Consider the following 288358-nt stretch of genomic DNA (forward strand, 5'->3'; position numbering starts at 1 on the left):
AATAGCTCTGAAAGCCTGTGTTTTTCTTTAGGCATTGGAGCCATTCTCTTTTGGGTCATCCTGGTGGTCTCTTATCTCCAATTATTCTTGTCAGCACTACATTAAGCAGCCTGTGTTGTTTCATCCAGTTCACATGTCCAAACCACTGAAGTCGTTTTTGTAGATCTGTTCTATTATGCTGCGTTCAAATTTTAGATCTTTTCTTGTTCATTAGTTTTATGTTCTCTCCAATTTGTTTTATTGATTTTCCTTATACATCTAATTTCAAATTACATTATTTTTTGCCTTTCTTTCTTATTTATTCTCCATGTCTCTGATCCATAAGTTGCTATGGGCATGATGACAGTTTCATAAAGTTTAATTTTTAGACTATTTCAGATTTTATTGCTCTTCCGATCCGATGTCCATCCGATGTTCAGTCTGTGATTAATTTGGTCAATATTACTTAGGTTTCCGATTATTAGAGAGCCAAGGTATACAAATTTTTGTATTCCTTCTATCTGTTGATTTTGGATGTTTGTGTCTTCTATGTTTTTTCCGATTTGCATTACTTTAGTTTTATATTAAATTCCATAATTGTTGCTTGCTTTATTGATGTTTGTTAATATTTCTTTTAGTTGTTCTTTGGTTTCTGTTAAAATCACAATATTATCTGCATATTTTATGTGGTTTATATTTTTTTCATTTATTATTGTGCCTCTTTTTTCTTCAAGTGATTTCATTAGTTCTTCTAGGTAGATATTAAATAGATCCTTGTATCACTCCTTTCTCTACTTTAAAATTCTCTGTTTTAAGGTTGTTGAATTTTACTATTGCTCTTGTATTTTTTGTAGAAATTGTTTACAAACATGATTATTTCTTGATCAAGTAGGATTTTTTGTAGCTGCTTCATTAAATTTTCTCTGTTTACAGAGTCAAATGCCTGCTTGAAATCGATGAAGCACAGATAAAGAGGTTTCTTCTGATTCCAGTATTTTTCTGGAATGATGTTTAGTGTGAATATTTGGTCTATTGTTGATCTGTCTTTTCTAAATCCTGCTTGTTCTTCCCCTATTGTTTCTTCATATATTTTAAGCGCCCTATTTTGTAAGCTCCATATAAATATTTCTGTTTACAATCCGCGACGGCCACATGGGGGTCGAAGAAGTTTACAAGATATAGAGAGAACACAAGAATATCATGGTATTTAGCACTAGTGTAAGCTAGAAACATGGTAGGCATAAACGGGTGTGCAGTAATACACCCATTTGAGTTTACCATAGCAATTAGTATTCGGTATTAAGTACACCTACCTAATAGCGAGTATGTCATGGACTCAACGAGGTGTCGAAAGCGTGCCACAGCGATGCTGGTCCATGTTGACTCAACTGATTCTCACAGTTTTTGCAAACTGGATGGTTGCGAATCATTACTACGAAAAGCTGGTCTTACCTCAATCAGATTAGTACCTGGTGACTGGGGACCACTGCAGAAGGTTGAATTCACTTTCATGTTCCTGAAAACAGTTCTGTACAATTCTGGCCTTGTAACATGGCGCATTATCCTGTTTAAAGAACCCATTCGCAGATGAATACATTGCAGCCACCAAGGGATGAGTCTCATTGGAATCCAGATAGCCTTTGTCATTCAAATGTTACTCCAATGGCATCAAAAGATTAATAAAAACACTCCCCATGTCATTACACAGCCACTGCCAGTCTGCATTATTCACGGATCCTTCCTTGACAAGATGGGGCCATGAACTCATGCGGTTTTCGACATATTCTGGTCCTCCTATCAGCGTGAAACAGCAGAAGCCAGATTCGTCAGACCAGAAAACGTTTTTGCAATCCTCCGCTGTACTCTGTACAACTATAACAACCCATCCGTTGCAAAGGTAAGGCGAGTTAGTATTAGCAGTGTCATACGATAGAAGGAATGACGAGTTGAGAAGTAGCAATTTTCAGTGTTAAACCCCAATTGCTACTTCCCAGCTCATCTGCCTAGCTTCTCTAAGTGATGTTGTAGTAGTGTAAAGTAAAGCGTAAAGAGTAAAGTATATTGATGTCAAACGGTACCAGGGGGTTTCCCCCATCTCCGCGTAGTTTTCATTGTGGGTGTAACAGTTCACACTGAAAGGTCAGAGATTTAAAAGTGTATGGAACTTGTAAGTGTAGTGTTATATATCGTTGTTCTTCTGGCCATTTAGTGCTGTACCCTTGCTGAGGCCCAACGTTGCCCAGACTTAGCCTCGTGGAGACAGATCAGGTACACCAGTAGTTTAAGTTAATTACTCTGACAGATCCTGCCACCTAATTTCCTGAGATTTCAGTGGCTAGGACCTTTAAAAAAAAAAAAAACGTGAGGAACAGCGCTAGAATTGTAGGGCCTAAAAATGATGTGTGTGGTTTGATTTTGATATAATTAAATTGAGATGTGTGGGGCGTTCGCTTGTGTATAGATAGAGTGGGGGAGAGGAGAGACTGAAGGCTGGGGGAAAGTCAGAGTATGGGGTCAAAAGAGAAGGCCCATGCTCCACCAGGAAGAAAGAGGGGGTGGGCGAGGAGGAGAGGAGACAGCAGAGCCGTCTTCCCCTCCCCTGCCCAGGAGAAGGGAGGATAGACCATGCAAGGGAGCACGGGTTGAGAATTGCCATATGGCGCCAGCAGCATAGGTGCATGAAGTCACAATCGGTAAAAGTGTCCAAGCCGATAGTTTTCATTCTTGAGACAGTCCAGTCCCATCCAGTTGGCATGTCCTGGCAGCATAGGTGCATACAGTCCCAGTAGATGGAGGCTGTGAAATTTGGGAAATATCCAGCCTGTGAAATTTTGTCATTTTTGAGGCTGTCTAGTCCCGTCCAGTTTGTTGGCATATCCTTTTGCCTCAGTCGTATTTCCTCGTCTCTATCGTGTAGGTTGTGGAGTCTAGGTGTTCTTCAGGTCTCAGTTGCCTGTGAACAGCAATTTGTGTTCTGCGCCGAGTGAACAACTCCTGCGCAAATTTTGTCAATGCCTTATATTCCTCACATGAGTCTAGCAGGCGTGATTCTAGATATAAATAAATAAATAAGATCTTTATTGTAAAGTGCATCGGTACACGCAGGTACCACGACCCTACAATACCCTTCACGGCATCATGCCAGGGGTTAACAAGCGGCAGAGATAACCTCGCCGGGATTATAAAGATTAAATTATAGGCAGATTTGTATATATATAAAAAAGTTCTTATAGCAGGTAATATTGACTTGGAAGAAAAACTACTACAAAATAACAAAACTGTGATAACAAAAGATATTTTCCTTGAGTCCGGTTTTCTGCGAGTTTCTTGCCCAGTCATAACAATCTGAGATCAGTTGGTAGTTGTGGAGACCACGTGCAGATCTAGGATGAGCCGTCTATACTTTTTATCATCAAGTCAGCATCCAGGGATTGGACTAGATGGAGCTTCTGATAAGGGAGGAATCGATCTTTAAAATGTAGCCTCGAAGGAAGAGCAAGACGCTTGGCAGTGGAGCGGAGAGCTGGTTGGGGAATCCGCCAGCACACGGTGTCCCAAAGGTTGGGTGCTGAGACCCTCCCGGCAATCATTTTTACGGTGAAGATGAGTCTTCTCTCGTGCATTAATGCTGAAAACCTGGTTAAATCCATCGCTTTGGCCATCGGTGTTGTGCGCTGCTGTGGTGAGAGATGACACTTCCAGGTTGCCCACTTCAGGAGCCAGTATCCAGGGGCTTTTAATGGTTTAATTGTGGTGTCTGCAGCTGAGCCCCACAATTCTACTCCAAACAGTACACCTCAGAAAATCATTATCCTGATATACATTTTCATCAGGTTTATATTCTGAATGTGTAGCAAGTGCCGCTTGACAACCCACCGTTTCTTGTTGAATTTAGCACCGAGTTCTTCTATATGATGATGGAATCATAATTTTCTGTCGAAGATCACACCCAGATCGCTTTGCTTTTGAACGCAGGGGATCAGAACTCCGTCAATCGCAGACAAAGTTCTGATCCCCTGAATTATGGTTGGTATGGGTTTAAGTGAGAATACCATGATGGCAGATTTCTCATGGTTCACTTGCAGGTCAAAATTCGTGAGGTACTGCTGTACTTGGGATAAGGTCTTGTTGATGGTTACTGTGGTGTTTTTTGCTTCATCGGTCGAATTTATTTTTGTGAAGATCTTTAAATCATCTGCATATGATATCATATCTGTTCTATTGTGTATTAGCAGGTAGATGATAGCTGTGAAAAGAATTCCAGACAGGACTCCTCCTTGTGGAACGCCTGCTTGTATTTTTCTAGTATACCTTTGTTTCCCTATGGACATTTGGATGGTTCTATTCTGAAGAAGAGATGCCAGAAACTTCAATACTTGGCCTGTGATGTGATAGTAATTTCGAAGGAGTTTGAGCAAGGCTGGGATGTGAACACTATCGAACGCAACTTGTAGATCAAGAAATGTGATTGCCATTTCTTCTTTCTATCTTGGGAAGTACACGATTATCTGATACATGATATCTTGGGAAGTACATGATTTTTGTCATAAATCTGCAGCGTAAGTCTTCATAATTGGTGCATTCGTACATTTTGTGTGTCCAGGTTTCTGGCTCCCCAGGAGTAGCGTAGGTCCTCTAAGATTCTGAAGGGGGCTAATTTAGCATTGACTGCTCCGTGACCTGTCAGCAAATGGGTCGTGAAGAGGCCGGGTTAGAACCAGTTTGGGGACTTGGGGGTATACCCTCTCAATGGAAGGCAGGAATTTCTTAGAAATTTCACCTTTGGTTGAAGCTGTCTATCGGTCTTGCCATACCTGCTGTAGGTGTCTCTGTAATCTGTTTTTTCTTCTTTGTGATTCGCTGCTACGTTAACTTTAAAGCCGAGGAAGGTGAAGGGTTGTCCTTTTACAATGTTGTAAGTGATACCACAGCGGATTGCCTCTAAGTCCAGGGGGAGGGCCCCTGTCAGTACTTGTAGAGCGGAAGTACTGGTGGTACAGCAGGCGCGAGTGATGGTCAGCAATATTGTCCGTTGGGCATCTTCTAGTGTCCGTCGATTTACAGCTGTTATGGCTTTTGGGAACCAGGCTGGAAAAGCGTAGGTTATTGCGGGTAGGAAGATTGTTTTATAATACGGTGACAGGGTGCGTTTCTTAAGCCCCCAATCCCGTCTTGTGATTCTGGCCACTAGCGCTGAGTATTTTTTAATCTTCGCTCTAATATATGTCAGATGATGTTTAAACAATAGGTTGCAGTCAAATGTAAGGCCAAGGTACTTTAGTTGGCTCACTAGCTTAATGGTCTTGTTTTCAACTTTTATTTTAGGTGGCCTGCGTAGGTCTAGTGTTCCTTTGAGCAAAATCGAGGACGTTTTAGTCAGTGAAATCTTCAGCATGTGAGTCTGGGTCCGCTGCTGAAGCGTTCTCATAGCCTGGTTTGCTTTATTCTCCAGCTGGTCCCTCGACCGACTGAAGTAGACACCGCCGCTTCAGTCGGTCGTAGAACCACCAGGTTCGGCGTCTTGCGTAAAGGCTGCCTCCTTGTCTGGGGGCCCTTTTGTTGGTAGTTGTACGGGTGGTTTTGTCATGTTACTCCTCAGCGTTTGGGCGTATGTGTGGGCACGCTGTGGCATTTCATTTGCCCCACAGTTAATATAGGTTTGCAATCTTGTGTTCACTCTCTCACTTTCCAGGTAGGTATCTACCAGGGTCGTCTCCAATTTGTTAAAAATTGTGACTATTTGGCCTCTTAGGCCAGTAGATATTCTATTTGGGTGCTCACTGAATAAATTCTCCAGGGCAGTTTTAAGGAAGAGAGATTTCTCATAAACATTGCCCTCTGGTAGAATGTGATCCAGAGGTTAGGTTGATCTTGCTGTTTTTCTTCGATTTGGTCCTTTTGAGATGCTGGAGTTTCTTGTGGTTTCTTCGTCTCTGTCTGGGAGCGCATTTCTCGCTCCGACTTGGGAATCATGGTCCTTCGGTTTTTCCGTTTTTCAGGTGGGCCCTGGATCGGATGTCCTCCGCGTCTTCCTGTTGGTCTATTATTTGAAGGTCGTCGTTTTGGTTTTGTTGCGGGGGGTCCTTAGGTTTTTCTGGTTTCCCCTCCATTTAGGTACATTTTTTCATTTCATTTCATTTCATTTGAGTGAGCTTCCATCTCGATTGCCACCCGGATTTTCATCCATATGCAACCGATTCTCATTTAATATATTAATCTCAACCTAAAATTGTTAAAACTAAATAAAGACCAAAATGGTCAACTCAAAATCAAATCAAAAATCTAAATTATTCGACCATTCAGCCTTTTGGTGGGGATGGGCAATCACACCACACACCACAAGTTGCCATCCCCACCACGAGGAGGTAGGTCTCTACTACCACCCGGGCATCGCCCGGCAGCAACCATAAGCCTGTTTTGCAAAATTCAAAAAAGAACAAAAAATTTCATAAATTTCAAATATATAACCTAAATTCACTTCAGTGAGAGTGAGCGTCCCAAAGTCCAACCTCGCTCTCAAATCCTCATATAAAGGACAATACAGCAAGATGTGCAGGCCAGTCTCAGTTTCTCCACACTCACAGAATTCCGTAAGGGTCAACCCCAAACGAAACAGCCTTGACCTCAGGCCATGCCCCGTAAGGACAGCAGCAGCTGCCAACCCAAACTGGAGCCAGGAACGTCTCTCCCTACTCACACTCACAGTAAGGACCGAGGGCATAAAGGTGTATAAATGACGACCTTTCTCAGAGTTTGTCCATTGGAATTGCCATATGGTACTCAACTCATCATTGATTCGCCCCGGCTCCACTGCTATACCCGGGGAGACAGCCAACTGCCCCACTGGGCACGACCTAACGCCAAAATTCGCCCTGGTAATCCCCCGCTTAAGGGCATATCGTAATGCAAACTGTGCCACAACCAACTCTGCAGGCATCTTTCCCGCAAGGACGCACAAAGCATCCGTGGACACATTCTGCATTTAGGTACAATTCGAATTATCGAGACAGTTCGGATAATCGAGATCGCAGTCATGATATCAGCTGGTACTTTCAAAATGATGGCTAATGGTACCTGCCAACAAGTCTGTAGCTGGAACTGGAGGCAAGCAGTGTGCCTTTAAAGTTTTGGGCTAACACCCACTGACACAGATTGGGGGGACAGAAAAAACACCAGAGGAACGGGGCTAATTTCTCTGGGGGTATTTCAGGGTGCTGAAAACTTTTCCGACACTTATATTTACGTTGGTCAAGTCCAAACCATGTAGAGTCTATGGTGAGGGGGAGAGAATCACCTGAAATTCATGATATATCACTATTTTTACGCAGTTTTCAAGACACAAAGTTGGAGTACTGATGGGGGCACCCTCCCCAGTCAAAATCAAGATACTAGCTTGGCCACCGCGTTATGTCGGCGCCTCTCTATATCCCTGCTGCCAGCCACATGGTGACCAGTGCAGTCTGGCAAACAAAGGAAATAGATCCTAACGCTAGTAATTTGATAAATTCCCAGTAGAATGTTCAAAAGTTCTTACCAGGGGAATCCACTAATGAGCATTTTTGAATGAAAACACAATTTAAGATTTAAACTAAGGTTAAACCACATATTTAAACAAGATTTTTACGGAGCTTTGCGACACACGTCTTCACTGTTCGGCAGCCATCTTGGATCCTGTTGTAGTAGTTTTTTTTATTTTTTATTTACATACATTTTTATTACATATATACAAATATACATGATACAAACACTTTCTATTTACAATCATCGCATTCTGCGTAAGAAACAATTTTAATTATACAGCTTCACTTGCAAGCAATAAAACGCAATAAAAGATATACTATGTATGCGTATTTACTTGTTTTGGGTGGCACCTAGACGTTTAGTCGAACTCCACCTTGGAAAATCCGTGTTGAAAAAGTAACTTTGTCTACACTCCACAGCGATCAACACCCAGTCAATCACTGCCCATTTCTAAGCATGGGGAGTTGTGCCTGGTTCTATTATCTTGTGCTGCTGCACCAATTTCTCGTCCAGTGGAAGGAATGCAATACCAAAGGACAAGAGCCCTCGGGCTGCCCAACCCGAGGGAAAAAATAATAATAATAAACAAATAGAAACTAAATGTTGTTCTTAAATTAGTAATAATATAGAATGTATATAATAGTATTAACTATACATAGAATTATTTTTTTTATTATTATTTTTTTCTAAGTTAACAGCTGCTTGACCTAGTAAGGTAGAAGTACTGTCCACTTCTAGAATTAGTAAACAAGGTGCATCTTCTTTTAAACACCTTGTCAGAAAAAGATTGGAATGCTGCGAAGTTCTTGGCATCTTGAATTAAAATGTTGAGGTTGTCAGTTCTAATGGGTTGACTGCTGTTAAATAGTTCTTGTCTGAAGCCGTTATAAGCCGGGAAATAAAGCAGAACATGCCTCCAATCTTCTACTGCCCCACAAAAACAGAAAAGGTCAGGTTCAATTCCAAATTTACACAATTTATCCCGCAGTGAATCATGTCCAGTAATTAAATATGACATTGTCATTGAAGGATAAAACCAACCTATAGCTTTCTTATTTACAGCATATGTTGCATCTTCAATGAACTCCCTGGTAGTGAGTCCTGTTTCACTGGATTGCCATCTATATTTCCACTTCTCAGTGAATTCTGTCTAAAGATTCATTTTCTCCTGCCGAATGTCTGTGACCGGATTACTTGCAATGTCGAGGATTTGAGTTGCCAAACCTTTCTTTAAGTTAGAAATCATGCCTCGGTATGCCACATAAAGGTAAATCGGAATACAACCTGAGATCACTTGTAATGCATTTGTTGATGTTGTTCTGCAGCATCTGTGTGTTACCAATATCATCTTTCTCTGCAATGATAAAAGTTTGGCTTTCAGTGTGACGTGAGTAACCCTAGGAAACCATATGGCAGCCGCATATACTACAATTGGCAAAAATATAGCCTTATAATATACTGCCAAAGTTTTGTGCTTTATACCCCATTCAGCTCTTGAGAGCTTAATCACATTGGCAGTAAACTTCTTAATCTTTTCAGCTACGTTCTTTACGTGGGGGATAAAAGAACATTTATCATCAATTAAGAGACCAAGATATTTATTTTGAGAAACAAGGAATTTGGGTATTGTTTATATGAAGTTTAGGAGGCCTGTTATAATCCAGTTTATTATTGAAGATCATCATTTTAGTTTTCGTCTCAGAAATTTTTAATTTGTTTATTCTAGACCATTCCGGCAAATCATCCAGGATTTCTTTCCCATGTGTTTCTAGCAAAAGTCTTGACATACTCCGATTCCTGATATTAATCTTCCCCGCTACCCTTTGTATCATCAGCAAACGTAGACATCACCCTTAGTATGCCCTCGCCAATATCATTAATACATATTGGAAACAGTTAAGGGACCCAGCACTGAACGCCGAGTTACTCCACTAATAACTATTCTATGAAGAGCAGTGGCTATTAATTAACATTCTCTGTCTCCTTCCATTCGACGACGGCGACAAAGGGATCATTGAGTTCTCGGAACTCAGCCATCCCTTTCTCCATAGCAGTAAAATTAAAATTTCTGTTTATACTGTGGCACGACAACCAAGTCAGTAGAGTTTACAATAAATCGTCAATACAAATATTTATCGTATGTAGTAGTCACGGGCTAGAACCCCGGTGCACTCAAGGAGCGCGTGCTATGCACTCTCGCTCCTGACCACTGGGCTACGTAACTTGCCCCTAATACCTCCACTTCCCCAGGTTGTACAACAATCTTTCATGTGGAATAGTGCTAAAAGCTTATCTAAGCATATGATGTCAAAATAATTTTTTGCATCCGATTGTTTTGTGATTACGTCATATTACCTAAATTAGATTGGTCAGCCAAGATTTCTCCTTAACAAACCGTGCTGTGATTGCCGTATAACTGCATTCACATCAAGATGATCCTGCATTATTGCCTTAACCATTGACTTCATTATTTTCCCTCAACAGGTCAGGCTTACCGGTTTGCAGTTACCTATTTAGATCTTTGATCCCCTTTTTGAATAGGAGAGATACATCTCTCCTATTCAGAAGTGCAGTTGAGCATTCTGAATGTCTCCTTGGTTAACCGCTATTTACTGGGTTATTATTTTGCCACGGACAAACCTTATTGGCCTCCGACAGCCTGTTTCCAACCCCAAGATCGCCGTCGGCGGGATGTTATTAGTTATTGGACGAATCTCAATACACTACATCCTAAACTCAAACACACGTGAAATCCTGACCATTCAAACTCATATCAAATCATTGTCTGCAGGGGTAGCACAGTGGTATCATCACTGTCTTTCCCCTTGGGAGGAAAAGGCCTGGGTTCGAATCCCGTCGATGACGCGAAAAACTTAAACGATTTTTTTCCCCCACTCCGTGGTCGGTCTCAAGCGCAGAGAACAAGGTTTTTCCCCCAGAAACAGGGGCTTTTTAAGTCCAGCAAAACAGGAAAAATCGACCAGAGAACACACGCAATTTACAGACACAAATACGGGTTTAAGTAATCATTTACGGGTAACCCTAATATAATAAAAGACCGACTAACTCCCTCAGGGAGTGAGGGAGTTAGTCGGTCTGAGGCGAAGGTGGCAAGCTCCCCTCCTGGAAACTCGGTGTTTTTCGTCTTCAAAACAAGCAAACCAATTTTTTTTTTTTTAGTCCTTAACGTATATGGAAGCCGAAATATATATAAATGACCATGTATCGGGATAAATGAGTAAAAACAACAGATAGTTATACAAAGGGTACTAGGAAAGTTTTGCAATACAGCTTTGTTTATTTAATTTTTTCAAAGTAATTTCCTCTACATTCAATACACCTCTCCATCCTCCGAAACCAATCTTTAAACCAGTTCTGCCAAGTTTCACTAGGGAGTAAAGCACACTCGTTGTCCCAAGCCTGTAGAAGGTCCTCATCACTGGAAAACCGCCTCCCTTTTAGCTTCATTTTCACATGCGGGAACAGTGCAAAGTCGCAGGGAGCAAGGTCTGGACTGTAGGGAGGGTGCTCGAGAAGTTTCAGTCCTGTCGTGGTGAAATATTCGGTGCAGGCTTTGGCGCGGTGAGCTGGAGCATTAGCGTGATGGAGGTACCAGGTGTCCATTCTTGACTTTGGCCGCAGGTTCTTCATAGATCCAATGACTTTAGGCAGGCATTGTTCATTATACCACTTAGCTGTGACTGTCTTCTGCATGTCAAAAACGACACGTTCCACAATTCCACTCGATTTGAAAAATACAGCTATCATTTTCTTCTTTACAGATCGGGATTTTCTGACAATTACGGGTGTGTCGTCATCATCAAAGACCCAAACTTTGTTTTGAGCCTTGGTCGGCAGATCGTAATAGTACAGCCAAGTCTCGTCACCTGTCACAATGTTGTTCACATACCGAGATTGGCCCTTATCAAACTTTTTTAACATCTCCCGGCACCAAGTCACACGTCGTGTCATCTGCTCTTCAGTCAGTTGATGCGGCACCCAGAGAGAACAAAGTTTCTTCACGTGCAAATGATCCTGCAGAATCGAACGAATTGCTGGTGCATTTAGGCCCAAAGTATCCTCTATCTGTTGGTAGGTCACTCGCCTGTTTTCGTCAAGCATTTTTCCCACAGCAGTAACGTTTTCCTCCGTAACTGACGTTCGTGGCCTTCCCGGCCTCTCAGAATCCTCCAGAGTGAAATTTCCCCTTTGGAATTCTCTATACCACCTGAATATCGTTGTACGATGTGGACAATCATCATCTAGTGCAAGAGTCATTTCTTCTAAGCACTGGTCTATGGTTAAACCACGCACGAAATTATACCGCAAAACTGTCCTTATCTCATTTCGTGACCACGATGCCATCGCAAGCACTTTACACTCTCACTACTAATGAATAACTGAGCCCATCGACTTGGCGCGGCGGCTACTATGCACGTATGAACATGTCTCAACATGCAGCAACAAGCAGCTTCCTGTGATTCATTGTTGCATCATATTGCAAAACTTTCCTAGTACCCTTTGTATATATATATATATATTTTGTGCTTTTATTATTTTAGTTAGTGTCTAATAGATTGTTTTTAATTTGTCACTTGCTACGTTAATGTCATTGCCATGTGGCAATTGGACTATTATACGTGTGCTTGATATATTTTAGTTTGATTGCTTAGTTTACTTAAATTTTTGGTATCTATTTTCTATAGGGTATTAAGGTGTATACTGAACAGGAGATTTAGTTAGCGTTTTTAGTCTAACCTATTCCTAGGGGTCTGTGGTGGTGTTCAAATTATATACTATCTAATGAAGTTAGTTATAATTATATTTATTTAACTTTAATTAATATTAATCAATACTAACTAACATTCCCTTACCTGGTCATCTATCCGCTACTTCATCTGGGGCTTTGAGCGGATCGATAGCCAGTTCTCCTATTCAGTATACACCTTAATACCCTATAGAAAATAGATACCAAAAATTTAAGTAAACTAAGCAATCAAACTAAAATATATATATATATATATAATAGATATATATATTTTTTTCCTAATCTACCTGTTCGAAATATTTTAAAAACTATTTTTAAATAATAAAATAAATTGATATTTTATTTCGAAGTCCGCAGTAAAGCCTGGAATCAAAAGAGGTCCGGGACGAAAAAGTTTTTTATTAACTTAAAATCAATACTAAATAAGACCTACTTTTAGTATTTTGACTTTGTTATTGCCTTACAATTGTTCGATATTTTGCCACCTTTAATTATTGAAGTTATACCGGGTGATTTCAGGAGAAATGTCACTTTCTCATAGGCGTTTAGTATCACTGTCTCATATGGTCTTACTAGTTAGGAACCGATTAAGAAGAATGGTAGGTACCGTAGGTATGTGTCCGCTCATTCTTATTTTATTATTTTTTAGCAAAAAAAAAAAAAAAAACCTTCACATTAATTTTTTTAAAATTCAGACATATTTATACATAAACTTTTTCATTGTTTTTATGTCTGAATCGATCCTGAAAGTACAGATAAATATTATAAAGTACCCTGTATACAGAAAATACGAAGCAAGAACGCAAATATGTAAAATCTTGTAAAAGGCAAAACCCTTTTTATACTGTATGGATAAACTTTTATTCATACGCACTTTAGGAGGAGGGTTCAGTTTCAATGAAACATAACACCAATTTAAAAATCTCTCATTAAATTTATCGAAATTAAAAACAAACTGCATGTAGGAGACACTCAGTTTCGTGGAGTGCACCGGGTGGTCGTAAAGTAACAATTTAAAAATGTGTAAATGTTTTGATGTAACATATACCTACAAGAAAGCATAATTAAGTTTTATTGTAGTCCTCAGTTTACGTGGCAAATATTTCTCAAATTGTCGTCCCCTTGAATCAATAACAGTCCCTTTGAGAAATGAAATTATTATACAGCGGAGGAAAATTGGTCTTGGGACAAATTGATTATTTCTGTATGGATCGCTGTGATTAGTTGTGTGACATCTTTGGGCTGTCTGCAGACGCAGCCGTTTAGATCAAAATCGGGATTCCAATGCAGACTGCAAAGCGGCCCTTCGTTTCATATATTATTACGATGCTTCCACCAAATGTTCCTTATTAATCCAAAAATTCTCCAGTGAATATGTGCTTCTTCCCATCGATCTCTATCTGTCACAAGTCCGGAAAGACACCAGTTTCCAACATATCCGCATCTCTCTCTGTTCATGAAATATAGTAACGAAGAGTCAGAGTCCATTAACACTAAAATAGGGCCAATGATGGAAGGAAATTTGACACCGTATTCTCCTTATTAACTATTTGTCAGTTATTATGGTGATTTTCTTCCGATAAACCAGATATACGTATTAAGCACCACGAAGATAAAACTGGGCTTGATTGAACCATAAAACGTAGCCTAACCATTTTTTGGTCGTATTCCGGTTGGATAACACACAGATTCCAACTGGAAAATACACAGGTAAGAAGTTTTCACATTGTGTATTGTCCAATTGGAATATGACCAAAATAATATGACCAAAGTCAAAATGGCAACAGCTCTCGAACTGCTTTTAAATAACAAGGATGTAGTTTCAGGATCCTGGTCACTGTTTTAAGTATAGACTTCTTTGTATTTCTAAACGTCTGGGACCTCACTTGCACAGCATTTTCGTAAGGATGAAGTTCAGAAAAATTATTTTACAGTTCAATCAATTTCAGCATTTAGTTCTACCTGTAGCCAAAGACGACCCCTTCGTTATTTTATCAGTAATACATCCAGTCTGTTCAACCTTTGATAATAGGGCCTTCAGGGATGAGATAGAAAAGAACCTTTGCTTCTCTTCTGATAACAGGGGAATATAAAATGAGCTACTCTAAAGAGAGCATTGCTTTAGTACGAATTAAGCTGCTTTACATCCTGTTTAATATATACGAATCATTTTCCAATACAGGTACAATTTAATTGGCTTAATATTGATCGAAGTGTTCGCTATTTGGATATTTTTCTTTTCCCACAAAGCTTCGCAATAAAATGGTTATTGCGTTAATCTTTAAATGCAATGAAAGTTTTATTTATATATACACCGATGAGCCAAACATTATGACCACCTACCTAATATGATGTTGGTCCTCCACGTGCTGTTTTGGGTGCACGTTGGTCCTCCACGTGCAGCCAAAACAGCTCGTACCCGGCGAGGCATGGACACTACAAGATTTCTAAATGTATCTTGTGGTATCTGCTACCAACATGTAACCAGCAGATCCTTTAACTCCTGTAAGGTCTGTGGTTGAGACGCCGCAGATCGGAGTTGCTGTTCCAACACAAACCACAGATGCTCGATGGGACTGAGGTCTGGGAAATTTGGAGGGGGGGGGCAATACCTGGACATCTTCCTTATGTTCCGCGAACCAGTCCCGAACAATCCGGGCGGTGTGGCATGGCGCATTATCCTGCAGAAAGACGGCACCGCAAGAGGGGAAGACCGTTGCCATGAAAGGATGTACCTGGTCAGCAATGATGTTTAGGTAAAGTGTAAAGTTTTTTCGCATCTAACGGCATCAAGCGTTTTTCCCATCTCCGTGTAGCATTCATCGTGGGTGTCACAGTTCACTGTGAAGGCTACAAATTTAAAAGTGTGTGGGCTATGTAAATCTGTAGTGTCATGTACCGTTGTTCTTCTGGGCATTTAGCTGTTGGGACCCCACAGTTGCCCACACTTGGCCTCGTGGAGGCAGACCAGGTACCCAATAGCTCTATATTTTGCTCTGGCAGGCCCAGCCTCCTAGTTTCCTGAGATTTCAGTGGCTAGTGTCTATGTAAAAAAAAAAAAAAAAATAGTGCAGGTGAGCGCTAGGATTGGAAAAGCCAAATGGATTATAAACGATGTAAATTGGAAGTAATTAAACTTTGGAACTTATGTGGGGCATAGGCTAGTCTATAGGTAGAGTAGGGGAGGGAGACCGAAGACTGGAGGGTGAAAGGTATAAATATGGGGACGATAGAGAAGGTGACCCCAATATGGTTAGTGAGGCTGGCCCAGGCTCCACCAGGAGGAAAGAGGGGGCGGCGGGGGAAAGAGAACCGTCTTCTCCCCCCGCCAGGGAACAGGAGTAAAGGGACCATGCAAGGGAGCGCGGAGCAGATCGCCCACGTGGTGCAGGGACAAACCGCCTCATGTCATCGTCAGTTGGTTAACATCTAGTCCTGGTAGGTGTCGAGGTCTGTGACGAGGTCAATGTCACGTTGGTTCGAGTCCATCAGTGTCAGGTCCGACACTGATGGACAGCCATCCATGACGGATGGCTGTCCATGTGCCATCCGTCATGCTCCAGTGGTTGATATCAAATCGTTCGTGATCTTGAGCACCTATTAGTGTCAGGTCCAAAAAAAATCAAATTATTATTTTAGGGTTGCCCGTAATTAAATACATTAACCCGTATTTGTGTCTGTAAATTGCGTATGTTCTATGGTCGATTTGCCTGTTTTGCTGGACGAAAAAACTCCAGTTACTGGGGAGAAAAACCTTGCTATCTACGCCTGAGACCGACTAACTCAGCCACGGAGTGAAAAAAGCCCATTAAAGTTCCTCGCGTCATCGACGGGATTCGAACCCAGGCCTTTTCCACCTGGTGTGGGGAGGACAGTGACGATTCCACTGTGCTACACCCGCAGACTAGTGTCAGGTCCAGGTGGATCAAGTCTGGTGGTATTTTCATACATTCATACAATGTCATGTCCATTCCAGTGAAGTTGTCACATTTATGGGGGTATGCCAGTGGCGTTCCACGACACTAAGTGTCCTCCGCCTCGTGAAGAACTCCTGGGCGAAGAAGGAGAATGCCAAATATTTCTCCCTTGGATCTAGCAGGTGGTGCTCCTGTCCTCTGGGTAAGTAGGTCAGTAGGTCAAGAACAAGAATAACACTGATTAACGGAGCTCAGTACCATGTGTTTTTTATACCCTGTCCTGATCCGCGCACGCGCCGTAGTTCACCTGTAGTTGCTTCGATTTTCATGCTGGTCATAATGTTTTGTCTCATCGGCGTGTATATATATATATAATTAAAAACTTAAATTTTAGTTTTCAATTATAATAGATTTCAGGATAACAGTACTTTCGAGGTACTGTTATCCTGTTATTTAGATTTTTCCGTTATCTGAAAAGTTTTATTTTTAATATATTTAATGCAGAAATAATGAGGCTAAATAAGAAATAGAGAGATCAAGAATTCAATTTTATTAACTGCACATAAAAAAAAAAAAAATGTTGATATTCTGCCATTAATACACGCCTTCTTAAGCCCCGTTCTATTTTCTTTATTACATCAAGTTTAGTCTGAGCATGTGATAGCGCAGTGGTATAATCACTATCCTCCCCATACCGGGGGAAAAAGGTACAGGTTCGAATCCCGTCAATGATGCGGGGAACCTTATTGGGCTTTTTTTTCACTCCGTGGCTGAGGTAGTCAATGTCAGGCGTAGATAGCAAGGTTTTTTTTCGTCCGGCAAATCAATAATCAAGCGATCTCTTATGACATAAGTACACGCTTTTCTTAAAATTTCGATATAGATTAGAACAACACTTTAAAAACTGAAACGTAGAATTTTATTTTTAAGTAACCGAAATAAAAATAAACAAAAATATTTGGATTAAAATTCTTTTGAAAACAGGAATAGAATTTTTTTCAGAATATTTTTCGGTTAAAACTACTTATGTACAAAGTGGTCATTGAATTCGATATAATTTGAAGTTTTTTTTTCTTCTGGAACTGCGAGTTTTTTGTGTTGTATATGCGAAAATCTTCCTGGAATGTTGCTTTAATTAGAAGTAGTTACTTGTGGTTTGGCGTAATTCCGAAAGTAAAAAATCCTACACTTTCCCATGTATTTTATAATAAATAAAAGAAATGAACACAAGGACAATATAAATTAGACTCTATAAAAATTAGACTCTATATAAATTAGACTCTACAGAAAACAGTTCTAAACAAAACCTAGAGAAAACTTCAAATAATAATGCTCAAAACACTAAATTGAGGATTTTTAAAATTTTTATTTTAAAAAGTGGTACTGTAGCAAATGTTCTAAATTTCTGTGATTTGCTAATTAACACAACAGAAGCTGGATCGGGAGTGTCACAAATTTATTAAAGAAAAATAACTTGACTTTCCGAATTCAAAACTTGAATATACATAAAATTCCCGTGGCTGATCTAAACGATTATCATCCGTTACCAGGGTCAGCAGCAATCAACCACAAATGGAAAATATTCTAGGTGTCGTCAATCACAAAGAGAAAATTTGTATACATTATCAATCCGGGTACGGATTCGATATAACTGCATTTTCCGAATGTGAACATACAGACCTGTAAATGCACCGATATTTAACGAAAACCAAACGATTCATTATGTGATCTGGCGCACTTGGCTAGCGTTAAGGCAAGCTGGAAAGCAAACCGGTCGATGACGTTAAGGGGGAAAAGAGAGGGAAGAAGTTAGTATACGGTATGCCACTTCTCCTAGAAACAGCTGGGAGATCACGTGATGCACGCGACTCTTTGACGTCATTTCCAGAACTGAAAGCGTAGCCACAGTCAGCTGCCGCCGGTTTTACCTGCTCCCCAGTACCAGTGGGACAAATGTCGGAGTACATGATGATGTTCGTGTTAGCGGAATGGTAGCTTTCTTAAGTTCTGTACACACGGAAGCTTGAACTTACACGTTCAGGAAACACGAAGTTGCAAACAGGTATGTAGCAACTGTAATTTTCGTAATAGCTATGTGTAGCCCCATTTTCAGTCTGCAGTTAGATGAAGACATGCAGTCTAAACAGTATTTATATCGAATTGTATTTAACAAATCACTGAATAAAACTTAATTCGCTGGAATCTGTTATAAAGGTGTACATTAAAATTTCTTCTCTGTGGATATTTTTTATGATATAAACAGATGGAAAGGAAGAATTTTAGAGGTCATCGATAATCGATCTAGAATTCAAATTAGGAAATTTAAGACACTGTTGTGTTTTTAGCTTCCTGACTAGCACACATTAGAATAACTTTTTTTTGTTTTCCCCAAAAATTTCATGAGTTTTTATAGTTTTTGTTAAGTACCCGGGAATGAAACATGGAATGTATATTTTATGCCAAAGTTATAAGAATAAATATTATAACTGTAATAAAAGAAGAACTTGGGAATTTTTAAATATATTAATTCCAAATGGGGAGGGGGGGAGCATTAAAAAAAACGTGAAATAATAATGAATTTGCCAAATCTCTCTCTCTCTCTCTATATCTCTCTCTGTGAAGTGCTTAATGATAAATAAATTTAATAATTAAATAATATATATATATATATAAAAATTTAAATTTTATCAAATGTCTCTCTACAAAAATTCAGAAAACAGTTTTGCTATCTACCTCGTCAATGTCTACTACCCTGTGAGATAGAGCATTAACGAAGTTATTAATATGGTGAGTTAGAGAACAACCTTACATTTAGATTTAGTTGTACAAATATTCTTATTTTTTCAGATTTACGTTAATTAAAATTCACGATCTCCTGCAACACACACACACGTACATATTCTGAAAATTCCTGTCAGAGCTGACTCATTTCAACACCTCATCATATAATCGAAATTAAACAATTTCAATGGATTAAATATTTTTGGTCCATATATGATTCTAATCCAAATTCCAATTTATATTACTAGTTTTCCTTGTGATAATGAAACATATATTCGATTCCAATAAATCGAAAAATATATTCGATTCCAATAAATTTCGATTAAATTACCCATCTTCGATATTTAATCGTTTTTAACCGGATTATCTGGATACCATCACAAGGAGCTACAATTTCAGATGGTTTCCGAAGGTTGACATGCGCTGTAACAGCAGCTATTTTTGTACGAAGCCTTCCAACGCGGGTCAGAATGACTCACATGCGCCAAATACCATATAATCGAGACAAAGTAACCAGGAAACCATTGCTTTACTAGGTGTACATTCGTGCGACAAAAAACTAAAATAACGTAGATCTTTCCTTGTTAAAATAATTTAGCTTAGTTTTAAGAACTATGTCTGAATAACATTTTGATTGGATAAGATTAGAAATTTTCAGAACACAGGAAAGTTACTACATCGTTAAAGTAGAATTATCTCAAAGAACTGAGTGTATTAGCTCCGTTATGAGTTAAAATTGTGATATACATTTATAACAAAAAAAGCTTGTTCTGACAATGAGATATAGAGATAGCCAGAAATAAAATAAAAGTCCACTGTAATAAAAACTATTAGCCATATCACTTTAATTAAATCTAGCTGCTCTTTGTCAAAATGAACTCCACTCATTACGCCACAGAAGGCTTCTCCATACATTTCCAATCGGAGGTAATTTATTTCTGTTCAGTATTTTAACTAAGATGCACACATCCTCTAATGGTGTAACTAGTGTTGACGCTAGTGTTTAATAAAATAATAAATTCAATTCTGCTTTGAATTTAGTCAGACTCAATGCTCCCACCACATTGGGAGGCAAGGAATGTTCAACAATCCACTGCCCATGGATGAAGTTCATGATACCCAATCTTCTGTTATCCCTGAGATTTTATATTTGTGTCCCTCAGTTCGTGTTCCGCCCTTAATATTAAATAGGCATCCAGATTGAGGATGTCCATTTAATATTAATTATGTTTTTAAACAGTAGATATTATTTACTCCTCTTCAGGGAGGTTTTACAGCTAACTGTCGTTACTAAAATTTTTATTAGAACTTTCAAAGTTCTAATAAAAATAGCGAAACCATGTATTTTGGCCTCATGCATGTGTATTTATCTTTCCAGACTTGTGAGCATTTACCATGGATACTAAGCTAAAACAAAGCCGTTACTGAATTCCTCTCCAAGGAGGTATGTTCCGTTATTGGCATTTATAACAGGCTAACTGATATGAATGGCGAAGAGACACCATACATCAAGGAGAAACAAGCAACAAGAACAAACATCGATCTGGGGCTTCTAGTCAGTAACAGACGACAATCTAAAACTGGTACAAAACACTAGTCTTGCAGAGAGAGAGATCAACCACTCTTAGAGGAAATTGATATAAATCTGGATATAATGCTGTGGAAAATGGTCATTAATGATTCAGGGTTTCCAAAAGTGTGAAATAAGCGGATTCACTACGGTTTACAGAGGATATGAAGCTGAAAGGATGTACCTTGAATAATTTTAACAAGAAAATAATAATTTTAATAAAAATAATAAAAATAATTTTAACAAGAAAAGGTGAAATAATAATATTATTATTTTCTCTCCTTTATGGGTTATTTTCCTCCCCAGAACAGGTACTGGTACCAAGTGCATGGGGTGGTTCGTTATGTCCAGTTACTATTATTATTGTTAGTCGAGGAACTCTCTCTTACTATCGTACAGGTGTTCAGGATCGCGGCTTTCTGGAGTTCCATGTAAGTGTTCTCTGGGAGGCCTACTGATGTTAGATTCTTATGGAGACTCTTTGGCACCATGCCGGTGGTTGACATTGTGAATGGGATGGTCATTACTTATTCCATATGCCAAATAACTTTGACTTCCTGACTTAGGTCTGAGTACATCCTGAACTCTTCCTCATATGTCGTCTGGAGGTTGCTGGTGTTGGGCACAGCTATGTCGATTAGGTAGGTAGCCATTTCCTGCTTGTCGATTAGGGTTATGTCTAGTCTGTTGTGTTGGATCCTCTTGTCTGTTATTATGACACGGTCCCAGTATAGTCTGTGAGTAGAGGTCTCTAGTATGGCCTGAGGCTCATACTAATAATACAGTAAACTGTTTTTAATCAGCTGGTATTTTTGCGCGAGCTTCTGATGCATTATCCTGTGACCTGGTCGTGTCTGTGAGTTTACTCCGTCTGGATGATTACTCTGCATTCTACGGTGATGTGCTAGATTGTTTCTGGGGCCAGGTGGCATCGATAAGATGCATCATCTGTTACTCCGGGATCCTTGGCTATGTATATCCTGTAGTTTCTGGTGTCTGCGTGGGTAGCACAGTGGTATCGTCACCGTTCTCCCCACACTGGATGGAAAGGGCCCAGGTTCGAATCCCGTCGATGACGCGAAGAACGTATGGGCTTTTTCACTCCATGGTTGAGTTAGTCAGTCTCGATAGTAGATAGTAAGGTTTTTTCCGCAGAAACTGGACTTTTCGTTCTAATTGGTGGGTCTGCAGTCCCACATATTTATACGTTTCTTCTTCTGTCATGGCTTCAATGTCTTTACCAGTCTTCAGCTGGTAGTTTTGTCTGACTCGATGTCCTTTATGTAATCCATGGGGCTTATATCTGTCTAGGCCAAACTGCATTCTAATGTCAGTGCCGAACTCTTCAGTGATCCGGAGTAGCTGTTGGAGTTGATTCGTTGATTCTCAGTTGCAACATAGAGTTTGATGTCATCCATGTTCCTGTCTTATTTTACGGTATATCCGTACTTGCTGTTATTGAGCCTGGTGGACAGTGGGTTTGGCCCTAGACAGAACCATAGTGGGCTCAGATACCACTATGTACCAGTTGTTGTGGATGTTATCTATTCATGGGGTTCGCCAGCTGTGGGATTTCTGATCGACTGTTATACTTCTTTCTTCCGAATCTGCCATTCTGTCATCTCTTCTTGGGTTTCTTCGCTTCCAGATCTATCTAAGTGGCACGGTCGTTATGGCTAACTTCGCTGCTCCACAGGTTACCCCAGAACTCCTCGGGCGCCTCCGTAGCCAGGTGGGCAGGAGCAGCAGTACGTAGCACACGCTTCTTGATTATACCGGGGTTCGAGCTCGTGACCACCAAATACGGAGGATGCGGAAAGGTCAGGGAATGACCACCGCATATCCCCGGAGCAACATGGCCTTAGTTGCTAATGCTCCTAAAAACCAAACAACAACAACAACAGAACTCCTCGAGTGGCTTCTGGTTGGCGGGGGGGGGGGGGTCCGTTGCCTTCTTTCTACTCTTGTCCGATTTTTCTGTAGAAGGCTATCTGGTCTTCATCAAATATCCTGTTGTCTGTTTTCCTCTGGGCGCTCTTCCTGTAACGAAGTCTCCTGCTGAGTGCCAGGAGTTTCTGCTTCAGGGTGTCAAGTTATTTTTTGATCCGCTGATGATAGGTCTCGTGTTTGCCGTGGATGCTGTCTTTCTTGAGGATGGCCTTCGCTTTTCTGATCAGCTTCTTACTTCTGTTACCCTGTTGGTGCAGGGTCAGTTGGCCTGCCTTCACTCTTATCTCTTCTAGCTTCTGCTGTAGCTTTCTTTCCCAGGATGGTGGTTCCATGTCTTTGCGTTTTGTGTTATATTGTTCTCTGGTTTCTCTTCCGTCCATCCTGGTGGCTGCGACAGCGGCACAGTAAATAGCTGTGCGGTTGGTGTCTAGTGTTACTTCGTTGTTGTTGAGATAAATCTGGTATTATTCTTTATTCGCCTATTGAGGTGGTTTGTGACTTGCCACAGGATTTTGTTGGCCCTTCTCTTCGGTACGGTATGGGTCTTTGTGGGGTCCATTCCTTCGAATTCTGCTAGGGCTTTCTCCCACCCTTCTTTTATTCTAGATATCGCGATCTTCTCTGTTTCCACTTCGGCTGCTCTGAGTTGTACTTGTTGTTCCTTCTCCAGTTCTGGTCCCGTTGTGTTCATATTCGTTGTTGTTTGTAGTTAGTCTCCACGTCCTGCTTGATTTTTTCCAAAATTCCATGAGCTATCAGGTTCTTCTTGAATATGGTTCGGCTGTGGTCTGATATTCACTATTCGGTGACCTGAACAGTCGAGAACCGTTCCAACCACTTTGTGTACAGTTTCGTTTTGTACATTATGATGTCTGTCTCTAGCTTCGTTACTTCAAAGTATGCTCGCATGATAAATATATTCATTTCGATGCGTTGGCTCCACTTCGTGCGTTGGCTGCTTCTTCCTTCTTGGGTGGTCACTAGCCTAGTTGCGCAAGAAGCAACTCCATACTACCTTATCAATAACTCCAACTTTTTCCAGTTTATATAGTAGCCTTCCAGGATATAATGTCCAAACTGTAACCTGCATCTAATTATTATATAGCAATTTACCACATTAGTCAGGCATGCCTTCCCCTTAACGAATCGATGCTGGGATCTATTCAAGATACCATTCTTGTCGAGATGGTCCTGAATCACATCCTCACAAATAGACTCCATGATCTTCCCTACCGAAGAAGTCAAAGTCATTGGCCTACAGCTACCGAACTCCTTTTCAGTATTATCTTTGTGGATTTGGGAGACATTAGCACTTCTCCGATTCAATGGATCTTCCTGAAGTTTAATGGTGCTCCTATTCTCAACGGTTTGACACACTCACATGCAGCCTTTTTAATTATAACTGAATATATACTATCTTCTCCTGGACTTGCCCTCCTTTAACCTCAGTACTGCTTTTCTCACAAACTCTTTTCTGAAATCGTTATATCATTTATTTGATAGTAATCTGACCTCTCAACATTGCCCACTGATTCGAGCTTTAAACTGTAAATATTATTGAGAAGTATCTGTCCAACTCATCTGCCATTTCTGATGGAATTTTTATGCCTTTCCGCTGCAACCAATTAAGATGCCGGTTAATTTGTTCTCTGCTAGTTTTTTTTTTTTTTTTTTTATTCACATATGAGAATAACTCCCTATCCTCATTCTTAACTCTCTTTGCTCGTAATCAGCTTTTGCCCATTTTATCCCATCAGCCATTTTATTACATATCCCTTTATAATATTCATACAATCTGAATAATGTGATTGTCTGATATTTCCAGTCCACGTATTCCGCTCTATAAGAGGTGCACTGCAATCGCCCATAATGAGAATCGTACTTATCTTCCCACTCAACTTCCTTAAAGAGGTTACTGTAATACTCTTTGGAGTCATAAAGTTTGTAAGGTCTTCATTATCATCTTCCCTTTACTACAACACATTTCTCATGACACTGACTTTGTTCTGACTCTAGAAAAATTATTGCCACCTCCAGGCAATGTTAGATCAGAAGCATCGCTCTTCCTACCCTTCTTCATACTTTCCTGTCTCTCCTGAACATACGATATTCACAAAATTGAAATTCTTCACCTGTATCTCTGAGGATATCACCAGTTTCATTGAGCTTAACTAGATTTGCTTTAGGTGACTTGATTAAAAAGCTCAAATTCACTTAATTTATGTGCAATACTCCTGGAATTATTCCGTAGACAACCTAAGTTTTGTACTTTATTGCCCCGATACACCCCATATACAGAGGCTGATAATTTAATTCGCAGAATGGCAGCGCCACCATACAACCACTCAAGTTTCGGTAAACTACCAGTAGATGGCAGAAGAGTATGTTCATGAATATGCTAATAAGTTCCAAGTTCCAATTAAAGTTGTCTAATAGTTGCAAGGTGGCTTTGAGTTATGTGCTCCAAGTGTGAATCGTTTTGCGAGCTGTATAATTAAATTGTGTTCAGTAAGATAAGTACTGTAACAACTGTTAAAGAAATTTCACAGGGTTACGGAGACAAATGTTTGTAAAAAAAACTTCATTTTTCAAGTGGCACAAGCACATAAAGAAGGTAGAGAATCTGTGGCCACATCGACTACTTTTAATGACTTTAAGAAATGGCTTCTCGGAATACTTCCATGAATGGTTTCATCGATGGAGCAGGTCTAGACCATTATGTCGAAAAATAGAAAACAGCAACAGACCTTAGCGATGAAGATTAAAATTAAGCTAGGTCCATTCCGAGAATTAAATACTCAACCTGTGTAGTTACTTAAAAGCGGGGATGTGTTGGAGGGATATGGGATAAACTCGCGCGAGCCCCCTCGTTAAATTTTTGGTGATTATCCGAACCCTTTGTTAAAAAGTTTGATAAAATTTAGCATATTTTAATTGAGGATGGCTCTCAACTGAAATTCTTCTCGAGTGACTCCCCTTCTTAACAAACTGACAACACACCCCTGCTAAAAGTGCTTTTACACGTGGTCTTAGATTGCTGATGGGACTTTATCTATTATAGATTCCCTTTCAGCATTTGCAGTAATTAATGGTAGCACACAGAGAAGGTGCAAGTGTAATTTTGTGTCATGCCACTGACTTGAGTTGATCGTGTTTCGACTTCCCAATCCCCTCTACCCGAAAACTAGCAGTTTTCATGAACACTCAAATACTCTTCAATGGCATTAGCAAAAGCCCTTGCACAGTTCCTTTTAAATAAATTCGGTATTTACAAAATAAATTTCGTTCTACAAAATAAGGACGACCATGCTCAGAAAAATCCTCCCCCCCCGCTTCATAAGCCTCGCAGAGTCCCTCACGCCAAGAGTCAATACACAAGGCTTTCATTGTTATTTGGTTTTTTAGGAGCATTATAAACTAAGGCCATATTGCTCCGGGGATATGCGGTGGTCATTCCCTGACCTTTCCGTATCCTCCGTATTTGGTGGTCACGGGCTCGAACCCCAGTCTAATCAAGAAGCGTGTGCTATACACTGCTGCTCCTGCCCACCTGGCTACGAAGGCGCCACTTTCATTGTGAAGTTCCTCCTGTAATGCCCGGATAGAACTTCAGACACAAGAACATTTTATCCTATCTTGCGACGCTTTTTCGACATGACCTTATATTACGTAATCAATTTCATCAGTGTCATCATAAATATACACTGAGTGATCACTGAATTATGACCATCCCTATGAAAACTGAATGCGACACATTGACCACATGAGGTACGAGAGTGCGGAGTCAGTCGACATACGTAGCATAGCTAAGGTGTCAGTGGTTCAGTAGGTAGGAAAATCCCGAGCGTGATGGATAAAAGGAAGGATTTACCGGACTGATAAAGAACAGATTGTGGGTGCTCGACGAGCTGGTGCCTTGATTTCCCAAACGCCAGAACTGGTGGGGTGTTCGAGAGCCGCCGTAGTTAAAGTGTACCAGGACTGACGTCAAAATGGTCAAACAACGACCCAACGGCAAAACTGCAAAGGAAAGCTTGATGTTAGAGGTGAGTGCCGGGTCCGATGACTCGTACAGGCGAACAGGCGCAGCACTGTTGAAGAGTTGACTACCCAATACAATATGGGCCAACCCGGAACAATATCTGGCATGACCATGCGTCGCACGTATGGGCTATACCAGCAGACGACCCCTACGGCATCCTCTCCTAACCAAGGTTCATCGGCGTAAAAGACTCGCCTGATGCAAAGAGCATGCAAATTGGACGTTAGAAGACTGGAAGAAGGTGTGCTGGTCGGATGAGTCACGTTATTTAGTCCACACCGTGGATGGTCGTGTATGGATTTAGAGTCAACAACATGAGGTTCTTGATCCATCATGCATGGTATCAAACGTGCAGGCCGGTGGAGGCAGTTGTATGGTGTGGGGCATGTTTCACTGGCAAGAACTTAGGACACCTGGTGCATGTGGAACAACGTATCAGTGGTCTCCGCTATCGTCAACTGCTTTATGACTGTGTACACCCGCTATGTTACACTTTTTTTCCGAATGGCGATGTTGTCTTCCAATATGACAATACGCCGAGCCACTGGGCACTTGTGCAGGAATGATTTGAGGAACACAGTTCTAACATCCAGCATATCGATTGCCCCCACATTTGACCTCTTCTTCTTCTCATACTCCCCCATATGCTCTCTTATCTTTTTATTTATTTTTTTTTTTACAGCCTCAACTTTTTTTTTATTATTTTTATTTTTATTTATTATTATTTTTTTATTTTATTTATTGTTTTTATTATTATTTTTTATTTATTTTATTATTATTATATATATTTTTTATGGCTTCTGTCAGGAAGCTCAGGCAACCCTGGCAGAGGCAGCCAGAGTATAATGGGCAGCCTGGCTTACCTCCCAGTGGTTGTGGCGGGCAACGTGGAGTCCCAGTAGGGGCCCCGCGGCCACGCAGCCAGACACAACAACAGAACAAAGCATAATACTACATTAACTAGACATTACACTTTTTTTTCCTGGCTGTGCAGTAATTCTGCATTTCATCACAGAGTACATATGGTGCAAATGTGGGAAACCACCGGTGGCGACTGAACCTAAATACTATGCCACTATATCGATTGGCCAAAACCCTGTCCCTGTATTATAAAGCCATCTTCACCACGATAATAACATATGCGTCTCCCATATGGAACAAGAAAGCAGGAACAGTAGTGAATAAAAGGATACTGGACACGATCCAACGCAACATATTATTAACAATAACAAGAGCATGTAACACGGTTAGTAAGAGTGCCCTACAGGTCCTTGCGGGACCCTACCCTTGGATTTAGAGGTAACCCGCTGCGGACTTATGTATCTACTAACCAAAGGAGCCCAAACCACCTACAACGGTCTTACCATTGACATCAGTCTGCGTGGGTAGCACAGTGGTATCGTCACCGTCCTCCCCACACTGGGTGGAAAAGGCCCGGGTTCGAATCCCGTCGATGACGCGAGGAGCTTTAGTGGGCTTTTTCACTCCGTGGCTGAGTTAGTCGGTCTCAGGCGTAGATAGCAAGGTTTTCCCCCTCAGAAACTGTGCTTTTTTTCGTCCAGCAAAACAGGCAAATCGACCAGAGAACACACGCAATTTACAGACACGAATACGGGTTAATGTAATCATTTACGGGTAACCCTAATATAGTAATTTTTTTTTTTTACCATTGGCATCACCAATAACAGGAAAAACGAGAAACAAAAAATAGTGGAACACCTCGTACAAATTTGGCAGAGAAGATGGACAGACGTAGAAAAAGAAGAGATAACAAAAAAATGTATTCCCAAAGTAACCAAGCTGTATCCCAAGGTTCCCGCATGGCTCTACCCGGGCCTAAACACTATTTTTCTACTCACCGGCCACGGCCTTTCAAGGCCAAATTAAAAGCCTTGGGCATAATCGAAGAATCACACTGTCTCTGCGGCGAACTAGAAACATGGCATCACATTATGCATCAGTGTGAAATATACGAAGACGTCAAATGATCACGAGAATTAAATACATCCCTAACACCCAGTGCTGCAACTATGTAGATTATAGACAAGAATTGGAAATGTCTGTGAGAGTTCTGGAGAGAAGTAGTTTGTGGGTCATGTTTATGGACAAGAGATTATTTGCCTATTTTAATAAGTATGTTGCCGAGGTATTTAAGAGGCGTTTAAGAATCCGGCTAGATAGTGGAGGCCCGCCTCCCCGGGCCTCCACTAACAAATGAAAGTTATATTATAGATTTGGTTTTTCTAATGAGAGGCTAAGTGGCCAATTTTTGTTTAATTGAAATTTTTGCGTTGAGTTGTTTTAAATTAATTAACAAATTTGAATTTTCACAAGACTAAAGTAACATTATGTCCACAACCATGGATAGGCTCCTCCCTTGGGAATGGTATAGGCTAATGGAGGTTAAATGGAAAATCTCTAACACCCAGGAACACCAGAAGAATTTGCGGCCTTTAGTCGCTTTGCCCAGGACGTCTTCTCCAGAAGAAAACTACAAATAGCCATCCACCAAGGCCAACAGGAGTAATGAAACCAAATATGGACACCAAGGATTACGAGAAACTAAGGACGGGGATATCAACCAATGATTGATGACCATTGGAAAATGCCACCCAAAGTTGAGAACGGAACGCCACCCGTTTAAGATAACAGAACCCACCTGATAGGGAAGTAAAAAAAAAAAAAAAAAAAAAGGCTACCACACAATCAAAGAAGGATGCTGAACCAAAGAAAGAGGAACACAAGAATGGGGCTTGCCCCCATGAGTAACAATGAAGAGAAACAGACGTGAAACAAAGGCCATATTGGAGACCTGAAGAGGGCACTCTAGCCCCTTTACCTATAATTCCTAACTCCCCGGAAGGAGGGGACGGCCACACGCCCCCCTTCTCGCCATTCCCTGTTTCCTCTCTGGTGGGGCATGGGCATGCCCCACTGAAACTGGGGCCGCCTTCTCTATTGGCTCTATACTTCTGCCTTCCCCCCAGTCTTCTGCCTCCTCTCCTCTAGCTTCACACTAGCGAAAGTCCCACACATCAAAACCGCCATACGCCCAGCATTCGGCCTAAAAAATTAAAGAGATAATACCCCCGCGTCAACGCAAATAATAAAAATCACTTTATTTTATTTTATTATTATTTTTTTTGGTCCTAGCTGCCGAAATCTCAGGAAACTAAGCGGCAGGACCTGCAGAGTAAACTAAGTCTACTGAGTTCCTGGCCTGCCTCCACGGGGCGTAAGTGGGGCAACGTTGGATCCCAACAGGGGTCCAGCGGCTAAATGGCCAGAAGAACAACGGTACACGACATTACACGATCCAGATGGGGGAGAACCCCTGGTGCCGCTTTACCCTAAAAACACTTACACTTACTATATCGATTGGCCTCCTTGGTTCTCCCCAGGACTTCAAATGACCTATCTCCTCACGGGCCATGGCCCTTTCCGCAGCAAGCTGAATCTGCTTGACATTTCTGACAACCCACTATGTGCCTGTGGTGCCCAGGAGACCTGGGACCACCTAATACATGACTGCCTGATATACGAGGATCTAAGATCTAGACTTATAACTCAGCTGCATTTTACCCCAAAGGGGCAGGAGCAATGCCTACTTGAGGATAGTGACACCTACACCTTGCTCTCAAGCTTCGCCCAAGATTTGTTCACAAGGAGGAAAACCCTGCCGCCGCCACCACCAGCACCTCCACAGGTCCAAAATGGACCCGACAATGATAACCCTGAAACTCAACCAGGCAACAAATGAACGAAGCAGCTGGGAACGTGGGCTGGAACTGCCAAGACCTTGGACCCTCATCTACACTTGAATCGCTGAAGAAAACCCAAACTGCCAAGGCTAAGCCACTGTATTCCATCTGTCCCAAGGATGGTATTACCGCAACTGCAAGACACTGGCCTGGACTCTGTCCGAATTCCTGAAGGCCCTCTTCCTGGATATGACTTAATCTGGAGCGAACATCAAGATATTTATGAATGGGGCAGTCACATGGCCCCCATTCTCCATGCTCCCTTCCATAGAGCTTTACATCCAACTCCCGGGGGGGGGGAGGTGGCTTTGCCTGCCTCCTCTCCACTCCCCTCTTTTGTTTCTAGTGAGGCATGGGCATGTCCCACTGATTACAAAGGGCCATTCTCCCTATTGACCCCTTATTTCTATTTCTGCCCCCCCCCCCGTCTTCAGTATCCCATCCCCCTTACTTTTATCTTTCACAGTCTCACACGTCAAAATTTATAAACATCAAACTTTAGCTCGACTTTTCAGGCACTAATATTATCCTTTCAGCTTACAAACCCAACTTACGTTCTTAAAATGAATTAATTAGACAAAACCGAACCGCGATATACTGTATACATTTTTATTTATATATATATAGTTCCTTGCCACCGAAATCTCTGGAAAGCAGGTGGAAGGAACTGCCAGAGAAACAAATGAATAAATGGATACACCTGGCGGGCCTCCCCGTGGCAGAGTATGGTAACGTCGGGTCCCAATAGGGGCCAACAAGCCAGAAGAACATTGGGCACAACATATTACACAACGCATGATCCACACACGTTAAATCTCTGGCTTTGATAGAATACTGTCCTCGATACAAAGAACATACGCGGAGATGGAGTAAATCCCTGGTGCCGTTAGACCCGAAAATACTCTATATCGATTGGCCTCCGAACTCTACTGATATCAATCCCATAGAGCATTTGTGGGACACTATGGAAAGGCATATCAGGCGTCTGGATACACCAATCACCTCCATCCTTGCATTGCTGACGGCATTACACACAGCTTGGTTGGCCATACCTCTCGAACGCTTCCGACACCTTGTTGAATCAATGCCACGTCGGATAGCTGCTGAACTGAGGGCAAAAGGAGGACCTACGAAGTATTAGGTAGGTCGTCATAATTCGGTGATCACTCAGTGTATTTCATCAGTTAGTTTAAACTTTAAATCATTTGTCTCCACATGTATTACCATGACAAGTACTATTACGAGCAGATAAACGGTTTATTACATAGTCAATTTCTGCACCCATATTCTTGTTCAATACCATCTGTCTTTCTTGCAGAATACGTTCCCTGTCTCTCTTGCAATTGAACCCTCAATCAAGTGGAGCCTCCGTAGCCAGGTGGGAAGGAGCAGTAGTGCGTATCACATGCTTCTTGATTAGACCGGGGTTCGAGCCCGTCACCACCATATGCGGAAGATGCGGAAAGGTCAGGGAATGACCACCTCGTATCCCGGAGCAATATGGCCTTAGTTGCTAATGCTCCTAAAAAAAAAAACCAACCAAACCAAACCATCAATCAAGGCTGAGAACCGAAGTATTCTATACCAGTTGATCTATTTCTGGAGCCGGATTCGGAAGTCCCTTCGTCCGACAAACATCAGACTCGCCAATGAGCCCCAGATTAAATTTACTTCAGGGCATCAACTCGCTTCCTCAATGACCTGCTTTGATATATATATGAATTATACTGTTTAGTATGCTAAGTAAAGTTCTACATTAAAATTCTGATTTGCAGCTTAAGTTATTTCCAGCCAAAATTATCTACTTTAAATTCTTAGCTAAACACGCGGAAATATAGTATTCGCCATATAGTGCAAGGAACCCACAGGCTTTTGCTGCACTGGCAAAAAAAAAAAAAAAAAAAAAAAACCAACCAAGTAAATAACAAAACACATTATGTGCTTCCCTCCTCACACAACGAAGTATCCAGTAGACCTTTGAATTTATTCAAACTACACTAATAAGCTAACCTACGTGAGATTACAATATTATTTTACAGTATTATTTATATTCAGTATACTCAATATATTAATTGAATTTAACTAAACAGTCCCCTCCCTCCTTCCCTCAAGCGGAAGAAACTACAAGGCCTGGCGATACTGTAAAGTTTCCCGACCGAATATTTAAAATTATACACACAGAAATGCTTACCTAGTACGCGCTCTGATGGGTAGCACAGTTGGTAGGATTGTTGACGCTCGTAGTCTAATGTGATAGTGGACCCAGACCAGCGCATTAGACTGACACGAGCGCCAACACTTTTTCAGACCCGATCTGCAGAGGTTCTGCACAACCACCGATGAACAAGGTGGAAATGGGCAAATGCCTAGGAGCCACCAGCGATACCACACATACAGACCCACACAGTTGGTAGGATCGCCGTCCTCCCCACACCAGGTGAAAAGACCCTAGTTCGAGTTCCGTCGATGACTTAAGAAATTCTTATGGGACTTTTTCACAACATGGCTGAGTTAGTCGGTCTCAGGCGAGGGTAGCATGGTTTTTTTTCCTGGAAACCTGGATTTTTCGCCCAGCAAACAGAAAATCGACCTCAGAACACACGCATTTACAGATAGTATACACGGAGCAATTAGCCTTAGTCGCATGCTCCTAAAACTCTATACCAACAACAACCTAGTACGCTCGGTTTTGCGCCAAAATCTCTGCTAAAACAGCTGTTACTTCAAGCAAGAATACTGTACTGTATATCTTTTGAAATGCTTGATTTAAGTAATAAACCCAGCTACAGGGACAGCGAGATAAGTGTAACATGAAATAAAATTTGTGACACTAATAAATAAAAGACCCCACAAAAATCTCAGCAAAAAATCGTTAGCTTCATTGGAGCTAAAAAGTATTACTGCTGATTCCAGTCCTCTCAGAGCCTGTTCCGATTAATACCCGCCAGTAAAATTCACGTAAGAAACAATTAAAAAAAAAATATATATATATCTAAACCTTCCTTTTTTATGTATTTTTCAATTTTAAATATATTTTCTGAGTTTTTTGTTTTTATTATAAAAATGAATGTGCAATTATTATCGAAACTTTCGTACATACGCTATATTTCGTAAACAGTTTCTGAAGTTTGCTGCCTCACTAGCTGTGTTTCATTAAATTTGGAGATAATATATCTTATTCTTTATCAACATCTGTGTATGTTTTTCCCTTCTTTTCTGGTATTACTGCAAAAATGTTCGTGCATCTTCATGTGTGTGCATCTTCTGTGTGCGTGTGTGTGCATCTTCAGCTTTTAAGATCAGCACCAATATTAAAAAATGTTTCTAATTTTTCTTAACAGGTGTTAACAGAATTGAGGGTAGAGAGGGAATGAAACTATTTTTCTGGTTTCATTTTTCCCTCTATACTAGTCTTATTCCCTCTATCGCGTTATTTACACTGAATCGTACTATCTAAATTCTAGAACAACATTTCCATACTTCTTGATTTAAACCTGCTGATTACATTGTTTCCAGCAGTAATCATTAAAAAGTTGCGTTTTTTCGTTTAAAGGAAAATATTCGGCTACATAAATCCATTTCCTTATCTAATATACATTTCTTGTTTTTCCTAAAAACTGGAATGAATGCCAATCCGGATCATGAATTTTGATGTTTTCATCGTCGGTATAACTCTTCACTAGTCCTAAGCCCTCGTTCTCCAAATACAGCGGCTGAAATAAGTTGAAACCAAAAATAATAATAATAAATAAATAAATAAAAAATAATTGATTTTTGGGCCTTAATAATTGTCAAAATCCATGGTTACATCTGAGGACTGAGAGCTGCTTCTGCTATTGTGTTTTAGGAACATTAGTGACTAAAGCTATATTGATACGTGTGTACCGTCTGTAACTTGCATGCGTTCTATGGTCGATTATGTGTTTGCTGGACGAAAAACTCGAGTTTCCATGGGGAAAAACCATACTACTCTTTCTTGAGACTGACTAACTCAGTCAGGTTGTGAAAAAGGCTCATAAAAATACCTCTCATCATTAACGGGACTCGAACCCAGGTCTTTTCCACCCCGGGGGGGGGGGGAGGACAGCGATTCTACCAACTGTGCTATCCACGAGGGTGAGGGCTAACAGAAAGCTTATCTTTCATAAAAAAACTTAGGTGACTTGTTTTCATTCGGCATAGAACTATATAAGTTAAAAAATAAATTTTCTGTTTATACTCCGGGGCGACCAGATATCTGTTTATACTCTAATCAGAGGAGTTCGTAAGATAGAGAGAATAGAAGAACATTATATTAACACGGTAGAATGGTCTTCTAAAGTAGAATGGTCTTCCGGGAGTATAAACAGAAAATTTATTTATTTGTTAACTTCTAAGGCAGCTGAGAGTGATGTTCAATGGCGTTCTAAACTATTTTGCCAATTTTTTTTAATAACCACTTTTTAATTTCTTCACACAGCCAACGCGAGTAATAGCCTTCATTTTTCCCATTTATACGACATTCATAATAACGATGCATCAGATGAGGTTCTTCCTTTTCATTTTGCAATATTTCCACGTGGTCACACTTTTCGACAATAGTAGAAATAAGTAAAAACGCTAATCTGCGATTTAAACAGAATTGTTACAAAAGTAAATGAACTGATAGTTACTGACAAATCTGGGACCTCGAACTATCCCTTAATTAACCGGAATCTGATAATCCGAATAACTGAGAAGCAAAACACCGGAATAGGTGAAAAGGACTCGCCAAATATTTTCTTTGACAACGCGGGGAGCAAATGACACAAAGTGGCTTGGACTGAAAGCGAACTTAACCATATAATAGGCTTCCCTGTCAACTTAAGCTAAAGTGAGCAGATCCTTAGCATTCCAATGCGGAACATCAATGGGGGAGTTAACCCCTAGAAACAATATACGTATATATTTTTAAAATATTCACATACAAAATATTAATTAAATACATTGATTTCTTTGAACTAAACCTATAAAATAAAATATCAAACTGTTTAAAAAAATATAGCCTATATATATATATATTTTTTTTTTTTTTTTTTTTCCACAGAAAGGCCGAAATTCAGTATACGGTACCCATCGTGTTACGCTACATAACGAACAGAGTTGTGTAAAGGATGTGAACTGAGAAAAATAATTGTAATTAGAAGGAAAAAAAAAAAAAAAACCACTTATTAGAGGGGTCATGTTTTTAATCGATTTTCATTTTGGTTTAGTGAAAAAAGGTTAGGTTTTTTCTGTGAAATAATAATAATAACCAAAGACCCTACATAACAGCCTAGCAGCAATAGGTTTCCCAGCGAATACCTACAAGAAACTCCAGAAAGTCGCAATCCTGAACACCTGTAGGATAGTCAGAGAGTTCCTCGACCAACGGTAACACCAGATATAACAACCACCCTGTGTACTTGGTAGCAATACCTGTCACGAGGTGGAAACCGCAATTTAAAAAAAAATAATAATAATATTATATACTTCTTTTAACAATAAAAACAAGGTAAATTAAATACATTTTTTCGCTGAGTGAATTTTTCTTAATAATTCTTCAATATTTGCTATTTCTTCGTAAAATTCTTCACAAGAATTAGCAAAATTGCACTTAACTTGTAGTATTAGTATTGCTTTCAGCGTTTCTACGGTCAGCTGTGTTTTTGTCGACGTCCACAGCTTATTTACTATCGGAAAAAACTCTTTCCGTTGTACCATTGGTTCCCGGCAAACATGATGTGAATAATTTATAATTGAATAATAATAATTGAGTAATTGAATAATGTTTTCCATTAAGTATGGAGGCTACATGTCCTTTCCGGGACATGTTTGCAACGCAGGGAAAACGACTGAAATTCGGGACTGTCCCGGATAATCCGGGACGTCTGGTCACTTCAATTAAGCAATATTAAACAGAACACGTTGAGCTTATAGCAGCTCATAATGTTCACAAGTAACACTATACATCACTATGTTGTTAATATATTCAAATGTATAAATAAACTCTAGACAACTCATTAATGTGATAACTTAATGCCCTAAAATCTGAAATGATGGCGATCACTTTGTTAAATCGCTCATAGCGGCTCCAGTTTCATAAACCGCATATGTCATACTATCCTTCTAGCTAACGGCTGTCTCGGGGTGTCATGCATATGTCAAAAAAAAAAAAAAAAAACAGAAAAATAATAACAATAAACTCAGACTTGTGCTTAATATGTAAGTATTATGCTTGGAATATTTCACAACGAAGCACTTAATATGCGTATTTGTATGTGTAATATAACACTTTATCATTCATGTGTTTCATAACGAAGCATGTAAATTACATGAATCAAGATGAACAAAGTTGAGCTAGTAAGGATTTATCCTGTAACTTCGATTAAATTTCTTCACAGGGTTATATCTGATATCATATAATTACCTTTTAATTATGCAGTCTGCACCTACACAAACATGTCAGTGTGTCAAATTGCACTCATTAATACCATGCCCTATTCCTTGTATCCTGTTACATAATTAAAAAGCATAAAAAATTAGTTGTATCAGACCTCTCCCAATAGATATAAATGCTGTGACGAAAATAGTTATTCATTCTCTCGCTCGCTGATGAAAGATAGTCTTGTTCCCATTACATACTATGGTCTGCGTGCTCTCTCCCTCGTACACTTGCGTATTGAGGGCAGCGTAGGGTATAGGTGTGGTCCTGTTGTTTCTGCGCCAGAATATGGAGCGTTCTCATTGGCTACAACAGCGGTCGACGTCATTCGCACACCATTTCTCCAAGGAATGCTAAAACAAATTGTAAAGCGGCGCATCACGTAATTCAAGTAGTAGTTATTATCTTATTACATATTATTACACATTTACGAACGTATCGCTCTCTCTGAAAAATAAAGCAGAATGCACAGAAAAGGTTCTAGGTTATTGTTATAAACAATTAGTATAAAGTATTGCCAAAAATCGCAGCTCATTAACACAACATTTATTTTTATTAGTTTTCGTTAAACTCACAAAAACGAACTAGAGTGTGTTGAATGTTTAGTTTCATTGGCGTCAGCTTTTAACGATGTCGCTAGTTATCCTTGTTAACAATAAGGTGGATTATAGGGCTCTAATCACAATATTTACATCTGATCAAATAGTTAAAGTATTAATCTCCCTGTCCTGGCACGAATGGTAATCTCCCGGTGTGTTCCTCTTCAGATCATTCCCACCACACCTTCATGACGGCGGCTCTCGAACAGCTGGCAATGCCTGCGTTTGTCGAGATGCTGGCCCCCACCTTCCTAGAGCCACAAACCATTCCCTTTCAAACTCTGTCAGGTCTTTTCCTTCCCACACTGCACAGGCTTCATACCGAAATGACAGGCTCTCACTATATATGTAATCTCCAACTGACCGACCCCCACAAATCAAAATCCAGGGTAAAAAAAAAAAAAAAAAAAAAAGGTAAAGTGCAGCCATTATCAACCCACTGCAGGATGAAAGCCTCCTCAACAATTCATGCTGAAAGAAATGGACCATAATCTGCCACGCTGGTCCAGTGCGGGTTGGCAGATCGACCATATTCAGCAGTCAGGGGCTTGAACCCCGGTCTATTCAAAGAGCGTGTGCCACTGCACTCCAGCTCCTGACCAGTCGGCTACGGAGGCCTCTTCCGTAGAACAGGGTAGAACAATAAAACTAGCAACACAACTAAAGTACCTGGGAAAATTGGTATTTGAGAGTGGAATCTATCCAGCTCAACTGAAAAAGGCCCTTGTTACCCCTCTTTACAAAAAAGGAGACCCATCCTCACCCAACAATTACAGACCAGTTTGTCAATTGAATACACTCTCAAAGATAATTGAATCCATTGTAATGAAGCAGCTATTTAACTTTATGAAACTTAATTTGTCAGATTACTCTCACAGATTTATCAAGGGTCGTTCCACCTGCACAGATATGATTTCGTTTGTTTCGAACATATCCCAGGCGCTTGAAGAAGGAAAACAAGTCGACTCCATCTTCCTTGATTTAAGCAAAGCCTTCGACAAGGTAGTCAGTCCATCAGAGACTAATCAACAAACTGCATCACTATGGTCTCAGAGGACAAGCACTAAACTGGATTGAAAACTATTTGGAAGGTAGAGAAATGTCCGTGACATTTAAAGGTAAAACCTCATATCCTTTCAGTCCTGAAATTGGTGTCCTACAGGGTTCATCCTTAGGCCCGCTATTATTTCTTATCTACATCAATGACCTGCCAAGCACCCTTGGAGACTACCAAATCAAAATCAACGTATTTGCAGACGACATAAAAATCTATAAAGCAATTCGCAGTACCAAACTGCATCATCCTAAACGAAGCTCTTCAACGAGTTATTCAGTGGCTGAAGGAGAACAAAATGGCAGTCAATGAAAACAAGTGTGAGCTGATGAGCTTTGCTAATGCACACAAGAAACACAAACTGAATTTTTCTTATTGTGTCAACAACAAGGCAATCAAAAAAGTTAGTGCAGCCAAAAATTTAGGTATCTTTATTAAAGAATCATTTTCCTTTGATATCCATGTCTCTAACATTGTGAAGGCGGCTAGCAAAAAACTAGGTTTCCTGAAAATAATTAACCGAGACTTCAATCAATTTGCACTTTTCATCTTTCTTTACAAAATCTATGTTAGGCCAGCCCTAGAATTTGCCTCACAGGTCTGGTCCCCACATGTTGCTTACCAAAAATTAAAAATTGAAAATATTCAAAAGTGGCCTTGAATACAATGAAAAATCCTACCAAGAGTGGTGTGTATTCTTTGGACTCGAAACGCTGGAAAAAAGAAGAGATAAAGCCGACTTACTTCTTCTTAACCAGCTGTTAAATGATACCCTGAATTGTCTTCATCTCGTCTCACAAATAAATTTCAACGCTCCGACAAGAGCGTTAAGAAACCATCCACTGCTGAAACCATCCAATGCGAGAACAAATTATGGATACTACAACTTCTACAACAGGACTGCAAGATCAACGAACAAAGAAAATATGGAGATATTTGACATCCCCGGACACTTCAAGAGGCAACTGAAATTGCAAACCTCATCCGGTACCTGACTTAAAATGGACTCTTCTTGCAAGTTCTAAGACTCTGATTGTGTAATGTGTGTGAAGAAATACCAGTGCTCTGCTTTACTCCTACCTGTTCACTTAAATAGGACGGATGAGTCCTACTTTTATTTATTTAGTTTTATTTTATCTGTACATTTACCTTTTTCTTTACTTTAGGAAATGTATACTCCAAGCTTCTGCTTTAAAGCTGTGTAATAATGCCTTGTAGCTGCACCCTCAGGCACGTTTGTTTGCTGTTTTGTAGCTGTTAACAATAATAACAATAATAATAGTATCTCGACAGGAGCCTATCATTCCAATCCCATTTAGCCTACATCAGACAGAAGATAAGCTGTTACTCTGCCCTAATTGCAAGGGTCACCCGTAAGGACTGGGTACTCAAGAAAAGAACTCTCAGCCTCTTCTACAAGGCGGTATTTCTACCTGTCATCACATACGGCGCTCCTGTATGGTACAGAAGAGCTAGTACTGTAGTCAGCCGAAGAAAACTTGAAACCATATACCGCTCAATCCTGCTCATCTCTCCAGCGTGCTGCATTGTCAGTATGCACGGTCTAAGTATGGATGGGAGCGTCTCCCTGGACCTGGACGTCGTCCAGTGCGCCATGCTCTACCACCTGGCAAAAGACAAATCTGTCACCTTCCTAAACTTCACCACCGATCTGACTAACAACCGCTCTGTGGAGAAGCGACGACTTGCTACCTTTCTTCAACAGACCTGGCAACAACGAAGGACAGCCACAGATAAAGCGGCCATAACCAAAAAATTCATTCCGGACATCCGGACAACCTACCTGATTCTCCACAGATCTCCTGTCCCGAAACAGGCAAACCAACCAGAGAACATGAAGTTTACACATACAATGCACACGGGTAGATGGATAGATGAGATAATTATTGAATTGCCTTAATATGAGAGGGATTTTTTTTAATCATAAGAGAAGTCATCATTAAAAAAACTAATATCTCACTGATTTGTATTTTATTTGCATTTTCTTCCACAAAAATAATTTATTAATAATAGTTTGTTCTTTTGCCGTAATTTCAACTGAAAACGCGAAAACAAATATGCAGCAACCCCCTTAGTAATTCGGATTAATGGGGGGGGTAGTCAGAACAACAGAAAACATAATTGTACTAATAATAATAAATCTTTATTTGTCTTACCAAATTTAAAATATAAGTGTACATTGGTAAGTAGCAAATTCCCTTCACGGCAGAAAATGCCAGGGGATTACCATAAAATGTGAATAAAAGAATGTCTAAAATATACAAGAAAGGTTAAATATACACGGAAAGATGAAATATAAACTGCATTACTCATCACTACATTTCTGCCTAGAGTCCTGGCAATTGCAATACAAAAGTTCATCTTAACATCAGATCCACTGAATCAACTTGTGCGAGATATACACTATTCAACTGCTACACACAGTTCTTGAAAGAAATTCACAAACTACTAGGCAACAGTAGCCTCAGCGAACCACACTGCGGTTTGTTTCCTATATTTCGGATCTTCTACGAGCCTTAGTAGGTCAATTCCGATACGTGTTAGGAACTGAACTGATTCTAACGCACTGGCGGGTATAAACCTGTCGGCCATCTTCAGTCTGTTGGTCTTCATTCTCAAGGATTTGGTGCCTCTTAATGCAGATAGCGGGATGTGCCACTCACAAAGCTGCCAGAAGCATGGTGATGATATCGTGCCAGTCATCATTTTAATTGTGGTTATTAATCGTTTCCAGGCAATGATGATGTTGTTTTTTGGTTTTTTAGGAGCATTAGCAACTAAGGCCATATTGCTCCGGGATATGCGGTGGTCATTCCTTGACCTTTTCGCATCCTCCGTATTTGGTGGTGACGGGCTCGAACCCCGGTCTAATCAAGGAGCGTGTGCTACGCACGGCTGCTCCTTCCCACCTGGCTACGGAGGCGCCTAGGCAATGATGTCTGGTAAACGTTGCAGTTTAAGCTGTTCAGAGAGCTGCGTGGTCCTTAACTGAGGGAAATGGTGCTTATGGTTTGCCCACTTCAGCAGCCAGAATTCACGCATATATTTTCCTAATGTGGGTAGGGGTGGCTGACGCCCACAATTCGGCGCCATACAAAATGGCCGAATACACTGTGGTTCTTAAATATCGTGCGGTTGTTGTAGTCTGTTTCACGTGCAAGAGGTGCTATTTTGTTGCCCAACGTAAGTAGTTCATTTTTTTTTACAATCAGGTCAATGTGAGACTTTAACGTAAGTTTAGTATCAAATGTTATTACCAGATCTCTATGCGTCTCAACAAGTGGGATAGGTTTGCCATTAAGTTTCGGGTGTACGAGAGTAGGCGATTTTTTGAGCGAGTCCACCATGATTACAGTCTTCTGCGGATTTATGGCCAAACCAAATTTATCTAAGTACACGAATAAGTTCAGAAGTTTATAATTAATCTGTTTACACAATGCACTATTGGTCATGGACGGTTGGATGGGTGTTAGGATCTCAATATCGTCTGCATACATCATCCCTACCCTTGCAGAACGGGATCATCATGGCGAATGTTTGCAAAGGCGGCATCGTTTAAGTTATATCTCATATTGTGAATACCATCACAACGAGTTGCCATGATGTTGCACTACTTTGATAAGTAACGCTTCACCAAAGGAGAAGACTGTAGTTACTTATTCTCAGCGGATACCACCACCCAGACGGCACCGTTTCAGGGCTATTTGGCCATTCTTCAGTGGGTGGGTTATGAAGTATTAAGTCTTCTCCTTTGGTGAAGCGTTACTTATTCGAAGTAGTGCAACATCATGGCAACTCGTTGTGAAGGTATTCACAATATGATATATAACTTAAACGATGTCGCCTTTGCAAAAATTTGCTAATTCAGAGTTTAGCTGTGTACTAATATGATGCATTTGCATTAACTTGTACCTAGTCCAATTCTTTTGCAGCCTGGGGCATATACGTGCAGAAGAACCCCCAAGATGCCAAGTATGCAATACTATCCAAACAGTTAAACATATACTAATAGAATGCCCAACATATGAAAATGATCGACACCGAATTTTTTCATCATTATATAAAGGAAACCAAAACATCACCCTTGAAGATCTTATAGGTGACAAAGAACACGTATCAGATATTTTTAGATTCATAGAAACAATCAACATATACCATCTGCTGTAAATAATAGTATAATACCGCAGAAACAGTTAACCTTTCACATTCGAACAAGATTTATATAAAGAGAACATTGTATAATCAATGAACTGGCGCACTATGATCTCCGTTGTCGATGCGCCAATAAACACCAAAACAACAACAACAACAACAAGCCTGGGGCATAAGCCCTTAATGCATCTTAACATTAATGTTTTTAAGTCATATTCTAAAACAGGCAAATTATTCATAATCTGGCAATGGATTATAAATATATGTTAATTAAGATGGTATTAGGATACAAATAGGACGTAAAAAAAAACAAAGAAAATTTCAAATATTTATTAGTTCTTAATAAAATATTTACTAAGACATCAGACATAAGTTTTAAGTAATCCCATTAGGTGATCATAGTCTTCAGTCAGCAAAAATCATGTATAGTAGTGCTATCAACAAGCCTTTCAATTTTACCATTCTTATTAGAAATTATTAGGGATACAAAAAATATATTATTTTACGCATATTACAACATCAATAATTGTCATATTAATTAATAATATGACATACTACACAACTTAGTAAGAATATAATTATCTTTTCATTTTTTGATCATATGCGATTCGTTCAACAGATGTCAGGGAGCTTGCAAAAAAAAAAAAAAAAAAAAGCACACACACACACACACGCGCACCGACAACTTTGCTGTGACGCAAAATGCGTCCTTTTCCCTTTGTCTAAATTTAGCAGCAGTGTTTACCTCCATTCCAGCCTGTTGCACTTGGAGGGAATGACTGACGCATAACATTCGTCTAGCCAGATATAACAAAAATATTTCGTCTTTCAAACGTCTCTCAGTAAAGTCGGCGGCAGTTACCTTACAAACTATCACATAATGAGGGGCAATGATTTTTAGGAAGAAATTTGGAATCATTAAATACGAGTATGTTGCTGGTGCTTTAGAATAGAAAACGTTGTTATGCCCGCAAGCTGATTCCAAAAGATGCTATGTTATTTTTATATATCAGTCATCATAAGCTAAAATGGCATATGGTTACATGCAATTAACCATGGGAAAAGTTTCTCAATATTGATATACTGTATTACTTTGATCAGTAGTTTATCTCAATCATCATCGCCTGCAGTCAGCAAGTATAAGTGGCTACGACTGCTGTTCTTCCCCATAATGTGTAAGATGTTTGAGTTTGCATCCTGTCTTAGCTGAACGAACATTTTTAGTCTTTTTCACATCGTAGCCAAAGTAATCCACTTGAACGAAAGTCACAACTTTTATACCGAAATTTTAGATATTTTTCAGTCGAAAAAGTTGGCTGGCTGGTTGATTTGGAATTAGCGTTGAAACAGCTAAGGTCATGAGGCATATGTTGTGTGTATTTCTGTGATTGATGGCTCATGGCCTTTTCCAATTCCATAAATTTTCTTAACTTAACAACTCAACTCCCTTTTAAATAATAATTCTCTGTTCATCTCAGTTAGTTAAAAGAAAATTTATAGTGTTAATTTCTTAAAGAGCCAGATATAATTAGATGGAATCGTAGTAAAGTAGATAACAGAAAATAAAATGAAAGCAGTTATGGTACAGTAAACATAGCATATTTAACACGCCACTATAATACAGTCTATTAAACTGTTAATAACTTTTTATAGTCAATGACTATCCTATAATTGTATTGCTAAAATTAACCGGACACCTGCATGTTTCAAAGAACTTTTTTTATACCGTCTTTTGTGACATTATAGCGGTTTCGTCACTTGTCATTCGTTTAGCAAGGTGTGAATTCGAATCCTGTCAGATATGGGGAAATTTGTAAAGATCTTTTCAATCGGAACTGCAGTTGACAGATCTCAGGCAGAGGGAATAGTGATGTCTCGTGAGTTATTCGAGGTTTTCATCTCATAACATGCAAATCGGCCACACACGCTTACACAAACACAAGCTTGTACACTGGCACAATGTGGCCTAAGATGATGATGCGCTGAAAAAACAAACGTTGCTAGAATATAATGCTGCATTTCTCCATTAGTCTGTTAAATACGCGTTGTTTAGGTCTCTAGAGAAATGTGCCATTCAACAGCATAATCTAGTAAGCTGTGTGCTATTTAATAGGCTATGCATGAAAATGAATGTACAGTAAACCCCCGCTATTCGCGGTATCTGTATTCGCGGTTTCGCGTATTCGCGATCGCCGATTTAATATAAAATGAAACCTAAAAAAATGTGAATTTTAAAACGCCGTGAATATTTTCCGCCATAAAAAACATGGGCGTGGCTAAAATTATCTTTCCCGGTCAAAACAGCGCTCAGTGGGTGGGGGTAGAGGGGTGAAAAAAATCGCGAGCGTGGATGTTTCTCGCTAATCCTTGTTCAGTATGTGTTAGTCATGGAAGGTTTCGTCGTTTGATTTTAATTTATATGTTTATAAATTGAATAAATTTATCAATTTATAAATTGATATGCTTACAAAAATGATAACTCTACCGTTTTGCAGTGTAAAACAGACTTTTTCGAGTGCGTTAACGGAAGAAAGTGACTTTATTGTGGTCAAGTTCTTTCTAACCCCTACAAAAATATGGCTACGAATAAAAAGAGAAATGTGAAAATATCAAAGAAGGTGATGACACTAGCGAATAAAATTGAGTTATTAGACGAAATTTCTAAAGGTGAAAGTGTCTCCTCAGTGGCAAAACATAAAATCAATGAGTCAACGGTACGATCAAACAAGAAATCGGAAGAAAAAATCCGCCGTAGTGTCCGTGAAACCGCGCTAATTGCTTCAAAAATTTGCTCTGTAACTCGTGATGTTAAATTTAAAAAAATGGAAAACCTTTAAATCTGTGGATAGAAGACCGAATTCAAAATAAAATTCCGTTAAGTTCACTCATCATTCGTGAAAAGGCAAAACTTCTTTATCAACACTTTAGCAAAACTGGTGATAGCACTGGCGGGATGTTTTTTTTTTTGCTAGCAAAGGCGCTGATTTGAAAGATTTGTTTGAAATTTCTAATAAATATTGCATTTAATATTAAATTGTTTCTTATTTTCATTTCGATGCCATATGCTTGCATTTCACTATGTACTGTCATGTACAGTCATATTATGAAGGTACATATAATACATACATAGACAAAATTTTAGACTAGTTTTTCTTATATATTTCATACTTTGGAACGGAACCCCTTTATTACTATGGGAGCCATAACCCAGTATTCGCGTTTTCGGTATTCGCGACATTTCTCAGGAACGTAACCCCCGCGAATAGCGAGGGTTTACTGTACTTCCTGAAACCTATAGACTATTTCTTTTATTATTCATCCATATGGTTGAGAAACGGCGACACAAAACTTAAATTCATAATGTTGACAACAGTATAAATCTCCCTGTGTGAAATAAACGTAGTACTACATTGTCAAGCATTAAATAGGAGCCGATCCATAAATAATGCCTCTTGTGTGACAAAATGTTTTGTAATTAAGGTTTGTGAAGTTTTATATATTGCTAATATATAAATAAAAATCCATATTAGGGCCACAGGAAAACTAAATCATCTGCCTATATGTATCATGTCTGTAAAGTGCATGTGTTCTCTGGTCGATCTGCCTGTTTTGCTGGACAAAAATCCCGAGTTTCCGAGGGGGAGAAGAGAACCGTGCTGTCCACGCCTGAGACAAACTAACTGAGCCACGGAGTGTAAAAAAAAAAGAAAAAAGTCCATAGAAGTTCAACGCGTCGTTGAAGGGAATCGAACCCTGGCATCTTCCACCCCGTGTGGGGAGGACGGTGATTACAACCACAGTACTACCACGCGCAGACCATATTGCTGGTATAGATATTAAAACAAACAAGATAAAATAAACGTTCCTGTCAATTACAGATCTGAAGTTATGAAAGGTCAAACTGATGTCCGTTTCTGCCAACGGACGGTGATAAATTCCTTTTCAGGTCAGGAGAAAACTCGGCTGCTCGGATTCATGAAAAATTGAGGAGCATATACCAATAACAAGACACTATTAATATAAGCAATATTTAGACAGCTAGCACGTTTTAAAGGGGGAACACTGAAACTTGTGCCTATCCAAGAAGCAGAAGACCAAAGTCTGTGTGCACTGCAGGAAACACTAAGATTTTGGATGACATGATTCAAAAAGACAGGATAATAATTACCTATGCAATGATGAAAGCACTAGCGTGTTCAAAGAGAAGTATATTAACCATTCTAGACACAATTAGATCATAGGAAAATACATCTAAAGTGGCAACTCAACCCATTTGAAATGAAATTAGTTTAAGTCATTACAGGGATTGCATGTCGCTCTGTTTTATTGTCAAGTCGCGCGAAACAATTTCATAAGTTACGCGGACAAGAAGTTGAGAAACGCTGACCTGTGTGAAACTTACAAAAAATAAAATAAAATTAAAATAAAATAAAATAATTTCCAGATTTCGATAACTGGAAGGTTCGACAAATCATTCTAAAAGAGCCATATATAAAATTTCATGAAAATTCATCTATTGAGAGTTGAATTATACATGTGGAGGGACAAAGAAATAATAATTGTCGTATTTGTACTAGTCCAATTTTTGTGAAATTTGGGATGGCTCAACAAGTCTGTTTACGAGAACTAATTATAAAATTTCATTAAAATTCATCCATGGCAGTCTCGTTATTACATGAAGACTGATGGATAAAGAAATAATAACTGTTGGATTTCTATATATTCGATTTTAATGCAAATCTGGATGACTCTACATTTTTTTCTAAACGAGCCAAATATAAAATTTATGAAAAACCATACATTAGAAGTCGATTTATTGCAAACGGATGAAAGGACATAGTGAAGACAATAGGCGCTTTACAATACTCATATGCTAACGTGTCTAAATGCTTGCAGGGTACCTTTTCAGCAGGTAATTATTAACAGTGTATCTGCGAGCAGAGCAATGAACAGAGTTAATAACTATTCTAAGAGAGAAATCCAACAGTAAGATAAACCATTAAAACAGGTTTAAACATTAAAATCATATGCACAACTTAACGCGTACAATAAGTTTAATTACCGGTATAAGAAATATATATATATATATATTTTTTTTTTATCGTATGATGTGAGCAATATACGAAGGAACCAGTTTTTTTCCTGCTTCCTTCGTGTATCGTGGCCGTGAGGGCCAACCGGAGAATACGGCACCACGTAATATCAAAGCCTGAGGAGGGATTCGAACCCGCGACCTTTGAGTTGCCAGCAGGCACTTTACCCACCCGGCTAAGAAATAATAATAGACATGAAAGAAGAGAAAAACACACACAAAAAAAAAATAATAATAATAAATGAATAAAATAAGTTTGAGAAACCTGTGCCAAGTGGCACTCCACAATCCCCAGATCTAAACCATCTTTGTGTTCCTTAGGAAGCTGACGCCCTTACCCCACAGAGTTCCCCAAGTTCTCCCTGCTCAGAATCTGAAAGCAGACTATTAAAATTTTGCAAAAGATAAGAAATACTGATGCAAAATGAGACTACTGTATCTACAAATTAACAGTGAACTCTCGCAGGAATCAGTTCAGATGAAAGAAATATGATTTCTAATGTAAATATTTCAATAATTATATCGCCCGTAATTTATAATTTTAATTTTCCATTAAACTGTATTTTATCTGCACAGCTGAGTGGACAGACGGAACAGCTGCGTTTCAATAATTTCTGTCTCCTTGTAACTTGATGCCCATTTCTGAAACTGATGGCACTGTCGCCGCGAAAATACCAGTTGCGGTTCTGAAAAGTGTTTAATATCAAACAATAAAGATTTTTAAAAATAATTTATTAAATATGCAGTATGAACTTTCCTTACAACTTATGGATTCGTTCAGAAGATAATTCTTTTGCGCAGTATTCTGTCTTGAAAAGAACTAGATTGCTGATCTTTTCGGAAAGCGGTGAAGTTCTTGAACGAATCTAACTTGGTAAATATAGAACTTGCTGGGTTTACCGTCCACGCCTTCTTCTTCTGACGTTTGGTTCATACTTCTCACACACAGAGGTCAACACTTCCTCTGTGCAATAACAAAAGAGGGAAAAAGCAAGGAGGCAGTATCTGGGCAGAAAAGAAACAACTGGTTATTCTGTGGGATACCGGAAGAGTTTCCTTAAAAGTGTGAAACCGATTCAATATGGAATCATCACTGGTATAGTGATGTGCGTAAGTGTATCAGCCAGTTGACGGCAGAGACGTCAGGTATTCCATTATCGGTATTGTCTAAATCGAAGTTCTGCTGTTTCATTTCCTTATCGTTTCTGATTTCAGGAATTTGAGTTTCTGGTTTCTTTGACTGGCATCAGAAAAAAAAAACCGATTTTGATCATGCTGGTCAAAAGGAAAGGACGATTCGTGTCGTGTCAATCTCAAAGGAGATGAGATTTTTGTCATTTAATGTGAAACCCATGCAGATTATTAACGAGAAGTGTCAATTTTTGTAATATCTTGAGTTCTATAATTTCCCTCACCTTCGGTTCCTCACAAAAAAATGTTAATCATAGGCCTCGAGGTAGCAGCGCGAAGTATTATAATACATGTAGCTGATGATTGTATCTACTAAGATTAAGAGTCTACTATTTAAATCACTAGGTAGGAATTCTCTGCAACAGTAAACAAGTCTTACATTTGTATTCTCCTCAAGGTCTAAAGGCGCATGCTTGAATAAAACAGACCTTGAAATGATAAACAGCTTAGCGCTTGAAAAGTTTTTTTTTTTTTTTCACTCTTCAATGGATTGCACTTTTTTTCCCTAACTTCCATTTACTCCTTGTAATTCGCCAGATGAATTTCCAACCAACTAAACCTTTTTCCATGACGATATCTAGACTTAACTTTTGGCTCGCTTTTTGCTTAGCTTCCATGTCAATCACGTCCCAGGTTACAGCGGCTCAGCTGCGTTTCTGCTTGGATACCTAACTGCACACGTGTTTACTGTACTTTGTCAGCAAAGACCTTGAACTGTGAATCGCAGGACTACAGTGCTACCTGCAAGCCATAAGGAGCAGCCACCTTGCAGTGCTTAGAATAAACAATTCCAAAATGAATACAGTACGTGATATACCCGGACAATACAGAAATTGTGCTGCAGAACTAAAGAACTACTCGAGAGCTTCAAATTATATGAACGCTAATTAAAATTAATTTGCTAGGAAGTTAATTTTAACACCAATGAATACATCACTCCTAGAACTTTAATATTATTTGGTCTTATATGATATTTCCAATGTAGTAGTTCTACTAAGTTCGTTAAGTTTATGCACGTCGTTATTCTTATGCAATCTAAGCAAATCCCGCCTGTTTGCAATGAAAAAACTTTTACACTAGGAATGGAACACGCCGGTTTTGAAATTTTAGGTTATGGTTTTAAGAATTATCAGGGATTTTTTTTTTATCGCGATATACTTAAACTTCATTTTAGAAAATCATCCAAAGATACTGGTGCAACTTAAGAATCCATGATAGTGGGAAACATTTTTAATAAAATTGCAGAATTCAAACTAAACATTAAACAATTTATTTAAAATAAAAATGAATCCATAAAAATCATTTGTATCTCATCGGTGTGTGCACGAATTTTAACATACATATTTTATTTTATATATCCATTTTTATTTTGAAAAGAGTTACATCTAACTCAGCGATTTTATTAATAATATATTAGCATGTAATACTGACATACATGCCATTAAACACGCCCTTAAGCTATTTAAAAAATCCGATGAAAGTTTTGAAAATGCGAAGAATAAATTTGCATTACAATCCCAATATGTACACATTTTTCTTGCTGATGTGGAAATTGAATAATCCCATGAGCATTTTCACAGGGGTGGTTATGAAAACTGGCTATTATGAAAACTGTTGCCAGTGAAAAAATTATCCCTACGGTTAAATTCCTGGTGCTGGTTCCAGGATTCTCCAGAACCTGGTTCAAATTGCATCCTTATAATTCAGGTGATCGGGAGGCTCTCTCTCTCCTTCCAATCGGCAAAACTAACTTAGCTACGGAACCCATTCCGCAGCTTAGTTAGTCCGTCTCAGTCGTAGATATCAAGGTTCAACTTCCAGGGAGTACTAATTGTGCAGTCGGATATGAAGTTCTCTGAGCAGTGCAGATCGGCTGCCAGAGTAGGTCATGGAGTTTTGTCAATGATATATAGGAATTTTGCTAGCAGAGACAAGAAGGTGATTATAAATGTTCAGGTGCATGCTTGAATAAGTTTGCGCTTGAACACCTTGAGTACTGCGTACAGGTCTGGAGGTCTCATTTTAGCAAGGATGTACAGTTGCTAGAACGAGTAAATGCAGTTCAGTCAGGTTAAGAACCTGACTGAACTGCATTTGATTAGTGAGAAGAACAAAGGGGTTCTCTTACCAGGATAAGCTTAAATTCTGTATTTGCAACATTTGGAGGTTAGGCACCTGCGAGGTGAGATCTGATTGAGGTGTAGAAGGCCTTGAATGGTTTGAGCAGGCTCAATGCTGATGGGATACTTCCACTTGCTGAGATTAAGAACCTGGGAGTGCATACATTCAAACTGAGGAAAGACAGTTGTAGAATAGATTGCGGAAGTTTGCCTTTAGCCAGCGGGTAGTTGATTGCTGGAACAGACTTCCATCTGCTGTTGTGGAAGTTGATAGCTTAAATAAATTCAAGGCTGAACTAGACAAACATTTGGACCGGATGGGTGAAATGATAAGGGTTTTTTTTTTTTTTTTTTGGCTGATGCTCTATAAGCTTGCTTTCTTGCATCATATGTCTCAACTATTGCGAATGCTAACTACCACCCCATCCCTTTTTCCAAGGCAGTTCTTTTCCTAAACAATTGCTTTGGAAAAGCCATGTGCAAAATGATTAACATAAGAAGACTCGGGTTTTTCATCCGAAAAAACAGGAAAAGCACCAGAAAATACATGAAATTTATGGACATATTACACATGGATAGATGAGTTAGTTCTCGGGTTTGTTATAAAGCCGCTAGAATTTTCTAACGGTTGTTTGAACGCCGTTAGGCTTTCATGTCAATCAACGAAATTCTAGAGAGAGGATGGAGCCTTGAGGGTGTCACCTTGCAACAAATAAGACTAAACTGAGTTGATGTACACTGTACGAGGTGAATGAATTAGAAGTTATAATCCTTGCAAACCCCAGAGAAAGTTCCATAATTTTGACTTGATATAAATTCTGTGGGGGGCACGTTTCCAATTTTTTACTCGTAAAATAGCTTGTTCACTGAACCAAGGTGCAAAGTGGGCTAGACAGTCTGAAATAAGAAATTTCATAAACAGATATAAATTTTCAATGGTAAATTCGGTCACATCTTCAAGGTATTACAACATGGACATTATTGTTGATTTTGTTTTAAATATAGTTTAATACCATTTTGATAAGAATTATTACAGATAAAGCGAATGACGGCATAGTCTAAAGCCAAGGATTCATCATTAAAATTGTTTGAACGAGCCAAGTCTGTCACAACAAGATCATAAGTTTGGTCAACGAACAGCAAATGCAGTTCAGTCAGGTTCTTAACCACACTGATGGTTTTAGTAAATTATGAAGAGATTCGAGCCACAACAATCTACTCCCTTTTCGCAGATTTTCCTTAATTGCTATTCACAAGGTTCATTACAGTATCCCGATCACGCTCTTCAATAGGGCCAGATTGTGCCAAGCTGGAGGACTATATCTCAATTTGTCATCATTACCTTTAGGTTCCCAAAAGCGCCTGAATAGAATTGTCCTCTGGCCAGATGTCTGATGGTGCAACTTGATCAAAAGAGGCTGCATCTACTATCACTCTAAAAGACCTATACGCATCATACCCTGTTTTCAGTTGCGATACCTTCGCTAGTAAGTTTATTATTTCTAAAATGACTGCTTCGACATCAGAAGGGGTCGTGACGTTGGCAAATCGAGGAGCAAACAAACTTTTCTCGTCTGTTTGTAACTTGTAGAAGTAGTACGATTCTGTGGGCATGACGTTGGCTAGATCACGGGTAAGTTGGTGTTATGGTGACAGAGCTGAGCGGTCTGATGAAAAGGGCTTGGATTGCTATCATTTATTCACTAGTTGACAGGAACACTACTCATCATCACATTAGAACGAGTTAAGAACTGTTTGTTTGGCAGCATTAACTAAACTGCACTAGCCGCGAATGCAGGCAGTGTTTTTAATTTTTTTTCTACTAATTTCGAAGTTCTCCATTTCTATCAATATTTAAACACAGTAATATACGCAGAAAAAGGCTTAAACACAACACTAAGTACAATCGCTATATATTTCAATAAATATCTAAACACTTTTATCACTTGTTGACTGATTGGTAAGTTACGGCAGCTCTCCCATTTATATCCCTCAGTGGATGGTTACATAATATTTCAGATTTTAGACGCAACCTTTCTAGTTCTTACCAGACAGGGTTGGCTTGTAGCCGAATAGAAGAGTGAATTCCGTGAAAGCTGGCCTTTTTATCTATAGATTAGATGCGCCTGCCTTTAACAAGATAAAAATGCAATCTCTCTCTCTCTCTCTCTCTCTCTCTCGCACACGCACACACACACACACATGGAAGGCCCGTATTTCAGGAAATACGTCTCTTTACGGCAAGGACAATGAAGGAACATCTAAGGATTGACTGCACTCCGTTAGTTTTCAGAAAAATGTCCAAAACATTTTCATGGACTAGCGGTTTGGAATGATCTAAGCAACCACCATTGCAACCTCAAATAAGTACTCACAGCTACACACACGAGCAAACCAAAATGCAGGACGGTCGTAATATCCCTAGATCACCGGACTTGACACCATTATACTTTTTGTTCTTTGTAGCTATGTGAATCCAGGTTGTATATTACACTTCTGAATCTGCAAGAGCTCGAGAAAGAGACAGACAAATCACTTAGAGCAGTGGTCTCAAACTCAAATTGCATGCGGGCCGAATGCACGATCTGAAAGCAGCTGACGGGCAGGAATTTTTTTTTTAACAAAATGAGAGTGAATATAAGCACCGTGTTTACAACAAATACATAATTGAAATGTATTCGCGGGCCGTGTAAAATTGCTTCGGGGGCCGGATGCGGCCCGAGGGCCGCCAGTTTGAGACCACTGACCTAGAGCACCATTGAGGCCATACCTTGCTGCATGCCATCCATCATGATCGTTTTACCATCCCCACACACTTGCATTGAAGTGTACACCTTTTAAGGCATACAGTTCTATATGTCTTAAAAGGTATAGGTATAGGTATATTTGGGTCTAACGGCTCCTGGGATTTCTCCCATCTCCGCATATGTACACTGTATCGGACAAGCCAGGGATTTAAAAGTATATGGGTCATGTGGTATGTAGCATGTTGTGCCCTTGTTCATCCAGCCTGTTAGCCGCCGGGCCCCTAATGGGACCCGACGTTACCATACCTCGCCACGGGGAGGCCGACTGGGTGTTACCTGTATAGTACTCTGGCGGGTTCTGCCACCTACTTTCCTGGGATTTCAGTGGCTAGAACCTAAAAAAAAAAAAAAAAAAAAAGTGCTGTTCGCGGTTAGTTATTAGCATTTGTTAGAATAATTTAGATGCTTGCGAGGGGCTATACGCTGAAATAATATTTTCTATATGCCTGAATGGATCGGGCAGGAAATTTTGATGTACTTAAATTTGGACGCGTATGGCTGAAAACGCTGTGAAAGTCAACAGTGAAGGGGGTGGGGAGACTGAAGACTGGAGGGAAGAAAAGGAAGTAAGGGGCCGATAGAGAGGATGGCCCCGCAATGTCAGTGGAGCAGGCCCGTGCTCCACCAGAGGGAAGAGATTTGGGGAAGGGAAGGAGTGGGGCAAAGCCCCCTCTCCCCACAGGAAGGGAAAGAAAGCACCGTTCAAGAGAGAAACAGTGTATGTTGAGTCATATGGCAACCTTGGATGTCCTTTAGTCCAGGTACTCAACAAGGCAAGATGGGGTTCTTCTGGTCTTCTGTGGTGTCTTTGAACAAGCTGAGTCAGAGTCTTAGTTGTGTTTCCATTGAGGGATGGCTGTTGTCTCGTGATTGATATTGTCCTATTCATGGATTTGTGAACTTTTGGAACACCTCCACTCAAGGGAAAGGGAGGGTCCGTTGTCTTGTGAACAGATTTTGCGCAAAAAGTGTGAATGCTTTGTAGGTCTCTTCCTCTTGTAGAACGATGTTCTCCTGGTTTCGAAGAAGCGAGTGAATCTTGGTGTATAGTTGACATCTGAGGTCCTCGTATTGGTCACACTCGTATACCAGGTGCTCCCAGGACTCCTCCTCCTGTCCACAGGAGCACCGCGGAGTAGCTGAGATTCCAAAGTCATATAGCCTCTTTCTAAATGAGCCATGTCCGGTCAATAGGTAGGTAGTTTTGAGTCCGGGCGAAAACCAGGCTGGGGAGAGTGGATAAACTTGTCCTACATCCGGTATAATCCTGTCTTAAAAGGTATGCATTATTTGCATGCTTGTCCTAAACAGCTACCGTCTATACTGTCTCTTCTTATTGCTGCAATAAATGCAACTAGAAGAGACGCCATCTACGTTGTTCTACTGGTATGTGACACAGTAACAGCATTAACATTTAGGCATGGCGCTGGAGATAATTCAAATTCGTTCTTCGATTAAGCCACAATTGTCATTCTTGCCTTTTGTTCTAGGGTTTCTTAGAATTAATTTCGCTCGTGCCTGCAATCGTGAATGGGTCTATCGTAGACTGAGATAGGATAATTCAGGGTTGCAGGCAAGAGCGAATGATCCTATTCCAGATTGAGATTCTTTACATTTAGCATATAGCAATTAAACTATGCAACATCAGTACATGCCTTCGTAGGTAGTACAGTTGGTAGGATTGCCATCCTCCCCACACCGGGTAGAAAAGACCTGAGTTCGAATCCCGTCGATGACGGGAGGAATTTTTATGGGTCTTTTTCACAACGTGACTGGGTTAGTCGGTCTCAGGCGAGGGTAGCATGGTTTTATATCTCCCGCAAACTCGGGTTTTTCGTCCAGCAAAACAGAAATTCGAGCTCGGAGCACACACCACACAATATAAACGCAGCAATCTGGCCTAAATAGCTGATACTCCTAAAAACCCAATAACAACAACATCAGTATATCATGTTTGTAAATTTAATGAATCCTTTGGTCTGTTTGACTGACACAGAAAACGATACCATCCTCCCTATGGCAGGTGGTGATTGCGGATTTCTACTAAACCATTCATACTCTGCAGATGATTTTGTTTTACAGTGATTGTCATAAGGCCCATTTGAAAAGCAATACAACGATTATTTGGAGAAGAAAACATAACTTTTCCAGTTGTGAAACATTGTGTGAATATAGGTGCATACATAGCATTTTTCTTGTTGCTACAGAATGCTATACACGAGGGGTCGACAACCGTTTTTGATCTAATTAAAAAAAAAAAAAGAATCAGAAGAGCCGCAACTCAGGTCAAGCTGGGATGAGGGGAGAGGGAGGGGAGTTTTTTTAAGAAATGGAATAGAGTGGGAAGGTGTTTTATTAAAAAAATATATTTTTGAAATATTACTTATTAATACTGAAAAAACATAACAAACATCCAATTAGGTACGAATTAATGTGACTTTTGCTGCTGAACTTCTTGAGAACGTCTCCAACATCAGCCGACTATGTCGTAATTTTCATCTTTAAACATGTTGAGAAATTCGCATTGTTCAGACGGCTTCTTGATTTATTTTTAATATACTGTAGTTCATGTTCGAAAATATTTGCTCGCAGAAATACGTTAAAGAGCCGCAATTACATGTATATTTACTCCCAGAAATACGTTAAAAAAGTTAAAGAGCCGCAATCACATGTACAAAGAGCCGCAGGTTGCCGACCCCTGTATACACCTTTGTTGACATCACATGACTAAACGAAAATGGATGTCCTAGAAACTAGACTTATGAATAGATGTTTACACACATGTTTTTGATTTCTGCATGCTAAGAGGCCTAAGAAATTCATAACTAGAGTTGTGTACGGTTTGACAATTCATATAAGAAGCATTAGTTTGTGGTGTAATCAGTTCAAACAATCTCTGAACGACAATGATTACAGTGTTATCGATGAAAGGTGCTTCTTGACCCGCCCAACACCGTCCCGACATTGTTCTCTTCAACTTTCACCTCTTCGGGCCTTTGGATAATAAATACATTTAAATAAAAATTCCAGGTAATCGAATCGTTAATGGTGATCCAATTAAACGGTGTTGGTTGAACGGGAATGTAATCCCGACACGGCGAGACAAGCATCTTATCGTGATAGGTAACCATGTCGAAAAATAGTGCACTAATGTGCCTTCATTTATCTAATGTTTCATTTGCGGGTTACCAAATAAAGTAGTTCTATATCTACGGTACATTAAGTCTGCATATTTGCTTATGTTTTCTGGTTGGTTTGCTTCTTTTCCGGAGGAGGGGGAAAAAAAGAGTTTCTGGGAATAATAGCAAAATATTGTAATATCTGAGACCGACCAATTCTGCTACGTTGTGAAAAAAACCTACAAACGTTTCTCGGTCCGCTGACAGAATTCGAACTCAGCCCTTTTCTACACGAGGAGGGGTTATAACCATTGCGCTACCAACGGAGGGCAGTGACCCATCATTAAATAATAATAAATATCCGTTCATTCTGTATATATATCCGAGGCGAGGAGAGTCTAAAATTTATTGCGACTACATATATAGTGTATAGTGTTTTTAGGGTCTAACGGCACCAGGGATTTCCCCCATCTCCGCGTAATATACATTGTGGTGTGATACAGAACACTGTAGAGGCCAGAGGTTTAAAAGTGTATGGATATTGTGGTGTGTAATGTTTTGTCCCGTCATCGACGGGACTCGAACTCAGGTCTTTCGCACACGGGCTGGAATGTCTTTCGCACATTCCAGATGCTGCTAAAGGTCGTGCAGTCTAACTTATCGAACAGTTCATGGAAAAGACCTGAGTTGGAGTCCCGTCGTAACGTGAGGAATTTTTATGGGCCTTTTTCACAACGTGGCTGAGTTAGTCGGTCTCAGGGTAGCGTAGCATTTTACCTTCCAAAAACTCGAATTTTTCGTCCAGCAAACAAGAAAATCGACCACAGAACACACGCAATTTACAGCTAGTATATACGAAGCAATATGGCCTTAGTCGCTGATGCTTCTAAAACACTACTGTTACTTCAATAACAACAGTTCACATATCATTTTTTTCACGCACAATTGCTCTCCTATACTTGTGACATCAAATGTGCTTAAGGTTTTTCTGTTCGAAGGAATTTTACTAACCTTTCTACGCGCGCGCGCGCGCGCACGCACACACACACACACACACACACACACACACACACACACACACACACACACACACACACACACACACACACACACACACACACACACACACTTCAACAATCTGCACTAATTCTTAATTCATCAAAACGTTTTTTAAATACTCTGTAATATAGCTTGCTTCAACTCTTAATTTTTGTTAGTGTTGGCTGTATAGGAAATCGCTGTATAGGAAAAAATATTGAGGTATGACAGTTAAAAATAGGGATATAGTTTGGGTGGGATGAGCTTCTTAAAATTTATACCAAATTGGCTAAAGCTATGAGAAAAAAACATATTGTGTCTCTAAGTTGCGTGTACTTCTACAGTCGGTTGGCTTGTTTAGCCTGAAGAAAATTCAGAGATTCTGAAAGAAAAAAAATAATGCAACACTTTTCTCGAGTTTGGCGAACTTCACTACGGAGTGGAAAAGCCGATAAAATCCTCCTTCTGTCCGGATGGAAAGTGTTTTTTAACTTCGACCGGCGACGGGAATTGAACAGAGGCCTTTTCTGCATGATACGTGAGAGTAGCGATGCCATCTCGTTCCAACAGTTCCATATCCTTTCTAAAATGAAGCCTCCAGACCTGTATGCAGTACCCACCCAAGATGTGGCCTGACCACTGCTTTATACAAATGGGACAATCACCTCCTTATCACTGCTGGAAAATTCCTATATAGCATTAACAAAACTCCACGAGCTATCCTGGCAGCCTGTCTACATTACAGAGAACTTCATATCTGATTGCACAATTCCCCCAGGTCTTTTTCATTTTCCATTAACCTGAGTGCAGTACTACACAGTTGGTACGTTTATTTGGGTTTATTGCTACCCACGTGCAGTACTTTGCATTTATCAATGTTAAACTTTAGTTGCCATTTCTCAGCCCATCTGCCTAACTTTTCTAGATCCTGTTGCAGTAGCATACTGTCATTAACCACCCTGCCAACCTTCGCACAATAGCATAGCACGGAGGGGCGGTCCGCCCCGGCGGCTCTTTTTTGGAGGAGGTACTTTTCACGTGAGACGCAATTTTATTTTTCGACGATTCTTTTATTTATGTTAACTTAGTAATTTTTATTACTTAATAATTAGTTTTTAACAACTATACTTACAACTAAAATAAATAAAATAGAAATATAACAAAACCGTTACATTTCCCTATCATACTATAATTCAAATTCTTAAAAATAAAACAATAAAACTCATGGCACGGCGATTGCTTTATTGCTTATACCGCGGCAGCTGAACCGTACAGTCAGTGCACATTTGAGCGGCACTGCAGCACAGTCAGTACAATTCTACTGCGAATTTTCCTCCCAACTGCTGTAAGTGTTGCTAGTTGTGAGAGGAGTTTTTCTAAATTAAAATTAATTAAGAATTACCTAAGATCTACAATGAGTACCTTGCGTTTAAGAAATCTTGCCATACTGTCTATAGAACAGCAACTGAGTGATGAAATAGACTTCGACAATGTCATCGACGATTTTGCTAACAGAAAAGCGAGAAAAATAACATTTTAGAACGTTGGAATTAAAGTTTTACTTCAAAAATAAACATAGTGTTTTAATTTATTTACCTATACGTCGTTTTGACTTTTTGTAGTATTTTTGATGTGTATTGAGATGGGCGGCAAAAGCTCTAGCTACAGTACTGCCTTCATATCACCTAAAAACTTTAACATTAAACCTGATATGTCTTCATCAATATTATTGATATATTATTTATTCGTTCATCCGACTTTATATGTAATAAGTCGCCTCTCAGTAGATGTATTTTCATTAAATTTTATATTTGGCTTACGTGGAATGATTTTTTGAGCCTTCCCATATTTTATTAAAATTGGATTAAAAGAAATCAGGTAATTGTTATTTATTATTATTTTTTTTTTTTTTCACGCATATCGCATAGGCGATCCATATACCGTATATAAGCACTGGATTTTTTTTTAATGAGGAATGAATTGGGAATGTAACAGATGTGCAGAAATGAAATGCTTTCGGTTCGTACATAAAACAATGAAATTTAATACCTGTTTAATCGATTTAGGGACAATTTACATTAGCCCCAGTATCAAATATTGCTACCATTGATGATGCTTTCGGCTGGATAATGAATAATGAGTAATTTACACGCCTCTGCTACTCATCTGCTCTGCAGCGATTTTAGCTTCCCCCGCATCAGAGCCCCCTCCTACAACAACTAATGAACAGCCTCCTCCCACTAAAGTTTAAAATAGTCAATGATGAGTCAACCAGAGGCACTAATAATCTCGACCTGATTCTATGTTCGGAAATTTGCAGAATCGACATTCCACCAGAAATCTCCTTCAAATCAGATCACTACTCAATTACATTACTTCTTTTACACTCCTATGCCTAATTTCAATTTTAGTAATACTTTGAAGGTCATAATTTCTCCGACTTTTCTTGATTCCAACAAGTGCTTCGAGGCAGCATAGTGTATTCCATGGCACGTGCTTGAAGGATGCGACTCAATCCTCGTAGTGCATAGAGGATAGTTGTATATATCCATCTCATCATGAGATGGATATATACCCTCTACGCATCGGCCAAAACGGTTCGACTAGGGCTTGGCGGAACCAAAGATTTATCGTACAATTTTGAAAAATAAGCAGACCTTCATAGGTAGTCGAAAATCTCTGGCACCACTAAAGATCGGACCCTGTATTCCAGAGCAAGGGCTATTTTCAACCTTCAAACTCGTACACATGACTTAGCCATAAAGAAATTCACAGATGCTACCTTGTCTAAGTGAAAAGCGTCATACCTTTCCAGACAAAGTGTAATTAATTGAAATTTTGACCCAGATAACTGGGTGAAAGTCAGATTGTCAGATTCCAACCCAATTCTGCTCTTGCAGCATTACCGCTCCAACACTCTATGGTTTGTTCCAATTGATGACCTATCGTTTCTATCATCAGACAGCAAATTATAAATGCTATAAACTCCCTCCACTGATCAAATACGGCAGGCTAAGGTAACATTCCTCATTTTCATAATTAAGTGCCTTAGCCCCCTATCTCCTTATTGCATTGCTTTCAGCCTACAACTTAGTCTTCTACACACAAGTATTCCCTGCACAACGGAATGAACACTCTGTGATCCCATTGCCTAAGTTCAAGTGCCAACAAGCCCAAAAGATTTAAGACTTATTTTAACTTCTTCCACCATCCCCAACCGCCTAGAAAAGGACTATTTCCAGCATTAAACCAACAGCTCATGCCACAGAAACCGAAAACAGTTACACCTCGCAGTCGCAAGTAGATCGACCATAACAAACTTCATGACGGCACAGACACCCATCCTTCAGGTCTTCGAAACTAAATCTGAATTAGCTATTGTGTACGCTGACATTGAAGCTGCTTTTGACAGCCTAAACATCACAGCCCTTCTTAGCCTTCTGCCATCCTTCTTATGGATTAATGGTGACTAGCTTTCTTCGCCGCATTATTGAGCATTAGAAGTGTCCACCTCACAATGAAGAAGTCCCACTATATCCGGAAGATCATTGCAGGAGTTCTCTAAGGCGGAGTCATTCCTGGCCTCATATTCTCAGCCATACTTATCCCTTTTATATGTCCCCTTGAAGGTGCTTTAATATATGCCGATGATATAAAGTTGCTTATCTTAATCCCACCTTCAGCAAATCCAATGGCAATAGCTTCTTGAATCACTGAAACCTTGCAGCTTTCAACTTACTTGCAGATTTTCGGATTAAATCTTAACCCTTCTAAATCTGCAATAATGATTTATTCGCTCAAACAGCGACCAACAGTAATTCAACCATCCGTTTGTAACACTCTCACCCCAGTTGTTACCAACCATAAGGACTTCGGCGTCTATTCTGATCCGAAGCTGAGATTTGATGCTTACACAGAATACCTCCTTAAGCGATTTATCACCCTAAGCTGGAGAGCGAAACAACATTACTCCATACGAGCGATACTCGCCCAAATCTTCCACTATCGGATATCTACAAACCACAGTTTATCCGGTTATTTTATATGCTGCTGAAATTTAGGCATCTGCTTGGTCCTCACTTCAAAAACCGATGTTCGCATTTGAATATTGGACCCTGAAATGCACCAGAAATAAGCATCGCTGACACTTTAAGAAAGTTAAAAATGTTCACAGGAGTGATAAATGTGCCAAACATCTGGGATTTTTGTCAGTGGCATACCCCTCTGCCATCCTTGAGATCTAACCCCAATAATCTTGAAATGTAATCGTCTGAAACTTTGTCATCATTTCTTACGTGCCCGAGAACTTCCAAAAATACAGGCACTCCAATATATCTTGAAACATCTTTACATCTTGCTCTTTACATCTTTACTCTTTACATCTTGAAATTAACCTGCAGAAGACGGCTACCGATAAAAAATATCATCGCATTCTCCTATAGTGGATCGAATCTGTTCAACTGGAATAACTCTTTCCTAATCGTGAGGTTTAAACAACGCCAGATAACAAAATGATGAAATCAGCCAACTAGTCCATTCATGCTACTCTTTAATTTTGAACTGCAACAAAAATTGTTTTCTCATCTGTTGTTTGTGAGACCAAAATCCTCTGTTTTATTCACCTTCCCTGCCATTGTTTTCAGTTGTAATGCGCAACGATGTTCATATTTGTTCTCTTTATATTTTCCTATTTATTTTTATATCCATTTTCATATTCTGTAACTAATAACTTCTTACGTAACTTCTACCTTTCTTAATAAGCAATAGTCACAATTTTATTCGATCACGTTTATCATATTCTACCTAAAGGTAAAACTCCTGGCCATGTCGCCGTGATGAGTATTATTGTTTCTACTACTATGTACCGTACTTAGCAGCAATAAAGAGCCAGAGCTCCGTAACTGTTCAGAATCGAACACGATTATTATGTGTTCGAAACATATTTTAACCATTTTGGACCCCAGAACAGGTTATAGAACATTTTGCACTTACTCTGAAACACCTATGTATTAACTACTTCCGCTATAATAACCATGGTTTCAATTTCTTTCTCCAGCAAAAATCAGATTGTGGCTTATGGTTTCCTTTGTTCCTTTTATTTTTTAATCAGGAAATTTAAGCTATTAGCATTAACCCATGAATACTGCATTTCGTAAATGAAACTTCGCCGTAACAAAAGACTAGCGTCCTTTACCTACCTAGCGAAACACTTTTTTAATCTCTCTCTCTCTCTCTCTCTCTACAAGTAACGAAATCACTCTCGCAGATATTATGCTATTTTAGAACAATGTCTATGAGATAGTGCTTAATACAAAACACGCAGAAAGATTGACCATTTTTGTTTTGTTATTTTGACAGAGTTTACGATTGCCATGACCTGTCAAGATAAAAAGTCAAGAGCACAGAGTTAGGTGGGGGGAAAGAATATATCGAGAATATTGTTCTTAAAGATTCCAAGTGTGTTTATGTTGAAATCCTATAATTATCTGTGTATTTTCCTATCTTATAAAAACGTGTCCCAGTAACTAGACTGAAACTCTGCAGTTGGCACATCGCGAAACGTGATAATAAGTATTTCCTGTTCAATTTTTTTTTCCATCCTGATTCTCTACGCCTTGAAGGGGAGTAAACCCGGGTCAAGGTACTACACCTCTTTACGAGGTCGTTCCAGTGTATAACAATATTCTTAAATTGCCATAAAATAAAGTAATGTAACCAGAACATTCTCTCATAGAAATTTTCTGTAAGATTATTCGAAATGTGACAGACCAAGTCTGTCAAATAGGTGAGCCGAACAAGACTCCGCTTGTTGGAAATATTAAAATGAAAACTGCCCATTCCACATCCATAAAGTACCCACAGATAATTGGATGATATCGGATGTCTGTAATATTTTTACTTCATTACCTTAAATGGTAGCTTAATTTAAGTTTATAAGAAAATAAGAACTACATTAAGTTTATAAATTGAAGTTTACAAGAAAATAAGTACTACATCAAACAGCCTGCTTTTCTGCACTTTCTTATGCAGGGAAGAAATGTTTTTAATGAATCAGAGAAACTAGCATGCATTCTAAAAAAATCTTTAGATGAAAAGAAAATGAACAGTTAGTCTTCTTATAAAAATTATTAATAGTAACGCCTCTACATATAATACTTGATTTTACTTTAATTTGATCATTAGCAACACCTTTCGCTGTCCCCGATATTTTCGGCGTAGGCTTTTCCTAATGAAGGCCGGAGTATACTTTGTCGTGTATTATCTTCAATCGAGAACGTCGGTTCTCGAAGTTGTTTTAGAAAATATAATACAAAGCTCACAGAGTTAGGAGCAAACACAGGTCCGGAGGGACATAAACGTATTTCAACTTTATCGAATGACTAATCCTGTTATTTGCTATTTATCATTGCATATGTTAAAGGAACTTGCGCGCTCGCGGCAGCACAGTACATAATAGGTGACTGCTGTTGCTTCTCTTTCTCTCAACGAGTGGAAAATGACCTGGATTTTATTCCTTTGCCGAAGAAACTGAAGAATACTTCTCCCGTGGCAAGAATTTATATTTTTACTCTGTAGTTGCCTTCCGCTCCAACAATTAGTTCAGTCCAGCAAGTCCGTGTCCACAGAATAAACACGGCGTACAGACAAATACACTTGTATTTGTGAGAATGGTCCCAAATGTGGCTTGCATGTAGTAGCCGTCTCCCACGGATACAATATAGAAGTTTATAGTAGTGACTATCAAACTAGTGACACATGGATCCCCTTTACCTTTAAAAATTTTCTGCCGACCTCCAAACTTTAGTAAAATGTTTCTAAATTATATATTTTTTTCTGTTTTTTTGATATTTGTGTGAAAACTTTTGGGCATTATTCGCGGACGTGCTGGAGTGGCTCTACGAACCCCCGGTGTCCGCGGACCACTGCTTGAGAAAAGCTGGTCTGTTAGCTTATACTGTATTCCCAATAAATACTCTTTGCTACTTCAACAGATAGAACAGATTTCAATAAATTATAAAATGTAGTGTTCTGACAAGGCATAGAGAAATGAAATTTTCTGTGAGCTTTGCCAAATTGTGCGGTACTGACTTTAAGGGCTATTAACAAATATGTAAAAATATTTTTTAAAGTTTCGAACACTAGCTTTCACATATACACTTGAATAGAATTAGTACTAAAATCATAAGTCTAGTATTCTTTTAATACAATATATGACAAAGCAGCAATTTTTCTCTGACCCGGAGGAATTCCAGTTTTTGTGATCGACTTGTTTGTGATACTTGGGGTTCAAGTACATCATAAAATTCCTGACATTCTTCTGGAGAAACTGGTGTTACGCAGTGAGCAATATTTCAAACATAAACAGATGGTTATCTAGCAATTTTTCCATAAACTGTTTACATAAATTATCATTTGTCATGTCAAAAATAAATATTGTACTTCATCGTTTATTAACAGAGATAAGCTGTCTCATTTGTATCCCTTCCTTCACTTTTAGGCCAAAAATTTCAAAAATAGGGGCACAGTATTTCAAAAAAAATCAAAGAAAACGCTCGATATATTGTACAGTTATAAATTTTATCACATATACAAAGTAACACTGCACCACACGGGACAAGTTTTCACATCTTACGCTGTACTGTTGTAGCCAGAGCTTTTACCGCCCGGGACGATCCCTGAGTTTGCCTCCCCTCTCAATACACACCAAAAATATTACAAAAAGTCAAAACGACGTATAGGGAAATAAATTAAAACACTATGTTTATTTTTGAAGTAAAACTTTAATTCTAACGTTCTAAAATGTTATTTTTCTTGCTTTTCTGTTAATTAAGTAATAAAATTACTAAGTTAACATAAATAGATAGTGTGAATCAGTGCTGTAATACTCAATACGTTCTACGTTGATATTAATATTTGAAAAATAATACGAGGAGTTTACCTCAATATAGTACGTAGAACACTTCCGTATGATACGCTCCAGAAATTAAAACGAAAAAATCAAAAACTTACATTAGAGTAAAAAATAAATAATTAAAAATCAATTAAACACAATTAAAAATCAATTTAACGCAATTAAAAATATTAAAAAGAATCTAACGAAAATATTCAAAACAATTTTTCTTCCTGAAGCTGACAACGCTTTTCGACCGTATGTCGTGATCACAGGAATGAAAATTACCGAATAGGGTTGAACATAAAACTTAAATAGTGATTATTTGTCTTCGCGCATGCGCGTAAAGGTCCACGCATCGGAGATCAAATATGGCCGCCGAACATTAACAGAATTCTTGTGTAATTTAATTTCTACGGTTTCTGCAAGTAATAGTCGCGTATAATTACGTTGGACGTTAAGTATTTTGGCCTCGTTAAATAAAAAAGTATGTTTTTCGTTAATGTCATGAAAGGCTAATTCTGACGCTGCTGAACGAGAAGCACGAACTGAGGCTTCATGTTGATTTACACGAATATTCAGAATAAAAAGGCGTCGAACCTTGGTAAGACGAGTCGCAATCACCGCAAGAAATGTTGTATACCAGGTCATTAATTTGTGTTGCGAACGCGGAAAGAACCGAGCGATTGTTCAGTATAGTGTGTAAATTGATTTTTAATTATTTATTTTTTACTCTAATGTAAGTTTTCGATTTTTTCGTTTTAATTTCTGGAGAGTATCATACGGAAGTGTTCTACATACTATATTGAGGGAAACTCCTCTTATTATTTTACAAATGTTAACATAAATAAAAGAATCGTCGGGAAAAAAAATTGTCTCACGTGAAAAGTGCCGCCCGAGGCGGACCGCCCACTTCGCCCTCCCCTAGCTAAGCTACTGATCTTAAAGATTACTGATTACTAAGTTTCTCATAAGAGCTATTGTCCCGCAACACTATTCAGCAGTTTGCGAAGATTAGCCTAAAAGCGATTATTCAGTTACGCGTTTCGTAATTAAAAACGAATTCTGTTTAATTTTTGGTTATATCATCTCTCTCTCTCTCTCTCTCTCTCTCTCTCTCTCTCTCTCTCGCGTGTATGTCTTTATATTAAAGTATAATGTGTACATACAAAATTATGATACTATATATTTGCTTTTGTTTTATGTATATACTGGATTTGTCGTGGCATGGACTCAACCAGCAATCAAAAGTATACGTACCACAGCCATGATGATCGGCGTTAACTGAATTGCTTCTCACATCTGTTGAAAATTCAATGGTTCACCCACAGGTGTTCAAATGAATTGCGATCTGGTGTGTGGAGGGGCCACCGAGAGAGGCTAAATGTACTCTCATGTTCCTCGAACCAGTTGTCTACAAATCAGACCAGACAACGTTTTTTCCAGTCCTCCACCATCCAAGGTTGGCTTTCCTGAGACAAATATAACTGTACCTTCTTGGGTTTTTTTTTTACTGACAGGAGTGGACAGGTATTGCAGTCCACGACCGAACGGGGTCGTCGGCTGCAATAACACATCCGTGACAAGATACGATGAGTTGGTTACCACTGTTGTACTGAGTTGTTATTTGACTTTCTGTTACCCTATTCAAGTCTTGCCAGCATTCGTTGGTCTGTAGCATCAACAAGCTGTTTCCGACTAAAAGATCACAGTTGGCTCGATTTTATTTAGTTATTGAACCAATTTCGATTGAACCAATTATACTTGAGACCAAAGAACGTAAAACCCCAGCAGAGTTGCGGTTTCCAAATACTTTCCGGCGCCGACTGACATGCCACGTTCAAATTCACCCAAATCTTTAGTTTTGCCCATTCTCGCACTGAATTGCACATGTATAGCATGCTCACGTACTTTTTCACCTGCTTTACACGGAATGATACGAACATGTAACGCTGTCACTCAAGCTGTGTGAAGAGGTTTGATTTTTAGAATTGAAGCTATACGTGTGTTGCTATCGCATTTGAAAAATGTTGAAAACTGGTTAGTTTTTGGAATATTATCAGTTTTTTTGTTTTTTTTTTACTTATTGAATGCTAAACTGTAGTTAATAAATAGCAATAACTATCCTAATAATGGAGGTTAGCTTATTTTTATATTTAACTAGGTATTTAATAATACGTACTAGATACGTATTATTAAATACCTAGTTAAATATAAAGGTACTTAATATATAAGCTGTATTTAACCTAGTTAAATACAGCTTATATATTAAGCTTAACAGCTTAATATTCGTAGAGCATTTGTTATTGGAATTTTGTCGGGAAAATCTAACCCGTAACTACAAGGAGTAGTCAATTGTAGTGTTTTAAACTGTACTAAATAAATAGTTTCGAAAGCTCTTCGTATAAATTTTTGTTTATTTTTGTGTTTAGTTAGGTATTTATAAAGTTACAGCCTAATATTCAAAGAGCTTTTATTATCAGTCTTTTGGAGGGAAATACGTAAGTGGCAATAAAAATTTCTGGTAGAACCTTACTTAGTATAATTCATATATAGATACGGGTAATTTAAGACGGAACTCTACGATGTTTTGTCATCTTGAAGTTGCAGTGGCTACAGGTGAAAAAATTTACAACCAGATGTGTTACGAAAACTCAATCCAAGTGGATTCTATGCAAGGAAGCCAGTGGTTTGTATCCCATTAACCCAAAACCACTGCAAAGCTTGTCGAAACTGATGCCATCAACATGTAACCGGGGTTCTGACAAAGGGTACAGTTCTGTTCTCTGATGAGTCCCATTTTAGCCTACAAACAGATTCTATACGTTATTTCATCTGGAGACAACGAGGAATGCAGTGCCATCCCTCCAACATCAGAGAGAGGGATACTTACGGTGGAGGCGGTGTTCTCGTGTGGAGCGGAATAATGATCAACGACTGTACTGCATTTTTTTGACAAGGGTGCCGTAACTGCGCAAGAGGTACCGAGAACAGATCCTCGAACCCTATGTGCAACGTTTTAGGGGTACAGTTGGCCCAGCTCTTCTTTTCATGCACGACAACGCCACTGGATTATAGAGCTCAAGTAGTAGAGTTAATCTTGAAACTGAAGATATCCAAAGAGTGCCATGGTGAGCACTATCACCAGACTTAAATCCGATTGAACATGTGTGGGACGCCCTTGGGCGTTGTAATACACCCCGACAGCCAACTCCTTGGTCACTTGGTGAGCTAAGGTCTGCTCTGGTGGAAGAATGGGATTTGTTGCCACACAATTTTATAGACACTCTTACATTGAGTTTGGTTCACCGCTGTTTAGCCGTTGGTGCGGATCATACGTCGTACTGATGTCATGTTACCATATTTTCGAGCATCTTGTATCGACTTCTGTAATGTGACCTTTTTTTGTTAATTCTTATACGACTCCTATAAATGTCGCTTTTACCAGTCCGAAGTTTCTCGCTGTCTCCTCATTTCATCGTTATTCTAGAATTCACTACCACCATATCAAATTTGGTCGAGCAAAGCGATAGCTTATTCATTTGTTCATTACAGATCAAGCAAATCAATAAAAAAAAAGGAATAAATTAGTATTAGTATCACCATTTAAAAAATTCTGCCACTTCCAATGAAGTGACAGAATTTTTTAAATAACAAGAAAACATGCTGGAAGAGCCTATGGAGTTTAAATTAATATACAGTATAATAATAAGAAATAAATGGTAGAAGGTATTCAATATTTTCAACCTCCCTGATCTTACCCTATTGAATTTTCACCTTTTTTACCATTGATGAGAATAATCCGCAAGATAACTCATTCGATACGGTAATGACGGTATTGGCAATATGCCAAATATCATTTATTCTAAGAATATCAACAAACATGTTTTTGACGTTGGAATGGACACATTCGGACATGGAAGTAGGCTAATGTAAAAAAAACAAACGTTTCCCTAACAAAAACAGGTATGAATAAGGCTAAGACAAGTACGAATAAGATTAATAATATTATAGAACAATTATGATCTTTTGAGAGAACAAATGGTGATACTTTTATTCATGTAGATGGTATAGATATTAAAACACAAGCAATTTGATGGGTTAATTCGAAGTTATCAGGTAGTGTAGATAAAAAGCGACGAGTCAGACTTAATGCGAGAGTTGTACAGCATTTCATCCAGCTATGATGCAATCCATGTTGAGAGCACTATGAACATAGAACATAGGCTATCACGTGCTGTGTAATAATTCTATGAATACAGTTAATAAATTTCGTAAATTCGAGGTACTCGTTAAGTTAAAAATATAAGGACATAATACGAAACCGAAAATTATGCCAGTCTGATATAGAGAATACAGAATTTGAACTAGTAAATATATAATGATTAAAGAACGACAGGGACGACAGAGGAGAGGAATTATGATTCTTAATTTCCAGGCATAGAGAGTCAAGACGAACGTATCCAGAGAGTTGTTGTTGTTATCTGGCTCCGGGGATATGCGGTGGTCATTCCCTGACCTTTTTGCATCCTCCGTATTTGGTGGTCACAGGCTCGAACCCCGGTCTAATCAAGAAGCGTGTGCTACGCACTGCCGCTCCTGCCCACCTGTCTACGGAGGCGCCTATCCAGAGAGCCATATCCTGGTGTGACGTAAGCATTGTAAAGTAAAACTAGGAGTAAGACTTTGTTACAGACAGATGATGTGATCGGTATTTGAACATCTTTACAGATAAATAGACTGGGTCAGCAAATCAGAATGCCTTATAATGCGAGACTAATTGTACAGAGATTTATTTAATTAGAACTCGTTGCTTGGCTACTCATGCAGTAGCAAGACATTTTTGAATTTACTGAATGACTGTGTTCTATTATCAACATGTTAGCAATGTCAAATATATTCTCGATTCAGTCATCAATAAGGATTTATCAGCTATTAAGAATCTTCATATAAAGGAATCACTGTCAAGCAATGATTATAGTGTATTAATTTGAGATTTATTCAAGAAATAGTTACTGTCAAAAGGGTTCTTGTTTTCTCGAGGAAGAATACAACGGTCTTTAAACACCTTCGGAGTTCTTTTCACTCGGACAAAAATGATAATTTTTACAAATACAAGAGGTAAGCTTCCACAATAATTTCCTTGAATAAGCAAATTCCAGGAGTTACTAATCTTTCCATACCAACGAAAGCTATTTTTCTAAATAAAACCAAACCTTCATTCCAGTCCAACAGGCTGTCGTATGTGCCAGACAGCTTTTAGAGAATGACCCCAGCCTATCGGATAGAACATCACTATCTACGGAAGATATCTGTGCAGCCCTTAACCTGTGTTTGTCAAGCAGTGTCATCACATTTGGCGATTCTCTCTACAAACAGATACACGTTACGGCTATGGGCGCTCCTGTCAGCGCTAATATCGCAATGGAGGAGTTGGAGGAACGCATATTCCTGAACCCGCCGATACCAATCACCATGTGGTGCAGGTATGTAGACGATATTTTCACCGTCATCCCCCGAGGTTCAGATGCGCCGCTATTAGAGTACTTCAACTCCCTATCGCCCTTCATATAGTTCACTTTGGAATTGGAAGCGAACGGGACACTTCCTTTCCTATATGTTTTGGTGAGACGAGTGGGCTCTCGTCTGGAAATCTCAGTATACCGGTGTAAACCAATAAACCAATGTGCTGCGGGCAATTCACGAGCTACAGGTCAGCCCATGCCCCTTGTCGTCTAAACAACACGGCACGTGCTCTAATCTCTCGAGCTTGGAGCCATTCCAGCTAAGAGGAAGCCAGGCGCACCGAGGTTTCTAGAGTAAAAGCTGACCTCACCAACTGTGGATACCCAGCCCGTGTGTTAGACAGGTGCTTACTACAAGCACAAGAGTTTGCAATTTGTCCGAGGTCCTCGTCCCCGCGCGACAGTGGACCTACTGCTTATATTCCGTACCTATTGCTTAATACAATATCACATTAGTACGTATATACAGTAACTAAGAACAAGAAATTATATTTTTAATTATATTTAACAACAAAAGTATGTTTTTTAAATATTTCAATGCAAAAAAAATTTAAATTAGTAGACGAACTATTCTTTAGTATATGTTTTACTTCTCCATTCATGGTAGTGGGATCTTTGATCCTGCATTGGTTTTGCTGAAAGTTTCGAGTCTGGTGTGATGTTGATATCCTTAATCTATATCTGATTTCTATACTTCGATTTAATCATATTCATCAGTGAAAATTCCTGTTCGCAAATGTGTTTTTAAACAAACAAGCATAAATAGGCTGCTTTCTGAGAGATTAGGAAAGGCTTCTTTTGAAAGATATTTATAGACGTTTAGTAGATTCTCTTTGAACTTGTAGAGAAGCTGATCATTACGATGAGTTCCAGCTGTAAATTTGAATCGGCATCTTTATAGGAAGCTTCGAAAGGATTTGCAAAGATTTTCAACATGTTTTTATCACGATCTATGTCTATCAACCTTTCAGTGAAAGATTGATGAATATGCTCTACATAACAAACATACTTGGAACAATTCATATTATATTTCTTAAAAGTTTCTTGGTATCTAGGGAAGTGAGAGGTGTTATTGTTTGCTAGTTATTCTCTAAATAGCTCTAATTTTATCTGAAAGGCTAACACCCTGTTGACACGTTCACATGTCGATTGGTTTCTACCTTGTATTTTCTCATTTAATTCATTAAGATGGACTATAATGTCAAAAATGCTGTCACAAATGCTTTCAGGATCATTGAATATATTCACACCTTCTCCTTTTTCTAGTAAAAACATCTATATTTACTCAAAAAGCGATATAAAATGCTGCAAAACTTTGCCTCTGCTAATCCAACGGATTTCAGAATAGTAAGCAATATCGCCATATTCACTTTCTATTTCCTCAAGAAATGCATTAAATTGTTGTCGTTCAGAGAAATAGTATGATGAAGTTAACCTTAACAACACCATCCATAACTTTATGAAACTCGAGGTCTCTTCCTATTAAATGTTTCAAGTGGATTATGCAATGATAGTTATTTAACTCATATTTGTTGCCCATTTGCCATAAATGTGTAGACAGAAGAAACACAATGCCCTGTTGAGCTCTGATCATCCTTCGATGATCAGAGCTCAATGGTAACTAATCCCACAAATCTAGGCCTGACGTAGCCGAGTGGTCAGGAGCGAGAGTGCATAGCACGCGTTCCTTGAGTGCACCGGGGTTCAAGCCCGTGACTACTAAATACGATAAATATTTGTATTGACGATTTATTGTAAACTCTACTGACTTGGTTGTCGTGCCGGAGTATAAACAGAAAATTTATTTATTTATTTATTCAAATCCATATCGTGTTTTCAAGGAGTTTAAGTAGGCCCTCAAAGGTCAGATCCCTTTGTCTGACCTTTCAACGGACAGAGCTCAAACACTTCTTCATATACTTTATATTCTGATGTTATCCTGGGTGCAAATATACATATTATTTGTGAAGCTGTCACTTCAATCTCAAAATAACTCTTCAACTGCAATATCTTGTCACATACAAATGATTCATTCGAGTGAATAGCCGTTTTTTGTCCTTAAACGGATGAAAAGCCGCCTAAGATTAAGTATTTCACGGGATAATCTGAAAGCCTTTAGTGTCCTATCAGTTGAGTTAAATATGACAGCCTCTATAGATTTTGAAGGTTTTCAAATTTTTCAAAAAAAAATTTTGAAAAGCCTTAAAAATCTAAAACGAATTTTCAAAGAAAAATCATTTTAGTTCATTAATTTTTACCTTATTTGTTTAATTTTAAAACTGCCTTATACATACTTCAGATATCACCCATACATACTTCAGATATCACCCAACTTCTAAATTACAGAAAAGTCTCCAAACGGATATTTGCCCTCCGCTTGCTTGTGTCAATTAAAATGATAGCGGGTGAAGTCAATACGCCAAATTTTTGGCAGATGTGCAATTGGAGGATCCCCCCAAAACCCTTAAGAGCCCTCCCCTCTCTGCAGTCTGTGGCGTGGAGGCTCAGAATAGGGGATAGATTCCTGCCCATGGAGATGCTCCACAATGTCCAGGAGATGGATGTGGACTACAAAAAGTTTATAGAGGACAAATCGTACAGAAGACGCATCATCAGGGACCAGCTTTCGTCTTCAACCGAGTGACTGTCATCGTCCTTTCATGTGTCTTCATTTCACATGTTAATATTAATTTTATATGTAAAATATGTAATTATACGTTTTATGTCCTAATATATGTTTTAAGTAATTTTTCCTGTATAAGTTATTTAATGTTAAACCCCTAGCATTGTCGCTGTTGTGGGTATTATTGCATCAGGCAATCATGTAACCAATCACTGCCTGCAATAAAGATATATATATATAAAGATATATATATATTTCTAACCATTATGCGCTTAATTTTAAAGTATTAAACTACTTTACTATCAAGTATTTATAAGTATTTGTATTAAACTTTTTTTTTTTACTTTTTAAAATATAAGCGAACTCGAAATTTTGGGTCAACTTTGCATTTTTCATTGTTCCAACTAAACATTTTACAAAAGACGCCTCGTTAAAAAAATAAAAAAACCCAGGGCCTCATAAATCAGTTCCGCAGTATATGATCACTGCTCTTCATGGACTAATTGTCACAAGCGTTCCACAAGGTTCGATGCTGGGTCCCTTATTGTTTATAATATTTATTAATGCTTTATAGGTATCAAGTTTGAAGTCTTAAGCTTTCTGATGATACAATGGAGTAATCCTCGTTCAATGTGAATCATTAGCACCAAACAAATGGTAATGAAACTTGGGAGTAACTGTACAGTCTAATGTGGAATTCGCTGAACAGCGTAAAAGGGCTGCTAGAACAAATAACAGGAGCTCAGACAATATAAAGAAATTCTGCTAGTAGAGACAAAAGTTCATTATTTCTGGTGATTTCACTTTAGGAAAGACGATGACCTGCTTAAAATGGTAGAGAAAATTGCGACAAAACTGGCAAAGAGCACAAAGGGGCATGAAAAATCTAAACTAACGTAAAATTAAAGAAAACGTTTTATGCAATTCCCAGTTATATAATCCATTGACTGAAATTTTTCGTGATTAAACACTTCAACAGTTATTTAAAATGATTACTAATTTACATTATATAATCACTGGAATTTACTTGCTCAGCTATTCCTGCTTGTCCGCAACTAATGATCGATCACCGAAATGTGTAACGAACAACTAAAAATTTGCTCGTTTATATTCGTCAAGTGTCGAAATCGTGAAAAGCGCAGTTAAGTCATATGACACTACTTTTTCACGTTAGTACAGGTATCTATTCCAAATACTTTTCTTTAAATGCTCGTACTAGTAAATCCTGGCATCTATTAGTAATATAAAAGTAAAACAATAATATTTCATTTTAAACTGCAGATATATTAAACCTGGGTGCCTCGCCTAAGTCTCATGTTATATACCTTGAAATCAATCTAGAACAAAAGGCATGCCCTATTTGTTATTAGAATTAACACATTTAAAATACTGTAGTTTCATCGAATAAAAGTAGATTACAAGAGATAAGTAGTTTTCGAAATTTTTTTCAAAAACGTTACACACAAAAAAATGTTACAATGGAATAAAATACATGAAGCACAGCTCAAACAGTTCAAAATAATAATAACATACAATGCAATACAATACAATTTATTCATATATAATAATAATAAAGCATCGCGATTAGCCTAGTGATTACGACGCCAAACCATCAATGTTATATACCATCGTTATATACCAATATAATGGATCCGAGTTCGAATCTCGACGAGAAGGGTTAAAAAAATCGCGAAAGTCGCTTCATCGGAACTACAGCTAGAGAGAGTGGCACCATCTGTTGTAGCTCTGAAGTGGGCCAACTTGTAGTCTCACCAGATCTACACAACATCCAAATCTGCCCTCTGCACCAACCTTCAATACACGCCCACAGTCCACAGAGCCCATGTGGAGAAAATAAAGGCATTACTTCATCTGTGCTCATCTAAACGTGATTAAATGAACACCTGGAACACAGTTGGATGGCGTTTGCGGAAAGACACCTCCGCAGTACACCTTTGTTGTGCTCAAGGCTCCAGAGGTTACAGAGTTTTAATACACACTTCCCAAATGTGACTTTAGACATGCTCAACATCGACGTTGATCTATGGTCTATTGACAGGTCATATCGCGATGACATTTTAGCCTATCTTACTGTATGTAAAGGACAGGACTGCAAGTGCCGGTCCTAGTATGCTGATGTCATTTTATGTTATGCCTAATTTGTAGTCTTGTTTGTTTTAATTACGATTAATTCTCAATTCTGATATTTTTGTCTTTAATGGTTAGTTTATAGCTTAACTTTGTATTTCTGTGCTTGGTCACTGGTATAGTCAATGTTTTGTAAAATTCCTCTGGTTATCTGTGGATGGAATCACGAATGTATACGATTTAACTTATTAAAGAATTTTATTATTATTATTATTATTATTATTATTATAATTACTACACTTGATGCAAAAGCCAAAGTAAACAGGTCTAACTCTATAGTTGGATGAAGATGACAAGTAGAAATACTGAACATCGCCTTCGCCTCTGTGCCCCATAGCTGGCTGATAGTGACACTGAAGATCTATAAATTAATCCAACATTAATACACTTCCTAGAAGCAACCATGGCGAAATGAAGGACCACCATTAAGGTCGAGAACATCACGAACCATCAGACCGATCGCCATCAGAAGAGGAATCTTCCGGGGATAAGCCCTTAGCCCACTGTAGTTCTTTCTAGCACTTAACCCACTATCTACCATTCTCATCGACAGCAAGTACGCGTATATCTTAAAATAAGAGAAGAACCTGTACACACTCTCTTACCAATGTACTTGGATGACATCAACTCTATGCGGCAACCGAGAATCAACTTCGACAGCTACTCCGGATCACCGAAGAGCTTAGCACTGACATCAGCATGCAATTTAGCCTAGACAAATGCAACATCCATGGATTACATCAAGGACACCTAGCAGGACAAAACTAACAGCTGAAGAACGGTGGAGAGTTGAAGCCATGACAGAGGGAGAGACATATAAATATCTGGGGATGATGCAGGCTGAGCGTCTAGAACGCAAAGAGATCAAGGCCCGCCTGGCTGAGAAATACCATCAGAGACTGAGAAGCCTGTTAAAATCAAAGATGAATGGCGGGAACACGGTCAGAGCCATAAACACTTTCGCAGTTCCAGCACTAACATACTCCTTCGGGATCACAGATTGGACAAACACTCAGCTGGACGAGACTATGAGATCGACAGGATAATGAAGACCAAGAGCCGCTAACACCACCCGAAGTTGGCCGTGGAGAGACTGACCATAGCTGGGAAAGAAAGAAGAAATGGATTGGCAAGTATCATCAAGGAACAGAAGAAAGCGATTGAGAACCTGAAGGATTACTTCCAGGAAAATTTAGCACCAATCTACCAAGTCATATGAAAGACAGACAAACTACACACAACACCCAACCTTAACAAGGAGATTCCATTCGCACAGACAGAAGAAACAAAGACAGAAAAATGGGCGAAGTCACTCTGTGGCAGACATCACAATGATCTCTATCAAGACTACATAAATAAAACGGTTTCCAACGAATGGGTCACGAACGGGAGGCTCTTCCTCGAGACCGAAGGCTTCATACTCGCCATCCAAGGCCACGTAATGAACACCAGGAACTACAGGAAATACCTCGCCAAGGACCATGGAGTGACAGATGATATGTCGATGATGCTATCTGGCCCTAGAAACAATCCAGCACATTTCCGTGGGATGCACGGTGATCACCCATATGAAGTACACTCACAGACCCGACCTACATTAGAAGCTAACGCAAAAATACTGGTTGATCAAAGAAGACAGTGCAATTGCACAATTACAACTGTTTATATAGCGCTTCCGTGAGCTGGTGGCTTTGACGTGGGCAGCTAAGACGAAAGAGAAAGATTGAAAACGTAGAGTGGGTGCAGCTGACAAAACGCAAGCTTCATTAAGGCTATTTTTAATGTTTCATAAAAATGCGACTTACTGACGTCACAAACAAATTTAAAGTTTTTTTTTTTTTTTTTGACACCATTATAACTAATCATACAACTTGTCAATGCATGATTAAAGCAGGGAGAGAAACAACAAGCAGCTCAAATTCACTGACTTGACTTCCTAGACCGTGCTAACGCTAAGGTAAAGAAGGCCAAGTAGACGTTGACCGTCTGATGTTTTTCTCACTGCTATAGTGACAATAGCAGCAAAAATCAAATTTAGCGATCTTTGTTATGACGTACAAGGACTTTACTAAATTTCTCCACAGTGCATTATTAAAAGAAAAACTGCCTCGTTATAATAATTATTCCTGAAGAAGAATTATTGATTTTTTTTATGCACCACTGTGAAAATATTTTCTCTGAATCACATTCATTGATATTCCGACAACGTTTGCTGTGACTACGTTCATTGTTATTTGTTCGTAGCTAAATAATAAATTGAACTGTTATTTACATTTTAAGCACTAATGCAGTACTATATTAACGTTTAAAGATGCAGATAAATTCAATTGTCAGTCTTTATATTCATTGAAATGTGCTTCTTCAAAATTGCCCAGCCACTAAGTATACTTCTCTAAAATCTGGAAATATTTTCAAATCCTCTAAAATCTGTACCCACAGGGTCAACATTTTAGAGGTTTACTGTAAAATTATTTCGTTTCCTGTATTACAGTGGACAAAGTTTCTTGTAACAGTATTGCTATTTACCAAGTAATAAACTTTTATTACACAGTTACTAATGGGCGTATTCACAAAAGAAAGTTACTTAAATCCTCTAGCTGGTGGCATTAGTAGTTGTTTACCCATACTGTGTGGGTTCACATGAGAGAAGTCTTTAATGGTAGTGAGCTGGGAAATTATTATAAATCATTATCGATGAAGGTATATCAGGCTTAATGTTCAAGTTTGCAGATGATACAGAGGTTGGCAGGGTTGTTAATGACAGTATGCTACTGCAACAGGATCTAGAAAAGTTAGGCAGATGGGCCGAGAAGTAATAAATGAAAAGTATTCCATATGGGTTGGTTTGGTTTGTTTTTTTTTTTTTTTTTTAGGAGCATTAGCAACTAAGGCCATATTGCTCCTGGATATGCGGTGGTGACGAGCTCGAACCCCGTCTAATCAAGAAGCGTGTGTTATGCACTGCTGCTCCTTCCCACCTGGCTACGGAGGTGCCTTCCATATGGGTAGCAGTAACCCAAGATAAATGTACCAACTGTGTGGTACTACACTCAGGGAGGTGGATGATGAAAAAGAACTGGGGATAATTGTGCAGTCATATATGAAGTTCTCTGAGCAGTGCAGACGGGCCGCCAGAGCAGATCATGGAGTTTTGTCAATGATATATGGGAATTTTACTAGCAAAGACAAGGAGGTGATTATCCCTTTGTATAAAGCAATGGTCAGACCACACTTTGAGTACTGTATACAGGTTTGGACGCCCCATTTTAGGAAGAGTGTAGAGTTGCTAGCACGAGTACAGAGAATTGCAACAAGATTGGCGAGAGGAACAAAGGAGTACGCTTACGAAGAAAGGCTTAAGTCTGAAAGTTGCAGCATCTGGAGAATAGGCACCTGCGAGGTCATCTGATCGAGGTGCATAAGGCCTTGAATGGTTTGAGCAGGCTCAATACTGACAGGATACTTCCGCTTGCTCAGATTAAGAACCTGAGGGGGCATAGATTGAAATTGAGGAAAGACAGCTGTAGAATAGATGTGCGGAAGTTTTCCTTTAGCAAACGGGCAGTTGATTGCTGGAACAGACTTCCATCTGTTGTTGTGGAAGTTGATAGCTTAAATAAATTTAAGGCTGAACTAGACAAACATTTGGAGTGAGTGAACGGATGGGTGAAATGGGAAGGTTTTTTTTTTTTTTTATTTTGGCTGATGCTGTATAAGCTTGCTTTCTTGCATCATATACTTCAACTAATGCTAATGTTGCGGGTTTGTACAACCACAATTTCTTTTGAAATCAGATGATATTTATAATTTCATATTACAATACAAGGTAACTGAAATTATAAATTATTTCATTTACAACCATGGCCTTTTTCAGCCGTGGCTCAGTTTGGTGGTAGAGCGCTTGTGGCTGTATGAGAGAATCTCGAGAGGGAATTCTTGAAAAAACAGGCGAATAACATCGTTATATACTACATTATGCTTCATGTAGACATGTATAGTATCTTATGCAGGACGGCACCTGAACGAAAGTTAAACTCCGCCTTTATACACTGTGATAACTACAGAGTACTGTAAGAGGCCAGAAATGTGTGTAATAATGTTTGTGCATTATGCTTCATGACTAATGTTACTCCGGATGTAGTTACATTCTTTAAATGGTAAACAGAAAAGTCCTCCGTACCAGTTTAATCGGCAGGATACATCGCCGTCTGCTACTCTGGTGAGATCAGTATGCGATACCTGTTGACGACCTTAAGAATTTTCCAAGTGCTCTTCAATCGAGGTAGGCCTAACTGATTGCCTAATTGTAGTTAGGCAATCTCGGGCAGAAAATAGGGGTTTCTCCCTGCAGTTATTCTGAGTTTTTCAGCCAGCATAGCATGCAAATCGGCCAGTGAACACACGTTTCTACAGACATAACACACATACGGTTATGAGCGTACCTTTGGGGGGCGTTAATATCAGTATTTCTTTTATATTCATGATAAAGGGAAATTCTTCCATTGCATATAAATATCTAAGAAAAGCCGACCGGGCTAGCCAGGTGGGTAAAGTGCCTGCCTGGCAACCCAAAGGTCGCGGGTTTGAATCTCGCCTCGGGCTTGGATATCACGATGGTGTCGCACTATTCGGTTAGATCTCACGGCCACGATACACGAAGGAAGCAGAAAAAAACTGGTTCCTTCGGAACCAGTTTTTTATGCTCGCATCTTACGATAAATAAAAAAACCTAAGAAAAGCCCAAATATTTATTTGATTGCTTATTTTCTACCTTGAATGGGATATGGGTGCAAGTAATCACTACTCTTCACACATCAAAAATGATTTTGTGGTACTGTCAATGCAAGTTTGCACTTTAATCCTAGGAAAGGGGCGCCTCTGTAGCCAGGTGGGCAGGAGCAGCAGTGCGTAGCACACGCTTCTTGATTAGACCGGGGTTCTAGCCCGTGACCACGAAATACGGAGGATGCGGAAAGGTCATGGAATGACCATCGCATATCCCCGGAGCAATATGGCCTTAATTGCTAATGCTCCAAATAACAAACAAACCTAGCAAAGAGTTGCTGATAGTTCCACCTATGGAGTCAGATTTATGAATGCCTTCCTTCGAGAGTTCTTTTATAATGCACGTTCTCAATAATGCTGGTTTCACTGAAGTAGAAATCAAGCTAAATAGCTTTGTTTGATATTGTCATTTTCACAACTAATGGTAAAAAGTGGGATAATGTTCGCAGTGTCTTACATTTCAGCCGCGTTAAATTTTTTTTCACTTAATTGAATTTTAATTGTCACTAATTAATAAGCGTTAAAAGTAAACTAATTAACTCAATGGCAGTTAATTAATTAATTAATTAATTAATTGAATTAATTAACTAATAATGTATAAAAGCAATGGTTGTTACTGCACTGCACATACCTAAATATAAATTCGCTCAAACGTTTTGTAATGTAATTATTTCTTTCTGGATTTTAATAAAGTTGAAATATAATATGTATTTCACGCTTTTGCTGTGATTAATATAAGGATATAGTAATATTTTGTGATTTATATGTTTAGTAAACTGATAACAAAAAACGAGCTCCTCAAAAAAGAAACCAGTTTTATATGTGCGAACATAGAACATTTCTTTTCTGTGTATCCTCCATACTGTCCATTCATTCCTTCAATCAGTGCACGGCAACATAATATCCAGTGATTCAGCTACAATATACGGTATAAGGATAGCCTATGTGATATGCATAAAATAAATAAATAAATAAAAATAATAATTTACGAATTTAATGAAATTTGTTATTGTTCAATAAATCATTCTACTAGAGCTAAATATAAAATTTCATTAAATTCTGTCCATTGCGAATCAAGTTATTACATGCCAACGGATGAACACAGACAGGCAGTTGGACAGCGAAGATAATAAACGATTTACGCACACGCGAATGCACTTAAAAAGCGGTCTTTACAGAGAAAACTTGAATTTCCTGCTGAAGAATATAAATACCCGTACGTTAGGGTCCTCTAATGAACGAATGTTTCGTATGTTTTTAAGAATATTTATATATTTTTTAATACCTTTTGTGCTTCATATGACTATTTTGAGTATTCGTTGTTGTTATTGAGTTTTAGTAACTTAGGCGGTATTGCGCCGTATATAATGTCTATAAATTGCGTGTGTCCTGTGGTCGATTTGCTATTTTCTAGACGAAACACCAGAGTTTCCTGGAGAAAAACCATACTACCCTCGCCTGTGACCGACTAACTCAGCCACGTTGTGAAAAGGCCCAAAAAATTCCTCGCGTCATTGACGGGATTCGATCTCAGATTTTTTCCACCAACTGTGCTACCCATGAGGGATTCATATGACTAGGCTGGAATTAAGGTATAAATACACATATGCATTTAAACTTTAAAAATGTGAAGAAAATAACTATTTAATAATCCGTTTCCGATGGAAAAACGATAAACACCCCCTTCTCGCGCAGTTACGGAGGTTTTCGCCCCATTTCTCTTTTGTTACATTTATTCATCTCCTTAACGTTAAATTTTGTTCTTATGAAAGCAAACGCATCATCCAAGAAAATAGTGGACTGGATTCAGCAAAACATCATGAAAGGTTGTGATCTCTTTTAAGTCCATTGTTGAAGGTTAAATGTCTATTTGTTCCTTTTCGAAGGATTTCTGTAGAAGTTGTAAACTTTGAGTCAAAATTTCAAGCCACAAATAAAATAAACAGGACGACAGTTGTAGACAACTCTCTCGTATGGATTCGTCCACTGTGCCAGTACAGATGATCAGTTCTGTGTGAAACAAGTTTGTTGATGCTCTTAGAATAGAATGATTTTGGCATGCTGCCAGTGCTGTTTTTCACATGTTTTTTTTTTTTTTTTTTTTTTTTGCTAGAGCCAGCCGTGTTGAATCCAAGATTATTATCAATCTTTTCAACAAGAAACTTTTTTTCAAAAAATATCAAGGCAAATATAAAATTTCTAGCAGTGCCTTACATGCGTAATCATGCCTGCTGAGCTATAAAGGGTAGGCCCATCTTAAGAAATTTGGATACCCTGGTCTAATAACATGATGTGCCCTCCTCATAGACAGAGGAGTACATATCTTTTGTAATACCAAATATTTATTTTAAAAGTAAACATTGTTCAAAAATAAAAACAACGTAACAACCAAATTATTTCCATACCGTATAGAGAAAAAAAAGGAAATAATCAAAATGTTAAATAAAAATTATAAGGATAAAATTCTGCATCTAAGATGAAACCGAAGTTAATCAATGATCTAAATCCACTTGATGAATTAAACAATGAGTCTATCAGTTCCTCTTACAGACTTGGTATATCAGTGAAATCAAAAGAAGAAATGTTGAAACCATACTTCATCTAACAATATCTGTTAGACACTATTAGATGATATATATCAATATCTGTTAGATACTTCAAATACAGATATATATATACACAGTTACGCCCAGTTAATTTATTAAAGTACAAATAAAATAAAATATAAGTACAAATTCAGTAGCTTTCGGAACACGTGTCCCTTTATCAACTGACAAATTTGAATACATTACTCATGCGTCATTGTTGTAACGTGCCACACTTTGCTTGTAATGTATTCAAATTTGTCAGTTGATAAAGGGACACGTATTCCGAAAGCTACTGAATTTGTACTTATATTTTATTTTATTTGTACTTTAATAAATTAACTGGGCATAACTGTGTATATATATCTGTATTTGAAACTATGGACCCCAGTACTCCAGGCCCATTTGTCACTGTTAGATACTATTAGATGAGGTACATCAATATCTGTTATATAAAGGATGGTTTAAATATGAATAAGAAATTTTTAATGGTACTAAGTATCAATAAATACAGACGTAGTTACTCTTTTCAGATATTCCCCCTCCCTCCTCTCTCTCTCTCTCTTTCTTTGATGGCTGCCTTGTTATTTTGAAATTTTTGTACCACCCAAAGGACTTTAATGGGCTAAATAAACTATAATTGGAACATGTTAAATCTGAACTATTATAAAGTGCCTCCTTTCAGATCTCTAAGAGATATGCATTGTCACTGCGGCTATGTTTAAGCCTGGGGTTGTCTTGATGGAAACAGATGCTTCTGGATTGGTTAACCACATCTTAGGAAGGTGTAGTGGATGTAATGTACCAGGCTCCCGACTGAAAAGAGCCCCTCAGCAGCAATAAGAATAAGCAGATAGTCCCAACACTAATTTTTGAACCCCCTTCCCCCGAACTCTAGGATCAGCCCTGTGATGACCTCTATGTTTCCATAGTAGTGCTGGTTCGATCCTCTCCAATAACTTCGAGGTCCAAATGGAAAATTTTAAGTAACAGAACGCTCGTTAATAAAATATAGTTTTGATAATGTGCTACGTACAAAATATTACAGATGCGTGTGGAAAGCCAGAAGGACGTTCCAATGCTTGAATAACGCGCAATAGTACATAATTACCAATGGCAATGATACTCTTTGAGTCATTGTCATCGATATAAAAGGCATCATTGTATCAATATGAAGTGTATCATTGTAACGAACTTCACTGAAAGCTTTTCACCATTTATACACTTCTGATTATGATAAATATTCACTGGCGTATTGAAATTTAAGTTTGGAAAACGTTTCACTTAGTTACACGAGTTTCTTGCGACAGAACTTGGTAAAAATGCGATACGCAACAGAACTTAGAGCTTCTCTTTCAGACATAACGTTGGGTACTAATTAAATTAGTCTTGACGTGCTTACTATAAGTAATTACCTTTTACCCAATGATGTCACCATAGCTCTTTTGCAATGCCTACGTTTCTCAATTTAACATATTCTCAATCTTATTTGAAATTATTTAATATATTTAATTAAATTTAAATTTAATTTGATTTATTTCAAATATTTAATTATATTTAATTAAAAAGTTTAGTTATTAAGTTTAATTATTTTTTTTTTTCTGGTGTAGAAAAGCTTATGGCTTCCTTGCATCATATCTCTTAACATCCAAATACTAAAATTAATGCTAATACTAATCATTCATTCTTTAGTATTCCATAATTACATATCTTTATATTTTATACCTTTTGACTTAGCGTACAATAACCTTAGATGCTGATGCGCCATAAAACAGAACGCTTAATTCTGCCCCACCGCAAAACTCCTCAGGAACATACTAGTTAATGAGTAACGAATGGATAATCTCGTTAGAAGTTTCCATTTCCCTGAGAGTGATACATTCAAAGAAATATTCAATAAGATCCAGCTAATTTGAACTCTGAGTGTTACTGTGGTATTAGATTTCACCAGGAAGAACCTAATATACATCACTCACTCAATTTAGTTTCTCCACCAATAGATAGAGAAGGAATATTATCAGAATCTCGGTGGTTTGTCGTGTATATATTTGTCCTCCGTAATCCAGATGCAGAAACAAGTCACTTTATTTTTAATATTTGAAAACTTCATGAAAATATTTTAATTTCCTAGGAATCCACTATTACCTAAGAAAGATAAAAATCACTGAATAAGTACTTGAGAAATTTATTATTTATTATTATTATTTTTTTTTTTTTTCCATGTAGGAAGGCTACCTTGGTATACTTGTTTGGCGATTTTTATCTTTTTTAGGTAATAGTGGATTCCTAAGAAATTAAAATACTGTCATGAAGTTTTCAAATATGAAAAATACTATGGCTTGTTTCTGCATCTGGATTACGGAGAAGAAATATATACACGACAGACCACCGATATTCTGATAATATTCCTTCTCCATCAAGGCTTCCCTGGTAGCCTTCCTACGTGAAACACGAAACAAGTTATTTTGAACAGTAGTCTCCAAATTGTCATCAATGAATACACAATCTTGTCATGCAAAACAATGGTGAGATACTGGATCACTCTTCTTTGGGATCTTCCTATGTAAAGGCCGAAGATCTTGGCAAATATCCATAAAGTTCAATGTTGGATGAAAGTAGCCAAGTTTCCGAAAAAACTGTACGTAAAGAATTCCATGTCGAATATTATGACAGAGAAGTTGTAGCAGGCCTCCTGTTACACAACCGAATGCGAAGCTGTACTTGAATTTGTGCCAAGACTGAATGCACTGCTCAGAAAAATAGAACAGTTTCATCCGATGTGCCTATACTCACATTTTTTAATCAAATGCTTTCCCTAATGAAAATCCGAATCTCAAAACTTGGAGTTACTTAGAAGTAAAGAAGAGTTTAAAGTCCATTTATCGGTATGTAGTGATATGTGTTTCAGAAGTCTTAGATTACCACATATGTTCGGAGCTTGTTCTTCATATGATGTCACATTTGCACCAATCGATGCTGCTGCCTTTCTCTGAAAATGGTGCACCCGAATACTTTTCAGGGACAATGGAACTTCATTTTATTTCAACAGCTGCTACCAGAAAGTTCAGAATGAACATGTAAGAACTCTGTCGATAATAATATAAATATTTTAAACTAGATGGCAATAGTGCTTTCGCGGTAGTTTACTTCATCACTTGCCATTAAGTGTTGTTACTCATGTATGCGAAAATATTTAATGAAGATTTGTACGACTTGCTATGCGATTTAATGAAATCAGTGTGTCAAAAGAACAAAAAATTGCATCGTTTTCTTTCAAACTTGGAAAAACATCTTGAGAAACACATGACATGTTAAGAACATATTGTGTTCCTCAAGCACAAAAGTTCATATGAATTTCAAGAATCAGTGCGCTTGCACTTCCCTGTCAGTTTCTAACTAAAAAGTGAAAAGCCTACCATTCTCTTATTCTGCCCACCTTGCTCCTTTCCATTTTTAGGCGCTTCGTATATGCATAAACTACCTACTTCTTCATGTGCATCCGTCCGCATCTAATAATTCGATTCCCAATAGATGGGCGAATTTTCATGAATTTTTACGTTTAGATCGCTGTTTTGGATATGAATCATTATTTTAGATCCAATGGTTGTTTCTTGGTCTCGTTCACCTCTGGACTTCGATTTCTTCAACACATTACCAATTGCACTAACCAACAAAAAATATTTTTTTTGTCGGCAATGAAAATATCTGATTCTGGAGAAAATAAACGCGCTGATTCCCAAAATCACTATAAAAAGTCTCTATCACGTCTATATCACAAAATGCACAAACGTTTAATGTCAAAATAAAAGGATATATATATATATATATATATATATATATATATATATATATTCGTCTAATTACCACAAAATTCGTCTAATTTTAACTTAGTTACTACTATTAAAGCCTTCCTTCTTTTTGATATATTTTATTACCATTCGGCATGGATTAACAGGCAGATGATATCAGAAACTGATAGCTCGCTAATTGTAGGAGGACACATTGAAGGGGTTAGCCCTTGATAAAGTTTCTTTCATTGTGTCACCTTCTTCCTATAATTGGCATGACATACGTATCTAGTTATTATTTTCTACTTTTATGCTTTATTAATTATTTTGTACTTTCAATATTTGTTATTTCCATTATTTATGTGTATCCCTACCAAGCTAGAACCATGGACTAGTTATAACTATTATAGCGATTAGTTGCCACCAGCTTATATATACTTGCCGTAAATATACTGCACGTTTAATAACTGCTCAAACATAATAAGACTGATGTAATGTTCTATCTAGAATTCATTGATGGCATTAATCAGTTCTTCTCCACCTTTCAGTTTTTAGTTTTTTATTGTATAATTTGCTATAATAACGGTTTATCTTGCTATAATAATTGTTAATTTATTTGCCTTATTCATTATATATATATATATATATATAATTCAAGTTTGTAATACAAGTGTAAAAAAAATATTATACTTTCTATTATATGTTTGAAGGATAGATTTACAACCCTGAGAATATGTCACGATCAGTTAATACTTGGAAAACATTGGCACAGCCTACAAAAATCCTCACCAAAAACGCTGTGTACTCTCTTCACATTGTAAATTATTGCATCGGAATTTGAACCTAAGAACCATAAGTAGAAGTCTGATTATGTTTATCACAAGAAAACGGTGGACATAATCGATTGCTAAAATTAAGAGAATTAGCTTACCGCTTAAAATAAATTAGTATGTCATACATTACTGGCTAGATTATGCGAAATCGGCATATTTTGGTAAAACGTAACTCCCTCTATATTTAATAACTGTGACGTGATGTGAAACTATCATGGTGATTTTCGAAATCTACGCATAAAAATTGGTTAAAACAGCATTTAAGTTCTTGGAGATAAAAATCGTGTTGGCTAGCGTTATCAACTTGGGAATGTTTAATTCTTGTGCAATAATAGCACGGAAAAACATTTCGGACAAACAGACAACGTAACTTCAAATTAATACTACTAATAATAATTATTTTCCCGATATGAAATCCAATTATCATTCCCCTTTCATCTCTGGTAGTCCTTCCCACTGTTCGACGTACACGTTTGAAATGAATTCCGAGTCAAAATATTTGCATATTTTGTTACACCAGCAACCAAAGAGATGTTCGATAGCTTTTGTAGGATAGTGTATATTGTAAGTATAGTAACGTGGCCAATGCTCGGATAAGTAGTATAAGCGTTTGAGTTAGCTGTGGTTCGAACCGATTTGACTGCAAAATACGGTAACGTTCTTTTATTTTCTACCTTGAAAACTCTTCAGGCCCCATATGAACTTCGATAAGTATAAACAGAAAATTTATTTTTATTATGGCCTTTAGTTTTTCTAAAGCCTCTAACAATCACTATAATAACGACAACAATGGTTATGCGAATCCCGCCACCTGAGAACTAAACAATCAGAGGGTACTTTTTTTTTTTTTTTTTTTTTACCCAAATGGTTTCTAGCTGGTTTGGGCTTTTGGTTTTTTTTTTTTTTTTTTTTTTAAGAGCATTAGCAACTAAGGCCATATTGCTCCGGTGCGGTGGTCATTCCCTGACCTTTCCGCATGCTCCGTATTTGGTGGTGACGGGCTCGAACCCCGGTCTAATCAAGAAGCGTGTGCTACGCACTGCTGCTCCTTCCCACCTGGCTACGGAGGCGCCACTGGTTTGGGCATAACTCGCTTAGTACCCAAACGTTCTTTTAATTTAAAATTTGACATTCTTTATTAAGAGAAAGCAGTGCATAAACTAAGGAGGGAGGGAAATGCTCAATCTTCTTCTCAAGAAAAAATATCCTTTTGAAGTACGAGTAAACAATAAATACTGAACTTGCATTAAAAGATACCAAGAACTAATTTTTAATAACCGCAGGTTATTACGCTGTGGGAATACAGTGATGGCTACGGTTTCCAATCCATAAAAAATAGGTTGAAGTAGCCCATAACAGGCAATCACACTTGGATGTCCATTCAAGTTGCCTATATATTTTTGTCATGCTCCTCAGAATTGTTTGGTCTGTAACATATCCCAACATCACCTTCACTTTTATCGCAAGTCATCAAGCACTACACAGACTCAACGTCCATCTGAAACTGATCTGAATTTGGGTACAAAAAATGTCATGTTATGTTATGTTTATCCACCATAAATTGCTTGTATCTTCTGGTCGGTTTATCTATATTGCTGGAGAAAAATCTTGCTGTCCTCGTCTGATATTCGAAGCGGAAAAAAAGTCCATAAACATTCCTCGCGCTGCGCCTCCGTAGCCAGGTGGGAAGGAGCAGCAGTGCGTACCACACGCTTCTTGATTAGACCGGGGTTCGAGCCCGTCACCACCAAATACGGAGAATGCGGAAAGGTCAGGGAATGACCGCCGCATATCCTGGAGCAATATGGCCTTAGTTGCTAATGCTCCTAAAAACCAAATAACAACAAACATTCCTCGCGGGATCCCAACTCTGGCCCTTTTCCACCCGGTGTGATTATAACCACTGTGCTACTCACAAGGACATGAATTTGATGATTTTGAGTACAGTCTGTTTGCCTTCAGAGAGCTTTTGATATGACACATAAATCCCGTTCGACCCTTCCTATTCCTCCTGAACAAGCTGTGCTCACTATAATGAAATTCTTCTTCTTCTGTCTCTGGATGGTACGGATACCTTACTTCAAATTTTGAAGTCTATTTTACTCCCTAGTCATCTGTCTGTGATCCACAATGACTTTCAAGTAACTATTGACGTCTGAAGAGGCATCCGACAAGGAAGCGTACTGTCAGCTATCCTGTTTGCAGCAGTTTTGGAGCCTTTCCTTGCTCAGAATCCGAACTTTGTCTCTTATGCCGACGATCTGAAGTTCTTCGTGAGCCCAGATCATAATCATCAGATTCATGATATAAACCAACAAGCTTCTAGGCAGATATTGAGTTTGGAAAGTTATCTTGCCACAACTGGGCTGCATCTGAGTCCTTCCAAATCAGCACAACTGACAATAACCAAGAAGAAAGTCAAAAATGATATCCAAATCTATGCTAGTGGGGAACCGGTGCAAAAGGTTACCTCTCATGCTGATCTTGGCCTCACCTGGGATGTTGGGCTCACATTTCAGCCTCGCTTTGCCAGGATGAGGCAGAAGACGTACGCTGCTCTTTGGGCAGTGCGTCAAGAGCTCGTTGGTGTGCATCAGCCAGCGCTGCTTGTTCGGCACATCCTGAGGTGTATTACGCCGATTCCTCTCTATGCTTCAGAAATTTGGTCATCTGCCCCTGCCTCATACCTTCAGAAGTATCTCAGTTTAGAGTACTGGTTGCTTAGATGGGTGAACAGGGTGATAGGCCACCCCCTAACTATCTCCAGGTCTATTCTACAAGCAAATCTGGGCACCACTCCCTGGAGACATCTCATCATGACAAAAAATGTCCTCACGCTTGCACGGCTTATAACGAGGCAAATTGATGCTCCATCGGTATCCACATTAATCTCTGGCCCTAGGAGGGCAAGAGGGGAGCACCCCGATTCCTGTCTCCCTCTACGTCTTACGCTGTCAAGCATTGATTCCCTGAGGAACATGTTTCCAGCCAATTGTCTTCGGATCTTCAATAAATTTAGGATCCACTCTGATAGGTTCTGTGAAGACAAGCCCTACAGGAAGGAAATCCTCAAGAACTGCTACCAGATAATGAACTTATAATACTCACCTGCTCCTGGACATGACAGACTGTGTTTTTTTTTTTTTTTTTTTAACTTGCCTATTTGTATATGATAAAGACTTTTTGTCTTCGTGCAATCATATATTTTGTATATTACTGTATATTTTGTACATTATTGTATATTTAATCCTGTAAAAGTCTCGGGTCGAGCACGCATGTACTCCTGTTTATTGTACATTGTGTTCCTCGCACCTTAGTCTGTAAATTTTCACACCCTTCTGGCACAGAGCCGTCCCGGGGTGACCCAAGGTTTCTTGGGAAAATAATAATAATAAAAATCTCTGTTAATAATACCGCAATATCCACGCTTCGATGTATCCGGATGCACTTTTATTTGTTGTAACTTTATGTTTTTGTACTTGTTGTAACTTTATGTTTTTGTATTTCTTATAACTTTATGTTTTTGTATCTTCACCAGTGGCTGTTTAAGGCCGTGTATTGTATCTGGCTCTGTATGCAATGCATATGTCTGTATTTTATGTTTTTTTCTCTGTATATAACTCATGTCCTCTAGCTGCATAGCTGTAAAAGGACAGTTCTTCGGAAATAAATTGATATTAATAATAATAATAATAATATCAGCATTCACTGACCTAATCAAAATTTCAAATTCGTTTAAGTTAGAGTACTCCTGGAATTACTATATAGGGAAATTACATTTTGTATCTTTTTATTACTCTAAAACATCCTTTATAGTTGACGAAATAGATTTTATCTGGTTGTTTTTGAACCTGTTTTAATGTTTATGGGAATTTACAGGTTAGACAGAAGTACTCATAACCCTCGTGGGTAGCTCAGTTGATATAACCACTGTCCTTCCACATGGTGTGGAAAAGACCCCAGTTCGAATGATGTCAATGAGGCGAGGAATTTTCATGGATATTTTACACAATGTTGCTGAGTTAGTCGGTCTTAGGAGACGGTAACAGTTTTTTTTCTCCCGGAATTTTTGTCCAGCAAACAGCAAATCGACCACGGGACACGCAATTTACAGACACTGTATACGATCCAGTATGGCCTAAGTTATTACTGATGCGTCTAAAACCCTACGACAACCAAGTACTCACAGTATCTTTAATCTTGCTGTAATTAATAGAAGAAAACAAGTATCTTCTATTAATTAGAGCAAGCCACGCGTAAAAAATTTTCCCTTATGAGCCTTGCACAGTCCCTAGTCTAGAATTAATCCGCAACGTTTTCAACATATATTCCTCTCATGCCTGGGCAGAACTGCAGATAAAAGAACACATTCTCAAAACATTTTACCAAAAAAAACATAATTAAACATTTTAATTATGTTTTCAAGTTACTATTACCCACATGGATCTCTATTAAACCCTATTTAATACCTTTAAAAACCGATAGCTGGTTAGACACAGCATCAATTTTGGCACATAGCAGACATCCTGTGGTTATTGTTCCATGTCTTTATTGAAACATGTTTCCAGTTTCCCCTAACAGTTTAACCCCCCCCTCAAGTAAGACTCCTGTAGAGCCTGTGAAACAAAAGTCTTGGGGACCGACTTGAGAGAGCGTTGCTTGGTACAGAATCAGAAGACCCTTGGGTCTCTTTCGAGCACCCAATTCGATTTTTCTCTATCACAACTGGACCATAATTTTCAACAAGACTGAAAAGCATGCTAAAGAGCCAAATTCTCATAGACCAATAATTTTGTTGTTTGTCTGTATGAGGAAAAATCTTAGCAAGGTTAGCAATGGGCAAACTCAGAGGAAAAGCACGGTACACTTATACACAGTATACACTCCTAGAAGTTTAACCCTATCCAGTTCACACAAATCTCAGAGTGCTCTGTATATATAAAAAAAAAAAAAAAAACCTTATTTATTGCTCCCTCCCCCTCCCAAGCTGTGGTCGGCGTAATTTCCCATTTATCCACTCTTAGTTACTTAGATTTGCCTCTAAATTAGAGGTGGACTTAGGTATAGGGAGAAAGTCTCTAGAAATGCGTTACCCGTGACAGTCACACGATGCAATCAAGATGTTTAATTTGTATAATTGAAGAAATGCTCTTTATTCTCAACTGCATTTGCTGGTATTGGCAAAATATATTTATTTAAACTATTAACTTATGAATGTATTAAATGGTCTTTTATTTTAGTATTTCTTTCGGATATTTGCTGTACTGTTATTCTCTCGTAGTGACACAACGTCCTTCTCAGAAGCAAAAAAAGGAGAAGATATGCATTTGTAAAGAAATTCTTTCATCCGTAGAAAACTTGAGAAAGGACAAAGTGGCTGAAACTAGTTGTATGTAGTTTTTGTTAATTATCTAATTTTTAAATTGTCTCCAAAATCCAAGGGCCTGAGATTATATGATCTACATTACAAAAAAAAAAAAAAAAAGAAAAAAGAAAAAAGAAACAATTTTATTTTTTAATTTCTGTTTTTGTTTTTATGTAGATAGTTGAACTTTTATAATTTTTAGGTGCTGAATGCCGCTTTTCTATCTTACTTATGGCCTGGTAGCGATTGGTTGTGTTTTGACGGAAGTAATCTTTCAAGTTCTCAATCGCTTTACTCTGCCGTTCGAAGAGGTCTATCAAACCCCTTCCTCCTTTCATGGCTGTGTTCAGTCTCTCGACGACTGCCCTTAGATAGTTTATAGAATAGAATCTTTAATTGCAGAGCATGATATACATACAATTAGTCCCGTCCCGTCACGGCATGGTGGTGCCAGGGGTATACAAAAAATATTTACAAAAGAGATATACATGAGAAAAACATATGTTACATCAGATTATTGAAAGGCAACAAAGCACAGTTTTACATTTTCAGTTCGACGAGCATTCCCTTCCTGTATTTTTTATTGTTGACCAATTCTTGGAGGTCCCCGTCGATGGCTTGCAGTGAGGGCAGCATTTGCTTTGGCAGGAATCTGCCGGTTAGTACTATCCGGTTACGGTTTGCTAGCAGGTGTGCTGAAGACCGGAGATAAGGGAGGAGGGGGGGGGGAGTGCGCCAAGAGCAGTGATCCCAGAAGTTCGGCTCTGTAATTTTACCGGTGGGAGCAGGGGGAAGGTGGAGTTTGCTGTTGGCCCATTTTAGGAGCCAGAATTCGGCAGAGAATATTCTTTTAATGTTGGATTCGGCAGCCGAGGCCCATATCTCTGAAGCATACAGTATTGTCGGGTAAAGGATTGATACGATGTATCTTTTTACCAGTTGTGGGTCGGTGGTGTGGAGTAGCTGTTGTTTGGCAACCCAGCTGTATGAGGTTTACGTGATCGTTGAAAGATAGTTTGGAGTCGAAAACGACCCCCAGATCTTTGTGCGTTTGAACACTTGGAACTGAGGAGCCGTTAAGCACAGGCTCCAACGTTGTTGGGCTGCCCTTTAGTGAATAAATTATTTGTGCAGATTTTAGGGGGTTGATTTGGAGGTTGAAAGTATTGAGGTAGTCAGCCATGTCTGCAGTTCGCTAGTGATTTGCTGAGTGGTTTCGGTTGCCGAGTTGGATGGCGATATCCTAGTAAGGAGCTTGACATCGTCAGCATATGTGATCCAATTGCACTTGTTGGTCACACACGGCACCATGATTGCTGAGAAGAGAATGCCAGACAGGACCCCCCCCCCACCCCTTGAGGCACACCGGCAGTTATGTGATGCGTGAAGGTCTTTGTTTCGATCTTTAGAACAAGGATCCTCTTGAATAGGAGAGATTCTAGGAACCAGAAATCATCGCCGCGAAAATTTAAGTAGTTTACTAAGAGACGTAGGAGATTAGGTATATAGATGGTATCAAATGCGGAATGGATGTCAAGATATATATCTGACAATTCCTGTCTTTGTTCAAAGGCTTCTAAGATGTGCAGAGTGGTTGTTGCAAGGTTAGTTATATTTGACCTTCCTGATATCCCATAGTGTATTTGCTGAGGACTGTCACAGAGAATTTGATGGGTGACAGACGGTAGCAGTGCTTTCTCCAGAATTTTTAGCAATACAGAGGCGCAAGCGATATTGGCTTGGGAGCGTCGATTGTTGGTGCTTAGGAAGGGCCGGACAGAGTACCTGTCCCACTAGGGTGGAAAGAAATGAACTTCGAGGCATCTGTTGTAAAGGTTCAGGAGTGAATCGATGATGAAGACGCTTAAGCTGGGGGATGCCATCGTCTCCGGTGGTTGCTGTGACAGGGAGAGTATTAATGACATCCCTCAGTTGTTGCTTGGAAAGTTGACGAGTCTTTGTCGTCACTGTCCTGGTGCTTCCCATGATCTCCCTCAACTCGGTGTAAGTCCACTCTACGATCCCGAAGGAGTACATCAGTACTAGGATTATTATTATTATTATTAAAATCCGTTTATTACCACAAGAAACCTTGGGTCAGCCAGGGAAGGCAATGTGCCAGAAGGGTGTGAATATTTACAGACTAAGGTGCGAGGAACACATGTGCAATATACGAGAGTACATGCGTGCTCGACCTGAGAAATTTACAGGATTAAACATAAAATTGCATGGAGACAAAAACAAAAAAGACAAAAAAAAAAAAAAGAAAAGAAAAGAAAAGAAAAGAAAGCAGTCAGTCATGTCCAAGAGCAGATTCACATCACTGATTCATTATCTGGTAGCAGTTCTTAAGGATTTCATTCCTGTAGGGCTTGTCTTCACAGAACCTATCAGGGTGTATCCCGAATTTATTGAAGATCCGAAGACAATTGGCTGGAAATATGTCCCTCACAGAATCAATGCTTGTCAGACTAAAACGCAGAGGGAGACAGGAGTCGGGGTGCTCCCCTCTTGCCTTCTTCGGGCCAGAGATTAATGTGAATACCGAAGGAGCATCAATTCGCCCCGTTATAAGCCGCGCAAGCGTGAGGACATTCCTTTCATGATGAGGTGTCTCCAGGGAGTGATATCCAGATTTGCTTGTAGGATCGATTTGGAGATAGTTAGAGGGTAGCCTACCACCCCCACCCTGTTCATCCATCTAAGTACTCCAAACTGAGATACTTGTTTAGGTATGAGGCAGGGGCAGATGACCAAATTTCGGATGCATTGAAAGGGATCGGAGAAATACACCTCAGGATGTGCCGAACAAGCAACGCTGGCCTATGCACAGCAACATGCTCCCGACACACTGCCCAAAGAGCCGCGTGCATCTTCGCCTCATTCTGAAAAAAGTGAGGCTGAAAGGTGAGCCCAACATTCCACGTGAGACCAAGGTCAGTATGGGAGATCACGTTTTGCACTAGCTCCTCACTAACAAAGATTTGGATATCGTTTTTAAGCCGCTTTTAGGGATGAGTTGGTGTTTATGGCTTAAGCTTTGTTCCTTCAGTTTAGCTTTACTTTTAGCACGCTTCTGAGTCAGGATGGTTTTGATCTCCTGGAATTCTAGCTCCTCTTGTATTTGTCTAGTTTGAATTCCATCCTGAAGCAGTTGCTGAACTTTTCGGTAAACTGGAGTAGCTGTTGGAGTTGCTTCTCAGTTGACGCGTAAAGCTTGATATCGTGTTCATATATATAAATATATATTATGTGAGGTAAAAGTTAGGCAAAAGTAATAAAAATAAATAAATATGGCTATGTAGCTATCATTAGAGGCAGCAAATGCACATCCTCGACATGATGCCTAATTATATCTGATAATTAAAATAAATATGATATTTAAAATAAAAACATCAGCCAGTAGTACGGCAATAATACAGAGCGAAACGAAACGCAAATTAATATAAAATAAACAAACAGGGAAGGGAAAGTAGAGATAATAGGACCAAAAGGTAGTCGATAATCCCCAGTATAATTTAGTCAATTAAGTCATTAAACCCAATTAATAAAAAATGATGCAAATTTAAAATAATGCCAATATAAATAATTTAGCGGTACCCCCCTCGAAGGTACCAGTTCCAAAAGACGTGAAATATCACCAAAAAAGGTTAAAGAACTACCACAAACTAAAATATCAAAATAATAGATCAAAATGATAGACTGACCATCATGCCCCATATCGACAGAGGACCACGAGGCCAATAATGGTCATGGAATCGCTGCATTTCAATCCACGTGAGACCAAGGTCAGTATGGGAGATCACGTTTTGCACTAGCTCCTCACTAACAAAGATTTGGATATCGTTTTTAAGCCGCTTTTAGGGATGAGTTGGTGTTTATGGCTTAAGCTTTGTTCCTTCAGTTTAGCTTTTCTGCCTTTGCGATGATATAAATCATCGCAAAGGCAGAAATATCGAAGAACCAAACCCTTTGCGATGATTTATATGACGATTGAAATGCAGCGATTCCATGACCATTATTGGCCTCGTGGTCCTCTGTCGATATGGGGCATGATGGTCAGTCTATCATTTTGATCTATTATTTTGATATTTTAGTTTTTGGTAGTTCTTTAATCTTTTTTGGTGATATTTCACGTCTTTTGGAACTGGTACCTTCGAAGGGGGGTACCGCTAAATTATTTATAATTGGCATTATTTTAAATTTACATCATTTTTTATTAATTGGGTTTAATGACTTAATTGACTAAATTATACTGGGGATTATCGACTACCTTTTGGTCCTATTATCTCTACTTTCCCTTCCCTGTTTGTTTATTTTATATTATTTTGCGTTTCGTTTCGCTCTGTATTATTGCCGTACTACTGGCTGATGTTTTTTTTTTTTATTTTAAATATCATATTTATTTTAATTATCAGATATATATATATATGAGTTTCCAGGGGAGGCCTTGCTAGCTTCACCTGACACCGACTAACTCAGCCACGGAGTGAAAAAGGCCCATACAAATTCCTCGCGTTATCGACGGGATTCGAACCCCGGCCTTTTCAACCCGGTGTGGGGAGGACAGTGACGATACCACTGTGCTACTACACGCACAGACCAAAACGTGATGGATTTTCTGACGTAGTGTTATTTGACAAGCGGCACCAGTGTTTTCCCACAACTCAGCATTTGGGTCTCTTGTGTAGCAAACAGTACTCTGTCAAGGCCAGATATACACTGAGTGATCACTGAATTATGACCACCCCCCATGAAAACTGAATGAGAACCGTGAACCACGTGAGGTACGAGAGTGCGGAGTTAGTCGACCTCCGTAGCATAGATAAGGTATGAGTGGTTCAGTAGGTAGTAAATTTCTGAGCGCGATGGGTAAAAGGAAGTATTTATCGGATTTTGATAAAGGACGGATTGTGGGTGCTCGACGAGCTGGTGCCTCGATTTCCCAAACGGCTGAACTGTTAGGGTGTTCGAGAGCCGCCGTAGTTAAAGTGTACCAGGACTGGCATCAAAATGGTCAAACAACGACCCGACGGCAAAACTGCCAAGGTCAGCGAAAGGGTGATGTTAGAGGTGAGCGCCGGGTCCGACGACTCGTACAGGCGAACAGGCGCAGCACTGTTGAAGAGTTTACTACCCAATACAATATGAGCCAACCCAGAACAATATCTGCCATGACCATGCGTCGCACGTATGGGCTATACCAGTAGACGACCCCTAGAGCATCGTCTCCTGACCAAGGTTCATTGGTGTAAAAGACTCGCCTGGTGCAAAGAGCATGCAAGTTGGACGTTAGAAGACAGGAAGAAGGTGTGTTGGTCGGATGAGTCACGTTATTTACTCCATACCGTGGATGGTCGTGTACGGATTTGGCCTCACCAACATGAATCTCTTCATCCATCATGCATGGTATCAAAAGTGCAGGCCGGTGGAGGCGGTTGTATGGTGTAGGGCATATTTCACTGGCAGGAACGTTGGCCCCTGGTGTATGTGGAACAACGTATCAGTGGTATCAGCTATCGTCAACTGCTTTCTCACTGTGTACTCCCCGCTATGTTACACTTTTCCCCGAATGGTGATTGTGTCTTCCAAGATGACAATGCGCCGAGCTATCAGGAACTTGCTGTGCAGGAATGGTTTCAGGAACACAGTTCTGACTTCCAGCATATTGCTTGGCCTCCGAGCTCCGCTGATATCAATTCCATAGAGCACTTTTGGGACACTATGGAAAGGCATATCAGGCATCTGGATACACCAATCATCTCCATACCTACATTGTTGACTGCATTACACACAGCTTGGTTGGCCATACCCAGGGCCGTGCCGTGCTATGATACAGAGAGGCGACCGCATCAGGCGGCGGCATAAGCAGCGAAATCAAAATACAATTTGAACCAATCAATAATTAAAAATCTTTACGCAACGCTTTTCTATATTAGTCTATGTTATTCCGATATTGATGTATACGATTTATGATTTATCGCACGCCTCTGCCTAAGCGCTTTCAGTACCCTTTGATTTCGGTTTCTGGTGTAGTAGGTTGTTGTAGTAGGTATTACTGTAGTAGATTGTTGTAGTTGATATCATTATTTTAAAGTAGTTTATATTTTCAAAATAAAAATAGTATTCGTACATTTTGTGCAGTTTTTTTTTAAAATCACAATCGAAGGTTATTTTAAAGAAAAAACATTTAAGGGGTGGCATTTCGAAGACCTGCATCATACTGACAAAATCTACTGCCCGGCCCTGGTCATACCGCACGTAACGCTTCCGACATCTTGTTGAACCAATGCCACGTCGGATAGCTGCTGTACTGAGAGCAAAAAGAGGACCTACAATGTATTAGGTAGGTGATCATAATTCAGTGATCACTCGGTGTATGTTCGTGGTCAGTATTGGGTTATGTTGTTCATCTGGCCGCTTAGCCTGGCGTCCGTGAAGCACCCGGGCCACTAGTTACCGTCACTGGCACGAGGAGTGGCGCCAGGGCAGTAGGAAGAGAACTCTGGCTAGATCGACCCCGGGGTGGTCTGATCTTCCCAGGGAGGACCCATAACGGTTGATTACAGACAGAACTGTTTGCTTTGGTTGGTTGTAATAGTGATTCAGGTGTATCAGCAACTTAGGCCATATTGCGCCGTACATAATATGTCTCTAAATTACGTGTGCTCTTTTCTACGGTCGAATTGCTGTTTGCTGGAAGAAAAACCCAAGTTTCCGGGAGAAAAAACCACACCACCTTTGCCTGAGACAGACTAATTCAGCCATTTTGCGAAAAATACCCATAAAAATTCCTTGCGTCATTGATGGGTTTCGAACTGGGGTCTTTTCCACCTAGTTTGGGAGGACGGTGATTATACTAACTGTGTTGCTCAAAGGGGCAACCACCGTGCGCTCTGAGCATCTTCCTGGAAGATTCTTCTCCTGATAGTGACCGGTTTGTCCGTGATGTTTTAACCTTCATAGTGGTTCTCAATTTTGCCAAACTTGCTTCTAGGAAGTTTGTCACTGTCAGGTTGATTCTGTAGATCTTTAGCTGTTTTGTCAGCCAGCTATGGGACATGGAGTCGAAAGCCTTACGGTAGTTGATATGTACAGGTTGCGGTTCATTCTGGCTTTCTAAGTGGTCCAATATTTTTTTGGTTATGCATGTGATCAGGATCTTGTACGTTGCTAGGGGACAGGGTTATACGTTATACTTTGTCGAGTTTCTGTTAACTTTATCTTTAGCCTATAAGTAGGTGATCCATGAGTCAGAGATTCTGGGATCGTTTCGAGATGTCTTATCGTCTGGGTGAACTCCTCCGCTAGGTGCTTGTATATGCAGCTGAATTTATCGCACCAGTAGTTGTCGATGTTGTCTGTTCCTGAATTTTGTCAGTTGTGAGACCTCCTGATCGCCTGTTTTACTTCTTCCTCACGACGTTCCCATTCTACCGTTTGTTTGTTTGGGATTTTTTGGCGCATTAGCAACTACGGCTATAATGCGCCAAGACTACCCATTCTACCATCTCTTGTATGTCATTGGTTTTCTTCGTTCTAGTCTATCCAGGGGTTCCGGGCATTGTCGAATTTCGCTGCTCTACAGGTTCCCCCAAAAATTCTCAGTAGTATTCGAGAATTCTGGTTTGTTGCCAAAGCTATTGGCAGAAAATTCTGTCTATCAATACTTCTACCTCTGTTATAATTTACTTATTCTATTGCATATTCAGCTAAAACAGAGTCGACCTACTAGCATCCTATTTTTCTTCTAACCCTGTATCGACGATTTTGGTAAACCATCTCCTGTCTTATCCAATACGCTCCACTCAATGCTCCTCCTGCTGTCTTCCGAGAAAAGTATGTTAGAAGAATTCTGACCAGCCTTGATGCCCAGAAAGCTCCAGAAACCGACGACACTTCACTTGTTCTCAAAACTTGTGCTCCTCAGAATGCTGTGTCATCTTCTGTGTCATCTTTTTCCACTTTCTTATTCCACTAGTGTTTTTGACTTCTGCTTGGAAATTTTCTCATATCCAGCTAGTTCCTAAAATGGTGATAAATCGCTCCCAATTATTGTCCAATTACATTTAGGCACACTCTTTCAAAAAGTAACGGAAAATCAATCAATCCTGAACTCTTAAGCTATCTGGGAACTTTCCATCTGATTAATAAACCTCCTGTATGGATTCCGTCAGTGCCATTTCATTGGTGATATATTGGCTTATGTTACTCATATTTAGAAAAATTCGATGGAAAAATTTGGTTTAACCCTTGACGTTTGTAAAGCTTCTGATCGCGTTTGGCATAAAGATCTTTTAAACAAGCTAAAATCTTATGGCCTGTCGACTGTTTTTTTTTTTTGCAAATGGGTATCCAGTTGTCTTTCTGAATGCTTATTGAGGCGATGGCAGAAGGTGCTTTGTCTTCTAACTTCTACTAATACTGTGGTGCCCCATGGCTCAGTTTATCCTATCATTTTCCTCTTGTATATTAAGGACTTTCTTCCACTGGCAGTAAATCCTATCTACAGCTTCGCTGATGAGAGCATACTACATTTTACTTCCAGTTTGAGAAAGCTTTGCCCTGCACGAACAGCCTCAACGTCTCAAATATACATCACCAATTCCTTAAATGACGATCTCCCGGTAAATCTCCAATGGGGAAGAATAAAACTTAGTTAACTTCAATCCTTTCTTTTTTTTTTTATTTTTTATTTTTATGTAAACCCCGAACACGTGAGGTGTTCGATCCTATAGTATTTAGTACCGTGCTTGGGTTGGATGTTGAGAAGACGAAAGAAGATATTTGTTGACATTGGACTTGAACTTCTGTAGACTAATTTTCAGGAAACACCTAAGAAGGAAGGTTGTTCCAGAAAACGGCAGCTGAATGAATAAACGAGGAAGATGAAAAGTTGGTTCTGTGAGTTTGAAGTTGGACAGTAAATGGACGTTGGCTGGTGGCGGCACGTGTTCGGACTGTTTTGAAAGAGATAGCGGGAGAATGATAGAAGCCAATTCAGAAGAACAGTGCCCATGGCAGTATCTGTAGAAGAGGCATGCAGCAGAAACAGTACTTCTATGAGACAGTGAGTGGAGAGACTCTGTTAGAGATGAATCATTGATTAACCTAACTGCCCTCTTCTGAATTGAATCAAGAAGCCTGAGAGAGGTTTTGGGGGACACCTCCCCAGATGTGGGAACAATATTCCATGGAAGGGCGGATTCGCGATTTATACAGAGTGAGCAGCTGTTTGGAAGAAAAGTAACGCCGCGAGCGAAAGAGAAAACCAAGTTTTTTAGATGCAGAAGAAGCAATATTTGTAATGTGCTTGTGCCAAGAGAGATTAGAAGTCAGGGTAATCCCCAAAAGAGATATATCATTTTGCCTAGAAATCGGAGTGTCACAAAAGATAAGCATAGGAGCAGAAGAATCCTTTTTGCGAGATATAAGGCAAAACTGAGTTTTAAAAGGACTGAAATCGATTAAGTTGTCTTTGCCCCACTGGAGAATTACCTGAAGATCGGCATTTAAGGAATTGGTAGCAGCTGATTGAGCAGGACAAGGTTTCTCAAAATGGAAAGTGGAATGCAATGTGCTATCATCGGCAAAACTATGGATAGGATTTCTAGTCATTGGAGGAAGGCCATTAATATACAAGAGGAAAAGAGTGGAGGAAAGAACCGAACCTTGGGGGATACCGGCATTAGTGGAGAAGTTAGAAGACAGAGAGCCATCTACCATCACCCTCATTGAGCGATCAGAGAGAAAACTGGATAACCAATTACAAAAAAAAACAGTTGGCAAACTATAAGATGGAAGCTTTTTTAGAAGACCTTTATGCCAAACACGATCAAAAGCCTTTGAGATGTCAAGAGCAACTACTTGTGTTTCACGGAACCTTTCCATTAAATTAGTCTATAAATGGGTAACATAAGCCAAAATATCACCAGTGGATCGGCACTGACGGAATCCATACTGACGATCGTTGATCAGACGGAAGGTTTCTAGGTAGTTTAAGAGTTGGCGGTTAATTGATTTCTCCATTACTTTAGAAAGAGTAGAAGTAATTGCAATGGGACGATAATTGGCTGGGAGGGATTTGTCACTCTTTTTAGGAACTGGCTGGATATGAGCAAATTTCCAAGCAGAAGGAAAAACACCTTTGGAATAAGAAAGTGAAAAAAGGCGGAAAAGAATAGGAGTAAATTCAGGAGCACAGGTTTTGAGAACAAGTGGAGAAATATCATCGGGACCTGGAGCTTTCTTAGCATCAAGATTCGTCAAAATCCTTCTGACATCCTTTTGACGGAAGACCACAGGAGGCATTGAATGGAGCGTGTTGGGAATGGTGGGAGGTGTTTTACCAAGATCATTAATACATGAGTTGGAAAAAAAATGGGATGCTAGCAGGTCACCTTTATCCTTGGCTGAAGTGACAACAGAACCATCTGGTTTGGACAGAGGTAGGAGCAGAGATGGGCAAAAGTTGCGGCCAATAGCTTTGGCAAGAGACCAGAATGCTCGGCTACCATTAGGGCAAGAAGAAAGTTTTCTACTCTTAGCCTGTTCAAACTCTAGTTTGGACTGATTAATAACTGCTTTACAATTGTTGCGAGCTTTGGTGTAGGCAGAAAATGAAACTGATGAATTAGAAACAAGCCAATTACGATATGCAACATTCTTCTCTTGAACAGCCTTGGCACATTTATTGGAAAACCAAGGTTTAGATAAAGGACGAGATTTTAAAGTGGAGTGTGGGATAAAGGATTCCATTCCTGCAAGAATAACTTCACTGACACGATCTGAGCAAACGTAGACATCAGAAGTTTTGAAACAGTAAACCGACAAAGGAAAAGAAGAAAATAAGTCTTGTAGGTCATCCCAATTTTCATTCTTGTAATGCTAAACAACACGAGGTTGAGAATAGCCATGAGATAAAGGTTCCATTGGAAAAGAGAAAATCACCAAGTTGTGATCGGAAGTGCCTAAAGGACCTCTCACTTCGACCGTGTACTTAGAAGGGTTGTTTGTGAGAAAAAGATCAAGCGTATTGGCTGGTGCAAGGTCATTAGTAATTGCAAAAGTCTCAGCATCTCGACCAGCTGGGTCGGTGTGACTAGAAAACGGAAGCCAGCTGGAGTTGTAAACATTAAAATCACCAAGGAAAATTACCTCACTGTTAGGAAAATTGGACTGGAGAAAGTCAAGTTGCAAAGAGAGGAAGTCAAAGAGCTCCAAGTGATTAGTGGAGTTGGGAGAACGGTAGAGACAACAAATGAATTTGACACAATGAGGTAGAGAGATTTTAAGCCAGAGAAGATCAAAGAGAGGAGATTCCAAATTGCCAAGTCTCTGACAGGGAATATCAGAACGGGCATATGCACAAGTACCACCTTTGAGGCGAAAGGGATCATACAGTGAATAATTTGGGCATCTGAGATGAGCAGTAGTTGAATTAACCGATAACCGAGATTCTGTCAGAAAAAGAAGTACATGGGGTTTGGCAGACTGTAAGTGGAAATGGACATTGTTGAGATTAGAATTGAGACCATGTATATTTGTGAAATGAATTAGGAAGTGCTTGGGAGGTTTAGATCTTTTCGCAGAAAAGCTTGCTCTATTAGTTTGACAATTCATGGTGTATTCAATAGTAAGAAAAAGTGGGTGGGACATGCTGTATGAAGTAATGAAATTTTTGGATATGGCGTACATGTGGTAAGATATATCCAGATCCTTGACACAACGTGGCCTTCACAATGCTCCCCGCATACACACTACTCGGACTGCCTCCAGTCACTATCTGGCAGAGTAGAGGTAGTAAGATTATACACTAGCTGATCCGGAAGCCTCCTAGAGAGTTACCAATAGGTTCGGTTCGGTGTACTAACTAGCGGGCGGCCTGCGAACACCGTTTTAGAGCTGTACCCTCGAAATGTAAGGAATATTGGATCTCGCCACGATGTTCATCATAACCTCAAAAGTCATCAATCATACTGCATGATGGAAGAGATAGGGTAGGGTTGACAGGAACTTATCTCTAGAGACTAAACATGGGTTCTACCACTTCAAGCCTACAATAAGCAAAGTGGTGGTATTGCACCGATTGATGAGTCATCTACCACCTAGGACTGCCTGGTAACATAGAGGGTCGGCGTTCCTCCATGTGGTGTGGGCACCACACCTCGACCCCTGCTTACGTTGGCTCACGCCTGTGTACTCACCCACCATCAGTCCCACCATCGTGAAGGTGCAAGCAGAGAATTTGGCTGTCACAGACCGTCCGGACTTCGCCGAAATTGGGTCCACTTGACTTGAGCGTCACCCGAATATCAGTTCCATCAGCGTTTTAGACTCAAAGGTAGCAAGTACAGCTTGTCTGGCATATCTGAGAGAATGTCTGTGACAACCTCAAGGACCGTTTCTAAAACTCAATGATCTGTTATCTCTCTAAAAAAAAAAAAAAAAAGAATCTACTGCTCTGTGTTCATCTTCGACGACGCTCTGATTTCTAGAGAGATCATATATTTCTATTAGGGATTACCTTGACTTTTCTTTCTTGCATAAGCACATCACAGATATTGCTTCCTCTGCATAAAAAGGGTTTTATTTTTCGTTCTCGGTGTTACTTTTCTTCCAAACAACTACTTAATTTATAGAAATCTCAAATTCGCCCTACAATGGGATATTGTTCCCACATCTGTCATGCTGTCTCCGAACCTCTCTCAAGCTTCTGGACTTCATTCAAAAGAGGACAGTCAGAGGTCCTTCGAATGCTTTTTCTATAGTAACAACTATAATTTCTTATATAATTTTCTATATATATTTTTTTCTATAGTGGCAACTATAATGGCAACTATAACTTTTAAACTGGCAACTATAATTCACACTCTCTTCCAAACCAGTCTGAAATCGTGCCGGAAGCAATCATCATCCATTCAATGTCCAAATTCAAACTCGCAGAACCTACTTTTCTTTATTATCCCTTTCACTTCTCTTTTCTGGAACAACCCTCCGTCGCAGGTATTTTCCGAAAATGACAATCTACAAAAATTCAAATCTAATAACAAGATATCTTCTGCCTTCTCAGCTTTCAACTCATGCACGGTACTAAGTACTATAAGTTCTAATAACTTGTTTGAGTTTTTTTTTGGGGGGGGGGGGAAATCTTACAACCCAGATATACTAATGTTTAAAAAGGCTATGCAAAAGATTAGTTTAAAAAAAACGTACAACATTTTTCGTTTCAGCATATTTTTGAGCAATACTACATTTTTATGAAATGCACAAAGAGCATTTTCTTATGTTTAAATGTTAATTGCTTGATACAATTAATCTTCAAAATAAAAAACTGGAACAGTGGGATCCCAATCACATATGTTCTTTCTGAAATAAACTTTTAAACAACCTAATTGTCATAAATCACGTGCAATGTCATTCCAATCAAGACGCATAAATTACTGTAATTTTGTGCATGTGGACTGAAACCTGCTGCGCGCTCCCTCTCTCTCTCGTTAACAATATTTCCGGGGCTATGAGTCATGACTAGCCTTGAAGATATGTCTGATGTAGTAAAATCAGACAGTGACCATGAACTCACCAATAGTAAATATGATTCCATTAATGAACGCGTCACAGAAAACAAATGACAAATTCATCGTCTACTTACGGTTTGTTGACAATACATAAAGCGCAGATCAAAGTACTACAAAAGAGGATGTTTGTATCAGCATGAGCCTCAGTCAACCTTGGACGACGAAGCAGTACTTCCTGAGAAGAATTCATTATCATGTAATACAAGATAACCTTTTAAAGCTGAACCACTTTCGTCACCGTATAAACCATATACCTAGTAACTTTTGTCTCTCAATAATAAAAAGAGGTGGCGAGGAATCCCAACCAATCACATTGTTATATGAACGGTACTGTCACGTATGGCTGTTTTGAAATAGTCTCACAAATAAAACTCTTATTTTATTTTGAAATAGCATATATTTTTTTCTTTAATTGAGAATTTTCTGTTTACTCTCCGGGATCGTTAGATAAGATCAGAAAGCACTGTAAAAATTTTTACTATCACTTTCCGTAGCAAATGTAAAAAAGGTAATCAAGAAATTCAATTTATGATTTTGATACTACGGATTGATATGAACATGTAATACAAGGATGTGCGTGTAGATTGGACACTGCTTTATATTTAATCATATATAATCGAAGATAATTAAATTCTTTAACTAAAAGTTTATTATTATATGAACATGTAATCAAAGTAGACATGGATAGCAAAAGCAGAGTTTTTCTGTATAACTGAGTTATTCTTAAATTTTTATAATGATTATGATCAAGTCCATTATCTGAAAAAAGTTATCAAATGCTAAAGAATTAAAAAAGGGGGGGGGGGGGGGAATTCATTTTGGCATTAACTAAATACGGCCGCACTTAAAACAATTCATAAAAGTGAAATACTTATCGAAGAAGGAATTCATTTGTGAATACTCAGTAGTAATATGTGTCGTTGAGAAATTAGTCTTGGATACATTTACTAAATATTAATTTTATAAATTTATTATAAATTCCAAACAATGAAGTAAAATATGAAATAATAATATCTCATATTTTACTTCATTGTTTGGAAATTATAATAAATTCAATTTAACTAGAATTTAAAAAAATACAGAATTCGGCTCAACTCGGAATTCGGACTGGAGACCAATTTCTACCGCCTCTTTTATTCTTAAAACTTTGGCAAAAAGTTGTTCTACCTAATCTGACGTCTCAGATCAGTCAATAATTCCGATTAGGTTCATTATGGAAAAACCAAGAATCTCAATAATTACTAATCTAATCTCTGCCACGTTTCCGGCCACCCAAACAATTAACCAAAATCCTCAGCATGATTTGCTTTATTTATATGTCCCCCTTCGTTTTTCACGTAAACTGTAAATCTTACCTTTCTTCGAGACTACTATTTCATCACTTATCAGCTTTCTTTCAAATTTCTACACTTAGCTGAAAATTAATCTTCGCTCTGGAAATAAGAAGCTGGTTCAAATCTCTTAGGATCCCTTAATCTTATCCGCCGGGCTTTTTCTTTGATTCCTCCAGTATTAGTGTAACTTGCCGTATTTTATGCAGATGGTTTGAAAATGCAATCAATTTCCCATTTTGTTGAATAAATATACCTTAATCCTTGCTTTTCCTTCTTCTTTGATTCCTCCAATATTACAGTGTAACTTGCCCATAATCTCTTATACAGATGGTTTGAAATTTTGATCAATTTGATCAATGCTGTTGAAGAAGTAATGATAAACAATAATTTTATCAATCAATGTTTAAAAATAATCTGCAATTTCCTGCTGGCTTTATTTGTCCTTAAGCTTCAAACATCCCTGCACCTTCCAATGAATTTTCTTATGTCATTATTGTATCAATGGAAGGGAGAGGCCTAAAGTAGCCGAGTGGTCAAAAGCCAGAGTGTAGTAGCACACGCTCTTGGAGCAGACCGTGGGTCAAGCCCATGACTGCTAAATAAGCTTAACTATTGTATTCGCGATTTATTGCAAACTCCTCTGGCCTGGTGGTTGTGCCGGAGTATAAACAAGAACATATATTTCATTTCGAGTTTCTCACTGTAATCGGTAATATTTTGGTTCAAAAAGATGGTGTCTACAAAGACACTGGTATTTACTTTTACTTAAAATCTTCATTTAAAACTCATCATCAAAATGCTAAAATGCATGGCTTGGAATGTTATTGACCTTAAAGCAAAATTTAATACATATCTCTGGCTCTTCCATAATAAAAAATCATAGAAAAACCTTCTGCATGCATATTACATGGTTCAGTAATTTGGTCGGCCTAAGCAAAATTAATCTGAATCTATTTTTCTATCGAAATCTTCCTTCTAAAATAGACTAACGTTGAATATAGATTCTCTTTCACTTCATCGGCATCAGAGCTGTATAAAAATCCTGAGCATTCTGGTTTCCAGTCTAATAGGTACTGATTCTCCTACGATTTATTTTATTTATTTCTGTTAAAATGTACATGAAGTGAATAAAAGGAGGCACTTTCAGCTACAAGTGGGTTGTTTATCACAGCAGTGGAAAACTGATGTTGATACAGATTTCTTTCAAATTTCTATACTTAGCCTATATTCACATACAGGCGCCTATGTATGTGATATCGGTGTTTTCTGTATCAATATCAGTTTTTCCACAGCTACGAATATAGTAAACAAGCCACACGTAACAGAGTGCCTCCTTCATTCACTTGTTGCTACTTCTACGTGATGTCATTTAGATCAAATCTCAGCTTGTATACAACAATGATTTCCTTTCCTTCCATATGGGATAAGAGTGACAACAGAATTCCTCAGAAAAATAGCAGATACAGTTCCCTCCCACTCTATATACATACTAAAGCAAAATTTCTTCATAGATTCTTCCCATATTCAAAGATAAATTTAATTAACACACTAATCAAGAACGACAATAACGTTATCTGTGGTTTTTACATGATAAATAATATCGTTCTCAAGTTATTCCTGATAGGGTGGTATGTCTTAAGCAGATGTGTAGCACTTGCAAAGTCTGCTAATAGGGCAACGTTTCATGTGTGTTCATTTCCCCAGAGAAAAATCCCTTCATAGATTTTCAGCTGTTCTCTGTGTATGTGATAGTTTTAATGTTTGTCTAATAAGATGAATAAAAGTAATTAAATGTATGACTGTATTTTATTTTCTTATGTCATTATTGTATCATTTTATCTGCAAGTATAGGGCTCGGCAAACACGGCCCCTTGGTCGCCATTGACAATTATTAGAATTAACCTGTTATTAGAAGGCGGTTAGTATTTTCAGGTCAGTCTAGAGGCGAAACTGCCACTCTGTTCTACGATCGCTGTGGTTTGTATCAAGGGTTGGCACAATTTTTGACAAAGGTCTTCGACGACAGTACGGACGCTAAACTATCGATAGCAGAACAGATCTTATTGGTTGAAGCAACAACAAATAATAGCTCCACTAATCATCCCCTCGCCGCTGCGTTAAGACAGAGCTAAAATTAAAGTTCCCTGGAGATCATTTCATAATTAGTTTCTTATTGAACATAATACTAAAGAGCGGCTTTCCGTACGAAGGTACTATGATGTAGGAAGTATCAAAAATAGAATACTACTCTCTATATAAAATTTCTTTATACACAATAGTAAAAAAAAACTGAAATAGAGTAAAGAAAACAGAATAAAATGAGCAAGGTAAGGGAGAAGGATTATGGTTCGTTAGGCTAAGGATTACAGAGCAGGGAAAAAAATTGCACGAGAGGTATTTAGCTCCAAAGAGCAATTTCATGGCAAAAGCAACAGTCGTAGAAATATGAGGAACATGTGATAGGTCCATACTTGTGTTGGGCATCTGTGGGAGCTGTGTGCTTTCAGCAATTACTGTTTCCTGGAACTAGTAGGAACTGGGCAGTCTGTAATAGGGTTCATCGCGACCCTGAAAGAAGCTGTTTTATGCTGATTGGCTCTGGCCAGTCTGTTTTGGACACCCCATGATCTTCGTAAGAATGGCAGAGTACTGAACATTAATGGACGGAGCATGGTTTGGTTAGCTCGGTGTTCCTGGAAGGTGTGTCTTGGTTTCGTTGGGACCTTCTGGCCGACAGAACTAAACTGGACGTGGAAGGCGCGAGGATGGGTATCGGGATGTGGAGATTTCCAGACTCTATCTGTCTATCCAGGAAGAGGGGAAGACGGTGAATCTGCCAATGTTTCTGACTTTTGTGTTCTGATCACACGGATCCAATTGGTCGAGATGCTGAGACTTTTGTAATTACTAATGGTTTCGCATAGATTGTTCATTTACCTACCAGAATACCAGACAATCATAACCAAACAGCTCTTTTTCTCACAAACAACCCTTCCAAGCACACGGTCGAGGTGAGTGATCCTCTAGGCACCTCATATCAGAACTTGGTGATGGCCTCTTCTCCACTAGAGCCTTTATCTTGGGGCCATTCTCAATCTCGTGTTTGGCATCTCAAGAATGCAAAATGGGATGATCTGCGTGATTTCTATTATTCTTTTCCTTTGTTGGATTACTGTTTTAAGCCTTCTGATGTCAATGTTTGTTCAGATCGTGTCAGTGAAATTATTCTTGTAGGGATGAAATCCTTTATTCCACACTCCACCTTAAAATCTCGTCCTTGATCTAAACCTTGGTTTTCCAATAAATGTGCTAAACCTCTTCGAGATAAGAATGTTATATATCGGAATTGGCTTGCATCCAAATCTCCATGTTCGTTTTCTGCCTACACCAAAGCTCGCACAAATGTAAAGCAGTTATTAATCAGTCCAAACTAGATTTTGAACAGGTAAGAGTATAAAACTCGTTTCTTGTACAAATGGTAGTCCGGCATTCTGGTCTCTTGCCAAAACTATTGGCCGCAAATTTTGTCCATCTCCGTTTTCACCTCTGTCAAAACTGGACGGTCTCACTGCCACCTCAGGTAAAGATAAAGCTGACCTACTAGCATCCGACTTTTATTCTAACTCGTTTATCGATGAGCTTGGGAAAACCACCTCCTACCATTCTAAGTACACTCTAATCAGTCTGCGCTGGTAGCACAATGGTATCGCAACCGTCCTTCACACATCAGGTTGTAAAGGCTCGGGTTCGAATTCCGTCAATGACGCGAGGAACTTTTACACGCTTTTTTCACTTCGTGGTTGAATTAGTCGGTCTCTGAACGTAGATAGCAAGGTTTTCTCCCCCGCCCCCCAAAAAAAACTCGGTTTTTCACCCAGCAAGAAGGCAAATCGACCAGAGAACACACGCAATTCACGAACATAATACACTTGGGCAAATGAATGCACATATTCCGGGTGGCCCTAGTGTGACATTTATATAGCACTCCATTCAATGCCTCCTGTGTGTGTGATCTTCCGTTCAAAAATAATGTCAGAAGAATTTTAACAGTCTTGGGGCCAAGAAAGCGCCAGGTCCCTATGTGACGTTTCTCCACTTGTTCTCAAAACGTGTGCACCTGAGCTTACTCCTATTCTGTATCGCATTTTTACACTTTCTTATTCCACCGGTGTTTTCCCTTCTGCTTAGAAATTTGCTTATATCTAGCCAGTTCCTAAGAATAGTGGCGGATTTCCGCACAGGCGCACGAGGCGCCCGCCCGGGGCCTCTTAAATCGAGAGGGCCTCAAATCTCAGGTCTAAAAAAAAAATAATAAAATTGTTTCATTTTAAATTTTTACATTCATCTTTATTACCGTTATTGAATAAAACTGTAATTTAATATGAGAAGTTAGTAAACTCTTATGCGAATATCCCTACATATTATATGAACTATCTATGCGAACCAAGTGAATCTGAAGTAGAATACATATTATCATTAATGCTTAAATTAAACATTTTCAGTTTTTTCCTAGTGGAGGTAATTCCACGAGTGAAGAACACTGTGACGATATTGCTCAAGAAACGATATTAGATTTGTTGGCGGAGGCAGTTCAAAACTATTCGCAACTAATTGGGAACCAATAAGCAAGCGCAGTAGTCTTAAAGCCTCTGAAATCACTCCTCGCTGGCTCACATAACGGAGCATCGTCTTTTTTAATAGCTTTCGGAACTAACATTTCACTCACGAATTTGTTACAAATTACTAGAGTTTGGTGTGGTTGGTGTTTTAGTGTAGGAGTATTTTGTTTTGTTATCAAGCAAGTAATATCTTATGTATTGTTTTTGTATTTATCAAAACTGAATTGTTTGACGAGGCGTGACATTTATAGCAAGTGATAATTGGGAATTAATTTTTTTTCTCGCGTTATTTGAAAACCATTTTAACAGCCACGTTTCAAAAATGAGTCAAATTTCCACTAGATCCTGTTCTTTGTTTAAAGATTTAGAGGGACCCTCAAAATTGAATTGCGCCTGGGACCTCTCAAGTGCTAAATCCGCCACTGCCTAAGAAGGGTGACAAGTCTCAACCGATTCTATTCTTTTAAAGTAATGAAAAATATCCATTAATTGCCAATTCATAAACTGTTTAGAAAACGTCCATCTGATCAATGATCGCCAGTATGGATTCCTTTCGTGTTGATCAACTGGTGATATTGTCTAAGTTACCCATCTACGGACAAATTCAATTGGACAGTTTGGTGAAACTCAAGCAGTTACACTTGACATTTCAAAGGCTCGTGTTTGCATAAAGGACTGCTCGGTAAGCTTCCATCTTATGGTTTTACAACTATTTTCTGTAATTGGGTATCCAGTTTTCTGTCTGACTGCTTCCTGTGGGTGATGGTAGATGAGTATGTCTTCAAAGTTCTCCTCTAATTAAGGTGTTTCCCTAAGGTTCAGTTCTTTCTCCCACTCTTTTCCTCTTGTATATTAATGATCTTCTTCCATTGACCAGAAATCCTATCCACAGTTTTGCTAATGATAGGCCACTTCCAATTTCAGAAGCCTTGCCCTCACAAACAGCTTCAACTTCTCGGAATATCCACTACGAATTCCTTAAATGCTGATCGACAGGTAATTCTAGTGGGGGAAAAGGTAACTTAGTTTATTTCAATCCTTCTAAAACCAGTCCCGTCTTATTTCTCACAAGAAGGATTCTTCTGTTCCTTTGCTTATCTTCGATGATATCTCCACTAAGGAATACCGTGACCTCTGATCTCTCTCTAGGCATAAGCGCATCACAAACATTGCTTCCTTTGCATCTAAAAACTGAGTTTTCTCTTTCGCTCTCGGTGTTACTTTCCTTCCAAATAGCTGCTCGCTCTGTGCACATCTAAAATCCGCTCTACCATTGAATATTGTTTCCGCATCTGGTGCGGTAGCCCCAAAATCTCTCGCAGGCTTCTAGACTCCATTCAAAAGAGGACAGTTAGTTTAATTAATAACCCATTTCTAACAAAGCCTCTCCACTCTGTCTCATAGACCTCCTGTTTCTGCTGCACGCCTTTTCTATAGACACCACTATGGGCATTATTCTTCTGATTTGGTTTCTATAATTTCCGCTCTCTCTTCCAAACCAGTGGTAACATGTCCCGCAGTCAGTCGGCATCCTTTTACTGTCGAACTTCACACTCATAGAACCAACTTTTCTTCTTCCTCATTTATTCCTTCAACTGAATACGTACTTCCTGAAAATTACAATCTACAGAAATGTAAGTCTAATGTCAACAAGTATCTTATTTCATTTTTTCAACCTTCAAGTCATGCGGGGTAATAAGTACTATAGGTTCAATACCTCGCGTGCTTGTTGTTTTTTTTTTTTTTTTTTTTTATATAATTCATAAAAAAAAAAAAAAAAAAATCGCCATATTAGGGTTACCCGAGAACAACCTTCTCCACCCATGTGTATTATGTCCATAAACTGCATGGGTCCTCTGATTAATTTGCCTGATTTGCTGGACGAAAAACTCGAGTTTCCAGGGTATAAAAAAAAAACCTTGCTCTCCTCCGTTGAGACCAACTAACTCACCGATGGAGTTTAAAAAAAGCCCGTAAAAGTTCCTGCCGTCATTGATGGAATTCGAACCTGGGCATCTGGTTTTCGGAAGACGGATATTACAATCACTCTATTACGTGCGAGGACTATTGTGTGGCTTATAAACGGATATTAAGGCCACTTGAGAACTACAGTACGTCATCTGCCCATAGGTGATATGTCCATAAATTGCTGTATTCTCATTCGATTTCTCTGTTTTTCTGGACGAAAAACCCGAGTTCACGGGAGGAAACTTTGCTCTCCACGCCTGAGACCGACTAACTGAGCCACGGAGTTAAAAAAAGAAAAAAAAAAAAATCGTTGAAGGTTCTTCGCTTCATTGATGACATTTGAACCCGAGCCGTTTCCAATCCGGTGTGAGGAAGATGGTGATTATAACCACTGTGATACCAGCACGGAATACTGCGTGGAATAAAAAAACTGAAAGTTTGCTGTATCATATAGTGGAAATTTCGACTAACGGTTATTGAATGAATAGTTTTGAATAATATCGCAGGACTTTCAAATCACTTCCAACTGAGATCTCACACGTTCAGCAGTGAGTAAGATATGGAAGGTAGTACTCAGAAAATCCCAGTTTTCTGGCAATTCGCTTTATTGTGAAAATATTTTAGCTGGTGGCAAATCTTCTACCAACAAACTGAAGCAGTTATTTCGCAGAATCCTAGGGACGAACAGCTTGGTTCAATGGGTGCTACCCGTACTTGCGAAGTCCGTTATATTGAGGATTTACTGTAACATATATACACTTCCGCCTAAACGTTTGGAATCGCGTTTAATTTTTCTTAAAATATTTTATATTGTGTATAAAAGTAAAGTTGGAAATATTTAAGAAATTTCTATAAAAACATTCGACAATATTCCAGAAAGGTCTGCACCTTTCTTCAAGACTCCTAAAATGTTCTAACACATTTTAAATTAAATTAAATTTTCTGTTTATACTCCGGGACGACCAAATGATCAGAGGAGTTCATAAGATAGACAGAATACAAGAAACAGCACCGTATTCAGCAGTCACGGGCTTGAACCCCGGTCACTCAAGGCACGTGTACTTATGCACCCGCGCGCCTGACCACTAGGCTACGGCGTCCTTTTAATGGATGCACTGTAGAAGATTCCAGAATGTGGCAGAACGTGTAGATGATTCTAGAATATTCTAGAAAGTGGAAGTACTGTTTCAATATTATAGAAGATTTTAGATGATTCTAGAGTGTTTTGCAATAATACAAATTGAGGAGAAGAGCTGACTTATAAAATCAAACACTCGTCATTCAGAAAGAGTGTTTGGGGTAAGTTTTATGCGTTTCGTGATAAACATGGCAAAAATTAAGGAACTCAGTGTTGAAAAAAGAAGTGCTGTTATAACTACACCGATGAGCCAAAACATTATGACCAGCGAGTCGTTATGCAAATCGAAGCAACTGCAGGTGAACTACGGCGCATCCGCGGGTCGGGAGACGGTATAAAAAACACCTGATACTGAGCTCCGTTAATCAGTGATACTCTTGTTCTTCAGATGAGAAAGGCAGCAGACTTAAGCAAGTTTGACAAAGGCCAAATTGTAATGGCCAGACGACTGGGTCAGAGCATATCCGAAACGGTACGGCTGGTGGGATGCTCACGGTCAGCAGTGGTTAGTACCTACCGAAAGTGGTCCGAGGAGGGGGAACCCTCGAACCGCCAGCAAGGTGCTGGACGACCACGGCTCATAGATGCTCGAGGTGCGCGAAGGCTAGGCTCTCCCGGATGGTAGGTGGCAACAGAAGGGCGACTGTGGCGCATCTCGCCGGTAATTGGAATGCTGGTGACGGGAATAATGCGTCACAACACACACAGTACATCGAACCCTGCTGAAAATGTGGCTGCGTAGCCGCAGGCCGCTCCGAGTGCCCATGCTAACCACGGTTCACCGGCGACAGCGCCTACAATGGGCACACGAGCATCGAAACTGGACCTTGAGTGATTGGAAGAAGGTCGTCTGGTCCAATGAATCACGTTTCCTGTTGCACCATGTGGACGGCGGGTACGTGTGCGTCGTTTACCTGTGGAAGTGATGGAGCCTGGATGCACTATGGGACGAAAACAATCCGGTGGCAGCGGTGTCATGCTTTGGGCGATGTTCTGCTGGGATACCCTGGGTCCAATCATCCATGTGCCGCGTACTCGGACGTCTACCAGCTACCTAAACATCATTGCTGACCAGGTACACACCCTTTCATGGTAACGGTCTTCTCCTCTGGCGGTGTTGCTCTGCTTCTACTTTGGAGGCCAGGGCAATACCTATTTCTAGGTATTGCCCTGGCCTCCAAATTCCCCAGACCTCAATCCCATCGAGCATATGTGGTTTGTTATTGGATCAGCAACTCTGATCTGCTGCGTCTCAACGACGGACCTCACAGGAGTTAAAGGCTGCTGGTTACGTGTTGGTACCAGATAACACAAGACACATTTAGAAATCTTGTAGCGTCCATGCCTCGCTGGGTACGAACTGTTTTGGCTGCACGTGGAGGACCAACATCGTATTAGGTCGGTGGTCATAATGTATTGGCTCATCGGTGTATGTATAGAGAAAGTTATTCCATGAGGAGTATTGGCAAAAAACTAGGTGTTTCATTTAAAGGGATAAAACTATCATTCCACGATTCAAAAGGCTGGCAGTTTGAAGGCCAAACCACGATTAGGACGAACCGCGCGTAACAACGGAATCACAAGATAAGATCAAAACACTGATTTCTAAACGCAACCGACGACTTACTGCACCTGAAATCCGAGCTGAGTTCAATAGGAACCGAGAAACTCCCGTGTCTACAGCCACTGTAAAACTTCGTGTTAAGCAAGTAGGACTTTATGGTTAAAACCGGAAAATCCAAAGAAACGGTTGGCTTGAGATAAGAGCTATCAACATTGGACAATTGAAGAGTAGAAAAACGTGCTGTTGACGGATGAATCTAAATTTCAAATTTTGGATCCAAGTGTAGAATTTATGAGACGATCAACTAAAGAAAAAATAGTGCTAACGTTCAAGCACAGTCGTGGTTCCTTCATGATTGGGGTCGTTTCTGTTTTCCTGGAGTGAGTAACATAATCAGAATTGAAGGGGAATTTTAAAAAAAAAAGGCTATAAAAACATTCTAGAATATAATGCAATATCCTCTGGTCTTCGGCATTGTGGAAGAAATTTTATATTGTAGCAAGACAATGACTCGAATAACAGCTCTAAGCTGTGTGGGGAGGACTTTTATAACAATTAAACAACAGGAGGAAGTATGGCAAATTATGGTGTGGCCACCCCATTCGCCAGACTTAAACCCAATACAGCTTTTATGCGATCATCTACACCATCAAGTCCGTGAAGTCTGCCCATCTTCACAAAATTAATGGGGAAACTTTCACATCGCTTGGCACACCATTATAAAATTAATCACGAGACTGCCATGTCTTAAGGCAGTGATAAAATCTCGTGGAGAACATTTTGATGAAAAATCAGTATACAGTAGTTGTTAATATTAATCATTTCAATTGTAAATTTTTCATTGTTTAATAAAACAAATCTTAAATTACTTTGTAGTGTGTTGTTTTTTTATATTAAACCTCACATTTTCATAGCTAATTTTTAAAAAAAAATTAACGGAAACTGTTCTCATACGCTGTGATTCCAAACTTTTAGTCGTGTGCGCGCGCGCGGTGAATAATAAATATGTAATCTCTATTCTATGATAAATACAATACTTGTACACAGTTTAATATAACTATTACTAATTCGGAAAGAAATTTTCTTTTTCTATAAGTTATTTTAGCAAATAACTAGGCCACCCAAGATAAGATTACCATAATGTAATCTTACAAAACCCCCAGTAATTAGGAGCATAACGCGAACAGAAGAAATATATCTATCAGACTTCCCTGATTATTAAATTAGATAACATTCGTCTTTGTAGAATAATGAACTGCAGAGGACGTTACACTACGAACTCAGTTTGACATTTAGAGAAATTCCAGCAATCTACTGAAAATGCCCACAACGAGTTCTAATGCAGAAAATTAGAATAATTTTATTATTATTATTATTTATTATGGTCTTTTAGCAATGATCAGCTCATTGCGCAAGACAACAGGAGCCAGAAAGTTATTTTATTTAAATAAAACCAATATTACAACTAGAGCCCCAAGTTACGAAAGAAGGTAACTTACATACAAGTAATGCAATGGCATCATTTATGTACGTAGCCAACTACTTAAGTAGTTACGAATTGGCATCATTTAAGTATATTTCATATTGTGAATACCTTCACATCGAATAAGTAACGCTTCACCATAGGAGAAGACTATTGTTACGTTACTTATTCTCAGCGGATACCACCACCCATATGGCACCGTTTCGGAGTTTATTGGCTCCTCAACGGTGGTTGGGAAGGTACCCTGGTGTTACAATGATGACAACCCAGTTGCGAAGTATAACTCCACAATATGAGAGATGCCTGATGATGTAAAGTAATTTAGATTACAACGTAATTTTGGGCTAGAGCTTCAAGTTCCGTAGCCCACAAATTCGAAGTCTTTCCTCGATATGGAAGCCCTTTTGACGATCTCACCAGATGACAGCTGCTCTGTGAACACCTTCTCTACAGCACTCCATGAATACCCACACGATTCGCAGTTCCCATAATACTGCAATCCTTTAACCGGTACAATCATTCAATTTTCGAAGACCGTCATATCACGTCCCTTGCCCATGTGGATGAAACACCTCTCGGGGATCGCATATGATGCCAATTCATGACTACTTAAGTAGTTGGCTACGTACAGAAATGATGCCATTGCACTAACTTGTACGTAACTTAACTTCTTTTGTAACCTGAGGCTCTAGCCCAAAATTACTTTACACCATCAGGCATCTCTCATATTGTGCAGTTATATTTCGTATCTGGGTTGTCATCATTGCAACACCAGGGTACCTGCCCAACCACCGATGAGAAGTCAATCAGCTTCGAAACGGTGCCGTCTGGGGACGGGGCTTGATGTTACCGCATTATTAGGTAACAAGTCTTCCCTAATGGAGAAGCGTTGCCTATTCGGGGATTTATGAGCGGTTTAGTTCAGTGAGTGAGTAGGAGGAGTAACTGTCCCTTTCCTCTTTCGAAGGCATTTCTTATTTTTCCTCTCCTACACCTTTTTGCTTTCCTAAGTCTAATTGGGACAGTATGTGGATAACACAGTGTTTTATCCCATACCGTTTTTCAAACGGTGCTGTATGGGCGGTGGTATCCGCGGAGAATAAGTAACAATATTCTTCTCCTATGGTGAAGCGTTATTTATTCGAGGTAGTGCAATATCATGTTAACTCGTTGTGACGATATATGAGATATAATGAACTTAAATGAGCCAGTTCGTAACTACTTAATAGTTAGTCGGCTACGTACAGAAATGATGCCATTGCACTAACATGTAGGTATAATAAAACCAGTATAGGAATGTTCGCTAAGAAAATTCTGGATTTTAATATTAGTTTTTACTATATGATGCACCAGACTGAAAAAAATAATAATAAATAATAATATTAAAATCCAAATCCAGTGCAAATTATTTGCCAATTGTGCAAAAAGAAATGCAAAGACTTCCTTCAATGCATTGCGTAATGCAGTCTTGTGTACTGCATCAAATGCATAGATATGTCAACTGCGAACTGGAAAAAGATGTCATGTCACAGGCAGCGATCGACTCGTGGAAGGGCTCTTGTTGTATAAATCACAGACAATCAAAGAAAAAGAGAAAAACAGACGAAACATGAAAATAACTTAGGCTCGAGCCCTCCCGACGGCACCTCAGTGTTTCAACTGTCCCTCATCGTCAATGGATACTCGGCAGAGTGGGCTATCCGAGGCCATACCTCATGACGTGGCACCAGAGAAGACAAATCGCTCCTTCTATCACCTCTTTAACCAAGAAGTTTCACAAGATGAAAATCCAAATGAGCTGACCACAAAACTCATGTTTCAAATCTTGGACACTCACAAATCCATGATGGTCTCTCTTCTTGATGAAACTAAAACGCGAAATTGCGTGAATTTAATTTATTTATTTTACTAAAGAAAATTTCTGATTTGACAGATCTTATTCGAAACTCCAGCAGATCATTAAGTCCTACATACAATTGGACGAAACCCATTGAAAATTTTACTTTCCAGCCAACCCCTGCTCCTGTTGTAGAAGTCACTTACGCATCTATTATAAAGTAACCTCCATACCCTCCAGTATATGCTCCTGTTCCCAGTCAGTTTCAGAAAACATCTAAGGATGTCAAATGAACTGCAAATCCACTCCTAGAAGATGTCATTTCCTCTATGCGGTGGACAGATCTCATCGGAAGACAGCGGAATCTATCTGCCTCTAATCACACAGGCAGACGTCGACATCCTCCTCCTGTTGTGGGAACAGCCACCAACTCTACAATCAGAGCAATCCCCAGAACCAAAAGTTCGACCAAGGGTATTTTTGTCTCGAGACTCGAACCCCAACTCTGCGATAGAGAAGTAGAACAGCACATCAGAACGCAGCTGCCGATAGAAACAAAGGCAATACAAATGATTTCTAAACACGAGCCGTACGGCTCTTTCTACATTCAATGCCAGCAAACAGACTTTGATGAATTACTGAAGGACCACTGTTGGCCTGTGGGAACTATCATTCGGCCTTTCTATGGACGACCCCCTGTTCCTGGCCCTAGGTTACCAGCTAGTGACTTAGCTATCGAAACAAGTGAGCATGAATGACAATCCGTGCGTTTTTCAGATATTCAGGCATCTCTACAGGAAATAACGTCTACAAATGATTCATCTGTCTCTTCAGCCTACCAGAATTTGAATGACACTAACTCTTGTGAAAACATCTTTCTACCCTGTCACTTGCCAACAATTAAGCCAAATAACTTATGACTTACTGCAGCATCAAAAGATGCAATTACTGTATTCTATATGAACGCACGCAGTCTTGTAAAACATAATGATGAAATCCTCGCTCAACTGACATCATCCTCGCTCATCTGCATCCAGACCTGATGGTTTTTACTGAGACCTGGTTCTCTCCTGAGGTTTCAATCCAAATTTCAGACTACTCTCTTTTTCAAAGTTGCAGAGGTGATTCAAAATGTGGTGGAGCTGCTATTTATGTTCATAGTCATCTGCGATGTTCTGCCTTTCCTATCTCAAATCTGCCTGATCAAGCTTGTGAACTCACTTTTATCCGCATTGCCTCTTTGGTGATCGGGTGTCTATACCGACCTCCCTCAGCTTCAGTTGACAGCTTCCTTGTAACTCTTGACAACACTCTATCTCATTTCACAAGCAAATTCCTAAACCTTCTACTGATTGGTGACTTTAATATTAACATTCTTCAAAGCTCTTCCACTCAGGTGCAAGACCTCCTAGATGTCATTACTTCAAATGGTTTCTCTGTTCTTGACTTTGCAATTGGGGAATGCTCTCTCACGTATGCAATACTTGGTACAACAACTATTTCTGATCATCGTCCCATCTTAATGGTAACTGAAAATGAAATAAATGAAGCAGAGATCATGCACACTTTCAAATCTGTCACTCCAGACTCTCTGAATCGGCTTTGTCACGACCTGCAGCAGTCAACGTGGGATGGAGTGCTTGCTACAAGCGATCCTGAAATTGCTACTAACTGCTTTTTTAAGCATATTTATTCCATATATCAGGGAATAAATAGGCCACAAGGACAAGAGGGAAAATATGCCCGTTCATCTCAAGCAAGATTTGTAATATGTTAAAGAAAAGAGATAACCTTGCAAGAATTACTAGAGCAACAGGAATCGAGGCAGATAAAATTAAATACACAACGTACAGAAACAAAGTCACTCACTGCATTCGGTCGGAGAAAAGAAAATACTATAGTTCTCAACTTACAGGTATCATAACAAGCAAGAAAAAATAGACAGTTTTGAACAAACTATTACCGGGAAGGAAACTGAAATCACGGAGTTACGTTGGAGATGTAGTTGAAAACGAGGTACTCATTTCAGATGACGAGCTAAAAGCTACTGCCTTCTGTAACCACTTTATTTCAAGTGTGAATAACCTCTTTCAAGACGAACTTGACTTCAGAGACAATGAAATGAGAGAATCTGACAAGCACTCAATCGGAAACTTTTTTTTTTTTTTCGTTCCTCTCTCCGATCAAGAGATTTTAGAGGCAGGGAATCAATTGAAAGAAAAGGGGTGGGGGAGCCCCTGACTTTGATGAAATATCTCCGTCTCTGCTGAAAAAGGTCCTTAGTTCAATTCTTACGCCACTGAAGTATATATTCAATCTCTCCTTTCAATCTGGTAAATTCCCTTCTCAATTCAACTCTACTCTCAATTTTTTCAAAATTATTCGAAAAAATTCTACATAGCAGACTCATGGGTTTTCTTGAAGAAAATCAGCTCATCCATCAACAACAGTATGCTTATCGCTCTAAATGATCCACTGATCTTGCAATTGTTGACTTCTGCTCAAGGATCATTGATAGTCTTGAAAAGGGTCGCTATGCTATAGCATTGTTTCTTGACTTATCTAAAGCTTTTGATTGCATAAACCATACTATTCTACCTAACAAACTCAATAACATTGGCTTGAGAGGGAAAATTAACCTTCTCCTTGAAGACTACCTTACCGATCGGCCGTTTGTCTTAAGAACAAATCAATCATACGCCTACATCTGTTATTTCTCCAGGGGAGTACCACAAGGCTCACTTCTTGGACCTATCCTATTTGTTCTTTACATCGATGAATTTCTCTCTCTTCTTCCATCTTCTCACCTAGTAGCGTATGCCGATGATATTTCCATCCTAATCACAGATAAAAACCCTAATACGCTTCAACTCAAAATCTCTGCCTGGCTTTCTGTGATGCATAATTGGCTTCAAAAGAATCAGCTTATACTAAATCCAAAAAAATCAAAATATATGGTGTTTAGAACGAAAAACAAACCACTAAATATTGATTTAGACGTAACATACAAAGAAGAACAACTTTAAAGGGTGAATGAAACCAAGTTTCTCGGAATCTAGCTAGATGATAAGCTAAGTCGGGCAAAACAAATGATAACCCTACAAAAGAAAACTTCGTCACTAACGGGAATACTCGCCAAGTTTCTGCCTGGATGTCTCCTTCTGTTCTCAGACAAGTATTCCTTTCTTTAATTCAGGCGCACCGCACATATGGAATCTCATGGGGTACCACCAGCCAAGAAAACCTTGCGAGAATCAACTCCATTCTCAATCGATGCGTTCGTTCAATTTTGGGCCTTCCCTGAAACGCATCGGTTAGTTCGAGATACAAGGAAGTGAGACTCCTAAGCATCTACCAGCTATTGCAGAAAGCCGACGCGATCCTTGTTTACAATGCTTTGAAGACACCAGACTTTCCCCCCTCTCCTCAGATCCTTTTTCATAACCATAGAAGAAGAAATATCGTACAATCTAAGAAATGAAGCCGACCTGAAGGTTACGCTTTTCAGAAAAGTATAAAATACAGAGGTGCTAAAACCTGGAACAAACTTCCTGCAAAAATCAAAAATGTCACTTCACTAAATCAATTCAAGAAACTACTAATCGAACACATCACCAGGGATGTCTGGTTCAAATTACCTTCCACTCAACGCCTGGATTTTAAAAACACCAACATGGAAATAATGTACAAATGTTAAAGGAAGCAGTTGGCAAATAGTTTGTAAATTTCTGTGCATGTATCTCATCATTTTTCTTTTCTCTCGTCATTTAATTGTAAAAATGTTCACAATGATATTATAAGTAGTGATGCTTTTCGAAGTCTTCTGTAAAGAAATGTACAAAAAACTCCAATTTATTTATGTCTTTCCGGTTGAACATTACCTGTACAATTTCAGAACTGTACATTTTTCAATTTTATATTTGTATATTCATCATTTTTTAAGGGAACACCCCCTAAAAAGCCATTGGTTTATGTGTTCTCCCTCCCTTTTTGCTGTTATCTACCAAAAAAGTGTAACATAAAATAAGGATAAATAAATTATTATTATTATTATTATAATCCAATCTAAACATCTCCTAATTTGGAACTGCGGTCCCTTTTTCTGGAATCATTTATAACAGTGAAATTTTCACCCTTGTTTATTTTACTTTCATCTCTTAGAGCTTTATACACCTCATTAGGTCTTTAAGATGCCTACTTTCCAAGTTCTGTAGCCCACATATTCGAAGTCTTCTCTCAATATGAACGCCCTTTTTACGATCTCACAAGATGACTGCTGCTCTGTCTACTCTCCGTCCACTCTTTGAATAGCTTCACTACAACACTCCAAGAATAGTCCACAAGATTCGCAGTTTCCATTTGAAAAAAATCAACCGGTACAATCATCCCTTTTTCGAAGTCCCGCAGATCACGTCCCTTGCTCATGTCGATCAAGAACCTCTCGTGGATCGCATGCTACGAACCTGCAGTATCACCTTTTCACCGCGAAACGTGTACCACCAGGCGAAGAGGAACGGCCGATTGCTAAAACACAAGCTGGGAGGATGGGGTCATAATGTTATGACTGGACAGTCTGCATGTGTATATAAACAGGGTGGTCCGTAAGGAAGGAAACATGTTTGACTAAATAACAAAACTATTTTAAATATATATTTCATTTAATGCTAGCACACATATTTAAAAAAAAAAGAAAACAATATCTGTTCACTATGATCACTATTTTGCTCTTTATAAAATTATAGTCTTTCAGAGATAGAGCGACACCAGAGAAGGGCACAATTCCTGAGCAATGTTCTAAAATGCTCTAATAGTGACTGCTGAAGCTCCAACAGTGACCTGTATACTATTTACCAAATACTTTATCCTTTACGAATCCCTACACAAAATAACCACAGGGTGTTAAAGCGGCGGAGATGGGTGGCCATTCAATGGAACTCATCGCCCAATCTATCGACCCGGGAACTTTTCGTTTAAGAATTCGCGGACAATTTTTGCATAGTGATATGGTGCTCCATCCCGCATAAAAAGGCAATGCTGAAAACTGATTTTATCTTTTAGTAGTTTCAGTTAGCTTTGCTTTCCTCAAAAAAAAAAAAAAAAAACAGGTCCGAAACACCACCTGTCCAAATTCCAATCCAATTCGTCAAGCCAGGAGTGTTTAAATCCTTGTTAAAGGAAAAGTGGAGTTGTTAACAACTATATAAATACAGTTATGGCGATTAACAGTTCCATTTAGTTTAAACGTGGCTTCATCAGTCCACAAAGCGTTATGAACGATATCTGTATTTATAACACTCATTGCCAAAAACCGTTCAGCAACTGCAATCTGATATCAGGATCGTCATCATTCAAACTTTGTAGCAATATAGGATGATAAACTTTGTACTTAAGTTCCTTTATGATTCCATTTAAGCTTGTTTTAAGTATTTTAACTTCCTAATTTCGCTTTCTTTGAGATTTTTTTTCACACTTCTTTCGATATTCTCTCTGACAAGTTCCAAATTGGCAGATATCTTTGAGATACAAGGTCTACCAGGTTTTCGTAGATTGTGCACTCCAACTGCATCAAGCTTAATAACAATTTGCTTTATGGATTTTGTTGTGGGTGATTTATGACCAAAACACTTCTTGAACGGGCGCGCAATTTCTACACCATTTTCATTTTTACATGCCACTTTAACAATTTCAATCTTTTCCTTCACTGTAAAGCTTGTGGCACTTTCCTGTTGCAATTATTATAAAACAAAAAAATAATAACATTTTAAACTATTTTCAAATAACTTATTACATATTTACAGCAGCAGTCATTCAAAATAGTTTCGTTTCTTATATTGTTGTTGTTATAGAGTTTTAGGAGAATCAGTAACTAAGGCCATATCACTCCGTACAATATACTGTTTGTAAACTTCTTGTGTTCTGTGGTCGATTTTCTGTTTGCTGGACGAAAAACCCGAGTTTCCGGGAGAAAAAACCAGGCTACCCTCGTCTGAGACTGATTAACTCAGCTACGTTGTGAAAAACACCGATAAAAATTCCTCACTACTCAGGCCTTTTCTACGCGGTGTGGGAAGGACGGCGATTCTACCAACTATACTACCCACGATGGCTCGTTTCTTATAGACCACACTGGCTCCTTACACATACTTCAATATATAAACTGGCTTATCAGTTTTAATTTTTACAGGGTGCTTCACTCCGACCAGTTCCTTGAATGCTTCTGTCCTCTCGTGGTCAAGAAATTGTATAGCATTTTGTTAAATGAAGGCGATAATAATTAAAGAAACAGGATAAAATAGAAATGTACGTGAGAAATTTTTGATGTGAAACATCTTTACTCGCATCACTAATTTTAGACACAGAGTAAACTCGCAACATTATGTCACAAAATCGGGTGACGGAAGTAACCACGTAATCGCACCCATCATCCAGTCGGCTGCAGATTTTTTCGTATATATTCTGGTTCAACGGAATACTAGGCTATAGAGGGCAGTATGAGCGCGCATTAGCATACCGACTCACTACCATGTAAAATAGATTGAAAACTAAATAATTATTATAAAAAGAAAAGAAAAAGAAAATAGTATCGCAAATATTGGTATGGTGTTGCCATGCAAGTGCTAGGTTCCGTTCTATTATAATTTTTCACTTCATGAGGACCACCATTATTCAAATCCATTGCATTTGCGGAACGATCAGAGTATCGCTTCGTCTATACCTGGATTTGTCTAATGTTCGAAATGCAGTGATTCCTTGACCATTATTGGAAATGTGATCCTCTGTCGAGATGGGGCATAATGGTCAGTCTATTTTATTTTATTTATAAGTCCAGTGTGTAGTTAGTTTCGTCATTGCCTTTAGTGATATTTCACATAATTTGGACTTGGTGTTTTCAAATGGGCGTCGCTAAATTTTAATTAATCGGCACATTCTAAATTATTTCTGTTATTTTGTATCATATATTTTGGGTTTTATAAATAAATAAATATATATATCATACGTTCTCCACCTTATCCATAAGATGGAGAACTTATGGATAAGAGTTACTGATGGACAGAAAGCACCCAACGACCATAATTGTATTATGTATAGATAAAAGTTGTTGAGAAGAGAAAAAAAAAGAAAAAGGAAATTGGGGGAACACAAAATGGAAAGATGAGAGGATGTAATATAGCTACTGATTGAAAAGCATTATAATATAAGATAAGAAATAATAAATTTTAAACACCAACAGGATTTTAAAAACACCAACATGGAAATAATGTACAAATGTTAAAGGAGGCAGTTGGCAAATAGTTTGTAAATTTCTGTGCACGTATCTCATCATTTTTCTTTTCTCTCCTCATTTAATTGTAAAAATGTTCACAATGATGTTATAAATAGTGATGCTTTTTGAAGTCTTCTGTAAAGAAATGTACAAAAAAACTCCAATTTATTTATGTCTTTCCTGTTGAACATTACCTGTACAATTTCAGAACTGTATATTTTTTATTTTTCCATTGTATATTTGTATATTCATAATTTTTTAAGGGAACAACCCCTAAAAAGCCATTGGCTTATGTGTTCTCCCTCCCTTTTTGCTGTTATCTCCCAAAAAAGTGTAACATAAAATAGGTATAAATAAATTATTATTATTATTATTAAACACCATATAGAAATAATACATTTTAAACACTATATAGAAATATATACATATGTATAAGTATATTGTCGCATATCCCACAATCCTAGCGTCCTTTTATAAGTGTCAACCACTAGAATTGCGGAAAAAACGAAAATATACTGTCCTCCGTTTCTTAAGTAAAGTACGTGCCATGGCAAAGTAAAATTAATAAGGAGAATTAGGGGGAAAAGGAGGGAATAAATTTAGAGTAGTCCAAAGTAAAAACATACGTAAAAAGATGGGTATGAGGGAAAATATATAAAAAGCTGCCATATAATTTGCGGTTGACACGACAGAGGAACAAAAGAAAATATATCGACAGAAAATATATATACAGCTAAAAAACTAAGCTAAAATAAAGGACTATTATAAAGGAACGAGCCCGGAGTTGCAAGCTGCACGTGGTGGGAATAGTTGCAAGAAGCACGTGGTAGAAATAATCGTAAGTATCACGTGCTAGGAATAGTCGTAAGTATCACATGGTAGAAATAATCGTAAATAGCGCGTGGTAGGAATAGTCGTATCACGTGGTAGATGTACGCAACACTAAGGCTAATAAAAACTAAAGAAAAATAATGTAGCACTCGGTAGATATAATAAGGACAGTGAAATGGATAATGAAAACTAAAGAGAATATGGACGGAAAGTTATAGAAGAGAACTTACCTAATATGATAGAAACTAACAATAGGATGGGAACTAGAGTCAAAAGAACCACCTGAGTGAAAGCATACTATTTAAGAATATTGACAGTAGTGACCTGTCTCATGCACATTTTTGATCGCTTGAGGTCACTATTGCCAATATCCTTAAATAGTATGCTCTCACCCACCTGGTTCTTTTGACTCCTGTTCCCGTCCTATTGTGAGTTTCTATCATATCAGGTAAGTTATCTTCTATAACGTTCCATTGATATTCTCTTTAGTTTTCATTATCCATTTCACTGTCATTATGTCTATCGAATGCTCACTATTTTCTTTAGTTTGTATTAGCCTTTTTCTGAGTATTGCGTACATCTACCAAGTGCTTCTTATGGCTGTTCACACCTATAACGTTCCATCCATATTCTCTTTAGTTTTCATTATCCATTTCACTGTCCTTATTATGCTAATCGAATGCTCACTATTTTCTTTAGTTTGTATTAGCCTTTTTCTGAGTATTGCGTACATCTACCACGTGCTTCTTATGGCTGTTCACACCTATAACGTTCCATCCATATTCTCTTTAGTTTTCATTATCCATTTCACTGTCCTTATTATGTCTATCGAATGCCAATTATTTTTCTTTAGTTTGTATTAGCCTTTTTCTTAGTATTGCGTACATCTACCACGTGCTTCTTATGGCTGTTCACACCACGTGCTGCTTGTAACTCCGGGTTCGTTCCTTTATAATAGTCCTTTGTTTTAATTTAGTTTTTTAGCTGTATATATATTTTCTATTGATATATGTTCTTTTGCTCCTCTGTCGTGTCAACCGTCAATTACATGCTGGCTTTTTATATATCTTCCCCTATATCCATCTTTTTACGTTTGACTAGTCTAAATTTATTCCCTCCCTTTCCCCTTAATTCTCCTTATAAATTTTACTTTGCCAGGGCACATACTTTATGTTAGAAACAGAGGACACTATATTGTCGTTGATTCGTGCAATTCTAGTGGTTGACACTTGAAGAGACGCCAGCATTGTGGGATATGCGACAATATACTTTATATATATATAAAGTATTATAAATAAAAATAAAATGAAATAGAAGAAAATATAGATGGAGAAGTTATTAACCACAAAATGCCAGGCCTGGATGAAGAAAATAAGAGAGAAAGAATGTTAAGAACCTAAAAAAAAAAAAAAAAAATCATTAAATAGAATTAAGGCTGAATTAACAGGCAAATCATATGTACAAAAGCTGAAAAGGAAGTGACTGAAAGTGAGAGGAAGATAATAAAGATACAAATAAAAATTATTAAAAATTAAAAGTTAAAAATTAAATTGAAAAATTAATTTTTTAATTTGATTTTTCATTTTTTAAGTTTTTAAATATTTTTTAATTTTAAAAAATTAAAAAGTAAAAAATATATTTTTTTAATTTTTCAATTTAATTTTTAATTTTTAATAATTTTTATTTGTATCTTTATTATCTTCCTCTCAGTTTCAGTCATTTCCTTTTCAGCTTTTGTACATATGATTTGCCTTTTAATTCAGCATTAATTCTACTTGATGATTTTTTTTATTCTTTCTCTCTAATTTTCTTCATCTAGGCCTGGCATTTTGTGGTTAATAACTTCTCCATCTATATTTTCTTCTATTTCATTTTATTTTTATTTGTAATACTTATTTATATACTTATAAATATATAATATTATCCTGTTTTGCTGCTTAGCGCACTCTGGTACACGTACTGTTCTTTTTCTTTTTCTTTCTCTTTTCTTCTCCCTTCCTCTTCTTCGTTTTTATATTTTATATATATATATTAGCATTAGCATTAGTAGAGGCATTTGATGCAAGAAAGCAAGCTTATGCAGCATCAGCCAAAAAAAAAAAAAAAAAACCACTTCCACTTCACCCCTCTGTTCGTTCCAAATACCTGTCCAGCTGAGCCTTAAACTTATTTAGGCTATCAACCTCCACCACAAGGGATGGAAGTCTGTTCCACCAACCAACCACCCGCTGGCTAAAGGCAAATTTCCTCACGTCTATCCTACATCTGTCTTTCCTCAATTTGAATTTATGCCCTCTCAGGTGATTTTTCTGAGCTAGAGGAAGAATCCCATCAGCATTGAGCATGCTTAAACCATTCAAGGCTTTATACACCTCTATCAGATAACCTCGCTGGTGCCTAGTCTCCAGACACTGTAATTTGCAAAACTTAAGCCTTTCTTCGTAAGAGCACCCCTTTGTTCCATTCACTAATCTTGTTGCCCTTCTCTGTACTCGTTCCAGCAGCTCTACATCCTTCTTGAAATGAGGCCTCCAGACCTGTATACAGTACTCTAGGTGTGGCCTGACCATTGCCTTATACAATGGAATAATCATCTCCTTATCCCTGCTGGAAAAATTCCTGTATATCATTGACAATACTCCATGAGCTACTCTTGCACCCGTCTGCACTGCTCAGAGAACTTCATATCTGCCTGCACAACCACCCCCAAGTCCCTTTCATTCTCTACACTGTCAGTGTAGTACCACAGAGTTGATACGTTACTCTGGGGTTGCTGTTTACCATGTGTAGTACTTTACATTTGTCAATGTTAAACTTCATTTGCCACCTCTCAGCCCATCTGCTCAACCTTTCCAGATCCTGTTGCAGCAGCATAGTGTCAGTAGTGTCCTTGACAACCCTGCCAACCTTTGTATCATCTGCAAACTTGGACATTAAGCTTGATATACCATCATCAATATCATTTATAAATACAGAAAACAATAATGGACCCAACACTGAGCCCTGAGGGACTCCACTAATAACATTAGTCCACGATGAGCAGTGTCCATTGATTACCACTCTCTGTCTTCTCCCCCTCAACCACCCCTTTATCCATAGCAGCAATTTGCCTCCAATGTCACACTGCTCCAATTTGTGTAGCAGTCTTCCATGTGCAACAGTATCAAAAGCCTTTCTAAGATCCAAGTATATAATATCAAAGTTAATCCCTGCATCCAGTTCTTTTGTGACTGCATCATAATATCCAATCAAGTTGGTCAGGCAAGACTTCCCCTTAACAAAACCATGCTGTGTCTGAGCTATAACTGAAGTCTTGTCTAAATGATCCTGCAGTGCTTCTTTAACCAGTGCCTCCATTAATTTTCCTGGAACAGAAGCTAAGCTCACAGGTCTATAATTACTTGTGTCAGCCTTTGATCCACCTTTGTGAATTGGGGTCACATTTGCTCATTTCCAGTCTATGGGTACCTCCCCTGAGTCCAAGGAAGCTCTCATAATTATGGCTAAGGGTTTGCTTACTTCCTTTGCTGCCTCCTTTAATATAACTGGATAGATCCCATCCACCCAGGGTGCCTTTCTTGTGTTTATCTTCAACAGTTTCTCCTCCACTTTACTCCCGGTTATTTCAAGATTCTGTAGCTTACTGCTAGAGTTGAATACACCTCTGGCATTCCCCTTGCTGAATAACTCCTCATGTGTGAATGTCGATGCAAAATATTCATTTAGTTTGTTAGCTACCTGAGCAGGATCATCAACAGTTGACCCATCAATATCAAGTGGACCAATCTGATTCATCCCCTTCCTTCTAGAGTTAACATAAGTAAAGAACTCTTTGCTGTTTTTCTTTGCATCCCTTGCCAAGGATTTCTCGTAATCTGCCTTTGCCTGCCTAACCTCCTTTGTAACTTGGTTGCATATCAACTTGTATCTATTATAGGCTTCTGTGTCATGTGTTAATTTGTAAGTATCCCATGCATTTTTCTTCTCTGCCATATGCCTCATTAGTTCATCTGACGTCCATTTTGGCCTAAACCTTGAACAATATTTCTTAGTTGGTATGTAGAGCCTAGTAGCTTCCAAGATAAGTTCTTTGAATGCTTCCCATTTTGAATTTGCTGTTGGTAACATCATCAGTTGGTCCCACTGTATAGAATTTAAATACTGTCTCAGTCCATCGTAGTCGCCTTTACGGAAGCAATAACCCTTCCCTTTACCCCTAATGGTAGTTACCTCTTTGAGTAAATCCCACTTCAGCACACTGTGATCACTGCCACCTAGTGGTTCGTTTATCTGCAGATTCTTAATGCATGAAGAATCACTGCTGATAATCAAATCAAGAGTATTACTCCCTCTAGTTGCCTCCCGAACATGCTGATGTAGAAAAATATCATCCAATAAATCCAAAAAAGCCCTGCTAGTGTGTGAGTAACCAGCCCCCAAATTCCAGTCAATATCTGGGAAATTAAAATCTCCCATTATAAGACTCTCTGATTTACTGGCCCACTCTATTTCCTGTACAGTTTCTTATTATATTCATCAGAGTCATTAGGCCTATAGCACACTCCTACTCTCAATTTTGATCTCCCAATGCTTATGTCACACCAAACTGACTCAACACTGCACTGTCCGGCGATGTCGACTGGCTTCACTTCCTTGGTTTTTATGTGTTTCTTAACTAATAGCATAACCCCTCCCCCCTTCCTATCCTGTCTATCCTTTCTGTAGACGTTGTACTCCCCAAATTGCAGTTCTGCATCCCTTATATCTGTGTGACACCACGTCTCTGATATCCCAACAATATCTGCCTTTGATGTTTTGAGCAATACCTCAAATTCATCAAATTTATTTACTAAACTCCTAGCATTGGTGTACGCGCAAGTATACCTGCACCTGTTTCTATTCTTAGCTACCCTAACACAACCCATGTGTTTACTTGTACCGCAATGGCTCCCAGCAGTCTCTGAAATACCATGCATCTTGTTTTCCAGGCTTCTGCTCATTCTAATAGAAGCAGTGCAAGAATCTCTTTCACCTCTGCCAGTGGCTACTGTCAATCTATTGGTCTTTGTCTCCCCCCCCCAAGCTAGCAGTTTTATATGTATATATACACCGTGTATATATAAAGTGTGCATATATATATATACACTTTATATATACACGGTGTCTCAAAAATAAACGGCATAACTTCAGGAATGAGCTCTTCATATGTAGACTAAAAATATTTTATATTAACATAGTTCCGGAAATGCTTGGTTCCCGAGTTATTGACCGGAATGTCTTATCTCTCGCAGGTGATTTCCTTCATCACAAGGTACTGACAGAATCTGGTGGTTTTCCGTTCCGACCATGTGCTCCAATCAGGTTGGTTGGTTGTTGGGTTTTACTGGCGCATTAGCAACTAAGGCTATAATGCGCCAAAACCAGGTGATATATATAAAAAATTTAAATTTCACTGACCTAATTACTTAGGTCACCATGTCAAGATATAAAATAACAAAGGTATAAAATGTAGAAAAGATAAATCAATAAAGAAATAACAATAACATGTAAATTTTAAATACAAGTAAAAACCTTTATTGATTTAAAATAGCTAAAAACAACTGACACATTGTCATTGTCGGATAAAATCTGACTGAGTGTGTACGGCTCAGTCAGATGATTAAAAGCGGTAAAACGGATATTGCTAAAATCTGGACAGTCAATTAAAATGTGTCTGATTGTTAAAATTGTGCCCCAGGACTCACACGTAGGAGGATCATCAGCCCTCAGCAAAAACGAATGAGTCAAATAACCATGTCCCATGCGGGTCCGGACAAGAACAACTTCATCCTTACGATTCCTGCGCAGACTAGACTGCCACGGTTCAATTACAGGCTTTATACGATATAATTTATTCGTAGTCTTGTCTATTCCACGAATCCTGCCATTGGGAGTATATCTTTTGGTGCATTATTTGCCTGTAGTCTGTATAGGGGACTGAGAGGCGGCGATTATTATTGGGAATTGCTGATTTGGCTGCGGTGTCAGCCAAACTCAAATCAGGAGCAAGCGGATATGCACTTTATGTACGGTTTGGCTGACGGCAATGCTCTGGAGGCTCGTCGTTTGTACGACGATAGGTTCCCAGAATGAAGATGACCAGACAGGAAAACGCTTGAAGGTATCCATCGCCGCCTTTGTGAACATGGGACCTTTACACCTCGTGTTGCCGACAGAGGACGACCAAGATCTACAACTCCTGAAGTAGAGGAGGAGATTTTGGATGTTGTGCATGCCACTCCTGGAATCAGCACACGCAGAATAGCAATGCAACTGGCTGTTCAACGTTCGACTATTTGGAGATTGTTGCGAGAACACCAACTATCCTTACCATCTGCAACGGGTACAGGCCTTGTCACCAGCAGATTACCCTGCGCGAGTAATGTTCCGTCATGGTTCTTGCAGCAGTGTGGTACAACTCCTCACTTTCTTGCCTTAGTGATATTTACAGATGAAGCACAGTTCACAAAAAATTTTCTGTTTATACTCCCGGCACGACTACCAAGTCAGTAGAGTTTACAATAAAGCATCAATACAAATATTTATCGTATTTAGTAGTCACGGGCTTGAACCCCGGTCTAATCAAGGAATGCGTGCTATGCACTCTCACCCCTAATCACTCGGCTATATCAGGCCACGAGACGGAATCCAAAACTTTCACAATCAGCATGTATGGGCCGAGGAAAACCCCATGCAATTCTTCCATCACATCACAAACAGCGGTTCAGCCTCAACATCTGGGCGGGTGTTTTTGGTGATAAGTTATTTGGGCTCTATGTAATTCCAAACAAACTCACAGAGCAGGCGTACAGACGTACATTCCGGTTAATAACTCGGGATCCAAGCATTTTCGGAACTATGTTGATATAAAATATTTTTATTGTCTACATATGAGGAATTCATTCCTGAAGTTATGCCGTGTATTTTTGAGACACCCTGTATGTGTATATATATATATATATATATATATATATATATATACAGTATACACACACACACGATATACTGTATTTCTATACCAGATATATTTCTATCTGGTTTTTTAAAATTTATTATTTCTTATCTTTTATTATTATGCTTTTCACTTTTTCAGTTAGTAGCTATATTACCTCCTCTCATCTTTCCATTTTGCTTTTCCCATTTTCCTTTTTCTTTTCTTTTCTCTCCTCAACAACTTTATATCTATATATACACTTTATTTATATATATATATATATAAACTTTACTGCCAAAAATATCTGGACACCCTAGATATCTCGTATCAGGAATATACATGAAAGCAACTGCATTTGCGCTAGACGCAAGCAGATCAACGAAATCCAGCAGATGAGTTCAGGCATTGAGCTTAGAGTCTTACAACTGGATAGTCATCATTGGATGCCATATTGGCGCTCACTCTGTTCGTGCTATTGCAGAAAAACTACAAGACCTAATATCATGGGTGTCAAACTCAGAACTCAGGCAACACAAACGGTTTTCAGGGACTCGCTGTTCGCACCAGTGTTCTTTGTGCAATGTCTGTCAACAATGTGACATCACTTTGTGCAAGTGATGTCACATTGTTGAAAGAAGTACAGTATATTAAATAATTTCTTTCGTTTCTCCTTGAAAAAGAAAACACCATTTAATGACCAACAACATTTACACTGTCGGTCATGAAATTTCGTATAATTTATGCCGCATGATTTATGAATTTAATAAAATTTAATTTATGAATATAATTTCGCACAGATTATCCTCCTGTAATTTAAGAATTTTATTTAAATTTCATATTACTGCACTTTCTTTAAGCATCACCATTTACTATTATTTCATATAAGTTTAATACTGTTACCCTCTAAAAGTTGGCAACACCTGGGGCCACAAAACAAATGTTTGAGGGTCAACGGGGCGGGCCGTCAGTTTTTCATGCATACATTAGATCAACGATGGTAAAGTAATCACCAAATGGAAACGTCATGCTGCTGTTACTACAAGCGTTCAACAAACGTTCGAGTAAGACCATAGAAATTGCTAGAAACTGACAGAAAGAGACCACAGGGCACTCGGAAGAATGGTAATCCCATCAGTCCTCATCCAATACAGATAGTCTCCGATTTACAGAAATGTGTTCCTACGAAATATAGCAAGCAAGGTATATCGAAACGACTTAAAGCGAACTTTTTTTTTTTTTTTTTTTTACATTCTATCATTTATAAAGGGGGAGAAGTGAGTTCCTGTGGTTAAAATTTTGGTCTCAACTTAATTTAAACTTCACTTAATTACTATTTAAAAACAAAATTTAAACAAATCAATATTAAAGAAAAAAACAATAAAAATACACTGATATCGTATATTCCGGTGTCTTTTTGCCTTAAAAATTCTTCCTTAATCATATATTCTTCTTGCTCATTTATTCATTCAACTTCCGTTTTCTGGAACAGTCTTCCTTCTTACGTATTTCCTGTAAATTACAATCTACAGACGTTCAAGTCTAATGTCAACAAATATCTTCTTTCATCTTCTCAACCTCCAACCCATGAACGGTATTAAGTACTATAGGTTCTAATACCTCGTGTGTTTGGGGTTTCATATATATATATATATATATATATATATATATACACACACACACTGTGCTGCCACTTTATTAGGTACACCCCTGCTGTGCACACAAATGGTTTGTCCTACAACAAGTCGCATATTCCAAGTCACATGACCACAGTTGTGGATATAAATGCAACAGAAAACCTTTCTAGTATTAGTTAAGCGTACAAACTGTAACAAGAATGGGGAAAAGGAGTGATCTAACGGACTTCGAACGTGGCATGGTAGTAGGTGCAAGACGTGCTGGACAAATCATCTTTGAAACTGCAATTCTCCTTAACTTTCCAGGCACCACAGTTTCAAGGGTGTATCGAGAATGGTGCAAAGAACAGAAAACATCCTCTCAACGGCACTCCTGTGGAAGAAAATCGCTTGTTCATGAGTTTAGAGTGTATTTAGTGTCAAGCGGCACCAGGGGTTTCCCCCATCTCCGCGTTGCTTTCATTGTAGGTGTGCCAGTTCACTGGAAAGGCCAGAGATTTAAAAGTGTGTGGATATTGTATATGCATAGTGCTATGTACCGTGGTTCTTCTGGCCATTTAGCCGCTGGACCCCTGCTAAGGACCAACGTTGTCCACACTCAGCCCCGTGGAGGCAGGCCAGGTATATCAGCGTTTGGGGGGGGGGGGGTAAGAGTGCTAGGATTTGAAAGGCCGAACTATTGGCAAACAGTAATTTGGACATGATTAAATTTGGACGTGTAGGGCAATCGCTTGTGTACAGATAGAGTAGGGGAGGGAGACTGAAGACTGGGGGGGGAGAGACAGAAATATGGAGTCAATAGGGAAGGCGACCCCAATAGGTGTCAGTGGGGCATGCCCATGCCCCACCAGAAGGAAAATTGGGGGTGGCGAGGAAGGAGGAGACACGAGGACAGGCACCTTCCCCCCTGCCAGGGAAGTGGAGTGGAAAGAAAGCCAGGAAAGAAAGTGCCCAGCTCGGTCGCCAATTGGCGCACTGGCAGCAAATCTGCTGTTCAAGGTGGGGAAAAAGATATGGGTCCAACGAAGCAGTCGGAACCAGTTCCCCGAAGTCATTCATTGGCTATGTGTCCATCCAGGTAGATTGAGGTCAGTCACATTTATGGGTTATATACACGACCAGGATAGTCTCGTGGAGTGTCTCTTTTGCATCCCGGCTGGATCTGGTCCGTTGACCCTGTTTCCATCATCAGGAAGGGTGGTCTAGTGCTGCTTATAGTCCGGTGTTGTGGAAGTTTAATGTCTGCTACAAGGCATACTGTGCCCTTAGTTCCTGATCGCAGAACAGGTTCTTCTTCTGGCAAAGAGTTCCTGTGCAAATCTGGTGAGGTTCTTATATTCTTCGCTTGTGTCCAAGAGATGATGCTCCTGGCCTCGCGGCACGTAGGTCAATCTTGTTATTAGATTTCCACGTAGGTCCTCGTAGTTTGTACATTCGTGCATGAGGTGAGTCCAGCTTTCCGGTTCGCCACATGAACAGTTGGAGTCTTAGAGGAGGCCCAGAGATGTTAGTTTCTCGTTGAAGGGGCCGTGACCCGTCAGGTTGAAGGGGCCGTGACCCGTAGGTGGCATATAGGCCTGGGTGGAACCATACAGGTAGTTTTGGGAAAAACCTGTCTACATCAGGTATGAAGCGTCGTGTCACCTCTCCTTTGGTTGAGTCCGTCCACCTGTTTTGCCATTCCTGTTTTAAGTGTGCCAAGAGCCGAGCCTTTTCCATTTTTATATTGTGTGTGGGTTCAATCGTAAAGCCCGAGTAGGTCACAGAGATTCCTTTTGATATGTAGTATGCTAGTCCGCACCTGATCACTTCGAGATCCAGGGGTAAGGATCCAGTAAGAACCTGGAACGCCTCCGTGCTCACAGTATTGCAGGCTCGGGTTGTTTTGAGCAATATTGTTCGTTGTGTTGAGTCCAGTATTCTTTTGTTGGTGGTCAGTCTGGTTCAGAGGAGGATGGCTAAAATTGTGCAAGTAAACAGACGGGCCACAATGTCGCACATCACGTCAGAATACAACCTTGGTGCGCAGAACAAAATATCGCAACGGACCACTAGTCGCACTTTGTCACGAATGGGCTACAACAGCCGACGGCCATATCGCGCACCTTTGTTATCAATAAAGAACAAGAGCGCACGCCTCCTGTGGGCACAGCAACACCACCACTGGACTATCGAGGACTGGAAAACGGTTGCTTGGTCTGACGAGTCGAAGTTCCTGGTGCATCATGTTGATGGAAGACTTAGAATTTGGAGAAAACAACATGAATCCATGGACCCGTCATGTCTGACGACTACTGTGCAAGGTTTGGGGGGCAGTGTTATGGTGTGGGGAATGTTTTCTTGGCACACGTTGGGTCCATTGATACCCATAGATTCACGTCTGAATGCCACATCGTACCTAAACTTCGTTGCTCAACAAGTGCATTCGTTCATGTTGACAGTTTATCCTCAGTCAGAAGGTTACTTCCAGCAGGATAATGACCGGTGCACAAGGCCCGAATCACTATGGAATGATTCCAGGAACATGACAATGACTTTTCTTTGCTGCAGTGGCCCGCGCAGTCTCCCCCCCAGATCTCAATCCTATTGAACATCTTTGGGATGAGGTGGAAAGGGCTGTTTGCTGTAGGCCTACACCTCCGTCCAATCTCAAGGAACTGGGTAGCACACTCATGTCTGCATGGTACTGCATTCCTGCACAACGTTTTCAGCATCTTGTTCAATCCATGCCTAGACGAATTCAGGCTGTTTTGAAGGCTCAACACGCTACTAGGTAGATGTACCTAATAAAGTGGCAGCAAGTGTGTGTGTATGTATGTGTATATATATATATATGCCTGTCGCCTGTGCCTGTTCACAGGCGACAGTGTGCCATTGGTGTTACTGATGCAACAAGGGGGGGGGTTTACAAAGTCCTGAGAACGGGTTATATGAAATGTATTAACAAATTATAAAATTGATTATTTAGATAGCTTAATGTCTCATAAAATAACTTGAAAAAAATTATGTTTTACGCCGTTTCTAAAATTTTATTTTTTTTATTAATAGGTGGAAGAAGAATGAATATCCAACAAGTCGAGCATCGCTCAGTAATCAAATTTTTTGAATAATGAAGGCAGAAATACTAAAGAAACTCGTGAAAGAATGACTACAGGAAACGCAACACCTAGTTATACTACTGTTGCAAGATGGTCGGCAGAGTTCAAAAAAAAAGGACGAGAGTCGGTTGAATATGATCCAAGCTCTGGTCGGCCATATGAAAAAAGCAATTCTGAAAAAACTGCCATCAAGAAAAAAAATTTAGAAAACGGAACAATTAAAATGTCTGAACTGGAAAAAATACTTAACATTTTCCATGGAAGCATTTTAACAATAATACATGGCATTTGGGAAGGTCCAAAGTTAATGTAAAATGAATTCCCAGAAACCTTTCCGTTCATGACAAACATCAGAGGGTAGATCAATCAAAAGAGAATTTGAAATTAATTCCTGCTCATCCAGATAGAATTTTATTCCATTTGGTGACTGGTGATGAAAACTTGTCTACATTTTTATGATCATGATTTCAAATTAGAAAGTATACAATGGAAGCAGAAGGATTTCCAACCTCGAAAAAGTTTAGAATCCAATAATCAGCTAGAAAAGTGCTCACTTCAATTTTTCTGGGACACAAAAGGATTGTTGTTAACCGATTACCTTGCACAATAACAGGAGAATATTATGCCAGCAGTTTGGAAAAACAAAGACGCAAATCATGAATAGGGATCTGAGCAATTAAATCCTCTCCCCCGTACAGTTAGATCTGGTCCCAAGTGGTTGTTATTTGTTTTTAGAAACCTCAAGTATCATCTCCGTGGAACTCATTTTAAAGATGATGAAAGCAGCAGCTGTGGAAGCCTGGTTTGATGCCCAACCTGAAGGATTGTTTACTAACAGATTCAATTCTGCAGATTAAATACAAGTGTACTGAACTTCGGGGTGAATATATTGAAAGATTAAAAAAAAAAAAAACATAATTTTGCACCTGTCTTTTATATTCCCTTCTTAAAACTTTTTGACCACTCTTATTATGGAAGCTTGAGTGTGTAATCTAGTCTATTCATGTTGCCTGTTTACATTGTGAATTTGCAATACAGTACTGCGTATTGGTTTTTCTCTGTAAACAATTCCTCAATATGGAAGGGCGATTGGTATAAGAAACTGACAATCCCCAAAGGTTACTTTGCAAAAACTCAAAAAGTAAACTGAAAATATCACTCCAGAAGAATTTCATGAATTGCTTTCGTCTGAAGATGAGCAAATCCTTGGTTAAACAGTAAACAACAATGTACACGTGCATAAAAATACATATGTAATAAATTTTTAAAATATTAGTATTAATTCGTGTGTTTCTGACCCTAGGCGTGTGCCCTTAATTAGAGCTTGGAATTTTGTGTGGGGTACAAGTCAAACTTATTTTTTATTTATTTATTATTTTTTTTTTGTGCTTCATCTGAAATTCGACTTATACGCTGCTATTCGACTAATTGCACTATGTATTGTACTGAATACATAAAAATTTATTATTTACATACTGTTAGTCAATACCGAATTATTCACATTTTAAAATGCCGATATAAGCAGAATTTTGTGGATTCTTCTCTTCACACAATTCATTATAACAGCAGCGCAAAATATCACTCAATCCTGGACTAAACTTCCATCCCATTCCGTGTTGGATCATCTTCAACGAGAATGGCCATCCTTTTCTCGAAAAAACTGAAGTCTTCAATGATCATTTTGTAGTGAGTTGTTTCGCTTGAGATGCTGGCCGCTTTTTCTCCTGTATTCTTGCGCTTTGTTTCTCCAACTTGATTAGATCCTCGTTAGTTAACTCAGCAGTGTGATTCTAGCGTCTTGTTAGTTATGTCCACTTCCTCGAAGCCAATCTCATTTGCAATTCCGCAAACTGTAACTGAAATTCGGGGACTCTGGTAAGTTTCTGGGCAATGTGGCGCAATCCGGCCATACAGCCCTCGTGCGTAGCACAGTTGATATGCTCACCATCCTCCCTACACCGGCTGGAAAAGACCTCAGTTTGAATAGCATCAATGACGCGAGGAATTTTTATGGGCCTTTTTCACAATGTGGCTGGGTTAATCCGTCTCAGGCGAGGTAGCATGAGTTTTTTCTCCCAGAAACTTGAGTTTTATGCCCAGTAAACAGGCAAATCGACCACAGAATACACGCAATTTACAGATAATATATACGGTGCAATATTGTCTTAGTCGTTGATGCGCCTAAAACAACAGCAACAACAACCCGCCATATATTCCGCAACCCATCATTCACTGTAGACATCATGGGAGTTACAACCTCCATGATGCCGCAATGTGTCTATGGCCTTCTTAATACTGTATTCATTCCTCAACTCAAACTGATGACTAGTTCTAGCTGTCTGTCTTGGTGATTAGTTATCGTATAGTCCACCGAAAATAATAGGATTTGAATGTCGCTATCACCCCTTGGATCATTCGTTACAACAAAGAATATCGCATTCGTTTGCAGGAAAACGGCTTATATGTTGTCATTCAGATCTTGAATGTTAACACGATAACCAGGCGCGTTATCAAAAATAAACAAGGCATTGTTGTTTGGATTTTGTTCCATACAATTCTTCCTGATAAAGAGAGAAAAAGCGAAAAAATTTTAAGTTAGAATTTAAAATTTTTAAATTAAAAACGACGCAATTCCGAAACAACTAAAATGGGAAATTACTTCTACTGTTAACCATGAGTTAGGGAAGCCACAGAAACCGATATTAGTACACGGATGATACGTAGGTGCCGTGTGGCATCGGTTACGGAGGAGCTGCAGCACACAAACATTACAGCAAAGCGAGCACAGCATCACCTTGACTAGTGAACAACTGATTGTAACTGGTCCCAAAGTAGGAAAAGGGGAAAAGCTATGTTATGAAGTGATGAATCACAATTACATGGTATTCTGATCTGATTGTAGTGTTTGAGTCTGGAGATACCCGCCGGAAAACATTTATTACGAGTATATCGTCCTAGCTATGAAATTTTGAGGAAATGCTGCCACTGTCTGAGGTTGTTTCTTGTAGTTTGAGTCTGGACCAGTGTCATCGTTCCTGGAACAATGAATGCTATGCAGTATGTTGATGACATTCAGGACAAGTCCGCTTTCTCTTCACTGTAGCAGCAGTATGGGGAAGGCTTTTTCTGTTTGAGCGTGATAATGAACCAGGTCATACTGTACAGCCTATAGTGACTTGGTTTGAAGACATGGGCGTGCAAAAGCCTCACTGGCTTGCTCAGAATCCCGACCTTAACCCTACTGAACACTTTTGGGGATGAACTGGAACTTACACTTTCAGCCACTCCAGCACGGCCGCAATCAGTAGCTTAATTGACCTCTATGCTCAAGGAGGATTTCAATAAAATGCCGACATCCTGTTATCAAGAATTGGCTCGGAATCTACCGACAAGGATACAGTGAATAATTAAGGTGAAACGTGGGCTGACACTTTATTAAATATTGCATCATTATAAGGTTATTTGAAACATGCAGGTGTCCGATTACTTTTGGGTAGCATTGCGTGAACGAGTTTGTATGTGTGTATGTGTAAAATTATGAATCATTATGCGATAAATTTAAATATAAGGTATGGAATAGGATTCGCTTACATGGAAAAATCCTTTTGAAGCATATCAAAATTCCCTAAAAAAAAAAACTATCCCAGCTATAAACGATAATGTAATAAATGAAATTCATATGTAATGGGCTTTTTTCTTAAATGCACTGCTCAATTTTCGTAGCGGCAGTTTTGTGTAAAATATGCAAAATAAACAAATGAGGGTAATAACCTCATTGTGATAAACATTAAAAAGTGCCAAACCAGAAATACCTCAATACAGAATTCGCTCGTAAACACACATACACACACACACTAAGCACTAATTTGAAATTTTTAAAAATAAATTTTCTTAAAAAAGTTTTTTATGCTTTTCATTCACCACATTTATAAGGCAGCCCTGCAATGAAATGACATAATCAGTGCTCCACTAACGATTACGGTAAAGATATAAAGCGATTCTTGCCTTTAGGTTGGAAAGTAGCTCTCTGCATGGATGAGGCATATTAAAAATGATCCCTAATAAGAGGCTGGCATTACCCTTGGAAATTTTCGCATATTGTATAGTAGTTGAATGTGCTCAGCAAAAAATAATTATTTCACTTATGTGGTCTCAACTTAATTCCGACAATTATTTCAGACTGCTGATTCACAGAGGTCACTTTTCTAACTTGTTAACGTACGATTTTTATATAATAAGCCTATAATTGCTGATCGAGGTAAATATTAGTTTTATTAAATGAAAATTATACGAGAAACACGTACCACGGAGTCATCTCATTATGTATTTTATGAAAAGTTTTATTATTATTATTATTTCACTCTGAATATTATATCCTAAGTTAAATTTGGCTTTTTAAATTGATAAAGTAGTAATAAACTATAAGCAAGGCGAATTCTTACCTACAGTGATGCAAGAAGTAGTATCAGAAACCTGGCACTTTGGTCAATAGTTGTGCGCAGCGTCTGGGTTGAGTGGGGTTCGAGGACGTGACTGCTAATTACTGTTGATGATTATAGTCTAGTCTTGTTAAAACAGCTAAATGTAAATTCCTCTGGCCTATGTGGTCAATGCGTAGGTGCAGTAGTAACCTCATAAAAAAAAAAAAAAATAGCTGACAGCAATTCGAACCAAATGACTGCTAGATATGCAATGGTCTCGTATTCATTATCTTGTAAAAGTCTCTGAACCTATGTGGCCATCCGGGAGTATAGGTTACTTGTGTGTGTTAAGCGCCAAAGCAATGAGGGGTCAGCATATCATGTCCGTAACTACGTGTGTTCTTCGGACCGTTTGTTAGTCGAAAAAAAAAAACCATGCGACTCTCACCTGAGACCAAGCAACTCATCGCAGGGATTAGAACTCAAGCCTTTTCCACGCGATGAGGGAGAACGGTGATTATATCCATTGTGAGGAACCCGGAGTAGTAAAAAATAAAAAAAACTACTTTTATTTTTTTAAATACCAAAAATATTTTTTTGATTTATTAAGATTTCTGATACAAAACAAATATTTATTTTTTGCATGTGAAACCTTGGATAACGAGTCAGGTGCACATGCTGTGCTGTCCATTAAATTAAACAGGGTGGGGGGGGGGGACGCTCTGCAGAGAGAGTTTTTCTGCACGCGAGGTCCATTCTAGGAAGTCTTGCAGTTCTTATATCCATCCAACGTTGGCTACTACCGGTTGTAGTTACTGTATATCGTATTTCGTAATTTAACAATAATGCAACTACCACTCATATCTGCTTCCCAGTAAAGATCAACACCCGTTCAGATTTCTAAATTTAGCTTATAAATTAACACCAAATTATAGTATCTGTTTGGAGAAAAAAGCGAAACAAGGACTTTCCTGATATTTACGCAATAAATGAGAAAGCTCTAGCTCTCTCCTTCGTCTTAATTTGGACCAATCGAATAAAAAATAATACTCAGTAATAAATAGACAGTATGATGTATTAGCAGTTGTCAGTGCTTGTCATTCTGACATTTTGCTGTAGCGCTTTGCCCTTACTGGGTAACACAGTACTTATCACCTCCCTCATACGGAAAAGGCCTAAGTTCGTTTGTTCTCTCTCTCTCTCTCTCTCTCTCTCTCTCTCTCTCTCTCTCTCTCTCTCTCTCTCTCTCTCTCTCTCTCTCTCTCACACACACACACTGTAACGCTCCTATCCTATAATTCGTTTAGTAATTAGTAAAGGTACGAAAGGCGTTTAATAAGTTATCAAATTGACTATAAATATGCTTAATGTATAAAACACCAGTTTTATCACACTTTCGTAAATGTTTCCATCTTATTCACGCTGGTCCGGTGAGATGCAGTGAAGCATGGAAGAACAGGAGAGATTTAAAGTAGTAAACCAAAGTAAACCTAGTAAAGGTAAGAAAGTTTCGTACCTAGTAAAGGTACGAAAGGCGTTCAATAAGTTATCAAATTGACTATAAATATGCTTAACGTATAAAACACTAGTTTTATTACACTTTCATAAATGTTTCCATCTTATTCACGCTGGTCCGGTGAGATGCAGTGAAGCATGGAAGAACAGAAGAGATTTAAAGTAGTAAACCAAAGAAAACGTAGACGCAACGAAACTGGAGAATCGAACATCATCAATTTTTTTATAAAAGAAGAGAATGGGCCAAAAGTTATTTATAAATGCATGAAAGCTGTATATGGTTATACAGCCTCTTCTGAATACTAGATAAATTTTTATTTTTGGGTCTAAGCAATTTAAGCATGGTCGAGAAACCATAGTAGATGACTATCAGCTCGGGATGACCAACGAAAATTACAACTCCAAAAATGTTCCAAAAAATTCGAAGACCTGATTATGCTGGTTACACGTGTTAAAGTGTCTACGAAGCCAGAGAATGTACCATTTCTGAGAAATCGGTAGTGACCATCCTCTGTAAACACCTGGACAATTCAAAGGAATGTTCACGCCTCTTCAGAAAGCGTGCAGGGCTCAAATTTGTGAGTGAGAAATATTTACACTTGCATGAGGCAGAACCAGGAGAGTTTCTTTCAAGAACTGTAACTGATGATGAAACATGAATTCATCACTGGGACAATGAAACAAAACAAACTTCGTACAATGGAAACACAATGGGTCCCACCTCTCAAAATATTCAGGATTCAACTCTCTGCCAGGAAGATAATCGCCATCGTTTTTTGGGATATGGAAAGGTTTTTTTTTTTTTTTTTGACAGGATTTTATTAATTTTTTAAAAATTATTATATTAGGGCTACCCATAATTTCTTACATATGCATGTATATGTATTATGTCTGTAAACTGCGTGTGTTCTCTGGTCGAATTGCCTGTTTTACTTGGCAAAAAAAACCCTAGTTTTTGAGTGAAAAAAACTTGCTGTATACGCCTGAGACCGACTAACTCAGCCAAGGGGTGAAAAAAGCCCATTAAAGTTCCTTGCGTCATCGATGGGATTCGAACCCAGGCTTTTTCCACACGGTGTGGGGAGGATGGCGACGATACCACTGTGCTACACGCGCAGACTTGGATAGGGTTTTAGGCGCATCAACAACTTAGGCCACATTACGCCGTATATAATATGTCCGCAAATTATGTGTGTGTTCTATGGTCGATTTGCTGCTCGCTGGACGAAAAACCTGAGTTGCTATCCTCGCTTGAGACCGACTAACTCAGTTACGTTGTGAAAAAGACTCATAAAAATTCCTCGAGTTATTGACGGATTAGAACTCCAGTTTTCTCCACCCAGTGTGGAGAGGACGGTGATTATGATAGACTACATGCTATATAAGATAATAATCACTGGAGAATCATATGCTGTTCCCAAAAATTTAAGAGCGGTCATAAAGAAACAGAGAGGAGGGGAAATTGAGTCGAGGTGTCTTTCTTCTTCATGACAATGTTCTGTACACAAGTCCCATAAAACAATTGCTGCTTTGAAAGACTAAAGATTCCAGGAATTAAAACACTTGCTCTGAAGACCAGACCTTGTCTCCCCAATGATTACTTCCTTTTCAGAAATTTGAGGAAACACCTGCGTGGGCATATATTTTCAAGTGAAGACAATCTCAAGGGAGATGTAAATCAATGAATCTACTCGTCGAAGTATTCGCGTAAGCGATTTCTTGATGTCTTTGAGAGTGATCGTTATGGCCATAATTCTCGATCTTCTTTAATGCACCTGTGCCACTGAAAATCGAAGTTTTCTTCTGCTCGCTTATCGCTATACAGAGACTGTGAAAGAAATTCTCACAGTCTCCGTAAGATAAAGCATGGTTGAGTCTTCAAATCTTCCGTTATGCAGCTCACAAAATGGTTCACACTTAAGGCACGTAACTTGCAGTCGCTTTGCAACTACTAAACAAGGTATCAAAGCTTAGAACTGTATAGAATATTTTTGGATATACACTTTCATGCTATCATACGATTCAAGTTCATTGAAATTTGAATTGTATACAGCAGCTCTGCCAACGTACAACCATTTGTTTGCTGACACTTGGAATCTGTGAGACTACATTGAGAAGGCATTAAAGACTGGCTATTCTCTAGATGGACTCTCCCCAAGGAGAATGAGGTCGGCCATACGGGCAATGGTATTGTATTCTTGTGTGCAGCACCAGTATTGCCCATAAAACCGCCCTTAGTGTCCCTGTGGTGATGATGGCTCCGGAGAAGCCAGACGGGTGTGTTAGTAATGTGGTGCATCGTGAATAGTGTGTTATTTGTGTTGTTCATCTGGCCACTTAGTTACTGGAAGGTCCTCTCACCATGGATTAAGCCTTCCGACATCAGTCCATCGGCGCGGGGAGCAGGGCCAGGACAGTAGTGATTCTGTGTTGGCACTTCTCCACCTCGCAAAGCCAGAGGTTGGAGAGGTTTAAAGAACGTTCACTAGACTGCCTTGCTCCCGCCGCGACAGGAGTAAGGACGAGCTGGGGATGACAGAAAGTAAAGTGGGACTGCGCAGGAGTATATAGAGGCCATTATGAGAGACGTGATACCTTTAGTAGGCTTGTTAGTTATTGTTATTTGATTTTTAGGAGCATTAGCAACTAAGGCCATATTGCTCCGGGATATGCGGTGGTCATTCCCTGACCTTTCCGCATCCCCCGTATTTGGTGGTGACGGGCTCGAACCCCGGTCTAATCAAGAAGCGTGTGCTACGCACTGCTGCTCCTTCCCACCTGGCTACGGAGGCGCCTCCTTTAGTAGGCATTTTGGTATGTTGGGGGTCTAACGGTTCATGGGATTTCTCCCATCTCCGCGTATGTTCTCTGTATCGGTCAAGCCAGAGATTTAAAAGTGTGTGGGATATGTACTATGTAGTGCCCATTGTTCATCCGGCCTGTTAGCCGCAGGGCCCCAAATGGGGCCCGACGTTACCAATACTAGCCACGGGGAGGCCAGCCGGGTGTTATGATTGAATCAGTACTCTGGCAGGTCCTGCCACCTACTTTCCTGGGATTTCAGTGGCTAGAACCAAAATAAATAAAATTAAAAACAGAAAAATAAATATAGGTTGAGGAACCCTAAAGGAAGATAAGAAAACAGAAAGGGGAAAACAGAAATGTGCGATGCATGAGAGAAGTACTGCTAGTAGATGTTGGCTTCGGCGCATGTTGTAAGATTCTTCTGATGAAGCTGAGCGGTGATATATACAAACCTAGTCATTAAAGTCGGAAATTACAAATTCTGGATCCTCTCACACCGTTCTTGGAGGCTCGCCCTGTGTTCTATAACAACCATACCAAGTCACTCGTCGCCTTTCCTAGGGATGGAGGACCAGGCAGTATGGTAATTTCACTACTGCCTCAGTATAATGCTTCACGCACAAATTGAAAATGAATAGAAGAAATCTTTATTGCATACAAAATGCCGTACACAATCCATCGCTTATATCAACGGGTCGCTAATGTTCATGAATAGCAATTAATCAATTACATGACCTCATAAATTGCAGATTTGTGGGTGAAAACTTTCATTACTCTTGAGTTAATCTCTTCCATCCCGCACAATCAATTCCCGTTTCTTTGGCGAATGATGAATGCAAAAACTAATTCAGCCATGACAATGTAGTGTTTGTGCACCTGTCACTCGTTTTGGGTGCGAATCCCGTCAGAGAGGGGAAGGAGTTCTTAAATTAAGTCTCCTGTATTGGCCGATCTTAGACGGAGTAAGTACAGTTCCCCAATGAGTTATTCTGCAGTTTTCTGCCCAACATGCAAATATAAACACACTCCCACAGATAACATGCCCTACAGGCATAATAAACAAGCTCGACATAACCTAAACTACTGAACGCACAATCGTGTTATCTTCGATTAAATTATTAAAATGACCATACATTACGACGCCATATTGAGAAATCTCCCCAAGAAAACTGAGCGAGAAGGTTAACCTTGCTCTTCATCACTGCTTGAAGTTCGCTTGCTGATATCAGCCCTTGTGGCTTAGGGGTTAAGATCATTACCCCATAATAGGATTTTGTCTTTCCTTTCCTAGCTCGCATTCAAGATAATTATATACTTGACACACTCAATTAATTAACTACTACATTTATCCGCTTGTTTCACTTTGCTACTACTATCAATAAGTAAATGATTTTATTTAAATTGTGATGGACTAGGCCAGAGTTCGGCAAACTTTTCTGTAAAGGGCTAGATTGTATATGTTTTAGGCTTTGCGGGCCAAGAGGCAAAATAGAGGATATTATGTAATCTCTTATTATATACTTATATAATAAGAGAGAAAAGAAATTTCCACAAATTTTTATTGACGAAATTCAAAATATAATTATAATAATTGAGTACAATTTTTTGGAATACATGTCTACTAATGAGAAGAACGGAATTCTTTTTTTTTTTTTTTTGGGAAAATATTTCGCTTAATTGGGGTTCAAAGTTAGTGTTCCCTATCATCAAAATCAATTACAAATGTTCATCTGTTAATGGTGATCTGTAATGAGAGTTTACGTATTTCATCTTTGAATTCACACAGATAGGTAGTGCCAAATACTGATATCAATCCACGATTGTATGATTTAAATTGAGCATATTCATCGCTTGGAAGGCATTTATAGAATTTTATTAGATACTTCTCTTGATATTTGCCTTTTAGCATGCCATTAAATTGCAGATTAATCACTTCCGAATGAAGGTTAGGTGGAAGCTCCTCAATTGCACAGTTAAAGCGTGAAAGTAGCCATGGACAATACGTAAACAAATGAGCGTTGCTGTGTTCCAATAAAACTTTATTCATGGAAATTGAAATTTGAATTTCATTAAATTTTTACTTTGTCATGAAATATTATTCTTCTTTTGATTTTTTTTTCAACCATTTAAAAATTTAAAAACCATCCTTAGCTCGCGGGCCGTACAAAAACAGGCAAAGGGCCGTAGTTTGCCGGGCCCTGGACTAGGCCATTAACTCTACGCCAAGTTTAATTCAGTTTATTATTTTAAATGTCGTATTTTCTCGAATAGCCACATACGAAAAAAAAAAAAAAAAGAATAAAAAATTTGAATGCGCGGTTTATTCCAGATTTAATCCGAAGATTGAGATTTTTCTTCTCGCTCTGGCCAAACAAGCGAATAAAAACGATACGTTTTTACTAACTTCAACATTTTTATTCGTCCGTCCACCTAAAAGTACAGTAAACTTTAAAATCTGCAACTGTCGGAGATGAGAGTAAGTCGGATTTTAAATTTTTTCAGATTTAGAGAAGTGTATCTAGTGGTTGAGCAGTTTTAGAGAGGCACATTTCAATAAATATTAAGTACAGTACAAACAACTGAACTTATTTATACCTGTAAACATCTACATACGAATGACTATCGTATCCTTTCATCGGTTATTGCGGAAAACAGAATTTAAACTGCATGGCTAAAGCAATGGTGTTATTTCTCACAGAAGAACAAACCTGCCTTAGCACTGAACTACTTTCAACAGAGAGCTTTAGAAATATTACAACTATGAAAACTGATTTCATATACTGCATTTCAGCTCACAACAAACTTCTTTACAGTTGTCTTGTCTGGGTGTTATTGCTAGAGTCCACCTCACTAACTATGAGGGGCGTTTGAAACGTTTTAAGCCTGAGTACGACGGGTTTATCTGATGAGTCTGAAACGTGTTCCTTTTCAACATAGTCCCTCTTTGGCGTCAACACAATCTTGCCTCTCATGCCGCAATGCGTTGATTCCAGCTGCGAAGAAAGCTATTTTCTCTTTGGCCTCCAGGAATGCATCCGCTGCAACAATAACATCACTGTCGGTGGGAAAATGGATGCTAATTAGTTTTTTGTTTTTTTTTTTAATTAGGCAAAAAAAATTAGGTGAATGCCCTTATGATGGCTGATCCGGTGAACATACGGAATCATCGTCCATCCAACCTTGCTGGATCTGTTGAAAAAACGTCAACGTTCACTTGACTTGGCAACTCTTGTGCGTTTTTGATTTGTTGTCAACAACTTTGGGGCCAATTGTGCTACCTTTTTCATAGCGAGAACCTGTTATTATGTGGTACGCAAGTTCAGATGAGACGCCCAAGACGCTGGTTGGTGGACGTTGCAAGCCTTCCACAGTGTGGTCATCTGCCAGGTTCTTCCTCCCTTGTTTAAATTACGTTCCTCACTATTTGAGCATTACAGCTCTGGTTCATACTATCTAGTTCCTCACTTCTTAACCATGGAATAGGATGGAGCATCCTCCCCAATGTTGTATCCATATCCTCATAACCTTTGGAGTTGTTTCTTCCTCCCACTTTTTTTGCCCAAATATTACATAACTGCACGGTGCCTGATTTTGTCCATCTTTACCCATTCCTGAACTTTGTTATTGAAATTTCATGAAACTTGGTGGGTTACTATTTGAAGGGTTATATATATTAAATACAGAAATTTTCAACACTGTACCACTATCCTTTCATATTCAGGCCATGAGCTTTTTAAAAACCCTTTGTAGAATGAGACCAGGTAGACCTGAAACAGGTTATCATAGCTGTCTCATCTTCTAAAAAAATGGCCAATTAATTATTTGGAAAGGCCATCTGTTTAAAAATAGTACAATACCAGGGCAACTCGTTGCAAAGGCAAGTTTTTTCTGCTGTGAGAATTAAGACTTGCATTATCTATGCAGTTTGAATCCAACCGCCCGCAAAAACAGATTGACCCCCTTTTATTTGTAAAAGGTGCTGGATTTAAAAACATTCCATCCAGATTGTAAAGTGCCGCATTTTAAAGAATTACGGACTTGTAAAGTGCCACATTTGATAGGGTTTACTGTATTTTGTTCATTATCGATAATTATTAAATCATGACTTCGAGTGTTGCGCGGCATAAGAAGTTAGATTCTCTTTTTCGGTAATGAACGTTTTTCTTTCCTAGCAATACGCATGATTCATTCAAATATCAGGTTCGTTTAATTTTTGAGGGAACTGAAATAGATAACAACTCGATATTGTTTACTGCTCAGTAGAAATGGAAAGTTTGGGTAATGGAACACATTCATTTGTCTTTTTCGCTTACCATGACAGAAATTACCTAATCTCACGCAGCCCGAGATTGCTAAGCTTGCCGTCTTTTATGTGAATGTAATTTGTACACTGAAAGGACAGAATTCATGGGATACCTGGTCCTGGGCAACGCGACGCTGTCACTCCTCTCGCTACTTGGCAGGTATATAGGTATGTTGCATCACTACATTCGCGTAGACGGTAATTCGATGTCAGTATGGATAAACGTCGTGAGTTAACCGACTTTGAAAGAAGGAAGATAGTGGGTGCCCGACGCATGGGTCACTCTATCACGGAGGTGATACAGAAATTGCACTATCCCCGTTCGACAGTATTAAGAATGTATCGGGAATACACGATTTCTGGAAAAACATTTCATCGTGGACAGCGCTGAGGGAGGAGAAAGTTTGGGGATGAACATGGCCGGCGATGTCTCTCTCTCTCGCATTATTTCAGCCAACCGGAGAGCGACAGTGGCACAAATCACCGCCGACTTCAAAGATGCAGGTGCCAGAAACGTCTCGACCAAGACTATCAGGCCGTCATTAGCCGCAAAAGGTTATGGGACCCACCAGAGTCCCATTGCTAACACCACGACACAGGACTCTGCGCCTCTACTGGGCGAAAGAAATTGGCACTGTATCTTGGACGATTGGAAACGGGTCTCCTGGTCCGATGAGTCCCGTTTCCGGTTATTTCGAGCGGACAGGAGAATGCGTATCTGGTAAGATGGATTCTTACCATTCAGTAATGCCATTCTTACCATTCTCGACCATTCAGCAGATGGATGGTCGGAATGGTCTGGGGCGTGTACAACTGGCACACGTTGGGACCTCTGGTACGTCTAGACGCATCTCTGAACGGTCGAGGTTACGTGTCCATCCTTGCAGACCATCTGCATCCCTTCATGGTCAATCGTGCACCCACAGGGCAATGAACTCTTTCAACAAGACAATGCTCCTCAAAACAGAGCTTCGAACCATGTTCTAGTCAACAGAGGTGGAACGCTTTCGTGAACTAGTGGACTCAATGCCTCGCCGTTTGACTGCCCTTATCCGGGCGAAAGGTGGGCATACCCGTTACTAGGTAAGGTATCCATGATTTCTGTCCACTCAGTGTATTATGCCTTATAAAGGTATTAGGTATATGCGTGCTGTTGAAAAACGAATTCACATATTTTTTTCTTTTTAATGTCTTAAAAAATTGATTACGAGGTTTATTCAAGAGCGCGGTGTATTCGAGAAAATAACGGTATATTATTATTATATTTTATCTCTTTTTTCACTTGTATACTCCGAGAACAGCTATTCATATTAAATCTAAGGATGTATTTTATTTAAATGTTTTTTAGTTGCACGAAGAGTATTCTGTATGTTTGTGGTTTTTAATAATAATAATGATAACTATAGGGTTTCGCCCCCTGCGCTGACTTCTTTTGATAAAATAAAATACTTGTAGAAGCTTTCGACACTGTGTGTGTGTGTGTGTGTCTCTTCCTTAGCTATGAATATATAAATACGTTACATATGGAAATCAAGAATGGTACTGAGTGGTCATGCTAGATAAACAAAGCGGGTGCACGAGGTTTATCTAGCTTGACCACATTAAAACAGAAGCTTGTTTTACCACAGTAAAAGCTTCTGTTACATATTTCAGTACAGTATTTGTTACGTATTACGACGACCCTTCTAGCCCACTTGCTGTACAGGGGGTGAACCGTGTGTTAATAAACTGATAGTAATCCGCATCCCTCTTCTCCCATTGGCTGAATAAAAATCACTACGAGGAAATTTTTTTTAATGTAGAGAAAGATAATAATAAACAAGTCGGTTAATATACGCAATGCGTTGCATTTCAGGCGCGTTAGCAAATACCAATAATTCATGATTTATAAGAAAAAAGCGAGCAAAACAGAAAGGACTTTTATGCGCCAATTCAGAACATGTCATATGCAATTCTTATGCAATTGCCACACTGTCTATTCTTTCAAACAGCACACGGTGAAAAACACAATACCCAGTGCTTCACGTCCTACAATATACGGTACATGAATAGCCTATGTGATAATAATAATAATAACAACAATAACTAGGGGATTCCGCCCTCTGCTCGCCAACCCCCGCACACACTTTTCTATGTAATATGTACAGGTATGAAGGAGTAAGTGAAATGTTTTCTACGTAAAAGATACATCTGTCGAAACGCACTGATCGATGTCTAATCAGGAAATGACCTACGTAATTACTTATCTGTGCATTTGTAAATGCATGGCATTCTCAAGGTCGAATAAATATCACTATGCAATTATTTACCTCCGTTTACATAGGTCACTTAGGAAAAGGCCAGGTAAAAACTTAGATCTTGGGTGCCACTCCATACTTCGACTAAGAGTCAGGAAGAAGGCAATGATTGGCTAGGGTGTTTATTACCCCCACTTCCCGCTGTTTTAAAGTTGGGAACTCGTTTTCCTATTTTAAAACAGCGGGATGGGGTAGGGATAAACGCCCTACCTAAGCTAAGCACCCCTACCTCAACGACAGAAAACAATCAGAAACAAAACGCATTCACAATAATCACCCAATCACAGAACTCAACCGTACAATCACTCCGTTCTATGACCACGCCCACTGCGCGAGACAAGTGGTACCCAAATAATAGATTTTAGCCAAAGGCCTATGTACATTGCTTCGGGTTCCGAAAATATGTATTTACAAATGCACAATATACAATATTCATTAATATACAAAAAAAGTTATAATGGAATATCAAATGTTAGACAGTGAAGCACATGCACGAGGTTGGTGAACGTTATGGGAGAAGTTGTCAATAATTAATTGCATTGGTAGTGACGTAATTGCTTCGCCCTCTTCTCCCACTGGCTCGAATAAATATCACTAGAAGGAAAACTTTTTTAATGTACAGAGAGATAATAAGCGACAAGTAATAACAATCTCGATCATCGTGTCAACCACCAGCATGGTGCCAAAGACCCTACATAACAGCCTAGCAGCAATAGGTCTCTCAGAGAATATCTACAAGGAATTCTAGATAGTCGCAATCCTGAACACCTGTAGGATAGTCAGAGAGTACCTCGACAAACAGTAACACCAGACATAACCACCCTGTGTACTTGGTAGCAATAGCCGTCACGGAGTGGAACCTCCCAATCAGGGAGGAGTAATATTAGAGCAATAATAATAATAATAATAAATAATTTACTATTTATTTTTATTGGCCCAATCGATTTAAATGAAATTTAGGTTGGCTTGACAAATCGCTCTAAAAGGCCAAAACATAAAATTTCATGAAAATCCTTCCGCTAGGAGCCAAATTATTTGTCTATCCGCACTGGAAGGGGGGGATTCGGACGTGGTTAAAACAAAAGTGCATTATGCATATACTGTATATGCTACCCCAGTGGTTTCCAACAGGGGTGCCGCGGCACCCACCGGTGCCGCAAAAACATTCCAAGGGTGCCACGTAATTTGGGTTTAAATTACTTAAACTTATTATTTTTTAATTTATATGTTTATTTCATTATAAAAAGGTGTACAGTATCTTTTTAATTTTGTGGTGATCTATAATTGATGTTTACTTAGTACCTCTATATAAAGAATAAAATTATATACTGTATATATATATAATTTGTATTATGAAATGTAATTTTTATAATTATATTATTATAATAAATATCATATAACATATATATTTTTTTAATATTATATTATATATATATATATAATATTAAAAAAGTGCCGTTTTAAAAAATGGTTGAAAACCACTGTCTAACCCGTCTAAAAACTCGTTACAATGTACATTGCTCTGTTCTAAGCACTAGGACCATTGCAATATTCACCGGTTTCATCACACTTCCACTTTTCATTCCTTATTTGATGTAGACAATCAGGTCAATACAGAAGTCTGTTCAATGCTTTGAAAAGAGGAACCGCGTGATTTTCGTTTTCGACTTCCTTTTCAGAAAAGGAAGTCGAAAACCATTATAAGAGAAACAGCTTCTCTTCCTGTTATTAAACGTTATTTTTAATTTTTGACATAATCACATTTATGGACTAATTCGGAAACAAAGCATCGCACTTTAGGCTAACAAAGAATCCAATATAAAAAAAAAATATTAGTAGTCCTTCCATACTACGTGTGATCCCTTTCATTATGAATGAAATGAACCATAGAATCAATTTTTATTGGATGAACTTCTGAGCACTTTTGTTTCTCGTCTGAAATAGTTGGCGCTATCTGTACCACTAAATACATAATACGCTTTTTGTATAACCTCTTTAAAGAGAATTAGTTCCCTTTCTCGTCCAAATCTGTTTCATTTGCCTGCCACTGAGGTGTGCCTTTAATATCTTGCTTAACTGGTGTTAGCGTCTACCTTTCATGTGACATCTGGATTAACCATTACTTCCTAGTGCTGAGGTAAACTTTTGAAGTGAACTATTTCTCAAAATGTACTGTTATATTAGGACCACCGAGAGCTAACTCATCTGCCCATTTGTAATATGTCTATAATTTGCATGTTCTCTGGTCAATTCGTTTGTTTTTCTGGACGAAAAACCTGTTTCCGGCGGAAAAACCTTGCTGTTAGCGCCTGAGACCAACTAACTCAGCTGTCACCCAGTGTTTTTTCGCCCGATGGTGGCAGAGTTTGAAAACATTTCTGGAAAAAGGTCATTAACGTAGCTGCTGCCCATTTAGCACATTTTTTTTTTTTTTTTTTTAAATCTTTCCCTTCCAACTGGTACATATCTGACTTAGTTCAAACACGCTTACCCATCATCCATAAGCTTGAGTCGAAATCTCTTCCGCAAAATTACAGGCCAATAGTCCAGCTAAATTCTATAGTGAAAATTCCTGACTCTGTGGTAGTTAAAAGATTGGAGTCTTACTTCAGTACTTTCTCCTTCACTTCAGGGATTTCGACCTGGGGATTTCCGTGCTGCTGTTGTTATTTGGTTTTTAGGAGCATTAGCAACTAAGGCCATATTGCTCCGGGGATATGCGGTGGTCATTCCGTGACCTTTCCGCATCCTCCGTATTTGGTGGTCACGGGCTCGAACCCCGGTCTAATCAAGAAGAGTGTGCTACGCACTGCTGCTCCTGCCCATCTGGCTACGGAGGCGCCGGATTTCCGTGCTTACTAATTTCTATCAGTTGGCAGTAAATATGACCAAGCTTGATGTCATCTACACCGATCTAAGTCGAGTCTTCGACTCGGTCTCTCATAAAAGTTTAGCAGTTAAACTTAATCTCTATGGTATACGTGAACCTCTACTTAGCTGGCTTCAGAGGTATATTCACGATAGGCTATATCAAGTTTCTGACAATGATGCTACTTCCAATATCTTTTCTTTAAAGAAGGGTGTCCCACATGGCTCCACTCTGGACCCATTATTATTTTATATATATCAATGATAGAGCCACACATTTTCAGACATCGATTAAACTATTGTCTTACGCAGATGATATTGCGCTTTACAGTGCAACTACTCGACCACGCAGTCAGCATATTTTCATATATGGGGGCAATAAACCTGATTCTCAACATATCAAAATGTACTGTGGTAATCTATGCGGACCGTAGATAGAAAAAGATTTTTCATCCCTACGAAATTACAAATCAATTCATTACGCTCAAAGCCTCTTTCGTTCCTCACAGCTCCGTCGCAAATAGGTAGGCACCGCATACGGAGGTAGTTCAGGAGGGCGCAAAAATTTTTTTTGACATTGCTTTCTGATTGATTAACGTTCAGAGCAGAAACATTTAGAGCAGCAAATTTTATTTCGCTTACTAGCTCCATATAGGGTTGCAGCGCTACTGGTTCCATTTTGGAAGCATTTAAGAAGACATATAAGGTACTTGGATTCATCAGGAAATTTATTTATACGTTCAGTAATGCAATATTTGCTACTGTCTTGCCGATTCTTGAATACGCTGTCTCTATATGCGCCCAGAACAGCAAAATATTTGCTCAAGAGTTGGAAAATATTCAAAAAAAAAGTACAAAGATTACTAAAGTACTAAACTTCGATGGCACTAAATGTTTCTACAGGAAATATTACTGTACGTACCTCCAAAGATTTTCCTTATCTTATTTATGAAACACGCGAACTCTGATCAAACTCAAATTTGTTTATAAGCTTTTACATCATAAAATCTTAGATATAGGCTTCGCTGAAGGATAACTTATTCTGTTCCTTTCACTTCACTTCGGTCTCACTCTCTCTTTTCAATCAAATACAGGACCGATTACGGCAAAAAACAGTCCATTACTCAGTGCCTTAATTTTGCTGAACAACTTGCAACTAGACCCCTTCACAAATTTCATTAAAAAAGAAAACTTCAGCTTAGCAATTCAGATTTATCTTGAATTCATGTACAGATAAAATAATCGCTTTTTTCATCTAAACACTTCCAAGAATGGGTTGTCTTTGTACTTATATACAGATGTATATAAAGTATATCATTCTTTTATTTGTCTTATAATACAGTATATATGCATCGTTAATGGACCTTACTCTGTAAAGTACATTATTGAAATAATTAAAAAAATCCAACCGTCATTGACGGGATTCGAACCCGGGGCTTTCCCATCTGAAAAAAAAAAAGCAGGACTTTGATTATAACCACTGTGCTACCCACAGATTCTCGCAATCCTCCAAGTCATGTCTAAGTTGCAAGTGGTTATTACCAAAGAGCTTGTAACCATATATTTAATATCAGAAGTCATAAATTGGAGGACTGGGGCACGCATTCGGCCTGATTGCCAAAGGTTTTTCACGGACCGCGAATGATCTGAACCTAAGTCGATAATATGTTCATAAAGAATTATTTTAGATATGCATTTTTGTAAATTCCCTTAATTTGGCGAGTCGCACTTAAAAATCGATCACACATCACATACAGTGACTTTCTTTGCTATTCGGTAATAGTATATGTTTTGTAATAAAAGGAATTAAAAATATGCTGTCATAATACTTACTTCAAGTTTCTTTATTTTACACCAAAAAGGGTTCCAGGCTGTGAAGAGAATTGGTGACACCTCTTGTATACTGTTAGTTATGTTTAGGTGTTGTGTTGTGTCCACATTATTGTCTATATATTAAATTGTTAATATTAAATTAATATTAATATTAAATTATTAAGAAGCAAAATAGGCAGAAAAAGGAAAATAACAAAAGTTATCATATGTCTAATGCTCCAAAACGCGCAGCGCAGCAGTAAAGGAAGCAAAAGGATATAAATAATGTGTGGTTTGTAACATAAATAAAGTGTCTGTGAAAATGGAAATGAAAAATACACAAAGTGCCTGAGCTAAGAGAAGTTTAAGGGATAGTAGAAACTGGAAGTGAAGTAGTGGTGAAAAAGTGAAAGAATTTGAAAAACCTAGTACAAAAATGAACTGGGACTGAGGAAGCAAACAATATACAAAAATAATTTTATACAAATAAATAAATAACGCTGTATTCAGATATGGGAGTGCAATTTTAGCAATAGGTCGAATCAAGGGATGGCAAATAGGCAAAATCTGAATACAGTAAATGAAAAGATGATACATAGCCATAAAATGTAAAAAATTCAAATATACAGCAGGGAAATTTGATCAAAAAGTGATTGTCTACACTTTTTGATCAAATTTCTCTGCTGTATATTTGAATTTTTACATTTTTTAACCACGTTAATTAAATTACTTTTTTACCCCTTCCGCACGGTACAAACATTTGTATTATATTTCACATTACACTTTCGTAAATTTGTATTAAATTTAAAAATTACATTATTAATTTATTTTTTACACTGACTAGGGACTACCTTGTCTGTTAGCATTACGATAAAGGCTGCATATTTGCTCCCACCCTTTCTCTAATACTATAAACAAGTTTGGAAACGCAGTGCCTGATGCATGGTCAGGAGTAGTCCCCTGATGAAATTCCTGGCTATGTATCATCATATGTACCATTTACTGTATTCCGATTTTGCATATTTGACATCCCTTGATTCGACCTATTGCTAAAATTGCCCTCCCATATCTGAATACAGTGTTATTTATTTTTTATTATTTTTTATTTATTTGTATAAAATTATTTTTGTATATTGTTTGCTTCCTCAGTCCCAGTTCATTTTTGTACTAGGTTTTTCAAATTCTTTCACTTTTTCACCACTACTTCACTTCCAGTTTCTACTTCTCTTAGTTCAGGCACTTTGTGTATTTTTCATTTCCATTTTCACAGACATTTTATTTACGTTACAACAAACCACACATTATTTATTTATTTATTTATTTATATATATATATATATATATATATATATATATATATATATATATATATATATGCACACACAGTATGTAGAAATCTGTAATTTAAATGTTACAAGTAATTCCTATATCCTTAGTTATACCCAAAATACAGTGGCGAAATAAGACAAAAATCCAAAGTTATAGCGAATGTGACCTTGGCCGCAGGAATTTTTAAATAGTTCCAAATAAGAAAAATCGAATTTATAATTTATTTAAAAAATAAGATAGTTGTAATATTTTAAAAGCCTGTTTCTTTTATACAAAATATACAAACCTTTCATTAATAATTTAATCGAAATTATAAAAAAATTAATAAAATTATAATTAAATCAATCAAATAAGCACGGTACTAAGTACTATAGGTTCTAATACCTCTCGTGTTTGGGGTTCTCATAAAAAAAAAATAAAATAAATAAATAAGCAATGTTAATATGATAATAATAATGTAATTTTTAATTTTAATGAAATTGCAAATCTTATTATTATTTAATATTAATTTAATAAATATTAATGAAAGCAAACATGCATTTTTATTTTTTGGCCATAGATGCCAAAGCTCTTCGTTGTGCTACTACTTCTCTGAAAATGTAAAAACAATCTTTGGGCCTGGCAGTGGGTGGGTACCGTTCTCTATCAAACTGTAGCAATTTGTAAAGACAAATAAAATTTTATTTACATGTATAGGATAATGCAGTCTTCGCATATATTTTAATCGTTAAAATGTATATTAAAATATTTTAAAGCAATCTTAAAACTTTTCGGACTTACCTCAAATTTCTTCACCTTAAAATACCCTAAAAGTACTGCAGTGCTAGCCCAGTTAGGCTGTTTACCAGTGTTCATTAGTAGTGCTCTTTCTTGAAACTCACCTGTTGTTGCTGTGTAGAATGAGATAACACAGAAAAAATTCAGTAATATGGAAACAGCATATAAACTACAGATACCAGAGATATAGAATGGCATAAAAATATTATACATATTCGTTCAAATATGATATCAAAAGGATCAATTTTATATATTGCGAACAGATGTTATAAATTGGAATTACTTCCCTCTGATGTGTCGCAGTGCTGAGCTGCAGGTTTGGTAAAACCCGTTGATAAGAAATCTTGGGCTCGTGGAACCCATTGGTGCAGTGCTGAGTTCAGACAGTTCAGTTCGGAGGAGTAAAAAGATTTTTTTTTTTTTTCGCCAAGTCGTTTCCAAAATTAATGAACCCATTGATCAAAAAATAGCAGATTATCACAGATGCATCGGTGTCTTCTGCCCCAACCCCCCAGAGAGAGAGAGAGCGTTCCCCCAAATCTTGGTTTGGTGCATTTTTCTGCATTCCGTTAACAGTCCCTTTTTTTTTTTTTTTTTCCGAGTTAGAGGAAAAATAGCTATGAAACCACTATACTGTCAATTCAGCCACGCTGAACAGGGAGGGAGTGATCCAAAGGGTCAAGGATTGGGGGTCCGACGGTTGGAATGATTGTTAAACAGTACAAGAGTACGGTTGAACAATCATTCGTTTTAGAATCTTGTGGGATGGCCCGAATTTGAAATTCCGCCTCTGGCTCAGGGGCGTCTTTTGATATTCGCAGGCCCTAGGTACTAATCATTCCACGGTCTCACTACAGATTATCAAACATATTAAAAAGCCCTTAGTATTGAAGTTAATTACGCAACATGACCTCTGATGATGTTAATTATTTTGCTAACAGAAACACCGAAGAAAGAATTTATCTTAGAAATCTGTATTTAAAATTTTTTTTGTTTAATTTTATTGTTGGAATAAAATCAATTAATTCTATTTGAATTATATTGTATTTTTTTTTTTTTTTTTTTTTGGTTGCTATTGTTATCGTAGGCCCTAGGCAGAGTGCCTACAGTACCAAATCCCATATCCTCCATGGCAGATTAGTTGGCACAACACATCGGCGTCTTCCACTTGACTGGACAGGTCAGAGTTCAATTTCCTTCTATGACTTGAGAATTTTCTAAAGTCAGTCCACTTCAGTCGGGGCTGTAATTAGCTGATCTCAGGTGGAGAGAGAGAGTAGAGTTTTTCCCGTGAATTATTCCTTATATTTCAGCCTGTGCAACATACAAATAGTCCCGTAAACATGTACACTTCTACAAACAAAATACATGTATACAGATATGAACGACAAGCTCCCATACCAACAACAATTTGAATGAAATTTAACCACACAGTTGCCAGGAGAGATTATGATTCTTCGGTAGCCAAATGGTGCTTCGTTTTAACGAGTTCCTTCCACTTCCTAGTGGCTGTCAGATGAATGATAGATGGATGGAATGTTGAACTTAAATCTTTGGTATGCTTCCTGCATATTGGATGAGTTTTGTGACGCATGAAGTTTTCCCATCTGTTGTTCTTTCACTGGTATCCGATTCTTCTGCTTAAAATAGAGACTGTCTTCTGTAGGAATTGAGCAGGTTGGTGATTACAATGCACTGCGACTTGGTCCCCAGGTTTAGAGTTGCTCTGCCTAGAACGGAGAATGTGTGACGCTGTCAATGGAAAGTGTCATTTTTTTTTTTTTTTTTTTTTTGTCACTGGAGCTGCCTCAACATGATCCCGTTGGATAGGGGGCATACTGTGACTTAATAGTCTGCCTGAACTAAAGCTCCATAAGAGAGAACTCCCCCAGATTAAGTCACTGGAGAGAAAGAGTTATTACCAGGAGTTTCCCTGCCCTAAAGCACAGGATATTGAGCTAGCCAAGTTAACCAACCAAGGCCGTCGACAGCGGTGGACGGCTTGGTTGGTTAACTTTTTTGCCTTTTTTCTTTGAAGGGTTAATGCAAGTTCTGTAGAGACACAAACCTGTTCTTTTCCTTCTATAAGAAGTAGATGTCGTACTACATGGTTTCCATCCTTAGTAGCGCCAGAACAGTGACCATTCTGCCCATCCAGAGAACGAAGCTCATAACGTCCCTGTAGCCTGACGATGGGCTATCTCTTTGTGCACCATGGAATTCCCACCCTGAACTTCAAGTTCGCTGGTCTTGTTCAGGGACAGCTGAGTTTTCCTGTACCCTAAAAAACCAGCCTGAAATTTTTTACGATTATCCTCGTAGAAAGCTCGCATTTTCTGCTAATTGTAGTGGGAGAACTAGCAGTCTGGACTGAGGATTATAGGATTAGGACTGACACTCCTTTTCACTTGCAAAGGCAAACCAATAAAAGAAAAAAAAAAAAAAAAGACTACACAGTTAAAAAGATACCTTTCTTCAAAGACTGGCCCGAAGGCGTATATCAAACTTTTCTTTAGTAGCCTAATAAAACAGAGGCGGACTGGGTAAAAAATTCTTATCGAGGAAAACAAACAGAATGTACCGGAACTCAGAGTGTAATATTGAAAATCGGCCACTGTTCTCCGGCCCACCACCTTTTCTCGTTCCATTCTGTTCGTGAGTGAAAGACAGATGATTGTAGAACTTTGGAGAGATAAAAAAAACTGTAGGGAAGGTTAAAAACATTATTCACTGTGCCTACTTACCGACTGGTGAAATGCCAAATAGTGCCGAAACGGTCGTATTTCAAATAAATAGCAACACACTTCAACTTCTCTCCCCCCTTCTCAGAAGTTATTTGAGGGGCCAGTGCAAAATTGAGATCACAACGAAATCCATGCATTTCACAACTTAATTTGTTAGCTACATCAGTAGTGGAACTACAAATTTTTGCCTTTCGTGAGATCTAACCCCCCCCCCCCCCAAGTTAGTGCTCTCTCTCTCTCTCCCTCTCAAAAATGGGGTTAACAATCATATCAAACCAATCGCCAGGTATACCTGACTCTTCCCCCAGGGGTGGCGGAGATGACGGTATGATAGTTTCACCACTGGGCTTCCAGGCCATTGCCCATAACCTATATAATTAACAATACTGGAATCGTCATCCGAGTACAAGCACTTCTGGGACTTGATGATGTAACTTTTTCTTTTTTTGCTAATTCAACTTCCACTCAAAATTATTCTGTCTTCGTACATAACAAACTTGAGAAAATAAATTTAATTTTTTTGTTTATTCTTTGGGACAGCCATATATAAGGTTACATCTGTGTCTAATTTATCCCACTGCCGCTTTTACAATATTCTCTCACACATTGTAAAACTTCTGACATTGCTCCGTGATGGGTACACTGTACATTTTCCCCGAAAGCTCGGCTACTCTAGTGATAGCTATATCCAGAAAAGTATTTACACTGAAAATAAAATTTGTCTAATTTAATTTTTCAAATATGAGCGCCTTATGTCTATAGCAGTTACTGAAAGATATGAAAAAATATATATAACTTTAAAAATATAACGACAGTCTTTGTGACCCTACCGAGTTATAAAGCTTGTGTGATAACATGTCATGTTTTTTAAGCCCAGAACCCGTGCCGCATACTCTAATCTTTTGGGAATGATACTGTTTTTCTACAGGTAAACATCTACCTCCATTCCCGTGGAACATGTTTCATGATTATATTACTGGCTGTATGTTAAGATTTCTCTTATTGTTCAAAGCATAAACTCCTCGGACAAGAATATCTCTAAAAGTGTTGAATTACACTTATCAGGGTTTAGAATGGACTGGGGCGCACCGGAACGCCGTTCCGGTTCGTCACACGGATCGGCAGTTACTGTATGTCATGTACATACTTAATTCCCCATTTCGAGCCCTAACTTAATGGTCAATATTAATGGAACATTGATGCAACTTCTAATGAGCTTTAAAAAATCGCTGTTTTCTAATTTCCTTTTGATGAGTCTGGTAAACGCGAGTGATATATTTACTGTAAGGTTTTAACTTCTAAGATAATTTGTGCCCTTAGAATAGTGACAACACTACCAAACCGTCAACTCCGGTACACCCGAAGAAAGGAGGGGATCGAAATTGTAATTTGAAAACGGCCAGGTTAATTTCATGCAGCAAAGTTCTGCTAGTTAGAAACTGCAAGCAATGGAATGCATGACATTCACACATTGGTACTAAGCTGCATTTTGTTTCTACATGTTGTCAATATCAACACAGAGAAAAATTTGTAATACACATTTGGCAGGAAATATTTTTCTTACGCGTATGTTAATTGTTAAAATATAAAGCTTTGTATGTAATGTATACCAGAACTGCCTAATAACACAATTTCCAGAAAAAGAAAATAAATAAAAAGAATTTTGAGTATGCAAGAAGAGTTAAACTGATTCTCCTCGCAGTAGCTAAAGTGTGAAAGCATTCGCATTGATGGATCTTAGTTACATGGCTTGTACAGTTAGAATTTTGCAGTCGGATACTCAAGTAAATAAATTTGTATATTTTACTAATTCAGTACTGTTATAAATATGTTGTGTTCGTCATGCCACAGCTTATAAATATACCATCAAAAAGCAAGTTAGCTGAAGGCTTTCTCACTGTTGCCATGCTATGACCCCGCTCGTGCACTGAGTTAGGGGGGTAAGAAAGAGAGCAGGTCCCACTTTACTGCAGCCGTTCAGAGCATAGCTGCGATCTGATTGGCTGACGAGGCTCGACTCACCAAACAGCTCTTGTTGTCAGGGCCTTTAGTCCATTTTTCTCGGCACCAGCTGAGGGTGGGCTACGTGAGCCTTCAATAAACTTGTGAAGTGGAAGGAGGGAAGTTAGAGTTGCCTTAAATCTGTTGTCATAGTGCCTTATTCATAATTGGAAATAGGCACACATTTAATATCTTGATGCTATCTTGCCATAGTATCGAAGTAGGTTAGTTATGCATTTTATATCTTAATATTTCTAGTAATGAAATAATCCAAATGTCATTGGTATTTATTTTTAAAAATTTAAATGTCCAAAAGTAATAAAAATATATATAGATTTTACAGTATCACAATTTTTATGCTAATTAATTTCGATGACAAATTATTTTTTTAATTAATAAGTTTGACTAAAGCATTTTAAAATGTGATATGAGAAAGTGCTCTCAATCGATACTTTATATTTTATTTTGACAATTTCAAGGAGGGAAGTAATGTGAATCATTCATCTGCTATTAAAATTTATCAATTGAAAGATGTTATAAATACAGTTTTGTTCTCTGAAATATAGTTAATATTTAGTTCACAGATGTGAACCGTGTACAGTTCTCTTTTAAGTTTTCAAGTTGAACGCTGTCATAGAAAAAGAAAATAAGAACGGGTTAAGGGTTTTCTTGAAAACATTTTATATATATATACATATATGCATAAGTCTGTTCTCAGCATATTAAGCATGTAAAGCATTATCGGTGTGGTATCTCTAATTTCGTTTTGGAGCACAAATTGGAGAATAAATTGCATTCATAAAAGGAATGAATGGATTTTCTGATACCGATGACTAAAGCATCGATTTAAAAATATTTTATCTAATTTGGAGTAAACAAGTCCATTCAGTGGAAAAAATAAAATTCGCTTTGTTAATTAAATTAACTTTTCTTATATAAAAATTACTCGAAACTTTGAGTAATTTTTTATTTACTGGGTACTACGGAGTAAACTTCTTAATTTTAATTTGTCGCTACTGTGTATTTGATTTTGACAATGTTAGTTGAATGCGCACGATTACATATACATAGACAGACAAATGCACATATGAATTAATTTTATTAGAAACTTTGAATTTGAGGGAACATATTTAAATATAGTATGGGTGGATTATATATACAAATATAATTAGTGAGTGTACAGGTTGGGGTTTTCTAAAAGTTTATAACCAGGAGTGCAAACAGCTGATTATAGAAGGGCTGGACAGAAAAAACGAAAAACAAAGAATGCTAGAATGTTTGGAAATTCCTGATGTCCCCCTCCTTGGTAGTTTTCTCCCCGTTCATTTTTTGTTAATTGTTTACTTTAGTCATATTCTGCAGCTAACTAATTTCAATTTCCAGTTACGGAATCGTTATGTTCGGAAAGTAATTTCAGCTTTTCGTTTAAGCTCACCAACGGTATGAAAAATAAGAAATATAATACTGAAGCGTATAACCTAATCGTTTTCGGAGGGGGGGTATATATTAAAACAATTTTTGGAATTGTTAATTTCCTCTGATGGAATCGTTGACAGTTGTTACTGCATAATGTAAAATTTTGAATTTTTTTATGATTTCAGTAAACATACCTGAATCTCTAAAGTGTGATAAATTCTCATTTATGTTTTTTTTTTTTCTGCATTTAATGATCTATATAGGATAGCACCGTAATAATTAAATTTTCTTAATGCATTTTTAAAAGATAGTCTTATATTCTTATAGAAATGGCTTAATGAAATTTTTAGTTTTAACTGTTACTTTTATTTTTGCTTTAGCAGCCATATTTATATAAATGAATATATATGTAATAAATAAATATATATATATATATATAATTTTATATGGTGGTGCAAAAATCACTTGTTAAATTCATTGTGTTACTGTGGTTAGTAAATTATTTCTCTTACTATTTTCAGTTGTATACTGCTGCAAATACTTTTTAACACACATCACTCTTGAAATGAAATCTTACAGATATTGTATTTTGATATATCTAATCAGAAAATACAGTTTCTATTATATATTCTTCTCTTTCTTGGTGATTTCCTTCTACTTCTCTCACACACACAGGGTAACTCAGAAATTTTTTTTGGCTGGTGCAGCATAAGCCTCAGGCTTCCTTGCACCATATGGCTAATAATAAAATAAATAATATTGATATTGTGCTATCAGCAGATTTATTCCTGTGTAAAGATGTGAACTGAATGGCATTTAAATATAAATAGCAGAAAAAGAATGATATTTTCTGTAGTGTTATTAAGTTATTTTAATTTGCTGTTTGTTATTAGATTAAATGTAGTGTAGCATATCATACTTATAATACTCAAAAGTGATTATACTGTGAGCATTTATCACACTGTGAAGGCAATTCCAAAAGTAAAGTAAATTATAACATAGTAAGGAAAATTATAGCAGCAAGGAAGATATCATTAATATACAGTGGCAGAGGGCCCAATAAAATTTTAAGTTGTCAATTGTAAGTTACCAGTTTTTGAAATAACCCAAATGTTTCCAAACTTTTATGCCTTCACCCTAAAAGATTTCATGCCACCCTTCAAGAACAAGTGAAATAAAACAGATTTAACATAATTTAGCTATGAACATACATACTTTTATAAATTAATATATATACTTCAAATACACCTCAGAGACTGAAATAAAATATACTTTGATTTGAAATAAGGTTAGAGTTCTGAAATGGCCACTCTAAAGTCATTTGTAAAACTTACAAGGCTCTCAGAGTTTGAACTCAACAAAAAAAAAAAAAAATTAATTGGTGTTTATATTCTGGGATGACTACATGATCAGAGGAGTTCTTTGGGAATCTCTGGAATAACCAATAATAGAAATGAATGCTATATCAAAAAAAAAAAAAAAAAAATTCTGGGGGAGGAGATTTACATTATGGAAGTCAGTTTTGCCTGTCTAGTAGAAGGTATAAAGTAATGTGTTGTGAAATCTAGCAGAGTAAGTGCCCCCCAGCTCTTGCCTTCCATTGCCAAGGATAGCTGTTAATGGCCTCTACTAAAAAGGCTGTGATCCTTGATAAGATATTTTTTTAGCTTATCTTCATTATTTACATATCTTTACTTAAAAACATTTCAGGACAATATTGGCACCTCCATAGCCAGGTAGGCAGGAGCAGCAGTGCGTAGCACACGCTTCTTGATTTGGGGTTCGAGCTTCACACTTCTTGACCAAGGTTCGAGCCCGTGACCACCAAATACGGAGGATGCGGAAAGGTCAGGGAATGACCACCGCATATCCCCGGAGCAATATGGCCTTAGTTGCTAATGCTCCTAAAAACCAAAATAACAAACAACAACAACAGGACAATATTAATGTTAAGACTAGTGCACTGTTTTTTCTGAATGTTGGAATTTCTTTACCTGTTTTTTGTCCAGAATGATTACAGAACTTTGAAAGAAAAAGCTACCTATAGTTACATATTGGATTTATATATTCTGAATTGGTTCTGATACTCTTCTATTTGAGCATCTCTAGAATAATGTGTAAATTCAGCTGGACAAATAATGTGTGGTGGCAGTCTTAGTATGATAAAATTCTGCCCAGTAAGTTTATTGATTCTACAAAAGAAAGTGTATTAATGCTGTTATTATTAATTTAAAAGTATACAGTACTGTTTATTTAAATTGCCATAAGCCATTGAAATAAATAATTTATGTATTCATTGGTACCATTCTCAATACACTGCATTATTTGTGCAAGTAAATAATCCACTGTTCAGTTTTAAATGGGAGAAGTTGAACTGCAAAAACTGGATTGACAAATACAGGGCTAATTTTGTAGCAAGATAAAATAAAAGTTGTCTAGGGTCTGTGACAACTCCCAGATAAAAGACAATTAATTCACATAAGTAGATTATCTTTTAAAATTACACATATGTAAGAAGTTACTTAAAGTCAGTACTTGCTGCAATTGTTATATCAATTTTTAAATAAAAAAAAAAAGGACCTAAAATTAGTGTTTCAATCATTGTTATTATTATTATTTTTGGAATCTCTCTATAGGTGTCCATTTACAAATATACTATATAGGACTTTTGTGTGTGTGGATGTTTCTTGTAGGGCCTGCAAATATTCTCCAGGGCAACCACCAGTGTAATATACGATGGGATAGCTGGACCTTAAAGAATTATATTTAGAGATGTTTTTAAAGATCTTTATTAGGGATGTTTAAAACATGCAATAAGTAACATATACAATGTCAATCTTTTTTCTCAATACCACTGATTGTGCTATGACTGTCCTGTCAGCTTTGTCATTTTTTACCACATGCTGGTAACCTTTCAAAAGGTTTCTACGTATTGCCTCTGATAACAAAAACCTGTAATTTTTCCTATTTCTTTAGAAGCGGGAAAAGAAAGGAATGCAAGGTAAAAAATTGGAATCGTATTATATATAGGAAAGTTCCACCCAAGAGGAGGGGTGGCTCCTTTTGTCTTTATTGCATTAACTTATCTAGTGAACATGAACTGTAATAACCATTTGCTTATCTGAGAGGGAGGTGTGAGAGTATTTCATTCCTGCAATCAATATGATCACCATCTTGCTTTGACTTGCTTGTTTTTTATGATTGTGGAGAGAAATATTACTTCCATGAGAAAAACTGTTTACTACAAGTTAATACATACAAAATATGTACTTCTGGTGGAAACTTGTTACCCTTTTTGTTGTTAAAGGGTTAAGATGGTAAAGCGTTAGATTTCTAATCAGAATTCTAATGCTTTACCAACGTTTGATTTTGATAATGTTTGTTCTCACTGATGATTGAACAGCCACACATACATTAGCTTGGCTGTTCACTTACACAAAATATCTTATTAACAGTTCAGCTTACATTTGTTAATAAACACCATCTTCCAGCTGATGAAAAGCCAGTGAGCTTCAAAACAGCTGTCCTGATAGTGTCTCAGATTTTTAATACTGAGTCTGTAGTGTGAGGTTGATGAGACCCCCCTAGACCAGCGTTTCCCAAACTGGGACCCACAGACCAGTTACAGGGGGGGGGGTCTGCAAAATGTTCAGAAGGTATCAAATAATATGTGTTTATTTTCTTAAAAAATATACTGATAGAATCACACAAATTTCATTATAGAATATTACTTATTTTCAATACAATTAGTATATATAACTGTATACATATTCCAAATTATTCGTTCTATCTAGAGAAAATTTATTATATATATATATATTTGTAGATATATATATACTGATTGACATATTTATGTGTAGGGGCCCCGCAAACATATTTTGATTTTTGAAGGGGTCCATAAATCTCAATAGTTTGGGAACTGCTGCCCTAGACAATATTTCAGAAATTAGTGCTCTTCATCTACTCTGTCCACTCAGCTGAAACACTCCTAATAGCTGTTTTAGAAAACGTTTTCTTTGATTTCTCTACTGAAAAGTTTGGAAATATCTGTTATCATACAATTAGGAATAATTCAGGATTAAGTTAAACTTAATTATATGCACATGTTGAGTAGCATCTGGCACATACAATTAGTGACAGTGAGCTAGCTCCCCAGTTGGTAACACTCTCTAGATTTGTGACATTAAAGTGTCATCTGGAATCAAACTGTTCACACATACACTTCATGTTTCATGCAGTTTGGTTCTTCTGTTATTGACAGGATAGTGTCCAATTGCAGGCGCCTCCGTAGCCAGGTGGGAAGGAGCAGCAGTGCGTAGCACACGCTTCTTGATTAGACCGGGGTTCGAGCCCGTCACCACCAAATACGGAGCATGCGGAAAGGTCAGGGAATGACCACCGCACCGGAGCAATATGGCCTTAGTTGCTAATGCTCCTAAAAAAAAAAAAAAATAACAAAGTGTCCAATTGCATGTGTTCATTGAAGCACTTAGATTTTTCAATTTGTATTTGACTTGCTGATAGGTCTAAAGGGAGTTTTAATTTCAAAAATTAATTATATATGTTTTTAATATAAAAATGGATTTTTTATATTAAAGATTGAAAAATGATTAAATTTAATTTAATTGATTCATGAAAAATGAATGAATCTGAAATATTTTTCACTGATTTTTTTCAAATGACATGTGCAGTGTCAAAGACCCTATATGCATAGAGAAAGAAGAGTCCTTAAATGTATAACAGATTCACCTATTCAGGTGATGCTATACAATTTAAAAAGATATTAGCAACTTAGGTAGAACTGTGGATAACAGTATTTGTCTGGTTAGGTTAGCCCAAGCTATAGTGCCCAGTGCTCAGCAGCACTATCTTCAGTGAGAGCAGAAAGTTTCTCCATGATCAAAACTGAATGCAGGTAAAAGCATATGAATTTTGATTTGATTTCAGATATTGCCCTACAGTACTATATATAATCTAATTCATATTAAACTATGCACACATTAACATGCTGTTGTAATATAAACAACCCCTGTATAACACTGTACTTCTACAACACAGTTTCGCTCTAATATGATTGATAAATTGCAGCAATCTTCGCACAACACGGTACTTACATGGTTTCGCTCTAATACAGTTAGAGAATTGCAGCAAAACTCGAATAACATGATATTTTTGACCTTTTGCGGAGAAAACCCTGTTGCATTTAATTTTCCACATTTCCATTTTTTTTTGTGAATCCCCGCTCTTGACTCACTAGTTGTTATGCAAAAAAAAATATTAGGAAATACGCGTATTTTATTCTGATGGGAAATCCCCATGTTAGGTTCTATGCTATTGAACTTGTGCTCTGAGACCATAAAAAATTGTGATTTCGTAGCATGCAGTTCGTGACTTTTAAGGTTTTTGTAAGGTTATTTTGGTTTTCATTTGATCGTTTATAAATTTTTCCGAGTATGTATAACTAAACTTCGTTCTTAAGAACCATATTCGAATAATTTCTTTGTTGCAAATTAAATTCCAGCTCTAAATTATGGCTAAGGAACTTTGGCATAATTTAGGTAACTGCTGATTTATTTAAAGAATGGTTTCTAAACTGTTATGTGGCAGCTGTGGAAAACTATTTAAAGCGTAAAAATCTAGATTTCAAAGTTTTATTACTATTGGATAATGAGCCAGGCCATCCAAAATGTTGAAGTAATATTCCTACCACTTAATACAAATTCTTTAATTCAGCCATTAGATCAAGGCATTTATCAACCTTTAAAACTCATTACATCAGAAAATCGTTACAATGGATTTTTGAAAAAAACTGATTCCGAATCTATTGAAGTGATGGTGGCATGGAAACATTTTTCAATTATGGACTGTATCGGAATCATAGCTTTATCGCTCAAAGAAGTAAAACCAACTGTGTAAAACCAACTATGTGTTTTTCTAACACCAACAACTGTGTAAAACCAACTGTGTTAGAAAAATGCATGGTCAGAGTCAGTTCATTCAAGAAATATGGTCAAACTGGCAGAAAACGGAATCGGTACAAGGGGAAATTTTTGATGATATGACTACTGAACATATTCAAGAATTACTGGTAGAAAAAGAGGCTGGCAAAGCGGATTTGGGGAAAATGGCATCGGAGGTAAACCAAATCAATTCAGAGGATGATTGCGCAAATGAAAATGCCGAAGTTCCAAATTTTACACGGGAAGGCATAAACTTGGCCGAGCAATTAGAATCTTATTTTTTGAATGCAAATCCTTCAACTGAAAGGAACACAGAGTTCAAAAGGGAGCTTCAAAAATGCTTAGCTCCACTCCATACCAAGCAATTTACAAAGATCAAGCAAACAAAAGCAAACTGATTTTTTAAAGAGAGCGGAAGTTATATGAAATCTAGATACTGCAGAAGATAGTTCGAAAGGTGAAGATATTCTGCAACAGTGTTCAAACTTTCTCGTTTGATTGTGCTTAGCAGCAATGAAGAGGAAGAAAATTAAATGAACATACATTATCTGATATATATGTATCAACAGTTTGTAAGGGCTTGTTCAGTTTTGAACAAGCCCTTTATTTGAACATTCTTTGTACCTTCAACATATTGAAGGTACAAAGGATGTTCAAATAAATAGAGACAAAATTCAGTTTCTAACAGAATTGAAAAAAATAATAAAAAATAAATATATATAATAAAAGAATAATATTAAGAAGCTAAGTAATCATCGAGTTTGGACAGTGCGTAAAAGGAAGATAGTGTTGATTAAACGTGCCCTAAGGCCTCCGTAGCCAAGTGATCAGGAGCGGGAGTGCAGTAGCACACGCTTTTTGAGTAGACCAGGGTTCAAGCCCCTGACTGCTAAATACAGTCGATCTGCCAACCTGCACTGGACCAGCGTGGTAGATTATGGTCCATGTCCCTCAGCATGAATTGTTGAGGAGGCTTCCATCCTGCAGTGGGTTGATAATGGCTGCAGTTTACCTTTACTTTTTTTTTAACCCTACAGCCATAATGTGTATACATATATATATTATGAAGAAAGTGTAAAGAAGGTTTTGTTTAGACATATTGAATCTACAGTATACACCAAAAATGAATTCTATGAAATGGATAAGGCGTGTAGTAATATATGGTAGGATAACCAGGTAAGAGACGAAAAAGGAACAGATAGTTGGTAAGAAATTAAAATAAGAAATGAAAATGAAAAGGCAACCAGAAAGGTTACATTGCAGTGTTTTTCACAATTTCAGTGTCTTCGTCAGAGGCCATCCACCGAAATTATGAGAAAGATGGCAATGCTCTTGCTTTCTTTACATTTTCTTCATAATACATATATGATGTGAATACAGCACATGAATAAAAGGGTTGATTACCTCATAATGATTGTGATAAAACTGTCATTAATAAATGAAAGTATCACAAATATTTGATGCATTTATTTTGCATGCTAACTTTAAAACTTTTTTTTTAATAGTGACAAATTATTACATATATTGTAAATTTTCAAAGTACTAATTGCTGCAATATCTCTATTTTCATTTTGTGATTTGAAATTTTAAAACTATAGTTTTTATATTCTTATAGGAATATGGGCTTTTTTTTTTTTTTTTCTTGGGAACTCAATAAATTCTATTTTGCCAGGTGCAGGTTATCACTTAGCACTTCTTGAGAACTGCCTTTGCAGTGAAGTTTTATTTATTCATTATTAACTTTTTATAATTAAAAGCTTTCTATCTTAGGTAGCAGATTTTTATATCCTTAAGAAAATTAATGATATCCATAGAAAAAAGATTATACTATCTTTTTTTTTTTATATAAGATTATACTATCTGTTTAAGAAAACTACTGACTCCAGTCCTCTCCTCTGAAATTAAAACTACCAATTAACAAATTTATAAATAATAATAAATTTGTTTTATTTATTAAACAATAAGCCTAAGCACAACATCCTAGTATAGTCTAGCAGCCAGAGGTACGTATGTATTAAAATGATGCATTCACAATTCAGTACAATACATACATATATCCTCCGTGACAGTACAGATTGAACAAACTAAATGCTGATGGCATCTTTACTCTTTTTCAAACAACACACAAATAAGGGAACATAAATTAAAAAAGTATGGCTGCAGGATAGATGTGTAAAATTTGCTTCCAGCCAGAAAGTAGTTCATTGCTGGAAGAAACTACCATCTGATGGTCTGGAAGTGAGTGAACCATCCTTAAATTTTGAATAAATGAAGTAAAAATTAGAAAAATTATTAGAGGGTTCTGACAGATGAGGTAGTTTTTTTTTTTTTTTTTTTTTTACACTGATGCTGTATAAGTTCCATTACTTTCCACTGCTAATACTATTATTTTGAATGTGCTATACATTTTTACTGATTAAACAGACATGTGCAGGTATATATACCAATTTTTAGCATGCTTGATAAAAATGAAAACTGGGATTACTCTGTCAGTGTAGACTTCCCCATGCATTCCAGCAGTAACTGTTTTTGGTACTTTACTGCATATATGAGAGAATACTGGGGGGAATCTAAGAATGGGACAAAGAGTTCTGTTCATATATGAATGCAAAAAAGAAGAGAGTGAATTGGTGAACCTGTTACTTGTTCAAAATCCTTAAACCCTCATAGCAGACAATTTGATCCTTTTCAAAGATCTTTATGGTTAAAAGAATATTTGAACTACAAGTCTGTTATTAAACTTAATGAAGGTCAGGGAAGGTAAGGCTCTGGGGATGGACAGTATACATTTTGTTCTATAAAAAAGGGGGTGCGTGCGAGTGTATCAGCCTGTTGAGGATGTTGGAGTTTTTATTAAATGCCAAGTCTATCTCCTCTTGCAACAGAGAAGGTAGATTGGGGTTCTGATGTCAACCCCACTCCACCAAGAAAGTATGAAAGGGATATTGGGAAATCGTAGACCAGTGAGTTTGACTTCAGTGGTAGGTATGATCATGTAGTATGTGGTTAAAGATATTATTATCATTATTATTATTAGCCATATGGTACAAGGAAGCCTGAGGCTTATGCTGCACCAGCCAAAAAAAAAAAAAAAAAAAAAATTCCTCCGAGTTACCCCCTGAGAGAGAGGAGTATAAAGGAATCACCAAGAAAGAGAAGAATGATGATATAATCTTTAATTTCAGCCAGATGTATATAATTAATCCTCACAGTATGCACATGAGCTAACACTGATATAGATTATTATGGTGTTAGAGGTGAGCATATAATATGTTATTATATATTAATTTTATGACATAGCACATTCTTTGTGTAATTGTCTACTGCAGGGATTTAGCAGACTCTAGAAGTAATAGTCTGGAGCTAGAACCTAGGGGGTAGAGTTATACAAACACTCCAAGTTGTATCTTGAATGTTGGTAGCCTGGATTACTGGTACTAGTGGCAATGGGCTTCTCAAGGGAACATCTGTGGCAGGCTTGGTTGCAGGAGAAGGGAGGGGGAAGCAATACTAGTGGTCACATATGTCTGTATTAGGCAGGGAAGGGTACATGCTGGTTGGGACATGGTATTTTTAGTTTGGCAAGGATTTCTTGTTGGCATCTTGGAGGTCCCTGCTGATCTTTTTGAGTGAGGATAGTAAGTCCTTAGGCACGAATCTATCAGTTTGTAATTTGGTTTTTAGGAGCATTAGAAACTAAGGCCATATTGCTCCGGGATATGCAGTGGTCATTCCCTGACCTTTCCGCATCCTCCGTATTTGGTGGTGACTGGCTCGAATCCCGGTCTAATCAAGAAGCGTGTGCTACGCACTGCTGCTGCTCCTTCCCATCTGGCAATCTATCAGTGATTGCTAGGGGTTATGGTTGCCAATATTGTGCTGGTGACCAGAGACCAGGCTGGGGAGTCTGCCACAGGCATTGATCTTCCAGAACATTGACTGTTAATTTTACTTGTTGCTATAACGTGGTATATGTGTTCCTAAAAATCTCCAATAACTAATTTTATTGAAGATAATATCCTAAAAATCTCCACGTTATGGTATTTCATGCATTAAAAACAGCAGGGCTTATGGGAAAAATAGGGATAGGGGCAGAGAACTCAAAAAAAAAAAAAAAAAAAAATGTTGTGGCTATAAAATATTACACACTGTGAAACAAAATTATGCTATAAAATGTTTGCACAAAAATCATCTTGAGTTTCCTTGCCTTGGGAAAAGGCTTGCTGAATCACATTGAAAAATTAGCTTTTCTCACCTGCTTATATAACCAATTTAAACACGTGTCCTCTGAATAATTATGATATGAGGTCTAATATACACTAATGAGCCAAAACATTGACCACCTACCTATTATGATGTTGGTCCTCCATGTGCAACCAAAACAGCTCGTACCTGGTGGTGGCATGGATGCTACAAGATTTCTAAATGGGTCTTGTGATATCTAGTATCAAAATGTAACCAGCAGATCCTTTAACTCCTGTAAGGTCCATGGTTGAGATGCTGCAGATCGGAGTTGCTGTTCCAACACAAACCAGAGGTGCTCTATGGGATTGATGTCTATGGAATTTGGAGGCTAGGCAATACCTGGAAGTCTTCCTCATGTTCCGCGAACCAGTCGAACACAGTTCGGGTGGTGTGGCATGGTGCATTATCCTGCTGAAAGATAGCACTGCCAGAGGGGAAGACTGTTGCCATGAAAGGGTGTACCTGTTCAGCAATGATGTTTAGGTAAGGTGTAAGGTATGTTAGTGTCTAGCGGCTCCTGGGATTTCTCCGATCTCCGCAGGTGTACGTTGTATCGTGCCAGAGATTTGAAGGTGTGTGGGCATCATGTGCTATATATTGTGTTGTGCTCTTTGTTCCTCCGGTCTATTAGCTGCCAAGTCCCTAGTGGGACCCGATGTTACCACACCATGCCACGGGGAGGCTGACCGGATGTACCACTGATGCTAGAGTACTCTGGCAGGTCCTGCCACCTACTTTCCTGGGATTTCAGTGGCTAGGACCAGATCTGGAAATGAGATGATCGCTGTTTCTTGAGCAATGGTTGTAATTTTAACAGAGCGTAGGGTTGTTCACTGATAACTTGTTCTAGGACCAAATAGGTCGGGCAATAATTTTGATGTAATTAGATTTAGACCTGTGGGGCATATATATATATATACAGCAGGCCCTCGTTATCACGCGGTTCGCTTTATGCTGATTTGCTATAACACTGTCACAAATAACTATAACACTCTTTTACCAGCATACAGATTGCATTTTTGGCATATTTAACGAAAACGTTTCATCTGATGGAGTTGATAGCTTGAAAATGAATAGCAAAACAGCATTAAAACGTTCCCACGATGACTTGAGTAATTTTCCCACACTCAGTGAAAGTTTCTTGCATGCTAATTTAATTGCAGTACAGTGACTTGTTACTTAGTTCCGAGATCAACATTTTAAAAAATGATCAAGTATATTGATCGTAATATTTGCGTTATATGCATTTATCCGAAGTCTAGTCATCACTCAGTACAGTATTAGACATCGTGCGTAACGGACAGTTTACTCGAACATTGTATCATAATTAATGGAACCAATGCAGTTATATTTTCAAAGAGTTAATAATGGCGGATAAGAATGAAAAAGCAGCAATGTCTGGACGCAGTATGAAGACTAAAAATGTAAGAAAAAGACTGAATTTGAAAATTAAATTAGACGTTTGAAGCGAATCGATTCTGGTCAACGACATGCGAACATGTGCCATAATTTAGGACTGGCAGGTTTAACTGTAAGAAAAGAATAAATAAATAAAGAATTAATTTAACAGTGGGAAAGACAGTTGTTCCAGTGCAAGGAACTAGGGATAGGCCGGCTAGTAGGATTGAAATGGAGAGACTTTAACTAATTTTATTGAAGATAATATCCAATGCAGAATTCAGTTATGTTAAATATTATAAAAAAAAAAAGAGATTAGCCTATATGATGATCTGAAGAAAGCTCATCTAAAAAAAAAATGTGGAACCATTTAAATCTAGTAAGAGCTGGTTGAATAGTTTAAAATCCAGGGAGAAGCTGCAATTGCAGATCAAGGAGCCAAAACTTTCAAAAAAGAACTTGTTAAAATTATTGAAAAGGGGTATTATGTGTTATACTTCTCAACAAGTTTTTAACATAAATGAAGCAGGACTTTTTTGAAAATGAATGCCTAAAAGAAGTTTCATATTGAAAGAAGGAAAAAACATGCCAGGTTTCAAAGTGGCGAAGGATCGGTTGACTTTATTGTTGGGTGGTAACGCTGCGGGGGATTTTAAATTAAAACCCCTTTTAATTTACCAGGTAGAGGAACAAAATCGACACATTTTTCCTGATTAAATTCATCAATTAAAATAAATTGATATCAATTAAATGCATAATTTTAATTGGAATTTTAGGTTTAATTTTGATATGTAAGTAGTTACCACATAATTATATATGTATGTAATGCAGAATATTTTATATGTACAAATATTTGAATATTAAATATTTTAACCGACATTTGTGCATCTTTTCACTACCATTTATTATTCATTACAGAATATCCTATGGCACTGACTGCAACTCACAAATACATATGTTACATATGATTCACTTAGCCCTCTGTTTTTCCAGAACGAATTATCAGCATTAAGCAGGGGTCACCTGTATATACAATAAGCATATACATTATACATACATATTATATATACAGGGTGTCTCAAAAATATTGGTACAAACGTTTAGGGGAAGTAGGTAACATCTAAAGGAATGTGAATCGCATAGGAACCCATAACCGGAAACATCACTGTAAGTCGGTACACGGTGCTGTTCATCAGTTCGCGAGAGGGAAAATTTCTAGTTTACTCATTCAAGCCGTAGTCGCCGCACAAAGAGCATGCATCGATATACGAACTGTGAGCTGGCAGACATGCACCTAGTGTATGGATTAGCAGAGGGCAATGGACGAGCCGCTCAATGAATTTATGGAGAACGCTTCCCAGACAGACATGTACCGGACCATCGTTTGTTTGCGCATGTGCATCAAAATTTGTGCAATTATGGGTCATTTAGAGGTAACAGGAGTAGTGTGGTCAGGTCACGTTCAGCGCGAACTCCTGCCATGGAAGAAAGTGTGTTCAATGCTGTCCAGAATAATCCTACCATCACACGTGCCGTTGCCTCTGCCTTAGGAGTGTCTCGTTGCAGTGTACAGCGTGTCTGGCACGACGATTCCTTACACCCCTTTCATCTCCAAAGGGTTCAGTTACTGCTCCCCCAAGATCATCCTGCACGTGTGGCTTTTGCGCAGTGGTGTTTCTCCAAGAAAGTGTTCAAGACTTGAATTTTCCAGCCTATGTTTTGGTCACGGATGAGGCTTATTTCACTCGGGAAGGCTTATTCAATCAGCACAATGCTCATGTGTGGGCTCACGACAACCCACATGGTGTGCACCCCCATGCGGCACAACATCACTTTGCAAAAACATGTGTGGGCAGGTATGGTCGCAGACTGCTTAGTTGGCTCATACCTGTTACGATCGTGCACGAATGCCGCTAAATGTCGGATCTTTCTTGAACAAGTTCTACCAGGGTTACTTGACAATGTTCCAGCAAATGTGAGATGCAATATTTGGTTTCAACATTACGGGGCGCCTGCCCACTATGGAAGGTGTGTTCGTGACCATTTGAACAGGCGTTTAGGGTGTCGATGGATTGGCCGTGGTGGACCTGTTGCCTGGCTCCACGCTCACCTGATTTCTTTCTGTGGGGGGCCCTCAGATCTATCGTGTATGAATCGCCTGTGGAGACGGAAATGGATCTCGTGGCGAGACTCGTCTGCGCTGCTGCTACTGTCAAAGAAACTCCAGGTGTGTTCGACTGTGTCCACCAATCCATGCTGCGTCGGTGTCATGCATGCATCGCGTCTCATGGTAGAACCTTCGAGCATCTGTTGTAACATCATGAAATGCATCCATCTCGTACTCCATTGTTAATATTATGTCAAATAAATGTTTGCCACTAATTACTGTCTTGTGTCATTTCTGCTTCTTGTGCCTCTGCTAATACTTTTCCGTGACGTTTCCGGTTATGGGTTCCTATGCGATTCACATTCCTTTAGATGTTACCTACCTCCCCTAAACGTTTGTACCAATATTTTTGAGACACCCTGTATATACATAAATAACACGCACACACACATAAAAAAAACCCGTTGTGTAAGAGAAAAGGGAAGAAGGCAAAAGACTGGAGAGTAGGAAGCAGAATGAAGGGACCGACAGGGAAGATGGCCCCTGCTGACAGTGTGGCATGCCCAGTGCCTCACCAGAGGAAAGAGTGGGGTGGCAGGTGGACAAAAAAACCACCCCAAAAAAAAAAAAAAAAGAGAGAAAGAGTACCCCACATGTGCAGGGGTAGGTATGGCTAGCACAGCCAGTCAGTAGGAGCCGACAACTTGGTGGAAATCCAGCAGTGTGAGTGCTGCTGCTATGGTAGATGAGTCATGTTCGGGAAGGTCTAGTCCAGGTGTCGTCATTGGGACTCCATTTGGTGAGCCTGTGTCACATCCAGACTGAAGGCTGGTCCAATAGTCCATGATAATGAATAGTGGGGAGGTCAAAACCGGTAGTTCAAGATAAAATGGTCAAGTCCAGGGACCGATGTTAGGTCTCTTCTTGATGAGATGTGTCACGTCCGGTGGGGAGAAGTTGGTCCAGGAGTCAACGATGAGGAATTTGTCAAGGTATGTGACGATCCTGTCTTTGATAGTCATATACCTTGACAAATTCTTCATCATTGATTGCATCGCTAGTATTATCCGAACCAAGTGGGGAGACCAGTTGACTACTCGAGATGTGATGGATCAAGTTGGGTTCTGTACTCTGGATGATTTGTTGGTCAAGTCGTTAGTTGGTCCAAGGCGTTAGTAAGTTGGTCCAAGGCGTTAGCACCCATGGCTCAGTGATGCGCAGCAACAATTGGCAGCCATGGTTGTTTTGACCTATTGATTCGGATACTATGGTGGTGGTAGTGCTTTCTGCCCAGTAAATAGGTCCATTGCAAATTGAGTCAGGGCTCGGTAAGTTTCTTCATTCTGTAGCGTGAGGTTTGTTTGTTATTTGGTTTTTAGGAGCATTAGCAATTAAGGCCATGTTGCTCCGGGAATATGCGGTGGTCATTCCCTGACCTTTCTGCATCCTCCGTATTTGGTGGTGATGGGATCGAACCCCGGTCTAATCAAGAAGCGTGTGTTATGCACTGCTGCTCCTTCCCACCTGGCTACGGAGGCACTAGCGTGAGGTGTTCTTGGATTTGGTAGTTGAAGCGTAGTTTCGTTATTAGGATCCTCCTGAAGTCCTCGTAGATTTCACAGCTGTGGGCAAGGAGTCTGAAATTCCGAGTTCATATAGTTTTTTCTGTAAGGAGCCATGTCCAGTGAGGAGGTAGGTAGCATAGAGTCCCAGTGAAAACCAGCCAGGTGTGAGGGGATAGGAGGCTCTGACATCCAGGAGGAATCTTTTGTTGATGTCTGCTATCTTTCTTGCCAGGTGTCTGTTAGATGTTCATTAAGTCTCTTCTTTTCAGTGTTTCTATTATTTGCTGGGTCAGTGGTGAAACCGGCGTAGGTAACTGCTCCTCCTTTGGCTAACTGGTAGAGCAACCCATGACGAATAATCGCTACGTCCAGTGAGGACCTGGAGCGCATGGGTGCTGACAGTGCAACAGGCACGTGAGGACAGAAGAAGAGAGCACTGGATAGTTCCTAGGTGCGATTTCTTTACAACTGTATTGGCCTTCTTGTACCAGGCTCCAGAGGTATAGGCGATAACCGGGATGAAAACTGCCTTGTAGAAGAGGGAGAGCGTTCTCTTCTTCAAGCCCCAGTCCTTCCGGGCAACTCTTGAGAATTGGCCAGCATACTTCCTGATCTTAATCCCTAGTTGGTCCAAATGAGGAGTAAAGGAAAGGTTTTTGTCTAAGTTCAAACCTAGATATTTAAGCTCTGTTTTTAGTTTGAGTGTAACACCATTGACCTTGATTTGGAGTGGTCTTCTCAGATCAAGGGTACCTTTTAATAGGATCGAATTTTTAGTAGGAGATCTTTAGGTTGTTATGCTCTGCACAAGCTTGAAGGGTAGAGATGGCCTGGGTCTGTACATTGTTTAAGTAAGTGGTAGATGTCAGAGTGCCTGGCACATGGATGACTGGACCCAGGGTATCCCAGCAGAACATTTTCCAAAGCATGACACCAGCTTGTTTTTGTCCCACGGTGCATCCAGACAGCATCACTTCCCCAGGTAAATGACACATACGTACCTGCCACACATGTATCGGATCAGACGACCTTCTTCTAATCACTCAAGGTCCAGTTTCGATGCTCGTGTACCCATTGTAGGTGCTGTTGCCGGTGGACCATGATTAGCATGGGCACTCAGAGCGGCCTGCAGCTATGCAGCCCCATTTTCAGCGGGATTCGATGTACTGTGTGTTGTGACGCATTGCTCCTATCACCAGCATTCCAATTACCAGCAAGTTGTACCAAAGTCGCCCTTCTGTTGCCAAGTACCATCCGGGAGAGCCTTTGCTCACCTCGAGCATCATTGAGCCGTGGTCATCCAACACCTTGCCAGCGATTTGTGGGTTTCACCTCCTCGGACCACTTTCGGTAGGTACTAACCAAGGCTGACTGTGAGCATCCCACCAGCCGTGCCATTTCAGATATGCTCTGACCCAGTCGTCTGTCCATTACAATTTGACCCTTGTCAAACTCGCTTAAGTTTTCTGCTTTTCCCATCTGAAGAACAAGAGTAACACTGATTAACAGAGCTCGGTATCAGATGTTTTTTATATCGTGTCCCGACTCACGCATGCCCCTTAGTTCACCTGCGGTTGCTTAGATTTGCATAACGACTCGCTGGTCATAATGTTTTGGCTCATCGGTGTAGTTAGGGTAGGATGTTATGTGGTATGTATGATCTAATAATAGGCTGCGGTAAGTTGCCTGAAACATCACCTTAAGTGTGTAGTGGTTAATAGACTATATTATTATCTCAGAAAGTAATACAGAAAGACAAATGATACTGAAACTGAAGAATAGAGATGGTGTACTTATAAACAGCAGAGAAGGCATAATTCAAATAGCAGAAGACTACTATAGAGAATTGGAGCGAGAGAATGATGCCAGCAGTGGGGTAGATGGATTGCAAAGTAGCAACACATACGACATACCTGATATTCTTCCTAATGAGGTAGAACATGCATTGAAGAATCAGAAAGCCCCGGGGGAAGATGAAGTTACTGTAGGGTTGTTAAAATTGGGAGAAAGATACATAACACAAAAACTGGCAAGGCTCTTCACAAAGTGCATTAGAAAAGGTGTGAAGCCTAAGCAGTGGAATAATGCAATCATAGTTTTGCTGCATAAGAAAGGAGATAAATCAGAAATTGGAAATTATAGACCAATTAGCTTGTTATCCCACATCTACAAGTTGTTCACAAGGTCATTACTAACAGATTAGAAAGAATACTTGATGAGAATCAACCAAAAGAGCAAGCTGGTTTTAGGACAGGATTCTCAACTATGGATCACCTTCACGTAATATCACAGCTAATGGAGAAAGCAAATGAATATAAAACACCATTATGCCTGGCATTTGTGGATTATGAAAAGGCATTTGACTCCATACAGCATAAGGAAATGTTTCGGGCACTGGAAAGACAAGGCATAGATACCCCGCATATTATGATTTTGAAGAAATTATATGAGAGTTCTACCTCCTTTATTAGACTAGACAAAGACAGTAGGAAATTTAAAATTGAGAAAGGAGTTCGACAGGGAGACAATATCTCTGAAGCTGTTTACTGCTGCCCTTGAGGAAGCTTTCAGAAGATTAGATTGACTCCTTTCTGCGACCAATGTGAACGGAGAGTACCTAAACCATTTACGATTTGCAGATGACATTGTGGTCATAAGCCACGATTCCAAAGAATTAGAGGAAAATCTTAATCAGTTATGCACAGTTAGTAAGGATTTTGGACTAAAGATGAATATGGCTAAAACAAAAGTAATGATGAACAAGTATGCCACAGAAAGAGAAATAATGACTGAAGGAGCAGTAATTGAAAAGGTGGAGTCATATACTTATCTGGGACAAGTTATTAGCTTTAATAATGATAAATGGCTGGAAGTCAAGAGAAGAATAAATTTTGGATGGATAGCATTCAGGAAATATAGTCACATACTGAAGAGCAATATCCCAGTTTGTCTGAAACGTAAAATAATGAATCAATGTATACTCCCCACCATGACTTAAGGAAGTGAAACTTGGGCACTCACCAAAAGAATGGAAGAGAAGCTAAGAACTACACAGCGAAGAATGGAACGAATTATATTGGGAATCAGACTGTTAGATAAGAAGAGAATTAGGCAGCAAACTCAAGTAAAGGACATTCTTATCAAAACTAAAGAACTAAAATGGTCTTGGGCAGGACACATAGCTCAAAGACATGATGACAGATGGACTAAGAAAATAACAGAATGGTACCCAAGAGGAGCTAGAAGAAAACCTGGAAGACAAAGGCAGAAATGGATAGATGAAATTCATGAGTTTGTGGGTAGTAAATGGATGGCCAGTGCTCAAAACAGAAGGAACTGGAAAGTTGCTGGAGAGGCCTTCATCCTGCAGTGGATTGAAAATGGCTGATGATGATGATTATCTCATGTGGTAAAATAGTGGTTATTATAATACTTAATTTTTGTATGACATGAGGATTTTGCAGGAATTTTAAGATCACACACACACACACACACACACACTTCATTTCCAAGCTCTGTATAGACAGTTTCTGCTAATTTAAGAAAATTTTCTAGCTTAATTTCCTGTTTGGCCATTATTAACAAGAATAATGTGTTTATCACTAAATAGACACATTATTTACTAAATAAATGGTACTCTGTATGCCATTTTTATTTGAACTAACTTTAACAGTCCCTTTTTGGACCTAATTAAAAAAAAAAAAAAAAAAAAAGATAAAGTACAGTCAGTCCTCATATAACACGTGTTTACACTACACGAATTCGATCATACACGATTTATAAATAGCGGAACGATGTCACATAACACAAACTGAATTTGCTTATGCAAGATTTGGCTTTGCATTTACAAGTCAAACGAGGTGGAATCACAACAGCTAAACGCAACACTTATTGAGTTGTTTACTCAGTTGCTACACATGCGCTGCTTTGTTTGTGTGTATCAAATGTGCCTCCTCATTTTTTTTTTCTTTTTATACTGTAATTCTGCTTTATTCCCTAAAAATTAGTAAAATACTTGAAAACGGTGCAAAAAGGAAACCTTATTTCCTAACTTAACCTTTAAGGTTAGATTAGGAAATAACATAATGTAACTGCTGAGAACAATCAGAAAGAATGCAGAGAAAATAAAAGTAACTTTTATAGCAGGAACAACTAAAAGTGTAAAAAAAGACATTTGATCAAGACAAAGAATTGGAAGAGATTATTATTATTATTAGCCATATGGTGCAAGGAAGCCTGAGGCTTATGCTGCACCAGCCAAAAAAAAATAGAGTTACCCTGAGAGAGAGAAGTAGAAGGGAATCACCAAGAAAGAGAAGAATGATAATATTCAGCTCAGAACCTTGGGTGCGCCAAGCCCACACTCACCAGATGTGAGTCCCTGGGGGTGTTGGAACATCTGTTATCTGTTTGGATAGAAGATCAAACAAAGAAGAAATCAGGAACAAGTTTGTTTAAGATAAAAGCATTAGCAATATTTTATTAAGTAAAAATTGTAATAAAATACTTACATATTTTATTATGATTATTTATTGCACTTGTAATGTTTTGGTTACAAATGTGTAGTCGGTACCTACCGTATTTTTCTCATAAGGCCTGTTATTTATATTGCACAAGGGTTTCTAGGAACACAACTACCGTGTTATACAAGGACTGACTGTATCTAAAAATGCTCACAAAAAGACGCTAAGACATCAAATGTGAATAGTTTGGCAAATACTGTTGACTGATTATATTCAAAATTACCTTGAACTGGGAAAGCCAGCGCATGATATACCAATAAACATACTGAGATTGCAAAAGTCTGGTTTGAATAATGTTGAGGAGGTTGGTGCTCAATAAAGTAGTCACATGGTTAAATTGACTACTAAAGAATTCCTTGATCTAGAAGACCAAAGAATGAAAGACAAGGATGAAGAAATACTAACACTGTAGCCTGCAAAATTAGTAAAACCCAAGGATGTGTCAGAAGAAGCTTTTACACATTTAGAAATTCCAATGGACACAATGGACAGCAGAATTAGCAGGAACATAAAAAAAACACACAAATTTTAAATTGTATGAAGAGAAGAAGAGTATGTAGATATGAATAGGCACATTTTAAATGAACTCATTCATGAAATCTAGTTTTAAAGAAGCTTCACTCTCCAGCCAACTAAGATTTAAAAAAAAAAAAAGAAACATTTTTTTTTTATTCTAAAATTTTTATTTCTTTCATGGTTAGAAGCCTAATTGGAGGATGGTTCCATATTTAATAAACCAGAAATGCACGAAGTTTCAGCCTTTTCTTATTATTACTCTGTTATTTAGCTGGTTAGTTGTTATTACATCTAACCTTTATGCAAAATAAGCAAGTTTACTTCTTTCTCTATTATTGCATTATGCTCTAATAAATGTTTTTTAAAATTATTACTTTTTTTTTTTTTTTTTTTTATGCACAAGGAATCCATTTATCATTTTAATATGGGAAATTGGTATTCACTTAACTTGGCAGTCATATCATCCCATTTTGTAACAAGAGCAGGATAAAAGTCCTGGTTTTAACTCTAATATTTGAAAAAAGGTTTTTTTTTTTTTTTTTTATTGTACTCAAGAGTGTATTCTTGACCTTTTACCAGTAGTTCTTATTGACTTATTATAGACTGCAGTTCTTATTGATTTTATTTCTTAAATTTTTTAATAATAACTGAAAACATTATGAATGTTGTGTTTTGGCCACCAAAAATAGTTATCAGTATTAATCAAAAAACGTTTATTATACTTAAATTTTTAGAAGTAATGTAAAATAGAAAAATGAAACAATTATTCTCTGCCAAATGTAATGCCTCCACAATTTTGTGGAGACATTAATTGCACAAAACTTGGGCATTACTCCACCACAACAAATTAAGCCAATATTTAAAAAAAAAAAACACTTTGAAAAAAATTTATACATTTATACTAATTCTGCTTGTGTAATGAATGTGGCATTTCACTACATGAAAATTCAGCTAAATTTTCATGTAGTGAAAAAATTCTACCAGCATATCTCTTTATTTCCATGGTAATACCTACCTGCCTATGTGGATATTATTATTTTCCATGATATTATTATTTTCCATGATAATATCCACATAGGTGAGTGACGACTTTTAAGAAGCTTTTGAATAATGGGAAAACATGCCATCGTGATGAAAAGCAGTGTTTTGCTACACAGATAACTGTACTTGGCCAGACACAATGAAATAATATAAATGATATCATGCATCCTCACATGCCCACTCAGCTTATGCAAACTGAACAACAATATAAACAGACAAAAAAAAGAAGAAAAAAAAAAAAAGCAGTATGACCAAAAACACTATTAAAGGTATGAAAAGTAATGATTACTAAATCGCAACCAATGAGTCCCCAAGATAATATAACTTCCAGCAGGATCTCTCAGGCAATGCAACACTACTGGCAGGTTAATGACATTAGAATCAGTAGAGGCATATGATGCATGAAAGCAAGCTTATTCAGCATCAGCCAAAAAAAAAAATTCCCATTTCATCCATCTTTTTGCACGAAAAGTTTATCCGCTTGTTCCTTGAATTTATTTAAGCTATCACCTTCTGCAATGACAGATGGAAGTTTGTTCCAGCAAGCAAATACCCGCTGGCTAAAGGAAAATTTCTGTACATCTATTCAACAACTGTCTTTCCTCAATTTCAGTTTATGCCCCCTTAAGTTTGTAATCTGAGCAAGAGGATTGTTTGTTTGTTTGGGAATTTTTTAGGTGCATCGGCATCTATGGCCATAGTGCGCCAAAGCAAGAGGTAGAATCCCATCAGCTTTGAACCTGCACAATCCATTCAAGCCCTTATATACCTCAATCAGATTACCTTGCAGGTGCCTAGTCTCCAGATGCTGCAATTTGCAGAACTTAAGCCTTTCTTTGTAAGAGCACCTCTTTGTTCCTCTCACCAATCTTGTTGCACTTCTCTGTACTCATTCTAGCAACTCTACATCCTTCCTAAAATGAGGCTTCCAGACCTGTATGCAGTACTCAAGGTGTGACCTGACCACTGCCTTATACAAGGGAATAATCACCTCCTTATCCTTGCTACCAAAATTCCTGTATATTATTGACAAGACTCCATGACTGCACGATTTGATGTGCCGACCGGGCTAGCCGAGTGGGTAAAGTACCTGCCCGGCAACCCAAAGGTCGCGGGTTCGATTCCCGCCTCGGGCTTGGATCAAAGTACTGCAAAAACCTTGGGAGGTGCAATATGGCCACAGAAGCCGATGCGCCAACAACTACCAAATCAAAAAAAAAAAAAAAAAACGATTTGATGTTTTCTGCACTGCTCAGAAAACTTCATATCTGACTGCACACCCCTAGCTCTTTCATTCTCGCCTACCATGAGAGTAACAAAACCCAGTTGGTACATTTCATTGGGGTTACTGCTACTGATATGCTGTACTTTGCATTTGTCAATGTGAACTTTAGTTGCCACATCTCAGCCCATCTGTCCAACTTTTCTAGATCCTGTTGCAGTAGCATACTATCATTAACGACCCTGCCAACCTTTGTATCATCTGCAGACTTCGACATTAAGCATGATATACCTTCATCAATATCATTGATAAATATACAAAACAACAATGGGCCCAACACTGAACCCTGAGGGACTCCACTAATAGTGTCCATCGATCACTACTCTCTGTCTTCTCCCACTCAACCGTCCCTTTATCCATAGCAGAAATTTGCCTCCAATGCCACACTGCACCAATTTCTGCAGCAGTCTTCCATGTGCAACAGTATCTAAAGCCTTTCTAAGATCCAAATATATGATATAAAAAGTATTCTTTGTGAATTATCCTTTGTGACCATATCATAGTATCCAATCAGATTGGTCAGACAAAACATCCCCTTAACAAACTCATGCTGTATCTGAGCTATAACTGAAGATTTGTCTAGATAATTCTGCAGTGCTTTTTTAACCAGTGCCTTCATTAATTTCCCTGGAACAGAAGTTAAATTAAAAGGTGTAATTACTTGTGTCACCCTTTGATCCTCCTTTGTGAATTGGTGATACATTTGCACATCTCCAATCCATGAGGACCTCCCCTGAGTCCAAGGATGATCTCATAATTATGGCTTAGGGTTTGCTTACTTCCTTTAATATAACTGGATAGATCCCATCCACCAAAGTGCTTTTTTATGGTTAACTTTAATAATTTCTCCTCCACTTTGCTCTCAGTTATTACAAAAGCATTTAGCTCCCTGTTAGAGTTTAATAAGCTTCTGTTATCCACTTCCCTATAAAATTCCTCATCTGTGAATGTAGATGTAAAATGCTCATTCAGTTTGGCAGCTATCTGAGTAGGATCATCTAACCATCGGTATCAAAGGGACCAATTTGATTCATCCCCTTCCTTTTAGGGTTTTTATAGGTAAAGTCTTTGCTGTTTTTCTTTGCATCTTTTGCCAAAGATTTCTCATAGTCTGTCTTTGCTTGTCTAGCTTCCTTTGTGACTTGATTACAGACTAGCTTATATCTACCATAGGCCTCTGTGTCGCCTGAGAATTTATATGTATTCACGCATTTCGCAGGCGCCTCCGTAGCCAGGTGGGAAGGAGCAGCAGTGGTAGCACACGCTTCTTGATTAGACCGGGGTTCGAGCCCGTCACCACCAAATACGGAGCATGCGGAAAAGTCAGGGAATGACCACCGCACCGGAGCAATATGGCCTTAGTTGCTAATGCTCCTAAAAAAAAAAAAAACCAAATAACAATAACGCATTTCGCTTCTCTGCTATGAGTCTCATTAGTTCATCTGACATCCGTTTGGGCCTAAACCTTGAACAGTATTTCTTATTTGGTATGAAAAGCCTAGTAGCTTCCAAGATTAATTCCTTGAATGCTTCCCATTTAGAATTTGCTGTTGGCAACATTATCAGTTGGTCCCACTATATAGTATTTAAAAAATCTCTGAGACCACTGTAGTCACCTTTAAAAACAAAAACCCTTCCCTTTACCCCTGATGGTAGTTAAATCTTTGAGTAAATCGCGCATCAGTATACTGTGATCACTGCCACCAAGTAGTTCCTTTATCTGTATATTCTTAATGCATGAATAATCACTGCTGATAATCAGATCAAGAGTATTACTCACTCTGGTTGCCTCTCAAACAGTTGCTGTAGAAAACAATCATCCAATAAATCCACAAAAGTCTTGCTAGTATGCAAGTGACCCACAAGTTCTAGTCAATATCTGAAAAGTTAAAATCCCCCATTATAAGACATTCTGATTTACTGGCCCACTCTAATTCTTTGTATAGTTGTTCATACGTATTTATTATTATTATTATTATTATTATAAGCCACATGGTGCAAGGAAGCCTGAGGCTTATGCTGCACCAGCCTAAAAAAATTTCTGAATTTCCCTGAGAGAGAAAGAGAGAGAACAAGAGTCAGAAGTAGAAAGGGATTACCAAGAAAGAGAAGAATGATGATATCCAGCTCAGGACCCTGGGTGTGCCAAGTCCATACTCACCACATGTCAGCCCAATGTCTAGGTTTTCTAATGACACAAAGTGGATAAGTTGGTCAATGATAGTAATCAGGTATACCATTTCAACTAGACAATTAAATACCTGGATGGACTGGGAAATGGGAGCTGAGATATAACATTGGAAAATGCAAGATTTAGGAAGCAGTAATCCTAGAGTAATATACCATTTGAGCAGCACCAAATTTAAGGTAATTGATAATAGCTATGGGTAAGTATACATCTGATGAAGATCTTTAAACAATACAGATAGGACCACTCATGGAGTATCTTCAATGATATACAAAACTTCGAAAATAAACAGCTGTTCAATTATACAAAACAACAATTAGACACATCTTGAATATTGTATTACAGACTTGACAATCCTATTTTTTGAAAGATGTGAATCTGTTCGAGAGGGTATAGAGAAGAGCAACAAGACTGGGTAATGGTACAATGGGTTTCTGTGTTAAGAGAGACAAGTTCTGTAAGTTAGTGTTTGGAAACCAGGCATCTGCAGGCCTGTCAGGTGATGCAAAACAACTCTTTTACGAGGCACTTAAGATTTCAAGATGTTCAAGTAAATGCTAAGGTATCTTTACACTTAGTTGCATGATATACACAAGTAGGCATGAATTTAAATTAGATCTTCAAAAATTAAGAACAGTCATAAGAAAACAAAATCCAATGTGAACAGTGTAATGATTTATATGCACTTCCTGAAGCATGAAACAAGTAATGTTGCTAACATCACTACTCCAGGCTCAAGTTTTGTTGGAATATTTAATCAATTGTAATGCTTGGTAATGAGCAATAATTACTTAATTTTGTATATTAAGTAACCGTGGCTTTTATATTACAGATATAACTGATTAGCTATTCCACTAAGTTAATATTATTTATTAAATTTAGTAAATTGTTAATTTCAATTGTAATTTAGTAAACTGTTTATTAAAGTCCACATAGAGTAATTCCATTTATTAGTGTAATTCATATTTACATATATTTTCTATATTAATACAAGATTTGATTTTTAATTGAAATTTATATAAATTTTAATAAGATTTTTGTTTTTAAATTTCAGACTATGTGCAAGCACAAGTCTGGTGGCATGAGTAAGCCTTCCACTGCCACTAATCAGACAAGTGGCCTTGCACCAAGTAACTCAACTTCATGTACTAGTCCTAACTGTGCATCAGGTTCTCCTTCGAACACAGCATCTGCCCAAAATGAGAGCAGTGTTGGTACTCAACACAGACAGCTAGAGGAAAATACACTTATGTTTTTGGGAACTTCTCCTAAAGAACCTGAATCTGTACATTCTTATGCAGCCATGGCAATAGGCACACACAGGGAAGGCAGTTCCTCTGAAAAAGTTTATGACTGTGAACAGACTGAAATTCATATATCAAGCACATCTGAGAAGGATTCAGAGTGTCCATCTGCATTATCATCAGGTGAAGCAGCAGAAGGATGGACTTGCACACGACCTGACAGTCCAGAATCTGATGATGACCATATCAGTGAAGATTCTCCCATGTTGTTAGGTCAGGATTCACCCCTTTCTGCACCTTTTAAAGTGTGGAACAACGCAAATATTTCCTCAGTTCATCCATGGAATGATGCACCCACTACAGTCAAAAATTTAACATCAAGTGATTATGCATGTGCCTCAAGTGTTTGTGAAAATGGAAGAGAGGACAGCTATGCAGTTAGCTGTGATAAAAATCCCACCTTTCAGAATCTTAAATTATGTAGTAGTTACAATTTATCTAATTCTTTTGTTCCTCATTATGGAGGAAATGGGGGATGTACAGTCCTTTTTGATAGTTCTGCTGATGTAATTGAAATGACTGAGGATAATGCAGATATCTCAGGTAGTCAATGTAAATGTAGTGAACATTCAGGAAAACGTTGGCTTTTTGCAAAACATAAGTGTAAGAGCCTTGAAAGTGAATCAAACCCAGTTTGTGTTCATGATTCCTCTTCCCATGCAAATGTTTGCCAAAGAAGTACTTCTTTACAGAGTGCTGACTGTAGGACTATGGACACTGTTGATAAATCTTCATCTTTAGTAGACAGTAGCAATAGTTATCTATCAACAACATACTCAGCAAGTACAGTTAATATGGAGCCCCTTCCTGGCCCATCTGGATTGCAGAGGCCCAACAGCATTCATTGGGAAATAGGAACAAGAGATAATGAAGATGAAGAATTCCGTTGCCGCAGCTTTAGTTTAACACCCACAGTAAACTTTGCTATTTTTGAAACTGAATCATCAAGTGAAACTGAGGATATTCCAGAAACAAATACATTAACAAAATTAGAAGAAAAACATTCTGACATGGCTCTGAAAGATCAAGAGCCAGGGTTTCATGTATCTCTTCCATTAATGAATAGAGTTCTTGCTGGTTCACCTTCAGCTGCTCAGCTTAGTCTAGCTAGTAGTTTTGGAGAAGGTGGAGCACCAATATGTAAAATTTGCCACATGACAGCAAAAGACAGTGATCCTCTAATATCCCCATGTCGCTGTTCAGGGACCATGCAGTACATTCACTGTGGATGTTTAATGGTAAATATAATTCTAACTAGGTCTAATAAAGTTATCGGTCTAAAATTGAAAGTTTTAAAAGTATTATTAGTGTTGTGCATTTCGGCTCTTTATGTTTTGAAAAATTAGATGTTCTCAGTATAAAAATCTACCACTTCATGAAAACTGGTAATCCATATCTTTGGTGATGCAATTTAGATTAAAAAATAATAATTATTATTATCTGCTCAAATTTGCTGTTCAAAAACTTTTACACTAATTTTAAACATATTGAGGCTGATTTAATTCAGGTTGGAAAATAAATGAAGCTAAAGCATGCACCGTTCTTTTCTTGGTTAAAAATCAAATCAGTTTCATTGCTCATATTTGCACCTCTTACTTGGTTATAAGATTTGAGAATAAAAAAGTAACATTTTTTACCATAAAAGAGTAAGGTGTTTTGCAACAAGGATGTTATACTCACCTCATTCAGTGTGCCATGTTTCTTGTTTAGAGATGCCAGCAGGTTTTAGCTTATTGACTAGATTTCCAATGACTGAAAAATAAATAAAAACATGAATTTCTATTAAAATAGAAATTTTAGTGTATCTCCATTAAGTATTACCATATATAGCAACACCTCATATCATGCCCTATAACTGGTTCCTGAGGGCTGAACATTATGTAAAAATAGTTAAACAAGGTTGTCGTAAAATACTACATGGAGGTATGATCCCAACTTCATAACAGTTTACTAGTAATTGCTGTTGGGCAGCTTCCTTGGGTATTAGTGTTAACAGAGTGAATTTAATCTCTCTCCCCCCCACATAAAAATAGTTTGCTAAAAAAATAATAATAAAATAAATTGTGATCAAAACATTTGGGGGGGAATGACTTTGTATTTTGAAATTGAGATGTCATAATGAGTTGCAACATGTTTGGTGACTTGTCTAGACAGTTACATGAATCACCTGTTTATTTGAAGTGAATCTGAATTAGCATGCATTATTAGAAAGTGTTATATATTTTGTCACATTTTAAAATGAATTATTTTACTTGGCAGTGAATTTGTAACAAATTTTGTTTCAAATTAGGAAAAAAAGTGCAATAGCAACACACAAAACGTTAAAAGCATCTTATGAGAACAGATATAATGGCACTAATTTACCACGTGTAAATATTAAGCTTTTATTGAAAATGTCACAATTTAATTCAGTACACCTGAACAAAAACACTGAAACAGTTTGAAAATATTTCAAGTCTCAGACCTACAGAGTGGGTTAAAATAATAAGTTACAATTAAAATTATCTAAACTTAAAAAATTAAAGCTATAATTAACTACAGTGAAAAGGAGACAGCCAACTTTAGAGCACTAACTATATTAAATAGTTATAAGAAATTGGATGAGGAATCAGCTGCTTATGGTTCTTACCAAACGGTTCCACCTCCAGATTCTTACAAGTATATAACGTAGTTAGTGCTCTTATGCTGAATGTCTCCATTCATGTTTTGTTTCATCCATCATTACTGATTATGAATAGTGGGTGAATGGCTATGATTTGGAAACAAAGGTTGTTGTTATTTGGTTTTTAGGAGCATTAGTAAAAAAAAAAGTAAAGTGCAGCCATTATAAACCCACTGCAGGATGGAAGCCTCCTCAACAATTCATGCCGAGGGAAATGGACCATAATCTGCCACGCTGGTCCAGTGCGGGTTGGCAGATCGACCGTATTCAGCAGTCAGGGGCTTGAACCCCGGTCTACTCAAAGAGCGTGTGCTACTGCACTCCCACTCCTGCCCACTCGGCTACGGAGGCCTCTAGGAGCATTAGTAACTAAGGCCATATTGCTCCGGGACATGCAGTGGTCATTCCCTGACCTTTCCGCATCCTCTGTATTTAGTGGTGACGGGCTCAAACCCCGGTCTAATCAAGAAGCATGTGCTACGCACTGCTGCTCCTTCCCACCTGGCTACGGAGACGCCTTGGAAACAAAGGCCTGGTCCTAACAGTGGAAGACACTATCTTCTCAAAGGTCCAAAAAAAGCAAGACAAACTCAATCTAATATGAAAATAATGCTTATCATATTGTTTGGCTCACAGGGCATTGTTCATTACAAATTTGTCTTGCAAGGGCAAACAGTGATCCAGCAATACTGCAGAACAGTTTTACAGTTGTGCAATGCTGTTTGGAGAAAATGGTCAGAAAAGTGGGCTTCTCAGAGACCTTTGCATTATGACAGTGCCCTTGCACACGTTTTCCATTCGAGAATTTTTTGGGTAGAACCTCATCATTGATCCACCGTGCTCTATACCCACTGGATTTAGCTTCCTGTTTTTTTTTTTTTTTTTTTTTTTTGTCTTTATTCCCCTTTCCCTAATCTTAAAGCCCCCTTTAATGGTCACAGATTTGCAAAGACTGATGAAATTATTCAGCATCCAACACAGGAACTATTAGTAGTTCAAAGAAGCTTATCAAGAATACTTCCAAAATTTCAGAAGTATTGGAATATGTGCATACATCAAGAAATTTACATCAAAGGAGATCCATCCAAATAATTAGCAAGTATCAATATCATTTCCCAAATATTAGTTCATTCACCAAACCTTTTGATTACACCTTGTAAATTCCAGTTCAGCTGTAACCCTAAGTATCATTCAAGAACATTCTGAGGAATACATAACACCAAAATGTATTTAAAATTAACAACCTTTGGGGAAAAAAAAAAAAAATTGGAAATTCCTCCAGGGTGAATGCACCCTGGAGGTAAAAAAAAAGTCAAACCAACCTGTGTAACTTTTTTTTTTTAGTGAAACCTTCACGCTGCTTATCAAGCATAGTTTCCAAGGTTACCAGTTAGTAAAGCACAGCTTTACATTACTTAGATTAAAAAATAAAAAAAAATATATAGACAGCTATTTTTTTTGTTATGATTAAGATTTTTTTTTTATTTACAGTGTATTTTATTATACTAACTGCAAAATAATTTAAAACATTTATTCATAGCCACATACATTATAATTTACTGACTTTAAGATACTTAAGATTTTATTTTACAATGTATTTGTTCCACTAACTAGTTGTACTAGCTAGTGCAACAAAATTTGAATAAAAAATGTCTATTCATGTTTTGGTTATGGTTTTCCAAAAATGAGTCGTGTGATAAATAAAAGTGCATGTTTAGGTTAAAACTAAAAAATAAATAAACAATTTTTTTTATGATTAAGATATTTTACTTATATAATGCATTATTGGCCAGAAAAAAATATAGAGAAAATTTATACTGATACCCATGTTGTAAGCTACTAAATTAGAACATATAAAATATTTGGTTATTTTTATAGGTCTTAGAATTTTAGAATACAAAAAAATTGGTGAGAAATAATGATATGCAACTGTGTTACAGGCTTTAAATCTTGATGTGAAAATTAGCCTGCACAAACACTTATGTTAAAAAGTAAAATAAAAAAAATAATAATAAAAAAAACTTGCCAGTACAAAAATGATATTTTAATTTTAAATCGATAACAGCACTGTTGATCAAGAAAAAAAAAATGTGAAAAATTCAAATGTGGCTAGGTTAAAATGTAACCAGGTGTAACGGTGGCAATTAGATCATTTATATTAAACACATATTTTAACTTTTTTTTTTATAAATTTACCTGTTGAGATTTTGGATATGATAATTTTAGATTTATGATGAGCACAGAATTGTTAACCGGGGGGGGGGGGGGAATCCATGAGATTTATTGATATGCAGCCACATTATAAATTTGTAAATGTTGAGGTACAAAAATCACCCATTTCAACCTAAATTATGAAATGATTTAAAAAAATATATATTGTAGTTATGAATTGCGTTATATTTTACTGTAAAAAAATGTAGCTGTACTAATCAATAGAAAAAGAAATTTGGTGACAAAATTCAAACATGCCTGTGCTAAGCATGGGGATAACTTTCACCCCTCATGCCCAAATTATTAAAAAAGCATGTGCCTTCAAACCAGGTTATTATACTGATGTTATAATACAAAAAATATGATTATTTAAAGAGATAGTTGAAAATAAAACTAAGAAATGTGAGCATTTGGATGTGGCTCCAAATGCTGATCTGCACTCTTGGCTTAAAACAAATAAGGTTGATTAACATGATGTTGCTTAAAAAAATACGAAGCCATCAAGCATAATACAGGGTACTACTATCTACCATTTTGAATGGAAGCTTGTAGCTGCAGCCACACATATACTAACAGGTTTGCAGAGTATAACTATAATATTATGCCTGATATTGATATTTATTGCACAATCTATTATTATTGTTTTTTATAGCATAAATGATGTATTAACCAATGCTAGAATTAAGGTAGGGCAGAAATGGGATACTTGACAAGGCACTACAGTCAGTGGTATAACGATCCCATACAAAAGTAGAAAAAGAATTCCCCAATTAAACATTCTTTAATTAGAGGAGGGGGATAAATATCCCCCTCCTCTAATTTTTAACCAGTGAGAACACTGAACAATAAAAATAAGTATTTTACCTAATTTTTTTAAATTGGTAAATGTATATAATATTTCTTAACGTTCAATGTTCCAGTCTTTCCTGCTAATCTTAAAAGATATGGTTAGATTATTCTGACACAACCACTGATTATTATATATATTCTCGGTTATTCTTCCAATAATACTTTCTTAAATATCCCCCCCCCCCACAATTAAACATTCTTTAATTGGAGGAGGGGGATATTTAGTATTTTGCACCAAGCACAATGCTACTTAGTTATGGCACCTAATATTTTCTTTGGGTCATTTTTTCCTCTTCTAGCATTATGCAATTAGCACAGTACATGGCAGCATAACACAGAATGCTACTGTACCAGTATTTTTATGGTGGTACAGTAGCGCTCTGTGTTATGCTGGCAACACTGAGACAATAAAACAAATGGCAAAGGGACATATCTGGCCCATGAACTACATTTTTGGCAGGCCTGCTGTTTTAGAAATTTATTTATAAGTGAATAAAAGGTTTTTGACCAGTGAGAACGCTGAACAATAAAAATAAGTATTTTACCTAATTTTTTTAAATTGGTAAATGTGTATAATATTTAACGTTCAATGTTCGTCTTTCCTGCCAATCTTAAAAGATATGGTTAGATTATTCTGACACAACCACTGATTATTATATATATTCTCAGTCATTCTTACAATAATACTTTCTTAAAAAGACAAAACTGTATAAGCTACTTTAATCCTACGAAATTCTAATTTGAAAGAGAAAGATATATATATATATAAAGTTGGCAGCTTAGTCATATCTACACCTTTTCATAGCCAATGAATATTATCAATCACATTCTGATGAATACTTCTCATTAGTTTCTGCTACTCTGACCAACAGCACTGTCACACTTCTCAAGTCCCTGTAATTTACCATAATGATGCATTCCCTCAGAGAATCATCATGATATGAATAATAAGACATGATAATTTCATTCATTGTAATGCTACTAAGTAACAGTGACTTGAATCTGTAAAACGTTTTTATTATGATAATATAAAATAAAATACATGCGCACTGATAGTGTGACTGTATATTAAAACAAAATAAAATAAATGTTGTATAACAAGAATAAAATACAATAAAATATATAAAATTAAAAGTTGTTTAAAATCATTAGAACCACTAACAACACAAGAGCTTTCGGCAGCAGCAGCCGCCTTCAGCTATATTGGTTGCAGGATGACCGACAGTCTATATGTACCACATACATCTCAGCAGGTCTGTGACATGAACTATGGTGTCTATGCACAGTTCACTTCTCATGCATTGGAACTGGAAAGTGGATGGGCCACTCTAAACCGTTCGTCTCTTCGCAGGTAAGAGCTTCAAAGAGTGGATGAATGCGACAGCCCTTATCCCTATTAAGACTGTAGCACTCGGACGAACCTATTCTTAAACTCTCCAGCCATTTCTGGTTCCAAAAGCTATGTGCCTTATCCACGATCACGGCTTCTTTAGCAGTAATGCCATACCCTGTTTCCCAAGCATGTTTCACTACAGCTGAACTTCCATAATTTGCGTCTTAAGGGCTCTATCGTGTTCCCCCAGGCGTTCCCGCAGTCTGCGTTTCGTTTCCCCCACAATCAGAACACTCAATTTCATATATGACCCCACTAGTGTCATTACCCGCAATAGGATCTTGTGGAGACTACTGTGTGCAGCCTCCGAGCTGGCAGCTGCAAACAGCATATCTTACATGAACGTAAGATATGGGAAATGGGTTCCAAAATGCCTGGATAGTAAGGGATTTATGCGGTGGAAACAGGTGTAAAAGCATCCCTGTGACTGTTGTTCATACCTCTTAAACACCTCTCAAAGGTGCTCTGGAGGTAACCGCGCATTACTAGGTCTGCTGTAACACATTTAATCTCATTGCCTCTCTCTTCAGATGAGCAGTGGGACCCCACCCTTTCCGTTAAGGCCTTAACCACATTACTTTTGTGGCAACTGGCCTGAGCTGTTTTGAACTTGGCCCCGACACATAGGTTTTCTGTAATCCTTAGTTTTCAAGTGTTGGCCTTCTCTGTATATACATACGTCTAGGAACGGAAGGGGCCTCCCTGCTCAACCTCTGAAGTAAACCAAACATAAGGCAAACTGCTATTCAACCAATTCAGTATTTCTATTTCGTGTCCTCTTTGTATTACCATGAACATGTCATCAACGTTCCTCTTCCATGCACGTAATGGGGGAGGACTAGAGCTCCCCAACATCCTATTTTCAAAATCTTCCATGGCTAAGTTGTCTATAATTGCACTAATAGGTGAACCCATGGCCACACGGCAAACCTGCTGGTACATAACCTTTTGGAATAACATAGTGGTACTAGATAAACATAAGCCAACACCTTCACAAATATCTTCACCACTTAGGGCTGTCCTATCTTTCAAAGTACCATCCCTACTCAAAGCATTCTGCACACAATCCAAGCTGTGTTCCCGTATCTTATGTTCGTGTAAGATACGCTGTGTGCAGCTGCCAGGTCGGAGGCTGCACTCAGTAGTGTGCAAAGACTGCAAATTACATAGGTTCAGCTGTAAAACATGCCTGGGAAACTGGGCACGGCATTAATGCTAAAGAAGCCATGATCGTGGATAAGGCACGTGGCTGGAGAGTTTAAGAATATGTTTGTCTGAGCACTACAGTTTTAATAGGGATAAGGGCTGTCACATTCATCCACTCTTTGAAGCTCTTATCCTGCGAAGAGACGAATGGTTTAGAGTGGCCCATCCACTTTCCAGTTCCAATGCACGAAAAGTGAACCATGTGCAGACACCATAGTTCATGTCGCAGACCTGCTGAGATGTATGTGGTACATATAGACTGTCAGTCATCCTGCAACCAATATAGCTGAAGGCTATATTGGTTGCAGGATGACCTTTCGGCAGCAGCTGAAGGCGGCTGCTGCCGAAAGCTCCTGTGTTAATGGTTCTAATGATTTTAAACAACTTTTAATTTTATATATTTTATTGTATTTTATTCTTGTTATACAACATTTATTTTATTTTGTTTTAATATACAGTTATACGATCATCATCATCATCAGCCATTTTCAATCCACTGCAGGATGAAGGCCTCTCCAGCAACTTTCCAGTTCCTTCTGTTTTGAGCACTGGCCATCCATTTACTACTCAAAAACTCATGAATTTCATCTATCCATCTCTGCCTTTGTCTTCCAGGTTTTCTTCTAGCTCGGTGTTTCCCAACCTTTTTTTTTTACCATGCCCCACCTAAGTCTTTCTAAAATTCTGATGCCCCCTATGTAACATATTTTTTATATTCAAAAATTGAATTATTCCCTAAATGAAGCCTAATTACAACTTGTTCAGGACACAAGACTTAGTTTTTAGGAAGAAATCATTAGGAAATTATTAAGAAAAAAACAGTAAGTAAATTTTCTAAACATATAATAGACAACTAAAATTCAAGTACAAAATAATTTATATGAAAGATTTTTCTATAATATTTTAATTTTTAATAATTATTATTTAATTGTTTAATAATTTCAACATTCCATGTGAAGTCACTTCCAGATGAGGGCACTAAATTTAGTGAGACCCTTGTGCTTGATGCTTGCCGCAGAGAGATTTTATATTGGGCTCCAATTTAGTCAGCTTCAGTCTCAAGTCTCCCCATTTTGTGATATCCAGTCGATTTCTTTTCTTTAGTAACAAATCATTTATGGCACTAAATCCACATTCAGCTAAATATGAAGATGGAAACGGTAACAATAGCTCTCTTGCAAAGTTGGTTGAATTTGGGTATTTAATTTCTGTTTCATCACAAAGCCATGCCATCGCTCCTTTAATATTGAATAAAGTTTTAACTGACTCATCATTTTGCATTTCTGAGAGTTCTTCTTGGTACTGCATTGATACATCAGACAAATCCATTAACATTGATTGCATCATCCAGGTTGGAAAATCAATTTGTTTTAAATCAGAGGACAGACAATAACAAGTACAGCGGTATCAGTCACTTCACATTTTTGCAGCCAACGAAACTGTTTAAAATTTTTGTTACAATTCAATAAATGTAATGAAACCAAATATCTTCTCTTTTGCATCGACGAGAGTTTTATTTGTTCCTTGAAGTTGTTTATTTAATATATTTAGTTTTTCAAAGATATTGGCTAAACAACTCACAAATGCTTTACCATTGATCGTTAACAGATGCTTCATTTCAGGTCTGTCACTTAAAAAGTCGCTAATAGTATCAAATAGTTCCATAAATCTTTTCAAGCAGTTTCCTTTCGAGAACCACCTTACTTCAGTGTGAAGTAAAATTCTCACATGGTCTGCATTTTGTTCTTCACAAAAAAGCTTGAAGAGACGCTCACATTTGACATTAGCTTTAATAGCATTGACACACTTTATAACTGATTTTAGTACTTCATTAAGAACAGGCGAAATATTTTTAGCTACCAAGTTTTCCCTATGAATAACACAATACACAAGAAGCATTTCTGGATTCTCATCTTTCATCAATTTTAAGCAGCCAGTTTTCTTGCCCATCATATTAGGAGCACCATCTGCAGCACAAGATGTTATATTTTTCATTGGTATATTATTGTCATCTAAGTAATTTTTTAGCTTATTATATATATATATATATCTTTGGAGGTAGTGGTGCTCTCTAATGATTTACCGAATAACATTTCTTCAGCAAAATTACCTTTATCTTGCATAAGTTATCAGCACGGCTTCACTGTCTCTCAAAGTTGATTCATCCATTTGCACTGAGAATTTTCTTGTTTTCAGCTTTCCAACAAGTTGTATTTCAATATCTTCACTCATTTCATCTATTCTTCTGCTAACAGTATTGTTATTGAGTGGCATAGCTTTCACGTCTTTGTCATCTTTTTCCAGAACTGTTTAAAGAAATGCTGATATTGATGGTTTGATTAAATTCTCTCCTATAGTATGATTTTTCCCAGATTTAGCAATGAGTAAAGAAATTTCATAACTAGCCTCAAGAGTACGATTGACAGTTGCAGTATGAGCAATAAACAGACTTTAATGTTGCTCTTTTTTCAAAATTATTCTTTAAAGTTTGAAAGTAATTTAAATCTGAATTTACACGAGCATTATGTTTCGCCTTCAAATGCGCCTCAAGACGACCTCGCTTCATTGATTCGTTGGTCAAGCATTGTTGGCATAAAAGACAAAAAGGTGACCTTTGATCGTGGACAGCGGGTATGAAACCAAATTTTAAGTATTCCTCTGAATACTGACGAACTTTTTTTTTACTTGCACTACTCATTTTGCTGTGCAACTGAAATGAAATAAATATAAGATAAATCAAAAACTAAAAATAAACTACGGATTAAAGTTAATTTTATTTTATTTTAATATATCAAAATTAATTATTAGTACGCTTCTGAATGAATAAATCACACAAATTACTGAATTCGGGCTATTAAATCTGTGGTCTCTGTGAACAAGCAGATAAGTCTAATTTTCAAAAATGAGATAAGTGCACTATAATCAAGTATTTATTATTTACTATTATGTGACAGGCAGATATCCTCGTTATTGTAGTTTTAGCGTGAGTAATAAATATTTGTATATTCGAATATATGCGTGTTTATATGAGAGTGTGAAGTTTATTTTTCCTCCCCCGCAAATTCGAGTTTTTGGACTTATTTGCTGAGACCACAGAAATATACATATACGACAAATACATACCATTGTGTATCACGGTTCTTCATTAATAATAATTCTGTGCGCGGACAAAGTAATTTTTTATTTTAATCTGAAATCGCCAAACCTATCCAAATGTACAGTCACGACGCCCAAACGAGCGTTTGTATGAAAGGAATTACCTATTTTATATAACATGCGGAGTTTGCGGTAGGCTACAGTAGACACTTTGCTTGCGCATTGCGCATGCCATAAGCAATCGTCCAATACAGTACGTACTATTCCTTCACTAGGCATAGTAAGCAATACTCTCCGAGTAAACTGTAGTTGATATTACTTCAAACTTTCAAGTGCGGCTCTATAGAAAGTAGAATTAACGAATGCTTATTTCAAATTGAGATACCAACAATTCTTCTTTTGTACAAGTTAAATCATAGTAGGCGGTTGTTTTAAACTCTAGACGAGCAATTTTTGAATTGCCCCCCTGAACAATCAAATTTCCCCCATGTGGGGCGTGGGACCCACGTTGGGAAACAACGTTCTAGCTCCTCTTGGGTACCATTCTGTTATTTTCTTAGTCCATCTGTCATCATGTCTTTGAGCTATGTGTCCTGCCCAAGACCATTTTAGTTCTTTAGTTTTGATAAGAATGTCCTTTACTTGAGTTTGCTGCCTAATTCTCTTCTTATCTAACAGTCTGATTCCCAATATAATTCGTTCCATTCTTCGCTGTGTAGTTCTTAGCTTCTCTTCCATTCTTTTGGTGAGTGCCCAAGTTTCACTTCCTTAAGTCATGGTGGGGAGTATACATTGGTTCTTATTTTACGTTTCAGACAAACTAGGATATTGCTCTTCAGTATGTGACTATATTTCCTGAATGCTATCCATCCAAAATTTATTCTTCTCTTGACTTCCAGCCATTTATCATTATTAAAGCTAATAACTTGTCCCAGATAAGTATATGACTCCACCTTTTCAATTACTGCTCCTTCAATCATTATTTCCCTTTCCATGGCATACTTGTTCATCATTACTTTTGTTTTAGCCATATTCATCTTTAGTCCAAAATCCTTACTAACTGTGCATAACTGATTAAGATTTTCCTCTAATTCTTTGGGATCGTGGCTTATGACCACAATGTCATCTGCAAATCGTAAATGGTTTAGGTACTCTCCGTTCACATTGACTCCTTTCTGCGACCAGTCTAATCTTCTGAAAGCTTCCTCAAGGGCAGCAATAAACAGCTTCGGAGATATTGTGTCTCCTTGTCGAACTCCTTTCTCGATTTTAAATTTGCTACTGTCTTTGTCTAGTCTAATAAAGGATGTAGCACTCTCATATATTTTCTTCAAAATCATAATATATGGAGTATCTATGCCTTGTCTTTCCAGTGCCCGAAACATTGCCTTATGCTGTGTGGAGTCAAATGCCTTTTCATAATCCACAAATGCCAGGCATAATGGTGTTTTATATTCATTTGCTTTCTCCATTAGCTGTGATATTACGTGAAGGTGATCCATAGTTGAGAATCCTGTCCTAAAGCCAGCTTGCTCTTTCGGTTGATTCTCATCAAGTATTCTTTCTAATCTGTTAGTAATGACCCTTGTGAACAACTTGTAGATATGGGATAACAAGCTAATTGGTCTATAATTTCCAATTTCTGATTTATCTCCTTTCTTATGCAGCAAAACTATGATTGCATTATTCCACTGCTTAGGCATCACACCTTTTCTAATGCACTTTGTGAAGAGCCTTGCCAGTTTTTGTGTTATGTCTCTTCCTCCCAATTTTAACAACTCTACAGTAACTTCATCCCCCGGGGCTTTCCGATTCTTCATTTTCTTCAATGCATGTTCTACCTCATCAGGAAGAATATCGGGTATGTCGTATGTGTTGCTACTTTGCAATCCATCTTCCCCACTGCTGGTATCATTCCCTCGCTCCTTGTATAATTCTCTATAGTAGTCTTCTGCTATTTGAATTATGCCTTCTCTGCTGTTTATAAGTACACCATCGCTATTCTTCAGTTTCAGTATCATTTGTCTTGCTGTATTGCTGCCCATGGCTGCTGATTTAAATCCTTTGTTTTCCCTTAATGCTTGTTCTACTTTTCTTGTGTTAAATCTTCTTATGTCCTCTCTGAGTCTCTTTCTAATGGCTTTGCATAACTCAGTATACTCAATTTTCTCCCTGTCAGTGTTTTTCTTGCTCTTCATTTGTCGTCTTTGGTTCATCATGACAAGTGTTTCTTGACTAATTTTTTCTTCTTTGGATTTCTGTTTCCCTATAGGTTTCTTGGGCTTTATCACTTTCAGAAAGTTGTAATATTCCTCGTCGATATCTTGGTCCTGAGCAGTCTGTAGAAGCTCAAACTTGTTCTTAAGTTCCAGTACATACTGCTTTTTCTCCTCCTCTGCTATTTCAAAGACCTTTGTATTATTTACTCAAGTCAGTTTTTTCCTTTCCTTTCCTACATCTATATCAAGTGTACATCTTACCATTCTGTGATCACTTCCAACATTTACCTTATTCAGGACGGTAACATCATTCACAATATATCTTCTGTTAGTGAGGATGAAGTCGATTTCATTAGTTGTTAATCCATTTGGACTCTTCCATGTCCACTTTCTATTCACCCTTTTCTTGAAAAAAGTGTTCATTACTGACATTCCTTGAGATTCTGCAAATTCCACAAGTCTTTCACCTCTTTTATTTCTTTCACCAATTCCAAAATTTCCTATAGTTCCTCTCTCTGCACTGTTTTGCCTTTTTCCAACCTTAGCATTGAAGTCCCCCATAATAATAGTGTAGTGGGTTTTCTGCTCATCTAGAAGACTCTCAATTTCAGTGTACATTTCTTCAACCTCTTCATCATCATGGCTCGATGTTGGTGCATAAATCATTATAATCTTTAGCTTGTACCTCTTAGAAATCTTGAGTATTAGTCTTGACACCCTTGGTGATGTACTTTTGAATTCCAAAATGTTGTTTTTAAAATCTTTATGGACCAGAAACCCAACTCCACCTTCACTCCTTTCACTGTTTCCATTGGTGTACAACAGATTTCCACTTGATAAACTTATAAGTGATTCATTTCTTCTTGTTGTTTCAGCCAAACCGATGATATTCCAATTCACATTTTCTAATTCCTTTTCCAGCTCTAATATCCTGTCTTCACCGATGAGTGATCGTACGTTATAACAGGCCAAGTTCAATTTCCGTGCATGGCAGCCTGGTCGTACCCAGAGATTCTTAGCACCCTCTGCTTCCATTCTGATCCTCTCGCTGCCGTAAGAGGGAGAGTGAAAGCTGCTGGGGACTGAGGGCCATTTGTATTGTTGTGCTCTCATTGCTGGAGGGTTTGGTCTTTTCCTCTTCACGCTGACCAGGCGTCTTGAAGAGAACCACTCTACACGTTCGTTGCCACCTAAGTGACATAACAGGGCTTACCATCGAGAAGGTGTGCATCAGTGGATTTTAGGGAGGCAGGCCAACCGGACTTCTCCTAAATCTTCTGTAATAGAGAGATATTGGATCCATCAGTATTTTAGGCTGAGTGTCTGATAACACACAGGATACCTGTTCCCCTCTAAGCCCCATTGTTTTTACTTATGCTTTGTATTTGTGACACTTTACAGCTCCGTGAATCTAATGACCATACCAATTACCCTCTATAAACCTAAAATGGGAGAGGGAAAAAATAAATATATGTGCGTGTGTATGTGTGTGTGTAAATTATATCACCATGGCTGACAGAAGGATGAGTCAAGGAGAGATGGACCTCTGTTTCAAAATTTTTCCCATTATTGAAAAAGGGTAAGAGTAGATTGTTTTTACTTATGCTTTGTATTTGTGACACTTTACAGCTCCGTGAATCTAATGACCAACTATAGTCCTGGAAGGTTACATAGCCACTGGTATGCATATTATTCATTCAAATCTGTATGGCACAACAAAACATAAATGCATAGCCTATTATTAACATGATGCTAGTATATTGGCGATCATAAAAAGTTACAAGCAGTTGTAAATTCTTTTGGCCTCTGTTTAACTGCATTGAGTATATATAAAAAAAGAAGCTTATAAATATAACACTTCACTGTGTGGCTGAAAAGTTTGAGATAAAAACAAGGTTACTATTGTGTACCTTGAAAAACAGATCATATGAGATGAGGTTATGAGGTTCTTTACCACACAGTGAAGCGTTGAAGTTTTGAAGAGGTAACAGTTAGATGCTTTTTGTTTTATGCTGTGAAGTGACATAATTATGTTTATGTTACATTATAGTAATATTGCTGATTAATTTCATTTGGTATGTTGATGATTTCAATTTTAGTTTCAGTTTATTCCCTAGTGTTATTTTATATTTCCAACAGCAACTTCAGGCTTCTAATTTTTAATTTTACTTCCCTCCCCTTCTACTTGAGTTGATGTGCAATTAGATCACTTTTTTCCTAGTTGCTAAAACTCTAGGGTTGTGCACTTGCTTTTGTTCCCCTCACCAATCTGGTTGCCTTTCTCTGCACCCGTTCCAGAAGATCTACATCACTTCCTAAAGTGAAGCATCCAGACCTGTATACAGTACAGTATTCAAGATGCGGCCTAATCATGGCCTTGTACCAGGGGATAATCACTTCCTTATGCTAGCAAAGTTTATGTATATTACGATGGGCATCAATCCCATAGAGATCCAATATACCCTACATTTCAAGGGTACAGCTTTAAAGTGGGTTTTGCAAGCCAGTCGCTAGATAGTCCACTAGACTGAACTTGTTAGTAACTCCCCAAGATCAGCTTCTGCTCTGCCAGCTAGGGACTAGACAGTCCAAGTAGTGTGTATGTGGAAGGTGTAGTTATGGATGCCACATTATGTCAAGGAACTGGGTATATTTGTGCTATCTATGCTATACAGATTCAAAAATTTCATTAGCTCATATAACACGTTTCTCCCACCTCTAATTTTACTTTATTTACTACATACATTGTGAATAGTCAAAATAAAGAACAAACTTATGTGCAGTGGAACTAAACCTCTCAAAAACATCCTCACTCACATCTCAAATATTTGTGGTCTCAGTTCCAACCTCAGTGATGTCCATTTCCACTTACAATCTGCTGAGCCCCACTTACAATTTCTAATACAATCCCAGTTATTGGTTGCCTCAACTACTGCTCATCTTACTTACCCATAATTATTCAGTCTATAATTCCTTTCACTTCAAATGTGATACTTGCAGATATGTCTTCTCTGATATTCCTTTCAGTGATTTAATAATTTTGAATCTCCTCTGGCTTAAAATATCTCTGTCCCACATTGTCAAACTCATTTGTTGCCTGCTGTATTGTTCTGCCGACTCTATTAATCAATCACAACTCTTTGAAGCTCTACTCTCTCCAAGTCTAAGTTTTCTAACAAAAGTAGTTTACCCTGGGGGTTTTTTAATGATGTTCTAAGCAAGATAAAATGGCAATACTAAATTGCCATTTTAACCCTCTTAGAACATCATTAAATGATGTTCTAAGCATGATAAAATGAAAGCTGAAAGTGTATATGGTACTTTCATGTAGAAGGTCAGAAAGAAAGCTGAAAGTGTATATGGTACTTTCATGTAGAAGGTCACAAAACTAAAACTTACAGGCATAGGACATTCCTCTTACTGAAGTTATATGGGAGACTTTGATTATTTAACTTAGCTATCCCTTGCTACCTGTCTGGTATTGCACTGCAAATTGGTTTATATGTAAACAGTGCCTCAATAAGGAACTGAACTGAACTTACTTTAAGAAATGAACAATCTCAAAAGTTTACTTTGCGAGAACTTTAAAAGTACACCTGAAGGTATAATAAAGGAGATCCTCAGTGAGCCAAAAATGGAAGTTTGAATCCTCCTCGGAAAGGGAAGAAAAAAGATAATAACTCTTGAGCAGTTCCATGAATTATTTTTGTCTGATGAAGATAAACAAATATACAGTTTGTGTAAACATATATATATATATGTAATGAATTGTAAATATATTGTAATTCATTAATTGGAATCATTTAATTCTAAACTTGAATTACTTTAATTCCAGAATTTCACATTCGGCATATACCGTATTTCCCCATGTATAAGACGCACCTTTTTTCAAAAACTTTGGGGTCTAAAAACTGGGTGCATCTTATACAGTGGTTGTAGATTTTTTTACTTGCATTTCCCGCTTTTTCGCACTTGTTGTCTTTGCGCTCATTGTTTCGCACTTGTTACCAGTATATTAGGTTACATTTTGCCACGTTCTGCCCAGAAATGGCTCAGAAAAGATTTTCATACAGTGCTGAATTCAAGTTAAAAGTGATCCGGTTTGCAAAAGTGAATGGAAATCGTGCTGCTGAACGTAAGTTTGGTCCTTCTCCAACTGAGAAAACAATCCGAGACTGGCTACGGGAAGAAGAAACCCTACTGAAAACGCCACGGCAGAAGAAGGCCATGAGAGGCAAGTCAGCAAAATGGCCTGATTTAGAGAGGGAATTGAAGATATGGATTGAAGAGCAAAGGGCAATTGGAATTCCTGTGTCCGCAAAGATGGTTCAAGCATGAGGCAAGAAGAATTGCTGATGAAAAAGAAGTTACTGATTTCAAAGGAGGACACAATTGGTGCTTTAGGTTCATGAAATAGAATGGACTAAGCATGCGTACAGGCACCGGACTTGCCCAAAAGACGCCTGAAAGCTATGAGCAGAAGGTCCTTGAATTTCATCGTTTTGTCATTCAATGTCGGAAGACACATCAGTTTGAGTTGGGACAGATTGCAAATATGGACGAAGTTCCCTTTCAATTTGATGTTCCAAGTAACAGAACTGTTGATAAGCAGGGGGTGAAAACTGTAACTGTGAAGACAAGTGGACATGAAAAGAGCCATTATACAGTTGTTCTAGCTTGTTGTGCCGACGGAACTAAGCTGCCTCCTATGCTGATTTTCAAACGCAAAACAATGCCAAAAGAAGACATTCCTCGAGGAGTGATTGTCCACATTCATGACAAGGGTTGGATGGATCAGGATGGGATGAAGATCTGGTTTGAGAAAGTTGGGAGCAGGAGACCAGGTGGGCTCTTATGAAAACCTGGCCTATTGGTGCTTGATCAGTTCAGGGCACACATAACAAAAAATACAAAGAAGATTGCTGCAGAGCAAAAAACAAAACTTGCCATCACACTTGGCGGCTTGACATCCCAGCTCCAACCACTTGATGTCAGCATTAACAAACCCTTCAAAGCTGCCATGAGAGACGAATGGAACCAATGGATGAAGTCTTCTGGGGACAATTTGACACCAGCAGGAAGAGTGAAGAAACCAGCTATAGGAGAAGTTTGTACCTGGGTGAAAAGATCCTGGAATAATATCAAGATTGAGATTGTTGTCAAGTCATTTAAGAAGTGTGGCATTTCAAATGCCATAGATGGAACTGAGGACGAGTTAATATATGAAGACAGTGATTCGTCATCAGACACAGATGAGGATAAGCTAATGGATGGGAGTTTTGACAGTGATGAGGAGTTGTATGAATTTTATGATGAATAAAACTTGAGCTCAATAACTTTATGTAATACATTTTTTTTTTTTTCAAATTTCGGGCCCCAAAATTAAGGTGCATCTTATACATGGGGAAATACGGTAAGTAGATTTTAAAATTTTAGACAACTGTTTGGTGTTTCAAAGGTCAACTTATACACCGTGGTATATGGTGTGGGTAATTAGTTTTCTGTATTAAACCGATAAAATTATAGGGATAGTTTTGCTGAAACAAATAGAAACATGTCTGGAAATGCTTCCTTTCCATGTTGCAGCCATTTTCTTCCTTTCCACGTTGCAGCCATTTTTAATCTATTTCAAAAATGGCAGCTGAAAACCCTTAACATTTGTACTCTAAGACACAAAGAAATGTGGATGCAAGTTTTTAAATATTTTTGTAGCATGTTCAGCAATCTCAGAAACTTCTCGAATTCATGGCCTACAACTTTCCAATACATCCTGCATAAACATTGATGCTAGCACATGTTCCAAATACCAGGTATATTTCAAATTACAAGGTGCCTCCATAGCCAGGTGGGAAGGAGCAGCAGTGCGTAGCACATGCTTCTTAATTAGACCGGGGTTCGAGCCCATCACCACCAAATACAGAGGATGCAGAAAGGTCAGGGAATGCCACCGCATATTCCCAGAGCAATATGGCCTTAGTTGCTAATGCTCCTAAAAAGCAAACAACAACAAATTACAGGCTGCTTGAATACATGAGATGGAGTTTTCTTTGTGTGTTTTATACACCAGTCTAGAGGTGTTTCAGTAAAAGGAAATTCAATGGATGAGATTCAGAGTGAGGTGTACCACTTGCTGTGGAATAAGACAACTATTTCCAGTCCAATTCCCCTGCTTTCGTGATGACATGGTTATGTGACACCACACTGAAATGGCTAGGGGCACCACTGTGCTGAAACCACATGTTCTTGTGGGTGCTCAGAGTAACCTTTTCCAGTAAGTCAGACAGTGCTTTATCTAAAAAATCACAACATGCATCTCCCATCAAATGGAAGGATGGATGGCCCAATGAAGCAAGTGTTTAGTGTCCAACAGCAGACATTGCAGGAAAATTCCGCAAGTTGATCTTTTTTTGGCCATGCGTGATGTGGAAACAAATGTCACACACTGTTGCCAAAAAAAAGAAAACAACAAGAAAAAATTGCTAGATCAGTCACTTTTGACAAAACCATGAAAACTTGAGAAAAGAGACTTTTCAAAGGACCTCTGTCTTACCTTGGTAAGCGGCAGTATCCTTTTCAATAAGTTAAGCAATCCAGTTTTCAAACAATTTTTGAAAAAAGTATATTATAAATCAAAACATTCCAGACAAATCTGCCTTGCTGAAGAATTATCTTAATGATATTTATGATTTTATTATTTGCAAAATTCTTCCAAGGTACTGGAGAAAACTGCATCTGGATGTATCCACCAATGGAACAATAGATGTTTGTGGATATTATATTGCTTGTTTCTTTAGTATGTGGGAAATCAGATTGACAGTATTAGTAGTGGAAAACGATGCAAGAAAGCAAGCTTATAAAGCATCAGCCAAAAAAAGTTTCCATTTCACCTATCCACCCCATCCAGTAGTTCTTTCAGTTCTTCCTTGAATTTATTCAAACTATACACTTCCACAACAATGGACATAAGCTTGTTCCAGCAATCAATCACCTGCTGGCTGAAGGAAAACTTCTGCATATCAATTCTGCAACCATCCGTCCTCAATTTGAATTTATGCTCTCCTCATATACATAGTCTGAGCAAGAGGAAGAATCCCATCAACACTGAGTTTAATCAATCCATTTAAAGCTTTAAACACCTCAATCAGATCACCTCGCAGGTGCCTAGTCTTGATATGCTGCAATTTGCAGAACTGAAGTCTTTCTTGGTAAGAGCAACCCTTTGTTCCCCTCAGCAATCTCATTTCTCTTCTCTGTACCTGTTTCAGCAGCTGTACATCCTTTCCACAAAGTGAGGCCTCCACACCTGTATGCAGTACTCAAGATGTAGCATGACCATTGCCTTATACAATGGGATAATCAACACTTTATCCCTTCTAGCAAAATTCCTGTATATCATTGACAAAATCTCACGAGCCATCCTGGCACCTGTCTGCACTGCTCAGAGAACTTCATATCTGACTGCACAGTTACCTCCAGGTCTTTTTCATTTTCCACTACCCTGAGTATAGTACCACACAGTTGATAAATTACTGTTATCCAGACATTACAGTAGTACCCTGCCTTTGTTAATGTTAAACTTCAACCTCCATTTCTCAGCCCATTGACCCAGTTTTCTTAGATATTGTTGCAGTAGCTCACTCTGATTACTGTTATTAACCACCCTGCCAATCTTTGTATCATCTGCAGACTTAGACATTAAGCTTGATATAACCTCATCAATATCATTAATAAATACAGAAAATAACAATGGGTCCACCACCACTAGGATTCCACTAATAACATTAGTCCACAAAGAGCAGTGTCCAATTAAAAATTTAACTTTGTCTTCTCCCACTCAACCATCCTTTTATCCATAGCAGTAACTTTTCCTTTATGCCATACTTCTCCAATTTGTACAGCAGTCTTTTATATGCAACAGTATCAAAAGATTTCCTGAAATCCAAGTATATAATATCAGAATTATTTTTTGCATCCAGTTCCGTTGTGACTGGATCACAGTAGCTAATAAAATTGGTACAAGATTTCTCCTTAAAAAACCCATGCTGTAACTGAAGTATAACTGCACTCCTTCTAGATTGTCCTGCATTACTTCTTTAACCAATGATTCTATTATTTTTATGGAATGGAAGTTAAGCCAACGGGTCTATAGTTAGTCATGTCGCCCTTTGATCCTCCTTTGTGAACTGGGGATACATTTGCCCATGTGCAAATCCCTGAATCCAAAGGATGGTCTCATAATTATGGCTAAGGGTTTGGTTACCACCTTTGCTGCTTCCCTTAATATAACTGGATAGATCCCATCCACCAAAGTGCTTTTTTATGTTTAACTTCAACAATTTCTCTTCCACTTTCATCTCAGTTAACACAAAATCATTTAGCTCCCTGTTAGAATTTGATAAACTTTTGGCATTGCCCTCCCTAAAGAATTCCTCATGTGGGAATGTAGATGAAAAATACCCAATCAGCCTGTCAGCAACCAGAGCAGGATCTTCAGCAGTTAAAAACATCGAAATCGAGTAGACCAATGTGATTCTACTATTAATATAAGTAAGGAAGTCTTTGCTGCTTTTCTTGGCTTTTTTTTTTTTTTTTTTGAAGACTTCTTGTAATCTGCCTTGGCTTGCCTAACCTGACCTCATATTGAAACCATGTTAAGAACTTTTCAAAGTTCATATATATATATATATATATATATGGTGTCCGGGCTGGAGGTATCCAAAAATACATACATATCTCAGCATCTATAAGGTGTATTAAAATAATTTTTTTTGTTATTATACAGAGTAACTCACCAAGTTTTTAAGAAGGTTAGTAAAGTTCAATGTGGGTACCTTTTGTAGCTCGACAGATGTCAAAACGATACTCAAGCTCTTACCAAATGTTTTCCAGCATGTGAGGCGTTATTCGAGCAACTGCTTCAACGTTATGCTGTTTCAAATCGTCCAAATCCCGAACTTTTCTCTGGTATACACTGTCTTTAATCAAGTCCCATGCAAAAAAGTCCAATGAAGTCAATACCAAATGCTGCAATTGTGTCTGTTAACTTTCCCGCAAATGTGAAAGATTGATTCGTCACTGAATAACAACAGATCAAGATACAAGTGACCCCCACTTAATGCTGATAATTCGTTCCGGAAAAACAGAGCGCTAAGTGAATCCGCACTAAGGGAGCGCTGCATTCCCATAAGGTAACATATGTATTTGTGAGTTGCGGTCGGTGTCATAGGATATTTCCTAATCAATAATAAACGGTAGTGAAAAGATGTACAAATGTCAGTCAAAATATTTAATATTCAAATATTTGTACATATAAAATATTCTGTTATATAAAATATTCTGAGTATATAATTATGTGGTAACTATTTACGTATCAAAATTAAACTAAAATTCCAATTAAAATCATGAAAAATGTGTCGATTTCTGGTTGAACTTTGGCCCTCTTCCAAATAAACTAAAAGGGGTATTAATTTTAAATCCCCAGCAGTTTAATTACCATCTAACAATAAAGTCAACCGATCCTTCGCCGCTTTGAAACCTGGCATGCATTTTTTTCTTTTTTCAATATGAAACTTCTTTTAGGCATTCGTTTCCACAAAAGTCCTGCTTCATCTATGTTAAAAACTTGTTGAGAAGTATAACACATAATACCATTCTTCAATAATTTTAACAAGTTCTTTTTTGAAAATTTCGGCTCCTTGATCTGCACTTGCGGCTTCTCCCTGGATTTTAAATCTATTCAACCAGCCCTTACCAGTTTTAAATGTTTCCACATTTTTTTTTTTTTTTTAGGCGAGTTTTCTTCAGATAATCATATTGGCTAATCTCTCTCTCTCTCTCTCTCTCTCTCTCTCTCTTATAATATTTAACTTAACTGAATTTTCAATATTATTATCTTCAATAAAATTAGTTAAAGTCTTTCCATTTCAATCCTGATAGCCGGCCTAGCCCTAGTTGCTTGCAGTGGAACTGCTATCTTTCCTGCTGTTAAAATTAATTCTTTATTTTTTTTATAACTGTTCTTACAGTTAAACTTGCAAGTCCTAAATTATGGCATACATCTGCTTGTCATTGACCGGAATCGATTCGCTTCAAAACGTCTAATTTAATTTTCAAATTCTTACATTTACGGTCTTTGTACTGCGCAGACGTTGTTGCTTTTTCATTCCTATCGGCCATTATTAACTCTTCGAAAATGTATCTGCGTTGGTTGCATTAATTACGATACAATGTTCGAGTAAACTGTCCAATACTGTACTGAGTGATGACTAGACTTCGGATAAATGCATATAATGCAAATATTACAAGCAATATACTTCAACATTTTTTAAAATGTTGATCTCGGAACTACGTAACACGACACTGTACTGCAATTAAATTAGCACGCGAGAAAATTTCACTGAGCGTGGGAAACGTTTTAATGCTGTTTTGCTATTCATTTTCAAGCTATCGACTCCATCAAATGAAACGATTTCGTTAAATATGCCAAAAATGCAATCTGTAAAAGAGCGTTATAGTGATCTGTGACAGCGTTATAGTCAGATACGGGTTATAATATAAGAACAGCGTAAAGCGAACCGCATTATAGCGGGGGCCTGCTGTAATTGGATTGTCATTGATTCAGTTGATCATCTCAGCAGCGAAACCAGCTCTTAAGCGGTGATCATCTGGCTTAAAGTGTTGAAGAAGTTGAAGTTTGTATGCATGCAGAGATGTCGTGAACAGTTGAACGAGGAATCTGCAGTTCATTACTAGGCAGTCTAAATGACTTATGTGGGCTCCTAGAGAATGATTCATGCACCCATTCATCGGTCACATGCTTTTTTGGATGTTTCCCTGTGAAACCAAACTCTACGTCTCTTGTAGAGTCTTATCCCACTGAAGAATGGATTTGGATGTGAGAGGATCCACATTCCATTCATGCATGCCGCCAAACATGTGTAACTGATTAAAATTCAGCAAACCGAAGCACGCACTGCACCTTCCGCTGTGGTGTCCACATCTCAACTGAGGGACTGAGGCAATAGCCGTTCTTATGCCATTTTTGCACGTGTGCGACTACTGGTGACAAGCCTGCACTAGTGACCTTGACAGTGTGACAAAACAAATCTTGGAGAGATTTCCTATCGGCTGTGATTTCGTCTGAGAAAATATGAGTGGTTCTCACATTATAAGCTGTTATTTTTGAATACCTCTAGTCCAGACACCCTCTATAATATGTCCCTGTCTATCTACAATCTGCTAAGCACCACTTATTATTATTATATATATATTTTTATTATTTTTTTTTTTTTTGACAACAAAAGCTTGACTGTCTATTCTTTCATCCACCATTCTTATTGTTTTTCCTAATTATTTGTTAAATGATTCCTTCCACTTCAAATGAAATATTTATACGTATGTCCACTCTGAGATTCCAGAACCTTCTCTTTTATTTTTTTTTTTTATCTCCTTTGGCTCAATAGCTCTTTGTCTTATTTAGTGTCAAATCCAGTTGTTGCTTTTGTCACCCTTCCCAACTTGAACTTATTTGACTTTTTTTGATATTCAATTTAAAAAAAAATTCTTTTATACTCTTTTACAACCCATAGGTGGCTCTAACTCTCTTTTAGTAGTCAATATACTAAAGACACCGTTATCAATTGGCAGCAGGTTTTTTTTTTTTTTTTTTTTTTTTTGATGTGGATTCACACATGAATTATTCAGGGAGGGGAATGCCAGAGGTGAATTAAACTCTGGCAGTGAGCTAAATGATTTTGTAATAACTGAGAGCAAAGTGGAGGGAAAATTGTTGAAGATAAACATAAGAAAGGCACCTGGAGTGGATGAGATCTATCCAGTTATATTAAAGGAGGCTGCAAAGGAAGTAAGCAAACCCTTAGCCATAATTATGAGAGTTTCCTTGGACTCAGTGGAGGTACCCATAGACTGGAGATATGCAAATGTGACCTCAATTCACAAAGGAGGGTCAAAGGGCGACACAAGTAATTACACCGTTTAGTTTAACTTCTGTTCTAAGGAGATTAATGGAGGCACTGCAGGATCATCTAGACAATACTTCAGTTATAGCTCATACACAGCATGAGTTTGTTAAGGGGAAGTCTTGTCTGACCAATTTGATTGGATACTATGATGTGGTCACAAAGGAACTGGATGCAAAGAATAATTTTGATATCATATACAGGATTGTTAAAATTAAAGTATCCCTATGTGGAGGGCTCTGGAGAGAGTTCTAAGGCGTGTACTGAAGAGAAATTTGGACAACAGGTACAATAAAGAATGTGCTTGCCATTTATTGGAAAAAAAAATAGTTACAAAATTTGTCATTGTATGGCACTGTGACAATACAAATCACTTGAACAGCACTACAATTGTTCAATGTGTGCTCCATTTTGTTCAACAACAGTTTCCAATTGAAGGACAGCATTTTCTACAACAGAACATAACATGTCAACTGGAATAGCCAGCACATGATGTCTAATGCTGTCCTTCAGATCTGCCAGAGTTTGACATCCTTCCCGATACACCTGGTTCTTCAAAAAAACCCACAACCAGAAGTCGCATGGGGTGAGGTCCAGTGATCAGGGTGGCCAAGATGTCTGGAAACAACGGCTGATGACCTGTTCGTCTGTAGCATGAATACAGTATCCTGAAGGCACCCACGTTGTTGCAGCTCTGGTATTGTGAAACTTGCCAACATTTCATAATATCGCTGTACAGTGACAGAACAGGTGCGGGGTCCAGTCGGTGTTATCTGTTCAAAAAAATATGGCCGAATTATGAATGTGCCTGTGAATCCACACCACACTGTCACTTTTGGAGAATGCAATGGGACCTCCTGGGTAACTCAAGGGTTTTCTGTTGCCCAAATGCAACAGTTGTGCGTACTCATTTGTCCATTTAAACAGAAGTGGGCTTCATCACTCCAAAGGATGTTCCATGGCCAAGTGATATTCACTGTCATTTGCACCAGAAACTGAAGTGTGTATGTGAAATGAATATCTGCATCACCATGCTTTAGCTGCTGTAGCATGTGCCTCTTGTAAGGATAGTACCGCAACACCTGACACATTACTAGCCTTACAGTGGAATATGGCATGTCCACTTCACGAGAAACAGCTAGCACACTTGCGCTACCACATGGAGATTGACTTGATAAATCCACAACGGCCATAGCCGCATCTTCAACACGGGAGGAGTTCACTTATTTTTGACCTCTAACTGAACAACAAGATGTCCTGTCACTTCAAATTTCGCAGTCCTTTTGCGGACAGCACAAACAGTCATAGGTCCACGTGGGCCTTATACACTTCTGACACCAGAATTCTCTGATAGCCACAGCTGCATCGTTACAGTTCTGATAGTACAGCTTCACTAATAGCACCATTTCCTGCAACGTTGCTGGCATTGCTGATGTAGTGCAGGCAAACATCTACTGTATGATTTTGAAGAGACTGCTTTGCTTTTATACAGTACAGGCGAGCTGAGTAGTGGCGCTGTGGCAATAACTTACGATTATGCAAATAATGTAAGTTATTTGCATAATCGTAACAAAGATAGTTACGTGCCACACAGTGACAAATTTTGTAACTAATTTTTTTCCCAATAAATGGCGAGTGCATTCTTTATTGTACCCGTTGTCCAAATTTCTCTTCAGTACAAGCCTTAGAACTCGCTCCAGAGCTCTCTACATAGGGAAACTAATTTTAACAACCCTGTATTTGGATCTCAGAAGGGCTTTTGATACTGTTGCACATGGACGACTGCTGCAGAAATTGGAGCAGTGTAGCATTGGAGGCAAATTGCTGCTATGGATAAAGGGATGGTTGAATGAGAGAAGTCAGAGAGTGGTAATGGATACTGCTCTTCGTGGACTAATGTTATTAGTGGAGTCCTCCACGGTTCAGTGTTGGGTCCATTGTTATTTTCTGTATTTATTAATGATATTGATGATGGTATAGCAGGTTCAATGTCCAAGTTTGCAGATGATACAAAGGTCGGTAGGGTTGTTAATGACACTAATGACAGTATGCTGCTGCAACAGGATCTAGAAAATTTGAGTAGATGGGCTGAGAGGTGGCAATTGAAGTTTAACATTGACAAATATAAAGTACTGCATATGGGAAGCAGTAAACCCAGAGTAATGTATCAACTGTGTGGTACTACATTGTTATTGTTATTTGGTTTTTAGGAGCATTAGCAACTAAGGCCATATTGCTCCGGGGATATACGGTGGTCATTCCCTGACCTTTCCGCATCCTCCGTATTTGGTGGTCATGGGCTAGAACCCCGTTCTAATCAAGAAGCATGTGCTACGCACTGCTGCTCCTGCCCACCTGGCTACGGAGGCGCCTAGGTACTACACTGACAGTGGTAGAGAATGAAAAGGATCTGGGGGTAATTGTGCAGGCAGATATGAAGTTTTCTGAGGAGTGCAGATGGTCTGCAAGAGTAGCTCATGGTGTCTTGTCAATGATACACAGGAATTTTTCTAGTAAGGATAAGGAGGTGATTATCTCCTTGTATACGACAATGGGCAGGCCACACCATGAGTATTGTATATAGGTTTGGAGGCCTCATTTTAAGAAGGATGTAGAGCTGCTGGAACGAGTACAGAGTAGGGCAACAAGATTAGTGAATGGAACAAAAGGTTGCTCTTATGAAGAAAGGCTGCAAAAATACAGTGTCTAGAGACTAGGCACCTGCAAGGTGATCTGATTCGGGTGTAAAGCCTTGAATGGTTTGAGCATGCTCAATGCTGATAGGATTCTTCCTCTTGCTCAGAATAATTGCCTGAGAGGGCATAAATTCAAATTGAGGAATGACAGTTGTAGGATAGATGTGCGGAAGTTTGCCTTTAGCCAGCAGGTGGGTTGATTGATGGAACAAACTTCCATCTGTCGTTGTTGAAGTTGATTTTTTAAATAGATTCAAGGCAGAACTAGGCAAACATTTGGAGCAAGTGGATGGGTGAAATGAAAGGTCCCCCCCCCCATGTTTTTCCCCCGATGCTATATAAGCTTGCTTTCTTGCATCATATGCCTTTAATAATGCTAATGTGTAAAAGGATGTTATCAGACCTTGAGAACACAAGACAGAAAGCATTTTGGTTTTTTCTATAATGTGGCAGAATTATCATCTGTGCAGAACATTGTAGGAGGTTTTAATTTTACCTAGAGCTCCAGTCTATCTTTCCTAATGGTTTCCTAGTTAGCCTTATGGGTAGGTATATCAGATTGCAACCAGTTGATGGTGTCTTCTCTAGTGAAGACTGCCCCATGGCTATTCTGAGCTTTGTGTTGTTGACGTTAAGCAGTATTAAATGGATAATCTGCACAATATTATTCCTCATTTTCTTGGCTGGACTACTGTTTAAATCTAATCCTAATATTCTCACTCAGATCATATCATTCAATTTATTCTTGTTGTGATTAAATTCTTTATTTCCCATCCTGTCCTAACTCTTGTCCCTTATTTAAAACCATGGTTTTCCAAAAAAATATGTTATAGCTGTTCAGGGTAAGAATGTATTACCACTTCTATCCAAAGCTCTTTTTATTTTCACCCTACACTTAAGTTCACAATGGTTGTAAACAAGTTATGAATAAAGCCAACCTCAACTTTATAGTTTTGACCAAATGGTAGTCAAGATTTCCAGTCTCTTGCCAAAACCACCAGCTGCAACTTCTCTCCATTGATATTGCCACCTTTTTTACTTCCTGAGGTTATATTGCATCCTCAGCTAAAGATAAAGATGCCTTATTATCATCTAACTCTTGCATTGTTGACCTTGGTAAATCTGCTTCTGTCATACCAAAACATATTTCACTGAATACCTCTGTTGGTTTTCCAAAGAAGCAGATTGGAAGGATTCCAACCTCAGTGCCAGGCTTTCTCCTTGGCTTGATGGCATTTTTTCCCTCTTGTCATTGAAACCTGTGCTCTAGAGTTAACTCCTGTTTCATGTTGCCCTTTCACACTCTCAAATTCCACTGCTGCCATTTTTCCTTCTGCTTAGAAATTTGCAAGCCAATTTACTGATTTCCAAAGTTTAGAGATAATTACCAATTAATACACTGTTACACTGTGATTAATATTAACAGCATCATATTGCGGAACTTCTGCCAGTCCCTTGGTCACATGCAGCACAATTGCTAATAACCAGAATGTTCAGGAAAGGGAAGAGAGATGTTGACATAAGAACAGAGGAACAGAGCCTGGCCAAATAGAGGAACTCAGTAATCCCACCCTGCCCTATAAAGATTCTCCTGTATTTATATGCATTGATTTTAATCCTTTAGTTATAAAAAAATAATGATTTATTTTTAAAAATTTATATTCTGTTACTGACGAGATGCATCCATAATGTATCCTTTATTCATAACTTGTATTCCTTTCCTGTATTTCTATTTACATCCTATATCTAAATATTCTTTTCTAAATATTCTATATCTAAAAAGAATATTTAGATATTCTATATCTAAATATTCTTTTTCATTTTATGAAAAATCCCTTTCCTGCTGATTATGTTGTAATCTTTTATATAAAAAACATGAGCTTTTAATTAATTAAACTTCCCAAAGTGATGGAGAAATCAATCAACCACCAACTCTTATAAGACTACCTTGAAACTTTCCATTTAATTATTCATTATCAATATGGATTCTGTCTACCAATCCATTGGTTAATACCTTAGCTTACATTACTTAACTCTAGCCAAATTCCACCAAAACATTTGAAGAAATGTTTGCTCTCACACCCATGCTCGCAACACTTTTAAGACTTTTTATCATGTTTTCATAAAAGCCTTAAAGCAAGCCTTTATAGTATAATTAAGTAGCTAGTTTCTCTTTGGTCACTCACTGCATTATAGCAGATGGCCCTCTTATTTCTCAACTGATGCCAGAGCTCTCCAAGTTTCTGTTTTTTCACAAAGTAATTTCTCCTGTATATTAATAATCTTCTCCTATTGACTGGAAAACCCACCCATTGTTTTTTTTTGATGATAGCACACTGCATTCCACTTTTCAGTTCAAAAGGCCAGAAATTTTCAAATAAAATAAATAAATTAAAACAAAGTACTTCTCCCATGCATATCCAAATAATCAAGTCAGTTCAAAATGACCTTTCTGATCTATGTATCAGTGAAGTAGTGATGGCAGCAAATGAGTATACATTTTTCCACATTTAATGCATATCTATTTAAAAAAAAAAAAAAAAGGTAAGTAAAAAAAGATATTTTTGCACCCTAGGCAAATGCGTGATTTTCCTAGGGTGCAAAAATATCTCACAATGGCACTGGGTATTCTAATATAGGTGAAATGCTTTATTCCTCTTTTGACAAGTTTTACATTATATATGTATCATGCCCCTCAAGCATCACTAAAGCTCTGCACATTCTGGAAAGGTAGGCAAATATTATTTTCAGACACTGAGCCACTTACTATTAGCCACCAGTATAAGAGCAGATGAGATGCTTTCAATAATACCAAACCCCATATAGTGTTAACACTAAAACTCAAATAAGGATTTTTGAAACTCTCACTATATAGTTCACATTTGTTGCCTTGCAACTTTGAAGTATCTGGAAAACAAACAAAAGCTGAAGAGTGAGGTTGTTTAATCTGGAATGATGAGGTAATGGTAACTGTTACTCAAGTGTAGTCATACTACCACAAGAATGAACTTAAGGCCATCACCAGATGCAGTCTATTTTAGGAGAAAGGGGTGGTGGGGTGATTAGGTTATTTTGATTTTTATAAATTTTAGTTTCAAACAAAAGTAATCATATAAATGTATAAAATGTATTCTGATCTAATTTCGATCTTGGTTTATTATATAAATATACTATCTGCATTTGCCCTCTTTTTCTCTATTTCATTAATTGCTCTACTTCTTAAATGACAAATCTTGATCTTGAGTTCATTCTCATGAATATAGTAACTATGTTACTCCAACCTCAATGGACACAGTATAAACAGGCTGGTGACACAGTGGAATAAATGTATTACCACTTTGGAAAGTATTTTTAAATAAAATGTAATTGTTTTCCTACTGTCCATTTTGGCACACTTTCATTTGACTTTCCCTTGTGAACAGTGTTTCAAAACTTTCTTTAATTTCATAAACAGGTATATCACAATGTATAAAAGGATCTTAATACTTTTTTATTCATTACTAACAGGTGAATATGTTTATAATTATGAGCAATGCCATAAATTCCAAAGCTATACTCAACTTGTCTGGAGAGTTTTATGAACATCTATGCTGACATAGGAATTTCACCCTGAAGTCATTCATGGAGCAGTACAGCCTGCTATGCCATCATGGCATACACATTTCTAGCCATAATTTTGGAAAACTGGCTATACCTATAGCCTTTACATGCAAGTAAGAAAATTATCATTGATATGATTCCAAGGCTGCCTTAAAGCAATATCCTACTGCACTGTTCTCAGCAAGCTATTATTTAGAAGTAAGCAATCTCTCTCTTAAATGGTTCTCACATTGACTTATGGTCTCCATATGTGTAATTTTGCTATTTTATGCTTTTTTACATTTGGATGTTTTTTTGAAAACTGAATACACCTTTGTACATTTGTGTAGTTATATTTAAAATTATTCAGTTTTAGACTGTTACTTGGTTTAGACTGTAACACTGGCAATTCAATTTATTATATTTTTGTAGAGATGGCTGGAGATTTCTAGTAAAAGGTCCCGTAAACCGCCAAGTTGTGAACTTTGTCAGTATCAGTATCACTGGCATAAAAAATTTAAAGTGAGTTTAACTGTTTCCTTGCATGTATAAACATATTTATTATTATAAATATAATAATCATAAATTTAATCATATTCACTGAATTGTTTGCATTTTCATTTATCATGTAGACAGTATGTCAACATGATAAATGACAGTATGATTAAAAGTTTTGGATTTAGCAAGATGGTGTACCTCCAAATTTTGATTTTTCCATAAGAGAATATTGATGCAAATGATTATAGCAAATGAATAAGCTGCTATATAGTATGGAAAGGAAACTATAAGCAGTTCACAGTTATTCAGCAAGTCTACTCACCCCACTTTCATGCTATGGAGTGAGGGGAAGAAAGCCTAGGGAATACCCTGAACTCACTTGGCTTCCCTATCATTGAGCTGGCTATCATTTTGCTCCATACTATAGTGTGTGAAATGGTCATACTAAAGCCACAATTTGACCCTTGCTTTTTTTTTTTTTTTTTTGTGTAGGGTCACTTGTAATTGATTATTTACAGTTAAGTACTTGGAACAATTCTGCAGTTAAAAGATTACAGATTATTCTAAAAATGATCAGTGCAGCCACACCAAAAAGCATAACAAACAGTTTACAATGACAAGTAGAAATGTATTAGTGGCTGTATGATATGTAGTTGAGCATAAGAAAATACAAATTATATGTTCACTCCTCACACGAAGGTAACTGTATACTTTTGAATTTATTCAAACTGTCAGCCCCAACTACCTGCGAGGACAAAGTATGGCAGATTGAAGTTGAAAAAGTTTTGGAAAGATTATGTTTTAAAAGCTTTAAAGAACATTGTTGCTGCCTGGAATAAAATTAAGAGACAAATATGAATAGGAGTTGTTTTTTCCAAGCGTTCTGCAAGTATTGAGTGTCCTTACCATATATGAGAAGAAAAAGAACAAAAGCAAGGCCATATATGAGAAGAAAAAGAACAACCGTTTAGACATCCCTCAATATGTTTTTCAAAGAAATGTAGCTGCAGAACCACTATGTACATCTACATCAGGTTTCACTGCTTTTACGGTCTTTCCAGAAACAGAAAGAGTTTCCTTACACCCTGATGACCCCTCTTTCCCATAACCATTACCCTCCCATTCCTCTTTGAATTAAACATCAGTCTCAGCAAGCAAAAAAAGTGACTAATATTAAGGTAAGAAACAGTATTATTTACAGTATAATTCAGTAAGATATATAAGGTGTATAAAATATGTTCAGTAATAAAAGTAAAATTCAAGTTATGAATTTTGACTTACAAATCAAGCTCAAGAACACATTAAGTTCATAAGTCAAGAGCCACCAGTTAAATGTGACCTTGGAGAAGAAAATTAAGGTTTTAGGCAAAACTGGAGGATGACCCCCAGGAGCAAACATTTGCTCTAAGGAAATTATAGGAAAAGTTGTGGGCACAAATTTGTATATAGGTTTTCCATTCTAATGGAATGGAAGCAGAGAAGAGCAATAAGATTACTCAGGGATACAAAAGTATCTCCCACCAAGCAATACTTAAATTCTGCAAATTGCAGCATCTGAAAAAGAGATACTTGCAAGGGGACTTGAATGAACTGTTTTAAGGGTTTAAATGAGTAAAATAAAGGCTGCGGCATCTTTATTCTTTCTTGGATGGCACTTAAAAAGATAGGACTTAAAAAAAAAAAAAAAAAAGAAGCAAACTACAGGCAGTTTCCGCTTTAAGAGTTCTTTTTTTTTTTTTTTTATCAAGTATCAACAAAATCGAATATATATAAACATTAATAAATGCTAAACATTCATAAATACAGCATTTCAAGCCACGTGCACAGTTATACAATACTACTGTAGTATGTTTGTTACTTACTTACTACTGTGTATGTCTGTTTGTTTGGACAAATGAGAGGGGTGCCTCCGTAGCCAGGTGGGCAGGAGCAGCAGTGCGTAGCACATGCTTTTTGATTAGACCGGGGTTTGAGCCGTGACTACCAAATACGGAGGATCCGGAAAGGTCAGGGAATGACCACCGCATATCCCCGGAGCAATATGGCCTTAGTTGCTAATGCCCACCTGGCTAATGCCTTTAGAACAAAAAAGACATAGGAATATTTATGCACTCCAACATGACATTCTCTGAGCAGTGCTGCTAAGACAGCTCATGGGGTTCTGTGAACAATATACAGGAATTCTGCTATCAGGAACAAGCAGGTGATTTTTCTATTGAACAAGGCAATGGTTAGGCCACATCTTGAGTGCTGTGTACAGTCTGGCAGTCTCATTTTAGAAAGGATCTAGGTCTGTTTGTTTGTTTGTTTGTTATTTGGTTTTTAGGAGCATTAGCAACTAAGGCCATATTGCTCCGGGAATATGCGGTGGTCATTCCCTGACCTTTCCGCATCCTCCATGTTTGGTGGTGACGGGCTCGAACCCCAGTCTACTCAAGAAGCGTGTGGTCTAGGTCTAATGGAATGGAAGCAGAGAAAAGCAATAAGATTACTCAGGGATACAAAAGTATCTCCCACCAAGCAATACTTAAATTCTGCAAATTGCAGCATCTGAAAAAGAGATACTTGCAAGGGGACTTGAATGAACTGTGTTAAGGGTTTAAATGAGTAAAATAAAGGCTGCGGCATCTTTATTCTTTCTTGGATGGCACACACACACACTTACTCTTTCTTGGGCAAAAAAATTTAAATTGAAAAGGGGTGGGTGCAAGATAGATATGCAAAAGTTAGTTTGCTTTCAGCCAGAGGGTAACTGATTGTTGGAACAAACTTCCATCTGGTGTTAAATAAATGGGTAGTTTGAATTACATTTAAAGGATTAGACAAATCATTAGAAAAGATGAGCAGATGATGTGGATAGGGTATGGTTTTTTTTTTTTTTTTTTTGATGCTACACTTCTTTCAGTACTTAGTGGGTGTGCTGTTAGCATTCAGTATATCACATATGCATTCTTTAGTCAATTTGATAGATGAAAAACTGGAATTTTTGGACATAAAATGCATGGGGGGGGGGTATTGATTGCTGACTGCAGTGTAAAACTATTAAGTTTTGATAAATAACTTATTGAGCTATAATTATAAAATTCACATTTGCTTTAAAAATATTAGCTTCTTAAGTGGATTTGAACAAATCAGTTCTACTCCAGAAAGTTTGCTATTTTAATAATTTGAAAGAGTAATCAATTAAATCAGTTAATGCTATAGCATAGTTTATATAATTTAAAAGTGCAGTTATTATTTATTTATTTTTAAAATTTAATTCTGTATTGTGCTTTGCAGGTTCGCCACTGGCAATTTCCCCATTGTTCCCGAAGGGACAAGATTCTTCATCTTTTGTTTTTTATCTCAGTAATGGTAATGATAGCCTGTGCCACTATAACTATTATGTGCTTCAAGCAAGATAAAGGTACAAAAGTTGATCCAGATCGCACAGAGCTCACCCATTCAGAGATTGTCACATTGGTGTGTGGTGTCCTGTTCTTCCTTGCCTTTTTTGTGGCCATGTATGTTGAAGTGAAGGCACGCAACACTATTTACAAACTCCTAGTCAAATTTATTTACCTAAACCAGCAATGGTACATTGATGAATATGATAAGAAAGATAATGCTCCAGTAGCTGTATGACTGTCCTTTCCCCCCTTCCCACCATGGTGTCTCAAAGTGTTATGCATTAGGAGCTGAAATATGCCAAGGTTAGTTTGTCAGTCATGTGATAAGAATTAGTGTACTAGGATGAAATAATGGAATTTGCTGGCTGCTGAATGAACTGTTTGTTTAGACACTTAAAGTTAGTTCAATAGATAGTTTGAGTTTTTTTAAAAAGTTATTTTCTTTCAGAAAATGTGTCAAATGGGCTTTATTTTATTATTTTTCTTTAAGCTAATCTGGGTTATTTCTGGAAGATTTTATGCTGAATGTAAGCCAGTTTTGTCTTTCAGTGTTGTGTTTTTTTTATTTTTGTTTTTTTTTTTTGTATAAAAAGGCCCTAATATGGTGCATTTTTTATTATCTGTTTTATTTCCATATGAACACCTTAGTGTTTTATATGCATGTGCTATATAAGTTTTATCTAAATAATTTTGATACAAAATATATATATATTTTGTATCAAAATTGTATTATTTAGGTACAAAAGATATATGTATTTTGTAGCTAAATAATTTTGATACACTGCATTTTTTATGTACTGCAGAGCACAGCATATTCTTGCTTAGACTTTGGGTGTAAATTAGTAAAACCATTTCTGGTTAGGAATACATGAAAATTTTCAAATGATGATATTTATTCTGGTATACAGATCCTCCCTCTATTTCCTCTTAGATTAATGCTGAAAGACAAAGCTGGTGTATAATTAATAATGGTAGAACATGACTATAAATTGGTTTTAAAGAAGTTTCACTGCCAAGTAATTTTGTATAGTTACCTAGAAATTATTTTCATTATTTTATTATGGGATAGCCTTGAAGCTTCTTTCACATTGCAAATCACTCTAAATTAAAGATTAGATTTTTTATTCTTTAAAATCTTAATAAAGCAAAATGACTTATTTCTTTATTGTTATAAGTAGACAAACTGAGAAAATGAAATCATTGGCATGTAGTAGATGTGAATGAGATCTTAATTTACTATTTTTGTATTTTAATATTCTGTTACTTAAAGTAAAATACTATTATAATTTAGTAAAGAAATTTAGAAGAAATTAAAAATGACAAAGGTGGTTTTTCTGAAGTAAGTTTATATTAAGCTGTAAATTGCTTCTTTGCTCAATTTAAAGGCCACAAAAAAAAAGTGACAATAGGGCTGAAGTTTTTCAAGTGATGTTTATATCCAAAATTTCCTTTTAAATAGCACTTTGGACTGTTGTCCAAATCAACATTGGTAAATGCAACTTAATTTTTAGCTGACATTTATATTGCACTTAACCTTAAGGAAAGGGCATTAAAATTTCTCATCTTTTTATTTGCCTAATTTGATAAATGGCTTATTGAAAATGTTCTGGATATTTAAAATTGATGTGGAAATAGTGATGGCATCATATCCTCCATAAAAATACTTCTGAATGCTACACTTTATCTCTGGCAGTTGTCTGCGTTACTTTGCACAAGTCCTAGTGTCATGATCTCACTATTTTTGAAATATTACTAGTAGGATATTAGAAAAGAGGGGGGGCAAATCAGAAATTGTTGGATTTTCATTGATATTTTTGTGCAAAAATATAAGGTTAACTGTAGATTTAGGAAACACATACTAGCAGATAACTGTTTGGTCTATAAATAATCAGTTCTACATGCTAAAATTATCTTCATATACATTTTAGGTGTACTATAGAATTATTAAATATGGAAAATTATAGGATTTATAGTGAATTTCAAATTGAATTTGTGAGATGATCCCATTACTTATCCCATGATATCGGAATTCCTCAATTGTCACTAATAGGTATTGTGATGGATGTTCATTGTACAGAAAAATGGAAATTATCTTTATTTATGCATTTTTTTTTGTTTTTTTTTTAAATATTACTTTCATCAGTATTCAGAAATAGTCATAGTGTACCACTATAATTTACTATAAAAGGTGTTTAGAAAAATGTTACTAATGCTCCCTGCGAGAACAGTGGTGTTGGGGCTTCTTGAATTTGAAAGCCTATTGAAAGTCATGTAGCAGTGAAAAATAGTAGTAAGACTATCAGTGTCCAAAGCTTGATCTGCAATTTGCTATGATTAAAGCATGTGTAAAGATGTACATTTTATGAAATGGTAGTGCTTGTCAATAAGCCACTTTGAGTTTTTCACTTGTGTGTTTTATGATGTTCACTTTATTATGTGATAGGTAACAAAGGAAAATGTGATAAGAACTGTACAAGTTTACATCACCAGTCCACTGGCCAAGAAAGCACTGATCCAAACCTTTTTCATTACTTTACATATCCCAAATAGTTGCAGGTAACACTGAAGAATTTTAGCCAAGCCAGCTGTCATCTGCTCCCAGAAAAATGGTCTAATAGATCCTAGGAGTATTCAGATTTGTGTGCTTCTTAAATAAATGAAGTTAACATTAGCCCGTGGATTTAATTTTCTTCACATGACTGCATGATCTTTTTTTAACAAAGCTTTTTGTTTTGACTTATCTGTCTAGCCTCTGTTCACAAAAATTCCACTTGCTGTTTGGCCTAGATCAATGTCTGGCAATGGTTTTCTCCAGTTGAATTACTTTAAAAATAAACAATTTCTTAGGAAAACTATCACAGTTTTTTTTTTTTTTATATATGCATGTATATATCTATCTTAAATAAAATGAGCTAGTTGTAGAATTTTATAATTAATATACAGGAATCCCTAGCCAACTGTGAGAGGGAGGGAGGGAGGAGATATATTCCTGAAAAGTATTGCAGTTGGTAAGACTGATCTGATAGAATATATGGATTTAGGGGAAAAACAATAATTACACCAATAAAATATATGAGAAGATTTCATTTTTATTTATGCAGCATAAATGCAGTACTTGTTATAAAAGATAAAATAAATCTTAATTTAACTATTATATATAACACATATGGTAACGTCCAAGCATTATGAAAACAAATCCAAAATACTGTAAGGGATCACTAATTGGCAGACTGCCAATTATTTTTTCACAGAGTGATCTCAATCTAAGTGAATATTTTTCCCCCCCTCATATTTATTTTAATTTTGCAATTTTCTGAATAGCCAGAATACCCTTAAATCTGATGTGCAACATTTAATATTAATCATATGTTATACTGAATGCAAGTTTCTTTGTATTATAAGAAAATATTATCATAATTTATCTGCAATGTAAAGAAATATTATCATAATTTACTCCATGTTTTATTAATTTCACATCAGAAAGGGGATCTAAGACCATGATTAATTACATTTTTTATTAATATGGACCAAGAATAAAATTAATTGATCAGCCATATTATATGTGATATTGATAGGGAAGATTGTAAACAAATCTCCTCCCACTCTCTTTGCCATATGCACCAACAAGGTGGATTTGCTGAGGTGCAGTAGCACAATTGGTCCAGGACTCCTGCAAACTTATTTCCAGGCCTCTAAAGATATGTGCACCAAGGTCCCCAGACTACCATAGCAGGCCAGCTAGAAACTGTTTTTTTATAATGCAAACTGAATTTGAAGAATACGCACAATTACAGACACAATATACTGATGCTTCGTATGAAGCCTTAGTTGTTTTGGCACTGAACATATTGCCCACTAGATCTGCCCAAATGATCTACAGAAGAGCAATAATTGTCATGTTTTTTTTTTTTTTTTTGTTTCAGGAGACTGGATCAAACTGTATATATGTAAAAAAAAAACAGAAAGAAAGAAAGAAAGAAAACAGATTGTTGTTGTTGTTATTTGGTTTTAAGGAACATTAGTAACTAAGGCCATATTGCTCCAGGGATATGCGGTGGTCATTCCCTGACCTTTCCGCATCTGGTGGTCATGGGCTCGAACCCTGGTCTAATCAAGAAGGTTGTGCTACGCACTGCTGCTCTTGGCTACGGAGGCACTGAAACAGATTATAAAGTATATAAAATTGCATTATCTTAAATCTGTGGTTGGGGAAGGGATTCCTATAATTATTCATTATAATTAAACTAATTATGATTGTAATTAATAAGTTTCTAGCACTAGAATATTTGGCTAAATATTTTATGAACAAAACAAGTAAAATATATTTTAATATTAATATATTTTGTGGGGATATTTATTTAATGTTTTAGTTGATTAACACAGGTAAAATTAATTAAATATATTACAGCACTACTTAGTTTTTTTTTTTTTTTTTCAAATGCAATCAACTACCAAGAACCACCATGCAATATTAATGGAAATGCAAAAGCCACACCATAGCAGCCTGCAAAAAGCGAACTATGGGATAGTTAGCTTGAGTTAACTGCCTCCCTACACAGTCACAGAAATCAGACGTTGATAATTGTGCTCTACTGCCAACATTATGCATAATATTTAATATTAATAGACACACAAAATTTGTAATATCTACAAAAACCTTTTTAAATTTTGGTGAAATTGTTTGGTTGTTTCTGTATATGTACAAATATTTTTATTTCTGTGCACTGCAATCACTCAAAATATGCTTTGATCAAGCTTTGCCAGTACCGGTCTTGGAATACTTGTGACAGTTCAAGAATAGATGTCATTTCCAAGAAGTACTTATCAGAATAATGTGAATGAGACTGACTTGAACCAGATCTTCAGGCAGAATTTCTGTGCGAATTCCTCTGCTAACTCTCAGCTTTTGTTAAGACAATGTTCTCTTTGCAGTACATGTCCTGCCTTATATTCACCGGCTATTTTTAAAACATCATATTTGTCTTACTGTTGTTTAAGATGGTCGATGAGATCCAAACATATGCTCCCATGTACAAACTACTTCCAATTCTTGAATTTCCAGTATTACTTGCATTATTCAAAAGGTAAACAAACCTACCTCTGCTACCATCTTATCCAGTTATATTCATGAACTGACTGTAATTCACAAAGATGGCTCCCATCTGTGGATTTTCAAATGCAATAAATTTTATCATTAAATTTAAAGCTGACATTAAATTTCTCTTTGAGGGGGCATATGAAAGAGTGGTAACATTTTTCTCAGACACTAAAGTCACTGTATGATTTTAAATTTTACTAAATATATTGTGTTTTAGTCAATTTTAAGTCAAGTGCTTAATGAAAATACTACCTTTCAGTTTAGCAAATCACAAATTAAAACATGTTAATTCTTATTTTTAATATGATAACTTTGAGGAATCCATTGCTTAATTTGTTTTTTATCCAGGTAAGCAAGAAATACTACATGAATATAATTGCTTATTTAGTTAGTAATGGTCATGTAACCCATTTAAATCAGAAATCCATGTTTTTTTACCATATAGATATGTATTTTAAATGTTATATGAAATTTTGGCATTGCTCTTTAAATCAGACTTTGAATGTTAATTTAAAAATAATTTCTTACATCTACTCAGCTTTCCATGCTTAGTTTTGATGCCTTATTGCATCAAGAACAAACATTTCCTATACAGTCATATATAGCGATGACTTTGTGTAAAAGGGTACCTTCCATTTTCATGTGGTATTTTATTCCAAATAATTGTTTGGTAGCTTTCATAGCTAAAAGTTTTTGAATATTTGTAGGTTGTAGAGGACCTTTCATAAGTATAATCCCTAATTCCCCTCCCATCCCTAATTGACTGTTCTGTGATACCTTATAGAAATATGATCCTACTGGTTCATATAAATGACGCACACATTATAGAGATGGAATCATGGATGTTGTTTGGCATAATGTAGGAATGAAACATTAAAGATGCATCTTAATAACAGTTTGGTTTTAAGTTCTTCCAAACACCAATAGAATTTGAACTCTGTGTGTGTATATATCAACATATGGCACTATTAAGTATATTTGGTGTAGGAATATTTCCATGAAAAATGAGTGGATGCTCCAAAGGCTGATTACTAATATTAAATATCCAACTCTAAATTCAGTTTCTGAGCAAAAATAAATTTTACCTCTAAATGTTAAAAACAAATAAAATGTGGAAATTTTGAAAATTTTAAATCATTCATTTTCAGCTTTCTGCTGAAAGAATAAAATATATCCACTTACTGCATTTGCTTAGCCAGCATTATCATTTTAAATGTTTTTAATCTTTGAAAAAAAAAAAAAAAAAAATATATATATATATATAGATGCACGTGAAATATATTGTGATGAAAATTAGCTTTTTTGTGGTATTAGTGTATTTATTGTCAAATTTTATTATAAAATATCTTTATATTAATGTTCTGTGTTGCCTGCCAGTAAATAGCATATATACTGAAATAAGCACATTTCCATGTTAATAAGTGAGCATTTCAAATTATATATATACATAATATAGACAGTTATTTTTGTTTTCTTTCCACAAATGAAATCCATATTACACATAATACTCTTCAAATATACTGTATATGTATATATTTCATTTAATTCATTTTGAAAGGCATAATTTCCATGTATGTTGCAGGGTTTTTTTTTTTTTTTACTGGCTACATGATAAACTTAATTACAAAAAGTGTTTAAAAAGAAGCATCCCAGCCATTGAGTCTGACTACCTAAAATGGCACTGGGAAACTAGTCCAATATTTAAAAATCTCAAAGATTACCCACCCCCTACTTCTACCATGCTTAAAAATCTCTTTGTGTATTAAGAAATCAGAGCTGCTGTTCTCCTCCCCCCCACCCCTGTTTTCAGTAGTAATATATATATATATTTTTTTCCATCCCCATTTTTAGGATTTAAGGTCACTCATCCCCCAGACTGAAATGCAAATGCTTGCCTGGTGTCTGGCGGATGCAACGTGAACATCTGTATTTTTTTTTTTTTTTTCAGCTGTTCGATGTTCAGCTGTCAACCAAAGCTCCAAGGTAAGATCAGACACTAGGAGTTGCCTATAAGAAAGATATTTCTGTTCAATGCCAAACGAAGGTTAATGTTTTGTAATTAAAAGTATATCAAAATGAAAGTAGAATATAATGGTATAATATTAATTAGAGAATATCAGTGGGCAAAGGTACATGGGAGGATGTCACTTTGCAAATTTAAAAAAGTGGCATCTGTCAGACACGATACTAGCAGTGGAAGGTTAAATAATTTTTTTTTGTGAAACTGTGAACCTTTTCCTGATGATGATAATAAAATACACCATTTAATCCTAGGGAATTTGCTGAAATCAGTTTATACAGATTGGATGAAAGGCATAAATGGGGATTAAGATTTGAAGTATAACACTTCTCTCTCTCTAAGTATTAAGCAAAATTATCACTTGATTGGCTCTAAGAAAACTTTAAAAGGTTTAAAGATATCCCAGTAACTGAAATTATCTAGTAAAACATTTGACATTTCAGACCCACTTCAGTGCACATTTTTTTTAATACCCTTTTATACTTGAAAATGAACCCCAGATTGGTTTTAAAACATAAAATATTGTGCTAGCTTACTGAGTTATTAAGATATGTTTGTAAATAATTTACATCATTTAATCTATTTACTTGTTTAAAGAGAAAATATTTTGGTAATTCTGATAATTTCTCAATATTTATGGAGGAGTGAGGTGAGGTATTACTCTAACAATCTTAATTGATTGCTATAGTGCTTCCATGAAAGTAACTTATCAAAAAAAAAAAAAAAAAAAATGTTTTTTATTTAAATAAACAGTGGTTATAGTGAGGCACAAAATATTATTAATGCCATCTCTTGACAAAGAATTAAATTTAATGTTCTCATTAATTTTGCTGAGACAAAACTTGAAATTTGGGTATTTAAGGTTTCCACATGATGCTTACACATTTAAGAGATTTCAGTAACTAAAACAAAACTAATCATTTTGGTTTTCATAAGAGGAATTGGCAGTTCTGAAAAGAGAAGAATTCATTAAATTATGGAATATAATAATATCTAGTTCTATTTAAGTGTAAAAACAACACTGAAATTTACTTAAGAAGCTTCCTACTTGAGAAGCTTTCCTGTGTAAGATGTTTAAATCTTTTAATCTCATATTGGTTTAGTACATTGGCCTTAATTTTTTTTTTAATCTAAAAGGGTTTTATAAAATATAATCTCCTCTGCAAAATATTTAATTTCTCTAATATTTTACCACTTAAAACTCCCTCACTATTATCTAGTCCACAACTATTTTATGATTTTGATTTAGAATGAACAGCTTATGAGAGCAAGTTATAGAAACAGTAACCTGTTGCAATTTCTGTTACCATGAGAAAAAGCACTGAAATATACCCCTGAATAAATTTCATTGCATGTACATGCCAAAAATTCATGACTCAGGCTTCTAGACTCAACTCAAAAGAAGGCAATCAGGATGATTAATGACCCGTCTCTTACAAATTTCTCTAATCTCTGTCCCACAAACATTCACTTTTTTTGCTGCATGCCTTTTCTGTACTTCCATGGGCACTGTTCTTCCGAATTGGCATCTGTAATTCCCTCACTCCCTTCCAAACCAGTCTGAACATGTGCTGAAACCAGTAAGCATCCATTCATTGTCCAACTCCAAACTCACAAAACCAACTTTTCTTCTTCCTCATCTATACCTTCTACTTTTATTTATACTTTTTACATTTATACTTTTTTCGCATACAGAGGGTGTCTACAAACAAATGAAACAACTTTGAAGGCTTATAACTTTTTATTGAAGAATGCAGAGAGGCATATTCACACAGATCATGGCCAGTATGCTTGAGTTTCATACGATATATTATATGGAAACATAACAACTAGGTAGGTAATGTGATATCTATATTGAACCATTACAGAAATTCAATATGTGCACCATTTGTAGCACTGAGTAACAACAGTATGCACTGTCTAACATAACATGCGATACAGAAAGCACTGGTGAGCTCATGTCCTGTATCTTTGTGGAGTACACTTTGCCTTTCATATAACTCCACAGGGGGAGAAATTGAGTGGGATAAAGTGAGGCAATCTCAGTGGTCAAGGAATGGGTCCATCTCTACTCAACTAGTGGTCTGGCACCCAGGCATCAAGGAAAGAGCAGACATCATTAGACCAATGAGGAGAAATATCCTGCTGGAATATGTAGGTAGTTTGGCAATCCTCCAATTGTGGTGCCACAAACAATTGAAGCATATCTAATTATGCATGACCTGTCACAGATTTTTCCACAAAGAAAAATAGCCCAATAATCCTGTTACTCATGAGGCCACACCAGACATTAACTTTTGAGCTGTCTCTTTCAACCTCATGGATGAGATGTGGACTGTCTATTCCCCAGATGTGATGACAGCTGTTTATTAACTCGTCCGTATGAAACGTTGCTTCATCAGTGAACATGACCCAGATCAGGTACTGTAGATTGTAGTTCAGACTGTCCAAGCATGTGTATAGCATGCTGGACAGTCTTAACTTACTTAATGGTTAATTTTAAACATTTAACCATGTCATTAGGGAGTAGTATTTTTTCCTTTTGATATAATTACTAGATGTTATCTACTAAACCAGTTGAAGCTTATATGGATAGAGCTGTAGCCATTTACACAGAACTTTATGGACAGTTACATGTGGAATTTGCAGTTCATTAGTGGCACGATGGATGGACTTCTTTGTAAGGTAGCATACATGTGTTCAGTATCTTTGTCTGGTGTTCTAGGCTTTCCTGTACTTTGCTGTTTCAGAACACTGCCAGTTTCCTCAAATTTCTTTATCCACTCATACTGGTCTCTTCGGGTTGTGGTGCCTTGAACATTATATGGAATTGTCATTGCACCAGACAATGACTTTAATTCAGCCATCAACAGCACACATATTGCTTTCTTTTGTGGGGTCATCAGAATTTAATCTGAAACACATTATATAAAATAAATATAATACATAAACATATAATCAGAAATATTTATATTTATATATAAAAAAGTTGTTTCCTGAAAATTACATCTACAGAAATTTAAGTCGAATGTCCACAAATATCTTCTATCTTCTTGACACATACTAAGTGCTATTGATTCTAATACTTTTAGCACTTACTAATAGTATTAGAATCAATAGCACTTACTAAGTGCTATTGATTCTAATACTTTTTGTGTTACTGTGCAAACTGCATTTCGGCCAACTTTCAGAAATGGGTTAAAAAAAAAAAAAACAGTAGGCTTAACAGAAATCTAGCTCTGACTATAAAACACCAGAATTGTGTTCTAGTATTGTCTGAATGATGTTCCCAGACTTTTCTTTCAAATTAACGATTCTTTCAAATTAATGATAAATAATTAATGCATGCCAGTACACTGCAGCAAGTATATTAAGCATGTCATTATGAAATGCAATGAACTATATTTTAGAGGTCTTTGCCTCATATATTTGTTTTTATTTATTTTATGTTTTGTTCTGTTTAATTACATTAGCTATTGGCTAATGAAATCTTATCACATTCCATAACCTGCCGGCAGTTGATTATTGCGCACCACGACAACTTATACAAAATTGGCCACCACAGTTCTGTTGCATTGCCCCCCCCCCAATTTTCTTTCACAAATTCCCTTAATAAAATGAAACACACATTTAAATTAATCTTAACATTTACTCTACCCAATAACCAGTAACAATAATAGTGTGTTAAATTTCATCTGAATTTTTTTACGCTTCTTTAAAAAAAAAAAGACGATATTAAAAGTTAGATCTTTATTGCAAAAATTAACTACGTATTACACGCCAAAGCACATGATATACAAAATCCAGTGGCCCAATACTATTTTCACCTAATGTTGTAAATATATAAATGGGCAACTCATCACTTTACTTAGGCTAAACACCAGCATTAGTTTTAAGTGCACATCATTAAATTTGGTAAGTCCATAATTTTCATTTATGGACCTACCAAATGGCAAGCAAGTTTTGAACCTACCACTGTTCTTCTTGATCTAGTTAACAGGGATCTGAACTAAGAGATATCCTTAATGCTGAAGAGTAAAAGTTTCCCACTAAAACCTTTCCATTCTAAAAATGAATCTGCCGTGGAAGTAAACTAAGTTAGGAGAGTTTAACCATGTCATTAGGGAGTAACATGGACGAGTAACAAAAACTCTCCTTTCTCGTAACTGGCAATCAGTTGGAACTACATTGTATCAAGAATATGTGATTCTTACCACATAAGCCACAATGAAGTCTGTGTAACTTGCAACAGTTTTGAAGACTGCAGGTCCTAGATGCAAAAATGGGAGCAAATAACAGAAAAGTCATTATGATTCTGGACTGGTGTAAAGCTCACACTAAAAACATTTCCACTTTTGGGTAATGTATTATTGGGTAATGTAATGTATATTAATATTGCAACCAGTTGTTTTTGTACTAAAGCAACTAAGGCTATGAAGCAGTGTATTTTGATGCTTTGGAGTATAATGATGTAAACTGTACATATTCTGTGATTGGTTTGCTTGAGTGTGGAGAGGAAAGCCAACAAAGATCCCTCTTTTCTTGATGGAATTTGAACCAAGGCCTTTTTCACACAGTGTGGAAGGACAACAATAATAAACACTGTGCAACCCATGAGGGCCTTAACACCAGTGAATCAACATAGTTCCAAAACATGTAGTGTGTAGGCTGCTTCAGAAATTGAGGCAGGCAAGCAGTTGTATAAACTACATTATATGCCAAATGCTTCAGGGAGGAAGGACAGATTTCTTGTTAAAGAAAGGGGAATAGTAGTGATGATACTGATGTAAACATCAATAAGTTTTTTTTTTTTTTTTTGTAGTTGTTGGCGCATCGGCTTCTGTGGCCATAATGCACCTCCCAAGGTTTTTGCAGTACTTTGATCCAAGCCCGAGGTGGGATTCGAATCCGCAACCTTTGGGTTGCCAGGCAGGCACTTTACCCACCCGTCTAGCCCGGTCGGCACATCAATAAGTGGGAGGGTCTCCAGGACATAATGACCATTTCCTGCAGCTTTGAGGAATATTTTTTTTTTAAATAGATGATATTTTATATTTTGGACCCGAAGCATAAATGAAATTTTAATAATAATGCCTTTTGTGATCAGGAATAGGAAGCATGTATACCAATACCATCATACGATGAGGTGAGAGAATATTTGGCAAGATTATAACAATCAAATTCAACATAGTTGTTTCTGAACACACACATTTATGGGACATTGACACACATTTTACCAGACTGATCTTTTCCTGATGGTTATAAAAACATAGGCTCCTTAATATAACTTGTATAATATTGTCATGAAGAGAGGGTAAAATTTTTTGAAAACTTCCAAATTATAAAAAATACAATAGTGAAAGCATGTGTGCATATAAACTGATACATAGACACTTAAATAATTTTAAAAAATACACTGACTAGAAAACAAAGTGCAATGTTACCGTTTAACTGAGAAGTGCAATCTGAAATGAGAGATAATGTGAATTCTAAAATACATTAGTTCAATTTCTTTCACACTGAATTGTTGGCTAAAATCATTTTCAGTAATTTTCAAAATCAGAAAAGGGTCATAAGGTATCACAACTTGTTCCATTTCTAAGCTTAAGGCTGGCATGTGTGCAGTTGCTAGCTATATGCAGCATTTCATGTCAATCATATATCATATAAGCATCTTAACTAGTTTTAACAAACTGAAATTAGGGATGTGATATGAATCTAATAATATAAATTAAAAATCTGTTCATCTCAAAATTGAGACATGAAACAGAAAGTAGCTTTTGCTTATTGTTATCATAACATTTGAAATTTTATAATAACAAAGATACAGGTTGGCTGAAGCACTTTCTACGTGAAGGCCAGCATAAGCATATAAATATTAAATTTTAATATAATTACAAAGTAAGATATTAAAAAGCTCATCTCTTATATAGTCCATTTTAGTGTTATAGTCTTTGAGCTCTTTATACTTTATAATTCTCATATCTCTTCTAGCTACCTAGGGGCTATGTAAAGTAGTAAAAAAAAAAGAAATAAAGAAAAGAATTGCGAATGTTAACAAATGCAGTAAATGGAAAACTCATAAATTGTGCTTCAGCAAAGAGCACACTCATTAAAGGAAAATATCTTTTTAATGTACATTTGCAGCTGTTGGGCAGGATCAGTTAATAGTATTATAAACTCTTTATTCTTTTGACAATAAGAGAACAGTTTTACATTAGCCTTAATCATGTAAAAGTTTTTCCATGGAACAAATTGTTTTAACTTCATCATTAAACTAATTATTTGCATAAATATTAATCATAAAGAAAATAAAATGGGAATGATATAATGAGTAAATAATGTTGAAATATTCTACATTTAATTCAAGTTTCACATTTTAAGTAACTGCAATTCAAAAAAGGCTGGAAACATTTAGATCATTAACATGTTTACTAACAAAATTTTCCAATAAAGTAAGGTTTTAATGCTAAAAAATTTATTTTTTTTTCTTTTAAAACTTCTAAAATCATTAATTGCAATGTTAACTTATGGTATATAAACTACGCTGAGGTAGATTCTGCTCAACACTGCAAATTTAAAATAAATAAAATGAAAACTAAAGATCTCAGTGAAGGACCGAATTTTATGGTTAGTGAACTCTATGAACATTTGAATTCTATAAACAACTGTTACTAGAAAAGGTCTGCCTTATATGGAACATATAACAAAGTAAATACTGTACATATACGATTAGAAAATGTGTAAATAAATATCATAAGTGTTGTAGTACAGTACTCGGCAGTTTTATGTATATACAATATGTCAGAACATGCACTCTGTAAAGTTCGTTATTTTGTTCAATAAAAACCACAAATACAGTTTTTTTTTTAATAGTTTCAATAAAGTTAAGTCATATGTGATGCTATTCATGATCATTTTTCCTCTAAACAGATGCATTAAATCCACGCCATAAAGTGCCAGATGAATTGATACAGTATCAGTTTTCATATCTCATACAAGCAGTATAAAAATAATTGATAAAAACACTAACAGAACTGTGTTATGTAATGGAATATTCAGTAGTATTAATCGCATCACAGAAGAAATAGACTTACTTTAGAGAATGCAGTGGTTTCCAACTTGTGGTCCATACAAAAGCTATACAAAGATATTGGGAGTTTGGAAGATGGTGTTGATGGCCATACAGAAGAGACCACTTAACTAACACTTCTGAAAAGTAATGTTATATTCAAAATAATGAATAGCAGAAAAATGACCTAAAATCATGACATTGGTAGCTAGAATCTTAAAAAAAAAAAAAGAAAAGAAAGAAAATCAGCTGTGAGGTAAAAAAAGATATTTGAAGTACTTAATTTTGCATCCTTCTAAAAGTTTCATTTATATTGCACAGTTGTTAGTACAAATTAAAATTAATTTTCCCAACTTTTTTTTCTCACTTGGATTTTTTTATCATTATTTCTTTTTTTTTTTTTTTTGAGAAGTTTGAAACACCCTTCTGATTTTTGAAACTGATTTACTTGAATTTACTGATTTACTTGAAACTGATTTACTTTAATGTTTCAACATTAAAGGCCACTGGTGTCCTATTCATTTTCTGATTTAGGCTATTTGTTGTGTGACTTATTTTGTTATATTTGGGATGAAATTCTTCATTCTGATGTTAAAATTGGGCTAATAAGTATTACTGTCTAGATTTTTCAATTTCTATATTTAAATTTTGCCTAACCAACTTTTTTTTCATTTAGAATGGGTTCTCATCCTCATTTTGTTCTAAACGACAACACTGGTGTACTTATTAAATGAATAAATCAAATTCATTTGGGGGGGGGGGGTTGTAGTCATGAGAAGTTATGCTTTCAGTCTTCCTTATGTATAGCTGGTGCTTTTAGAAAAGCAAACATACAAACAGCTATTGTGTACCCCCACCCTTTGTTCTTTAAATAAAAGTTGGTTTGCATTTGTTTCAGAAGTACAGTGATGCTGTTTTTAAACTAAACTGATGTCAAGGATTAACTTACCATTGTGTAAAAAAGACAATTCGTTGGGCAAAGTTTATAGAAATAAACAAAAAAAGTAAAATCTAAATGGTAAGTTCAGTTTTAACATCAAATTCAAAAATTTCAGTCCAAATATGATGAAAAAAACAAACAGCCTAAACCTAAAAATAAGTAAGATAGACCACTTTCAATTGAAACACTTTGTATGTTAAATAATTTTTGTTTCCAATATATTTATTATAAAAAAGGTGAGTAGCTGCATAACAAATTCTAAAATAAGCATAACATTGCTAATGAAATTGTAGAAGCTGAAAACAGTGGCAGTAAACTAACCAAATTCAAAATACGGTGCATTCCAGTTAATTGGGGCAGCCGCTTATTTGGGGCAAATCAGTCCAAATATGATGAAAAAAACAAACAGCCTAAACCTAAAAATAAGTAAGATAGACCACTTTCAATTGAAACACTTTGTATGTTAAATAATTTTTGTTTCCAATATATTTATTATAAAAAAGGTGAGTAGCTGCATAACAAATTCTAAAATAAGCATAACATTGCTAATGAAATTGTAGAAGCTGAAAACAGTGGCAGTAAACTAACCAAATTCAAAATACGGTGCATTCCAGTTAATTGGGGCAGCCACTTATTTGGGGCAAATTATGAAGAACAAACAAAACAAATATTTAGCCTGAATTCGTTCTGCTTATTTGGGCCAACTTGCCGCTTAATTGGGGCAATGAAGGTCGTGATTGAACAATAAACTAATTTAGATGGTTCGTAACAAAGAGATCATGCGGGCAGCAGCCGAGTCAGTTATTGAGAAGTCGTGCTGTACAGTGGTTGTTTTACGTTTGTTCTGTGTCGTAATTGGATTCTGAAGAAATTTTGCTTGCAGTTGTTTACGATCACACTAGGTACATATGTATACACCTTGTGGGTTAGAATAGAATTAAAACTGTACCAAACAGTGCACTGATTTTTGGTTCCCCCCCCCTTTTTTTTTCAGTACATTTAAGACCCCTGTCAAGATGCCACGTAAAGATTTGTTGCTTTCAGAAAAAAAATCGCTATTCTTGACAAGATAAAAAGTCAACCTCCTAACATCAGTCATCGTCAGCTAGCGGAAATAATAAAGGTGCCAAAATCTACAATCTCACGATTGCTACAGCAACAAGAAAAACTTAGAGAGGAGTGGACATTGTGCGTGGATTTAAAGAAAACATCTCATAAGCGAAAGAGGGAAGGCAAAGATCCAGACGTCGAAGATGCTTTGAATCAATGGTTTTTCACTGTATCTAAACGAGGAGTGCGTGTAAGCAGCCCTATGCTAAAAACCAAGTCAGAAGAGTAGGCCCAAAAGTTAGGTTGCGTAAATTTCAAAGCGACGGATGGTTGGTTGTCTTGATGGAAGTGTAGACATGACATTAGTTACAAAAAAAGCACATGGTGAGAAGGACAGTGCTGATGCTACGAGTGCTGAGCAATGAAAATCTGAAAAACTGCCAGAGTTGCTTAAAAAATTTAATGGGCATGACATTTACAATGCTGATGAAACAGGTCTGTATTATCGTGCTACGCCAGATGGTTCCCTCAGCTATCAACACATAACACTGTCCGGTTCAAAGAAAGCAATGGATCATGTAATAATGTTGTGCTGCTCAAACATGTTAGGAAATGATAAACTCAAACTTTTGGTTATTGGTAAAAGTGCCAAACCTCGTTGTTTCAAGGAGCAATAGCAGTTTGCCAGTTTCGTATTATGCCAATAAGAAGGTGTGGATGACCACATTTTTACGCAATGGCTAATGAACTGGGACGTGGAACTGCAACGGAAGTCCAGAAAAATTCTGTTGATATTGGACAGCTGCACCGCACACTCTAATGTAGCTGTTTTAAAAAATATTGAACTGGAATTTTTACCCCCTAACACCACATCCCTGATACAGCCTATGGACGTGGAAATTATAAAAAATTTGAAAACCTATTATCACGGAAAGCTGGTTAATCACATCCTTGAAGCAATTGAGGAAAATCTGCTGACATCATCTTCGAAATCAATAGAGGTTAGTGCAAAAGTTTCAATGTTAAAATCTGTACAATTTATCGCCGATAGCTGGTGAGGAATAAGCAGCAAAACAATTCGGAATTGTTTTGCTAAATGTGGTTTCACGAATAAGCTGTACAGAAAATGAAATGTGAAATGGCTTTGGAACTGCAACAGGTCCAAAATTTAAGAATTTTTAACGATTGACGATAACCTTCAATGCTACAATGAAAATGAAGATTATGAGGAAATGATTATTGAACAAATTGCAGCAAAACACTCACAGACACCAAAAGACCAAGAAAATGATGACGATAATATACCTAAGCGAGTGACTAACCAGGATGCCAGGAAATGTATCTCTGAATTGAGATGTTATTTCATGCAGGAAGGCAGGCCTTTATCAGCATTAGATACCTGTGCTGACTTTGTTCAACTGCAGTCCATAAAGAGAACAAGTCAGGGTACACTTCATAATTTTTTCAAAGTAAGAACCCTTAAGTAATGTGTAACCTTTGCTTGACACAGACATTATTCTGTACTGTATCTTCATTTTACATATGTACATTATATGTACTTTTTTGTACATTTTGTTTGCTTTTAGCTTTAGTTATTTTTAAATAAATGTTTGTACCAATATAACTTAAAAATACAGTGTGCTTTCTTTAAATACCACATCCCTTTATTTTATTCATACCTTTTTTGCCTCCGAAATGTGCTTTTCAGCTCATTAAATTTCGCTTAATTGGGCCAAAGTGATCTGTCTCGAGGTGTCCCAATTAACTGGAATCGACTGTATAAAGAAATTCAAGTTTGAAAAATCTTTAGGCTGGCAGTGGTAGACATAATGACTCTCAATTAACTTAGGATAGTGATCTATTAGCACAATACAGTAACTAAAAATTCAGATTAATTTTTGTTTGAATGTCCAATGCATATACCACTAAAATCGAAATTTAGTACTATAAAATTTGTTTGCACCATTACATGAAATGGAGTGAACTCTCTTCTGAACTTTTTAATAATGATATGTATTACACCTTTTCTTCACAAAATTCTTGTTCTCATTGAAAATATTATGAGTTGGGTGATGTTTAGATTATATCAATTATATCAGTGTCAAAATACTATGAACCATTAATATATCCTATTTGCAAACTGCCATATTTTGTGGTCTTTTTTTTTGACCCCGGTTTGTATGATATATTAAAAAAAAAAAAAAAAAAAAAAAAAAAACATTCTAGAAAGAGAAAATAATGCAACATTAACCTGACACAATCTCAACCATAATATGGAGGGGGGGGGGGGGACCATAAAAGTTCCTCCTGCCAGAGGAAAATCAAATTGTGGCCTTTTCCATGCATTGTAGAATAATCATAGCCACTGCAATAAAAACATGAGGGCTGTATCACGAATTTAGATAAAACTTCATAAAATCTTATTTTAGAATAGGAATAGACATCTGCCTGCGAGTGCCCCCCAATAGCAGGGAGTGTTGAAGTAGACAGACATGGAAAGTGAAGAAGTTTATACATGACTTTTGGTTCTGGGAGCAAAACTTCCCATCTCTGCTGCTGACAGCCCAATGATGCATATGATAAACTGAAAACAGAAACTAATATAAGATTCCCCCCCTCCCCAATTTTTGCAAGTCTCCATTATGGACTACCTTTCTGGAGATAATCTAGTATTTGCACATGGAAGACTGCTGCACAAATTGGAGCAGTGTGGCATTGGAGGCAAATTGCTGCTATGGATAAGGGGATGGTTGAGTGGCAGAAGACAGAGTGTGGTAATCAATGGACACTGCTCAATGTGGACTAATGTTATTAGTGGAGTTCCTCGGAGTTCAGTGTTGGGTCCGTTGTTGTTTTCGGTTATTGATGATGGAACAGGATCTGGAAAGGTTGAACAGATGGGCTGAGAGGTGGCAAATGAAGTTTAACATTGACAAATGTAAAGTACTACATATGGGAAACAGTAACCCCAGAGCAACGTATCAACTCTGCGGTACTACACTGACAGTGGTGGAGAATGAAAAGGACCTGGGGGTAATTGTGCAGGCAGATATGAAGTTCTCTGAGCAGTGCAGATGAGCTGCAAGAGTAGCTCATGGTGTCTTGTCAATGATATACAGGAATTTTTCTAGCAGGGATAAGGAGGTGATTATTCCCTTGTATAAGGCAATGGTTAGGCCACATCTTGAGTACTGTATACAGGTCTGGAGGTCTCATTTCAAGAAGGATGTAGAGCTGCTGGAATGGGTACAGAGAAGGGCAACAAGATTAGTGAATGGAACAAAGGGTTGCTCTTACGAAGAAAGGCTTAAGTTTTGCAAATTACAGAGTCTGGAGACTAGGCACTGGCGAGGTGATCTGATAGAGGTGTATAAGGCTTTGAATGGTTTGAGCATGCTCAATGCCAATGGGATTCTTCATCTTGCTCAGAATAATCAGCTCAGAGGGCATAAATTCAAATTGAGGAAGGACGGATGTCGGATAGATGTGCGGAAATTTGCCTTTGGCCAGCGGGTGGTTGGTTGGTGGAACCGACTTCCATCACTTGTTGTTGAAGTTGATAGCCTAAACAAATTTAAGGCTCAACTGGACAGGTATTTCGAGCGAACGGAGGGGTGAAATGGGAGTGGTGTGTTGTTTTTTTTTTTTTTTTGGCTGATGCTGAATAAGCTTGTTTTCTTGCATCATATGCCTCTACTAATGCTAATGTTATTGCACTGCTTTTAGACAGAGGACAAATTAACTTTTTAGAGATAACAAAATTCTCGTTCTTCAATACATCGCCAAAAGGTTAATCTACTATTTGCCATTATCTTATATTTTAATAAATTATACTGCAGTCACTTATACTGTTATGCTATAGATTTCTTAAGGGGTGATCTTGTCTGACCACTCTGATTCAATACTATGATGCAGTAACAAAGGAATTTAATGCAAAAAAATCATTTTGATATCATATATTTGGATTTCAGTAAAGCTTTTGATATTGTTGCACATAAAAGACATAAAACAGCCTTTGCAGCTCTGTTATCTATTAATAAAAGACTGCTGTCTTTTATTGGAGCAGACAAATTGGAGCAGCAGGGCATTAAGGGCATGTTATTGCTATGGATAAAGGGATTGTTGAGTGGGAGAAGACAGAGTGGTTATTAATGGACTACTCTTCGTGGACTGAAGTTATTAGTGTAGTCCCCCAAGAGTCAGTGCTGGGCCCATTGTCATCATATATATAAGTCTTAATGTCTAAGTCTATAGATGATACAAACGTTGGCAGAGTTGTTATAATGACAGTAATCAAAGTAAGCTACTACAACAAGATCTAGACAAATTAGACAGGCTCAGAAATGGCAGCTGAAGTTTAACAGTGACAAATGCAAGGTACTGAATATAAGTAGCAGTAATTCCAGATTAATGTACTGTATGGTACTACATTTAGAGCAGTGGAAAATGAAAAAGACCTGGAGGTAATTGTGGTCAGACAAAGTTCTTTGAGCACTGCAGACAGGCTGCCAGGAGAGTTCATGGGGTTTTGTCAATGATATGCATGAACTATGCTAGCAAGAATAAGGAGGTGATTATCCCATTGTATACGGCAATGGTTAGGCCACACCTTGATTACTGCATACAGGTCTGGAAGCTCTTTTTACGAAGGATGTAAATCTACACAAACGTGTGCAGAGAAGGGCAACACGACTGGTGAGGGGAACAAATGGTAGTCAAGAAAGGCCACAGTTCTGCAAATTGCAGTATCTGGAGGCTAGGCACCTGCAAGGTGATCTGATTGAGGTGTTTAAGGCTTTGAATGGATTGAGCAAGCTCAATGCCAATGGAATTCTTCCTCTTGCTCAGACTACAAACATCAAGGGACATAAATTCAAATTGAGAAGGATGTTTGCAGGATAGATGTGCAAAAGTTTTCCTTCAGTGATTGGGTGGTTGATAGTCGTAACAAATTTCCATCTGTTGTGGCAGTTCGAATATATTCAAGGAAGAAAGAAACACACAAACTATTGGAGGGGATGGACAGGTGATATAGCATTAGCATTAGTTGAGGTATATCATGCAAGAAAGAAAGCTTATAGAGCATCGGCCAAAAAAAAAGTTCCCATTTCACTCATCCAGTCACTCTTAATGTTTGTCTAGTTCAGCCTTAGATTTATTTAAGCCATCAACTTCCACAACAACAGATGGAAGTCTGTTCCAGCAATCACCTACCTGCTGACTAAAGGCAAACATTCCTTTCCGCACATCCATTCTACAACTGTTTTTCCTCATTCTGAATCTATGTCCCCTCAGGTTCTTAATCTGAGTAAGCAGAAGTATCCCATCAGCATTGAGCCTGCTCAAACCATTCAAGGCCTTGTACACCTCAATCAGATCACCTCGCAGGTGCCTCATCTCCAGATGCTGCAACTTGCAGAATTTAAGCCTCTCCTGGTAAGAGAACCCCTTTGTTCCTCTCATCAATCTTGTTGCAATTCTCTGTACTTGTTCTAGTAACTCTACATCCTTCCTAAAATGAGGCTTCCAGACCTGTATGCAGTACTCAAGGTGTGGCCTGACTATTGCCTTATACAAGAAGATAATCGCCTCTTTATCCCTGCTAGCAAAATTCCTATATATCATTGATAAAACTCCATGACCTGCTCTGGCAGTCTGACTGCACTGCTCAAAGAACTTCATATCCAACTGCACAGTTACCCCCAGGTCTTTTTCATTCTCCACCTCCCTGGGTATAGCACCACACAGTTGATACGTTTCTCTTGGGTTACTGTTACCCATATGCAGTACTTTGCATTTGTCAATATTAAACTTCAGTTGCCACTTCTCAGCCCATTTACCTTAACTTTTCTAGATCCTGTTGCAGTAGCATGCTGTCTTTACTTACATTTAACAACCCTGCCAACTTTTGTATCATATGCAAACTTGGACATCAAGCCTGTTATACCTTCATCTATATCGTTAATAAATACACAAAACAACAATGGGCCCAGCACCAAACCCTGGGAAACTCCACTAATAACATTAGTCCCCATAGAGCAGTGTCCATTTATTACCATTCTCTGCTGTCTTCCACTCAACCCATCCCTTTATCCATTGCAGCAACTTGCCCTTAATGCCATACTGCTCCAATTTGTACAGCAGTCTTCCATATGCAACAGTGTCAATAGCTTTCCTGAAGTTCAAGTATATGAAATCAAAATTATTTTTTGCATTCAGTTCCTTTGTGGCAAGTCATAGTATTCAATCAAATTGGTCAGACACGACTTCTTAACAAACCCATGCTGTGTCTGAACTATTACTGCAGTCTTGTCTAGGTCAGCATTTCCCAAACTTCATTAGTCACCGAACACTTTTCATCTCACAACATATTCAGGGAACACAAGTTTAGCAGAAGCCAAAGAACTGTTTGCTAAATTTTATTACATATGATGCATTGTGCATCAGGAGCATCTTTATTTCCAACACATGTAGAGCCGAAATTCAAATAACTGTCATTATACTTTCGTTTTGGTCTTTTATTAGTTGGTTCCTGTTTTTTCACTTCAGATTTTTGGGGAACAAAAGGCTGCGACTGTTCATCACTTTGATATGTGACAATATTGTGTTTGTTTTCATCGACCACAGTTGAACTACTGGAAGTACTTTGCCTCTCATTTTAAAATCCATGGTCACATATGTTAATAATAATATTTCAAAATACTGATAATTATCAAAAAAAATTTATACAAGGAAATGAGTTTAGTTATGATATTTCCTACTCTCCCTCAACCCCTGTACTCCAGGCTAAATTACATATGAATGGCATATTAGATCACTACATTCCTACTTTTACTTAGATGTCATTACCTCTATGCAAAGCCCACCAAAATAAAGTGTTCCACGTTCTATTTGATTATTAGTCTAAAAAAAAAAAAAAAGTTAAAAATTATAATGATACAAAAGTGGTGTATGCTACAGATTTGAAAACTTATTTTATTTTATTTTTTTAATTATTACGATTTTTTTACGGAACACTTGTTCACATCTCACAGAACACTAGTCTTCTGCGGAACACAGTCTGAGAAACACTGGTCTAGGTGATCCTGCATCACTTCTTTAACCAGTGATTCTATTATTTTCCCCGGAACAGAAGTTAAACTAACAGGTCTTTAATAATTTGTGTCACCCTTTGAACCCTCTTTGTGAATTGGGGATACATTTGCACATCTCCAGTCCATGGGGACCTACCCTGAATCTAAGGATGCTCTCATAATTATGGCTAAGGGTTTGCTCGCGGCCTCCTTCAATATAACTGGATAGATTACATCCACCCCAGGTGCTTTTTTTATGTTTAACTTCAACAATTTCTCCTCCACTTTGCTCTCTGTTATTACAAAATCATTTAGCTCCCATTTTTTTTACTTGGTCAATAAGATAGCTACATCTGCAGTACTCAGGATGAAAATGGAAAGTCATTTGTTTAGATGGTTCTTTGAGATGGTGGGCCATTGGATGACTTGAAGCAAGGCAGAGGTGGCACGTTCAGGGCCGTACTTGTACACCTGGGGTCTCACCATAGAGGGGGGCAGTGCAGTGCCTCTGAAATCTCAATTTTTTAAAGCCATTTCTTTCTCTTTTTTTAACACCCTGATAAAAAAAAAAAAAAAGATCCTAAGTAGGGCCCACTTGTACCTACCATGTAAACAGAGACAGGAGAAACTTACTGAAAGTATGGATGACTCATTTCTGTGAAACAGATGAATTTCGAAGATAAAGGAAAATCACTCTTTACTAATTCTCTAATAGGGTGCTTACAGTAGAACACAGGTTGACCGCAGCTTATGTCCGTGTCGGGAATATGCCTTAATCTTTTCCACTGGCTATGGGTCACAAGAAAGCAGTTTACCAGCGCAACTTTTCGGTACAGTATGTGGGAGAGGTGCTTACAGATTCTGCTAAACTGTAGAATGTTAATCCCTTTAGCTCTTAATTCGTGCTTTCTACAGAAAATAGTGCAATTTTTAAACTATGGCAAAGAAGAAAATGTTTCAGATATTGAGTATATGTACGATATTATTAATGCCCAGACTTAGATCAACATTTCCAAATGTTGAAATCAATAAAGACGTAACAATAACATAAATTAAATACAATTAAAAACTTTTATTGATTTAAAATAGCTAAAAACAGCAGACACGTTGTCATTGTCGGATAAAATCTGACTGAGTGTATACGGCTCAGTCAGATGGTTAAAAGCGGTAAAACGGATATTGCTAAAATCTGGACAGTCAATTAAAAGGTGTCTAATCGTTAAAATTGTGCCACAGGACACACACATAGGAGGGTCATCAGCCCTCAGGGCAGAATGCATTAAATTCTTATGTCCTTGGTTCTTATTTAATAATGCGATATTTGGTACCATACAGGTATTGTTGAACCCCTGTATTTTATATATTTAATTATTATATTATGTAGATAATATAATAATTAAATATATATAATAATTTTGGCAATACAAAATTTTACTGTCATACTTTATCAATAAAAAAGTTCAGGGGCCCTGAAACACGTAAGTACGATCCTGAGCATTTTGGCTTAATGTGTCATGCAGTGTTGTCTCACCACTATGGAAGCAGTTTCAGGAGACAGGAACCATTACAAGAGCTAGCCAGCCAAGGTCTTATGAGGGGTACATCAACCAGAACAGACTGCTATCTGGTTATAACAGCAAGATGGAACCCTACAATATCCTGTCAGCAGCTGTCTTTTGAGGTTGCTGTGTCCACAGGTAAAAACTTTCCAACCGGACTGTGTTAAGAAGGCTCAATTCAAGTAGACTCTATGCAAGGAAGCTGGTGAGTTATATCCTATTAACCTGAAACCACCATACAGCTCATCGAAACTGGTGACATGAACGTGTGACTTGGAGCCTTAACTAATGGCTCCTTAACTAATGGAGTATAGTTCTGTTCTGTGACGAGTCTCCTTTTAGCCTACAAACAGATTCTTTTTGATATTTTGCAAGGTGGTGCATGTGGGAATAAATTTTTTGTTCACCAAATTTTCGAATACATGCAGTATTTTAATTAAGTCAAGTTTGGCTGGTTTACGTGTACAGCCGAGCCAACATTTTGTGATTGGTGGGAGAAAGTGCTTGTATTTTGAAAGAAAGAATTTATATTGTTTTAATGTTTCAAAAAATTAATGAAAATATTAAAAAAATTTTTTGTATTACTTCAAAATCGAATGGTGGTGCACTTGCACCACCTTGCACGATGCTGCCAGCACCCATGTTGCGAGTGTGTGTTTAGTGTCAAATGGCACCAGGGGTTTCTCCCATCTACCTACGTTGTGAATGACTTCACAACGAGTTGCCCTGACATTGAACTACCTAGAATAAGCAACGCCTCGAGACTGGATTCTCGAATAGGCAACACTTCGCCAGTGGATTCTAGGAGAACAGGGGTTCACATCTAGTGAGTATGAGCTTGGCACACCCAGGGTTCTGAGCTGGATATCATCATTCTCTCTCTCTCTCTCTCTCTCTCTCTCTCTCTCTCTCTCTCTCTCTCTCTCTCTCTCTCTCTCTCTCTCTCTCTCTCTCTCTCTCTCTCTCTCTCTCTCTCTCTCTCTCTCGGGAATCTTTTTTTTGGCTGGTGCAGCATAAGCCTCAGGCTTCCTTGCACCATATGACTAATTATTACTGCAGAGAATAAGTAATATTAGTCTTCTCCACTGGCGAAGCGTTCATTATTGGAAGTAGTGCAATATCAGGGTAACTTGTTGTGAAGGCACTCACAATATGAGATTTATCAAAAACGATGCCATTTCACACCTACTTCAGTGATTTACTATGAACTAAAAGGATGCTTGGCACTAACTTGTTCGATTACCAAAATGTTAATATTGTTTAATATTTTTAATATAAAAATAAAGAATTTCTATATTTAAAAAAATGTATCAAGTAGGAAAACGTCATTATAATAATACACTGTTTATTCTTTATCAAGAACTTTTTATGCGGGAAAACTTTTTACCAAGGAAACTGCTTATGTGGGAAAATAATACATTACAATATATAGAGGTGAAATTGGAACTTAAGAAGCCAAACCTAGTACAGGGGAAAACTTCTTATGCGGGAATTTCTTATCGGGGTTATATTGTATATATATATATATATATATATATATATATTTTTTTTTTTTTTCCCCAAGTAAAATCTATTTTGATTTTATTATTATCATTACTTATTCAGTCGATTGCAAGTTACAATTTTTATGTTCCGATAGTGCTGTCTTTTTCGCATGGACCTATCTGGCACTTACCCGGACACCCAGTTATAGGAGATCCAAAATAGATATCGTATACACTGTATCTACTTTTGGACAGGCACCTCCATAGCCAGGAGCAGCAGTGCATAGCACACACTTCTTGATTAGACCGGGGTTCAAGCCAGTGACCACCAAATACGGAGGATGCGGGTCAGGGAATGACCACCGCATATCCCCAGCCCGGATAAAGGGTGAGGATTGGCGTCAGGAAGGGCATCCGGCCGTAAAAATATCATGCCAAAACAGTGAAAGTGCTGACCTCATATAATAATGGGAAAAAGGCGAGGATGGAAAAAAAAAAAAAAAAAAAACTTTGGACAGTATAGTAGTTTCGCCAGTGGTACTAGTAAAGCCAGAGGAGTAAAAATTACACCAACCTGGGTTTTATAAATGGGTTCCACAAATGTCGTGATTTTACTTCTTCGTAGTACTCTGTCTCCAAGTTTTTATCTTCAATTCTGAAGATAAAAGGTCCCAGTTTTTTTTTTTTTTATGAAATAAAAACCGGGCCAAAATTGTCATTTTGTCCCAGTTTTTATTTCTGAAAATCTGGTCATCCTAATTAAAATAGCATTGATAGAATTATGTATTATTTTAACATATTACAAATAATTTAGTTAATAAAAAAAAAAGTCTGTTTCAAGATGTGCTTTAAGATATAAAAAAAAAAAAAATCAAAAAAATTCGAAGGGCTGTGTGACAAATAATCGTTAACATCACAATGACCAAGAGCCTTAATCCAGTATAACAATAATAAAGGGCCTTCCTACATCTAAAATGAATACTTGGCATATATTGTATATAACATTTCGTTAAAATGCATCTATGCCAAGTTAAAAGGGAACGTAAATAACAGCTTGGAGTCGTGCAGACTGCTTAAGCAGCCTCTGCAGCCAAAATAAAGCAACTTAAAAAATTGTTGGTCCAAAGAGAATCGTTGCTTTCATTGAAGAATCAGAAACAGAATGAGCTGAAGGAATTCCTTTCCCTAGTTTTTACTTCTTTATGAGCGTATTTTAAGAAAATCCCATGCTTTATAGAATGTTTTGAAAATGTTCATAGAGTATATGAATTCCCAACATTCTACAGGGGAGGCTGGTTATTATACCGAAAGCAATATTTCAGTCAGGCTGGCATCTTTACACGTACTGTTTACACGATTTATTTTTTATTTACTAAAAAAAAAAAAAAAAAAATACATTTTTAAAGTTCAATAATTAAGACTATGTATATAAAGTGCTTAGCATCATAATACACAGCCATTTCTGAATAAACAGAAAATTTTTAAGGTGGCATCGTTTTAGGTTATATCTCATATTGTGAATGCCTTCACAACGAGTTGCCATGATATTGCACTACTTCGAATAAGTAACGCTTCACCTAAGGAGAAGACTAGTGTTACTTATTCTCAGATAGGTACCACCACCCAGACAGCACTGTTTCAGGGCTATTTGTCCCTTCGTCAGTGAGTGGGTAGGTACCCAAGTGATGCAATGATGGCAAAAACAGTTATGAAGTATAACTCCACAATATGAGAGATGCCTGATGGTGTATGATGTATTTAGACTAAGGCGCATTTAGGACTAGAGCCTCAAGCTTTAGTCTAAATGCGCCTTAGTCTAAATACATCATACACCATCAGGCATCTCTCATATTGTGGAGTTATACTTCATAACTGTTTTTGCCATCATTGCATCACTTGGGTACCTACCCACTCACTGACGAAGGGCCAAATAGCCCTGAAACAGTGCTGTCTGGGTGGTGGTACCTATCTGAGAATAAGTAACACTAGTCTTCTCCTTAGGTGAAGCGTTACTTATTCGAAGTAGTGCAATATCATGGCAACTCGTTGTGAAGGCATTCACAATATGAGATATAACCTAAAACGATGCCACCTTAAAAATTTTCTGTTTATTCAGAAATGGCTGTGTATTATGATGCTAAGCACTTTATATACATAGTCTAAATTTGTTCGCAGCTTGAGGCTCTAGCCCTAAATGCGCCTTAGTTCAATAATTAATTAATTTAACCCATAAATTTCTTGGTACTATAAAAAGTGCGTGTGTATGGTTTTTTTTTTTTAGACGCATCAGCAACTTGGCCATCTTGCGCCATAACTTTGCGTTCTATGATCAATGTTTGTTTGTTTGACAAACGAAAAACCACCGAGTTTCCGTGAGAAAAACTATCCTAACCTTGACTGAGGCCAACTAACTCAGCCACGTTGTCAAAAGGCCATGAAAAATTCCTCACGTCGATGCCGGAATTCGAATTCAGGTCTGTTCCACCCGGTATGAGGATGGCGATTCTATCAACCGTGCTACCAAGAGGTATGAGGATGGGTACGTCATGATAACTCAAATAGTCGATTTACGAAATCTTGTAATTTCGGAATTAAAAATAATCTATTTAATTGTGGTTAATAATATAAACCCTATTCCTCATCCAGACCTTTCGAATGGTATATGATATATTATCTTTTTTCGATGCAAAACCTGAGAGCATAATTGTAGACAAACATATACATATTCAAATAATGTATAATTGACTATTAACCAGTTTACAAATTAATTTTTAAGTAGCGTTTAATAAATGTTTCTTAGGCGATTCTGATGCGGTTGTTCCGAAAAATTAATAATCTTATTATTATTATTAGCTATATGGTGCAAAGAAGCCTGAGGCTTATGCTGCACCAGCCAAAAACGAGAGAGAGAGAGAAGGGAACCACCAAAAAAAAGAGAAGAATGATGATATCCAGCTCAGGACCCTGGGTGTTCCAGGGATCACTGTTGAATATGGAAATGAAGTTGGTAACTGACGGTGATAAACTAACATGACTGATAACAAACTTATAATAAACATGACAACTTATATTATATTAAACTTATAAAATCTTAAAATAAACAGCTCAAACTTATAATAAACATCTTACAACAAACTAATAACTTATAATAAGCATGACTGATGATTACTTGTATTTTAATAATAAAACTATATTTGCATTTCATGAGATGCATTAATGGACATCATAGCCCTAGCAACTTTAGGTAATTCTCAATATATGCTTTATATGCTGCTAGAGGCATGTTGCGTAGTGTTAAATTAGTCTACATGATTATATATAAAAAACAATTAATATGGCTTACCCGTGAAAAATATGATACGATTATCAACATCGAAATATCTGTGCAAAGTTTCTAAATAACACCAAGACCAGTCATTAATATGTAAGATTCAACACTAGGATGAAAATATTTTATTCTCAGATAAAACAAAACTAAATTATTCATTCGTAACAAATGCTTAACTGACATCAACTAGCATGCATTAAGCCTCAAAACCCAAAAGTCTAGAACGACACGACATAAATATCTAAGCTAAATTAAAAAAAAAAAAAAAACATGCACACGAGAAACAGTAGGAACACTGACTAAAACCAAACGATTGCGTAGCTAGTAAATGAAACACGAGGAAAACGAGATTCTGACACACAATACAGTTACACTATTTATTTATATACACAATCCACATTTTACAATTTTAGAATGTGCTTAAAATGGCGACTGTAAAAGAAAGTTTAAAGTTTATTTGTTTAAGTATAACAAATAAAAATAACAATGTATAACGATTTTAAAACTAAACATGTATACATAATAAATACATGCATCAAAAGAACGCCATCGAAATTAATACAATGTTCAACAAAAGCTCGTGGCCAGGTTGCTGGTTTTCATAATTAGCGCCTTTTTTAATATTAAAGGAGCTCGATATATAATTATAAATTGTTTTAATTACTCAGCAATCTGCTATAAAGTAATATTATTTATTTTTATCACACAAGTCCACACGATTAGCACAAGTTATAATCATCGTCCTCCTCCCACACCGCCTGGAAAGGCCCGAGTTCTAACTCCTCAATAACGCGAGGAACTTTTGTGGCTGTTTTCACAACGTGGAAATATTAAAGGAGCTCGATATATAATTATAAATTGTTTTAATTACTCAGCAATCTGCTATAAAGTAATATTATTTATTTTTATCACACAAGTCCACACGATTAGCACAAGTTATAATCATCGTCCTCCTCCCACACCGCCTGGAAAGGCCCGAGTTCTAACTCCTCAATAACGCGAGGAACTTTTGTGGCTGTTTTCACAACGTGGCTGAGTTAAAGTTTGGTGCATTACTGGATGAAGTTAAATCACTAAAAACGAGTAGACGCCTAAAGAGAAATATAACTGGAAACTTGTCAAGAGGATGGAGGGTTCAAATATATAGTGATTTGACATGTGATGTGTCCCAGGTTCAGGCCTTAGCGCAGGATCGTAAAGTGCATATTGCTCTAGTTCAAAAGGAGTTAGTCAAGGAAAGGGACATTTTTTGTAAAAAGGATAGGCGGATTAGAATTAGGGTATGTGTGCCAGGAGCTGAAATTGATGTAACCAACAACAGGTTGTCGACTCTCAACGAGAAAGGGAAGGTAAAGAGAACATTCGCGGTAGCACTGTGGCATCGCCACCGTCATCCCCACACCGAGTGGAAAAGGCCCGGGTTCGAGTCTCAGCAATGACACAAGGAATTTTTATGGGCTTTTTCACTCAGTGGCTGAATTCGTCGGTCTCAGGAGTAGGTAATAAGGTTTTTCGTCCAGCAAAACAGGAAAATCGACCAGAGACTACAAGCAATTTACGAACATAATACACTTGAATAGTTGAACTGTTTCGGGTAGCTCTAGTGTGACATTTGGTATTTTTTAAAGAGAATATCATTCATGAGTCATTGAACAACGTAAACAGAACACAGACTGACGACCTGCTGGATAATTATCATGGCACCAAAAAAAATGCCGTGAGCAGTGCAAGATTTAGGCATAAGCCATGGCTTGAGGCCTCGCTATTCATTTGTAAGAGACTTCTTAACATGCTTTGGCTTAGAAATTAATCATATCTGAACCTGGCCGCGAGTTACAGCATAATGTACAGTATTTGTGTCTGCTTTGCGCGTTATATCAAAATGTAATTCTGTCTTCTCGCGCTAGCGGGGATTTGTATGCTGAAAGCCTTATGGATTAACTGAAACCACGAGGATCTCTGCAAGATTTTTTTGGTAGGAAATTTTTATCATTGTGGCACGTCCTAGTAATTAGAAGGAATCTGTTTTCTAGAGATCTAATACATTTGAACAGAGGTGATATTCTGGACCTGATCATTACGTGTGATTCTGATAGTATAGGGTTGACAAGGAATCGTTAACGGGGAGTAATCATGGATGCTGTGGTGGTTGATGATGACAGGTGAGGTCTCAGTTGTTAAAGGTAAAGGCAAAAGGTCCAATTTTAGGAAGTGGGCTGTGATAATCTAAGAAACTTCATAATAAGTTCTTGAGGACAGCGAGGTGGATAACATCGCTGCTCTCCCTCATGCGATGCGAAAAAGGTTTAGGTTCGATGCCTGTTGCTGGCCAAAGATAAGAAATATTTTCTGTCAGAAAGGAAGAAACCTTTGTAAATTTTTTTAAAACGTGATCGAGTTAGTGGGTGTCGAACTATATTTCCGAAGAGTCCGATTTTTCATCCCACAGAAGACAAAATACAGTTTACTGTGTCTATATTTTGAACCTCGAAGCATGCATTCCTTTTATGAAAATTGATTACGTTTGTGTATCAATTCAGCAGTATTTATTTACGAAAATGCTGCACGTATCAATATGAAATATGACCCCACGAACAGTGATACAAGTGGATCAAGCGTCGCTGTAGAGCATGTATCAAATACATACAAGTCATGTATGTATAATCCTGTTGCAAGGTGGCACCCAGACATGCCTCCATCTCCACCTATATAAAATGTGGGCAAAGGATCTCATAAAAGTAGCCTAATGTGTTAGTGTGTGTGTGAATAATGTTATGTAATGTGAATACAGGCTACTTTGCCACCAGGTGGCAGCCACCGCATGGGCAAATACCACCTGGTGCCCGTCTTCGGCACGAGGAGCCAGGCCTGGGTATAATAGTACTGTCTGTGTATTAAAGCACCATATTCCTGCACCCATCAGTAGTTGTGCAAGGCTGATGGGTGCCAGCAATCCTGCTCCTAGGTTGCCCACACCAAAGAGCCCGCAAAAAAAAAAAAAAAAAAAAAAAAAATATATATATATATATATATTTTATATATATATATATTATAATAATTAATTATAATGAAATGAATAAATAATTAAGCATTCATTAGAGGCAGCAACATGCAATTCCTCCATATGAAGCTGAAATACATCCAATATTTTAAATTAAATAAAATAAAACATAAGCCAGTAGTATGGCAATAACTGTAGAGCGAAAATTAACATAAAAATAACCCAAATAAACAATCGAACGAAAAGAAAGAGTAGATATAAATAGTAGCCCAGAAACCCTTGTATAATTTCGATCTTTAAATCCAATTAACAAAAACTATACAAAATTTAGGATAATGCCAATTATTTATTAATTTAGCGGTACCCCCCCCCCCCCCCGAGAGGTACCAGTTCCGAAAGACGTGAAATATCACCAAAAGAGGGTTAAAGGAACTACCAAACGATAACAAAATCAAAATAAACTAAAATAAAATAGACTGACCATCATGCCCCATATCGACAGAGGACCACGAGGCCAATAATGGTCATGGAATCGCTGCATTTCAATCATACGAATCATCGCAAAGGCGGAAATATCGAAGAACCAAACCATCCTTCCATTCTCCGATAGATCAACCAATGCAGAGGATTTGCATGGCGGTGGTCCTTATGCAGCGAAAATAAAATATAGAACAGACAGCACTCTAAAGCAGAGCCACACCACTGACATACTGTAAGCTGAATCAGCTTATATTGAAGAAAAAAAGGAAAATAGATGGCGGCACAGGCGTTGCTAAATTAGCATATCGACCCATTACTATTGAATTATATTAAATGTTGACGAAAGTTAAATTATAATAAAAAAATTAAAATAATTAAGCATTCATTAGAGGCAGCAACTTGCAATTCCTCCATATGAAGCCGAAATATATACTATCATTGAATTATATTAAATAGAGTTAAATTATAATGAAATGAATAAATAATTAAGCATTCATTAGAGGCAGCAACATGCAATTCCTCCATATGAAGCTGAAATACATCCAATATTTTTAATTTAGTATCTCTATTATAATTTACACTATCGTAACTAATAATAACAGATACGCATACTTGCAACTTCTAACGCCCTAAGATACTCAAGGCAGTTTATGTCTCTAATAGAGTGGTCATGATTTCTACCTCTCCTTTTGCAGTTAATACATTTTGGTGAGGATTCCTTATTTTTACAATCATTGAACACATGTCCTCCCTGAGCACAGTGCCCACAAGATACAACCTTATATGTACAATATGAGTCGCTGTATAGCAGGGGTTCTTAACCTGGTGCTCACGAGCACCATTGTCTCTTTAAAAAGTAAATTTTGCTTGAGACCGATCCTAAAATCGGTGCTCGCGAGCGCCTTCGCTTAAGCTAAAAAAATTATATATAAATCTTTTAAATATTTAAAAACAGTGCTTTCTATTTCTCAACTTTCTGCGATAATCTACAAAAATCCATGAAATTCTTCGCTAGAAAATTCTTTCTTTTGTTAGTGTTTGGAGGGAAATTACATGTTTCGCAACGTTTTAATCTCAAAAGCGGTCAAAGTTTGACACTTTTACGGTATTCTTAAATTTTTTTCTTATTAATTATTGTTAATTTGCCATTTATTTGGTAAGAAATTTTTTTTCAAAATATTTTGTTGAGAGTATGATCATTTTTGCTGTAGTGTCGCTACAGCTCGAGGATACTGCCTCATGCGATTCTCAGTTTCTTGTTTTATCAGGTTAGAACATGTTTCTTCCGGGTTTCAGTTGCGCTGCTGTAATAGGTACCGTATACGTATAGTCAGAAGAACAAAGTGGTTTTTCAGCCGCGAGGTCATGAATAGACCATATCGCAGCAGTACGACAGATCCTTGAAAAATGCCAATCGAAAGGAAAAGAAATCTTTATGATTTTCATTGACCTTGAAAAGGCATATGACAGTGTTCCAAGAAAACTCATGGGAAGCAGTGAAAGAGGCAAATATTGGTGGACAATTGATTAACATTATTAAGACAATTTACATGAATAATAGATGCAGAATTAAAGTGGGATCGGCTTTGTCACCTGAATTCCATACTTCAAAAGCCTTATTACAAGGCTGCTGCATGTCACCAACACTTTTCAAAATTTATAACGACATCTGCCTAAGATCCTGGTCAAAAAACTGCAATAAAATGGGATTGCCGATCAATAAAAACATCCATATTCACAATTTACTTTTTGCAGACGATCAAGGTGGCGATAGCATAAGATTTGGAAGATGCAGACTATGCATGTCGTCAATTGTTTGAGGAATATAAAAATAGGGTCTAAAAATCAATTTTAGCAAGATTGAAATGTTGTCTTCAGGATCAGGACACATTCTAAATATTGAAGGTTTTAAAATCAAACAAGTCGATAAATTCAAATATTTGGGATCAATCTTACAAAGTGATGGATCATCCCAAGCAGAGATCAATAAGAGAATTGCAGACGGCAGAAAGGCTATAAATGTTGTTCTATGGAGCAGAAATATTCTAAATAAAACAAAGAAACTCATATTTCAAACGATTGTACAAAGTCTTCTGTTGTATGGAACGGAAAACTGGACGTTGAATAGGCGAAGGGAAAACAAATTGCTCTCCACAGAAATGGATTTTTGGAGACGCTCAGCAGGAACTTCTAGAAGAGACAGAAAACGGAATGAAGACATAAGAGAGAAAATGGAAGTGAAAAAGAATATTATTAACACTATCAAAGAAAAGCGTTTAATATGGTATGTATATGTAAAACGGATGCAAGAAACCAGATACCAAAGGTATCTGGTTTCTTGCATCCGTTTGGTTTCTTGCAAATATGCAAGAAACCAAAGGTATATATGGTTTCTTGCATATTATATCTCCTGGAAGAAGGAGAAGAGGAAGACCTAGGACATGTATGGATGGAGTACGGGAATGCATGACAGCCGTGTTAACAGACCAAGACACCTTGAATTGCACTTTATGGCGGGAAAAAATTCCTACCAAAAAATAATTTGTAGGCCGAGGAAACCCACTGTCAAGGGAAACACTCCTCTTGAAGAAGAAGAATATGTATAGTGCTGACTTTAAAGGTGATGAAAGTGTTATAGTAAGAAATCTTTTGATCTTGTGTGCAAATGCCTAAATGTATTTTCTTTTAACAGATTTAACTAAAGTTACTTAACCTTTTCAAAAAGGATAAGTTTTTAAAAAGAAACCAAAACGAACATGATGAGGAAAAAAATGATGCGTTCACACTTCGCAGTCGTATGATTCAGACCTATACGTTTCAAATGCAAAGAAACAAAAAATTAAAAAGGATGCATTTCAGTCCTCTTGGGAATATGATTACAGTATTTGGCAATAGATAATAGTAGTGGAACTGGTGTAATATGCTTATTATGTCGGGCGCGTTTGGCAGGCTATTGGAAGTCGAATTGTGAAAGACATTATCAAACATGCCATAAGAATTTTCATGAAGCTTTTCCCAAATTTAGTGATATTAGAAAAGCTAAATTTCAAAAAGAAACTTGAAAGACAGAAAAATATTTTAAATTTGGGTCAAACTAATAGTAGTAAAAGTGTTAGCGAATGAAGTTTCATTTATTTTATCAAATATAATTGCAAAGAATTCATTGCCTTACACCAGTAGTGAAATAATAAGAAATTTGTGTAGTGTCATCATCAGAAGCGTTTGCTAGAGTCTTACTAGAAAAACAGAAAGCTACCTTGATTAGCTCTGCCAAAAATATTCCTTTCAGTTCATAAAATGGCAGATGTAATATTCAATGAATTATTAGGTAGAATCGAAAGTTGCGTCACTGGCACTTGATGAGTCGACTGATGTTTCGGGCATATCACAACTCATGTGCTTTGTTCATTTGATTCAACATGATGGCATCTGTGAAGAAGATTTTTGGCTATTTTCCCGTTTACTGGTCATACAACTGGGAAAGATGTATACTTTCAAAATGTATACGACGCACTTATAAAATTCCTCACAGTGTACAAAATTGATCCGAGTAAACTTGTATCAATTGTTACCGATGGTGCGCCTTCCATGATAGGTAAAAACAAAGGCCGTACTGCTGATCTTAATAGAGATGAAAGGTTACAGAATTTTGTGCATTATCACTGTTTGAGACCTTGTGTTCACGAATGAAAGATCCAAAAGAAATTATAAGATATTTTGAAGTCATTGTTAAAGTCATCAACCATGTTATTGCTAAATCCCTAAATAAGCGACTTCTTAAAATATTTTTTGAAGATCTTGAAGCATCACATGCTTGAAATGTTTGAAGAACTAAAAGCTTTTCTAATAGAAAGCAATAAAGAAAACTTTTTTAATACAATTTTTACTGAAGATTTCAAGGTTTCACTGTTTTTTTTTTACTGAAGACTTCATTTATGGTTTACATCTTCAGCATTTAAATGAGTTAAATTTGAGGCTACAGGGAAAAGATAAAATTGTGGTAGTTTTATACGAGGAGATTATTGCATTTGAGAAAAAAACTTCAATTTTACCGCTTACAATACAAGTGTTTTAGAATCAAGTTTTAAAATGTCTGGAGGAAACTGCTGGGAGTGCCCATTGTTTGTAATGAGTGTAATCAAAGACCTTAGTGACCAATTCCAAGAAAGATTTGAATACTTGAAAGAGCACCTCCTAAAATTAAATTAAATTTAATTACAGTCCACCTTCGTAGCCGAGTGGTCAGGAGCGGGAGTGCAGTAGCATACGCTCTTTGAATAGACCGGGGTCCAAGCCCCTGACTGCTAAATACGGTCGATCTGCCAACCCGCACTGGATTAGCGTGGCGGATTATGGTCCATTTCCCTCAGCATGAATTGTTGAGTAGGCTTCCATCCTGCAGTGGGTTGATAACGGCTGCGGTTTGTTTTTACAGAAATTTTTAAATCACTTAACTTGCAACAGACTCTCATCAACCGGTGCAATACCACCACTTTGCTTATTGGAGGCTTAAAGTGGTGAAACCCATGTTTAGTCTCTAGAGCAAAGTTTCCGGCATCCCCCCCCTATACTTCTCCCTCAATCCATGCACGGTACTAAGTACTATAGGTTTTGATACCTTTCGTGTTTGGGGATTTCATAAAAAAAAAAAAAAAAAATCAAAATGAAGTAGCAGTTGCCGAGTCAGAACTTCTTTATATGCTGTCGTCTTTAACTGTGAAATGTCTTTTCCAACACAAAACTATTTTAAAATTCTGGGGTTCTTCCGACTGCAAAAAATTTCCTTTATTACAAAGAGAAGCGTTCAAAGTACTTTCTATGTTTGGATCAACATGCACGTGTGAAAGTGCTTTTTCATTAATGAACGATATCAAAAACAAAAAAGGACAAGACTGTTGACATCACATTTGGAAGAAATTTTGCGACTATCTCTTCATAACAGAGAAAATCATTTCAAAGGTTTGGCATTATCTCTTCAAAGTCAAGGTTCACACTGATAAGGTAATAAATATTTCGCCCAAAATTTTTAATTAATTGGGAAATATAATAAATAAATAAATTTTCTGTTTATACTCCGGCACGACAACCAAGTTAGTAGAGTTTACAATAAATCATCAATATAAATATTTATCGTATTTATTGTCTTTAGGGCTTAAACGCCGGTCCACTCAAGAAACGCGTGCTATGCACTCCCGCTCTTGACCACTCGGCAATATAATTCTTATATGCGTAATACGGCTAAAATTTACTTAAAAATGCATTTTTATGCAAAAAAATTATAGTTTAATATGTGGTGCTCGCATGTATTGTAAGCTGTAAAATCTTGCTCGCTTAAAGCAAAAGGTTAAGAACCCCTGCCGTAGAGTATAAAAAAGGTGGCGCATGTCATCTTGGAGAATATTGGGCCATTCTTTTTGCACGTGTGCTGTGAATTGGGCAACAGTAGTAAGGGTGAGAGGCAGAAGTCAGTCAACGTCCCATGGTACGTTCACTGACTCATTGCCCTGCACATTCACAGATCGCCGCAGTAACCGAGTGGTTAGCGCGAGAGTGCATAAGTACACGTGTTCTGAGTGACCGGGGTTCAAGCCAGTGACTGCTAAATACCGTGCTGTTTCTTGTATTCTGTCTATCTTGTGAATTCCTCTGACCATTTTTCGTCCCGGAGTATAAACAGAAAATGTATTTATTTATGGGCGATTATGCAGGGATAAGTATCGATCTGGCACTGGGTATCCAATACGGGATTTTTTTTTTTCTGGCCTTTCGGAGAGGGATATTTCTGGCACTGTTAGCTTGGGTTACTGTTAGCAGGATCTCTTTTCTCCCCTTTTTTTTTGTGTTGATACCATTGGTTGGGCCTCAATGGCACATGACTGCTGGCGTTTATAGGTCTCTACCTTCTATAGATGCACAATTCTGTCTTATCTTTTTATAAAACCCTATGAATAACTGTGGCTGGCCTCCTCGTGGCATGGAAGGGTACTAGCAGCTTTCCTGGTGATCGCTGCCTCTTGGTAGCAAAGTTTCCAGAAACAACACTTTCAACAAAAAAAAAAAAAAAAAACACATAAACACAATCACTACACTTTACACACTTCTGGTCTTTTTATCAATACAGAGAATTATGGTAGAGTTGAATCAACGTTCAGAAGTCGTCCTACATAAGACAAAGTAGAAAAGAAAAAAAAAAAAAAAATCACACAAGCACTACTAGAATATGAGTATGTATGTTGGCGGGTATTGCCGGACTGGAAAATAGCATTTGGGATGAAACATAGAAAGAGCAGGGGCACTGATTTTAAAAAGATTTCAACATAATGACTTTCCGTAAACGTGCTATCGATAATGACCAAAAATAGACGGCTTTTACAACTGATCGTTCCCCATACCACGATTCCGGGCGTTGTCCAAGTATCCTCCCCCTCTCTAATGTAGGCTGGATTACTTATGTACCGGTGTGTTCAGAAGCATACGAGTATATTTGTATACTGGCATCAAACATAAATGCGATTCGTTGCTGAAGACGACACGATACCATTCTTGTCCCCAAGCAGCTCTCTTTCTGCAGACGCTAATGACAATGGGATATTGTCAGACGGCAAGAGTTCAGCTTCACTTATCGCAGTCGTCTGCTAATCGTACTCCCCGACACAGGCGCAGAGACAGGAATGCATTACTACGTTGGAAATCTGGTATATTGTAGCAGATTCGTTTCCTGTCGCTAGTCGGCGGATCCGATTCTCTCGGTCTGTTCTTCTGGCGCTACCAGAACACTGAACACGTGTCCGAGTACCTTCCTGTTCCTATTGTTGCCAACAGCGTCCAACCGTTCGAAGCCAACGATTGATACAAGTAAATCTTTTCAAAGGCCGCCAGCTGTGCACAACGTCACCTTATACCGTTTTTAGTACATTAGACATTATATACTCCTAAACAGTCATTCGCTCACTGTTCTGTTTGCCTTCTAAACGTTTAGCATCTACAGATTCCTACGTCGGGGGTGGGGAGAGGTACACATTAGTGGATGTTCTGCTGCATGCAAATTTTCAGGTAAAAAATGGACGGATTCGTCCATTTTTTTCCTAGGTGGGACAATTTCAGTGACTAGAGAAATTTAAATCCCACAACAAGTGCATTTGCCGTCGGAAAGGGGGGGGGACCCTCCAGTTTGTTCAGCTGATGGAAATTTAATATTTCAGAGGGAATCTGGAAAACGTAAACAATAATTTTTGCACTAGGACTGAATATATGAGTTGCTTTCTTGCGTCATTTACCACTATTAATAATACCACTATAATAATAATAATAGTACTATTATAAGACGGCCGCAGTAGCCGAGTGGTCACGCGAGCGGGTTTAAGTACCCGGGTTTAAGCCCGTGACTGCTAAATACGGTGCTGTTTCTTGTATTATGTCTATCCTGTGAACCCCTCTGACCGTTTGGTCGTCCCGGAGTATAAACAGAAAATTTAATTTTATTAATACGTACTAATACTAATTACTGTATTATCTTATGATGGGGAGGAAGAAAGGGTGTGCTGTTCTTTTCCAGGAACGGTCTCAAGATTCGGATAAGTATCGAAATATCTGAATAACTTTAAAATTCATACAATTTTTCTAACAAAATCATACTTAATTTTGTTTCTGTACCCATGCTTAATTATATATATTAATAGCGCCAGCAATTATTATTATTTTTTAAATTGTTTCATAAAGAATAATTCCACAAGGCAACAACAACAAATACCTGCAAAAACAAATGCCAAGACACTACATTACTCTGAACTATTATACAGCTACGGACAAGGCTACACCAAGTTAAATGCCCTTGAACATGTTTCCCAGGTGGCAAGAAATAGACAAGGGCAGAAACAACAGTTTAAGGACACAGAGTTGGGAGGGCGGTGACTTTTTCCGGAAGCTGAACTGTCTCTTTCTGTAATTCTGCTGCCTGTCATTTCTTAAAATACTGATAATATGAAAATATGATTTCAACGGTCTGTAATTAAGAACCTGTGTCAGACTTTAATCAAAGGGGTCAAGGGTCACACCTTGAAAGAATTTCAAACACAAACCACCGCTCTACATCCTACGTAGAAAACTGCCCCCCAAATTAGGTCTCGTCGAATAAATTGTGTGAATATGAACTCTTGAAATTGAAGTGTGATGTTGTCTATCTACGAGGTCATGTTAAGAGGCCTACAGTGTCATTCACCCAAAAGGTGTGCTTCGCAGTTTTCCTCAAGTTGTTTTGACAAAACAGTTTATCATTTCAGTCAACAGTGCTGCCCGAAAGGGAGAGACACGTCTGCAGAGATGCTATCTTTTGGGAGTAGCCATGAAATAATTTGATAGCAACATATTGTAACTGGATTTACATTCTGTATGACACTGATTGAAATTGTAATTCTGGTGCGTTGTCAGCCTTGATGAAATAAGAAAATAAAATAAAATAATGCATCGTATTTTAAATTAATTCAGGTACAGAGTTTATTGCAATACCCAATATTCCGTCCACCATCTGGTTTCGTTTAATTAATTATGAAGAACTTTCCAATGTTTTCCATGATTTTTCTGATATTTATACTGTAAGCTACCAATAAAGTTTAAATAAATTTGTCTTTTTTTTTTTAATTATGACATTTTTAAAATTGTGTTGTAATAAATTATTCCCCCCCCCCTTATTTTAATGTAATATATGTGGCATGCCGTTTTATTGGCTCTTCTTTAATATATGTGTTCGCTTTTTTTTACTTAGCAAAGGATATAGTAAATTTAGGCAACTTTGCTGAAGAGAAGTAATGATCATACTGCATCGAGTGCGGCGCAGAATAAAGTCACTTGCGTTCTGACTGAACGCGAGTGACTTTATTCTGCACTAGGATAGAGGGGTCAGTTCGACAGTTGGAGACATCCTCCCGAGGATGACATTGGAGCAAGTGGCGCTATCCTCCGTATGGCTACCACAAGGAATGGGCAAAACCATTCAGCCTAATCAACTGGAAGTGCTTCCAGCGCAACTGCGCTGATGACCACCCAGGATGGAAAGTAACGCCAACGCATGAAATGAAACATCGAAATGAATACGTTCATCATAGTAATAGTGGCATGTGATGCAAGAAAGCAAGCTTATGAAGCATCCGCCAAAAAAAAATTCAAGGCGTGGCCTGACCATTGCCTTATACAAAGGGATAATCACCTTCTTTTCCCTGCTAGCAAAATTCCTGTATATCATTGACAAAACCCCATGACTTGCTCTTGCAACCCTCTGCATTGCTCAGAAAACTTCATATCTGACTGCAGTTACTCCCAGGTCTTTTTCATTTTTTACCACCCTAAGTGTAGTACCACACAGTTTGTACGTTCCTCTGGGGTTACTTCTACCCATATGCAGTACGTTGCATTTGTTAAACTTCAGTTGCCACTTCTCAGCCCGTCTGCCCAATTTTTCCAGATCCTGTTGAAGTAGCACACTACCATTAACAACCCTGCCAACATTTGTATCATCTGCAAACTTCGACACTAAGTCTGATATACCTTCATCAATATCATTGATAAATATACAAAAAATACAAAACAACAGTGGGCCCAACACCGAAGCCTGTGGAACGCCACTAATAACATTAGTCCACGAAGAGCAGTGTCCATTGATTATCATCCTCTGTCTTCTCCCACTCAACCACCCTTTTATCCATTGTAGCAACTTACCCTTAATACCATTCCGCTCCAATTTGTACAGTAGTCTTCCATGTGCAACATGTCAAAAGCTTTCCTGAAATCCAGGTATATGATATCAAAATTATTTTTTGAATCCAGTTCCTTTGTAACCACATCATGCGAACATACTACGAAGTAACGAAGCTAGAGACCGATATGGCAATGTGCATGATAATAATAATAATTATTATTTTATGTATATTATAAGCTGTGTCACGTTAAAGTCGTTCTAGTCTTTAGAATATTATACTGTACTCAGTTCACTTTTCTGATCAACCTTAACTCTTCTTATCTTCGCGATGCCTAATAACCAATTGGTAACTGAAGCAACGTGTGTTATTAGTTTCAATGAAGATAAATTAAACAAATGTTATTTATGCTTGCTTAGCAGTGCTCGAACTCAGCCCGAACTCCCGATGATAAGTTTACTTTGTAAACATTACTTCAAAGTTAAACGTCCAATAAATGTTTTTTGAAATGTAAAGATAGCCATTGCCAGTTAACAGTTCGAGCATAGTGGTAATTGTTATGTTTGAATGTCAGAACCAACGAGACTTAAATAAATCTTTATTGACTGTACCATAGCTAATAAATAACAAAATAAAAGGTACATTATGTCCGTCACGGCAGGACTAATAGGGAGCATATAAGATACATTTAATAATATTGCATAACTAAAAGTAGTGTGTAATATTTGTAATGTCAGGAAAGAATAATATGTATAATTTTTTTTACCAACAAAAAATTACGAATCTAAAAATCTTAACTTCTTAATTAATATTTTCCAATAACAGGAAGTTTAAAATCAAACGTTTTAATATTTATAAATTTTCTGCTAATATTAATTTTGCTTTTTTAATACATTTGTCATGTTTCGGAATAATAGTTACCTTCATTGTCTTGTCTGGTTAATTTGGTTCGCATCTTATTTGGTTTAACTTTCGCCTTTGACCCAGTTTCCTCACTTTTCAGTTATTATATAATCTAGAACAATTAACCGTTTCCGTTCCAAAGTGACTCGCTTTGGAAAGTTTGTTATGCGGTCGAAATGCAAAGTAAAACTTTTTTTTGGTTGTTGTTAATGATGTCGTTTACTACATTTACAGAACAGAAATGGAAAAGTAATTTTCTCATCAAAGATAACTGCTTGCAAAAGAAAGGGATATCTCAAGATACGTTTGCGTTGGAAGTGTTATACAGGATGAACATGATTATAATTTGGAATGTATGAGAGGAAATGGAAACGAGACTGCATCTGGTGCTAACAGCTTAAATTAAATCATTGTTATTTAAGTGTAATAAAAGTAAGAATTTATGTTCTCTCCAATTCAAGGTTCGGAACGGACACTGGAATGCTGTTCATATTCGTCGTACGCATCGATAATGTCTTGTGTAAACGTTAACGGCCTTCTGAAGTTCCATTTCGAGTCTGCTATTCACCAAAAATATGTGTATACTCAGGTATATATCTAATTTGTGAACGGCACTGGAAGACCCTATTCTACGACGATAATCAAATACACACCCAGCGTTGAGAAGCATATGAGGACTACTACCATACCAGGAAACTTTGCCCACATCTGACACCACAACCATCAAGAGCCTGGACAAAAGGCATGATGCACTCTCTCGATCCATTGTTTCGGTTGGCTTCCTCCTCATCCACATGCATCCATCGGTGATAAAAACAACGCGCAACGGGAGTCGGACTACATTTCGACTGTCTCCATTCACGATGCCACTACAAACAGAGATATACACACACGCGCAGAGAGAGAGAGAGAGAGAGAGTAATGTATATAATAGAATTGTAATTAAACTGAACGGTTAAGTTTAGAGAACGTAAAATTATACAGAAATTTTATTAATGTTTTCTATAAAGTTATAATTTTAGTAATTAATTGATAAGGAAATAACTATATATTTAATTTTCACTCTTATTAATAAAAAATAAAAAAATTCAATTAATTTAAGAAAAAAATTCGAACTCGTTTGAAATGTAACGTACTGTGTACGTTAGATGTAGAAATGTAGCTGTTAAAACATAATTCAGTTTACCAGCAGAAGATATCTTTAATAGGCTTATTTCTTATTAGTTCTGAGTAGTTGGAGATGTATACACTTTTAGTGGGGAAATCTGTAAGAGGGAGTATAAAATTTAATTCATTTGTAAGAGATTGATTTACTACTTAAATAGATTGATAGATAATTAAAATGAGAAAGCTAATTAACGAACAGAGTTAGCAAACGTTCCTATATAGAAGCATGCACACTAATTCTGTCCGTTAATTCTTCACGAGACTTGCGGCATTAGCTACAAACGTAATACAGTATAAGAAAGCTAATTAGTTTACAAATCGATTAACCAATCAAAAAACATAAAATGACGCACCTGAACGTGTCAGTTTTTTGGCTCAAAATTAATAGTACATTGGAAATAGCAAAGTGTTAATCGCTGTTTTAAATAAATTGCAGGGGGTGTAATCCCCCTGCCATTAAGGAAGGGGAGTGTAGTCCCCTTCCTTAATACACAATGTACGTAAGGAAGTACAGAAATGATCGCGATTAGTACATAGATAAAAAGGTAGATTGAAATCTCCCAGCATTGATGGTTTATTTCATTCTCATTGAGAAGCCCTAGGAATGCTGAAACAAGACATCCTTTTCAAAGTAACTTATTAAAAAACTTGGACACTCTAAGTCGCTATTTTCCAGCAAACATTAAAGAACTCTTCAATCAACTAAGAACTGAACTGGAAAAGCTCTGTAACGACGACAACAGGTTGCAGGTCTTTGCTGACTTCTATCATCTCGTGCAACTAGTGCTTAACCACTCGGTTGAAAACCGCATTTAATTTTGATCCCTTTTAACTATATCTTCTCATTATTCTAAATGTCAACACAAGGTGTCAAAATTTGAATTATTCTAATATAAGATTATAATTACAGGCGTATGTCAAAATTTTGTATTCAACCTTTTAGGATGAACGTCCCATGGGCTTTGTTTGTAACCTTTTGCTCATGGTGTCCGCTTCACACCTTAGAATTTAATCCACATCCTTCTAGCCAATAAGGGGTGTCTCCTCAAGCGAAATAAATTGATAATAATAATAAATAAATAGGAACATAAAGGTTAATCATTGGATACGGCATATTTTCTTTCATTCACCAACGTAACTTGTTGATTTTTATTCGCTTCCAATAAGGTTACATCCCTTCATGTTTTTGTTTTTCTGAACTTCCTTTGGGCAATCACAGATTTTTCAGATTTATCAATGGTATTTAATAGAACTTTGACGTTAGAATGCTACCGAAGCCTCTGGGGTTTCACGTTCATTCCGTTCCAGTCAGTACTAAGCACACTAGCTTTCCGCTAAAAAACTAAACATCAAACGTAACTGATATCAATTACAACCCTCTTTGAATTAAAATAAACAAATTTCAGTTTAAAAGATAACATTTATTAGAGGACTCAATGCTTCAGTATAAACTTCTAACTGCATTCGATCAATGTTTTACAGTACGAGGAAAAATTTCTACGTGTTTGTCGTCACAGGCTGTCACAGCCCAAGGCATTCGGTTGACTCATAGTTTTCTCGGAAGAGTCACTGCTCTCCTTTCGTTCTAACTTACGTCTATTGGTTGAAAACGGTAGCGCGGTCTCCTTTGTGTTTGTTTGTTTTTAGTTACAGGTGCAAGTGCTTGGGCATACGTTAATGATGCAGGATTCTAAGAACTGACACATGATTTATTATTTTTAAGAATAATTATTTGCAAAAAAAAAAAGCCTTTAATAAATATCTGCATAAGTGTATCGAATTTTGCTGGTTATTTTTGAATTTTGTACTAGTTGCTTTATGAATTTTGCTGTTACTTTATTGACTTCAACATAATGAAGAACGAAACAGATGCAAATGTGAACTTTCGATTTTTTTTTTTTTTTTTGACTGTGTATAAAGTGATCACACGTGTTATGTAATTTATATTTATGGTTAATTTACATAAAAAAGAATGATAAGCAATCATGATGCAACAATGCTTTTCATTCTAAGCTTGAGTTCGATCTGCAACATTTAATTGTGTAATTTTTTTATTATTATTGGCCATATGGTGCAAGGAAGCCTTAGGCTTATGCTGCACCAACCAAAAAAAAAAAAAAAAAAAAGAGTTCCCCGACAGAGAGAGAGAGAGAGAGAGAGAAGTAGAAGAGAATCACCAAGGGACCCTTGGCACACCCAGGGTCCTGAGCCATATCATCATTCTTCTCTTTCTTGGTGATTCCCTTCTAATTCTTTCTCTCTCTGTCAGGGTAACTCAATTTTTTTTTTTTTTTTTGGTTGATGCGGCATAAGCATCAGGCTTCCTTGCACCATATGGCTAATAAATAAATAAAAAAATAATAATAAATAAATAATCACACAATTAAATGTTGCACATCGAACTCAAGCTTAGAATGAAAAGCATTGTTGCATCATGAATGCTTATCATAATTCTTTTTTTTTTTTTTTGTATTGTATTGTGCCCAATTTCAGAATGCAAGCTTATAAAATTCCGAGTTGTATTGTTTCTTTTAAAGTTATTATTAAAAATAAACAAATAATTTATATTATATATAGCCGACCGGGCTAGCCAGGTGGGTAAAGTGCCTGCCTGACAACCCAAAGGTCGCGGGTTCGAATCCCGCCTCGGGCTTGGATCAAAGTACTGCAAAAACCTTGGAAGGTGCACTATGGCCACAGAAGCCGATGCGCCAACAGCTACCAAAAAAAAAAATAAAAAAAAATAAATAAATAATAATATTATATATACTAGGGGGCTTCGCCCACCCTAGTGCACGTTTTTTCTACATAAAAATGTAGAGGTATACGGAGTAAGTCAAATCTTTTCTACATAAAAGACACACACCTGTCGAAACGTACTGGTCGATATAGTGAACGGCGTTCTCAAGGTCGAATAAATATCACGATAAACTCCAGAACAGTGTACACCCTTCAACATGGCGGCTGGGAAAGCAGTGATTGACAAATTGTGGCTCCCATGTTTCGACAAACGGACAGGAACAAAGTAGTGACTGGCAGATGCCACTGCTTTCCCCGCCCACTGTCCTCCTAGGTTGATATGCCTAGGATGTTTTTCTCCACATTTGCTGCTGTTTTTAAATCGGGAACTCGTTTTCCCATTTAAAAAGAGTGGGGTGGAGGGATAAATACCCTGCTCAACAACACAAAAAAATCAGAAAAGGGAGGTGCTTTCACCTGTCCATTATCGCCGTCTTCCTCGCGTTCATCGAAGTACCTGCCAGTGCATACTATACGTACTGGACTTCAGCCAATATTACTATGTAATTATTTACCTGCATTTACATAGGTCACTTAGGAAAAGGGTTTCCATAATACATCGGCGCCTCCGTGGGCAGGAGCAGCAGTGCTTAGCATGTGCTTCTTGATTAGACCAGGGTTCGAGCCCGTGAGCCACCAAATACGGAGGATGAGGAAAGGTCAGGGAATGACCACCGCATATCCCCGGAGCAATATGGCCTTAGCTGCTAATGCTCCTAAAAACCAAATAACAACAACAACCATAATACATCAAGAATATTGTTGCATTTAAAAGAGCAGGACTAAAATATTTAACTGAAATATTTACAAACTATATAAATATTTAGAAAATACTAAACTAAAATATTTACAAATATACAATGTTCATTAATATACAAAAAAGTTAAAATGCAGCATCAAATATTAGACAGTGAATCAGGTGCACGAGGTTGGTGAACGTTATGGAGGCAGTTGTCAATAATTAATTGCATTTATGACGTAGTTGCCTCGCCCTTTTTTCCCATTAGCTCGAATAAATATCACTAAGAGGAAATCTTTTTTAATGTATAGATAGATATATACAGGAAATTGTTATATATTTCGAAGTTCACTGGTTTTATCATACTGTAAGCATCTCGCCATCTGCTCAGTTTTTCCTTATTACACAATGTCAGAGGGTTATAATCAGGGTGCATTGCTTGCATGCACGGGACGACCTGCCCCTTGATGCACCCTTCTTGTAAGGTTGCATCGTTAGTTTTATTTTACAATGAATCGTAACGGATGAAAGGGAAGGGGATGTTGCTGTCCATATGTCTTTCCTCTCCTCTGAAATCTGTAAAACTGCAAAAAAAAAAAATAAAAAAAAATAATAAATAAATAATTTATTCTGCTGTCTGCGCGTTTTGTATTTGTAGAAAGTGTATTTAGTTGGGATGGAGTGACCTCTATTCCCTTCTCTTTGTGAGGAAAGAGGCCTGAGAATTTCCAACGTGGACCCCGGAGCGAAGTTATACCGATTATCAGGAGTATATAGTCAACAGGATAGACCGATAGCGAGACGTGGGGGAAGCGCCTTATAGAAAAGGGGTGATCGATATCATTTTCCTCTCCCCTCCTTTAGTACGGCGCTCGCCATTCTTTTCACTGGAACTACACTCTCGATACGAAAGGTGTTATTATTGTCATAGGCGCATCAGCGACTTAGCCCATACTGCACCGTAGAATATTATATTCATATATTATGTCTGTCAACTGCATGTGATTCTGTGGTCGATTTACTTGTTTGCTCGGCAAAAAACCAGGGTTTCGGGGAGGGAAAAAACACGATATCCTCGCCTGATACCGACTAACTCAGCTAGGTTGTGAAAAATCCCATGAAAATTCATTGCATCATTGACGGGATTCAAACGCTAGTCTTTTCCATCTGGTGTGGCGATTATAACAACTGTCCTAACCACTAGGGCAAAGGTGAAGTGCGAACTTAAAGAAAACTGAAGAATATATTTTATATTTTTAACGTTGTTATATTTATATTATGTAATATTCTTTACACTCTTTTATATTCCCAAAAAGCCAACCGTTATGTAATGATATGCATTCTAATCACAGTCTCATTTTCTTTTGAATCGGTCATAGGCATAAATTTCTATTGAAGCATCAAATCATATTTTGAGAAACTATAGCGATATGATCAATTAAATTTTTTTAATTAATAAGACTGATAATAAGAATGAACTAATAATAATAGCAGGAGATTTAAATGCCCGAATAGGAAATAAGATCATACCTGGAATTCGTCAGTGGTTCAATGAACCAAAATTAAATTACTGTATTACAAATTGTACTGATTGTTGTGAATATCGAATTAACAATACTTTTTCGAACGTAAAGAATAAAATCAAATAACATGGACATAATTTGTAATATAACAGAAGTATAACACCATAAAATATATAAGCGCAATACCATTAATAGATATTGGAAAGTGATCATGAATTAGTAGTAGGAACATTTAGACAAAAAATTTTCTAAGACAAAACAAAAAGCAAATAAGGGCATTTCGAGTAAGACGAAGTATGTCAGTATTTCTTTTAATTCCACGAAACTTAAAACACAATTCTCTCTGAACAGCTATGCGAAAACAGAAATACTCGTTTCCCAACATCTAAGACGATATCATTTCCAAAATTCTTGCTTTCGGAACTACAAGTATACCTCCCTTAATGATAGTTCACTTAACGAAATTTCATTATGACACTTGAAATTTTCCATCACTGTTTGGTTTGCACATCACTACATAATTTTATCTAAAGTCTATATACATTTGTATATGACTCAGAATCATCTAGTAGTGATTCCTACTCATGTACGTCTGAGTGGTGCGTGACCATTATTAATAATGGTTCCGCAGTCTAGATCACACTAATCTAAACCGTAAAAGTTCATTATGGCCCAAAAAAAAAAAAAAAAAAAAAAAAAAAAAAAACCAAAGATACCTTAATCATGGGCGTGAGATGGGCAACAGGAAGGCTCCTGGATTTTAGACATTTTTACATTAATTGCTGTGAGCAGCGTCTATTTCCCTCTTTACCTATATAATTTCTGATCGCATTCATGACTTTAATTAGATTTAGTTTCTGTTTCTTAACCCAACAAGACAGAGTATGCATTTTGCCATAATTCAGCCTAATTCGCAGTTTCTGTTCGGGTCTTCAACCGGTACTTCCACTGCATTCGCAAATTTCCATTATCACTTTGCACTCCTTAAAAGATACCTTGGAGTTTGTGCATTGAGTCGACAGTTATTCGACGGTTACTACACCTGCGGCCTTTCAAATGCAACACAGCTATGGTGTGAAGTGAAATTTCCTTTTCAAGAGTGCGTAACTTTTCTGAGTACTATGTGAAGTACATGCGTATTATTATTATATGTACAGTGCATATATTGTTTGCTTACTCAACATTCTGATCAAGTTTCACTCACTGTAGTAGATCTACGTGAACAGGATAGTTCAAACAACAGCATTTTTACCAACTTGTTTCTTGAGGATGAGTCAGCATTCAAGCGTATTGCGAAAAATGCAAAAACAATCCTTTCACATATGTATTCGGTCAAGAGACAGGTGGCTGTTTTGACAGTCTGCAACAAAACTATTTCCGTAACTTGTCTACTTGAATTACTATTTTTAACTTTGTCGTGCAGCCCATCAGCCCCCTAAATGTTTCGAAGTATTTTTTTCCCACCTATTTCGTAAGTAGCATACTCAAGTAAAAAAAAAAGTCTAGTCGCACGAATAGCGAGACAAGCTCATTTGCAATGTGCCAGTGGCTAAAAAGATCAACAACCTTCTTACACTTGCACAAAACTGGTGCCACTGCACGCCCTAGTGCTTAATTAATGAAAGCTGCATTCATAAATTAGCGCTTTCCTGAAGGCATATTGGAATTACTACATAGGTACGCTGGAATTAAACTCGTACACCTAGTAATTGATAATTTTTCCCATTACGGAAAAAAAAAAAAAAAAAAAAAATATATATATATATATATATATATATACTGTATATCATTATGCTAACCAATAAATTGACAATGGCCTCAGAATGCATACATATTTTTCCCGACATCCAGTGGGTCACCATGACTCCATAATTAAAATAAATAAAACAGTAAAAAACCTGAGTTCAGTACGTACTTCTGTTACATATTGAACGCTATGTATTATACTTTATATATTAGGATTCCTACTAAAGTAATTTTCTAATGAGCTCTTTGTCAGTATATGAGTTGTTATAAGTTAAATTTTACTCTTTTATTGTTGGTATGTTGTTTAATGTCACAAGGGCTGCTAAGGCCATATTGGGCCTTACTGTTTTGTGTAGGTACTATAAGTTGCATTACCACATTAATAATATATATAAATGTAATTTTCTAAATAATATAAGTATTTTCACTTCTCAGTCAAGATATTACACATAACCGGAAACTGCAACTAATTTGTGATAGCTGCCTTGACTTCCTGTATTCTTATCGTAAAATCTAAGATTTACAAGATAAAAATAAACCGTCTCTTCGACATCGCAGCATAAAATACTGGTAACCCAAAAAGCAGTGTTCCATAAATTGTCGAGACAAACATGACAATCTTAATCCCTCCAGCTATCACAATATCAGTTTTCATTGTTTGCGAATTTTGAATTTTCATGTTGGTAATTTTATATATTAAGTCAATTTTTACCGGTAATTTGATATCTCCTGCGCAATTTTTTTTAGCGCTGGTGCGTGTTGCTTTAGGAGTTTTAAAAGACAGCGAGGCATGCTTTATCAAACCGACTTTACCGATGAGCTCATTTATTTCTTCAATATTGCACAAACTATTAACAAAGTCAGAAAAATTTGCAAGCTTTTTCGAAAATCGAAATTACAAATTGTATTCAAAGGATTTGAATACAATTTGTAATTTTGTATAATCTCAAGCTGGTTACTTTTTTGGAGCATTTTAATTTTTTTATTTTTTTTACTATAAGAGGTGATAGATTTTGTTTAAAAGATTTGATTACGATTTGTACAATCTACCCAAGATAAAATAAATACCTGTGTTATAAGCTTTTAATTATTTTCCCTAAGTCTGAGAAAATCGGTTTTAAAACCGGTTTTAAGAGTAAACTTCGGTTAAACTCGGTTTTATGCAAGCCCTAGTACGTACATACATATACCAAATTTCCGCAACACGCTGCACTAAAGCAAACTACATAAGGTCTAGTTCAGCCTTTTTCAATTATGCTCTGCGAGGAAATTTTAGAATGTTAATATTTTTTCTAAAACCATAAAATTTAATCGAATACGCTGTGCGTAAAAATAAAAAGTAAATTTGGCCTTTTCTGATTGACCTTGGACTGTCAATGTGCATGTTATATATGTAAAGATCTGGTGCTAGTGACCGATTGTTTCTATTTTTAGTGCTTTTTTTAATTATTATTATTTTTTTTATTAAGGCTCCAGAATGTTTTTTCTTTCTGATGTGGGGCTCCACATGTCTAAAAAGTTTGGGAACCCCTGGTCTAGTTTATTGCTACTCCTTATTTTTGCAGAGAAATTATTATAACCATTTCTCCTGGGACCGGGTGGAAAAGCCCCGGTTCGAATCACATTAAAGAAAATTCCAGTTGTCAGTGACATGAACTTTTATGGGATTTTTTTCACTCCGCAGCTGAGTAACTTGGTCTCAAGCGAGAATAGCAAGTTGCCCCCCGAATACTCATTTATTATTTTTTTTCTTTTTTGTCAAACAAACTGACCAAGAACATATGCAATTTTTACAGAAACAATACACACGGGTTAGTGAGGTAATTCTCGGGTGGCCATAATGTGACATTTTTTTTTTGTTACTTTCTAAGATGCTCAATTACATGGAAATTTCGGTTATTCTGGTACCCAATCTATTTTTTTTTCCTTGTTATAAATTAGACTGTTAACACAGGTGAGTTGTATGAAACATGATAACCTAATCTTATTTTTATAAGGTCAAGTATCTTATTTCATACAATTCCAGTCATAAATCATACATTCCTATAGAATATGTACTCAGTTTTCACTCTCACCACAAAATTGGTGACCCAATTTTTTGGTCTCACCACTACAGTTTGGGTCATCAGTCAACCCTAAAGAGGTTACTTTCATCTTTTAGGGTTGTTGTTGTTGTTGTTGTTTGGTTTTTAGGAGCATTAGCAACTAAGGCCATATTGCTCCCGGGATATGCGGTGGTCATTTTCTGACCTTTCTGCATCCTCCGTATTTAGTGGTGACGGGCTCGAACCCCGGTCTAATCAAGAAGCATGTGCTACGCACTGCGCTCCTTCCCACCTGGCTACGGAGGCGCCATCATCTTTTAGGGAGCCAATATGAACTGTCAATATAAAGGTAGTAGAGTCCAGGGGCATACCACTTTGGTGGCTTTGGACTAACCAATGCCACCTGCGGGAAAAATCTTTTGGTAACCAGACCTCTGGTTTGATGCGCGAAATTTGCCATAGATCACGGAGCTTTGTGGCTATTCTTTTCCTTTCAGTCTTGATGGTGTTGGCTGTATCAAGGGCTATCCCCAGGAATTCTGTGGGTATGCCCTTTTTAAGTCTATAATATGTCTTTTTTGGCTACTTCCAAGTAAAGTGGGAGAGCACCTGCCGGCACCTGACATAAGCACTGCAGGTGTGCTTATGTCTGGTGATAGTGAGAAGTATATTCCTCTGCATTAATCTAATTTATTCCTGTTTCTTACTATAGCCGAGCGGGTGAACTATGCACTGGCTCTATAGGTTATAACAAGTAGGAACACTGTCTGGTATATGATTGCCAAGGTCTTTCTTTTGAGACTCCAGTCTGCTTGACTGATCCTGGCAATCATGCCTACATAATTTCTCACTTTCTTTGCCAAATAAGTCAGATGGGGAAAAAAAAAGTTAATTTTGAGACAAAGACAACTCTAAGGTATTTTAACTCTTTTACCACTTTGATAGTTATTTTAATTTGTGGATGCATTCTCATGTCTAGATTGCCTTTTAGAAATATTTGTTTGGTTTTATCAGCAATATTCTGAGCATGTGCATTTGTGCCTGCTCCTGCAGCTGCAGGAGGGCGGCATTTAATTTGTGATCTACACCCACTTGCATGTTATCCTTTTCAAGGAGAATTAAGTCATCCATAAAGGCTAGGCTTTCCACCAGGCCCAAATCCAAGGCAAGAAATTCATCCAGAACAATGTTCCAAAGGAAAGGGCCAAGGATTGAACCCTGCGGGCAACCTTTATTCAGAGGGCATGTCAATTCCTGGAACCTTGCGTGTACTGACACACTTCTGTCTTTAAAGTAGTTGTTTATTACCTTGTAGAGATTGTTTGGGACATTTGCCTGGCAGAGTCTCCTGAGGACACTAGGCCACCAGAGTGAATCTAAAGTCAATAGAAATTGCCAGCATATATTTCTCCTCAGTAGGTGGTGCATGGCATCCTCCATAGAGCTGCCCTGCTTAAAACCATACTGATTGTTAGAATGTAATCCTGCTTCTGTGTAGTATTGAGATAAACTGCTATATAACAATCTTTCATATATTTTTCAAAGTACAGGGAGTAAGGCTATTGATCCATATTAGGAGTGGCCAACAAGTTGATCCTGGCTTTAATTTTGGTCAATCACAATGCATTTTCAATATATATAAAAAAAATAGATTAGTCAAAACCTAAATGTTATTATTATTATGCACCCCACTGCATATGCTTATTACAAATCTGTTGAACCATGTGACTACTCGTCACCCCGCAGCCGCTAATGAAAATTCATGCAGTTACATTGTGGAGAGCATGGTGTACGTGTCGAATTCTTATTTATCTTACTTAATATTAATAACTGGACAGTACTTATATGTTAATTTAATACCCTTTGATTTAAAACATATCATTTTCATCAAGAGTGGTGAAATCATTTTCATCTAGAATACTTTTTTGTAATGATAAAAGAAAAATGTTGTTGTTTGATTTGCAATGCTTCCGTGGCTATATCCTAAAAAGGAAATTTAGAAAGGCATTTCAATGCACTCTGTGGTAAATACCAATCGGATTTTCCGCCCAATAATGACCTTAGAAAAAATAAATTAAAAGGCCTTAAATCCAGATTATTCGCACAACAAAAATTTATTCAGAATATCTAATTTACAATCTAAAGCAGTAACTGTAGCATCATTTAAAGTCTTCTTGCAAAAAAATGCAAACCATTTTCTGATGGTCAATTCATCAAAGACTCTTTGATGAATTAATAACTCAATGAATTAATTGATGAATTAATAACTTAATGAATTGACCAACTTTTATGAATTGATATTTTTAGAAATAACAGATTCTTTTTTGAAAATTTTAAGAAAAAAAAAAAAAAATAAAATTGCTCTTCAAGATCTGCAATTATCTCGAAATACTGTGATATGACGCATCGAAAAAATTAGTAAAATGTCAGTGAACAATTGCATGCTCAAACTGTCTTTTTCTTTACAACTGGATGAATCTACAGATGTCAGTGATACATCTCAATTGCTCGTTTTTCTTCGTATGGTTTTTGATGATTCTGCACTAGAGAAGAACTGCTGGGTATGGTTTCATTAAAAGAAAGAACTACAGGTCTTGATATATTTAATGGATTTAAAAATTTTATTGAAAAAATTAAATTACAACTATTTAAGCAAGTATCAATAACAACAGATGGAGCTAAAGCAATGACAAGGCATCTTAATGGATTCATTGCATTGTGCCAAAAGGATGATGAATTCCCAGATTTTTTTGAGTTATCACTGTATCATCCACCAACAAGTGTTAGCCAGCAAACGATTAGATACTAAAAGTGTTATGGATATAGCTTTCAAAATTATGAATTCCATCAGAGGACAATCTCATCAAAGATTTTTCAAAATGCAACTCAATGAAAATGAACCAGATCTGATATTAACACACAGATGTAAGGTGGCTGAATCGGAGTAAGTTTCTACAGAGATTTTGAAATTTTCTGAATGAAATTAAAAAAATTTGTTGATCAAAGGGGAGATGATTTTCAGCAGCTACAAGTTAAGGAGTGGTTGTGTGGTCTGACTATTTTGGCAGATTTTACCAGTAAATTAAGTGATCTGAATTTCGAATTATAAGGAAAAAATATGGGTGACATGATTAGTAGTATTTCTGCATATAAATACCAATTTTTGGCAATGGCTAAGGATCTCAAAGAAAAAAAAAATTCAATCATTTTGCAAACATGCAAGGTCATTTGCAAAAATATCCTGTTTTTGAATTTAATAGTGAGAAATATGTTTCTAAAATTGAGAAAGTTGTGGATAAAACAATCGAAGTCATTGTTCAATATATTTCTTATCCATTTAATGTCGACTTAGATACGAAACAAACTGCAGAAAAAAATCACTGAGATTTTTCACATGGAGAAAATATTCCTTGAAAATGAAATTATTACATTGCAAAACGATAGCTTCCTAAAAGCCAGATCATCAGAAAAAGACTTTTGGAAATATGTTTGTTGAGAAACGTACCCAAATGTAAAAAAATGCAGTGAACTTTTAAATTCCTGTTTTGGTTCCACAACATATCTATGGGAATTGGCATTTTCGTATTTGAAATAAACAAAGAATCGCTTTACTCTTACGGACTTGCATACAGAAGATTCTTTATGGTTGGCCTTATCACAGTA

At 37.5% G+C, this 288358-nt stretch overlaps 1 protein-coding gene across 3 annotated transcripts; it reads left to right on the plus strand.

Annotated features, from left to right (window-relative positions):
* The first annotated feature begins 18092 nt into the window (after positions 1-18092).
* On the plus strand, positions 18093-231356 carry LOC150078969 (uncharacterized). Of its 3 annotated transcripts, XM_090383952.1 has the most exons (5): positions 18093-18247; positions 93384-93491; positions 194954-196441; positions 227525-227614; positions 230870-231356. In XM_090383952.1, exons 3-5 carry the CDS (start codon positions 194957-194959, stop codon positions 231212-231214), a joined length of 1920 nt encoding a protein of 639 aa, XP_090240078.1. In that variant the 5' UTR covers positions 18093-18247; positions 93384-93491; positions 194954-194956; the 3' UTR covers positions 231215-231356. The 3 variants fall into 3 exon arrangements, with proteins under 3 accessions (XP_090240078.1, XP_090240079.1, XP_090240077.1); XM_090383953.1 differs by lacking the exon at positions 93384-93491; XM_090383951.1 differs by lacking the exons at positions 18093-18247; positions 93384-93491 and adding an exon at positions 167734-167882.
* Positions 231357-288358: the final 57002 nt, after the last annotated feature.

The sequence above is a fragment of the Mastigoproctus giganteus genome, chromosome 10, assembly GCF_048544385.1.
Source record: "Mastigoproctus giganteus isolate SK-2022 chromosome 10, ASM4854438v1, whole genome shotgun sequence".
Lineage (NCBI taxonomy): Eukaryota > Metazoa > Arthropoda > Arachnida > Uropygi > Thelyphonidae > Mastigoproctus > Mastigoproctus giganteus.

Coding starts and splice junctions, on each gene's coding strand:
- LOC150078969 (XM_090383952.1), top strand. CDS start 194,957: ATGTGCAAGCACAAGTCTGGTGGCATGAGTAAGCCTTCCACTGCCACT. Junction 196,442..227,524: donor TTCACTGTGGATGTTTAATG/GTAAATATAATT, acceptor ATATTTTTGTAG/AGATGGCTGGAGATTTCTAG. Junction 227,615..230,869: donor ACTGGCATAAAAAATTTAAA/GTGAGTTTAACT, acceptor TGTGCTTTGCAG/GTTCGCCACTGGCAATTTCC.